The 288,358-nt window shown below is 37.4% G+C and overlaps 1 protein-coding gene across 9 annotated transcripts; it reads left to right on the top strand.

Moving 5' to 3' along the window:
- Positions 1 to 3,418: 3,418 nt before the first annotated feature.
- On the top strand, positions 3,419 to 243,285 carry NOL4 (nucleolar protein 4). Of its 9 annotated transcripts, none has more exons than XM_064481518.1 (11): positions 3,419 to 4,783; positions 53,686 to 53,835; positions 54,789 to 54,851; positions 70,607 to 70,718; positions 71,764 to 71,876; positions 77,553 to 77,685; positions 137,070 to 137,353; positions 164,008 to 164,187; positions 179,742 to 179,855; positions 212,683 to 212,863; positions 242,691 to 243,285. In XM_064481518.1, the coding sequence occupies exons 1-11, from the start codon at positions 4,520 to 4,522 to the stop codon at positions 242,882 to 242,884; spliced, it is 1,788 nt and encodes a 595-aa protein (XP_064337588.1). In that variant the 5' UTR covers positions 3,419 to 4,519; the 3' UTR covers positions 242,885 to 243,285. The 9 variants fall into 9 exon arrangements, with proteins under 9 accessions (XP_064337588.1, XP_031294849.1, XP_031294850.1 ...); XM_031438989.2 differs by lacking the exon at positions 54,789 to 54,851 and adding an exon at positions 164,918 to 165,109; XM_064481516.1 differs by lacking the exons at positions 3,419 to 4,783; positions 54,789 to 54,851 and adding exons at positions 5,025 to 5,745; positions 164,918 to 165,109.
- The last annotated feature ends 45,073 nt before the right edge of the window (positions 243,286 to 288,358 follow it).

The raw sequence follows: 288,358 nt of genomic DNA on the forward strand, positions 1-288,358 counted from the left end.
TAGCACCGTATTTTCCCCTCCTAGCACTTAACCTCAAATGCTAATTATTTCCTTGCTTCTTATCGGTGTTCCCTTGGAAAACTGCAGTTCTACTGGATGAGGACCATGTATACACATCTCTCTTGCTGACTACTTTAACCCCAGAGTCGATCACAGAAATTGGCACTCAGTAAATATTTGCTGAATGAAAGCATAATTATACGGATGGATGAATGAAGTCTTGCTTATTCTTTGTATCCTTCGTTTATGATTACAGATTACATGTTGTTTGCAATGGAACATTTTGCTGATGAATATGTAGTGATGCATGAATATTTGTGATTGATATGAAAATGCAAGATTTTTCCAGATTTTTTTAAAACATCACAAACTGACCATGAGGTTGAGAGAAATTTTATTTTCATGATAAAAATCACATCGATCATGTTTTGAAATTTGGATTATCTTGAATCAAAATATAATTTTCTGATATAACAAATCTGACTTCCTCTCCCTATCAGTAATAGTCAGTACCCTGGACCAGGGTTTAGGGACCGGTGTTCAGATATGGGGATGAAGGGTCACTTTTTGGAGAGAGACGCTCTGTAGAGAGGCAGTTCTGAAGAAAGTGTCTTGGGGGAAATGCCAGTTAATTTCGAGGCAGCCTGTTCATGAATAATTTAGCTGAAGGAAGGGCTCAGTACGACCCTCCAGGTGGAGCTGGGAAGAACTTCTAGAGAAGTAACAAGTAAAGGAGAGAAATGAACCCAAGAATGAGTTGCTGAAGCAGATTTTAGATTTTTCAAGTGCTTATGCTCTTAGGTAGGAAAGATACAGTAAAAGATATTGACTCAGCTTGCCAATTAATAATGAACAGAATAGAGCCCACTTTGAGTTCCACTGCAGACAAGAGAATCCACAGGGCTCTGAGAAGCTTGGACCTTGAAGTCCTAGGACTCTTTATTCCTTTAGTCCAATGTGAATATTTATGTCAGTTGTATTCTGTGAGTCCCTTTATGTCTCAGAGTGTTCTGACTTCCATACACTTGCGTGTCAAGTGTAATCATAAATAGAATGAACCTGTGTGTATGGTCAGGTCCTGGTATTTTCTGAAGTGGGGTCCAACTTCATCCACACAACACCCAGCAAAAGGCAACAGGAATGGCCAAGGATTACCTCTGCCTGCTTCTTCCTTCCTTCCCTTCCTCTTTTTCCTTTTTTTTTTTTTTTTTTTATTAACTAACTCAGCACTTACTTATGTGCATCATTCATTGTGTTGGAGTTACTTGGAAAACAAGAAAATGCAAACTCTTAAGAGCCTTCCAATCAAGATTCTATTTGAATAATGAAGCATACTTACATGAAAAAATAAATGTAACACAAGGAGCAGTACGGTTCTTACAATGTAAAACAGTGTTTTCCAAGCCATAGGTTTCTAGTCATCTTTTGGTGGTCATAAAATAAATTTATTGGAGCAGGACCACACTTTACCAAACAATAAACAGATAATAAATAAATAGGAGAAAGTGGCCAAAAAAAAGTGTATTACATGTAATAAAATATATTTATTTCATAAAAATTTTGGAGGACAGATGTATGTCTGCACTATATGCCAAAGTAAAATGTATGTCTTACTATGAGATGAGGTTTAAAAGGTCTTTGAAAGACACTATTCAGAGTAGTTTAGAAAGACTGATTATTTTAACCTGAGTAAGTCAAGGAGGACAGGCTTCCTGATTCTGAAAGTACTTGAAGGAGGCTTATAGTTGTGAGATGACATTTCAAATGAAAGCTACCCAAAAAATTTTGAAACTGTGAAGTAAGTTATAACCATAATAGAAAGTAAACCTTACAGAACCAGCTTAATCTTTAACGAATAACCAGCGTATGACCAATTATGCTTCCAGAATCTTCTAGGAAACCTGTGACCAATACACCATAAATTCTAGATCTCGCAATTTGGAATCACTCTTTATCTCTGATCTCACAAGAGGAACTTTTTTAAAAGAGTTGTTCCTGTGAGGTATACCACATCTAGAAGAGTGATTGAAACTATTCTTCTAATTGTTTGCTCCAAATATTTACGTGTTTAAGATACTGAAAGTTTTTTAAAAACGTGAAAAGCCTAAAGATAATTAGCCAAGTCAGTAAATTGAAAGTGATGCGCCCCACCCCACCCCCACCACTATATTAGATTCACTTGTGACTTCTATTGGAGCGTGGATTTTCTGAGCTCTACTGGTCATTTGATTGCCCCCCCCCAAAAAAAATTCAAGGACTCAGGACAACTGATTTTTTTTTTTTTTAGATGCAAAAGAAGGAAATAAAGGGAATAAAAGCAGTCAGGGTAGCCTCTAGAGAAGGGAAGCTGTTGTTGCAGGAATCTTGCAAGTTAATGAGAATTCACCCGGGACTCCAGAGCCACGGAGAGAGGGGAGAAAGGAGGAGATGGGGAGGGGGGTGGATAAAAACTCTTCCTTTGCAGCTGGCCCTCTCCCTCATTTGTTGCTCCAATAAGCAGTAATTAGGTCCTGAGCTAATGGTGTCAGCTGATCTGCTGTTTTTAGGCTAGACCCAGAGGAATCTCCATGGAAACCCGGCTGGAGTCGTCCCCCCACCTGGATGCTGAGTGCTCCTTTCCGCCACCTGGCTGCCGCCGGGCCCGCTGCTACCTCCTCCTGCCTCTAACCTGCAGCCTGCAGCATGCGCACTGCCCCCGGGATCCCTAAATGGGACAATTCTGCCCGTGACGTCAGCGCCCAGCCGTCTCCACAGAAACTTTTGTCCCATTGGCCAATCAGAGAGCTTGGAAGGGGCCGGGGAAGGGGGGGCGGGAGGAGAGGGGAGTGGGAGGGGTGGGGGTGAGGGGAGAGGCGAGAGGTTTAGTGTGTGGAGCTGCTCGCGCTCCGCCCGGGCTGTCAGTCCCGGCTCCAGCCGCCGCGAGACCTTCCCGGAGACGCGCGCACACACAGCGCACCCCCTGCACACCCTCGCCCCCTTGCTCACACACACGCACGCACTCAGGCTGGCGGAGCAGGAGCCTCTGACCATTTTGCAAGTGCCGGGACCAGCTGCGGCGCAGTGGGTACAAACACTCCGCCTTCCCAGTCGGGGCTTTCGTCTCGGAGACGACGGCGAGGAAACGAGGTGGGCTAGGACGCGGACCTGGCGCCGGCACTGGTCTGGCCGCTTTCCTGGGCAGAGCCGCCTCCCGGGACGGGCGCGGGCCTCCGCAGAGAGTAGAATAAAGAGGAGCGGCCGCAATCGCAGCGCGAGGAGGATGGGAACTCCCCTGTTTCCAGCTCTGTAACAAACGGATGGAAATCCTGAATGGAGGAACTGCTGATTTCATTTGCTTGAGAAATCGTCCAGAGGAACTCATATTTGGCTACTCTCAGCAGTGGAGGGGGTGTCCATGACGTGGCAGGGGGAAGACAGACATCTGAAACCTCCCGTGTGAACTGCAAACTGTAACCAAGCAAGGGGAAAATGATACCTCGCTGTATTTTTATTTCATGCACAGGGTTTTAAGCATCTGTGTCATAAACTTACTTCTATGCCTTGCACCCAGTTCAGCAGAGACCAGAGGAGTCCTGTCTGGGGACCCCGTCATTATCCGGGAGACCCGCTGCCAGTGGCCTGCCTTCGTTTACCCACATACCCCCTGGAACGGATATCTGTTTGGGGGTACCACAGTGTATCCTACAGAACTATGGCTAAATCTCCGTGAATGCTTTGCTAATTCTGGGACTTAACTCCTGGAACCTACCTACGGGGCTGGATTTTAGCTTAAATACAGCAGAAGAAATGACATTTTAAGCCATTTTTTTAAAACCTTAATTATTTTTTCCTGTGTAGCAGGATTTGATAGGTTTAACAACATGACAGGTAAGAACTTTCTCTCTTTCTAGTCCCTGAACGCCCCACGCAGGGAAGGCCGAAGCAGAACAGGACCCTGGAGGAAGGAGAGCCCGGGGACCTGAGCGCCCTTCCGGCTCCTAGGCGTTCGGCTGGGCAGCTGCTTTTGAGAGGCTCCTGGACCGTGGGGTCAGAGGCTGGGGAAGCTTCTGGGGCACGCGCGGGGAGGCGGCGCTGCGCTCCACCTGCCTGTCCCGGACACAGCCTTGGGCGAGGCGTCGAGGGACCACCCCAAGTCAATATTGGGATTTTTAATAAACCAAGGAATGGGATTTTAATTATTCAAAACCCAACTCCTTTGGGCCAGATGCTGTTAGGATGGTCCTACTCACACAATATTAAAGAGACCCATCACTAAGAGGACGAGAAAAGCGTCTAAGACATCCCTTACAATTACGAATGAACCCAGAGACTCGGTGTAGTAGCACAGGGCATTGATCGCTCGTGCCCAACCGGACCCTCCTCCCCTCTCCCCATTCCTCCCCCCACCCAAGGCAGGCTCCGGCGGCAGCCGGGACCTCGCATCCCTACTTCGTGGCCTGGGCTGCATTTTTCATGAGCCCCGGGTGAACAGGTGCGAAGTGCGCTAGGAGCATCCGGCCAGTGGCCGGGAGCCGGGAACATGGAGAGCGAGCGCGACATGTACCGCCAGTTCCAGGACTGGTGCCTCAGGACTTACGGGGACTCAGGCAAGACCAAGACGGTGACCCGTAAAAAATACGAGCGGATCGTCCAGCTCCTCAACGGCTGCGAGTCGAGCTCCACGGACAACGCCAAATTTAAATTCTGGGTCAAATCGAAGGGTTTCCAGCTGGGCCAGCCGGACGAGGTCCGCGGGGGCGGCGGCGGCGCCAAGCAAGTGCTCTACGTGCCGGTCAAGACCACGGTGAGTGACTCGCCTTCTTCTGTTATTTGTCTGCCCGAGCAGCCCGGTGGGGAGGGGAGAGAGGGGGGAGAAGGGGGGGGGGCGGTGAGCCACCGTTGGCTCGTGTGCCCCCCACCCTGCTCAGCCCCCTCCCCGAGTCGTCCCCACTCTCGTGAGCCAGGCGCGTTCCCCCCAACGTGGAATCTTTGTGGTTCTTTATTTTAAAGCGGCAGCGCACCTCCAGAGCGCACTGCCCTCCTTGCCTCCTGGCTCCCGGGCCCGCTGCTGGAGCTTCCATCCCCGGGTCCCGCGTCCTCGGGCTGGGCCATTGTCCCACGTCCTTCGCTGGGCGCCTGGCGCGTGTCCCGCCTTCGCCACCGCGCATAAAGGCCACGCTGGAACCCCAGCCGCACGCTTGGATAATAGACGATTCTGATCGATAGTCTAGTGTCTCCTTATTGGCACAAAGCCCGAATGTGGCGCTAGTGGTGGATGTGGGGGCTCCCCCCCTCCTCCACGAACACTATCAGGTTTTATTGTTAGATTGCCGCCCGGGAGACACCGGCTGCCAATTGCCTTAATCACTCCCAGAGATCTTGCCACGACTACTTAGGTTGTAGATAAGATCCTGGAGATTCCTCCTCCTCGTCCCCCCCGTTCCTTTCCTCACTTCCCCCTTTCACAAATAAAGCCGCCGGAGCTGAATGATGAACAACAAAGAGAGATGGGTTTGGGCACAGTCAAGTGGTGTGTATTTGTTCCTCATTCTGGGACGTTTCTAGTCTCATGGCCACAAAGCTCTAAGCCCAGGCGCTGAAAGCTGCTGGCGTTGGGAGCTCAGTGTATCTCAGCCTCACTCGGCAGAAGCCTGTGAGGTTGGGGAGCGGCAGCGGCGTCAATTTCCTTTTTAAGGAGATGGGAGCTGTGGGCTACAAGTAGGATTGCAGATCAGATTCTTAAGACCGCTTTTTCCATCATGCTAGGTGGGTACTCGCCTGGAGTAGGGGTGGGGGAGGGTAACTGGCATCCTGTGTATTTTTGCCTTGCTTTGGGGTTTCTTGAGCATTTGCTCCTTTTCCCTCCCTCCCTTACTGGCAACTGTTTCCCGTGCAACATTCCTGGAGGATGCTAGAAAGGAGATGCCTTGAAAGCTGTTCTTCTATCTCAAACGGAGGTATATTAAATTGGAAATCTGTGCATGAAAGGTTTTTCAAAGGATTATTTGTAGGGCTCTTTTATGTTTAGAAAGCAGTTTATGATTTCCTGAGATTAATTAGGGATAGTTGTTTGAAGGAAGTATATTTCTCTTGAAATTTATATCGGAAAGGGTAAATAGAAATAAAGGCAAAATAGAAACACGCATAAAAGTTCTACTGTTTTTTTAAAAAATGTACAGTTGTTGGCAGGTTTCTAGGAGGTAGATCTGTAAAGGCAGCCTTCTCCTTTAATGTGTGGCATTGCTAAGACAATGGTGAGATTGCCTTAATAAATGAGAACTAGATGGGCATGGATTAGAACTGAGGTTTGCATCTGGATGAGCCCGAAGTCTGTCATAGAGAATGAAGTACTTCGAGTCATTTGTATTTGGAATAATATTAAGAACTTGATTTAAAAAAATAACTTACTGTTACACAAAGTAAATTAGAATTCAAAACGTGAATATATTTTCCTTTGGACAATACTGGCTAATGGATGAATAAAATAATCATTTAAGATATATTTACTGAAATATTATTTAATAAGATTGTAATATATATTTTTTAATTGCTAGCTGGGGAGGTTTTTTTTTTTAATTTTACACAGGCTCTGTTTATGTGTCAGATAGTTAATTTTGTATTGGTCGAATGAGTTTATACTTGCATGGATTGGGTTACATCCACTGTATAAACATGTGCCTTTTTAAAATGTTAATTACAAATTCTAACATAAATTCTGTAACAGACGTAGAGGCACTGAGATAAACATGGATGCCAGTAATTCAGACTAGCATTCACATGCTCAGATACCATATTTTCATTCGAAAATTAATGCAGAGTTGTTAAAGAATGGCTCCTGAGACATCTAATATAGAGTGACAACTCCAGGGTTAATAATAAAGTAACACGTGTTTCTCTTTTCGGTGAAGATGCCATATAGTTACAGGAGAATATGTCATCCTCAGGTGTTATTTTTGGAGAATGGTTTCCCGTGTAGTATTTAAGAGCGCTGATCTTCATTCACAGCTGTTTTGAATTGTTGAAGAGGTTTTTAATTCATGAACTCTTCTATTGCTCTTTATGAAATTTTTATGCGGCTCCTGACATAGAATTATAGGCTCCTCCTTCTCTGAGAGACAGCCAATCATCATTTCAATGAGTTAAGAAATACAGGATAAATGGGGATCTTTTATTTGTTTCCCCACATCTCAAAATATCTCTTCCTTAAAAATACATTGATTTTTTCTTTATGATGGTAGGAGCGCAGTCACTAGAGAGATAAAAATATATTTTCCTTGTAATTCAAAGGCATATACTGGTTAAAAGAAAGTACTGTATTTGAATGGTATTTTCAAGTAGACAATCATTCTAGCTTTTTGAGGTTTGAAGGTTCACGGATGGCTTTGCTGTCGCTGAGAAAGATTTGCACCTGATGTTGCAGTAACCCACTGCTGCTGATAATTAGACATCATTACCACTGCGAAAAGGGAAAGGGAGAAAGGGAGAGGACAGGCTGGGGCTAATTAACTACTTGTGTTTAATAAAAGAAAGGGAGACTGATGGCAACTGGGAGGTCGGATGAGAACAGAGCAGACGCATGCACAGACTTAACTGAAACAGGACTGTCTTTCTGTCTGAAAGAAGCTTGGTTCTACCTCTGCTTTTTCCAAAAGAATAGATGGAGCTGAGCAAATGCTTTTTCCCCTAAAGCCTAAATGCAGCCGACGATAAAATCAAGCATCAAACTGACTTAAAAGTGCAGAATATTGGAGAAGATAAATATGCCCTTTAATGTTTGTCCTGGCCATGCCTAAAGCTGAGGGACATATCTGTCACTGCCTAGATGACTGTGTGGCTGAGGAGATACTGTTTGGTCACCAAGCAATATCCTGCAACTCAGCCATCTTAGGTCTGGAGTGGGACCTCTGTGTGCACGCATGTACGTGGTTTGCTGAGCATCACCTCCAAGTTTTTTATCCCCGGGCTACCGCTGTTCTTTTTGTACGCGCTTTCATTAAAAGTGTCAGAAATTTAGAAGTATGAAATTAGGAGTAACTTAAATCAGTTCTGAAAACAATACAGCAAATGTCTGACATGGATTATAAAAAAATGTTTAACCATCAATGACCATTTTAAATTAGCATTGCTATGGTTACTGTATTTTACATCTTTGATAGTTCTAGTTTAGTCTGTCTTTAGGAGCTTTGCAACCTGATTGACGTTTTGTTTTCTGGCAATAATTAGTTGAAACATCACACTTAAAATTTAAACTACCAAACCACATTCTACCACCAGATATTATGAAAGGTAAACCTAGAAAATAAACAGAAAATTCATTACAACTTTCCGTCAGTAATATGATGACTGCATTATCATGTTATTTTTTTTAAAGTCCACTGCACCATATAAAACGTTGAGAAATTCAATAAACTCACATATTTATTTGTTTTTCAGTCTTAAGCAGACAAGGTAATAAATATCCAAACTGTAAAATCAAATAATGGGAGCAATGCCTTTCTTGACCTGTAGTTGTAGGAACAGACATTTGAGTCTAATTTTTACCATTTAGGTATATTTTTTTCCTTCTATTTATTCTACTAGGAAACATACGATGAATTTTTCCTCCAGAAAAGAAAATGCATTATCATCAGTTATGTCATTTAAAAATGATGATTTATTCAGTTCTGCAATCTGTAGCCTCAGATTTCATATTATTCTTTCTGTGTATACTGCTAATTGACTATCATACAGTGATTAGAATGAATATTCATGGACTAGTTCATAAACAGTTACTGGGCTTTGTTTTTATTTTTAGTCTCTGGCTGTGGTCTTTGGTAATTTTTTATAAATAATCATTTATAAGGAGTCTGTACATTTCACCTGACCTAACTCCATGGCTGAGGCACACATCACTCACTACATTGGGCCTTGATCCAGAATTCGCTGCAGAAATTCTAGAAAATGAAGCTGAGGGACATGCAAGCTATACGTGGTGATACTTTATAACTCTGACACTGAGACAAATCATAATAGTAGTCACTGAGATATAAGCAAATTTTTGCTTATCTCTTAAGACTTCCACAGTGGAAATTGCTACTGATAACCCTGCATTTTTTGCTTCGTTCAAGTATTTTGGGACATTCTATACCATGGGTCTTTGGGGTCAAACAGATTCTAAGTATGACTCTTAGCCTCGTGGCTTGTCAGCTGACTTTAGCGGTTCCTTGTGAGTTGTTGTCAGGAATAAATCCTCCATGGCAGGTCCCTAGCACAGTGCCTCTGTGAGGCTCTCAGGGAATGGTGGGTCCCTTTATTAGAGGCCAGTTGGCCATGAGTATTCAGGGACAAGAGGCTTGTAGAGATAATCCCTCTGAATTTTAGGAAGAAATCAGACCCTCTTAGTTTATGAAGACTATCCCTCTCTATTTCCTGAGATACCAATGTTTGACCTTTCCTTTGGTTCTTCTTCCTTGTCTTGCTAGTAACTACACAGGAGGTGAGGGCCAGGACTCCGTGTTCATATATATATATCTCTGTAAACCTTCTGAGCCAGCTGAGATTCTACTTGGCAGGATTGTAACTCTAGACTTTCTGCATAGGATAGAGGAAAAATGAAGAAGGAAATGCAGGGATGTGGCAGCAGAACTTCCAAAAGTTTCCATCTCCATGTCAAGGTCATAAAGACCTTTCATTAACAGCTGTTGCCTTTGCTAAGCCTTCTTATATCTAACTGGGAGAGACTGAAGTGATTCGAAGGTGCTTTAGGTTACGTTCATTTTCACAGTCCTGGGATATCAAGATAAAACTTCATGGACAGCAGTAGATGGCAGGAAACATGGTATCAGTTTGCGGGGTATCGATCTTAGAGCAAGATTTAAATCCTGGATTTGGCATTTACTGGAGCTGTGAGTTATGGAAAGTTTCTTAACTAAGGATGCAGTTTCCTCTTTGTAAATGTCCGTAATATTACTTGCCTAACTAGTTTTGGATAATAACAATCATAGTTCATCCTTCATAAGCATATAGCATATATAGCATATGCCTGGCACATAGTAAATTGTAAAAAAAAAAAAAAGAAACCATTTTAAGTATTGTAAATAAAGCAAGAATACCATGATGTAATTATAATTATGTATTATGAACTCAAAATCACCCTGGAGTTAAAATACAGGTATATGTATGCATTAATGTATTATTCACATACCTATTCTGCCTACGCCACTTTTAGAAAATAAAAATGACTTTGTTTTCTTAAAAGTGATGCATTCTTATTATTTCAAAAGTCTAAGTGAAAAGGAAAAAAATACTAAAAATTCATGCTAAATCTCTTGCCGGGATATGACCACCACCAGCTAATTATCAGCATCATTACAGATGTCCCTCCAAACACGTATACCAAAAGAATATTAGATATAATGATTGTTAGTCATACTGTATATGAACCAGCAGAAGTAATTTTCTGAAACTGGGATAATTATATGCTAATTTAAGTAAGAAGAATAAAATATAATATTACCAAAATGTAACAAAAGAAGAAATACAATTCAAAAAAAATTGCCAATAGATAAATGCTTCTTCAAAGAGGTATTTTTTCCTGAATTAATAGATAAGATTAAGAAAAACATTGAGAGTGAATTACATTTATTTTTTCAACTACAAATTTCAATTTTATACCATATAATTGACTTTCTCCAGTGGCAAGTAACAAATGTAGTTTCACTTCTCACCTCTTTGTTACTTATCTCCCTGTTTATATTAGATTGTAGTTATTATATTAGAGTTGTTATATATTTTATTGTATTATATTAATTATATAATTGTTTTTGTCAAGATTTTTTATGTTTATGTTTCAGTAGATAATTTGTTTCTTACAGCTATTTCTCCTTTGTTATATTTAAATGCTTATCCATTTTTTTTCACCTGGTTTTCTTTACTTCTAAATTCTTGATTTACCAGTTGATTAGCTGTAATTCCTGATCATCTTTTGTTCCATTTTTTCCTAAGGAAGAGTTCAAGAGTTCTGTTTTTTGAGGTTTGTAGGTAACTGAAAATATTTGTCCTTCGCCTTCATACCTAAGGACAGCTTAGCTAGGTATAATTTCTTTGTTTCAGTCTTTCTACCAGAACATCGTAGATATTGCATTAGCTCTGCTTAAAATTCTAAGGCCAACCTGTTTTTCCAAATTTCAAGGATTGTTTACTTATGTATCCTTGAAATTAAATAATTTCACCAAGATACATTATGAATTCCTTTCCTCACTCTTTATCCTGAACAATCGTACTCATATCCATGGCTTCACTTGTCTCTGGTGACTTACTGCACATCTTCTGGGGTTTTGATCTGTGTTTTCTATTAGATGATATCCCAAAGCACCTAAATGTGAACATATCCAAAAATGAATTTTTCATCTCTATTCCTCCATTCTAGGTCCTCCAAAGTTACTTCTTTCTTACAAAAAATATTTTTAAGTTTTCTTTCTCCATGGATAGAAACAAAGTTGCTCTCTTATCCAAGCCAAAAATCTGAGTGAGATGCTTGATTTCTCCCTTTTCTTGCTTCCTTATAGTCAATACTTGACAGAGTACTGTTTTTTAATTGAAATATAGTTGACTTGCAATGTTGTATTAGTTTCCAGTGTACAGTATAATGATTCAATTGTGTGTATATATTTGTTTTCATATCCTTTTTTATTATAGGTTATTGTAAGGTATTGAATGTAGTTCCCTGTGCTATACATTAGAACCTTGTTGTTTATTTTTACATTTGTAGTTTGTATCTGCTAGTCCTAAACTTCTAATTTATCCCTCCCCATGCTCTTTCCCCTTTGGGAACCATAAATTTGTTTTCTATGCCCGTGAGTCTGTTTCTGTTTTGTAAATAAGTTTATTTGTGTCAGGTTTTTTAGATTCAACATATATGTGATATCATATGATATCTGTCTTTGTCTGACTTCATTTAGTATGGTAATTTCTAGGTCCATGTTGCTGCATATGGCATTATTTCATTCTTTTTATGGCTGAATAGTATTCCATTGCATAGATATACCACTACTTCTGTATCCAGTCATCTGTCAATAGACATTTAGGTTGTTTCCATGTCTTGGCTATTGTAAATAGTGCTGCTGTGAACATTAGGATACACGTATCTTTTCAAATTTAGAGTTTTCTCCAGATTATACCCAAGAGTGGGATTGCTGGATCATATGGTAACTCTATTTTTAGTTACTTAAGGAATCTCCATACTGTTTTCCATAGTGGCTATACCAAAACACATTCCTACCAACCGTGTAGGACGGTTTCCTTTTCTCCACACCCAACAGCGTATGGTTGATTCTACCAACTTACTATCACTTGACTCTACCATGTTCTTATCATACCACATTATGTAATATGCCTATGGCTTGATGATTTGGTAATTTTTCCAAAACCTGTTTTGAAGGAAGGGAGTTAATCTCCGTGCCTTCCGTAATGTGTAGTATATCATTGGTGCTCAGTATTACTGGAATGAATGAAAATTACTTCCCAGCCTCATACCACAGATGGGACCTTCTTAACTTACCACTGCACTAGTTACATAGTCATATTAGGTACTCTTTTAAAAATTCTATTTATTTATGTATTTAAATTGTGGTTTAAAAAACCACCACATAACATATAATTTACCATCTTAACCATTTTTGAATGTATAATGTAATAGTATTAAGTACATGTACATCATTGTGCAATAGATCTCCAAAACTGAAACTCTACACCCAATAAACAACAATTCCTCTTTTTCCCTTTGCTCTAGTCCCTGGTAACCAGGATTCTACTTTCCGAACTACTGCTACTTTAGATACCTCATATAAGGGGAATTACACTGTTTGTCTTTTTATGATTGATTATCTCACTTAACGTCCTCAAGATTCATCCATGTTCTATAGTGTGTGACGGGATTTCCTTCCTTTTAAAGGCTGTATGTATTTACCACATTTTGCTTATTCATCTGTCAATGGACATTGGGGTTGCTTCTACCTTTGGCTGTTTTGAATAGTGCTGCTATGAATATGGGTGTGTGAACGGTGTCCCTTTAAGACCCTGCTTTTGGGGAAGCTCGCAGGAATTTTTCTCATATATTTAATGTGGGAACCTGCTTGAGCTCTTGGAGGTAAATCTCAACAGTATTTTGGGAGTCCCCCATGACTTGGTCACCTTGAAGTTTTTAAGCATCAGGGTCTCCACACTGAGCCTCCAGCAGTTCGTTAATTACAGTTCATTAATTACAATTTTCCTACCCGGGCACTGGTTCCTGCTCTCTCTTCTCCTGTGTCTCTGCTCTGCAGATTGATTGAGGCCAGGGGAATTAAGTTTTTTTTTAAAGACCCTGCTTTCAATTCTTTTGGATGTATACCCACAAATGGGATTGCTGGATCACATAGTAGTCCTGTTTTTACATTTTTGAGGAACCACCATACTGTTTTCCTTAGCATTGCGCCCATCTTACAGTCCCACCAACAGTGCATAAGGGTGGGCTCTTTATCAGGCTGAGAAACTGATGACTTTGCTGGTCATCTAGAGCTCTTTAGTGAGCAGATTTCTTCTTTAGGCAATAGCAAGTATTGAATATAACACGATAATAATGCCTCACATTTATCAAGTTCTTACTGTAGGTTAAGGATTGGGCCAATAACTTTAAACAAAATGTCCCCTTTAATGTTCACAATAGTCCTATGATATGAACACTTTATTACATACTTGAGAAAATGGTGATTTAAGTTAACTTTCTAAGGTCACAAAGCTTCTAAGTTTTAGTGTTGGGATGAGAAATCATTTGAATTGGATTCCAAAGTCCTTTCTTTGGTCTCCAAACTTTTAAAATAATGCACTCCAATTATTTTTTAAAAATTGAACATTCCCCCAATATGTGTATTTTTATAAATTACATATACTTCTGTATCAATACTTCACACATTATAACACATATTCAAAATATAAATGTATAGGGCTGATACTAAAATATATAAGAACAAATTTTAATATTCTTCATCTCAGTAGGTCATCTCATGCATTGCCTGGGGTGTGCATATACCAATTTGGAGACAATTACTCTAATCTATGGTACAATATTGCCTCATAGTAAAACATTGTGTTTAAGATCTTATACTTCAGTTAAAATCTCACCTCCTCTCTTACAGGAGGCTGCCTCTTTACTTAATCAAAACACAATGTTAAAATAGTTCCTTAGCCATAAAAATCCATGGCATCCATAAAACAATTATACACATTTGGTGTTGGTACGAGGCAAGAGTTTATGTCATCAAAGGCAAGTTGAGGAGGTGGTACACAGTCAAGAACAGCTGAATTGTAGGGTACACAGTGGAAGATGAAGTTGGAAAAGTAGACTGGGGCAAAATTATGGGAAGCCTCCATACCATGTTGACAAGGTTGACTTTTCTATAGGGAATGGCAGCTACCAGAGTGAGCAGAGATGTCATGATTTAGGTCTCATAGGTAGGGACTTGAGGTCTCTCCATGATTGATGCTGTAGAATATAAATCAGTCGACTAAAGAATAAAAGTTAAATAGTTCCCTTGACTCAATATATTGTTTGAAATATTATAGACATTACAAATAAATAGTATACAGCTATTGAAATCAAATTATTAGGCAGTACATCAGTATAATTCAATAACTTGATATTGTTGTGTAACTGAATAATGCTGTACAAATCTCAGACTTATTAATTCCAATAAGAATGTTAAAAATAGGGTTCTGTTAAACTTAAGAATAGATTTAAAGATGCTTAAAAGGAATATGGATCAAGTCATCTTATAATAAACTGGAATTTTGTTTCGTTTTGTTTTTGGAGTTGAGGAGAAATAATTTTTGACCTCTTAGTTGTTAACTACATCCACAGCTACAGAGATTTCCCAGAGACATCTTTCTACCCAGAGGAGATTTCTATACAGGATACTTATTCAAGCACAGACCTTTTCAAAGTCGAGTTAATGTTTCAAATATTGCTTAGAACATGGAGTTTATACTTTAAGGCAGTATTCTAAATCTTACTCCAAGTTGTTTCTTGCTCAGATTTCTTTGATTTTATACCCACATGCCTGCCTCTTTTACTAACAGTCTTCCCTATGATTCTTCAATTTCTGTGAACTGCAGTAGGCAGGATTCTAAGATGACTTCTAAATGACCCTCACACTTGCTTAATTCCCTTCCCTTTGAGCGTTGATGGAACTTGTGAATGTTATAAGCTATCACTCCCAGAGTTATGTAATGTGATAGAGTTGATGTGAAGAAAGGGGGCTCTTTGGGAGCGGGGGAAAGGTTATGAGTTAATCACATAAACCTTTTAAAAGCAGAGTTTTTCCCCTGGCTGTTAGTAGTGGAAGTAGTCATAGAGTTTCAAAGCCTGAGGTAGATTCAAGGCAAGGGAGGTTCTCTGTTGCTGAGATGGAGGGGGCCACGTGGTTAAGAGCTGAGAGCAACCTCTAGGAGCTGAGAACATGCTTTGCCAGCAGCTAGCAAAACAATGGGGACCTAAGTCCTACAACCGCAATGAATGAATTCTGCCAGCAACCAAAGGAAGCTTGGATGTGGATCTTTCCCTAGTTGGGCTTCCAAGTGAGAATGCAGCTGGCTGACACCTTGATTTCAGCTTTATGAGAACCTGAGCAGAAGACCCAGTTAAAATGTGCTGGATGTGGGACCAGCATATTTTACTGTGAGATAATAAGTTTATGAAGTTTTAAGCCACCTGATTTGTAGTTTTGTAGCAAAAGAAAACTGATACATAGTTTTTTCAGTGTAAATTTTCCAAAAAGCATTTGCTCAGTTAAAAATAACTTTTTAAAAAGCATAGTTGACTAAGATTATTTGTGGTTTAAGATACAACTGGGAATAATTTAAATGCTATTTTGGCTCATCATGTTGCCATTTTAATAGTTTCTGATGAGGTCCATGATTTGCTAAAATATGTAATTTCTCACAGATTATTTGAAATATTTAATGATTGTGTTAGGAATATAGCTATTTTCCTAATAATATATATGTATATATACACATAGATATTATTTTGATTTTTCTAAATGTTTTTACTTAGTTAAAAAAAATGTTTAGGAGATACCTCCTAAATAGAATATGAAATGACTTACTGTAATTTTAGGTTTTTTATGGGAGGATGTAGATAGAGGAGTGCACATATTAAAAGAGATTATTATTCACATAATTAATATATGTTTAAATATTTTTGAATATATAGAAAAATATAACAAAATATAACATTCTCATTTAGAAATAACCATTCTACAATTTTACTTTTAAATAATTACATTATAATCGTACACATTTTAAAGAAGATCTGCCTAATATTTGGGGAATATAATATAGAAAATAACATGAATAGGTGTATCTCCTTCAGTTAAGATATTAGGAAGACTTGAAAATAATTTTCTCGTCTCTATGTTGAGAAGAAAAAAATCTTTATTTTGATTTTTTCCCCTTTCTGAGGTTTATTTAATAGACTCTTAAGTTCTGCTCTTCCTAATTTTAATCGAGTATTCATTTGTGCTAGTTATTCTGAATTACAGATTTTTCAAATGGTTGGAGCTGTTAGGAAACGGGAAGATTGAGAAGGGGATTCAGAATATAAGTTGGAGGACCTGGAAGCTTGATTTTGGTGATAGGGAATACCGTGCCTTACCGGCAGAGAGCTGGTGTTTTTCTTGTTAGTAGTTATTTTCCTTGATTTTTTTAGTTATAATGTGTTTTCAGAAAATATTACTTGAAAATATTACTTGAATTTTTGCACCTCATCATTATATATAAAGGTAGTAGTCATTGACATAAGATTGGCCAATATTTTATAAGGTTTTTTTTTTTTCTTTTTGGTGGGGAGCCAGGGTGAGGGGAGGTGCAGAGGGGACACTCATAGGTGGACCTAACTGCAGTTGCCAGATGGCTAGAGGGCTTTAGGGATTTAATCTGGGAACATGGGGCAAAGCTAAGAGGCACATGTGAGGACCTGATGTCTAGCTTGGTCATGATAACACCGTACGCTAAGAAATTGACCTAATTAGATAGGATTTTAAAATCAAGACTAGGTAGTATTTTGTTTGAAAATATAATAAAAAGATCTCTTAATAGTTGTTCATTATCTAGTGAATTAGCCAGAACTCTCTCTTCCCAGGGTGTGGACAGACTCACTCACAGTTGTCTACCCTGTAGTTACTTGCGCTTTGTGCACAGAAAATTGAGTTGTATGCATATTGTTGGTTATGTTTTCCCCACATCCTTTTTTGTGAGTTTCATTTATTATCATAGCGATGTGATTTAAATAGCTCATAAACTGATGAAATGAGTGCATGAACTTATTAAAGTCAGTGCTTTAGAAAGACTCAAAATAAATGTGGATGGCTAAAAACAATCAGGAAAAATAGGGAAAAAAGAAGAAAACTTAGGTTTCCGCACAGACTAAATTACTTTGCAAATAATAACTAACTTTTCATTCTTCTTTAAAGTAACTGAAACGGGAAGTCATAGATGACGCATTCATTATTGAGGGCTCATACACTGAGAATGTCAACCAGCAGACTCATACTTCAGGAAAAGATCTTTGTCTTATCACAAAAGTTCAGCAAATAATTGTATATTAGCATGTATTAAATGAGAATTTGATATTAAAGTGTGTATGTATCATTTTCTCTGCCTTCCAAATTTATCTTTTTTTGTACACTGAGCAGCTTCACAGGCAACAGCAAGAGCTTTATGAGCTAATATACAAATTACAATACATGGTATTTGGTTAGCTGTGGAAATATGAGTTAAAGATAGGGATGTTGGCATTGCTGATAAAATAACATACTGTCATGATGATGAAGAATGTAGTGCTTCCTGAAGGCATATCCCTATTATGGAGGACAATGTTTCCATCCAGATGAGCCAGATGCCGTAACGTGATCCGCTTTCAGCCCACATTTAACGAGCCACCTTTTGATTGTTTGGGTTCCTACATAACTTGACTGAAGAGGGAGGATGCACTGGTCAGACTGTTGCCAATGTTGGGAACATTGAAGTTACATTTCTCTGTAAGTTAAGTGATTTTAGGTTTTATATTGTAATCTCTTGAGAGTTTTGGTGGAGTTTAGAGTCTCTTTGTCTAACCAACTTATATACACTGATGAGATCTCCAAAAGAACATGGGAGAGCTGTTGAGAAAAGAAGGGGGAAGTGCCCAAGGAGGCAACGAAATGGGGTCCATTATCTGACTCACTCAGAAGTCTTCCTTCTAGACAGTCATTCTCTCTTCGTTTCCAATGTCCTTGACATCCTGGTTATTCTCTTCTTAAATTATTTTCTAAAGTATGGTACTTGGCATATTTTATAGGATTATAATCATAGTTTAATATAACTTTGAATTGTGCTTCTTTTCATGGAAAATAATTAAGATTTTCCCAATAGTCTCAGTATTTATTTTTCTGGCTTCACAAGTACCTAATCAAGTATCTTTACCATAATTTTCTTTACAATTTCCATATGACATTTTATTTTATTTTCTGTTTTAAGTCCCTTCCCTACTGAATTATGATAATTACCTTTTCTCTTAAAAAATGCGTATGTGTGAACATGTGTGTGTGTGTGTCTTGGGATTGATGTTTCGGACTTCATTGAAGGACTTGGCATGAATCTTCTTAGGTTCCAAGAGCTTTGTAAATTTTGTTCCTGTTATTTAGCTCAGAATATGTCCTATTTTGCTGTGCTTACCCATTACCTGAGGATCTTATTAAAATGGAGATTCCGGGGCAGGGGAGGGCTCATAACTCTTTGTTCCTAAAAAGCTACCATATGGGCTTCCAGTGCTGGCCAAAATGGTGTAAGTCCATTAGGGACTATCTCTTCCACTGATTATGCTAAGAACTCTGGAGAGAATACAAAAGATAACTACATGAGAGCTTTGAAAAACAGACAATAAAAGCCAGGGTGGGGATCTGAGGACAGCAGTACAAGGGGTGAGTGTTTTTCCCCCCGTTTTATCTCCTACATTCAGTTGAATAGTGCCCTCAGTCATGGCGATGTGCTGCTGTTGTGTGGTGGCAGTGCTGGCAGAGAGGGACCTCAAGCTCTGAGTGGAAAACCTTTCTCTTTGGCCAGAGGAACAGGGGAGAAGGGCCCCGGTGGTCCAGTGAGCATGTGTGAAATCCCACTACTGCTTTATCTCTCTCTTTTTACTTGATACATTTTGCTGAAGATGACCCCAGTCTCTTGAAATTGTGCAAAGTGCAGAAGCCTGAAACTCTGGGGAACTGAGACATTCAGGCTAGAGGAATCAGAAAGAAAAAAAAAAAAAAAGGAGATATTGGAAATAAACTGTGAGGGAAATACCAAAGAGGAAATCCCCTATATCTTTATGTGAACAAGAATTCATTGAACAACCTTCCCATTAACCCCTTCCAGCTCATTAACTCCCATACACTCAGATCTCATCTCAAGCCTTTTTCAGACCTAAGTTAGGTTTCTGTCTTATTCACATTCCTTCTTAGTACGTTTTATTACTTATCTCACTCTATGATAACATATGTGCTAGTATGATAAATTAATTAAAGCTTGTCATTTCCATGAGATAAATTTCATGGGACAGGCAGAATCTAACCTTCTCCCCACCATTGTGCAGCCATGGCTCAAAGCAAGCACACAGCACATGTTGCATAAAAACATACGCCTTTGTTCTTCTGAAGTATTATCAGCCCTCACACGTGTTTAATGTAGACAAGTCAAACAGTAATTCGCCTCTTTTTTTTTTTTTTTAAACCTCACCTTGCTGCGGTATGAAATGAAGGGATTGGATTAGATTTTACCTTTGGATCTGTTCAACTCTGAAATGCCATTTGTCATCTCTTGGTTGAGAAGGATGAACTTCTGGGAAAAAGGATAAAGATCATAGTTTTCAGGTTTCTTTCCATTTTCTGGATTGTAAAGGCATAATTAAAAGGAATACTATACTGCCTATCGCTGAAACTTGTTTAATTCTTGTATATGAGTTAGTGCTGTTTTGTATTATTGTCTTCTCCATCTGAGTAATGAATCTGCATAAATTCATCATTACATCCTCCCTCCCCTAAAAAAAAAAAACCAAAAAATAGAACTTAGCATATCTCCTTAGCTATATTTACTCTGTAAGTACTTTTGAGAGACTGCAAAGGTAGCAGAAATCCACCTCCAAAAGCTCCGTAATATCTGCCTTGAAATTTAACAAAACCTTCTTAAACGTATTATCAGAAACATCTAAAATGTTATAGAATGGTGATTTTTAAACTATATATAATTAAGCTACAACCATTCAATTTAGAGGGAATACTCATCTGTTAAATATTATTTAGTTTCTTGAATTTTTCAGTGTGGCTCCTTTATGTGGAGAAAGGCAAAGATGCATGGAAAATAAATTGGGCTCAGTCCCTTCCTGCTGGATTCTGTAAATGACAAATAAGCTTTCCATTTTATGGACATTTGCTGCAAATTCATGTGTTTTGCAGTTAACAGAGTGTGCATAAATCTCCTCAGAAATGTTTGCTTGAGGGCCCTCAAATCCCTGCTGTCAACGTCTGAGCAAAATTCATATTCTACCCACAATAGTTCAGAAACACCCAATTCACTTCCAGGGCATTTACTTAATTATTTACTCAGTTATGTCCTCAGCTAAAGTCACTCTGTGGTCCTGACTCTGCAAGTTGAAAATGTTGTGAATGTGTGTGGTTTCTAGTCTCAGACGGCTCTGACCAGCACTTTCCATAAGATGTGGTGATGTTTTCAGACTTTGATTTAAACAAGATGATAGACTCTTTGTAGTCTAGTTGACTAGCCTTAGTATCTCCATGAGGGAAAGAATGTGCACACCTTTAAGTAGCCTTCTCCAGGTAGCTTTAAGATTTCATGAACCAGATACAATAGTACGAATAAGGTTTTCAATATCCTCAGGGAATATGAGGGAAACAGTGTATTCAGCCTAGACATTTTGGTGGGGAATCTGTTATTTAAAATTTAATGCATTTTTCAAGCATAAGAAAAAGGAAAAGATACATTTACATAATAATCCTTTTTATTTTGTCAGAATATGAGCTTTTATTACCCATTTTTGGTTCTTCGTGAATATATCTATTTCCTGCATTTGTCTAGCTTTTTTAAGTGAGGAAGTGGGTAGAGATTAGCTTGGAAAGTGGAAAAATTAATTCTTTATATACTGGAAAGGATTTTTAAAAATAGGTGATTGATCCACTTGTGGACCTAATGCCAATGCCATGTCACCTTACTGAAGCAATGATAGTGAAGAATTCCAGACAAGGTGACACTTATTAAGGTCTCAGTTACCTTTTCTTAAAATTAATTTTTTTAATGGAAGCATGTTTGATTTACAATGTTGTGTTAGTTTCTGGTGTACAGCATAGTAAATCAGTTATACGTATATAAATATACACACATTAGATTTCACTGTATTTATAATTATTTGACAATTATTTATAGAGCATTGGATATCTATGTGTGTGTGTGTATATATATGTCACATATATATTATTTTCCAGTTGCATTGTATTTTAAGAGATTATTTTAATTTATATTCCAGGCTTTTATATGCATGTAATCTGTTACTGATGGCCTCTAGCCATCCTTATCAAGAGATAAGCGTTCTCAGCTCGTGTGAATTATGGTGAATGAATATCAATCAATCTGTTTTGCCTCTTTGCATAGACTATAATTCCAGGCGGAAGCCTGCTGTTTATAAATCTGAATTCCTGCCAAAACAGAGATGTTGAAATTCATTTGAATACTATCTGTATGTGGTGGATTACATATATACACATACACACACACACACACACACACACACACACATACACATATATACGTATATGTATTTTAACTTAAAAAAAAATCATCCAGTATGTAGTTTGGATGGGAAACCTGATGAGGTCTTAGTAAAAAGCAAAAAGATGGTTAAAAATGCATCTTCAAGTCCAAATGTCAAAGTGAGTCTTCTAGATTCAAGTATCTCACAGCCATATGGAAATTTTAAAAAATACATTTTGCAAATGAAGAACTGAAATAAAGTAAATATTTTGAACTTGGTGTAAAGGGTTTTAGCCTTACTTTCAGATTGATTTATTTCTAAACTAGAATAACATTAATTTAAAATATACCAAATGGCATATTAGATGTAGAGGGGGAAAGTGAAATGTATATTTCAGTAATCATTAACCTTATCATTTATAGAAACACTTGATTTTGCTCACAATATATTCCTTGTTCCAGAATAGTGTCCACTACATAGTGAATACTCAATAAATGTTGAACGATACAATTTTGATAAAATAATGAAAGTCAAATTGCCATTACTCAAGGTGTGGGGAGGTTCTGAATAGGAGTTACCATGTTGTAAATATAGCTCATTTTCTCTTTAATCTCTCTCAGTCTGTGCAAACAAACAAGGCTCCAAGGGTGGTACATTAAAGCCATGTACGTTGGATCCACAAATTTATTTCATTACCAGAAATAATATCACCTGAGGACAAATAATATGCAAATAAATATTTGCAAATATGCAAAATTACTACAATTCCAGCAATGACTAATTCTGATGTTAAAGCTTAGACACCTGGGGTGCTGAATTCATCCTTCTAATTAAATGGGACAATTCCTTTAAATTTATTTTAGTTTTTTACTAAAATCCTAGCATTTATTTAATAATTATTTCAAGGCCTTATGTACATTCAATGGATGACAAAACGATATATAACCTTGGCTACCCTTAAGTCCATCATTAACATGGAGATATAATGTGTACAAAAATAGTTACAATACTCAATATCATATGTTATTAAAGAATTGCAAAATTAAAACAATAATGAGATACAACTGCACACTCATAGAATGGAGTAAATCCAAAACAGTGACAGCACCATATACCAACAAGGATACGAAGCAACAGGAACCCTCGTTCACTGTTGTTGGGAAGGCAAAGTGGTACAGCCACTTTGGAAGACAAGTGGGCAGTTTCTTATAAAACTAAGCATACTGTTACCCTACAACCCAGCAATTGTAAACTTTGATGTTTACCCAAATCAGTTGAAACTGTGTGTCCATACAAAACCCTGCACAAGAATGTTTATAGCAGTTAATTCATAATTTGCCAAAACTTGAAAGTAACCAAGGTGTATTTCAATAGGTGAATGGTAAATAAACTGTATACTCTGACAGTGGAATATTACTCACTGCTGTAAAAAAAATGAGCTGTCAAGCTATGGAATAACCTGGAGGAGCCTTAAATGAACATTACTAAGTGAAAGAAGCCAAACTGAAACATCAACATAATGTATGATTCCAATAGTACGACATTCTGGAAAATGGAAAATTATGCAGACTGTAAAGGACCAGTAGTTTCTAGGGGTTATAGAGGAGGGAAGGATGAGCCAGGTAGAGCACAGAAGATTTTTAGGGCATTGAAATTATTTTGTATTATACTATAATGAAAAATATATCATTGTACATTTGTTCAAACCCATAGCATATACAACACGAAGCATGAACCCTGATGTAAACTCTGAACTCTGAGTGACAAAGAAGTTTCCTCAGTTATAGCAAATGCATCACGCTGGTGTGGGACGCTGATAGTGGGTGAAGCAGTGCGTGTGCAGGGGCAGGGAGTATACGGGACATCTCTGTATCTTCCACTCGATTTTGCTGTAAACCTAAAACTACTGTAAATATAAAGTATTTTTAAAAAATATCTGTATTACAAAAGTTGGTAGTGTTATAAGAGAAGCAAAATCCACATGCTTTGGGAATTTATAGAAGGTAGTTATTCTGGTTAAAGAAAATCTTCTGAAAAATATAACTATGATGTATAGATAATATTTTATTTAGGGTAAGAGTTAAATATTGCTTGCAGAGAGGAATGGCAGGGGTAGAAACTTTGACAGTTGTACTAGCAAATGACACACCCAGTTGGAATGTGGAGATTAGGTCACTGATCCCACACAGTTGAAAATCTGTGTATGAATTTTGACTCCCAAACTTAACTACTACTAGCCTACTGTTGACCAGAAGACTTAGCTTTCCTTATAACATAAATAGTCAATTAATGCATATGTTATATGTATTATATACTGTATTCTTAGAATAACATAAGCTAGAGAAAAGGAAATGTTAAGAAAATCATAAAGAAAAGAAAATATATTTCAGTATGGTATTGTATTTATCAATAACCTAGGTGTATGTCTTCTGTTTACAAGATGAATTGTCTATCAGTGCCTCCGTCAATATTGTCCCATCTGATACAAAACACTGGATGTTAAGCATATTACTAACAGTAGACATCACAAATTAAAAGACAGTGTGAAAAACAAATTGATGTCTATTTACAGGTATAACAATTCATGCATTGGTAATGAAGAAGCAGCAATATGATTGGTTTATGGTTGCCTAGTGCCATCCATATGGTTGCTTCACAGTAGACCAGCCTGTACACTAATGAATGACTCCTTCTCAGCTTTTAGGGCATTACAGTATTACAGCCATATTCATAATGCAGTACTGGAAACACTGTCACGTTAAAAAAAAAATCCCTTACCTGTGATCATAGGCTGATATGAAGTTTCTCCAGTTATGAGAGAGAGAAGCATACTGAATGGTAATGTAATTCTTTGAAAATGAAGTTATGAAACAGTAAAAAAAAAAAAAAAACTAACACTTTCTTTTTCTTTTTCTTTTTTAACATTTTTTATTGATTTAGAATCATTTTACAATGTTGTGTCAAATTCCAGTGTAGAACACAAATTTTCAGTTATACATGAACATATATATATTCATGGTCACATTCTTTTTCTCTGTGAGCTACCATAAGATCTTGTATATATTTCCCTGTGCTATATGGTATAATCTTGTTTATCTATTCTACAATTTTGAAATCCCAGTCTATCCCTTAAAAACATAACACATTCTTAATTTTATATTCAGTCATTCACCTTATGTTTATGTAAGGATAGGCTATCTGCTTCAAAACAAGTCTTGTACACAATGTTCTACACGTAGATTTTCATATATTTATTGAAAAAAAATCCCCATATAAGTGGACCTACTCAGTTCAAACCCATGTTGGTCAAGGGTCCATTGTGGTTCCACTGGACTGAAAAGCAGAGAACACTTAGTGGAAGACTGGAAGCTAAGATTTGAAAGAGAGACTTGCACAGTTTCACAGTTAGCTAAGAAGTTTGTTTGATATACTCATTCCTCATTCTATAGATAAAGAAGGAGGCTTAGAGGTAGGGTAACACAATTATAACAAATAAGCTTGTCCACCTAATTCATAGTCCAAATTTTTGTTATTTTATGCTTCAGCAGCCATACAAGATCCTTGAACGTTAAGACAAGAAGTTTAAACTTTATTCAACTGGCCATTGGGTTTTTTTTTTTATGTTGGATAGTAGCAAAAATAGAACACGATCTTAAGATCAGTATGGTGGAAGTGAGCAGAATGAATTATGGACAAAGTAGAGAGACTCAAATGGAAACATTGCCATTTTGATAGGGCAGATCTGAGCTAGGGTGGTTGCAGCAGAATTAGAAGGAGAGACCTGGCATGAACTTGGGCTTGAGGAATCAGTTTGTTGATTGATTCATCAGTGAACTGTTGAAGAATCAGCAACAGTGACGGTTGTGCCACGCCAGTCTTGGATCGCTGGGTAGAAGAAGCAGGGCATGGAGTCTGGGGCTGAACTATCAATTATTTTCTTATGCAGCTTTCGATCAATTAGTTCTGAAGTAAGTCCCTCTTACAGTTGTAATGGAAACACAACTGTAAACAAAATAAATGTGTTAAGAGGATAACAAGGCTTTAATGTTGCCAGCAGATGGGAGACAAAGAGGAAATAAAAGGCTGGCAAGTTGAACCTGGATTGCGAGCGCAATAATGTGACAAGTGGCAGGGGGAACGAGGAGGAGTTGTCTCTGATGTTAGGTACTATGTCGGGATGAGCTTGTTTGGGAAGTATTAAACTTGAAAAGTTCTACCACACAAGTGGAAATTTTCCAGCAGCAGAGTAGCAGTAAGGGTTAGAAATTCAGAGAGGCCAGACTGGATTGAAAAGTCATGCTTATAAAAGTTGTTTTCCTAGAGTCAAAAGGATGTCAAGGCAAGAAAAGGACAGAATTTGAAACAAACACTGGGAACTTTTGTTGGGCACATATTAGTTCTCAGCTGATCTAGGTGTGCGGTATTCAGAGGAATGCGTGAAAATCTTTACCTGCAGGTAGCTGGCAGATGAGTTAGTGTTTATCAAAGCAAAATCTCTAACCTGCTTTACAACCTGGCTGAGCATCAAATGGTCCACAGGCATTTGAGCTGTGCCAGGAGGAAGAAGGATGAAACTTTTGTTGAAAAACATTTAATAAATGTGAAATGCAGAATTAATTATATCATCATCAGATTACATTCTCAGTAATGGTTCATGAATTCCATATCCTTGGTTGCTCACGTACTATGAGGGAAATAATACTCACGTGGTCTTGGCTAACATCCAGTTAACAGGGGGCAGGTCAGGTTGACCAAAGTGTTTTCATGCTATTGTTTATATTTGTGAAACTTGCATATTATTTTATTGAATTCCATCCTGAATTCACAGAAGTGGACCAGGGAAATAAAATGATTTGTCAAAGTATAAAAGTAACGTCATTCACCATAGAGTAAACAGAATAGAGAATACAGGTGTATAAATGTCAGGATAAATGGATTTGCAAGTGTATTATTTCCACCAGGCAGCCCAAAAAGAAGCATTGCATAGAAAATGTATGATGATGAATGTCTGAAAATTGAGTTTTGACTGTGTGCCTACTTATTCTCTTTCCCTTGCACATTGGCAATAATGAAACTATCAAACAGTGCTTGACATCCTGAAAGTCTTTGCAGCGAACTCTTTGTAAAGCAGTCAAAACTATCTTTCAGAGAATGCGTGAAATAACTCTTTCCATAATAAAGTGGATCATATTGTCGTGAAAGGCCAAAAGGATTCCAAAAGTAAAGTGACATTTTCTCAGCTGAAGATATCTTTGCCAAAAGAAGCATACTTATTTCTGATAATGTTGTCAAGCCAGTTATAAGCCTAATAATTAACACAAAATAAGGGGTAAACATTTTCCCTGATCAAACGACTGTTGGTCGTCACATCATCTTAGACATAACATGTAAAGTAAAAGTGCTCTCACCTGTATGTCCTAGATAGATAGATGGTATGATAGGTCTTTTGAGGTAGAGGAGAGAAATTCTCCTTAGTGAAGAGGCGACCATGATTTGAGTGGTTTAATGATGGTCTTAGGAAGGTAAATTGTATTTAAGCCTTATTTAAGAATTGAGAGATGCAGACTATAAACCTATTATAAAAAGTTAAAGAAAATATAAAATTACCTGAATTTACTTGGGGATATTGTAGGGACCATGGGAAACAAGAAATTTCCATGGAACACAATGGAAGAGAGTAGGGTTGAGCCTTAAGGGAACCAGAAAGCGTGCTTTTCTTCCCCTTTGTGGAATTGCATGGTAGCTTGCAAATGCTTCCCTCTGCATCAATGTTCCATTCTGCTCTCTGAAGATTAAACCTTTTGGTTTAAAAAGTAAGACTTTGCTAGTTATCTTCTGTGTCTTCAGTTTGCCCATGGCACTGTCTGGCCAGTTCTTGGTTGCCTCAGTCTTTTGTCTCAACTTCAGATTCTCGGAAATCTGGTCCAGGGAGGGGCAGTTATGTCGGAAGGGTTTAGAGGACATCCTTTGGTGATTATGAGTGCTGCTCTGTAAACCAGAGGTGGGCAATCAGACATCTCTAATACAGACAAAAGATGAAAATAATAAAGGCGAGTGTCTGTGAGGGCCACCTCAAATTCTTTTTTCATAAAGGATGCTGTGAGTTGTTTTAATAACTTTCTGTAGTAAATATATGACCCCAAAACCAAGAGAGAAAATTTGGGGAGCATTGGAAGGTTACTAGCATTCCTGCATGTCTTACGATCAGAGACACTGACTACCTTTGTTCAGGACTGTCTACAAAGGATATTTGTAGAGTGAACAGCCTTGGATGATAGAGATGGTGTCTCCCTTTGGAGCAGGGGTGAGTTTGCTCACTGTAAAAGATTCAGGCTCCCCGAGCCAGGGATTTCTTTCCTGTGATGCTCCCGAGTATGTGTGCAGGTGCCATCTGGCTCCTTCTTGTTGCTCTGTGAGTACTGGAGCTTGGGGAACAGATACAAATGCTGATACCTGGCTACTACTATTCCTGTAAGTGGCCACTGGTCCTTTGACATTGGTGCAGGAATCTTGTGTCTTCTGCCACCATCCATGGAACTGTGGCAGGCTGAACCAGCTTGCAAATAGGGAGACATCTCAGGTCCTTCACAGTTCTTGAGGGAGAACTATCCAGACTTTAAGGTAGACATTGTTTAATGGTTGCCCATGGGAGCCTAGGGTAAGGAGGCAAGTGACACTGGAAAATGGACTGATAATTGGAAAGACAGGAGAGTGGGAGGTAACTCCAAGTCTTAACTAGGGACAAAATAGTGAGTGTAGTAAGAGAGTGGGTGACATCAGAGTAAGGAAATCTTGAAGCCCTACTCAGGTACCGTTTAGGCTTCACAGAGGTTCCTACCCTACCATGTTTGAATTCTAACTTGTGATTCCTCTAATTTCTGTTTCACCAGTTTATTGCTTCTCTGTCTTCTTTACTCCTTGCTTTATACAAACACTTGGTTTCTACTGGTTCATTTTCATAAATTGGCAATGGACAGTTTGATCACTCCCAAATATCCCAAATGCAACTTATATGTCAGCTAGAGAGTCCCTTCCCCTAAGAGACTAGATTGAGCTTCCAATCTGAAATTTGAAAAGTCAAATGCTCTCCTCCAGATTTCTGTGAATTAATGAGGGGGTTTTATTTCCATGTCACTTTTGGATCTGAATCCCTGCCTTCTCCGAATTCTTACTATTTATTTTGTCCCTAGAGGCTCTTCCCTTATCATCAGACTGATAGCGCTCAAATGTGGAACTCAGTCCTTCCATGAATTCCTTACTGTCCCTTGCCCCACTCCACCTTCTCTGTCTTTGTTGTAGGTTTTACTATTATTTAGGAGAAACGTCATAGTGATGCAAGCAATTTCTAAGTATTAGTTATCCTCATATGAGTGTTCTTTCATTCCTCTTTATGTTGCTTGTCCATCTTCCATCTTTTTATAGACACATCTTTCTCAAAAACCTAATTATAATGTGCTATTGTATACAATATTTATGTATATGTTGTCACATAATATATAATTTGTATATTATTATAACATTGTTATGCTAACCATAATAGTAATGATAGAAAACATTTTCCTATTCAGAACAATTTAGCACTTACTCAAAATTATCACCGAATTTCCCTTTGCAGTTATAAGAACTCAGTTAAAGCTTCAAAATCACCTAGCAGGGTTAATATGTTCAATCTTTAGACAAAAAAAAAAACACTTTTGTTTTCAGGCCTAGTATGTGTAGATAAGTTTATGTGTCCACATATGAACTGGGATGGAGTTCCTTTGTGTGGTTACAGTTTACTTAATGCTTTTTGTCTCTTACCAATTGCTTGTTTTGTTTTTCTTCTAAGATATTCTTTATTCATTTTTATTTATAAAAAGTCTTGAAATCAGGTAGTGTCATTCCTCCAAGTTTGTTTTTTTCCTTCAATATTGTGTTGGCTATTCTGGGTCTTTTGCCTCTTCATACAAATTTTAAAATAGTTTGTCAGTATCCATAAAATAATTTGCTGAGATTTTAATTGGAATTGCCTTGAATCTACAGATCATGTTGAGAAGAACTGACATCTTGAAACTAGAGTCTTCCTATCCATGAGCATGGACTATCTCTCCATTTATGTAGTTCTTCTCTGATTTCATTCATCAGAGTTTTATAGTTTTTATAGATTTTGCACGTTTTGTCACATTTATATCTAAGTATTTCATTTTTTAGTGTTAATGTAAGTGATTTAAAAAAATTTCAAATCCACTTGTTCTTTGCTAGTATGTAGAAAATTAATTCACTTTTGTGTATTTAGCCTTGAATCTTGCAACTCTGTTATAATTGCTTGTATGTCCCAAGAGTTTTTTGGTTGATTCTTTCCGATTTTCTACATAGATGATCATGTCATCTGTGAACAAGACAGTTTTGTGTCTTCCTTCCCAATCTGTATGTCTTTCACTACCTTATAGCATCAACAAGGACTTTCAGTACAATGTTGTAAAGGAGTGGTAAAGGGGGGAAAACACTCGCCTTGTGCCTGTTCTTAGTGGGAAAGCCTTAAGTTTCTCATCATTAAATATATTAGCTGTAGTTTGTTTTTTTGTTTTTGTTTTTTGCAGATAATCTTTGTCAAGTTGAGAAAGTTTCTCTCTATTCCTAGTTTACTGAGAGTTTTTACCATTAATGTGTATTGGTTTTTGCTGAAAGCTTTTTCTGCATCCATTCATATGATCATGTGATTTTTTTTTTCTTTTTTAGTTTGTTAACATGATGGATTACATTAATTGATTAACCAACCTTGCATTCCTGGATCAAATCCCACCTAGTCATGGTGTATAAGCAGATATTCTCCTAGGTTTTCTAGTAAAATGTTTTATAGTTTTACATTTTATGTTTGCTATGTGATTCATTTTGAGTTAATAATGTATGAGAGGTGGGTCAAATTTCATGTGCTTTTTGACAAATAGATACCCATTTTTTTCTGTCAAACTCATTGTATTAGGATAGAAAGTTAATTGAATTATTTTAAAAATTGAGAAAGAGAAAGTTTAATTTTTAAAAGTACCCTTATTCCCACCACCCCCAAATTTTCACTGTTAAACATTTCGGTGCATTGCTTTCTATACTTTATTTTTCCTACATTCAGTTTACAATAAATCAGTGAAGATATGAAGCCATTCAGAAATTTATTTTTGTATTGCTATTTTATGGATATAATTTATGTACCATAAAATTCACCCATTTAATATGAATGATTCAGTGGTTTTAAATATATTCACCAGGCTGTGCAACCATCACCACTGTGTAGTTGCAGAATATACTCATCATCCTGAAAATAATTGCTCACATCCATTAGCATTCACTCTTCATTTCTCCCTCCTCCTGGCCTCTAAGAACTAATCAACTTTATTATCTCAGTGGATTTGCCTCTTACGGACATTTTATGTAAATGGAATGATACAATTTGTGAACTTTATGTCAGACTTCTTTCACTTAGTGTAAGATTTTCAAAGTTCAACCACATTGTAGCATATATCAGGACATTGTTCCTTTTTTATGTATGAATAATATTCCATTGTATGGATATGCCAAATTTTGTTTATATATTCATTAGTTGACAGATACTTTGAGTAGTTTCTACTTTGGGCTGCTATGAATAATGCCACTATGAACATTTGTGTGCAAATTTGTGTGTGGACATATGTATTCATTTCTCTTGGCTATATACCCAGGAGTGGAATTGCTGGGTCATATGGTAACTCTAACTTTTTTAGGAATTGCTCAGTTGTTTTCAAAATAGCTTTACCATTTAAATTCACATAGCAGTGCATGAGGTTTCCAAATTATCCATATGTTTACCAACACTTGCTATGTCCCATTTTTAAAAAATTATAATCACCCTGGAGGATTTGGAGTGGTATCATCTTGTGGTTTGCATCTTCCTAGTGACTAATGATGAGTGTCATTTCATGTGCTTATTGACCATTTATATATCTTCTTTGGGGACATGTCTTTTCAAATTCTTTGCCCATTTTTAAAATTGGGTTGCCTTTTTTTTTTGTAGAGCTATAAGACTTCTTTATATATTCTGTAACTATATCCTTATCCAATATATTATGAGCGAATATTTTCTTCCACTCTGGGTTGGCTTTTCATCTCTTTGTGTTCTTTAGCATACAAAATGTTTAGTTTTGTTACAGTCCAATTTACCTATTTTTTTCTTTGGTTGATTGTGCAATAGGCATAACATTTAACTGTTACTAAAAGTAGGGTCATAAAGATTTACACCTGTGTTTTCTTCTAAGAATATTTTAGCTTTAGCACTAACATTTAGGTTATTGATCCATTTTGAGTTGTATTTTGGACATGGTATGAGATAAACATCTGACTAATTCTTTTGTGTGCACGTTTCCAGCACCATTTGTCAAAGACTGTTCTTTCCTTTATTGGATTGTCTTGGCACCCTTGTCAAAAATCATGTGACTACCAATGTATGGTTTACTTATGGATGCTCAATTCTACTCCATTGGTCTATGTGTCTATCCTTATGCTAGCACAGTGCTGTCTTGATTATTGCACCTCTGTAGTAAGTTTTGACATCAACAACAGTGACTTTAACTTTCTTCTTTTTTAGATTGGTTTAGCTTTTCTGCATCTTGCATTTCAATATGAATTTTAGGATCAGCTTGCCAGTTTCTTTTTTAAAAAAAGACAGTTGTAACTTTGATGTAGATTGTGTTGACTCTGTGGATTAATCTGAGGAGTACTGCCATTTTAACAATATTAAGTCTTCTAATCTAGGAACCTGGGATGTCTTTCTATTTACTTGTATTTTTTTAAAATTCAGCTTTATGAGATAAACTGATGTAGAAGATTGTAAGATATTTAGAGTGTATACTTGGGTGATTTGATATACATAGATGTGGTAAGAGGATTTCTCCAGTCTAGTTAATTAACACATCCATCAGGTTTTTTTGTGTGTGTATGAGAAATTTAAGTTCTATTCTCTTAGCAAATTTCAATTATATGATAGTATTATCAACAACAGTCACCATGTTTTACATTCAATCTTCAGATCTTATTCATATTATAGCTGAAAGTTTGTACTCTTTAAGCAACCTCCCTATTTCCCCACATCCCATAGTCCCTGACAACCACTTTTCTACTCTGTTTCTGTGAGTTTTGTCTTTCTTTTTAGATTCCTCATATAATTGGTACCACGCAGTATTTGTCTTTATCTTTCTGGCTTATTTCAGTGAGCATAATGCCCTCGAGGTCCATCCATGTTGTTGCAAGTGGTAGGATTTCCTTTTTTCTTACGGCTGAATAATATTCCATTTTATTTTCCACACATGCATACATACATACATACATACACATACATACATACATACATCTTTTGTCTAATATCCATTGGTGGACACTTAGGTTGTATATACAAAGAAAATGAAAACAGAATATTGTAGAGATATCTGTACTCTCATGTTCTTTGCATTATTCACAATAGCCTAGCTTTGCAGATACCCAGAAGGGGAATTGCTGGATCATATGATCGATCTAGTTTCAATTGTTTGAAAAACATCCATACTGTTTTCCATAGTGGCTGTACCCATTTACATTTCCTTTTCTTCCTGTCCTTACCAGGACTTACTGTCTTTTGTCTGTTTGAAGATAGCTGTTCGTGATGATACCACAGATGGTAGCTGTGAGGTGATTATCCCATTGTGGTTTTGATTTGTATTTCCCTGGTGATTAGTGATGCTGAGCGCCTTTACATGTATCTCTTGGCCATTTGGATATTTTCTTTGGAAAAATTTCTATTTAGAAAAATTTCTATTCTCTGCCCATTTTTAATCAGATTTTTTTTTTTTTTTTTTTTTGCTATTGAGTTTATGAGGTCTTTATGTTTGGGATATTAACTCTTTATCAGATTATGGTTTGCAAATAATTTCTGCCATTCCATAGGTTGCCCTTTCATTTTATTGATGGTTTCCTTTGCTGTGCAGCAGCCTTTTAATATGATGCAGTCCTGCTTACTTACTTTTGCTCTTGTTGCAAAATCCAAAAAAAATGATTGCTAAGATCATTGTCAGAGAGCTTACTTACTATGTTTTATTTTAAGAGTTTTATGGTTTCAGGTTTTACATTCAAGACTTTAACCCATTTAGTGTTGATTTTGGGGTATGGTGTAAGATGGGGTATAAGTCATCTTCATTTCAACAATATTTTGAAGTTTTCAGTGTACAAGTCATTTCTTGTAAATTTATTCCTAAGTATGTTTTGTAAGGGACTTGTTTTCTTAATTTCATTTTCAGATTTTTTATTTGCTAGTGTGCAAAAACACAACTGACTTATGTACTGGTCTTGTATCTTGCTAAACTCATTTATTAATCCTATCAGTTTTTCAGTGGATTTGTTAAGATATTCTCTATACGTGATCATATGATGTACAAATATAGGTTCATTTCTTTCTTTCCTATTATGGATGCTTTTTATTTCTTTTTCTTGCCTACTTTTTTTGGCTAGAACCTCTACTGCACTGTTGAATGGAGTGGCAGGAGCAAACACGCTGTCCTCTTCCTAAGAGTAGGGGGAAGCTAAGGATACCATTGGTTTTTACTGTAGATGTCCTTTATCAGGTTGAAGAAACTTCTTTCGATCCCTAGTTTATTGAGGGCTCTCTTTTTTGTCATGAAAAGTTACTGAATTTTTGTCAAGTTTTTTCCTGTATCTATTTACATGATCGTATGTATGTCCTCATTTATTTTATTAATATGAGGCTTTATGTTAATTTTTATAGATTGACTTAGCTTTACATTCCTTTGATTCATCTCACCTTGGTCATTGTGCATATAATTTTTTATATGTTGCTGGAATTAGCTTTGCTATTTTTTTTGTTGAGGATTTTTGTATCTATAGTCATAAGTGATACTGATCTAGAATTTTGTTTTCTTTGATGCCATTGTATGGTTTTGGTATCAGGGTAATACTGACCTTACTGTTTTTTGGAGGAGTAGATGAAGTGATGGTATTAATTCTTCTTTAAACATTTGGTAGGATTCACTAGTTAGGCCATATAGTCCTGCACTCATCTTTGTGGTAATTAAAAAAGAAAATTAATATCCAGTCTCTTTTTTTGTTATATGTGTATTCAGATTTTCAACTTTTTCTTGAGTCAGTTTGGTAGTGTTTTTCTAGTAATTTTTCCACTTTAAAAATGTAGTGTCTATTTTTTTGTAAACAGCTCTTCATAGTATCCCCTTATAATCCTTTTTATTTATATAGAGTGGTAGTAATGTTCCCTTTTTAATTACTTATTTTAGTAATTTGAGTTTTCTTTTTGTAATTGGTTGGTCCTAGTTAAAGAATTATCAGTTTTTGATCTTTTCTATGAACCAATTTTTGATTTCATCGATTTTCTCTCTTGTTTTTCTATACTCTAAATTCAAAACAAGCAGAAATCAATAAAATAGTTTGCTTTCGTTTTCTAATTTCTTATAGCAGAAGCTTAGGTTACTTGAAATCTTTCTTTTTTAAAATTTAAGGATTTACGGCTATAAATTTCCCTCAAAGCACTTCTTTTGCTGTATCCTATAAGTTTTGATATGTTTTTGTTTTCATTCATCTCAGAGTATTTACTTATTGGTTACTAACGAGTATGTTTTATTTTCTATATATTTGTGAATTTTTCAAATTTCTTTGTTACTGATTTCTAATTTCTTTGTATTGTCTTTGTAGAACATACCTTGTATGATTTCAACTCTTTTGAATTTATTGAGACTTATTTTTTGGCCTGGTATATGGCCTATAATGGAGAAGAATGTGCATGTGCATTTGAGAAGAATATGTACTTCTGCTGTTGGCCAGAATGCTGTAAAGATGTCTGTTATGTTTAGTTGGTTTATAATGTTTCTCAGGTTGTCTGTTTCTTTGCTGATCTATCTAGTTGTTTAATTCATTATTGAAAGTTGAGTATTGAAGTTTCCAACTATAATTTTTGAACTATTACACCCTTTCATTCTGTCACGTTTTTTCTTCTTGCTTATGGGTATGTAGTTCAGCATGCATATGTTAATGATTGTTATATATTCTTGAAGGACTGTCAATGTTATCATTATAAAATGTCCTTCTTTGCATCTAGTGATTATTTTTATCTTACAGTCTATTTGGTTTAACATTGATACAGCCTCTTCACCTCTCTTTTTGGTTTCTGTTTGTATGATGTATCTTTTTCCATCCTTTCACCTTCAACATTTTTGTGTCTGAATTATAAAGTACATTTCTTGTAGATGTATTTTTGAATGATTTTTTAATCCATTATGCCAATATCTGTCTTTTAATAGCTGTATTTAATTCATTTACATATAATATAATTATTGATAAGAAAGGTCTTATTTCTTCTCTTTTGCTCTTTGTTGTCTACATGTCATGTCTTTTTGTTTCTTAATTCCTTCTATATTGTCTTCATTTGTATTCAGGATTTATTTTCTCATGTACCATTTTATTTTTCTTTCTGTTTCTTTTACTATATATTTTTGAGTTATTTTCTTAGTGGTTGCTTTGAGGATTACCATCAATTTCTTAATATATAACAGTCTAGTAAAGATTTTTATCAGCATAATTTCAATAGCATACAAAATGCTTCTCCTAAATACCTAGAACCGGTAAATTTCCCACTAAGTTCTTTCCTAACCTTTACTTCCTGCTTGTGCAGAGCCTCAAGGTCAACTAGAAGTTTGACCCTTGGGCCTTCTTAGACCTTCCCTGAGCATGCAAACATCTCTATCCGTGTGTGTCCTTCTGGATTCCTAGAGAATATGTTGGACCCTTTCAAAACCTCATGGACATCTCATTCCATAGTTTTTGCTTTTAAGATTTTGTTCAGTCTGTTGTTTGACTCAAATGTTATTCACTGTCTTAGGCAGCTGTAAAATAAAACATCTTCCTGTAATTGTTTTCCGTAAATGCTCCTAGGGGAAGGCTTTTCACATTAGGTGGATTCCGAGTCATTCAACTTCAGACAGCCTGCTAAGTGGAGTCTTCCTGGGAATCACTAGACAGATAAAATAATGTGAATGTTCTTTGGGACTAAGGCTTCGAAAAAGTTCCGGTTCCATTCTCTTTCATCTGGTAACTACAAGGCTGCACTAATAATGTGGGCTGTGTCTTTTCAAAGCCACTGCAGAGCAACACATTAGGAGATAGAACTAGAGCAAGTTAAACCATGGTAAGTTTCACTATTCCTCCCAAGACTCAGCTCTTTATCCTTAATAAATGCTTGCTTGGTTGTTACAAGGCTTTGATGAGTTTCCAGTCTTTTGGAAAAGTTCTATCTGCCAATTTATGGCAGATCCTTCATTGCTTTTAGGAAAAGCAGATTTTCAGAGGTTCTTACTCTACCATTTTTGCTGACATCACTTCCATACACTGAATTTGAAGAGTACAGTTTAAGCTTTCTGCCAAAATTTTTGGGTGTTAGGCTGACACTTTAGTTTACTCTAAAGGGGCAAGCAAACTGGTAGGACACTAACTGAATAGTGCAAGGCAATTTGCTAACCGTCATCTGCTTTCCTAATTGTACATAATGTACTATTCAGCTACTCTGATTTCACTCTATGAGGTTATGAGTTTCCTAAGGGATTTTTAAGGTATAATTGAAATAGTTAATAAAAAGGATAAGTTGATGTTAAAGGGAGGTTCCTAAATGAGGAAAGAGTGAACATTTATTATGATTGAGGTTAAAATAAATATCCTTCATATTGAGAAAGATGAACATATCACCCAAGTTGAGAGATGCTTTCCCCCAGTAAAAGCACATTCAGACAACACATGGCACTGACAAGATTTGATTTTGATACATTTGCAACATCCATGAGTGTGGCAAAGATTTGCCATTCAAGATTGCGTATAATACCGTGAAGGCAGATCGAGGTATGTGGAGCCCCAGAGCAAGCTAGTAATTTGGTGCCCCTTAGGTAGACACTCTAAATGTTTCTTCACCATTTATTTGGAGCATATAAGGAGAAACTGATTTTTCATTTACAAATGCTTACCTTTTCATTTTCATATTAAAATGTTAAAATCACACTTTAACTGATTTGCATGACTAGTTCTTATTTTAGTCAGCATGTGAAAATGGATGATTCAAAAATTATATTAGTCAATAGACTAGTATTAATTGTTAATATACTAATATTGATGTAGTTATCCAAAAATATTTAGTTCACTTGCTACTGTACTGCTGGGTGGTGACATGGAAGAGATATATTTTGATAATTTCAGATTTGTAACAGAACCTCGCTTAGGTTGTCTAAAGTATATTTTGAAATGATTTGCTTGTATATGTATATGTGTGTACATATATGCACACACATATATGCATATATATACGCACACACACACATATATATACATATATGTAAATGCCTAGGTTAGAAATTATTGGAGTTGTAAACAAAATATATGTTTTCTATCTCAAGGAATATCGTATCCAGACTGAAAGAGAAAAGATGTGTATTTGAAGTACTGTGAGAGTAATAATAAAGTAATATATTAATCAAAGAAGTGATGGGTAATTTAAGAGTGTGTATTCTTATACTCAGCAACAGACTGAAGCCTTTAAGTCTGGAAGAAGGTAAAGGTTGAAGATAGTACAATAAAATGCAGTTTGGATGACTGATAACTCTGGAGTATTTTGTGTATTGTAAAATTCTGTATTGCTCCGTTGTTTTTATAAGTCCTGTTTAAGTCATATTGATTGCACAATGTGTGGCAGGGAAAACATACATGGTTTTGTTACATGATATGTTTATGATACTTAATTCTCTGTCTGACTTTGACATTTCCCCTTAATGCCTTACTCAATGCCTGAATCAGTAACTTGTTCAGAGGTTTTGAACTAGATAGACAGGATAGGACACTGGCTGGAAATGTAGCAAGAGTAATACCCATTTTAGTTGCTGTAGGGATGGTAGGCTTTATCATCATCATATTAGACTGTAGATGATCAATCTGGGAAGTTTTCTTTCAATTATTATTTAGTATGTATACTACACATTTCCTAACAAATTTGTAATTGACAAAAGTTAATTTTACTTGGATATTTTTATAGTGAGATTATTATATTTTTCCTGTATAGAGTACTTCAAAATAGCTTGAAATGTTAGTAAGTACAAAAATCTGATTTCCTATATTCTTTTTTTTTTTGGTTTTTGTTTTTAAATTTTTTATTGATTTATAATCATTTTACAATGTTGTGTCAAATTCCAGTGTAGAGCACAATTTTTCAGTCATACATGAACATATATATATTCATTGTCACATTTTTTTCTCTGTGAGCTACCATAAGATCTTGTGTGTATTTCCCTGTGCTATACAGTACAATCTTGTTTATCTATTCTACAATTTTGAAATCCCAGTCTATCTCTTCCCACCCCCTACCCCCTTGGCAACCACAAGTTTGTATTCTATGTCTGTGAGTCTATTTCTGTTTTGTGTTTGTGCTTTGTTTGTTTTTTAGATTCCATATATGAGCGATCTCATATGGTATTTTTCTTTCTCTTTCTGGCTTACTTCACTTAGAATGACATTCTCCAGGAGCATCCATGTTGCTGCAAATGGCATTAAGTTGTTGGTTTTTATGGCTGAGTAGTATTCCATTGCATAAATATACCACATCTTCTTTATCCAGTCATCCATTGATGGACATTTAGGCTGTTTCCATGTCTTGGCTATTGTAAATAATGCTGCTATGAACATTGGGGTGCAGGTGTCATCCAGAAGTAGGGTTCCTTCTGGATATATGCCCAGGAGTGGGATTCCTGGGTCATATGGTAAGTCTATTCCTAGTCTTTTGAGGAATCTCCATACTGTTTTCCACAGTGGCTGCACCAAACTGCATTCCCACCAGCAGTGAAGGAGGGTCCCCTTTTCTCTGCAGCCTCTCCAGTATTTGTCATTTGTGGATTTTTGAATGATGGCCATTCTGACTGGTGTGAGGTGATACCTCATTGTAGTTTTGATTTGCATTTCTCTGATAATTAGTGATATTGAGCATTTTTTCATGTGTCTATTGATCATTTGTATGTCTTCCTTGGAGAATTGCTTGTTTAGGTCTTCTGCCCATTTTTGGATTGGGTTGTTTATTTTTTTCTTATTGAGTCGTATGAACTGCTTATATATTCTGGAGATCAAGCCTTTGTCGGTTTAATTTGTAAAAATTTTTTCCCATTCCATAGATTGTCTTTTTGTTTTACTTATGGTTTCCCTGATTTCCTATATTCAACAAAAATATTTGATGATAGTGGTATGTAGAACAGTGGCTTCCAAAAGATAGCATCCCGATCTCCAGAACCTGTCAGTACATTGCTTTACGTGGCAAAATGGACCTTGAAGATGTGATTACGTTTAGGATCTTGAGATAAGAAGGTTGTCCTAGAATTTCTAGGTAGGCCCTGTGTAACCTCAAGAGTACTTTTAAGAACGAGACAAAAGGCTAGAGTCGAAAAAGGAGATGTGAGGACAGAAGCAGTGGTTGGAATGAGGCACTTTGAAGATGAAAGAAGAGGCCCTGAACCAAAGAATATAGGTAGCCTCTAAAGAGTGGAAAAGGCAAGGAAATGATTCTGCCATAGAACCTCCAGAAGGGGATCTTGGAAATTGAGAGTCGGGGTGAAGTGGAAGAAACAGCATGTGCAAAGTTTAAGAAGCAAGAGGAAAAATACATTAAGAATTGAAAAAAAAAGAATTGCGTGGCTAGAAAGTAGAATAAGACAGGGAGACTTCTGAGAGTCAAGATTAAAGAATTCATAAGGCCAAACCGTGAATGGTTTGACAGTTCATATTGAGGAATATGTGTTTTACTTAGGTGTGTTTTTGTGGTCTCTTGGCCTTTTCCTTCAGAGATATTTTTTTCCCCTAAAATTAGTGCTTTAGGAGTTCCTTTAGTTAAAGTCTGTGGGTGGTTAAATTTCTTAATTTCTTAGCTGAAACTATTTTCATTTAGACCTATTATTTTAACTTTTTAAACTTTTTAAAAAGGTCTTTTCTTTCTGTATACCATTATACTTCAGGTTGAGAAATGTGCACTCAGTCCTGACGTCCTTTCCCTGTAGATGATCTGTTTCTTTTTCTCGAAGGTCTTTACATTACTTTTCTTTATTTTTCTATGGTGTTCTTCAGATTCACTGCAGTGTGTCTAGGTAGAGATTTTAAAATAATCAGCCTTTTCGATGTGTATTTATTGAGTTTCTGAATTAATGACTTTTTAATCAGTTGTGGAAAATTCTGTTATCTTCTTAAATTAGAGGGAAGGAAATTATGTAAAAGTGACTAGGAAGATTTAGAAAATAAAAAAGAGAAAGAAAAACAAATTTAGAAAGGAGGAACTCAGTGGTTTCAATGGAAACTTAGATCACATTGAAGTGAGAACTGGTGAAGCGAAATCTGGATGTGCAGGCATTGCCCCGCGTGCAGTCACTTTTCATTCATTCCTTTCCCTCTGATTCCTCGCACTTACAGATCAGCTTCATTTTCCTTACTTTGCCAGCATCCAAGGTTTAGTCTCTTTTTCTTCCCACTCCCTCCAGTCCCCAGAAGCTGTAGGTTCCTGGTATAGGCAGTTGCGCCCAGATAAGCCTAAACTTTAGTTTTCTATTATAGCTTACTCCTCTGGTTTCATTTTTACCATTTCTTTTAAATTTTAATATTTGGGTCCTTGAGGATTTTCTGTGCTTTTATGTGAGCTCAGTAATACATTTTAAATGCTTGTGTTCGCTCTCTCTCTCCTCGTTTATCTGTATGTGGTACTTGAATAAGTAGTCTCAGCTATTTTGATGATCTCATCTTTTTTTTAATTCTTATTTTTTATTGATGTGTAGTCGATTTACCATGTTAGTTTCAGGTGTACAGCAAAGTGATTCAGTTATACAAATACATACATATATGTTTTCAGTTTATTTTCCACTACGGCTCATTATAAGAAATTGAATATAGTTCCCTGTGCTATACAGTAGGTCCTTATTGTTTACCTACCCAATGTTCACAGCAGCACTATTTACAATAGCCAAGACAAGGAAACAACCTAAATGTACATTGACAGATGACTAGATAAAGAAGATGTGGTATGTATGTATGTGTGGCGCACACACACACACAGACACACACACACTCAGAATATCACTTAGATTTTCGTTTTAGAAAGATACTTTAGATTACTCTGAGAAGGATGAATTGTAGCAGTTAGAAATGAAACAAGTAGAACAAGTAGTAAATTCAGTATGTAATCCAAACAAGAGATACAGACAAGCATCAGCAGATTCGAGAGCCACTTAATATGGATATGTCAGAAGTGTAAGAAGTCAAAGACGACTATTTTAAAGCTTCACAGAACTTTTACATCAATTATTACACATCTGTTGGAGTAACAGCTTGATTGTTATAAATTTATAAGCTTTAGTTCATATTGTTCTATCGATAGATATTTATTATCAGCACAAGTTCAAACGAGGTACCTCTGATGATGGGACTCTGGGGAAATGGATTTGGACAGATTTTTGTGTCCTATTTCCTGCAAAAGACAACCATCTTTCTGTTCCCCCCTGCTCACCTACGATAGAATCTGTTTATTCACTTCAGATCCAGGTGGCATACCCTATTACAGAGTGGCTACTTTTATGTTGTGTCCTTTTGTTGTTTCATTAATGCTTTTCTAGCAAACACTTTAACTCCAACTTATAAATTACTTGGTAGCTACTGGCTCGGATAAGCTAGCATGTGATTTTATTCTGATAGAGTGGTGGATTAAAACTGTCCATTTTCCATCATATGATGCATTGGCGCAGGGGATTGACAGCCTTGTAATAAGGTAAATGTAACAATTTCTTATAATACAAAATTGTTTAGTGAGTAAGCTGGAGATTTACATACAAGTTTCTCTGGCTCTGTGTTCGATTTTAAGAACCTGTGAAATGCTCCCAACTCTTGGAAAGACGTATATTGTAGATTTTCATTCAGTTGGCCTTTTATCTACCACATAGGACTACCTAAAGATTTTAAACATTGAAAAAGTATAACATTGCTTGTCATAACCAATAAACTAAAATAAACATAATATGCTTTTAAAAGTATAGACATTTATCAATCTTAAATGTATATTAGTGCTTACTATAAATTAATATCCACTTATTATAAATTTCTTAAAAAAGAAAACCAGAAGAAAAAAAATCATCTCTGGCTCTTCTATCGAGAGACATCTATGAATAAAAATTGCATATTGAGTATATGGTATGTTTCTTTAAAATCATTTCTTAATGTACTTTTCTTTTCCCAGCTTCCTCACCTCTGGTGCACACTAATATTAAATGATCAGATAATTATTCATTTTGAAAGCATCAGCTAGCAGCTCTGTGTTAAATTTTATATTTTAATGCCCTGGCATCTATTGCACCTTGAGGAAATGGAACAGTACTCGATTATGCAAACATTGAGACCTAGGTGAAAATGTACCAGGCCTGCCGAGAGCTTCTCATACTGCATGAAATAATAAGGGTGAGAAGCTAGGCTAACCTTTCCAAATGGCAAAAGCAGCAGTCCAGAAAGCTAAAAGCTTTTCTACTTACTTCCCATTCACTTAAACTTCCCATTGGAGTGTGGGGCGCTCTGATCGTGAGCCTCCTTCTGTGGGATCCTGATAACATAAACTGAGGTGTTAAATAAATTCTATGACTTATAGACAGATCTGTCTCCCAATTGAAATATACATTTGCCTTTAAGCAATGTAGGCAAAAAAAAATTTTTTTAAAGGAACAAATTTGGCATAAAGGGCATGGATAATATCTTAGGGACAGAGTAGAAATATTTCTTCCAGTAATGTTTGAAATAGCTTGGCAGTTTGGAAGGTGATTAAATAATGGTACATTGTCTTAATTAATTAATTCTTAAAGTGAAATTCTTTAGAAAAATCACCTTTCAAAATAACTGCCTTATACTTTTGATTATTTCTGTGCAAGGACAAGAGGATATAAGTTAACAATCAGATAACACTTCAATTTGCATTTTAAGGCATATATCTAATCTCCAAACTTTAACTCAAAATCCTTTATGTTTTGGTAGTGAAATTTATTTAGTATCCCATATATACATATGGGATGTATATATATAAATAAATATATATATATAAAAAACGAATCACTTCAAAATGTCTTAAGCAAACTATTAATTCTATTTTGATGAATGCTCTTCATTTTCCCACATATCTTCTCCAGTTAAAGATTATCTTCGCTGTAAGTGCTAGGTAACAATTACTTAACAATAAGCTGATTCATTAGGAATCTCCATAAATATTCAGAAAAATCAATGATGCAATATGTATTCGACACACATGTTGCTTCTGAATTTATTAATTTTCAAATTTTGTGCATCTTATTAAAAAGATCATAATACAAGCTTTATGAAAACTCCTGGTTATAGCAATAAAATATTAATCATTGCTCAAGAAGAGGACGGATCCATATTGTAAACTATAGAAAAACTGTCCTCAAAATTTCAACTAGAGAATGAAAAGTAGTTTCTTTGGCTTTTTCTTTGTCTACACCTAAACAGTGATTTTTCAGAATCTGTGGTGCTTTCTGATGGTTTTGAAAGCCAGGCAGCAACGTCCACTTGGCAGCCAAGCCAGCTAACCTCCACCTATTCTTATTTTGCTCCAGTAAATAAACCCATGATTCAGTTCTTTTAGGCTCTGAGTAGAATCAGTTTCTAGATGCAGTATTGAATCATCCGTCAGGGGTGCCTCTCTTGGATGCGATTTACAAGGCTGGGAGCAGTAGGGCACTTACTGCTGGCAACCCCCCTCCCACGTCGTCCCCCTTCCATGAGACGCCTGGCCAAGCCGAGCTGCTGACCCTGCGGGAAGCCCGGAGTCCTGTAGGGCCCCTTGCACTGACCGCCTTCTGCATGGCTCTGAAGCCCTACCCTTAGCTCCCCAAATGCCAAGGAAGAGCAGAGAAAAGAGAGAGGACTCGGTGTCCTGGTCCTTGGAGATAACCTCAAGTGGATGGAAGGGGCTGGCGGAGGGTGTCGCTGAGTTTGTGTGCAGACCGGCGGGAATCCCTGGAAGAGAGCCCGTGGCTCTGGGACTCCTCCAACTCCTCGGGGAAGGCGGCATCCTCCCTGCTTCCATGCGAGGATGGATTAGGGTGGGGCAAGCTTCTTTCAGGTCTTCGGATCTTTGAAGGGGACGTGCACAACCCCAGCATAACAGCGCCTCTGTCCCCGAGGGGCGGGCCAGGAGAGAGAGATGCCTTTCCAGGGCTGGGCGGTTGAGCCGCTACCCTGGCGGCTGCTAGGTCGGTGCTCCGGTCTCCAAGCAGGGTGGCCTGGTCCTGCGAGCGCCCCAGCGTGGTCTAGTCCTGCTCCTCCAAGCCCTCACATTCGGGGCACGGGGCGACGAACGCCAGAGGGAAAAGGACCTTGGTCTTCCTCCCCCACCCCCCGGCCCGGCCGTTGCCAAGGCAACCGTGCAGTTGGAGATGGACGCCAGGGGGCGGCTGGAGCGCGGCTCCCCCTCGAGGAGCGTGCGTGGCTGGAGGACCAGCCCAGAGGGAGTGAGTACGAGGTCGGGCGAGGCGCGGCGGAGGTTTGCTGGACGGAGGGCGCCTGTCTCACCTCCACCCCCTCCGGCGTTGCCGCGGAGACCGCCAGGGCACCATCACCTGTACCGGCTGCTGCAGCTGTTGCTGCCTGAGCAAAAGAAACAGAAACCAGAGCCCTCTTTTGCCCCAGCGGTCTCTACCGGGAACTCTAACCCAGCAGCTGCCACTGCTTGCCTCCCGCAAACAGGAAACGAGGGCAGACATCCGCAATTTGCCCCGGGTTCCTCCACCACGCCTTTCTTTATTCAACTTGCCACCCAGAATTTTATACCTCAGCGTCTTTCACAGTGACTGATCTGGAGGATGAAAAATCGGCTCTCTTTATGCTGTGTCTGCCACGCACCTCTTCTTAACGGCTTATTTAGTTCCGCAGTTCACTGTCCTGGGCCAAACCTAATTATCAACAGGGATTTTAAGCTGTTTTTTGTTTCTGTTTTTGTTTTTTTAATTGCACTAGCTACATGAAATTTAGTTTCCGTTTATAGGGTATGGATAATATTTATAGGGATGTCCTCTTACTGAAATTAACTACTTTTGGACAAATGAAGGAATAATTAAGTTCCAGAATATCTGGGGACATACTAGAGAAAGAATGGGCTGTTTAGAAGCCCCTTGCCCTTCTTTCTTTTTTTCTTTTTTTCCGGTTCTTTATGCCATTCCAGTGCTAAAATCTTTCTTTTCTGGGCTCTAGTCCATCCATGTTTGAGCTCAATTTTTGGCTTTGCAAAGGAGGTTATTTTAGCATGGGTCTGCCTTTGAACTAGCGAATGGGTGGTAAATTAAATACTCTAGAAGACTTAAACTCTGCTCAGGTTCAAATTTTAGTGCATGGATGCATCTCTACTGGCTACCAGCATGAATGCACTTAGCAATAAGGACTCTCCCTGATTAGAGCACACTGAGGCATCTGTGATCTTGAATTGCCAGCCACACACACAGCCTGGCAGGCTCTGTGAACTGCTGTTGGCCACAACCTCTTGCCTCTCAAATTTCTCTCCTGTTTAATGTGTATATGGTACAGCTTTCATTCTCTGAAAGCACCCTGGTGGCTTTTGCTACTGATAATCATGAGTTTCCTTACATAGTTCTGCAGTTTTGAATAGACCAGCCTTTTCAATGGACTTTAATGGTACCTCTTTAGAAAATCCCCATAAGGCAGGGTAACTGTTTCTTTCCTAAAGCTGATAGGTGAGATACTTAATGATTTTGTTTTATCACACTTCCTGTGTCACAGGGTTTTCAAAGCCACTAAAAGATTTTTATATATTCCAAGCCCTAGCCGAAGCTACGGATTTGAAACACTTTTGTCTTTGGTGTCCAAGTCTGCTTGGTTGCAACCTCTCCCAAAGGTCACCAGGGTTTCCTAAACCGTATATCTGGTTCCCCCTTTTCATTTGTCATCGTACTTACGTTCTCCTAAGAATTGGACCCGCCTGATCTAACCTCTCATTTTCCTCGAAACTCTCTCCCCATCTTCTCCTGATCTGTCTCTGACGTCCTTGAAGGCTCTTTCTCAGTCTTTAACTTTTTCCTTTTCTTTTTTCTTCTATTACTTGTTGGTCTTGTGCTTTATCCATCCTGCGTATCTTCCTGGGCCTTCATGTTTACATCCATGGCTTCACCTGTCCTATTATTGTCTTGTCTTCTAAGTCTGTGCAGGCTTTTCTCTGCATGCTGGGGCCCTGTTTCTAGCTACTTCATGGACATTTCTACGTGTCTCACCTGTAGGCATCTCAAATTCAACCTATATCTTACTGAAGTATGTTCTTCTCCAAAACTTGCTTTTCCTACTGTATTTTGTATCTCCGATGGTGACCTTACTATCTCCCTGCTTACCCAGGATAAGAACCAGGAGAGCCATTGACTGATTCTTACATTCATCTAGTCAGATTTCTTATTGGTACCTAGCGTGTGCCAGGCAAACACTGTCATGAAGCTTAATTCTAGCGGGAGAGACAGGTGGCTACACTTACAGCTGAGTGATCAAATTACAGCTTTTGAGAAAATCTACTACAGAGGGAGGTGGGGGTGCTATATGACAAAGAATACATTGGGAGGAGCACTTTAGATGGGATGATCAAAGCAAAGTTCTGTGTATTAAGCTGAGATGAGGGAGGAAAAGAAGCCAAACATTCAAGTTGCTGGAGAAAGAAAAGGCCAGGCAGAGAGCAGAGCCTCGCAATGGTCTGGAAGTGGAGAAGCTCTTGTTGTATTCAAGGAATTGGCGTGAAAGCCAATGTGCCTGGTGGGAAGGGAGAAGTGGGGTGCAGTGAGAGTGGACAGGGAGGCAGGGGACAGATTTTATAGGACTTTATGGGTCCTGATGTAGAGTGTGCATTTTATCTCAAGTGCAGGGTGCAGCCGCTGAATGTTTTCAAGAAGAGTGACATGAACTGTTTTATGATTTTCAAAGGTCATTCTGGCCATCGGGTGGAGAATGAATTGGAGGGGGTGACAGTTTGGAGGTGGAGAGGAAATTAAAGACTGGAGAAGTGTTCCAGATTAGTGACAGCAGGGGTGTGGAAGCAGAGAGGGAGAAAAGGGAACAAATAGTAGCTATTTTCAGTGGTATTTCTGCACTGAGCAGAACGGCTACAGTGGAAAATACATGCTCAGTAAATGTTAGATGTTGGTGTTGGTGACCTGAGATCTCACTCTGATAAGCATTTTAACGTGCCCATTGGGGAAAGTTCTGCAGCCTTTATTTTTAACCTATTAGTAAGTAATAATCTGAAGTGGCAGGGCGTTATGGCTAATCTTGAAGGTGGGAGGAAGTGGGAGATGTTTTGACAGACAGGCACCCTGGGGCTGCCCCTCAGATACCCCTTCTTAGGAAAATTATCTATGAGAAATGAGTTTTCTTCTTCATTCTCATTTTTAAGCCTATGTTTTGCCTTTTTTTTTCTTGTTTGAGAGAACTGCAAGAAAAATGAATATGGAGTTCAAATCATGGCAAGGATGATAGAGTGTCTTTAAGTTGGAAAAATTGGATCTTGCTGCTACTTGATTTTTTTTTTTTTTTTGGTCTTGCTGATTCCATAATAAAGGCTCCTCAGTAATTCCAAACTTTAATTTTCCTAAGTTCTCATCTGCCAGTATTGATCGCCTTTGTTTTTTCAAGTAATCACTGTTCTTCATGAATTGCCTACATTCCCTAATTTTCCACATCAGCTATCAAGGCTTCTCAGTATTGAATAAATAAATGGATGGATTAATCCTTTATAAAGTATCATTTTCATCATTTTCCTTTCTTTTCTATTATTACAGCCCTCTGTCTAAACTAGGCCCCTATTACCTTTCTGCAGGAATGTATATATTATCTTTTCAAAATATCTCCTCTCGACTTTTAAAATTCATGGCAGATAATTTTTCTCAAAGTATGCAGTTACTCATTTCACTCTTTCAGTAAAAAAATTCAAAGGTGGTTCACTGAGAAGAAAGTTACAAATTGGCAAAGGGTTCATATTCAGACTGTAGGTAGAACTATAAATTAAAGAGACAGACCACCCAATAAAAAAAACTGAGCAAGTGACTAGGAGAGATACTCAACAAAAGTGCTCTCCAATTGACTAATAAATGAAAGAAAGGATCCTCAGTTCCATTCGTCATGGGAGAAATGAAAATTAAAACCACTAGGAAGTCATCAGAGAAACGAAAATCATACCTACCAGAATGGCTCCAGTGAAAAAGAATGACATTTCCAAGTGACAGGAAATTAATACAGCTGCCTGGCATAATCTCCAGAAGTTGAACATACGAATACCCTATGGAGAAATTCTACTCCTTGGGTTTAGACAAGAAGAGATGAGTGATGGATGCACCCAAAACAATACAAAACCATGAAGGGAACTGTTACAGCAGTATTGTTTTTAATAGCTGAAAACTGGAAAAAACACAAATGCTTGGGGACCATGATTAAATAAATTACGGCATATTCTGTAGTGGGATACTATGTGGCAGTAATACCTAAAAAGTACTGCTACACACTACAACGTGTATGAATCCCACAAACGTAATGTTGTAACAAGATAGGCAACGTTAATCTATGTTGAGAAGTTGAGGTAGTGGTTATCTTTGGGGAGGTGTTTTTAGCATATTCATAGGATATAAAAACTTCACCATCACCTAATTTTAGAACATTTTTGTCCCTTCTAAAAAAAAGACACTTGTACCCATTAGCAGTCCGTCCTCATTCTCGCCTCCTGCCAAGTCCTAAGCAGCCAGTAATTTATGTCTATGTAAATTCGCCTCTTCGGTGTATTTCGTATGAAAGGAATCATATAGCGTGTGTGCTTTTGTGTCTGGCTTCTTTTACTTAGCTTGGTGTCTTCCAGGTTCATCCATGGCATGGCATAAATCAGTATTTCATCTCTTGTTATTTCTTCATATGGTTATTTTTTGTATAAGCACACTTTGCTTATATATATAAGTATTCATCAGTTCAGGAACATCGGAATTGTTTCCACTTTTTGGGCTATTACGAACATGCTGCTGTATTGCGTATTTTATGTGAATGTATGTTTTCATTTCTCTTGACTATATACTTAGTTGTGGGCTTGCTGAGTCATCTGGTAGGTCTGTGTTTAACTTTCCAAGTTACTGTCAAGCTTTCCAAAGCAATGGCATCATTTTGCATTCGCATTAGCAACGCATGACAGTTCTAATTTCCCCATATCATCAGCTGATACTTAACTGTTTTTGATTATAACCATCCTAGGGGATGTGAGGTAGTGTCTTACTGAAGTTTCGATTTACATTTCCCTGATTCCTAATGATATTAAGCATCCTTTCTTGTGCTTTTATGCCATTTCAAAATCTTCTCTAAGAAATGTTTGTCCAGATTTTTTACTAATTTCTTAACTGGGTTATTTGTCTTTCTGTTATTGGGTTGTGTTTTCATGTATTGCAGATGAAATTCTCTTATTAGATGTATGATTTTCAACTATTTTCTCCCATTTTTGTGGGTTGTCATTTTCCTTTTTTGATTATGTCATTTGCAGCATGGATTTTTAAATTTTAATGGGGCTCAGTGTATCAGTTTTTCTCATAGCTTTTGCTTTTGGTATCATAACTAAAAAGACCTTGCCTTACCAAAGGTTAAAAGCATTTCCTCCCATTTTCTTGTAAGAATTTAAAGTTTTAGCTCTTAGGTTTAAATCTATGATCCTTTTTGATTTAATTTTCATGGTGTGATACAGGCATTCTACCTCATTCTTGTGCATTGAGTGTCCAATTGTCTCAGCATCACTTGTTGAAAAGACTATTTTTCACTCATAGCATTATCTTGACACTCCTGTTGGAAATGAATTGAAAATAAGTAAAAGGATTTATCTCTGGAATCTCAATGCTATCCCATTGATCTGTTCTCATGCCAGTGCCATGCTATGTTTATTACTTTAGATTTATAATAAATTTTGAAATCAAGAAATGTGAGACCTCTGAATTTCTTCTTTTAAAATTTTATTTTGGTTATTCACAGTACTTTGCATTTACGTATAAATTTTAACTTGTCAACTTCTGCGAAAAAAAAACTAGGTAGCTTTTTAATAGAGTTGCATTGAAGCTGCAAATAATTTTTTGGAGTATTGCCATCTTAAAAATATTAAACCTTCTGATCCATGAACATAGGATGTCTTTGCATTTATTTAGATCCTTTCAAATTTCTTACAGCAATAATTTGTACCTATCAACGTACAAGTTTTGCACGTCCTTTGTTAACTATAACTTTGTTAAAATTAAATTTATACCTAATATTCTAGTCTTTTGGATGCCATTATAAATAAAATTATTTTTCCTCGTTTGCTTTTGGGTTGTTCATTGCTAATGAACAGAAATACAATTGATTTTTGTATATTGATTTTGAATCTTAACTTTGCAAAATTCAGTTATTAGTTCTAACAGGGTTTTTTTTGGTGGCTTCCTTAGGGTTTTTTACATACAGGATTTTGTCCTCTGCAAATAGAGATAGCTTTACTTCTGTTTTTCCAATCTACATGCTGTTTCTTCCTTTTTCTTGCTTGATTGCTGTCACTAGGACCTCCAATACAGTGTTAAATAGAAATGGCGAGAGCAGAAATTCTTGTCTTGCCCCTGTTTTAGAGGGAAAGCATTTGGTCGTTCTCCATTAAATAAGACATTAGTTGTGGGGTTTTTATAGAAGTCCTTTATCAGATTGAGGATTCCTTTCTACCCCATTTTCTAAGTTTTGGTCAGAAAAGTATGTTACTTTAGTCAAACATTTTTCTGCATCTGTGGAGGTTATCACATGCTTTCTGCCTTCTATTCTATTAATATGATCTAGCACATTAATTTATTTCCTTATGTTAAACCAACCTGGGATTACCCTACTTGGTTGTAGTGCACAATAACTTATATATATATTATTGGATTTTATTTGTTAGTATTTTGTTGAAGATTTTTACATTTATATTCATAAAACACATTGGTCTGTAGTTCTTTTTTTTTTCCCCTTGTGATGTATTTGGTTTTGCTATAAGGGTAATCCTTTCCAGAGCTGGTGGGTGGACATCTGAAATGGTGCTAACCTGGCACTATCCTTTAAGGGGCAGGACATTTCCAGGCTGCAGGCTGCTGTGTTTTTTGCAGCTTCCCTGAACTGTCACTGCAGATCGGTCTTGCATCACAGTCAATGAAGGATTATTCATCGGGCCCGGTAGAGAAGAAGAGATGCCTCAAGATATTAAAGGAGAGGTCAAAAAGATCTGAAACCTACTGAGGAACCACATGCATCACAGATAATGTGTGAGGGAGCCCTTCAGATTTAACCAAGGTGGAACGCCTGGCTGTTTGACCTCACATAAAAATTCACACACACACATACAGTTATTTGAATATGCTGCTTTAAACACTGCTACTTCTGAGGCCTGTTGTAAATCAGAAAAGTAAAATAAAAATCAAACTAACAAAAATCATGTAATTTGCTTTCATTTTTGCAGTGAGCTCAGTCTGCTGGGGCTACTGTTCAGAAAAGCTTTTGCCATTTGACTCACTGACTACATAATGATTTTGCTCAGATTAATCACCTTCTTGTGTTGAATGCCAGCATTGAAGGCTGTGGCACGTTGCTCTAAGTTATGCCCCCAGTTCTGAATAAGGACACTGTGTGAGTGTGTATGTATGTGCGCGCTGGCAAGTAGGAAAAGCTTTCATTTCAAAAAGGAAAATGCATCTACCATGTTGTCAGTATTGGACTAAGGGATCCATGTGTTAAAGGTTAAAAATCTGAACTCTAGAGATTATCTGGGTGTGAACTTTGGATCCTCCACTCAGCAGTAGTGTGTTCACTCATGTTGCAGCCATCTAAGATTGAATTTCTTTCTTATCTCGTTCCAAATGTGTTACTTATTCTTCTCAATCATGTGTGGGAACTTTCAGCTCTTGGCTCATGACATCCTCTGCTTCAAATCTCACCCATGTCAAATTCCATTTCTGCCATGAAGCTACTTCAGCAGGAAGTGATATCTTTGATCTCTGACTCCCATAGTACTTGACTTCCATTTTTATCATGATCATCAACATGGCAAAAGTCACTATTTATTGACTGTTCACTCTATGCCAAACATTGGGTTATATATATATATCACTTACATACATTATTTCGTTCCACTATTACAGTTCTGTGAAGTAGGGTCTATTACCCCTATTTTATAGTTGAAAAAACAAATTTAGAGAGGTTTAAGTGATTGCCCAAAACGCAGAACTTCTGAGTGGATGGCCCAAAGATCACACCTAGATAATCTTCAGGTCACATTTTTGACCTTTACCCCATCCTGTCCCTTAGTCTTATACTGATAGCACAGTAGTTGAATTTTATTTCCTAGATTGTATGATATCAAAGGTAGAGATTTCATATTATTTCTTTCATTTCTCTAATAAAAGAGTCCAGTGCCCCAGCGACACAATTGATGTTTATTGGATAAATGAATCACTATGTAGAAGAAATTATTGCAATAAAAAATTACAAGTATATTTTAGAATAACTTAAGAAAGTTATACTTATGGCTACAAGAAAGTCATTATAAAATGTAAAAGATGAAATTAGTGGGTAAGCATGATTATGCCAAATACTGTTTCTCATGTTTCTTAACATTTTATATGTAAACAATGTATAAAATAATGCGATCCATCAGGAATCTTTGGCGTTTCCTATCTAGTTGGTTTGGTTCAGTTTATCAGAATATTGTCTGATGAACTTGATGTGGTAACTTTATATATTAAATACTTACTTGTGTATTTATCTTGTACCTTTCTGAACTGTTTTGTTTCCAGGATGGCATAGGGGTTGACGAGAAGCTGTCTTTGCGGCGGGTAGCTGTGGTTGAAGATTTCTTTGACATTATCTATTCAATGCATGTGGAAACAGGGCCGAATGGAGAACAGATTCGGAAACACGCCGGACAAAAGAGAACTTACAAAGCGGTAAGTTCAAAAAAGAAAAAAGGAAAGAAAAGGCATGCATTTTGAATTTTGATATTATATGCTTGTTTAAAAATGGGTTAAATAATTATGAATATTCTATCTTCAACATAAATTAGACCATATCATGGTCACACCCAGCATTTTACTATTATTACTGATTCTGTTTTGGTTATATCACTGAGTTTATTGCATATAGTTTAAATCTCTTTCTAGCTTTATCATTTTCTTTTCTTTAAATATGCATAAAATGTGGTAGTCCCAGTCAAATGCCCACAGATGGGAAGATTGTTTGTTATATATTCAATACATAATCTATATTCAAATCATCATCTATGAATTATATACTGGAACATATAAACTTTGTACTACCACTATTTTAACAGTCCTTCCCCCTCAAGTCATATTAAAAATTTCTATTTAATACTTATAGTCACATGGATAAGAAAATTTCATATACTTTTCTTATATCACCTTATATGAAATACATTAGTCCTGAAATGTATCCATTTCTTAATTTTCCAGTATAGAGTATTTTAAAATATGTGTTATTTTTTATAGGCCTAATGCCCTTGAACATTTAAAAGGAAAATATATTATGTTTTTATTATAAATTATGAAGAAAAAGATTTCATTAACTGTTAGATATTGAAATATATATTGTCAAAATGGAGTTATATATTACTTCTAAAGTTTCTAATTATACTTATTGTTTGATCTAGACACCTTAATCTAGTTTTTTATTTAAACGTTTTATGAAATCATCTTACTGTAGATAATTCATCCTTTCTAGGAAAATTGAACAGTAAATTATTCTTTTCCAGTATGAGCAAAGTGTACATCAGAAATACTTTATCAGCAATCAGAATAATATCCTTTTTTTAGAATTCTTATTGAACTTTGCTTTTGGCTACCTTTTATTAACTGTTTTCAGCTATATTTATACACAATATCAGTCTGGATCCATTTTTTTTTCAGATACAGAAAAATGTGTGAAATGCTCAAAGTTTCAAATACAGGTACATATGTTTGAAAATTAGCTACTGAGCATAAGAAATAGCTTCTTTTCCATAACTATTTTTTGCTATATTTCCAGGGTCATATTGAATCTTTGTAGTCGCATAATAACCCCTAATACATGTTGTATTTATCTCTCCTTCTCTATGGTTTTGTTTCTTGGCTGTTTCCAAATTGCATGGTTTGTGGGCAGGCACTATTGTAAGTTTCCTTACATAATTCTGCCACATAAACTTTCCTTTGACTTACATATCCCAGGAGACATTCTTATCATGACTAATGACAATGACCTAGCTTCTTGCGATATTTTTAATGTAGACTAATATTACTGAACGTAGTCATCTTGCCTGTCTCCTAAGCCAGGGCTGTATCTCTGGATACTAATAGGAAAAAAAATTGTATATTGATTTACTAATATCACTAACTGTGTACTCTTATGAGAATTCATTTTCATGAAACAGCTACTGAACTTGGTAGGGCTTTGTAAGGTAGGAATATATAAGTTCAGTTGTGTTAAATGCAAACAAACCAACAAAAACCAAGTGGCTTCATTGTCAGGAGTGGGGTGGCAGCCAAATCTCTTTAGGTGCCAAAAGCAATTTAAAGTGATGTAATCTTTGAAATGCGCTTATTAGAGACCTTTAATTGAAACGGGGGTATGACATAGACCCAAATCTCTCACCCTGTGTTCCTAAATGAAATGCAGAGAATCTGACCCATTGCCACAATGCACGCTGAACACTTTGAATAAATTGGTTAAACACATTTCCAACATACATCATTTTTGCATTAACATTTTGAAGACATTTTCTGCATTTTGGAGTAGGAGACACCCACTTTGAACGTACAAGCAGTGTCTGAAACATCATCCTTCCCTCTTGACAATGTCCTATTTGAAGATCCGTCTCGTTCCCAAGTTTAGTTTTTGTTTCGCATCTAAAGTATTCTTACCTTTCCCTAATATCATGAAGGTTTCTCCTGGCCTCACCGTTTGCCTTCTGGTATCTCTCCATTGAATCCTAATTAGAAAACATTTTCCATTTTCTTGAGTAATAATACATCATAGAAAAAGAAAAAAAAAAAGAACTGCATTATCAGCAAAACTGTGCACATTACAAGGAATTTAAGTCTAATGTTAAAAATTAATATAAATGTTCAAGTAATGGGGCATAAAACTAAATGCAGTTTGAAATGAAACGGTTTAGTGCTATCAGGGCCCTAGACTTTTGGGTCAGAATTCAGTTCTAATACTAATGCTGGAACTGGCTGGAACTGGAGAATTAGCTAGATGCCTATTGCAATTATAACGGTTCCCATTGAGATTAAGCTTTTTTCTACCTCTAACACATTAGCTCATAGAGCATGCATGATTATGTTTATTGACTTTCTTTTTCTCCCTTATCCTACATGGCCAAGAAACCATACTTATCAACTAATCATTAAAACGTGTCATATTGTCTTAATAATATTATCAATAGATTTAGTGGTCATTTTATTTACTTTTGCCTTTTTTTTGCCAATCTTTCTATGTTTTCACTCTGCAGGAAATGGTGGTCCTTTAATACTGGATTAACTTTTGAATGCTATTTGTTTTTACCTATCTGCAGTATATCATTCCTTGAAATATCTAGTCATTATACAAGTTAAATTTTGTTGCACTCTGATCTGACTAGAGATAAAATTGGAGGGTGTGTATTCTATTACTCATGAACTCTTTTTAAAAATCCACATAAAATGACACATTTTAGGAATGAAGGCATGATTAATTTTTTTAGTCATGGTTGAATTCTAGTGTCGTTTAGGTCTTTTCTTTTTTTCTTCACTTGTCCCTATGTATCTGTAACCTTTACTGTTGCACTGAATGTGTTTCCTTCAATATTTTTGACTGTAGTCAACTCTTAATTATCTACATTAACAGTGGAGAAGTGTGGATCATTCAAAATCACTTATGTTTGGTCTTAAATATATCTTTCTAGTGAAAATTGAATGCTAGTGTGCTTAGCAATTTGGAAAGTTACTTCAAAATTGATATTGTAACACTGTAAAAAGAAAAAAAACTAATGCGAGAAGTTGTCTTCCAGTCCTTAACTCTTCTCAGCTATTGCCTGAACTTCACCTTCAGGGAACATACAGCTCTTCTCTAATTGTCTTATATCTCTTGTATTTTGTCACAGGCTAAGCATAGCTTCCTTTCCAGGAAGGTTGCTTCAGTTAGGGTCCGATTAAAGGATGAAGTTTCAATGCTCTTTCTTGCTACATGTAAAATAAAAGTAACCAGTGGAAATGCGGGAACCAAGAGGGAAAGTCAGTGTTTTCAGTGGAGAGAACAGTCTATCTATATGTGTACATGCACACACGCATGCACACATGTGCACAACTCGTAGCCTGATACACTAAGTTTACATGTATGACTCACATACATAGCTGTCAACAGTTACACTCATTTAATTCCAAGTGGAGAGCATGTGCTATAAGCAAAAAGAAAACAGGCTAGAGGCCAGACAAACTCAGTTTCAAATTTCGAAGCTAGTGCTTCCTATCTGTGTCGCTTTGGGCAAATTATTTACTTTTTCCCCCTCCTGTTTAGAAGGAGATAATGATATACATGGTGCAGTAAAATGAGTGAGCTGATAGGCGTAAAGGGCTTGCCGTGTGGTAAACTTTTGGATAATGTTCTTTCTCCCTTATCCAATCACTGCTTATGTTCCACGTAGAAGGACAAGCAAGACAATCAACACAGCTCTATCGCTGCCCTAACTATAATTACGGATGTAATTTCCTCTACCTGCCCCAGTGCCTCTGTGTTGAGAGGGAGGAACGGTGGTCACTTAGGCATCCTTTCATGTGCATCCTGTAAATGTCACTGTCTCTGGAAGTCCACGGTGTAACTGTTATCCAAGGTTTGACTGGGCTGAAGGAGAGAGAAGACACAGTACGTATATATAGAAGGTCTTCTGCTCAGTGAAATTTATGAAAATTTCAGTTATTTCATTTGCTTTCTTCCGAAGTCATCTATTACTTTTAAGTTAATTTTCTGAAAAATTTTAAAACTGCACTCTTTAAAGGATTTGCTTTCACTATGAATAGAATATTCCTTGCCAGGGACACACTGTAGAAAAATAACATATCAGGTAGAATTTCTACATCCCGATTTTGAATATTAAAAAGGAAAAGTCTTTTCTATCAGGTCTACGACACTTAACCTTAATACTTTAGTTAGCCCTCATTTTTATCGTGTTCTTCTTATCAATATCTCTTAGTTCAGTGTCTCTCCTGCTAAATGAGATATTTTAACTCGCAGTATTTCAGCTCTTTTGTTATGTAAAAATTCCCAGAATTCTTGTCAATTTATAATGAGGCTAATGAGCAAAATTTGCAACCACTGTGGTGTGAAAAAACAACGCTAAATTAAAGTTCAAGAGTTCCGAACAATTCATTTACCCTCTTTTTGGCTTCGGCCACGGTTTTCTAACTTATAAAATAAAGGGGCTAAGTTTCTGTTTTCTTCCAGCTCTGGAGGGATTACAGCAATTTTAATGGTGTGTATGGGGCCCTTTCTGTGCAAGGGGGCACAATGAAAATAGTAACCCAAGTGAGCAAGTTGGCTGGCACGAGAAAAGTTCAAGCGTAGGGACATGCCTCCTGCCCTTGAAAAGGCAGCTTATGAGCATAGATAGTACAGAAATAGGTTTTGGCTTCATCACTGTCTAGAGAGTTGTTCTATAAATGATGATGATGATGATGATGGTAACGAAAAAGATCTGTGGTCATCAGACTTCATATTTCCAGGATTTTAAAATGGCAATCAAAGAAGAAAGGCCATAAAAATGACCCTCAAGTCTCAGCAGATTGTTACTGCTCTCCACTTTTGTTTAAAAATTTTGCAGGAGTCTGAACCATGTTATGCAAGGCTGGCTACTTAACTTGCAGTGTCATTTTAAGCTGCAGTGCGGTAGATGTGACCACACCTCCCGTTTCGCTCTGAGCATAAATGCTCACGTGAACATCAGTGTCATCATGGAACTTCTTGGTCCTGACACTGTTGAAATGCGGTGTTATCCTTCTAGTTCTGTGATTAGTACCAGGAAGGCCTTGCTCTCCCAATATATTCCCCTTCCCTATCATGATGCCTTGAGTTTTACAATTAGCATTTAATTTATTTGTATTAAATCATTGACCTCCATATCTTTGTATGGACTTCAAATATCCTTGGTCAGGGGAATCTAGAGAATAAATCAGGCTGCTAGCATTTAGTCAACATTTTGTGTGATATTTTGTAAATTTGCTTGTCTCTCAAATCTGGCTGGTTTCAACTCAAGAATAGGGAGGTCATCGATAAACCTACTGGTATCCCCAGCAGCATCCATAGGCGCTTCCTGACTTGGGTGCGAATCCTAGTGGGGCGTCACGCATAACAGCCTTCAGCGCATACCTTATAGAGACTGAGAACTCATGGCATCAAGACGAGGATGAAGGGCCCCCACAAGCCTTTCAGAAATATCTTCCAAATGAAGACGGTACTGTTTCTTTTAGTGAAATATTTCTAAAAAAAGAGAGTATTGTTTTGAAGTAGATAAAATATTAGATTAAAAACTATGAACATTAAATAGATTTCTTGGTAAAAGTGTACCATGTAGTCATGATTCACTGATAGAATGTAAGCCACTCTGTTTTTGTGTCCTTGCTCACTTCCTTTTACAATTGTGAATTGTTCGTTTTCCTGCCACAGGTCTAAGGGCACGGATAGGGTGTTTCTGAAGCAAAGGGTTGAAGCAAGTATTCTCTGGGGCTTGGAATTAGTTGTATGCCTGTAAACCATCTTCTTTGACCTGATGTTAACCCCCAAAAAGGAAAATAATACAACAGTTAAATAAAAAGAGGTCCTTGTCCTTTTTATGCAGAGGATAGAACAGAGTGGCTTAAACAAACAGCTGTTCTGGATAACACATAGAACTAGATAAACCTTAAAATTATTCCAGATTCAAACGGTTTTTTGTAGACAGTCTTTAATAGAGAAGCCAGTGATACTGTCACACAGAAAGTCGGTGATGTAAAAGTGTATTAATAACTAGTTTGTCTTGGAGAGTTTATGAGCACAAGCAGTTACTCCATTATGGATATTGTAATGTACTTTTGTGAGGTTCCTTTTGTTTGTTTTTCTTTTTTCATGGCTAGAGTACATGTTAAAACAATTGTGTCTGTTCCTTATACCCCTGTATAGTCACAGCTAGTAAAAGGACCGTCTCAGAGCAGAGCACCCTCCGTAAGTACTTGTTGAAGGAGTAAATTCGCCTTGTCTCTGCGAAGTCCTTGCCTTTTTGATACCAACTGAGTAGCATAAAGATGGTCCTATAAATAGAAATAATGAAATAAGATCAGAGCTGTAGCCCGTGGCTGAAAGATCCTGCACCACACAACTCATGTTTACCTGGACCAGCGCCCAGGATTTCTGCAATTTTGCAGGCTCTGAATAAGGTCAAAAAAGTATTTAACACGAGTGCTTCCCTTTTGCTTTTCAGGGAAGACTTTGACACTCCATTAAATAATGCTGTCATCTTTGAGGCAGGATATAAACACTTCACATACATTTCCACACGGTTTATATTTTATCAGATGCACACCCACATCCACATACCTGCCCCACCTTCCCCGCCACATATATAGGGTTTACAAAGGTGATTTCTAACTATGGAAAACAGCTGTTAAATTTAAACATGGGACACATAATATTAAACCCACTTTTATGTAGGAACAGCCTCATTGTTTTTGATAGCTAAAAGCAATATTCAAAACCAATGTGTAAAACCGTCTCAGAAAGAAAAAAAATCAGTGGCGTGACAATTAGAGTTATTAAATAGCGATCCTAAAACAGAAGACTAGTGCACTACCACTCGTAAAACTTGATTTATTTCTCATACAGGTGTAGTTGGAATTATCCCAAGTGGTCAGAGCAATTGTGTAAGCCCTTCATACCCAGAAGCTGGCTTTTTTGGTTTTAGAGGCCATCAAAAGACACCAGAACTCACCCAAACCAGATTACCGTCACAAACCCTGTCATTAATAATTTTTGTATTATTGTGAATGGTTGTATCCCTTGAAAGGGAATCAACCTTTTGGAGAAATATTAACTCTTTAGGTCCAGCCTGATAAATCGCTACTTCAGTGCGCCCTTGTGGTGAACATGTGCCAATGCAGCTTTTAAAAGTACTCCGGACGATTAATGATTCATTGTTAGACCCAGAGGTTTAGGTATTCCTCGGTACTGTGATGATGTAATAAGTAAAATCTCCTGAATTTCTTACAGCATATACACATGTGCACCTGTATAAATAACTATAGATGTATCTAATTGTGATGAAATACAATACGAAGGTGAAATAGGAAATGGGCTGCTGGTGTGAGGTGGTATCAGCTCTGATGTCAGCGGAAGACTTGGGTTCAAAGCCTGATTAGGGAAGTTCCATATGTGGGATTTGGGCATGTATTATTTGTAGGCTTGTTTTGAGGCTCAGAAATAATATATGTAAAGGTTTTAACCTCATAATTGCTTCAAATATGATATTATTATAGCGAGACAGAGACATGGTTTTTTTTTTTTTAAAATATGGAGTTGTTTGTGGGGTGACCGATACTGTAAACAGCATTTTTTTTCTATTAACTAGATACTGAGAGGTCTGTTTCTTTCTTCGTATCATCTGTGTTCTCCCTTGGCCCATGGATAACAACCTCCTTATGTCTTCATTCATGACTTTCCCAGAATCGAATGTATTATTCACTAGCTTTCTCTGCGGCAGTTTTCATCATTTCATGATAAGTAAAAAGTAACCAGCCTTTACCTCTTTTTTTATCTGTTTATCTATTCTGCTCCACATCCTCCCCTCCACCATCATTTTCCTGGGAACGCCCTCTCCCACTCAGTGTGCACCACACCATTTCTGAGCATGGCTCTGCTCCCCTCTGACCCTGCTAATCAGAAAGGAAGTGCTTCTGGGAAGAGACAGACACAGTGACCTAGTTGTGCTTCTGAGAACTTGGAATGTGGACCAAGAAATTTCTATCTGGGTGTGTTTTTACTCCTCACTGGAGAACACGTGAACATAGTATCTTTTATTATATGTATCCATTAGCTTGCATCATTCTTTGCATAGTCTGAAGTGGTATTTCTCAATAGGGCACTGTAGACGTTGGGGACAGACAGCTGGCATTGCCCCAAGAACTCCCAGCTTTATCCTTAAACCCTGAGTGTTGAGTTCCAGCAACACAAGCCCCAGTGATCATGATAACCGAAGTGCATCCCTGCTCCCTAGTTTCAGAAGTCACCTTTACAGCACAGTATACACCCTAAGTTTGTTGTAGAGTCTTAACTCGTTCTGCTCGCTGCCTGGCAGGCCAGTAAATCAGGAGATGAGGTGTTGGGGTAAGGAATAACGACTTTATTCAGAAAGCCAGCAGGCTGAGAAGATGGCAGACTACTGTCCTAGAAGACCGTCTTCCCCCAGTCAGAATTCAGACTCCTTTTACATTAAGAGGGGAAGGGCTGTGTTTGGTTGTTGCAAACTTCTCAATGTTGAAATCGTTTGTTCTTGCAGCTCTCCACCTACATCAGGTTACAGTGTTCCTATACACCTCCAACAAGACAAATGTTATTCTCTGCTCTGCAGCTTCTTATCTCTACATGAATGGAAAAGTGTTGTACCCTGAAAGTCAGAGGTTGAGAATGAACTATCCTGTATATTTCAGGCTATAAGATGATTCTTTTACAAAAGGTGCAGAACCCACGTGACTAAGCACAGGAAACAGAGCCCAGGGTAGGAGCTAAAGGAACAGATCTAATATGGAGTCAGATTTGTTCTTCCCTGTTACAAGCTGAGAGCCATTTTCTAGGAAACCATGTGGCCAGTTCTTTACTTGGCATCTCAGAAAGATGTTTTCATTACTTGCCGTTGGTGGAGCAGTTGAAGAATCCAGACGATGAATTCTGCATCCGTGGCACATGATGACCATCTCACAGACTTTTCACAAATACATGAGAGTTGTGCGACGCACTGCACTCCCTGGTAAGGTGAAGCCTAGCTTTTTGCATTTTCCTTCTGTTTCCCCTAAAAGGGCAGCATCTTGCCTGCCTTGCGTGACTGCGGCAGCTGTGATTTCGGCTCCCTGTTTTAAAAGAAGTACTGCCTTCCCACTGACTAGCAGGGCTTCGTAAGGGTAAACTTTAGCAGAAGTTGCAACAGGAGCCAAGGGGAGCTTGACCGTGCCGTTGAATTCTAGCCAGAAAGGCTGACTTCAACTTGTTCTCCACTAAGCCCCAGCAAAAACGCTGATAGATCACAGAATATACACTCTTCAGGAAACATCAGGAGGAAGTCAATTTCCCCACACTTCCATGTGTGTAATTGTATGTTTCAGCACAGCTGTTTCATGCTGCAAGTCACTGTAGAAACATTTGCTTTGCTGAGTCATTTTATTTACATGCAACATTTAAGGATTCTCTTGCTTTTACTATTAGGAAACATGTAAGGAGAACAGCTTTTGCAGTGCCCATCTGCTCAATTTTTTTTCTTCTAATACAAGAATTCTCTGTTGTGACAATCTGTTCCTTAACAGCCAAATATTCTAACACAGGAAGCGACACAAAAACATCACCCACAATTTGGGAGACATACCCCCCAGTTTATTTGACTGTCTCTCTTTTTGCTATTGTCTCCTTTGGTCAGTGGATGACTTTTAATTATTGCAAAGTACAACTCCAAATTAAAGATGTTTGTCATTATAATAAAGATAAAACAGAAGAAAATAAAGTTCTTTTCTGCGAAGCCGTACAGCTACATTTGATGTGTATATATAATCAGTGGAGCAAAAACTATTTCCAATAAAAATGAATTAGTTATAATTAACTTAAGTCACATTCCATTTCTTGTTGCCTATACCTTGATCTATACTAATGTGTAGCAATGTGGTGCCGGATTCATCTGATGCTGCGCTGGAATGCTGTTACCTCTTTCTGTTTTCTTCCTCTAGTTTCTTTTCATCATGCAGTGGATTTCTGTGCCTTTGCCCAAGTTCACTGTCTTTGCCTCTTGCCTCCCACTTGTACCATTTTCCTATCCCCGGAGAATACAGACTTATGCCTCTGTGCCGCGTTCACTTTTCGTTCCTCTCACCCTTCATTTGATGATACATTTGCCTCAGATTTTCCACCATGCTTTTAGCTGTCTAAAATTTGACCTGAACTGTCTAAAAATAGTCCTGCCTGCTTTAGACCTCCTTTGAATTTTGCAGCCTTCATTTTAAACTTGACCACATAACCACCATCTTCCCTCAACACCAAAGCAAGTATCTCTGAACTGAGAGGCTGCATTCCTCTGTTTTAGACCAGTATTTTTCACATTATGTATCACAAGCCATTAGTGGGTTTTCAAGCCAGCTTAGTGGGTTGTGATAACTTTTAAAAAATGAAACAGAAGAGAATAGATATTATCAGAGTTTTTTGTAGAAATGTGTATATGTGCTAACTTATGATATAAAATATATTCTACCTGTGTTATTGGTCTAAAAAGTTGGAAAACATTGCTTTGAGTGGTTACTGTGAGTCAGATTGCCTGCAGACTGTCCAATAATCATTTCCACCTACCCTGCTTCTCACTTCTGCTCTTAGAATATTCTTAGATTTTCCTGACATAATTTGTTCCAAATTTAAAATTATCTTCAGGCTTTAACTCATATTTTCATTCATCTTAGATAAATATACCTGGTAAGGTTGCCAGATTTAACAAAGATACAGAATGCCCAGTTATATTTGAATTTCAAATAACAATTTATTATATGTTATTCCCAGCATCGCATGTTTCTCTGGGCTCACATTTAATTGTGCTTGCTGTATTTTATCAAGGAACATTAATCCTGTTTAAAAATCAACTCAAGACATTCCTGACTGGGCTAGGAATATCCCCCTCCCACACCCCTCAACTAAGTTAAAAAGACAAGAGCTGATGAATGAGTGTGACGACTGAATGTGGAAAATGGTCAGAGAAGAACGAAGGGAGAGGAGTAACAGATAGTGATATGAACTGAAAATAGCGTGTTGGACTAAATGATAACAGTACCAGAGTGCATGTAGCACAACAAGCAATGCTGAGGGATTGACAGGAACCCAACCAAAAGTGTTGCCCATAATCCGCCGCCGGGGGGCAGTGCTGAGTTTGGGGGCTAAAATGCAAATCTGGTAGCATCCTAGTTTTGACACTGGACACATCGTTAAGGTACAGGAATTCAGTTTGCTGGTTACCAAATGTTTAGAGGTCAGACAGCTACAACATAACACAAAGTCTTTCTGAGATAGTAAGTAGTTAGTGTTCTGAAGCAAAAATTGTTGAGGGCCAGAGTAAATACAAACGGGATTAGGCAGACCAAATGTCTGGCTTTTTGTTTAGTTGATTATTACTATGAACACACTCTTCACCTAAGAGTATTTATGTTGAGCCCTGATCAAAGCGTTTTTCAAAATTAGCCGAACAATTACCAGGTGATTCCAATAATGTGCTATATCCAGACACATTAGTGGTATAGAACCACGTCTGGCAGTATTCAAGGTTAATTATAGTGCCTATCCATTTAATAGCTATTTGTTCAATAAGTGTTTAGGCGAAAGGTGTCTTCATCTTTGTAAGGCTGCTTCCATATGCGACTCCACCGATTAATCATCTCCTATGTAGAAGTACAATGATGTTCACTGCTTATCTTTTCTCATACATGAAATGAGAACACATATAAACGTAAGAGCAAACCATTGGCTGGACATTTCAATTTTGTAACACGTCTAGAAAAATATCTGGGTCAAATGTTGTAGCGTTTGTAAGCCTTACATGTACACGACTTGTATGTGCATATGTATATATATATATATTTTTTTTTTCCTAATTCTCTCTCTTCAGATGTGTTCAAAGATATACAATGTGTAAACCAGATAAAGGCAGAGTGGCCCTTGTTGAACTGGAGATATTACCCAGAACCAAGACTTCCCTTCCTCACGTAGGGGTCTCTCTGAACTGTGTTGTCTTTATGAATCAAGACATATGAGGTCTTTAATGGCATTTGGATTTGTAGACTCTGTTCAATTACACTTTAATTTTGCTATTTTTAAAAAATAGATTTCCTGTAGCTTCATTATCTAGTTAGGTACATTCCAGGTGGCTTGTGAGAGAATACACAATATGAAATGTCAACTGTCACCCTACTAAATAGGGTGCAAGACACAAATTTCATTAGGAGGCTTTTTCTTATTTACTCTTTATTCATAATCTCAAGAGTTTCACAATAGAAAATGTTAAAAATTTGGCCCCAAAGGCATATTCCTCCATGAGTGTACTACATGATCTTTGGCAAAAACCAAAGTTTTAATGTTGTTTTTCCAGTAAAATAAAGGTAGTATGGCTGTTCTCTAAATTCATTTTATAAAGCAAAGGTGGAGAAGGTAATTTAAAAAAATAGTGTCATTAGACCAGTTTCATTTTGCTCTGAAGCTCAGTGTCTGAAGTGGTGTAATGCTACATACGAAGGCATCAAGCTGTGGAATAATGTGACTGATAATGAAATTCAGCACTGGCCGAGTACTTTTCCAAATTACTGATGTTTGGAAACATTAGTTCTGTTGGGTTTTTGTTGTTGTTAGGACCTTAGTGGAGTTGGGACAAAACAGTGTGATTCTTGGTTGATCTATCTTTTGAGGTTAGCTTTTTGGTTTTGCTAATGCTCGCTGTTTACTCATGTCACAGGATGTCTCTATTTCAGCTCCTGCATTAGGTCCAAATCTTAAAGCAACAATAACTCCTCTACTGGTGAATTTTTTTTTTTAACAGTCAGAAGCCTTTTTCCTTTAGAAACAGGCTACTTATCCTCCTCCTTGTCCATATTCTTAAAAGTGGAAGTCCTCTGCATTTAGTTCCTGGCTGTTACAGTATTATGGTGTTATCACAAAGCCATCACTTCAGCCATTAGTTCTGCTGGAGCAGAGCAGGTGGCTGGTTAATTTCCTCCAGGTGGGGCTCTGCATTGTTACTGCGCAGTCTGACTGATGTGTTTCTTGTGGAACTCTGCAAGGGACAAGGGACAGAGCCCTTGACTAGCCCTTGTGTCCAAAAGGGTCACCTCAAACCGGTCAGAGCGTTTTGTACCTATAAAGACCCTCACACCAGGGAATATTCTAAACATTCTAAACATTTAGTATGATTAACCTGTGCTGTGACGTTACTATTCCTGTTCTTTGTGGATGAGACAATCTCTCTCTTTCACTTTTAATATTGATGACCAGGAGAGGCCATAAAATATAGTGAGTAAAGGATAGACTCTGAAACCAGATTATCACATGAAGAATGTTAGGACTTCGATGACTAGACAGCCTAGAAGAACACATCCCTGTGTTTCATCACCGTTTATGAACATCTGTTTAAGTCCATTTAGCATTTCAGACAACCATGGCACCAGGGTCTTGCATCAGGGCAAGGGCCATCGGGGCATTTAGCCGAGGCCTCAAGTTCAAGGGGCTTCATGTCGACTTCCTAGGTTATCTCTGAATGGCATTATGGAAGGATGGGCACTGACAAGATCAACTACAATATTTCATTACATGGCTTTCATGGTGAAATATGATTATTCAAATGTACCAGAACTTTGGAACTTTTAAAGAACATTTCCTCACTGTTTAAATATATTCTGAGAACCTCACTAATGAATGTCTCACGGCACTCTGAATTTCAAAGAGGCTGGAGAAGGAAGATTCTAGTTAAGGGAAAAGAAATAATTTCCGCTCTTCACCTCCATGGCAGGAGAAATGTTTCAGGAATGAGTGTGAGACTTGAAGAGGCTGTTCTTGAGGATCTTTTCTCTCCATGCCTAAGACCCAGAGATCCTTGGATTCAGTGAGCAGAAGGTGGGGCAGAAAAGATCTGAGGGGAGTGGGGTTGTCTCAGCATGTCTCTGCATCAAATGGGTTCTGAACACCAAGAAAAGAGCCCCGAAGTTAGTGATTTTGCCCACTTACATAACATAGAGTGACATGCCCAATGCCCTGGCAGAGCAACACCACAAACAACGTGATGAGACACTTGCTGAAAGCTTTTCTCTGAGATACAAAGTGGGGCTTTATATTGTTTCATTCACACCTGTACCCCTAACATACCTTCCCACTTATATAATGTATTTGAGGTCATTACAGGTACCTGTTTTTCAGAGTCACACTATGAAAGAAATGTTATATGATTAGCAATTCTAAGAACAAATTGATTTAGAGCTAAGTAGTGCCTGGACAAATAATACAATTGAGGCAGGTCAATGATAAATCTCTTTAGAAGGGGTTTCTATACAAGTGCTTTGTTAGCGTTGAGCAAAAGGCAGACTGGGGAGAGCATCAGGACCATGGAAACAAATGAAGCATCTCTTTAATGCCTCCAATGGACTGTTTTTCTCAATTGAAGTGTTCTGCCTTATAGAAGGAGAGAAAAGCCTTAATAGAAATCCTCTATGAAAAAAACTCAGTGGAGCATTCTTCTCAAATCCTGTTTGTGGATGACTTTACTGAGTTCCAATGGATTATAACTCCATGCGACTTAAAATATGAAGTATCAGGACTGGGCATGCATCATAGACTTCCCTTCTGAATTACTGTAAAATAGGTTTTCAGAGAGTCAGAAAACAATGATCTCTAATCAGATAGCTAAATGAGGCAAAAGTGTTAGTTCCCTCTGTGAAATAGATGAGTAGGAGTCAAATTCGTGTGAGTGTGTGTGTGTGTGTGTGTGTGTAGAGAAAGAGACAGAGAGAATGAATGAACATTTAAATTGCATAGATGTGTTTCTTTATTCAATAACTAATATAACATATTTTGATGAATACTTTCAAATCGCTTTGCTTATTTTCTCCCCTAATTCCTTGTGTAGTACAAGGAAGTTTATTCTTGTTTAATCTGGACAGCATCTTAATTGACAAATGATAGGGACCGAGTTTCATACTACCAGTCCTGGTAGAGTTGAATTGGGATACCTGTACGCAGATCATCCACAGCCAACTTTAGTTGTGGCTTGTCCTCCTCTTTGCTATTCTTTTTTTTTTTTAATTGAAGTGTAGTCAGTTACAGTGTGTCAGTTTCATTGTGCCAGTGCACAGCACCATGTCCCAGTCATGCATATGCATACATATATTCCTTTTCATATTCTTTTCCATTAAAGGTTATTACAAGATATTGAATATAGTTTCCTGTGATACACAGAAATTTTTTTTACCTATTTTTAGATATTAGTGGCTAACATCTGCAAATCTCAAACTCTCAAATGTATTCCTTCTCACCCCCTTTCCCTTGGTAACCATAAGATTGTTTTCTACTTCTGCATGTCCATTTCTGTTTTGTAGATGAGTTCATTAGTGTCCTCCTTTTTTCTTTTTTAGATTTCACATATGAGTTATTTCATATGATATTTTTCTTTCTCTTTCTGAATCTTTGCTATTCTTTTCCCTGAGAGTCAAAGAGATAGGCTAAGAGAAGCAAACCAATTTTCATATTCAATTCAGGGGGGAAATATGCTTTACCGTGTTGGATTTTAATATGTGAGGTTGCCTCCATGCTGTGGTCCTCTCCAGCATGGACAAGCAAAAGTTGACCCCATCACCACTGATAGAATAGGAGCATATCTGTACTCAGTTATACACAAGCTGCACATCTTCCTTCCTTTCTACAAACTTAGAATACATCAGTGTTCATGACAGCTATGCGTGCATCCGAGGAATCGTCTGCAGCATTTATGTCTAATTTACAACTCATATTCCTCCTGCTTATCTCCTATTTCATGTCCCTGTGTCACTGCTGGCTGTGATGGAAAATGGATGCCCTGCCTCACACTGCTTAGCAGCGCTGTCTCAGTCAGTGTCAGCTTTTATTTAGAGGTGTTTAACAATCTATCAGTTTCACTTCAGAAATTATTTGCTTTGATGAGAGACGTACCTTGGTTTTTGAAAAGGTAATATGTAAAAACGTCACTGACAAGAATATTGATTACTAACATGATTCTAGATCATGGTTCTGAAAATAGAAGCTCTGTAGAGGGCACTGAGAAAGCTTACTCTGACAATCAGTGTGATCACTTGTGAACAGAAATTATGAAAAACTGACAAAAAAATAACAAATGAAACAGGTGGCCAAAATGCATTCCAGGTGTGTCATTTTCTGTGGAAGGGATGATTCACTGCAGTCAATATATACATGAGTTCTGTTGGAATTATTTTTATTTTTACTTAAAATATTTTGAAAAGCCATAATGAAAAAATGCTTATTAATGCAAAAATCCAAACTTTATTGTTTCTCCTTGGGGCTAAATTTTTTAAAACGTATGTAAAATTGGATACAATTTTGATGGTGCAAGCAATAAGTTTAAAAACCAGTGTTGGCAAATTTTAATAAGGGAGATTGATGGGACTATCTGTACCCTGTGATTATTTTTTCCTAAAAGAAATGCAGAAATACAAACAGATATCCATCCAGATGGGGTTGATTTTTTTCCTCCACCTCGCATTATTAGCAGTTACTGAGACATGTGATTGAGTTGGATAGATATTTCTGGAAATGATGCATGGTTTGCAATGCATGCTTTCAATGTGCTTCCCGCCATTATGGCATAACGCGTCTCATTTGGAAATACAATGATCATTTCTGCTGAGTCATGCCCAGTCAGCTGATATAATAACACCTCTATTTTGTGAATCATTTCAGATATCAGAGAGCTATGCCTTCCTACCAAGAGAAGCGGTGACACGGTTTCTAATGAGCTGCTCAGAGTGCCAGAAAAGAATGCATTTAAACCCAGATGGAACAGATCATAAAGGTAGCCGCAGTGTCAAATAGTGAGACTTAAAGTAATTGTATTCATAATGGAAATTTATAGCCCACATTTTTATAAAAATGTGGCCGATGGAAACAGTTCAAGTCAGATCATCTCATTTATTCAAGTAGGAGGCAGTGAGTGTTGAAAATCCACTTACCAAGTAGCTCTGTGCCCTTTCTCAGAAGAAAGACAGTTTTGACTGTGGCAAATAACTTTTTTTTCCCTATAATAATGTTTTAATTTTCATTTACTATGTATATTTCATGGTATTTTAGGTATATTCGGTGAGGAAATGGATGTTCCATCATCTGTGTCCTTTTAAGTCTACCAGTTTCTTATTTCTAAAACTAGTGGTGGGGAGGGTAGAGCTCAGTGGTAGAGTGCGTGCTTAGCATGCATGAGGTCCTAGGTTCAATCCCCAGTACCCCATTAATAATAAATAAATAAACTTAATTACCCCCCACCCCCCCAAAAAAGTAACGAATAGTATGGAGTTCTTTCACTGAAAAATTGTACATAAAAGTTATACTTTGGCTTCAGCGTTCATTAAAAATTAGTTGGATTATTTTTCCAATCGATGAATTTTTCTCAGAGATTAAATTCATCTCAAAGATACATGTATGCCAGCCTATTTCCATGCATCGAAAGATGAATAGACTAGCAAAAATATTTTTTAAAAAGAGGAAATTTCCTTTTGCACACAATTAGTCCATGTGGAAAGTACGTGTGCAGCAAGGGAGAAAAATACAAAACTACCAGTGATTTTGTTTAATCATTATCTTAGCTTCACTCATTGTTATCCGGGATATCAAAAAGCTCCCCTGTAGTTAGAAATAACTAACTTATCCATAGTGCTAATTTGTCCCAAGACACCTTTGTAGAACCTTACCAGTTACTTCTTCCGACGCGCCATCTCTGATGCTACCAATCTCCTAAACAGTTGGTATCTAGAATCTTATTTCAATGTGAGCGAAGCGGATCATTCTGAAATTACAGGTAGAATGCAGTCTCACTTTCATTACCCCTTAAAAATGTTTCCTTACAGATAATGGAAAGCCTCCCACTTTGGTGACCAGCATGATTGACTACAACATGCCAATCACCATGGCCTATATGAAGCACATGAAACTGCAGCTGCTAAACTCCCAGCAGGACGAGGTAAAACGGAAGTACCTACGTTTGTACCACTTACACGTCGGAATGCAGTTTGATAGCCGTGACTGTCGTGTTAAGCGTGACGGCATTTGGAAGACAGTAATTTATTTTTTTAATGACAGGAATGTCACTAGGATTGCCTAGACGGAGAAACAGGCAGAAACTTCTAGTCTTCAACAGAGATTCCCTGACTTACCCTGTCAGCCTTAGTGCTGTGAGGGAATCTGTTCATTCTCGAGAAAGATTTATTTTCCTTAATAGCCCACCATGGAACTGGCCTTGGTTAATTTAAGTGCTAGAAGGTCCAAGGGAAAGTATTAGAAGAGTGTGGACCCAGGGAGATTTTTAGCACTGAGGCTGTTTTATCTGGAAATCAGAAAGGTGAACGTAATAGATATTTCAAGTATAACCATTTCCCCACCATCCCAATCTTGTGTATATATTAAAGTTGTTTTTCAGTTAGCCGTTATCCTATGTATTTGTTTATCTACTTCTCTGCATTTTCTACAATTTGGGGTGATTCTTCTTAATTAGAGGTGTTTTGATTTTCCAAATTATTCTATTTCATTTGTGCATAAGATTGTAGCAATGTGCTTGTTGGTGTATATTAAGCACTAAATGCGTATTTGTTAAATATTCTTCTCTAGCATGCTAATTAACTCACCAGTTCGGTTGAAACACCTCTAGGGCAGAGACTAAGTTGGGAAGGTACCCTGTGTGTGTTCCCCCAAAGACTTACAACAATAGGGGTTAGTAAATCCTTATTAACTAGCGAGTAGCCATTAGTCGATACACACATTCAGATTGTCTATATTAGGAGAAGTTTCTTGGACTAATACATTCCCTCCTTTTTGAAATTTCTCTACAACAGGAAATGAGGTTAAATATTTATTTTTAAATATAGCATTATTTGGTGAAGGATTCGTAAATTCTTTTAAAATTATTGTGTTAGTTTTATTCATAAAACTCAAATTAGATTTTTTGTTTTCTTTATTTGAGTGGCTTTAATTTCAGAAGTATATTTATAAAATTGTTTTATCTCAAAAGATTTGATTAAGAGGACACTCTGTAAGAATATCTGTATGAGTGCGGTGGCAGAATCAGGTTCCATGTTACCAGATAGCGACATCTAAATGATTCAATAATTGGAAATAAAGTCATTTAATGATAAGAAAGCCAATTAAGAAAATATTACTGTTTATCCATCCCTGAGAATGAAAATATTATTTCATGATTCATCACATAATTGAAAATTAAAAAAAAACAAACTCATAAACTAGTTAGAGCTGTCAAATTATTTGTAGGAAACTCATTTAGATACTGATACGTTTATTTCTAGGCCAAAAAGTAAGATCAGCTTTGTGCCAGCAATTGAGCCCACATCTGCTAAGCTCTTCTGTCTTCTAAGAAATCGTAAATGTTTCACGTAAGAGAAATAGATCGTTTCATATTTATAACTCTATTAGGAAAATAACTCATCCTTATATTTTGAAAACACGAAATTGGGCATACATTGTCTTAAAAGTTCAGATAAATGATGTTAGGTTATTTACAAAATTTTAGAAATTGTGATTGTTGAAATGTAGGAAAGTGGGCTAGGTAAGGTAGTTCAGTTGTGTTAAAATGGAATATTCCTTAGTGACAAGTTATATTTAAATTTTAATGAGGGTTTATTCAACTACTTCAACCCATATTTATTATCTTCTCTGTGACTGTCACTCTTGTAGATAATGGAGATAAACAGTGAATGAACTGACAAAATTCTTGTCTTTATTAAGCTTCTAGTGGGGTTAGGGGGAACAGACAAAAAAGGAAGTAAATAATGAAAATATGTATATAAGATGATAGGAAATGCTATTAAGGGAAGTAAAGAAGGCCAGGAATGGGGTTCCCTTTGAAATTATAAAATTCTGTATCCAATGTAAGATCAATTGACCTTCTTATAAATGGTTGGTGAAAGTTTAAACCATAACAACCTTTCTAGGGGAGAGTCTGGCAATAATTATTTTAAAAAGTTATTTATGTGCTTTGACTAGAAATTTATACTGCAGATGTACGAAATAGTGTATGTATCAGGATGTTTATTGCATTGCTATTAAGATTTGAGGTGACGCTTTTCATAGAAAAGCTTATAATATAGACCTTTGATTGAACATAAGGTAAGTGAAAAACAATGGAAGCTGAGAATGGTGGGAGTGGTTTTCAAGCAGTGTTATGGAAAACCCTGAATGTTTGATTGAGTAGCCTACACATTACTTTTTAAGCATTGGATGTGGCTGCAAATTTATGAGCAGAGAAGTGGCATGTTCTGAAATGGGAAGGTTAACTTGGCAGTAGTTGACGAACAGAAATGCTAGGGAAGAAACTGGAGGTGGGAGATAAACTCGGAAACTATTACATCATTCAGGAAATGGAAGAATAGGGTCTCTAAGCAATCTGGGCAATAGCGTTGGGAATCAGGAGGTATACGGTAGAGACTTTCTAGAGATAAAATGTAGAACTTGAAAACGAAAATGAAATCTGAAACAGATCAGGAATCTGAATTTCAAGGAATTCTCAAAATAGAAATAAAGCTCCATACTAAAATTTAAAAAATAAATAGTGTCATTTTTAAAAAAGGAAAAGACTGGGAAGGAAATTATGTGTTGCAGTAAAGTAGTTGTTCTAATTCTTTAAAATTAATTTTCAAGGGAAGCAGAGTTCTGTGGTGGTTGGCCATGGCTTTCATTATCATGAGATTTTAGTCACAAGGAATAAGCTCACATTGTAGGATGTGAAGATTTCTTTTTTTGGTTGTCATATAAAAATATTCAGAGGGAAGGATTTAGATGAATGGGCTACAGCTGATCGTGGATAAAATAAATCAGTTAATATATCAATCAAGTTTTCTGATTCTTCATCTTTAGAAATCTTAAGTTAATTTCTTCCTAGAGTTATTAGCATTATTTTGCATTTATACCTTTAAAAAACACAATTTTATATTTTATATACTTTTGCCACCATTTCTTAAAAGATAATTTAATCAGTCAATAATCAGAACTTGCAGAATGAATGCATATATTTAGTTTCATTAAAGTTCTTTATAAATGTAAGCAATTGGATAAATGATATTCTGATAAGGAGTAGAATTGTGAAAAGTGAATTGTGTTTCATAAATCACGAAGGAAAATATTTAAAATATAATCATTAGTTTACTTATGATGATAAATTCTTTAAAATGGTGATTCTTTTTTTAATATTACAAAAATATGGAACAGATACGTTAGGTTACATCATCATTTTAATCTCTTGTCCACATGTCTTAAAAAGTATGCCAACGAGAGCATCGTTTAGTGGTGGAAAAATTCATATTGTTTAGCCATAATGTGCTAAAGCAGTTTGTATAACTGTTCTGTAGGACAGAGATGGCTGCCTTATGATTTGTCTAGCTTTTCTTTAAACATACAGACACATATCCTCACAGACATACTTTTTCACATAAACATATAGACAAACATATATATACATATATCTCAGATAGTTGTATGTGTGTATATATATACACACACACACATATACCATGGAAACAATATTTTGCTAGATTATATCTACTCAGTTATTTGTAGTATATATAATAAAAGCTTTTATAAAGACTATATGTAGTATTCACGGCTATTTATAAACACATGTTGATCATCTTTACCATCATATTTAAACTGATTTTTGTGTGTGTTCATACAATGTAATAAATATGATTCTTACATACTATAGAATTTGTTATACATTGTATATAATAATATCAAACAGTTTCATGCTTATTGTGTATCTGACATTGTATTAACTGCTCTAAATGTATTATAGCCTTTCAAGCATGATACAGCCCAATGGGACAGATATTATTATTATTCCCATTTTATAGGTGAGGAAACTGAGGCACAGAAATGTCAGATAACTTGCTTAAGGGAACATGTCTGATAGATGGCAGAGCATAAATCTGAATCCAGGCAGTCTGGCTGCAGAGAATGTGCCCTAAAGTGGTATATTACAGGCACTATATATAGCATATGCAATGGATATCTGTGTCATCTAGCTTGTGTGCATATATATGTGTGTATTTGTATGTGGTACACACTGATAAAGGAAGTAAATAATGAAAATATGAATTCTGTTATTTTTTTCTCTTTTGAATATATATATTTATTCAGATGCTTAGGATTTTCTTAGAATTTAGACTTGGAGAAAACATAATGTACCAAGAGAGAGGTTATGCTGCCGGGAGAAGGCTGCGTGGCAGATTGCCCAGGGGCCTCACAGGGGGCATTTCCTCGCTGAATTAATGAGTAGCTGGTGCCACTCAGTATACCAGACATGATCAGACCATTGGTAAAGGACGAACACCAGAGCCACCTGGGCCTGACCCAGGGATGAGAGTGCCAGTTGCTAGTCTGCTAGAACGCTCCTGTCCCCTAACCGTAGCAGCTTCTTTGCTGATACCAAGATGTCATTTTTGAAGCCAAGGCAGATTTTCTAGTCAAAGAAGCCATTTTTCAAGCCTGAGTGATATTTTAATGAATCCCAGTTCTGGACTATGATATGATAGGATATGGTATGATAAATTACTTAAATGCCCTGTGCCTCAGTTTCTCAATCTGTAATCATTGGGTAAACCCTGGTACCTAACCACAGGTTGTGATGAAGATGAAGTGAGTGAACAAATATTAACACCAGTCCTACAACATAAATAGCATACAACACGCATAGCAGCACTGCTGCCGCTAACTAGGACGTGAACGTTAACCTTTCAGATCAAGCATGTGCGGAGTGGCGTTAAACCTGGCGATTTCAGTCAAACATTTGCGATACTTTACACGGGTTTCTCAGGCCTGTCTGCCTACAAAAGCACACCATTTATCCAAAAATCAGTTCTCCAGAAGGAGTTTGCTTCAGGGAAATGACTAACAGCCACATATCACAGATTTGGTTAAAGTTAGTATTTGACAGATTTTGATGGATTGTCCATTTGGCAAAGTTGCCTCTAGGTAATTTAGTCATTTGATGAACTGGCTTTTTGGTAAATGGATCTTGTACACTTGTACCTAGAACTTTCTGTGGTTGCAGTGCAATTTATATTCCCTTGTAAGGAAAGAAAGGATGTGTTAAGATTACCTTTTCTCAACAAATGTGGACTTTGAATCTAGCCATGCAAGTTTGTCTGTTATTAGAGTCCATCCTGTTTACCAGTGAAAAATTTTGAGTTCAGATTTTCTTACTGCAGCCTAAGATTTTTGCTTACAATGATGTATTAAGTCATTTATTTAAAAAACCACAACATGTATGACTTTTTATGTTGTGTTTTATGAATGACTCTTTTAAGAAGTTTTTTGCTCATTAAAAAAAAAATTCCACTCTTTCTCATTCAGATAATTCCCCAACTACATCCTTCCTAAACACATTATTTTACCTTTGACATCTGCCTGTAGATAAATCCATTGAATCTTCCCAAGTCTTGAAATCTCTTAAAGGGAGAAATTATGCCCTTATTTGTTATTTCAAGAATCTATTAATGTGTAATATATTTTACTGAGTTCTGCAAAAGCTTACTTACTGGCTAAACTCTAATTGACCTTAGAGATAAAATGGTCATTATCTGAATGTATTCTTATTTTATGATACTTGATGATATTTTAAAACCATTTTCAGGATGAAAGTTCAATAGAAAGTGATGAATTTGACATGAGCGACTCAACACGGATGTCAGCCGTGAACTCTGATCTTAGCTCCAACCTTGAGGAAAGGATGCAGAGTCCGCAGGCTCTCCACGGCCAGCAAGATGGTAAGCCTTTCCAATTGAACAAAGAAATAAAACAACAGCAATAACCCGAGTCAGAATTTATTAAAACAACCACCACCTCTTATTCTTGTGTTAATTTTTATCTGTTTCTATGGGGACTTTTTTCTGTGGATTCAGGTATTATCCACTTGACTATTTTTAGATTCACTATTTTATTTGCTTAAAACTGCAAATACTAGTTGTAAAATCCAAGCTTGTCCATGGTTTGCTCTCAGAACTTAAAATGAGTTGTATCGATATAGTTTGGGTTTCTGCAATGTTTTCTAGCTTTGGTTTCTTGGGCTATTATTCTCCTGATTGCATTAAGAGTTTAAAAAATGATCAAAAGATTAATTTGGATGTTTTAATTTTCTGCAAGACCAAGTTGTAACTAAAAAAACAACTTCTATAAGAGTACAGTTTTACTGGAGTGATTTGCTGGGTAAGACTATTTTTGCAGGGATTTTGAAGCTGTAAAGGAAAGAAAGATCAGGGTCTCTCATTCCTGGGTCCATTAGGTTCCTGAGTCATCCATTGTTCTTGATAGAATGGTCATGGTCAAGAAAACTGGATGCAAAGAGAAAGTAGACTTGGTAGTTAACACTTTAGGTCTAATATATTCAGATATCTTTGCAGACTATCTTTGTAGATTTTTGTCTTTGTAAATATAAAATTATATATGCAAGTAAAGGACCCTAACCTGGGTGGTTGTGGATGAAAATTCAGGGTCATAAATAGAAGGACGTTGGCCAGTTTTACTCAAAATCAGATTATTATTCCTTTAATTAACAAATTTACACAAACTTTTTGACTCTGTGGTTTTTTGCCTGCATCTGTTGATAATGAAAAAAATCCTTCCTTGCTTTCTCTGACACTTGCTAGTAAAAACTGGTTACAACAGATCGTGCATTTCTAGTTGCCAGTAGTGTTCTGCTTCTGTAGTCAAATGAGAAATTCCTAGTTGTAAACACGCAAAACGTCTCTTAAAAGGTGAGGGGACTTTTGTTTCCACTTCAGGTGAGTCTAAAAGATGCTGGTGACCTAGTTTGCATGATTACAGGGAAGGAGGAGAACCATTGATCATCAGTGATTTAAAAATTTTACTTTCTATGTATTTTACTCACTACGTATTTTAGTTGCTACATAGCAGAGTAGCTATTGCAGTAAAAATTCCACTTTTATTTGGGAAATTTCTAAGAATGTAGTTCTTCTGATGTAGATATAAATTAGTTACTGTTTTTTCTACTAAGATAGTAGATCTTCAGCTTTTGATTTTTTTAATGGAAAATGTTTTCCACGATTACCAGAATCGTGGACTAAAAAAATTATATATGTAGACACACACATACATCACCCTATTAATAATTTGTTCATTTATTTCGCTTGTTTATGCCATCATCTTTTTTAGTCCTTAAATATGGTGGGCTATAAATAACAAGAGGATATTTCTCATGATGCAAATTCTTTATTTTCTCGATTGAAGTTGTCTGTTGTGGATCTTTGGCTAGGGGACAGCTGATGTGTTGTAAATCTGTGTTGATTTAATAAAATGCAGCAGAATAAGCTCAACTCTTACTTCCTCTTAGGAGAAGCACTTTTTCATCATATATTGATGTATGCTTCTCCAACCTAACTCAGCCTTCCCTTCCGTGTTAAACGCCTTTCCCTCATACTTCTCCTTGAGTTTTCTCTTGCAATGACCTCATCTTTCCCCTGCATCATAGGTTCTTCCAGGATCAGCATACAATCGTGATATAATAAACAGCCTCTTTGGAAAGCCTCCCTTGATCCCATTGCACTCCTGTGTTCATTACCCCATTTCTCTGCACCACCTCTGCAACACGCTTTACAGCAAAACTCACTGGCTTGTCTCATCCTCTCCGCTTCCTCAGCTCTGCTCTTTCTGGCTCATCTCAGCGAGGCTCTCATCCTCACCACTCCCACTTCACTTGCTCTTGTGAAGACCACCAGCCGTCTTCATGTTGCCTGATTCATTGGTGAAACCATAGTCCTCATCAACCTCAACACGAGCATCAAAGGACGACACACCATTTGCTTCCTGGGGGGCATCTGTCCTCGGTCCTGTCTGTGGGTTCCTTTTCCGTATCCTGTTCTCTAGATAGTGGAGTGTGCTAGGGTGCAGCCCTGCACTCCCTCCTCCTCCGTACTCGCTCTTTGTGATCACATCGAATCACATGGCTTTCAATACCATCTGTACCATATTTACCTCTCCAAGCCCTGACATCTTTCCTGAGCTCAGAACTCCCCTCCTCTTTATTACCTAAATTTTAATATTCTTTGGTGAACTTATCACTGTATGGGATGATATTTTTATTTATCAGCTGTTTCTCTTCCGTAATGCAAACACCGTACGACTCAGTGGACCTTCTTGTGCTTTTCATTTTCCTTTCAGTTGCTCCATTTGGCATTGTTTTAAATGCTCCATTTTTAAAATGATTAAAATATAATAACTTTTCGCCATAATCATGATTTGTCACATCAGTTTGACATATTTTTTGTGCTTTTCTTTTCTCCTTTACCCTGACTATAGCACTGTCATAGGTAACCCACACTGACAAACTACTATTCCTTATGCTTTTCTGGACTCACACATGCATACACACACATTCACACACAGATGTACACACTCAGGAGATTTTGTCATCATTGTTTTACACAAATAGGCTTGTATCATTTACACTAGTCTGTATCTTGCTTTTCTCCTCCAGTATTACCTTTCTTTTAGAACTTCTTATATACTGAGATATGTACACACACACACACACACACACACACACACACACATGTAATAGTCAGCAAAAAAGACACAGCCCCAATACCTTCAAGTAACACGCAATCCAAAGGAATAAATGTACAGTGATACCATTTACTTTGGGTACAGTTCATCTAACCAATGGGGGAAAAGTCCTGCCTTTGTAAAAATAAGAATTTTTACTAGTGAAACTTTCAGTCTGTGTGTTTCTCATCAGTGGGAACTCTGAGTCCTAGGCCTACACTGGGTCTGGGAGTGCATTTCTTTCTTGTGGGTGTTGTGCATTAATCTCTCGGAGAACTCAGGAGGTCAGGATTTAGGATGTAACAAGTCCATTTGTGGATAGGCAACCTGAATGCAGCTTCAGTGTAAAGCGGTCTGGTCCAGGGTTTCTCAAGCTGGGCCCAATGGACACATCTTTCTTTGCCGTGGGGGGAAATCTTGTGCCCGGGAGGATGTTTAGCATGCAGGTGTTACTTACCCCCCAACTAGGACAATCAAAAATATCTTCAGATACTGCAGACGTCCCATGGGAGACATAATCTCCCCAAGTTAAAAAAAAGAAAAACAGCTGGTGTAGGCAGAGGAGGACCGTCTGGGTAAGAATCCAGTGAGATGAAGATAAAGAGGCCATCGTGGAGAAGTTTAGAAGTGGAAATTGGAGGAAAGTCTAGGAAACACAGCTCAGTCGACTTTCTGAGATTAAGGCAATGTTCTGTATCTGCACTGTCCAATGTGATAGTCACTAGCCATTCTAGGTACTGAGTACTTGATATGTGACTAGTGCAATGGAGGGACAAATTTTAATTTTATTTTGTTTAATTTTAATTAATGTTAATTTATATTTAAATAGCCACTTGTGTCTGATAGCTACTCCCTTGGACAGTATAGGTCTAGAGCATTATTTTATTTTGACTTGGCAGTTAAATTCCTTAGTCTGCAACTTTGGATTAGATGTGTTGGAAATCTTTGGAGAAACTGTGAGAGAAATTCATATTCTAATAGCTGCAGTTTAATATTCATAAAATAGGAACCATGCAAATTTTTAAAAGTTAAATTAAAATGTTCTATTTTCTTAAACACTAAGTGATTACTTTAAGATATTATTGTAAAGAAAACAAAAACAAACCCCTAGTTACAGAGAACAGAGTAGGGGTTACCAGAGTGGAAGTGGGGCTAGGGAGAGCGCTCAGTGGGTAAAGGGGGTCAACTGTGTGGTGTTGGATGGAAACTAAACGTTTGGTCCTAAGTACTTTCTAGTGTGTACAGATGTCGAAATATAACACAGGTAAGTATAACAATGTGTTATTGGACATATATTTATATAAAATAGAAAAAAAAGTTTTCAGTTTTCATTTCACTGTGGTTATGAAAGACTTGCAAACTAATACCAAGGGAAAGAAAGAATTTAAAATATAGATCATTTCGAAGATGTGACTATGTTATACATACTGGGGAAAAGGAGGAAAAGAAGGGAAATGTCTTGCCACCAGGCTAGATAACTAGATAAAGGTGAAGAAGACACAAGCCAGAATGAGGAATTTGGTAAAGAAAAGAACGTGTCAAAATTGATGTATAATATTCAGCTTTTTTTTGCTTATTTGAAGTTTATAATGCTCCCCTAACTCAATGAAAATATAAAGATAAAAAATGCACAGAAACTTTAACTCTTTGCATAGGAAGTAATTTACCCTCATTTAAAAAAATTGAGATATAATTTACATATAATATTGTATTCGTTTTAGATGCACAACATAACAATTTGATATATATATATATATTCGATTGCAAATTATCACCACAATAAGTCTAGTTAACATCCATCACCACATATAGTTACAATTTTTTTTTCTTATAATGAAAACTTTTAAGATCTACTCTCTGAGCAATGTTCAAATAAACAGTACAGTATTATTAACTATAGTCACCATGCTGCATTATTACATCCCTAGGACTTATTTATTTTATAACTGGAAGTTTGTAGCTTTTGACTACCTTCACCCATTTTTGAGTAACATATATTAAGCTTTTTTTAAAACTTTTTTTTGCAATCTTAGAATAATGCCTTTAGGCTAAAATCATTTGCAGGTTGTATAATCATTTGAGTCACTCATGAAGGCATGAGGTTCTTAAAACTGTGGTGTGGTTTAAGGGCTAGTTGTGAAACAGGTTCGGCTTTGCAGCGGCTGAATTCCAAAAGCATTTCTGGGTCAAAAAGCTTAAAGGTGCTCGGTGTGTGCACATTCATCAATTTGTAAGTGTTCTTGTTCTGCCAGCCATTTCAATGGATCATAAGTAGAAATCTTACCACTTAAGGCTTCTGTCGTCCAATCCCAGATCCTAGAAATCTGTGGGAACGTGACTTAGCACAAACCAGTGTTCTTTTTTTCTTAATCAATTGTTTATTCTGAATTTTTACATTCTAAAAACAGCTGATTTTTGCTTTTGTTTTTATTGTCTTAGGTTGCTTATTACAGGATGTCTGGCAAGTGTCAGATTTAGAGACAGTCTCAAAGATTCAATTCAAAATAAATAGTCAATTTCATCTGATAGAGAAATACTTTTCTAAGAGCCATTTTCATTGCTTTTCTGAGTTAATACCAGAATCATGTACTAGTGATATTTTTGTAAGGGAATATTTGTGTTTTATTAAGCTCAGAAACATTATTCAATTATTATTAGGAAAGGACTTATGTATTTTGAAATCACAACAAATTGTATTTTCCCTACTGCTTTTTTTGGTAAGATTATAGAAATATAAAGTGAAGTTGAGGCACATTCTTCAACTTTGCACATCAGCTTAATCAGCCTTAAAAGTAAGGAACCATAATAGAAAAAGACACGTATACATTTCCCTTTGGCCCTCATTTTGTATAATTTTGGTTTTGACAACACAGAATATATTGCCCTTAGGAGAGTGTGTTAAATATCCCTTATTGTTTCCTGACCCATTGGAATAATGCAGATTTTTTTTAAATGTAGCTTTTCTTTTTGCAGTATTTAGTACTTCATTAATGTATTGAACAACGACTTGTTTATACGTTGAAACATTAACGGTGTCCCATGTGCCAAGCACAGTGTGGTGGTAATGTCTAGACACAACCAGAGAGGGAGAAGGACCTGTGAGTTAGGAGTTCTCAAAGCATTCATCAACATTTACTTCATCTTCTAACCAGGATGGGCTTCTAAATATATTCATGGCAACTTTTTCATTCAAAGATGTATTTGATAATTCCAAGGGCATTTAGGAATGTATAGTTCATTTGCCAGAATTTGAAAATCTCCCTTCTTCCACATAATATTTGTATTCTAGAAATGTTTTGCTATGCTTCAGTGGGTCAGGCCATTTTTGATAAACAGGAGAAAAATGAATTGGAATTTAGTGGCTAATCTACATACAAATAATAGATTATAGTGTCTATATATCTCATATATCATATATGTATAACCTTACAGTAATAATTATAATAAACTTTGCAGAACTTTAGGTCTTTACTGCTAAGAACAGGTAAATTTTTGTATATAAATAACTGTAGAGAAAATTAATAATTTATATAAGCTATAAATATATTATAAGCTGTAAATGTATTATAAATGAATTAAACACAGGCATACATCATTTTATTGCTGTTCACTTTATTATGCCTTGCAGATACTGCATTTTTCTTTTTTTTTTTTGCAAATTGAAGGTTCATAGCAACTGTGTGTTGAGCAAGCCTACTAGTGCCAATTTTCCAACAGCATTTGCTCACTTCGTGTCTCCGTGCCACAATTCAGTACTCCTTGTAATATTTTAAACCTTTTCATTATTATTATATGTGTTACGGTGATCTGCAATCAGTGATCTTTGATGCAAAAGATCAGTGATCTTACTATTGCAAAATGATTGACTTACCGAAGGCTCAGATGATAGTTAGCATTTTTTAGCAATGAAGTATTTTTTAATTAAGGTGTGTACATTTTAAACATAATTCTGTTGCACATTTAATTGACTGCAGTATAGTTTAAACATAACTTCTATATGCACTGGGAAGGCAAAAAATTCATGTCACTGGCTTTATTGCAATACCCGTCTTATTGCAGTAGTCTGAAACCTAACCTGCATGCTCTCTCAGGTATACCAGTAATAGATATATTACAGTACCATTCCAACGTCCAAGCAAGAACATGACGTTAGGTTGAACCATATGAAATTGCCATATTGATCCAACCTAATAGCTCAAGTTCTAGAATAACTTAAAATAGAATGTGAAAAATATGAAAGCAAAATAGTTTTGAAATTGGGAGGTATCTCTGTTTTAGATACATCCTGTGTATCTTGACGAGTACACTTGTACAATGACCGTAGTCTTGTTTTGAATGGAAGCACAGAAGGGAGTAAACTTTAAAATAGTGATTTCATTGTGACGTGAACAAGTGGGTAAAGTGATCATCTCGTAGCAGTTTCACTTTTTCTTCTGTCCTTGAATAGACTAAATGCTGAGCAGACAGCACAGACTTCTACCTGGGGAACTTGTGTTAAAAAATACAGATTTATGAGACCCACCTCAGGTGGGATGACTAAGACAGTCAGGTGTGGGAAAGCGTGGAGCCAGTGTTCCAGACTATTCTTTTTTGAAGAGACTCCTCACGTTTCTTCTTGGAAGTTCTGGAGTGTCAAGGTGGCGGCAGAGTTGAGTCATGTAGGTGTAGCTCATGCTCAGATGCTGTTTTGGTCAGTGGTACCTTCTGACTTACCTGCTGAGTGAAAATTGTGCAAGTCTCCATAGATTTCAGTTGTTTTCTTAGGTATGAAAATTGCTGCCTGCTGCATCCTTTATTACCTCTGAAAACACCCCTCTGCGAGTCTAATACATTTTAGTCTGTTTGCTGTCTGATGTATCTGAATATAGCACACGTGGGCTTTAATTTAAGAAAACACACACACAATAGTTTCTTACTGATGTCTGTATATGTGAATACAATTGTAGTAAAAATATGTGACTAAAATTGCATCTAATTTAGCTGAAAAGAATAGTTTCAAGTAATTATTAAAGCATACAAGCCAGCAATAAAAACAGCTACTATTCACCATTTAATTTAGTTGGAAAGCCTAATAAAACATGTTTTTCATTAAAAAATGATGTAAAACAGAACACTTACTTAGGAAATTAAATTTAGTAGTTAACTTTTTATGATGATGAGTTTTAAGCAGAAAAGCGATTAAAATTTGTTTAGACTGAACACCAGATTCTCTGTTGAGGTTGTGTAAGTTACTTTCTATGTTCAACAACTTTGTTTTCTTTTAACTGTTTCTAGTTGTTAAGGAGATTTTGCATAAAACAAAAATGGTTAAAAGGATGTTGATTTATTTTCTTTTTTACATAAATGTAAGAATAGATCCAAAACCGAGTCTGTTCTTAAGTGTTATTATTCTCATTTTTTTAAGCTTTATATACTTAGGGACTTAAAATACATGAAAATAATACAGTACTGCTATTTTTTTCTTAGTTCAAGTTGTTCTAGTGCCAGACTGAAAAATAATTCTTATGGAGAATTTATTGAATTAATTAATCTAGGTTGAGATATTTAAGCTGCTGAAGCTTTTAGAGAGATTTCTCTTCATGGCAATAGCTCTATAAATATAATTTGCAGAAATATAAAGTATCATAAATAAAACAGATAATTATAAGGAATGTTACTATGAATTACAGGAATGATTGATTGCTATATTTTTTAATATGTATGCTTGTATGTGTGTGTGTGTGTGTGTGTGTGTGTGTGTGTGTAGTGAATCATTTGAAACTGCTTTTAAGTAGTAATTCTCTATTTCCAAAAGCAGAATAAATAGCAATTGGGCTTACATATAAAGTATAAATATGGAAAAAAGATGCTAAGTTATGCATTGATTTAATATCCTTTGTAGGGAATATTTTTTCCTTCTTGCATTTAGGGTCATATTATTTGAAAGTTTACTTTCCTCTTAAGTTAAAATTCTGCTTTTTGATTCTCTACTCATGTTACAGAAGTGATTTTTCATACAAGTGAGTGCTTGATAGAAATTTAGCTTACTGATTTCAGTCTGAAGCTTGCACCCCCCAGATACCAGTACAATCTCAGCTAGGTCCTGGCCTCTGGAAAAGAAGGGGAGATTGGCTTGATTCCAGGCTTGCTTTAGAGAGTCTGATGTGATCAGTGAGGGGTGTCAGAGTAACCTGGAATCTCACTTCTGGGCTAGTTCTTTGTTTTGAGGTGTTGCTCTTGTGGCTTGTCATCTTCGTGGTGGCGACTGCTGGTTCATTACTGATTACATGTGTTGACCTAAAACAAGACAGACTGCCAGATACTTCTCCAGCAAAGATGGGTTTACTCAGGATTAGCAGAGAATTGCAGTGAGGGGTCTGTGGTCATGGCAAGCAACATGCAAGTCCCCACATGACAAGGGAAGGAAAATGCTTTTACAGACGGGAAAAGGAAGTTGCAAGGGTTATAGTAAGCAAAGAGACCATGTGCCTTCATTGGCTGAGTCCTTCCCAGGAGAGGAGAGGAGTCTTTCTTCTTTCCCTTGGGCTCTGCTGTCATCACAGGGCATGAGGGCTCCCCCTTCTGACACCCTAACTCTGTTTTATTGAGGTTTCTGTTTATTAGTTTTTTTCACTTTCTCCTTTTGATCAAGTTCCTTCTCTGAAAGCATTACAGGGCAAGAGTCAAGTTTTCTAGTTAGAGCAGCTTTCTGTGCCTCAGTGCCAGGAGGGACCTGTCCTCAGAGTAATGTCTCATGTCGGAGGAAAAAGGCACAGATTAGAAATCTGTTGTCCCATTTGAACAATGAGGAGTGGTAGGAGGGAGAACTGAGGTCCATGTGTTACCAAGATCATAGACATCAGAGATCATCTGAAGCATTATGTCATCATCAAAGGCTGGGTGACACACTTCTAACAAGCCTGGTCTAAGTATCTTGGGAAAGCTATTTTATCAGATGTCCTCTGCTTCGACTCCAGGAAATCGTCACTTTCAGGTCACCAGATGATGCGCAGGTCCATTTGGGGTTTGGTGCTTTCTGCAGGTGTGTCAGATGAATCTCTGAGTCTGTTCTGGGGAGTTTGGTGGTACCAGGGTTAGTTAGAAGTAACTAACTGACAGGAACCTGTCCATCGAGTTTGAGGAGTTCGTCTGGAGGCATCTTTTCCAGTAGGTGAGATATCCAGGTTACAAGATGTGATTTCCTAAGGTCTCCATCTTCTGAGTGCACACTGTCAAAAGGTTACTCCAGGGGGTTTCCTGTAGATCGTCAAGAGGAGTCAGGAGGTAACTCATCAGCACTAAGCAGTTGTGAGGGACTTTGTCAGTGACGGGGAGGGGGGAGACAAGTAGCAGGGTTAAGGCTGCTACAAGGTAAAAGAGTGACTTGAGCAGTTAACAAAAAGACTTCGTAAGAGGTGAAGTCGCTGAATGAGAAATGTTGAGTGTGATGAGAATTCAGGGCTGGTTAAAAAGTGGTACAAAAAATGAATGAGGTACAGAGATGATTAAGGGAGATCCCACAACAATTTTCTTGATGATCTTAACCAAAAGAACAGTGGTGGTAATGGCTGTAGGACAAGGGGAGGATCCCTGAGCCACAGGGTCCAGCTGCTGACTGTAATACCCTGTGGATGGATGGTGGTCCCTTTGTTTTGCCCCAAGGGTTCTTCTTTCCTTTCCATATACAAAAAGAAAAAAGGCAGTTGGATAATTGGGATACCCAAGGGCGGGTGGGTTCATCAAACACTGCTTAAAGAGAGAAATTTGGAATCAGTTTCAGCAATAACCAGCTAACCTGATAAAGCCTTGCAGCCACACACAAGTCCCCACATGCAAGGGAAGGAGAACCCCTTTACGGAGGGGAAGGGGGACTTTGGAAGGCTGTGGTGAACAGAGTCCATGGTTTTTCACCTGCTGAGTCCTTGCCGGGAAAGAAGAGGAATCTTTCTTCCTCCTGTTTGGGCTCTGCTCTCGTTGCAGGGCATGAGGGCTCCTCTTTCTGGTCTAAGAACTCTATTTAATTGAAGCTTCTGCTGATTAAATTTTTTAACACATGGAGCCAATGTTCAATGTTTCATTGCCCCTGAGAGATGCCAAAATTCTGTTAGAACCAAGTAGAAAATGCTAGACCCTTTAGTCCTTGAATATTGAGTTTTGTCTCTCTGATAATGCATAAATAAGGTCAGAAATTCACACGACCCTAGAGAGATGTTAGAAAGTACATATCTTCTGTGAATTTCTTCCAATAAAATTTGAACCTATAAATCCAGCTGTATTACAGAATCAGAACCTTGAATTTCCCTAATACGAAAGTCATGAGCAACTAACCTTTTTTCGAACTGTCCTTTGTTTTTACTATCACCTGGCTAGCCTTTATAAACTCTCACTGTAAAGCCAACACCATGCTGTGTTTCTTTACAACTTTCTTGTTGCTAATGTGGGTCAGCTAGCTATTTTTTTTTTTAATACGAAACAGCTTTAGCCTTTAGGCAAAAATAATATCAGGGTTGAATAGGGCTTTGAAGCTACTGTTGCATGAAAGTTGTACGGAGAGGTAAAGCAGCTACAAAATGGGCTAAATTGACCATAAAAATCTTTATTTACGAGGTTTACAAAGATCATAATTAGATGGTGCGTTGATAAAAGGAAAGAACAGTTGGAGGATATTAAAACAGTTGGAAGGATATTTCATTATATTCATTATAAATTTATCATACAATTACTTTCTTATCAGTCTCACTTGATTTGATGGGGAGTGCCTTGGGGGCAGGAAACTGTTACCTTGTGCGTCCTTGCATTCTGCCTTTGGAGCTCTAAGCAGTGTTTGACATACAGTAGAATGTAGCTTCTGAGTCGAAATGGCACTTTGAAATCTCTTCCCCATCTGCTTGCTTCTATAGTGAAAGTGTATGCAACCCTTAGACTCCGTCTTTCTTGCCAAGCATTAGACAAGTAGTTGATTTCCTGGCCCATGACTGAGTAGTCTGTCTTTTTCACATCTTGCTTTGGAGTTCCTGATGCCTGTGTTGGCTCCCTTGTCTACCTCCTCAGTCCAGCCAGGAGCAGTGGAACAATAAAGTAGCTTCGACATCTTAAAGTGAATTCATTAACAAGGCAGTGTGAAGCAGCTCTTAATTTTAAATCTTGAGATCTGGTTTCCTATCCCAGTTCTATCGGTAACTAATTTTGCAGCCTTATTTAAGAATTGATAACATATTTGGGCAACTATTTTTACATCTGTCGATGAGAAGCTTAGCTAAACCCTCCGTGAGATCCACTCTAGCTCCAGGACACTCCGTGAGTACTCACCCCTTTAGAATTCTTTCTCATCTATAACATTTTCAGTGTCTTTATCTTGACAAAACACTTTCCTTAAAAAAAAAAAAAATAACCAGGACCCCGTTATTTTCTATGTATCCCTGAAATAGTTTATTTTCTCATACTAGAGGAAAGGATTAAAGCATGATGGAGACACCTCCATCCTTCTCCCAGCAGCCTTTCCCATCTTGAAAGAGCCATTTTAACTCCAAGATACACATGTGACGAGTACTTAGAAAACCAGGGTGATTGCTGAAGGAGCAGACCTCCCAGTCTCCCAGTTTTCCCTCCAGCCTTGACTGCAAGAATCATCCAGAATCATTCTCTGTCTTCTGTTTGCTTCCAGTCTTCTGCACCTCCGGTAAGAAACTGCGTTCAACACAAAGACTCATGGGTATTGGCAAAGTGTGAAATTAACACTTCCTTTCCTTTTCCTCTTCTTTACGAGCATCATTCATAAGAACCCTTATTTCTACTCCTTCCTAAATGTATGTGTGTGCATAGCATGTGCATACATACATGTGTGGGCAAGTGTGTTATCTAGAGAGGGAGAGAAGGAGGGAGGCTGGAGGGAGGGAGGGAAGGAGAGAGGATGAATGAGAGTTTTAGTGCTTTCAATAATAATGATTGTTTTCCTTTAAGCACTTTTTATAAAATTTACCCTGAAATCCTGAAGTACTAGAAGGGTCTTCGGCTTTCCTTCAACAGCAGCACCATTAAAGCTTTGACAACCTCCAATGTCTATATACATTTCAGAAATTTTGAGTTTTTTGACAGTCATATATCACCCGTCAGCCTGTCCTTCAGTGTGCAGACTTATTTCACTGGCATATCCACTAATATATCTTTCTTGCTATGCTTTAACAACGTCTTGGAGAATAGATCCTGGCATCATAAAAATAAAAAATCGAGCCCATCACTGCTTATCTCTGTCTTTACTCAAATCTATGAGAAAGCAATCAAGAAAAAAAAAATCAGATTCGTGTTATAGGTACAGGGGAGTTTAGAAGTTTACTACACTGAACACTGATGCCAGTGTTCTAAATGGGCGTCAGGGAGGAGGTACTCTCTTAACGCATGTCAACAACATCAGCTGTACATAATTCCATTTTAGAGTTGATGAAACACATCTCAACTCTCATCTGAATTCAACCGTCTAAAAATCAGATGATTGTTTTACATATTTCCAAATGAAAGTGAAGATAGATGATGAGGAGAAATAAAATGTCTTAACTGCTTACTGTATGCCAGGCACTGTCCCCGGAAGATTACTTTTTTGGTTTTCACAACCATCCTGTGATGGTAGAGACTCGTTATTTTCATGGCATAGATAAAGGAACTGAGGCTAACGAACAGTCATTATCCAATTGCTAAGTGGTAGGATCAGGATTGGAACAGGCATTTTGGCTCCGAGCCTCTATCTTTAAAGATGAATTTCCAAGTTGCCCCAAACCCACCTCGGTAACCATTGCATTTACTATATTCTGTAACTGTGCTTAGCTTGACGGCGTTCTTTTATGTCATGCATGCTCAACCATCCCATCAAGTTCTTATTTCCTGAACGGAGCATTAATATTCTGGCTAATATTTTACTATTGCCTGTGCTCTTTAATCTGTCTGTAATAGCTGCTTGTAGATGGCTCCCCACACTTTCCTCTTTTCATGCATATGTCTTTGTTTCTGCCTTGTTATGAAGAAATTAAAATAATGTTTCTAGCCATTGAAATCTATTGGTTTTACCAAGCTTTCTAAAACAGGAATAGCAAACTTAAATTCTGCTTTTTTTCAGTAGTATCTTTACACAATAATTGCCCTGTGTTTAAAATTCATATTTCCTTTTATCTGTTAAATATGTAATTGACTTTTGACAATTTCTTTCATTTCCCTCGTTCTTGCCTTGTATGGAAGGCACAATGAGAAACTGTGATTGACCTCCTCTCCTGCATTCTTTATTTTGAATCTTCTCATTTTATTTTCCTGTGCTTTATTTTAAATAATAAGACCAAGCTTTGGCAGAAGGGGAAAAAAAAAACAAACTTGTCATTCATGACCATCCACTCATGCCAATAATAATTTATTTTCTCTTATAAGCTTTCTTTTTGGGTAACGTTTCAGCTTTGCTTTGTGTGAAATAACAAAGGGTACACTTTTTTTTGATAAAGAATACCATTTTCCTGCATAAAGTATCCAGATGAAAAGGCTATTTTGAAATATCAGTCAAACAAGTCGTATGTCTTAAAATAACATACTTTATGTAACAATAATGGTCATGTTAATGTAATAAAAACATTAGGGAAGAATGTGAAAGGGCGCCTAGAGTGGAAATGATCCAGATGAAGGGAAGGAGACTTACAAGATGATGGGATATCCGGCCCCACCCAAAAGTGAGCCAAGTTTCAAAATAAAACCAAACATCAAACTTCAAAGGAAGCCTTTCAGTATTATAAATTGAAGTCACTCGCATTCGTGAAAAGAACAAAACTAGACCAATAAAATCTATTAAAAGATTGCAAGAGCTTGTGGCTTTGAAAAATCTATATTTGGTAAATTGAGAGGCTATTCATAGAACCAGTTACCACTTGGGAATTTTTTTTTTGGTCTAACAATAGTCAATATTCCTACATGTGTTACAGTGCGTGTCAGGCAGCCAGCCTGTGAATAGGCCAGCTTCTGCATCTATCTGTAGGTAAGGGTCTGCTCCTGCTTTCTTAAAAAGGCTACAAAATGTCATTCTGGGTATAAAAAATATATAAAAAATTTCCAGATTCACTAGGTATTTTCACTTTCTTTTTAAAAGCGCTCCTTACCCCACCATGGTGATACTTGAATACTGCTCTCATGTGGTTTAATAATCAAAATAGTTTCTTGGGTCACATATTATGCTCGTTGCAAAATTAAACCGTGTCTTCTGTTTTCTTTCCGGTAAACCGTACTGCTGTTTGCTACTAAAAATAATACTTTACCTTGTCAAGCAAGCATTTACTAAGAATTAATTATAAACCGGATTCCAAACTATTTTTAAAGATGATGGTGACAGTGGACAAGGACGTGGTGTGTTAACAGCAGTGGATCAGGGTTCACAGGGTCATAGTGTAGACACTGGTTCTGTGACGTAACCCGTGTGTCCTGATGCACACTGTTCCATATACAGTTAGCCTAAGAGCCCTCCATTTTCAATTAGGGGTAAGATTTGCTTTACAACCTCAGAGTCCATGATAGGAACCAGTAAGATAACGGAGTCATTTCCAACAAAAATGTATTGACCATTATGTGCAAGAACCTTTCGAAGTGCTGGAAATTCAGCAGTGGACAAAATATAAAAGGGGGTCTACGCTATTAACATTGATATAGGGTCTAGCGGGGCAGGGTGACAGGACTAAATTTAGAATTACAAACTGTAACAGCCCCTATGAGGGGACGGCATCTGCTCCCTCATGAGAGAGTATCGCAGTGTCACTGACTTAACCTGGCCATGGAGGAGCTGCAAGTGCCACTCACAAGTGACCTAGATCCAGAAGATGAAAGCAGTTCACAGGTGGGAAAAAGGCATGAGCAGCAGCATGTGCAAAGTCCGTGTGCTTTGTAAACTGTCCAGGTCTGACGGGGCAATATTATGATGTTAAATCGTGCGTGCTTGGTTTTTCAAATCCTTTTGTACGTCTCCTCTCAAGCAGAATCCAGGGCTTTCCAATGAACTGCCCTCGATGCTAAGTGTGGTGTAGAAAGGATAAAGAATCGATTGCTTAGCTTTTGAGTACTTACATAGATATTTTTAAATTAATAGCATAGGTATATATCTTTAAAACCATGGCTTTCACTGACAAAATCCAGAGAGAGAATTCTAAGAAATTCACTTTAAATAGGAGCAAAACTCTGGAGGTCTGCACGAGTAAGTTACAGAAAGGACAAGAATGCATAATTACATAGGAACTTTTTTTTTTCCTCCCCAAAGAAGTTAACAGTCCTACTATATGTGGAAAAGAGCAGTTTAGAGGGATGAACTGCAAGGTTCTCTGAGAAAAGTCTGGTGGCCACAGCCAGGGCAGCAAGGTAATTGGAATATGCTTGAAGGGTGAAAGAACAGAGTGAGCGTGGGTCCCATTGCCCAGGGGGGGCGTTCAGGAAGACTGCAGACCTCATAGAGAGATGCTCTGTGTCCAACACAGCATCTGAGGAGAGCACTCACAGCTGCATGAGGCGCTAAGACAGTTGGTTAAAGGGAAGCTTTACAGACACGCTGTCATGGGATGGGCTGCAGGAGGAAGCAGCTGAGAGGTCTGGTGAACTAGAAGTCTCCATAGTTGGAATGAAAAAGCCCTGAATTATCACTTAGAAGCCCTGACAGGGTCATTGTCAACATCAGCAGATCCAAGAAGGATAGACAACAAATGAGAAAGCTCTTCTTCCATGGAGAACAGTGGGGACAGAATAAACTGGCCTCTCTTTCCTTCTCACTTACGCTTCCCAAGCTTCACAAGACACGATGTCACTGATGCTCCCAGGGAGAAGGGAGCGGAGTGCTGGTGATGGGTAGAGCTTTGACTAGTTTACAAGAGAAACTGAGTAGTTATACCAAAAAAAAAAAAAAAAAAAAAAAAAGATGAGTTTTCACTGCAAATGACTGAACTACCTTCACTTGGCATGAATTTCCCTCTTTGACCAGACGTGGAGCAAATACACTGAATTCAATTAAAAAGGAGAATGCCCTCTGTTTTGTTCACTTTGAGTTGATGACCGTGTCAGTTGTCATCATCATCAAATCTGGGACAAAGCCCAAAGTTAACATGTCTAAGATTCCTTCACTGTTACCTTAAATCTATCATCCTGATCGATTTCCCTCCTTTTTAACTACTTTGTGGGAAATTGGATACCAGGTTGATTTTGTAGCTGTACTCTTCTGTAAGTGATCGCTAGGCATTTTAGAAGTCCTTCTTCCAATAGAAACAGATGTTTTAAAACTGTGCTGTGTATTTTGATCCCAGATGAGTAATTATTGAATTAGTGCTTTTCATGTTGGCTTGTCAGTATGTACACGTAGTTGTCTTGAGTATGACTTATTCAAGGTTTTGTCTTCCCCTACACTCATCTCTTTAAAATGAACTATTTGATAATATATAGCATAGAAACACATTCTTACTTGTGGGAGGTAATTGGTCTGTTAAAGTGTAGCATTGAGGCTGTGCTGCGTTGTCTCCTGGGAGTTGGTCTAAATCCACATCTAGTGTCACCTGCTGCTCCCCCAAGATATCTTCTGCATTTTGCCAATTGTCTTTATTAATAAAGGACAGTAGCCATCATTAATAACAATGACTTAACTTGAGAGGAAGGAAATTAACTTCACCTGAGGCATTTAACCTTCCATTAGAAACTGATTTATGTCCACCTAATGAGAATTTCTGTGACCTGACCAATGCTGAAAGGTTTATAACCATCATCCTCCAAAACTGACATTCATTTCACTCTCATATAAAGGGAAAATACGTATTCATTGTCTCCCTTGCAAGTAAAATCATGTATTAATTGGTCACATATTTAAATTCAGACTAAAATATTTTGGCTTCAAGAAAGTGCTAACATACTTCAATTTCTGAGATGAGAAGAAACAACATACACATATGCACTGGTTTCCTCTTTTCGTGGAGGTTATTGTGTGATGGGAAAGGTAAATATCTGGATTTTACAACTTGTAAAGGCATTTTTTCAAGGGTAACAATACTAGAATATTTTTATTTGGTAGTCTGTAGTCAACCTGCTTAGGAAGTTTTATTTTTTTATTTTGTTTTTTCGCAAAGGCATGAATAGATTTTTACTACTACTTGCACTCTTGCTGTGGAAGATAGTATCTTGGAATACTTGAACATTTCTGTTTTGTGCTGAAAGAGGCAGTAACACAAAATAGTAAAATATCAATTACTCTAATAACCACTAGAGGTCTACTGATATCAAATTTTTGCCAACACCCTTCATTTCTTATGAATTAAAGTGATTTTCCTCTTCTTTGTTCGGTACTTTTCATTCTGTGGATTTAATTTCACTTAAAATTAAGGGATTTGGCAGTTGTTTTTGTTTGTTTGAATTCTGTTCTGCTTTTCTCTCAAGTTATGTTTCAATACCATATCATGGCAACTAAGTTTTAGGAAAGCTTAACTTCTAAGTGATTGGTGGGCGCTGAGAACTTTAATTAATCACGTGCATATATGCATGTGTGTTTATATATATTACAACATTAGTTTAAACAATGTATGTCTTTCTTTTTATTCAGTAGACTGTATGAATTGCATTTGATTCTAAAGCAAGAACTTCCTGCCTGGTGTGACACATTTTCACATTGACTTGTGAATGCCCTTCCAGGGAGTTCGCAATGTACATTCAAATCAAGCTTTAAGTAGAGTTCACCATTCAAGGATTCATGTTGTAGTCGGTCACATTGCTAAAAATAGATGCTTTCTATGTTGTTAGCGATAATGAATGTTACTAGGAACCATTTGGTAGAAAATTTGCGTCTGAGAACCCGGGAAGTATTAAATGTTACTGTGCTCTTCAGTAGGATTCGCCGTTTTACATTATTTTCTGTGAAAGAAGGTAGCAGGTCAAATCTGCGAGAAAGAATTAAGGAGCCCCTCTTTGAACTTACGTGGTTAGGAGAAGCTCCGTAAAAGCTGTTCAAATGGCTTTTCTGTATTCCTGTAGTTAAGCGTAGCGACATTTGAAGAACTAAGAAACACCCTGCTGTCTGAGAGTCTCCTGCTCCTACAGTAGTTTGAAGGGTCCCTACTCCCAAAGCTTAGTGGAAATGTCATTGTCATCATTTTCTCATTCCACTCCAGCCCCAGCCCCAGCCCCACACTCTTGCAAGGTGAGAAGTGAAATTTGAAATGTGGTGTCATCTTGATGGAAAAAGGAGGAAAGGAGATGTGTAAGTTTTGCAATTGCTTTTTCCCATTAGCCAAAAACAATGAATACATCTGTAATACAGAGAAGACAATCTGAATTTAAAGAAACATCACATCTACATTTTGGGGGCCATTTAGTGAATTGAATTTATTTTTGGACACCAGCCTACCTTGGAGGTGGGGCAATATTGTGAACGCAGCAAAAGGGTGACTTTCATTCAGTCCAGTTAGCCAGCACTAATTTTTTTTTTTTTTTTTTGCCACATGTTCCTGGATAATCATGTTTTATACCATCCAGGATGATCTTTTGAGTAAACAGAATGCACTACAGTCGATATTAGGGATTTGGAGGGTACCAACAATGGCTCCCTGTGGCTGCTGTGTGTGGGTATGAATTGATGACTTTTGTGCACTCTACACGGGCTGCTGGCCACTGAGTGAGTGAAGGCTGATTCCAGGTCATATTCTGCTCTGCCAAGCCAAACAGGCTGGTGCAAGGCTGCATCCGCCCAGAGGAATGGGCATCTTTTAATAATTCATCTGTCAAGAGGAAGCACCTTTTGCAAGTAGACAGCCTTTCTGTAGTTTCCTCAAAGCATCCCATGTGCCTGCTACTGTCCGATCCCTACTCAAATATCATCCTCTTTCACCTATCATGGTACATAAGATCTTACCATTATACTTTTGGTATCTGAAGTTTCTTATATTTTTCTCCCTTATCAAAATTAAAATAATATACACCCCTCAAAATGAAACCTTTGAAAATTTGAATGAACACCTAAATTTAAATTACCAGCTTCTAATTGGGAAGGCTCTACAAAAATTTAAACACTTTTTTTTTTACATTTATGGAAAAATATATGTATATGTATATGTATGTATACACAAAATGCATAAAATACATACAGAAATTTCAAATGTAGATGCAGATAGAAAAAATAGTAGAATATGTGTATATTTATAGTAAAATGTACTCATCCCCCCAACTTCAAAAATTATTCACTTGTAAACTGTTTAAATTAGGAGAAGAAGAACACTGAAAGAAAATACACTTTTGACTTTCCAGAATTTTGCCTCACTTCAGCCATGCCTTTTGCACCAAGGTCATGCTGAAAAGAAATTAGCCCCATCTTTCCTTTTGTTCAGCTGTGATCAACGTGATATAATGAATGAAAAGATGTTATTTATTTACTACTCCAGGAAACATTTCAGAAATATGATTGAAAAGACTGTTGTTAATACCCTGGGCTTAAAAATAATTTATCTATTCCTTAATTATTAAGCCCTTACTAGGAGCCAGACACTTTTTACTGCTAGGACCATAGCAATGAACAAGGCAGACAAGATACCTCTTGCCTTGGGATTTATATTCTAACAAAAGAAATCATATTTTATATGATATAAAATAAAACACTAAATCATATATATGAGAGGAAGTATGGACCATTAAAACTGCTTTTTTTTAAAGAAGGAAAATCAGAAATACAAATTCTCTTTTAAGAAAGGAACATTTTCATTAATATTATTTAATAACTAAAAGGGAAAAGTCTGAAAAAGTATCTATGTGTTTATTATACTGTGTTCCACTCTTTTTAAAATTTGTGGTGCCTGAGAAAAATCAATCTTTCGTAGGCTATGAAACCTGCGCTCCTCCATCCCCTATTATAAAATACACTGTAATGACTCTTCATGCTTCAGTTAGTCTCATAATTTATAAAATATTGCTTATAAAGTTAGATAAGCCAGGAAAGAATGACTACTGTAAAAACTGGTAATTAAAAGTTTTATCAGTTGAGGTGAGTAAAACTATATAAGAACTTGGATTTCCTAGGTTTCATAGGGTACATTATTTTAAAAGCTATTAAAAAAATGTACTTCTGACAGATAAGAGGAACATGACTAGTTGCTGCTTTCCTGCTGCAAAAATTTTAAAATAAAATTATTTTGCTAGAGCTTTTTTTTTTCCTGAAAACTCAATATAAAAACTTTATTTTTTATGTCTTATTTTAAAAAAATTTTTGGAGTGGTTTTAGGTTTACAACAAACTTAAGAGGGAGGAAGTACTTTTCCAAATACCTTCTGCCCCCCAAACATTCATGGCCTCCACATTATTAAAATCATCAGAATGACACTTTTTTTTTTAACCCAAAGATGAGCCTACATTGACTCATCATATTTACCCAAAGTTTATAATATACCTTAGGATTTACTCTTAATGCTACACACTTTATGAGTTTAGATACATATATAATGGTATACACCCATCATTATAATATCATACAGAGTATTTTAACTCTGGTAAAAATCCTCTCTGCTCTGCTTTTTCATGTCTCTCCTTCCTCACCCCTGGAGTCGACTGATCTTTTTATAATCTACCTAGTTTTATCTTTTCCAGAATGCCATATAAATGAAATCATTCAGTATGTCGCGTTTTCAGATTGGCTTCATTCACTTGATAATATGCATTTAAGATTTCTCCACGCCTTTTCATGGCTTCAATAGCTCCTTTATTTTTGTCGTGGAACAAAATTTCATTGTCTGAGTGTACCACAGTTTATTTATCCATCCACCTATTGAAGGGCATCTGGTTGCTTCCAAGTTTTGGCAATTAAGAACAAAGCTACTATAAACACCTATACACAGGTTTTTGTGTAGACATGAATCTTCAACTCCTTTGGGTCAATAGTAAGTAGCATGACTTCTGGATTGTATGGTAAGAGTATGTTCGGTTTTTAAGAAACCACCAAACTGTCTTCCAAAGTGGCTGTACCATTTTGCATTCCCACCAGCAGTGAAGGAGAGTTCTTTTTGCTCCATATCCTCACCAGCATTTGGTGACACTGGTGTTGTGGATTTTGGCCATTCTAATAGGTATGTAGTGGTGTCTCGTCTTAATTTGCATTTCCCTAATGACACAGATTTGGAGCATTTTTTCATACGCTTGCTTGCCACCCATGTATCTTCTTTGCTGACACATCAGTTAATGTCTTTGACCTATTTTTTAAATTGAGTTGCTTTCATACTGTTGAGTTTTAAGAGTTCTTTGTATATTTTGGATAACTGTCCTCTATCTTTTTTTGCAAATGTTTTCTCCCAGCCTGTAGCTTGTCATCTGATTCTCGTGATACCATCTTTTGCAGGGAAGAAAATTTTCATTTTATGTAGTCCGGCTTATAATTATTTATTTTATGGATCATGTCTTTGATGTTTTATCTGAAAAGTCATCACCAGACCCAAGGACATCTAAGTTTCTTCCTAGGGAATTTTCTAGTTTTTGATTTACATTTAAGTCTATGATTCATTTTGAGTTTTAATTTTTGTGCCAGGTGTAAGTAATGTGCCTAGATTTTTTTTCACATGTGGTTGTTCCAGCACCATTTGTTGAAGAAACTGTCTTTGTTTCATTGTATTGCCTTTACTCCTTTATTAAGGATCACTTGACTATATTCATGTGGGTCTATTTCTGGGCTCTCCATTCTCTTCTGTTGATCTATTTATCTAATCTTTGGCCAATACCACAATGTCTTGAATACTGTGGACTTACAGTATAAATCTTTCACTTGGATGATGTTTTCTAACATTTTCTTCTTCTTCAATGTTATATTGGTTATTCTGAGTCTTTTGCCATTGTGTGTAAATTTTGAATGGGATTAAATTGAACCTATAGATCAATTTTGGAAAACTGGCATCTTCACAATATTGAGTCTTCCTATCCATGAACATGGAATATCTCTCCATTTATTTAGTTCTTTCTTTGGTTTTTTTCATCAGAGTTTTGTAGTTTTTTCTTACTCAGATATTGTACATATATTGCTAGATATATTCCTTAGTATTTCATTTTGAGGGGTGGATATTATATTTTTAATTTCAAATTCCCCTTATTCATTGTTGGTATATAGGAAAGCAATTGACTTTTGTGTGTTAACCTTGTATCCTACAACCTTTCTATAATCACTCATTAGTTCTAGGAGTTTTTTGGTCAAATCTTCAGATTTTCTACATACACAGACATGTTATCTGTAAGCAGACAGTTTTATATCTTCCTTCCCAATATGTATATATTTTACTTCCTTGCCTTGCCTTATTGTATTAACTAGGAAAGGAAAAGAAAAGTGAGGGCTTTCTTGCCTTGTATGTGATCTTATGAGAAAGCTTTGAATTTTACACCATTAAGTATAATGTTAGCTGTGGGTTTTTTGCAGATGATTTTATCAAGTTGAGAAAGTGCCCTTCTATTCCTAGTTTACTGAGGTTTTATCATGAATGGGATTTGGATTTTGTCAACTTTTTGTCCTTTCATTGATATGATCATGTAATTTTAAAAATCAGTTGATATAACAGACATAATTTTAAAAATCAGTTGATGTCATAGACTACATTAATTGACCTTGTGATGTAGAACTATATTTGCATACCAGGGACAAATTTTACTTGGTCATGGTGTAAAATTATTTTTATACCTTTTGGGGGGATTTGACTTGCCAGTATTTTGTTGCATCTGTATTCATGAGAGATATTGATGAGTAGTTTTCATTTAATGCTTTTGTCTGATTTGGGCAAAAGGATAATGCTGACCTCATAGAATGAATTAAGAAGTATTGCCACAGTTTCTATCCTTTGAAAGAAATTATAAAGAATTTGTATGATTTCTTTTCTTTCCAAAGACTTGAATGTTTTATTTTCTTTTCTACCCATTTTGTTGAGATATGATTGACATAAAGTACTATATAAATTTAAGGTGCAGCATTATGATTTCACTTACATACATTATAAGATGATTATCACAGTAAGTTTAGTGAACATCCATCATCCATCCTAATCTACCAGAATAAAATATCCTTCAGCATCTGATCTTCAAAAACAGTTTTCTTTATGAATGATTAAGTATCATACTTATATTTCCACTGACACCACTTTAGTTGAACTTCTGAATGGAGGTTATAGGTTCAAAGGCTTTTCTGATATTGTAATCTATGTGGAGGCAGGAAAGGACATGTGCCTTGGGGCTATATACAGTCCATACAATGCTAGTCATTGAGTATAAACAGTCTAATATCATTTACATAGGGCGTTGATGATAATTCTGTGTTGTAGCCTTCATTTTTCTTTATTTTTTCTCTTGCTTCGTTAAAATTTCAACAAATAAGAGAAGCTGGCTAAGGATAGATTGTTGAGTCCAGTGTGTCTGCTTCATTTCCCTTGGACTCATTTGATCCTTCAGTAATGCCCATCTTGCACCAATAAAAGAGTAAATATGTTTTGTGTTTCATAGGTTGTCAGTGTACTGACGGTGTTGTATAGTTTGTACTTGACTTTATACGATGGTCTTTGTGTCTCATGATTGTTAACTCTTTCTAAACACAAGAACCATTCAGTCATACCAGTCAATATATGGCAAGAAAAAAAAAACGTCAGTTTCTGACTGCATAAACAGAGTTGTTTCCTGTATATTAGTTTAACCATAATAACCATCATCATATAATAATAAAGCAATACATAATATCTGGAAGCGATGATGTTTGTTTGTATTTTGTTGCAAGTGCATTTATAGACATTATTTTCTTTGGGCAGAAGGGAGACAGAAGTAGTTTTCTTGTGTGCTGGCTTAAGAGATGTGAAAGGTCAGACTGAAGAGATGACTTCAGTAATATACTAGTAGTTCAAGAGAAAAGGCCTCAATCTGTTTCTTCATTTTAATACCTAATCTCATTTTTCTCCTGTAGTACAATTTCCATGGTCAAAGATTGCCAAATTCTGATACAAATAATTCCACATATATCTTAAATTTGGGGAGTCAATGACAGGAAAAAATATAGTTAATGGTTAAAGTCTAGGACATTGAGTAACAGGCTAGTAAGGACTGAAAGTGCGTCTTATTTTAGGAAAGGAAATATTTGCCCAGTGTTTACCCCTGTAAGGGAGCCATTTCCCTAAAACCTTTGGCTGGTGGTTTTACATGCTGCTCCCAGTGCTGAGGTTTGTTTGTCTTTTCAGCTTCATTTCCCACCGTCTGATCACTTCTGTTGAGTCAGGTTAAGATATGACTGTGATTTCCTTTCTCTGTTCATTTGGGTTCAGTGATTCATCTTTTCTCTATACCTCACCCAGGAGTGCAAGTGATGGAGGACTGAGTGAGAAGGTAAAAGTTATCTTCCCCTCTGCTCAGAAGCAGGTATTTAGAACTGATAAAAAAGGCAATACAGTATCAGTAAGTTCTCTTCATAATTCTAGGATACACGGGTGATTGAATGATGAATGGCATTTTGTATGACACATTTAATGGTGACCAACTAGTTCCATAAATTGGCAATCTCTTTGGTTTGTGATTTGGATTTACTTCAAATTTTCCAAACATTTCATTACAGATATAGTTAAATTTCTTAGGTGAATATGCACTACTGCTTTCTACTTGCTTGGGTCAAAGTCCAAATGACTCCTTTCTATGGTATAATATGGATGTGTTTCCATTCAACTGCCTATTTTAATTTTGATATGGATATATATGCATGGATATATAAAATGGATATTTGAGTGAAATTTAATGTATTATTACTGTTTTTTAAAGTCAGATAATCAGTTGATCTTTCCTTTCACATATTCTACCTACAAACTAGATTAAAGTTGTCTTTTAGAAATTTTGAACACTTCAGATGAAGAATGGGATGGAAATAGCATATATTGCTATTCCAGTGTCTTACATATTTATGAAGAGAAGATCATGCTTTATATCTTTAGAGAATTTATAATATTCTAGCAGAGGCTTCTTTAGGAAGGATTCATGCTTGAGATTCTGCCACTCCCCCTCCTTGCCCCTCAGGTGAGGCTCATGTGTTCAATTGAGATTTAAGATCCATCATGCAGTGCTTTATTTCTGTATTTCTCTAAAATACTTAACTCTTATCTTTCATCCTCTCTTCTCTGAGACTTCTAGAGCTCTTCTTCTTTTTTTCCCTTCAATTGTATCTCTGTGTTACTTATAAATATTCCAGGTTTTGATATTTGCCATTTCTTATTTTAATTCCTCATTTTCTTTGTTTTTCCATTTCCCTTGCCCCATCCAGTTTTGTCCTTATGTCTCTTCTTTCCATGCTTCTGCTTTACTTTTTACCCATCATATAGACTTAATGTTTTTTTCTAGTGTGTATCATTCTAAAAAATACAGGCTTACTTCCTTTTATAATTGAAGCAAGAGTTAATTTCTCTTAACAGATCTGGAGGGACATGTTAAACAATGGTAAACAATGGTAACTGTTTACTAACTGTTCACTCTTTTTAAATGCTGTAGGATACAACAGATATTTAAGATATGGTCTCTTTACATCAATGAATTTATAAATACAGCTGACTAAAAATATTATATGATGCATAAATAAAATGAACTGTAGATGTTACAGTGAACTGGCTATACTTTCTTTTCCTTCATTTGTGCATGGTTCTTAGGAGTTATCATTACACTAACGTAGAGCTGATGAAAACAAAAAAATGTACCTTCGCTAAGCCAACTTTATAATCAGCCCAGCAGTGTAACTCTAGTAGGGCTGGATATGTGTCTTGAAAAATGATGATGATGATGATGATGATGATGATGATGATGATGATGATGATGATGGTGTGTTTAGCTAGACTACTGGTCAACCTTCTTGCCATAACGTTTTAATGCCTTGGCCACCATCTCGTAAAATGATCTTGTGCGTATGGTATTCTTCAAAAGAGCTCTTGAGCTGTTTCCGCTTAGAACTACTGTAGTGAGCAGTGTAAGACACTAATAGTCCTCTTGTCTCCCTATAAAGCTAGGGCTATTGGATTAGAGTATTGGTAATCATACCTCGTTGAATTTTTCTTATTTACCATATCTTGAAGAACACCACTAAGACAACGTTATTATCTTACTAACGCATGCTATTACTAAAATTATTGTATGTAAGATTAGTGTTTGTTCATCCAGCAGTAATTCAGCAGGCATCTTTCAAATATCGGTTATGAACTAGTGACTAAGCTAAAGACATGTATATACTCCTAGCCCTTAAATATAGTCTGATAGTTTAATACCATATAATACATGTAAGGGATTGCTACATGATAGCATAAAGCTGTTTTTTCTTTTATAAGACATCTTAGACTTTCTTTTTGTGTGAAACTTGGGTCACTTAGAGCATGACAGCCTTGTATATCCCTCTAAGTTAATTTGAGGCTCTGTTTTCTGAAGAAAAAAAAATACTAAATATCTAGAAATACCTTTGCAATTTGGAATCAGTCATGCAGCAAGGCAGAATGTATCTTTCTGCGTCTATGTAGCACTTTTGTTCTGAGGAGGTCACAGTGTTCCACATACATTTATCTCATTTCCACCAAACTTTCCTTATGCAGTAATTGCCAAAACACAGAGAAGTAAAATGTCTTGCTCTCGAATCACGAAGTCCTCCTCCTTAGACACCAAATATATGCCTTCTCTGAGTTCTGGTTTTCTCTACAGTGTGGCTTATGAATATGTTCATTTCCTCCTAAAATGACAAACTAATTCAACCAACAAATAGTGTACATCTGGCTGTCATTAGGCATTTTTCTAGGTACTTGGGAGATATCAGTAAGCCAAACAGCAAAAACAGAAAACACTCTCCCTTTGTCCTCCTGACACATATTTTAATGACAGAAAGGTGTGGCATGGGGGAGACTGACAGTAAATACCATCAATTGGTAACATATAATATTTTGATGAGAAATAAATGCAAAGGAAAAATAAAGTAGTGAGGGACAGGTTAGGCAGTGGGGTGGGGACATGTAAATAGTGTAATCCATTTGGTACAGAAATAATTGGAGTTCCCAGCTATATAAATCAATATTACAAAATCTGGTTCAAAATAAAAATTTAACAACAGAGTTTGTGGGGGGAGTGGTTCACATATCAAATTGAGGGGAACTGAATTTATTAATTCAACTTAGCAAACATGTATTGAAAACCATTCTGTCCAAAAGTATTGTTCCAGTGGTGGTGGGCACAGGAGTGGATAGAGTGCAGATTCCACTCTCAAGCTGCTCAGAGACTGGGAGACAGGGTATTCTGGTTATCTATCTCTGCATAAAAATGTCACCTCAAAGCGTAATTGCTTACAACAATACTATTTTGTTCTTTCATGGTTCTGTGGGTTGACAGCTTGGCTGGGAGTGCCTCTGCTTTTCCTGATGTTGTCTAGGACTGCAGTGGTCCGAGCACTTGGTGGGCTGGACCATCAGAAGTGGTGGGGAAAGGCTGGAGAGGCTCGTTTCAGCTGAGACACTGGGTCACTGGACAGCCTTTTTTACTCCATGTGTCAGGACCTCCTCTTCTCCTTGTGGCCTCCATGTAGTTCTACCCTTGATTTTTCCACCTGATTCTTCCAACAAGCAGTAAGACTTCTTACTTGATAGTTCCAGGGTCCACAACATACAAAAGTAGAAACAGGCCTTCTTAAAAGGAAAGTCCTGAGCTTCCAAAGGGTCACTTCCCCTCCATCCTCCTGGTGAAAGTGTGTCCCAGGCCAGCCCAGATTCAGAGATAGTATTTCACAAGGGGAAAATTACAGGACGCACAAGTCATTTGGGGCCATTTTAAATGACTAACAATTCCAGGAGGCAGGAATATGTACGGGATACTGTGGAAACACTGAAAAAGGGCATTCTGACTGTCTAGAGGTACTCGCTTAAGGCTTCCAAGAACAAGAGGATGCTGAGCTAGGCCTTAAAGGAAAAATCGGAATTAGCCAGTGAAGGGGGAACAGAAGGGTACACCAGGCAGAGAGAGAGAGTGAGCATGAGACATGCAAAAGACATGGTGTCAGAGGAGAGCTTGTTGTGTTCTAAGAACTTCCAGTAACTTCATAGGAGATGAGAGTCCAGCCCCTTTTGCTAAATGTTAAGAAAGAAGCCTGAAGAGGAAGCCAAGGCTGTGGTCCAGAGGTATGTTATAAAATGAGGATATTCTATCTCAGAGAGCTGCTGTGAGGATTAAATTCTGTCAAGCATCTGGCGTGTACTAGTGTACATACAGGTATGTTGTAAATACACAAGGTGATTTCTAGCGTGTGTTGGGCTATGATGAGGGGGTTGACCTTCATCCTGAAATTGATGGGAAGCCAAGTTTTCTGAGGGAATCACTTTGCTGTATGGAATTTACAATAGAAAATACTGTGTATATTTATTATTATGTGTAAGTTGTATGTTACACATTTTTCTATCAGTGAAATATGTAATACATGTATACTCTTTTTGGAGAACTAGTTGTTATTTACCAGCACATCAACCATACTATCATTTTCCTGTTTCCTACATGTTCCTCATTCTCTTTTCTCTATTTGTCATGCACTCAACTCAGTGTTGCCATCTGGGTATCCTCCGCTGATCTATATTCCAATTCACTGATTCTCTCTTCTTTTCTCTCCAACTGTTATCAGCTGTAAAGCCAATCATAAATGCCATGATTTCAATTATCTCATGTTTAAAAATTCTCAAATTTCCTTTTGATTCTGTTTTATAAATTCCGACTCTGGTGAAATCTCACCTCTTTTCATCCATTTCCTTAAATATAAGAATAATCGTGGTGGTTTTAAGATTTGTTTCTGACACCAACGACTGGGTTATCTGTGTTTCTTTCTACTGTCTGTTTTTATATAATTTCTACCCCCATTGATTCTGTTTCTTGGCAGGCCTTGCAATTTTTAAAATTAAATTCTAGGTATTGTGTATGAAAAATAGTAGAGGGTCTCAGAAAGGTTGTCTGGCTTGGGGAGAGTTCCCCTTATTTCCTGAGGACAGATGAGGACACAGAGGTCATCTGAATCTGATCAGCTATTGAGTGATTTGATGCTGGGTTTCAGTTCTTATAATAAACTTCCTTCTGCATCTGTTTTTCCTCCACTCCTGGGGCCACACCTTCCAGAGGTCCAACAGAGAGCCTGGATTATTAACAAAATCCCGTCCTCCTTACAGGTCTTGTCTTTTCAGTCCAGAACTGGAACCACAGTAAACATTGCTCTGTTTTTTTTTGGTTTTTTTTGTTTTTTTTGTTTTGGTTTTTTTAGCATTTTTCCACCTCTCTTCTTTGCCTTTTGGTCTGTGCAGCTCAAGAACAGGCAAGAGTCTTAAGGGCAAAACCATGAGTCGTGGTCTCACTTCATGCTCCCACCCTCTCCCTGGGCACTTGGCTCCGAACCCTGGCTACCTTTTAAAATCTGAATTCCCCCCTTTTCTATAGCACTAAGAAATTTCCAAGAGTTCTACGCTCTTCTCTGCCTCTTAGCCATATATGCTCATATTATCAGTCTCTCTCTCCACATGAAATCAGCATTTGTCTTCAGGGGTAAAGTTGCTTAGAGAAGGTTGGTTCACAGTCCTCTAATTTCCTTCTCTTGGGGGTCTCGGGCTCTCAAATTCTGGATGTCTGTTTCTGTTGGATGCCTTTACACAGATTTCAAGTATACATTTTTTACAATTAGCTTTTCTGGTTATTTTCAGAGGTAGCATTGGCCTGCTCCAGTCTAAGATTCATTATGGCTGTATTCCTGCTCCTTACATGACTCCATAGCTCTACCTCCTTGTACCAGGACAGAGTTCTCTCCTAGGTCCTCCGATGACATTCTGAGGATAGTTTTATCATCATCATCATCACCCTGAGTGGTAAAGGCTTATGCACCTGTCTCTACTGCTAGATCACAAACTCCTAGACGGCAGGCTATCTTATTTTTCTTTGTATTCCCTTTACCTGACCTATGATTGCTGCTGAGTGAATGATTGTTTAATAAATGGGTGCGGGTGTCTATAGATTACTGGATCAAACAGGGTATCATTTATCTGACAGATATTTTGGCATTTGTTTTCTTCTATGTTTATTGTTTTTAACATCAATTTCTTCCCATACTTTTACTTGATTCTTTTAAAAAATTTAAGTCTTTGGCCCATCTGGAATTTATTTTGCTGTACAAAGTGAAATAGAGTTACAATTACATTTCTTCGGTTATTTTTTTACCTTTGGAAAATAAGACAATAGTTTTCAAAATAAGGGGAAATTAAAAAAAAACGGGAAATTATTTTTATGGATCAACTATATATTATTTCAGCTGCTAGAATAACATATTTTTTAACTGACAGCAATTATTTTTGAACATTGTAAACCTATAATAGTAGGAAGATTTATATTTGGCTTCTGACATATTTTAGTATTTTTATTCACATTGTTGTATCAGGTATTAATTTCATATAGATGATGTGGAAAAAAAATATTATTGATAGGCAAACAAGAACTTTGATATATTTATTTTAAAATTTCCTGGTTGGAATTTGACCACTCCCCCTTTGAAACTTCCTCAGATTCCTTAGGGAAGAGTTAGCCAGTCCCTCTCATAACTGCCCGTGGTCCGCTGTGGCCCTTTTATGGTGCTTATCCACTTGTGTGATACGTGTATGATTATGATCTTGTCCCTGTGTCCACTGTACTTCCCCTCACCCAACCTGGCTTTATTTTCCTCTCCAGTAGGAAGACGAACATACTCTTGCCACAGGCACCCCCCCACACACACAGCGGGGGTGGACTTCCTGAGTGTAGGCATTTCTCTCTGTGTGGCTTGTTGTTGGATTTCCGGCACCTAGAACTGTGCCTGGCAGACAGAGTCTGTGTTGAGTAGATGTCTGTCTCCTACATTATATTGTGAGCTCGGAGAGATCTAAGTCTTAGCATCCCAGCCCCCAGAATAAAATCTTCACTAAAGCAGGTGCTGAATAGTTTTGTAAATACGTGGAAACTCATTTTCTTTTAAAACCAAAAGGGATCATGTTGTGCATATTCAAAGACGATTCTGCTCATTGAAATCTGTAGCTAATGTCTAGCATTTAGTTCTTAAAATAGAATTAGTATGCAAGAATGCGACATACTTGCAACTTTATTCCCGGAATACGTCTGTCTTTATTAAACTTTATCAACTTATAATAATTATATAGACAGATTTATATTTCTCTTCTGATACATTTTAGAATTCTTAGTTATTATGTGGTCCCTGTGCGTTATTGTATATTAGAGTCATATAAGTGATATGAAAAATACTTTTGTACATTTATTGAGTCCATATCCTATAGCAGACATTGTGTTAGGAATGGGGGAATAGGAATGAATAGCATTTAGTCCCTGTCTTCCAAATCCTAAATAATACCTAACATTTAAGTAGCATCTTCTCTATGCTAGCAACTCCTGTGAGAACTTTATTTATATTCACTTTTTGAATTTTTATAAGGGTTCCATGAGATAAGTACCATTGTGCTGTTGTTTTTCCCATTTTGAAAGCGAGGAAACTGAGGCACAGAGAGATTGGTCACGTAATTGGTCATTGGAGTCTGTGCTCAGTGTCCAGCTAAAGTCTAGGGGCTGTATTGAAGCCTTTCTACAAAAGGGGTCTCTTTAGAAAAAAACGGATTTGACCCACCCTTTGATCCCCTCGCTGTGGGCACCATTGTTTCAGCCTCTTTCCTTAGAACTTCCTTGGGTTTCATTTTCAAAACGAGTTGTCAGAAGACCATTCTCTCCCCTACTCTGCCTCTAAGACAAATATATTGTTAGAGTTTAATAGACAGACTGATTATTATGTGGAAAAACAAGGGCTCAAAAAAAAGAATCCGTTGGAGATAATGATAAACTTAAATTTTTAACAGTAGCGGTTGCTAGCATTCATATAACCTTACTTGGTTATAACTCACTTTCAAAATTCAAATCTCAGTTGTGACACTTTCAGCAGGACCTGCCTCAAAAACTTAAAAATAAATAATATTGTCTTTGGTGAGGCAGGGGAGCTGGGAAATATATAACGTGATTGATTTCCAGGTAGTTTGTCTTAAAGGAATAGCAGATGGTAAACATTAGCTATTAGAGCAGGAAGTTATTTCTTCAACGTATTTTTTTAGCTAAGAGATTCTTTAGCAGTAAGTAATTCTGGTTGGTTGATTTTGAAAGTAAACCATATGTTGTTTACATGTTTTGGCATTTTATCCAGTTTATCTGAAGATGAGAGTGAAAAAGGAAAAAAAATAGCCTTTTACTAATTAGGTAATAATTGAACATAATGAAAACAGGTGCCATTTTTTTTTTGAATTATGAAAATATATCTTCACTACAAGCTCTGGGAATAAGATCCTGGGGGAATACCTGCGAAGTGAGTACATATGTGTCCTGGAGATACATCCCAAGGCACGCACTAAACAAATTTCACTGCTATTTCTTACTGTGATAGAAATCAAAAACGCAAATCAAAATGAGTTTTAAAATGCCTTGTCCGTTTTATATGAATTACTAATATAAATACATGCATTATTTGCAGTATTGATGTTCTAGTTAAAATCTTAAAGCATGTCATACGCATTTGGGTGATAAATGAGAAATAACCAAAGCTAGCGCGGTGATTTTCCTAGAAGACCAGCAGGACATTGAATTCGTCTAACCTGTAGATCCCCTCACCTCTGAGTGACAGCAGCATCCATAAGGTCCTGTTCTCCCTCTTGGGAAAGAGGAGATGCTTCAGCCGCAAAGGGGAGTCATCACAGCTTCGTGTGGGGGAGGGGTGGCGCTTAGTAATTGCTGCTCCGGATAGAAAGGACTGAGATGCGGAAATGATAATGGGGAAATCGAGGAGTCAAAAGGACAGTTTGGATGACTCCCCGGGTGACATCTTCAGTCACGGTGGTTTAGTGAACTGAACCTCGGCTGCTGAGAGGGGAAAACTTTCCTAGCTCTGTGTCCTTTCCTTCCAAAGAAAGAAATGGATGTGTTTGAAGCACAGGAATGTTTCTGAAGAAAAATGAATGGTCCCAATAGGACACAATTAGGGCAATTAAAATGCCTTAATGACTATTTAAAATATGTAATAATGTATATGTTAATTATTTTCCAAAAATATGACTGCTGTGTTTGAAAAGAATGTATAAAATCTGCCCTCGCACAGTATGACCTAATACTAGCTCTCTTTTGCTGTTGCAAAGGCACTTAAATTGCACTGATGATTATTTTTCTAAATGATGAATGCTTATTGTGATGATTCTCTGGCTAATATATGTATGCAAAATGTGGCTGCGAGGATTTGCTTATGTTAGCATATCCCCTCCCCCACTGTGAAACCTCAAGGCTCCAGACATTGATGCTGGAGAGAGAAAATGGACGTGTGTGTGTGTGTATCTAACCTTCAAGTTGATACAATGGCGATGATATACAAACGAGGGGAAAAAAGATAAAGCTTTCCCCTTGATAATGCCGTTCTTAACACATTAATATCATTTTAGAAAAACTTAGAGTAAGCAGAATGCTTTAAATTTAAGAGAGGGTAGTGTTTTAAAACAGCTATGCAGAGCATTTAAAATGGGAAATTTAGTATAACTGAGAATGGCACTTTTAGTAAAGATTCTTGTGATCTTCCAGCCATGTTCTTAACTAGTGATCTCCCTGTAGCAAAATGCATAGATAATCAACAACCCAGTCTGTCAGTAAACTTGTTGGGGGATTAAATCCTGAAGGAAGGAGCCCATAGCCCTGGAGGAAAATTGAGTGCATGTTTCCCTGGGTCTTTGAAGGCTCATCTCCGTAGTCCCACTGCTAGAATGTGCTCTGTTGTCATAGCAACACCATCTCCTGCTTCATACAGGAAAGATTAGCTCTTACTGTGCAGAGGAGAGAATTTAGGGGAAGTCAGACTAATCCCTGGGTGCACTTGGAGAGAAAGGTTGGACCTCGCCTGAGGGATGCTGTCTCTGCCATGGTAGAATTGGCCTGCCACAGACACTGATATTTAAGTTGAAGAGCAGAATTCACAGTAAGTGTCAGCTCCTCCAGAGTAGAATACTGATGAATGAGGTTTGTCTAAGTCTTGTTGAAGACCGTCCCATGCAGCAGTGGAATGACAGCAGGGGACTCAGAGACTGCCAATGTTTTCCTAGTTTAGGTGGTATTTAAAGGGTTGACCACCTCAGGAACTTGAGGGAAAATTTTAGATACTTTTGAAACGCCCATCTAAAATCCTGGGAGCGCGTCAAAATTAGATAAGCAAAACCAAAAATGTGTTATATGCTTTGAGCACTGAATTTATTTACCCTCGATTTTTGTGCATTTAAATTTCAGATTTTATAGAAAGAAAAAAAAACTCATGAAACAAATCTATATGTGTAAGCAGGTGTGTTTCTTCAACATCAAAAGTGGTGAGATTTCATTTTAGGGTTGCAACTGTTCTTTTCCAATTATGCATGTATTTTTAAAAAGTCTTTTAAGAAGCATACAAGTAGTAGAGTTCTTTTAAGGTAGTTATAAAATTATAAAAAGGGATTCTTTGGGGAAAATTAATGTATTTAGCTCCTCTGATTTGGTGGTGTTACTTTGACTTCTCAGCATAAAACATATGCAATGTGTAAAGCTTTCAAGATTTTCTGTTGCTTGTTTCAAATGGATTTTGTTGTGGGGGGCTGTCTGTGTGGGTTTGTTTAGTCCCCCCCCCATTGGTTTCTATTTGAACATTTTTTAATGCAATTACTAAGGATTGTGTGGCTTTTAGCTGAAGAGCTGGGAAACCTTGTTATGGATTTAAATGTTTGATATTGATAGCTATTGTGGAGATGTCTAGTCTTTCGAAAACTTAATTCAAAGTACACTTTAATCCACATCCAGAAATTAAAAAAAAATTTTTTAGGAATATGTAGATTTTATGTACTATATTACTAATATGTAAACTGTGTGGTTTTGACTATCAGTGTGTGTTACCCTCAAAGTATGTATGTTTTTATTTAAAGTATTCAGGGTAAAAATTGTCTCATGCAGCATTCATCATGTTTTTCAGTCGTTTGATTCTGACCCTATATGGATAGCGTGTATCTAGAAACTGAGTTGTGTTTCCCGTGTACCAAATCCTAGGCTACTAATGTATTACCACACTACAACTAACATCACAGTCTATGCTAAACAGAGCCATTATCGTAAAAATATTGAATTGCCATTTGAAATGTGCTGCTTTATCAGAATGAAAGAGATTTGGGTGTTGGTGTAAAAAAGCAGGGCACCTTTTTCTCTTAAACTTACTGCTATGATAGACCACACGTGTTAGATTTAGAGGAACAATTGTATTAAAAGATGGCATAAAATTATTCTCTTTGTTTGTCAGGAAATACACACAAAACCGTAAGGGTCATACTTGGCTTAATAGCATGCGAGCTGTAACTATGGAGGAGCCTGGTGCTAATAAGAAAATGGAGACAAAGCAGGAAGTCAGGAGCCCTTTGAGCAAATGATTGCAGATTATTCCAACAACCTCTTTTCAGTGATTTCAATCTATAGTTGAGGGTAGGATTCTTAAAAATCACTAAGAGGAAAAGCAAATCTGTTTCTCCCCAGCCCCCAACCTCACCCCTGCAGAAAACAAACTAGAGTAACTTAGCCTTCTTCATAGACTTTGAGCAAAACTGAAGACACCAATGAACCTTACGTTAAAAAGAGAGAAACTTCAGGTCTACTATATGATGCTAAGCTCAGAATGAATAGAACAGAACTGGGAAAAAAAAAGGGTGGCTAAGAAAATATGGGCACCATTTACTGAGGTAACAGAATAAAGTGCACAAATATATAGCTGAATAATAATTGGAAAGTCATTAAAGTCAAGGATTTAGTTCATTCACTACCTTAACCAAAGTTTTTGAGAGATGTTCTTAAACCAGTGTAAAGAAAAAACAACGAAAACTTGTTATATCACTTAGATTTTTTTTCCATTACCTGTCTTCTTAATTATAATTCCATTACCTTATTATTATTAGGAAATACAGTAGTGACTGAACTAGAGCCCAATGCTGTGCGTTGAAGACTCAGATTTGTAACATCTCTGAGACAAGTTTGGTTTGGGCTCCTCCCACTCTGTCAAGGTCTTGCTTGGAGAGGGAACATGTCACCCTCCCAAGCCTAATTGTCCCTTGATAGGCATTGCTTCAGGAAGTTTTAAAAGAGCAAGTTGTTCCATTTTTGAACGTGTCTCAGAGGTTTGGAATGTCATCTGGAAAGTCCAGAAGTCAGTTTAAGGATAAAAGTCTTTAGGACATCAAAGTCTTTCCGACTTTGCTGTAGGGTTGGAAGATGATCTGGAAATGCTCTGAGCTTTTGCATGGAAACCAGAACACAGAAAAGAAAAAGAGGAAACAACGGCACAGGGAAATGCCAAGATAAGTGTCTACTGGAGAAATCAACAAACAAACCCACCCAGGAGACATTAATGCATGATTTCATGATGGTCAGTTATTGTGTAAACTGAGGGTAACTTCCAAAAGCAACCAGTATGGTTGATGATTGATATGTGTATTATAATAGGTATTGAAAATAAAAATCTTCAGCACAAAGGGGAATACTGTGATATAAACGCTTTTCATATTTGCTTTTAAAAATCAAATTAAGATTCCATTTGACTATTTATGTAAGATTAGAGTCTAGGACACATTGTTGGGTGAAAGGCCTCTTGAGAGAACTGTAATAGAGCAACAGTTCCTTTTTTTTTTAATTTTGGGATTTATGCTGATGTAAAAAGCTTCTCTCCATATCCTTTAAGTTTTATGTAATATGTCTCAGGACATATATGTTAGATGCTAAATTTATGATTTCTTAGGGTGGCCTGGAAGCAAATGGGTAGTATGTTGAATGGGGAAGATGGCTGGGGCAGTTGTGGAAATTAGGTTGTAGAAAGGGCAGAAGGTCAGTCTGGGCTTTGTGCTTTTGATGATATATACTCTTGAGGGCAGATGGAGGCCAATGAGCGTTTATGAACCAGGAGTGAAAAATAGGAGCTGTACTCTGTGAAGACGTATCCTACAAATGAGGAGCAGGGTGGATAAACGGTGTGGGCAGTAGTTAGGGGAAGGGAATAGGATTGAGAGCCTAAGCTAGCAGAGAAGCCCCGAGAATGACAAGTAGGGAAGAGATGAGGAAGACACTCTAGACATCTAGTCTATGGAATGTCATGTGTTAACTTATACAACCAAGATTTATTTGACCTTTGCCAAGTGACAGGCGACAAGACAGATGGTAAGAATGACAGAGCAAAATGCTAAAGTTCAGGCATTCCTAAAAACAGTCTGGTGGGAATGGCTGAAAGATTGAAAAACAATATCTTGTGGTGAGCAGCGTGCTAAGACAAGCAGAGGGTAGACTTGGCCAATGACTGGGTAGCATTAAAGAACCTTCAAACCGGGAACCCATGGGTACCATTACTAGACATAGGGAAGTCAGTAGGAAGAGGGGGTTTGTGAGAAGACTGGTGGTGGTAATGGAGGCAGCTAGGAGTTTGATTTTAAACATCTTGTTTGATATTTGAGCCTGAAAAACAAACACTGCATTTAATTAGAGTAGATAATCTACTCATAATGTAGTTTATTTTAAGAGGTCACATTATTGCATGAAATTTCATAGCATCTTAGCATTTATTTCACTACTCTCTATATTTTGCCTCCTCTTTAATATGTGTATATAGCAATTAGAGTATGTGAGTATGTGACATGTATTTTCCTTTTGAAGTACTACTTTTTGGTGTGATCAAAAAGAAGTTGAACTTTCATTTCTGACAACTCTAAAATTTAGCAATTTTTAACTGCGAAACTTTTATATTCTGCTCTTGGCATTAATATATGATAAAAATAAATTCAGTACAAAGGGGGAAAAAGTATATATTCAGCTGAATTTTTTTGAGAAAAATCACCTCTGTCGGACTTACCCCATTAGCCTAGGGACAGAAGTATTTTGTATTGTCTTTTTTTATCTGGACTACTGGCCGAATTTTCTGTTACTGTTGTCCTGAAATAATAATAGTTGTAATATTATAATAACAATCTCAACAATGAACAGTTTTGGTACTTTACAGTTTATAATTCTTGGGGAAATAAAAACAATCCTGTGCCCCCAAAGGGCCCTCTATTCCTATATAGAAGAAAGAGAGAAAACACGGTCTGTTGTAGAGTAAGGCTGTAAGGTGCCATGAAAATGACTGCAGAGCATTTCACACATATGTACATGGTAAAGCAGAATAAAAAACAATTCCAACTTCTTTATCTATTTGAAAGGTAAAGACCTATTTGAATAGATGCATCTGTTTAATGTCCTGTTTGTCTTGTGAGAGAAAGTCCTGGGCTAATTCTGGAGGTGTGCATTTACAGGTGGAAGGGTCAGAAGTCCCAGACTTGTACTGAAAAATCTAAAGGTTGATCCTCTTCTCACACCTGTGTGTCTTCAAGAAGATGCCCTAAGGAGGGGTGGCAGGGAAACATTAGCTTCTCTCCTCAAAGAAAATTCATTCTTTTATCCTTACACAATGCACCTGTTTATACACATGAGCTCATTTAATTATCACGATACAGCCAGACACTTAAAATTACTGTCATGTCCCAGGTTTATGAATAAGGAAACTTCAGCTTAGAAAGGTCAAGGAATATTTCTTCAGTCCTGTAACGAATAGCAGAGGACTATTCCAGCTCACTCTTGGTCTCACATTTTCATTTCTTAAATGAGGCATCATAGAAACTCATTTTTGGATGCTCTGTGGAAAGCTAATGATAAGGAAACAATTACTTTTATTGTCTTGCCTTCAGTTTCTATGTACACAGAAGCCCTGTGTTGTAAGTAAGCAGACTGTTGGGCACAGTCTGGTCCAATTGTGTATAATAACTATTTCTTGGGATTATTTGGGGGAATTAAAGGCAGTAACTAATGTAAAGACGCTTATACCACATTAGGTGTTAATAAATGATAATAGTCACTCAAGATCACAGAAACACTACATCTCCTGTTACTTTGCCTGAAAGTTTGGGAGATTTTTTGTTAAAGATCCACGGACAGCTTTTCCAACATTTGATCCTCCATGTGAATCCTTTGGGGTTCATACCAACTGGAATATGAAATGGTGGAGATGTCCCTCTAAACTTTAGAAAATATAATCATGTTTTCTGGCACAATTTTCTTGTTGCTTACAGAGGGAATGGGGCTTGGTGAGAGGGAGGTCTTGAGAGTTTTCATTTGTAAAACTGAGGGCACCGTTTGTGGCGAGGGAGCTTGCCTCTTCCTCTGTGTTGACTTTATTCATTGGTTTCTTTGAATGGATTGTAGAGAAGAGTAAGAAAATCAGAGCCAGAAAAAGGAAAGGGCAGAGCTTCTAATCAGGTCTTCAAAGGAGTCTGTGGGTCAGAATGCCTGTGTGTGTATCATTTTATCCTACCACCTGTTTCTGTGTTTTTAAATCACACAACAAACTTCATGCAGCAAAAAACTCTTTGAAGGCCATTACTTTATCTGTGGCAGAGCTCTGATACCTCATACCTTTTAGTAAAAGCCAACTCTAGGGCTGTAAAGTTTAGCCCTGTGAACAGCAATCCTCTTTATACTGTAGAGAATACAGTGATTTGTGGAATAAACCTAAGGTAGATTTTAAAAGGAGAATAAGAAATTAACTTGGATGGATGCTGTCAATATCTTCCAACCTTGTCTAGTAATGGTCACCCCACATAGTTGAAAAAATAAGAAAAACAAAAAATTACATATAATGATTTTTTTAACAGTTGGAAAGCAGTTTTGGAATTTAGAAAAATCCCAGAAACTATGACTTTATTAGAGAATGCTGCACATGAATATCCTCTCTCTAGAAACTGCTTTAAACACGTAGGGAATTTAAAGGTGATAATTTTTTTTTTTTTTAACTGTAGCTAATAAGCTCCCAAGGGATGACTATTACCCATTTCAGGAAGGAGACATTTGCTTCTCTACCATCTGCCAAGTAGAATATCTGGAGTCTTCTTTGCCTTTCATTCTTTCCTCTGTTTGTGAGTCTTCACAGTGGGAAGTGGGGGAGGGGGGTAAAAGGCTCAAAAGTGTGATTTTTTTCTCCTGTTCATTTTTTTAACTTTTTTATTGATTTATAATCATTTTACAATGTTGTGTCAAATTCCAGTGTTCAGCACAATTTTTCAGTCATACATGAACATATATATATTCATTGTCACATTTTTTTCTCTGTGAGCTACCATAAGATCTTGTGTACATTTCCCTGTGCTATACAGTATAATCTTGTTTATCTATTCTACAATTTTGAAGTCCCATCTATCCCTTCCCACCCTCTGCCCCCTTGGCAACCACAAGTTTGTGTTTTATGTCTATGAGTCTGTTTCTGTTTTGTATTTATGCTTTGTTTGTTTGTTTTTATTTTATTTTTTTTTAGATTCCACGTATGAACAATCTCATGGTATTTTTCTTTCTCTTTCTGGCTTACTTCACTTAGAATGACATTCTCCAGGAGCATCCATGTTGCTGCAAATGGTGTTACGTTGTCAGTTTTTATGGCTGAGTAGTATTCCATTGTATAAATAGATCATATCTTCTTTATCCAGTCATCCGTTGATGGGCATTTAGGTTGTCTCCATGTCTTGGCTATTGTAAATAGTGCTGCTATGAACATTGGGGTGCAGGTGTCATCCTGAAGTAGGGTTCCTTCTGGATATATGCCCAGGAGCAGGATTCCTGGGTCATATGGTAAGTCCTGTTCATTTTTTATTCCAAATCCTCACAACATTGTTCCCCAGTTCGTCTCTTAAGGTTTCTTTAGCGCTTAGGATTTGAACTTGTTGATATAGCATTGTTTCTCCTTGACCCCAAGACCTAGTTTTCTTAGTGGATAGTCCCTCTTAAAATTTATATCATAGTTTTCAACTGGTCAAGAGAAATAGCAGTGCTGGGACTAGCATAATATTGTTAGTCATTCTCTAATTTTAATTATATTTTCAGTCTTTAGGTTTGGGGGGGAATTATCACTTAGAAGCAAATTGTGCTTTTGGGGAACTGTGATAGAAAATTCGATTTCTAATCTGGCAAATATTTTTCATTATGCTTTCTCCATCCTAGAAGAGTTTTGGTTATCGGATGAAATTATCTGCAGTGTCCTTGCCAACTCAGCATGGTCTCTGCGCCCATCTCTAAGCTTTTAGAAACTGAATGGATCTCTTACTGATTTTACAATAACAGGGGGAGAATTCAGTAGGGTAGGTAAAATATGAAATATACTTCTGACCAAAATTATATGAACAATTTGGGGATGGAACTCTTGGTTGTATCACTGCCACTGATCCGTGTCAAATATGTTTTTTTTGTTGTTGTTGTTTATCCACTCTGTGTTACCTAAGTTAGAAATACAAGGAGATTCCATTAAATGATACAAGATACTCATTTTTTTTTACTGCCTGGCAACATAGGGAGGTGGGAAACGTACAGACTTTAGCTTTGCACATGTTCCCCTTGGAATCTCAGCCCCATACCTCCACAGCCATTTCCTCATCCGTCTCCTAGAAGGACTGAGAACCTGCCTTGTGTGCTGTTCTATTTCAAAGTTCAATGGATAGAGTAATAAAAGATATTAATAAAATGTGACACATTTGTCTTAAAATACACATTCATGATTAACACATTTAGACTTACCAGCATCTCTTCTATCACCAATATAGTAGTAATAAATTACTGTATATTCATTTAAATATATATTCATGAGAACAATTTCCAGAAGTACAAAAATTACAAAGAAAAAGGAAGAGCCCCACTATTTTCCACTCCCAACCCACTGTACTCCTAACGAATCATTTTTGTTAACAGTTTTTTAGGTACTTGTCCAGCTAGATAAATAAGTGCTAGATAGGTATATCCCTTTTGGGAAAAAATGATCACTAAGAGTTTGAATGTTGTTGCTTTTCATTTTTATCATTATTGTGAGTCAGTGGTTGGAAAGAACATTTTGCCAGTGATGTGCTGAAGTTGTCGTTGTTTTCATATTGTTTTTATACTCGCTGCTTTATACCAGCTCTTACTACTAAAGACCTACCCAGTTGCAGACCAGAGAAAAGTGGGATGCGACTGACCACACATCTTTTGGGCGCCACTGATTATTTGTGGCAGGGTCTGTGCTGGAGTGACAGTGAAATACGCATCATGACAGTGTAGATACCGAAAGGCAGGCTAAGCCAAATTAAAGACGAGCTCTTAACATGTTGGCCTGCAAACGTCGGCATCGCTGAAATGTGTAAATTAGAGATGCGCTGGAGTCTGCTAGCCAAAAGTGAACGCGAAAGTGCTTACAGCTCGCTAATTAATGCCACATGTCCAACGTGATGGCAGAGAAAAAAGGAGCCGCTCAGGCCTGTGGGAGAAGGCAGTGGCCTGAGAGTCAAGAGAACTGAGCCCCCTTCTGTTCTGCATCTCAGTGAGGGACCATCGGTAAACCAGCCAGTCCTTTGTCTCCAGTGTAACCACTTAAAACAGGGATCGTAGCCACCACCCTGTTTTCTTCCCAGAATTGTGGTGGTAATAAAATGAGAAAAATAGAGCAAATTAAAAAAAAAAAAAGTGATGTAACTCTAATTTATTCCTCAACTGCTAATGTTCAGATGTCTGTATTGTTTATAGATTTTACAAAAATTTAATGAGTCTCTACCAGGTCGGGCTCTTCGAGGAGCAGTTAGTGGACCAGTGTCAGCCCTTTTAAACTGTTACTGGTCCGTGACGAGTAATTGATTTGGAACAGAGCAATTTTATGTCTTTGGAATTTCATATCAAGTAAATGTGTTTGTATTTTATATGTTATAGTTCTAGGTTTTAAAATTTTTTTTACAAATTATTTGTCCATGAGAGACTGGAAATAAAAGGACCTGATTCTTTATTACAGATAGTTTGAGAAGCATCGTACTAGGGCACAGGAGCTGGGCTGTATAAAACAGAGTGGAATTTGACCCACCCCTCTGTCGGTGCTTGGGGTCCTGGGAGAGACCTGCATATTAATCAGATAACCCTACCTAAGTGATTATGTCGTTCAAACTGAAATAAGTGCTCCTTCTCAACCTCTTTCCTCCTCTCTCCTCCCCTCCCGTTTATCTGTCTCTACCCCGCCTTCTCTTGTCTCCCCTTCCTGCCCCCTCCGCACCGCTCATCTGCCTTCTCCTCTCTCCCCTCCCCTGCCATGACTTGCTCTCCCTACTGTCCTTCTTAATCTTTCATTTGTTTTTCACCTACTCTGATGCATATCTCTAAGAAACTTGACTCAATTGTCAATTATTATCTTAACATCATTAACAAAAACAGAACTATTCCAGTATTCTGATTTTTAAAGAGTATTATATTCTCTTTGAGATTATAATTCCTTCTTTTCTTATTTTCTTATAAATAAACATTTATTTATTTTTTGGTGAGAGGAAGTAATTAGGTTTATTTAGTATTTATTTATTCTTAGAGGAGGTAGTGGGGATTGAGCCCAGGACCTCATGCATGCTAAGCATGTGCTCTACCACGTGAGCTCTACCCGTCCCCCTTCCTTCTTTTCTTCTTTCCTTCCTTCCATCAGTATAACTCAGCTATAAAAAAAAAAAGGTGGAATGGGACTGAGTTGCCTTCTGTTCTGCTCCTCAGTGAGGGACCATCGGTAAATGAGCCTGTCCTTTGTCTGCAGTGTATCCATTTAAAATAGGGGTCATAGTCAGCACCCTGTTTTCTACCCTGAATTGTAGGCAATGTATTTAGGACTTATGGAGCCACAACTCTGCGGCAAGCACTGTGCCTTGCACCCCATTATATTCCTGCTTCCCATCCCCTCTTCCTACCCCTAAAAGGAAAACTAAGCACAAGTAGTAAGAAGGTTGGAATTCAGGATCCTGTGGACATGTAACCTGGGCATACACCGTCTTAGGATGCCCTCTTCTTGCATGTATCGTTTGTAAAAAGAGGTAATATTGAGATGAAGCTTGTAGCGGTTGAAATTTAAAGCTTTCATTCTTAGGAGTATAAATACAATTTTCACGATTCCATTTCCTTCATGCCAGAAAATGTGAGCATACTAGAACTTTACTTAAACTTTACTTGTCTTTAAGATGGTACCCTGATTATAAAAAGGAGAAAATAATCCGTTTTTTGAGGCATGAAATCACTCACTAATAATACATTTTGCACTGCTTAATAACAGTTGTAAATAATGGCTGAAGTGACTGCATGTTGAATAAATGTGAAGTTTGGTCCTGGTTTAATTCATTAATTTGTTTTAGGTTGTATGTCACTATATTTACTATAACAGATTCATTACTGTTACAGGTTGGTTGTTTACTACCTTGATGCCTGTAAGAAAAGAGTATTCTTTTTTGGGGAAAAAAATATTTAAATAGAGTAAAAAAAAAATCTGGGTCTTGGTTTTGTTTAGTCCAGAAAATGATGCTCAGTTCATATCTGCAAAGCACTGAAGCATTTTCCCAGAAAAAGAGGAAGAGGACAGTATCCTCTAAACAGAAGGCGTTTTTGTGCCTTCAGAGACAGTCACGCCCAGGATGGTTTCTTTTCATTGCTGGTGTCTGGAGCTTCACCAGGAGAACTAGGTGACATGAGATCATTTCCTAGAGAGGTATGTGGTAGGGAGAAAGGCCAGGGGTGATGGAGTCAGACGTCTTGGGTGTGAATCAGGCCTCGGCACCTGTGGCACCTTGAGGAAGTCACTTAATCAGCATCCCAGAATATGCTCCTGTGACATTAGATTATTCGGGCCTGCTTTCAGGATTAAATATAGCACATAATGTTTAATTGTTTTTCACAGCACATAGCAGGCATGAATTAAACAGTAAGTATTTTTGCATCAGTTACTTCAAATAATCAGGGCAGAAGAGAGGTATCAGTGTTTATAATAAGAAAGAGAGTGATTTAAGGACTCTAAGAAGAGAAAGTATAGACCAGCCAGGCTGTGAGTTAACTTGGACCGTATTGCGTTACACGTAGGGTTATCATAGAATCGATTGCCCAAACCAGAGCACAGGTGAGTCAAAGGGGGCACAATTAATAATCATGCTGACCCCAAGACTGTGTGAGGCCAGTAGTCATTCTATTATGTACCTTATTTCCTGTGTCCCTCTGTCCCCACGCTCTGGCTTCCTGTGCTGAATTTGACTTACACGTGGGCCCTGGTAACCTGTCCAGCCCGATTTTTCCTTCTGACTTTGCATCAGCTGCGACTGCTCACCAAGCAAGGAGTTTGGGCTTCTGGGATTTGCTTATGCACGTGGATTGTCTGAGAGCCTTGTTACGATGCAGGTTCTGATCCCGTAGGTCTGGGGTGAGGCCCGAGAGTCAGGGTTTCTCACGAGATCTCGGGGGATTTTGATGCTCTTTGTCACTAGCCTGCACACTGAGGAAACTCTAAGAAATGGAGTCTTTTTGATTTAATTCACCTTTCTGGTTTGATTGCACTGGTTGTGGTCTTGACCTTTTATGATTTGATGGCCCTTTGGTCAGGTGCCTTCCTTGGCTGTACTGGCCTGGGGAGGTCATGTGGCTACCGAGGCAACAGGTTGTTGACAGTTTCATTTGCTCTAGAAGGGAGTGTGGGGAGGAGGTCCATAGACCAAAGCGATACATTCAGTGTAATGAATTGTCCCATTTGGTTCCTTTGAGTGGAGAGCTGCTGAGAAAGGATCATATAAAAAGTGCCATCAACAAGGAACCACCTCCCCGCCCCCCGCAACACACACGAACAGACCATTCAGAGCTCAGTAAAAGCTTCCTCTCTGGCTTAAGTCAAGAAACTAGGGCTTTCAAACCAGAATCCACTGTACTTCATCTAAAGGGTGATTTTATCGCTGGCCATGGTTATGTAATGTTGGGATAGTAGCCTGGGGGAGGGGATGGGGGTGTATTTTGAGCAGCTCTTGGCTAATTAGAAATAATCACTTTGTAAGAGCTCTTACTGTGGTGTTATTCAGAGAGTTTAAATTGATACAATCAGTACAGAAATTTAGAGAAATTATTTTTTTAATGATCAACCAAGACAGGTTTTGTGTTTTTGATTTGAGATTTTTTGTGATAGAAATGATATTAATGAAAATGAGCTTGTAGGCCACTGCTATGAAACAAACATTGATTGCCTGGGAATCCTTTTATAGTTCTTAGTCATTTTTTATTTTTCTCAAACTCACTCTGATACTCCTTTTTGCTAGTCCTGTTGCAGTAGTATATAAAAAACATCAGCAAAACCCAAAATGTCACTGCTGACTTTTAAAAAAATGTTATATTCTACCTGGTGACTTGCTGTATATACTACTTTCTGCAAAGAAATATGAAAGCAAGTTCCACACTCTCCATAAACATTTGGGGGACAAATGACTTACATGTGTGAAAAATTAATGTATAGTGGAACATTTTGGAACTATAAAAAGCAAGAGCTGAGAAAATAGAATCACTGTAGTTTGGAATTACCAGTTTAATTCTTTGGGCCTTTGCTGAATAGGCACCACACGCAGGATAGAACGCGAGCTTCAGGGCAGACAGCAAGGGGAAACCGCCTGGTCTCCGTCCTCTCCCTTTGTGATCTGGTCGGTTTGGGCATCAGAGCAAGAAGAGCAGGATGTGTCCCTGCATGTTATTTCTCCAACTTCAGGACCCTCGGCAGGAACACTGTCAGCGATCACGTGATCGCGTTATTTCACTTAATTTCTGACACCTCCCGGAGTATTTCTTCCTAACCCCGTGATTCCTGGTCTCGGTGCCCTTCACCAAACACCTCTTCTCCTGCCTGCGGGGTGGCTCCCTGCTTCACAGCTTGTTCCAAGCCGCCATCATCTTGTCTTCCTCCTCCTCCCCCCCCTCACCCTCCTCTTCCTCCTTAGTTTGGTTTCTTTAGATTTTACTGTCTTCACACTCAAACCGTGTCTGAAGCGTGCCTTCCGTGAGAGCTCATGCAGCAGAGTGGTTTCTAAGGGCTGGACGTGACATCTGCCACTAAGTGCCCGCTCCGCCATTCATTAACTTTGCTACCTTTGGGGAATCACAGGATCTTTTCCAGACTTGAATATTTTCACTTCGGTAAAATGGGGTAAATAATGCCTATCTGTTTTACTTCACTGGGTTCCTAGAAAGTATACGTTAGGTTGATTGTGAAAATTAACCTCCTTTTTCTGATCTGGGCAGTGTCCTCCAAAATAAAGCCGTTAACCTCAGCGGAGAGGAACACGTGACTCTGGCTGTTGTCGTTGCCCCAAGAGGTTGGTCTGGAACTCTGGTTCTAGCCTTTGGTTTGGGAGATGAACCTGTTAAGCTCCACCCCAGACAGAAAACGTTACCAAACTCAAGTTTGGCTGCTCCTCACTCAAAAGCCAATAATTTGAGAGGCAGGTGTCAGTTGAAAGGAAAGGTGCTTTAATTAGCAAGCTGGCAATCTCATATCTAGAGACCAACTCTGAAGATTTTGCTCAGCGGTGACAGTTTTTAAAGGGGAAAAATGGCGGGGGGAAATCTCAGTGAATCATCAAGGCAGAAGGTAGGGTTCCGCATTCTTCTCCATTGCGTGCAGACTGACTCACTCTCTGTTCAGATGTTATCTTGCCCTGTGATCTGCCTGCAGGATGGCTAAGGGGGCTGTTGGGGGTGGTGAGCTAATCATTATTTAACTCCTTAATTCTTACTTCTTACTTCTTTTTATCAAGAAAAAAAGAACCAACATGTTAGACAAGGCATGGTGTGCATTCAGGATAGGGTAAGTCAGGTGTTAGTTTCAACAGCTTATTGATCTCATTCCTATAATTAGGTTCTTATAAGGTTATTGGGGGACAGAAATGGGCAAATGGGAAAGGGGCAGAAGAGTTGCTTTCTGCATGACCTACGTGACGCTCTGTGTTTTTAAAACTGGTTGACCTTGTTTCAAATAGTGTTCCCTGGACATTGGTGAGGATGGGTCTGAGAGAGCCTGAGTTCTAGAGGAGAATTTAGGGCAGGATGGTTGCCCTGGCATTGCCCTCGCTGCTCAGTTAGAATCAGTCCCTGAGCAACTTCAACAAGCTTGCTCGGTTTCGAACTCAATGCTTTCCGGGCTTTCGTGGTTCCCTTGAACCATGGTGCTCCTTTTCCCCCAAATCAGTGCTCGGATGAACCTGGTTATTTAACTCAGGGTTGACAGAATTAAATTTTTAAACTGACTCAAGAACAATTGAGTTTGAGTGTGAAATAGAAATGTAAAGCGTGGCACTGACTCCTCTATCTGTACTATTTATTAAGGTCCTGTGGTTAATACAGCCAATGCAAGTACTATTTCTCCTGTTAAACATGTCTCACTGTGCTCACCGTTTTATTCCTGGGTGGTGGTAAACATCTGAATGCTTTGTGGGCTCATGATGAGTGCTCTGGGATTCTGCTGTTATTAAAGTTGAGCATTTTATTATTGTAAAAAGTACTTGACTTAAACAATTTGTGCTCTACACTGCAAGCACAGTGTTTGCTACCTTTGCAGGAAACTTTATTTTGGAGTTGGCAGGTCGGTCTTTCTCCCCTTCTCTACATTCCTTTCGAACTTGCAGTCCTTTTCAACCTGGCACCTGGCAGTGTATGACACCTGTGTACTTACTGAATACTCATTCATAGCAGTGAAGCATCTGTGGTCATCCAGGTTTCAAACCCTCTCTCATGAGTGTGACCACCGGCCCTTGTCTGTCCCTCACCCGGACTCTGGTGATGTGCAGTGATGGGAGAGAAGGGTTTGGGGATAGCAGTGGTATCAGAGCTTGATCCTGTTGAGGTGGCTGCAGGCCCCTGGCTCTACATAGATCTTAACTCTGGCCTGAGGGTAACTCCTTCTTTAAAACCGAGTTAAATTGGCATGCAACTTTATATTAGTTCAGGTGTACAATATAATGATTTGATGGAAGTCTCAGTTGTGAAATGATAACCACAATAAATCTGGTTAATATCCATCACCACACATAGTTACAAATTTCATTTTTCTTCTGATGAGATAAAAATCATTTTTTAAATGAAAAGTAGCAAATGTGTTCCTGTTCTCCTTCAACAAGAGGACTTTCATGTTCTATATCCTTTATTATTTTTTAAAAATTTTGTTTTACTCAAGTATGGTTGATCTACAATGTTAGTTTCAGGCGTACAGCAAAGCAATTCAGTTATGCATATACGTACATGTATTTTTTTCAGCTTCTGTTCCATTATATGTTATTACAAGAAATTGAATATACCTATTGTATAGCACAGGGATCTATAGCCTTTAAATACTGATCTTAATGTTGGTTTTCTTTGATCTTATATATTTGGAGCATTTATTTGCTTTTTTCTACTTTTCTAAAATGGTATCATTTGATATTCTTCAGCCCTGAATGTCAGCTACAGTTGTCTTTGGTTATAAATCTCTTGTAATGTATCAGCTTGTACTCATAGTCGTGGTGATATTGAAAGTTCATCTACATTTATAAAAACGTCCTGATTGTTCAGTTTATGCTAATTGCACGCAGGATAAGCAGAAGGTCTTTGTTAAGTGAGGGGGAGGGATAGCAGGCTATTCACTGCGATTCCTGATTTTGCGAAGTACCGCAAAATGGGTAACCTCAGATGACACCTTTCAATTTAGTTGTGCCTCCAGGAATCTCCTAAATCTAAAGTTAACTCTTTTCTCTCCCCACATAGTGTACCATCTGTTTTTACCAGGGCCTGCTCCCCATGATACCCAAAGACGTACTTCCTGCTGAGGTGTTGTGGTACAATTTAGATAGAAATTTGGTCTAGAGTTAGGAAACCAGTTTCTAATCCCATGTTTGTCACTGTCAAGGTGACTTGAGTAAGTTCTTTATTTTATCTTTATCAAATTCTTTAAAATAGGAGAATTGATCATCTTAATTTATACCCAGGTCTATTTTGATTATTGTAAAGGTAATAATTAGCAAAATGATTTGTATAATTAAGGTGTTTAATGTTTTGAAGCAATTGGCATTATTCAGATGAATAATTTTATTTAAATAAACCAGAATAATTTAATCTTTGTTAGAAAGATACCAATACTTTGACAAGTGTCTAAATGATAATGTTTTATAATTGCCACCAAATCTCTTAATGACTTCGAATCCGTCAAGATGGTCAATAGGTTCATTAATACTACTGTTACTGACAGTGATGGATTTCAACCCCAAAAGGTAGAAATAGTAAAGGAAGAACAATGAAAATATCTTGGATATCAAATAATGAATTGATATTAAGAAGGAAAAAAAATCACAAAATAGTGACTATAATAACATCACAGGAGCTAGAAAACAGACATCTTGAGGCCAAAGGAAGGAGAATTGTATCAGTTGCTATCCAATCTGGAAAATGTTGTCCATTTCATGTTATTCATTAGAAAAATTGAGTATCACGCACTGTTTGCAATGTGTAAAGCGATGCAGGAATTAATAACAGCAGGAAGCTGCTGCTATAGCTAGAGGTGGACAAGCTGGGAGGGAGTTGGCATTACTAGAGGCCAAGAGCTAGAGCTACACAGTGGGAGACAGACACACACAAGATGCTTTTTGGCAGGACCTGGGAGAAGATGCCCCTGGAACTGGAGACAGGGAGGTCTCCTGAATCCGAGAGGGTGTGTGTGTGGGGTGGGAAGTGGAGATACCCAGGCATCCTCTCTTTTTCCCCTCCTCAGTCTCTGTCAGTATCTCCCATGCTTTGAACCAAGTCATAAGATGATCATCAAGGCAACCTGGCAAATGATTTGCAAAGAAAGGGAGAAGAATGGATTGGAGAGCAAACCAGCAAATGACTAGTTATAAGAAGAAGGGGTATCTGGGGAGCCTTTCAGAATTCTTAGTGTAGGATTTGTCTGTCTTTAAGTCCAGGAAGTGCTTGGTGACCCAGGTTTCTCGCAGTCTCAGGATGTTGGGCATGAGAGCTTCCACTTCCTCGCTGAGTAGTCCTGGCTCCCCCAGTGCAGTAGGGAGAGGGGCGGTTTTGAGAGCAGGATGGATAAAAGAAAACATCATCCATCTCTAAGTTGCTCTAAAAACCTGGAAATGAAATAGGTGTAGAAGATTGCAAGAATTCTTCCCCTACCCACACTCCTAAAACACAATACACTTCTTCACCTGCTTGCTAATGGCTGAAAATACCAAGAGAAAAAGGCTTTCATTCCACAATTAGAGATAAAAGGTTTAAATTACAAGTGCCTAGCTGAAGTAGCATTTTTTTTTCCTGTGGGGGAATTTCCATCAATCAATCCATCAATCTATTTCTCAGTAAAATGACTTACAGAGAGCCGGTGTGCACACAAATAGCTGGAGAATTTACCATGAAAATGGGAAAAAGAACACGAGGGACCTTGAGAACAAACTTGGAAGATTTTGACAATTTTTCCTAGAATGATACCCTGTACCTTCTTTATGGGCAGAGTAAAGTTTCTTGAGTTTGCAAACATGTCCTTGACCTTGGTAAAGACCTTCTTGCCTAGAAGTTTGTTAATAAAGGTAACCAAAATGATCCTTTTCCCACAGATAACACCTTCAGGTCTTCAGTACACATTTAGATAAGCTCTTTGGGCAAAATCATATCCTTTTATGAGTCTTTTAAAAAGTGGGACCACACTGGCTCTTGTTTATGAGTTTTGATCAAGGGAGAGAATATTTGGCAGGCTTCTTTTTCTGAAAATTGCCTAGAAATTTGTTAAATGTGTCAAGTGAAAAAAAAATGCACCGCCTAAAAATTGAGAATTATGTTTTATTTGGTAGACTGAACTGCTGTACAATGAGTATCTTAGATGCACTTTAAATTTAATGAGACATTATCATTGTATATAGTGCTTGCTGTAGGAGATAAGACGTAAAAAAAATCCATATTATTGTTTTGGTTTTTACCTGGAGCAGTAAATAGCTTCTTTAGTGAGTTGCAAATACTACATGAATGCCTTATACAGTTACATTAGTGAATTATGCTGTCTGTGACGTTGTTTGCCTTATTTGTCAATTAATTTATATAAATGCTGTCAACTTAGTGTAGAACACTAAGCTGAGGATATATATATACATATATATACATGTATATACGTATACTTATGTATATATCTGTATATACAATTTTCACTTAGCTCTAATTGAAATTTAACACTTTATTATATTATGAATGTTGTCAGTAAAACAGTATTCACAATAACTGTAACTTCATCAGCAAAAGAAGAGATGTTTTCAAATCACATTGTTGTCAAAAATGTTTATACATATCATTTTCCATAAAATGTCTAGTTCTTTGAAACCCTAAACAAGCTAATGGGTAAGCATGAAAATTGTGGTTTATAAGTTATTCAGACAATTAAGAAACCACTGCTGTTACTATATTAGTGGCCATTTTAAAAAATGGGTTGTCTTGGAATTGGGAGAGTGTTTTGTTATCAGTCAGTCGACAGTGGCTCTGAGGCAGGAACACAGACAGACTTTTCACAGACTAGAGTCACATAATCAATGGGCTTCTCCAAGTACCTACCCTGGGAGCACCGTCAATGAGCTTATGTGATCCAGGAAAAGGAATCTGCTGTACAATATCCACAACTTTCTAAAACATATAGTTCCCTGTCTGAAATGAAGGATGTAGGATGTATTCAGTTCCTTGTCCTCTTCCAGTTCTTTCTTGCCTTGGTCTCTTTTTTCTGTACACTCTCTGAACCGGAGTAACCTCCAGCATCACCATCATACATCTACAGAAATCTCACTTCTTGTAGCATGCCCTCCCTGATTCCGTTCTCATCCCCTGTGATGTGCGGGTGACTTCCCTCTCTCTGAAGAACCTTGTTTATTCATCGTGCCTTGTGTGAAACTCACATGGGAGACTGTCTTCTCCCCTGCATTGTCATTCTTTTTTTAGTATCTAAGTTAAGAACAAGTTCCATATGGAGTTTCTATGGACTCACAGTGCCAAGAAGAGTATCTAGCACACGATAGGTATTTGGTTAAGATTTTTAAACAAAATTATATTTAAAAAAATACATCAGCTCCTCATTGAAAGCTCAGAATGAGTTTTATTTAATTATTGTGCTGAGCTTCAGAACATACTGCTTATCTCAGTGCCTTTAATTGGAGCCCATTCTTCCAATGGGCAGGGCTGAATTAGGAGCTCCCCAACAAGGAAAATGCCCTTCTGTAGGACTAATTTACTAGAAAACTGAATCCCCTTGTTACTCCCAATATCAATTTGTTCAGCTTCAAAATTAGTGCCCTTTAACCTTTCAACAGTAGTCATACATGCACACGTAATACACGTATGTATTTATTGACATCAGCAAACTTCTCCTGAGTCTGAATATTTTGACTGAGAAATGTAGCATTTATTCTTTTGTGTGAGTTTAATTGAGCCCTAATGAATAGAATATAATCTGGATTATGTTTTACAAATACAGACAACAACAACAAAAAGATTGCATTTTTGATTCTCTTTTTTTAAGGGTTTGTGTTGCTGAGGACTTGAAAGTGCAGGACTTTTGTCAGCAGCCGTTGAAATTTTTGCAGATAAGAAAACAGAAGATGAAACACAGAGCAGGGCTGTATAATTAAGTTTTAAAACCTGTATTGCAGAGGATACGTAAAATAGGAATTTTTTAAATGGGAAGGTCATCAGAAGGATTTGAGGAAGGGAAGTGAGAGAAATGAAGAAATTTCTAGGTGGCAAATACAGTGGGCAGAAGGATGGGGATAAAGGCAGGACCGAGTCAGAGAGCTGAGCTGGCAGGAAGAGGGCAGGGGAGAGCCGCAAAGGATCTGTTCAGACAAGGTTGCGCGCTTCATGGTTTAGAGTAGAGGGAGCCATGATGTACAGTCTAGCAGTGGATAAACTTCCTTTTTGTGTTTTTTATTTTTTTGAAAAATAGGGAATCCTAGAGCTGGGAGAAGATGGAGAGCAGAGAGCAGGAGTGATAAAGGGATTTGCACCGCAACTCTATTTTGCAAATAGATTTAGAAGGATTTAAAACAATTTTTTCCACTTTTGTGGATACTAAGGTACTCATCTTTTGGAGCAAGGTTATTTACCATCTATATTTTGGATTTAAAAGTTAGTTTTCTGGTGTGAGATAAAAGGGAAGTTTTCTAAGGAGGCATCAAAGGACTAGAGGTGGAGGACTGTGTTGCATTTTGGGGAAAACAGTAAAAAGTTTTTTGGCCCCTATAAACATCTGACCTGCATTTTAGGACTAAATTTCCAAGTATTAATCTTAAAATGAGGATGATAGGTATTTTTTTTCCTATTCACTTGGCCCAAGGCACTGGCCCCAGGGCCATAATGAAGAGATAATGAAAGTACATTAGAAAGTAGGTCAGGTGCTTTGGGAGATTTCAAATATATATCACTTATGTTTATATATGGAAGGAGAGAGATCCATACTCATATATATGTGTATATATAGAGAGAGGTAGATATCCATATATATGTATGTATATGAAGATTGATATTCATATATAGAGATACAGATATACTTAAATATATTCATACATAGACCATACATAACTGTTACAGGTGAATTCCCTTTCTATAGGGAAAACTAACCATTGACTCTGGTGCTGATGAAACTATTTCACACAAAATGCTGGTAGGCATGTTAGCAATAATTTAAACAAATAGTATTTCAGGGTCTGGACTGATTGGTGGAGGGAACGGAGGGTAGGGAAGGCGAAAGGAGAAAATAGATAGCTCATGCTGAGTGTTGCAGACAAGAACCACAGCCAAGCTCACTCAGACGGCCCTCTCCACAACACTAAGTTCATCCCATCAGCCCAGCCCGACCCTCAGCCCAAACACAGGCCAGATAGCCAGCTGCCCTCCTGATGTCACTAGATTCCACACTACCTGTCATCCTGTTCCACATTCTCCTCTGTTGCTAGGCACCCTGGGCAGTCTTAATTTCCAAAGCTCCAGGTGCTGTTTTGCCTTGGGACTCAGATACAGAGTTTTTGCTTCCAGTGCTCTGGTACCCGGGCTGAAACTGGAGAGAAGCACCATCATTCGGGGCCCGTGAACTTAAAGGCCACACGTACAGATGTAAACACTACACTCTCTGTAGCAGCCCGGTACCCACACGCCAGCAGCCACTCAGGATGGAGCAAACTATGTTGGGTAAGGAAGCAGCTTTCCCCTTTAAAGCGATAAGCTGATGTGAATGTTAACAATAAACAGGAATCTGAGATTTGTGGGTTTTAATTCTGAAAAAATACCTTATAAGGAAGAGAGAATAAAAACCATTAATGTGGCTACACGAAACTAGACAATAAAAATGGCTAACATATCCTCAGTTTAATGTCTGCTCACCTCTTTACATTAAATTTTTCTAGTATAGACGTCAAAAACTTTGTTTTAAATTTTGATTTATACAACAGCACGAGGGATTTTTGGTCGTTTTACCATTTACGAGATAGAAATATGTGAATATGTATTTGATACAAATGAGTAAATCATTAATTTGTTCTTCATGAAACATACTGATTTACTCAGGAGTGAAATATGTAAAGCTGTTGAATTTAGTTACCTTGGTAACATCTGGAGTGAACCACTCTGTCTAAAAATATTTTCTCCTTTATGGTTTATGCTTTATACCAAAATTATAAACACATGACTCTTACTAAAGATGTTCCTGATGAATGATAATGTTTATCTTACCTAAAAAATAAATAAATGGTATCAGATTAAAGAAACAGATCTCACACATTTAATTTTTAAATGTAATAGATATTGGAGTTGTTTTGTGCTAATGTAAATTGAGTTTTAAAATGTATCTATAGGATTATGCATTTTTCTAGCATGTTGATAACAATTTCTTATAAGAAATTTTTATTATTTTTTAAAGGACTCTAGTACACAAATGTAAAATCACAGTTTTCTTCATAAACTAAATAATTTGACTTGAATACGCCCATTATGCTCTTCTTTGGACTTTCTTAGAAAGAACTTAAATGAGAAATGACTTTTCATACATTAGTGTAACCATGCTATAATTTAGCATAGAAGAATGTCCATAAAAATTGAAAATTACTTATACAAATCATTCTCATTGAGAGTAATTTTGAATTCTGAAATGAACAGCTATGGAAAGTGTCATGTTATTATTACTTTTACTACCAGTTTCCTAAATTCTCTTAGTTTCTCTCCCCATGAGGTCTTTTTGAATGGGTACATAAAAAAAGTAATTGAAAAGTAGAATCTTGCCCTGTGAACATATTTTAACTTGCTCACAAAACAGTTTTAGAAAACTGTTTAACAATACTGTCTTGCTGAAAATTAAACTCAATGCCCTTTGTTTTCTTTCTTTCTTTCTTTCTTTCTTTCTTTCTTTCTTTCTTTCTTTCTTTCTTTCTTTCTTTCTTTCTTTCTTTCTTTCTTTCTTTCTTTCTTTCTTTCTTTCTTCCTTCCTTCCTTCCTTCCTTCCTTCCTTCCTTCCTTCCTTCCTTTTCTTCCTTCCTTCCTTCCTTTCTTTTCTTCCTTTCTTTCTTTCTTCCTTTTTTTCACTGGAGCAAGAAACCTGGGCTTTATCCTGGACCCTTGTCTGTTTATTATCCATCTTAGCTGTCCTACTCTTAAGATTTTTCTAGTCGTCCCCTCTTAATTCTGCACTGCTGCTGTTTTAGTTTGACTTTCAATAATGCTGCCTTAGGTGATTTCTAGATCTCTTCACTGGTCTCGCCAGCTTCTGTTTTGTTTCCTTCATACTGTTCTCATCAAAGACAGAGTAATCTCTCTAAAACATATTTTTTCACATCCCTTCCCACAATAAATTAAAATTACTTCTCTTTGCTCTCAAAGTAAAATCCAGGCTCTTTGATACACAAAATTCTTCCCAGTCCTTTCTCTTCTTCCTTTTCTAGGTTTCTCTTTCTTCTATCTCTCGCCCTGCTCTCTATTCTCTAGTCTTATGTGCCCTGCGTGTTCTTTCCCTGTCACTTTGCACCTGCTGATCTCTGGGTGGGGAACACTCCTCTCCAACTTTTTCACCTGGTTAAGGCTTACTTCTCCTTTGGAATTCAGTCCCTGTGCCACCGTCTTTAGAAAACCTTCTATGATGTCTTTATCCCTTGTTCCTTACTTGCTCTGTATCTTAGTTGCATGCTTATTTTTCTGTCTCTTTTAATTATCTGTGAATTCACCGAAGCCTCCAGGATCTCTCCTGGCCAAATATTTAACCCCTTTTTGGCCAAGGATAGGCACTCAGTAAACGTTTGTTGAATGTGAATGAGGCTGAGTTATAGTCCTCCTTTGGAACGTAAACATGATTCCCATGAATTTAATTGATTAGAAGGCATCGGATATTTCACTGCACCCTACAAAAGGAAAGCATACTTGAGAATATCAGGGATCAGACAAAAAATTCACAAAAGAAATCACTGAGTATTATTACTCTTGCTCACTAATATTTATGTGGTTTCATCAGTAGCCCTGCCCTAAAGGAAATGATTTGACACCTTTGTCCATCATAATTCTTTAAAATTAATAGCAAATTCTTATCCTAATTATAAAGATGAAGTTAAGAGGATTTTATTATTTAGATAAACTGTGTTTCTTACTGTCAGTAAATTGTCATTGATATATTTTCTTCTAAATAAGGTTATTATGTATTTTCAACCCAGAAAAATTTCCTTCATTCTGCTTCTTCTCTCTTTTTTCTGCAGTTATTTCATGTTTATTATTAGAAAATTTATATGTATTTAATTATATATTTTATAATATATTATAAATTATATGTATAGTAGGTAATAAAGAATATTAGAAAATCCAGTGCCACATAATTAAGAGGATATAAATATGAACATTTTGGACTACAACTCCTCTCTTTTCCCTCTGTGTTTGTGTTTTCTTTCACAAAATTGGGGTTGGATTGACCATACCCTTCTGTAGCTAACTTTTTCCGTTTAGTACTTCATGACTCACATTTTCCCATATTTTTGAAAGGGAATATTGATTAATTCCATAGTATTGTAAACATTCCAACATATCTTAAGCCAAATTTTTGATAATTTATATCATTTCTACGTTTTGTATTATAAGCACTGGCTTAAATGTCTTTTTCCCTGCACGGAGATGCATGCAGTGATTAAACTCCTTAGGCTTAAAAGTCTTAGGAGTGACATGAGCAAAGTTTCCTAACACTTTAAATGTTTTAGATGCATGTTAAATGCCCATAAATCTCGTACCAGTATATACCCCACCAGCGGGACGGAAGATGCTCTCGTGAGAGAATTTTCACCCAATCTGGTTAGTCTCACTTGGAAAACAAAAACTATTTGCAAAATAATTGGCAATTATCTTATTCTATTTTTTAAAATTTACCCTTCTTTGAGATTACATTTGAGATTGAACCATTTTCTTTATTTTATCTTCTCCTTATTTTATCTTCTAATTATTTTCCTTCAATTCTTGGGCCTAATATGCCTACCAGAGTAAAAATAGTAGTGGCTACCTCACAAGTTTATTGCTAAAGATAAACTACATATTATCCACAAATTAGCCCAGTGCCAAGCACACGAGAGGAGCTCAGCATAAGCTAGTTGAAGCAGAAACTGAAGAGCATATCAACTACAATCCAAATACAAAATTTTCTTTCCAACAGATGATTCCGCTGCAGAGAGCTTTAATGGCAATGAGCCTCTGGGCCACAGTTCCGTTGCTTCAGGGGGAACACACGGCAGGGAGATGGGAGACTCGAACGGTGATGGCAAAACTGGGCTGGAGCAGGACGAGCAGCCACTGAACCTGAGTGACAGTCCCCTCTCAGCACAGCTGACATCGGAATACAGAATAGATGACCACAGCAGTAATGGGAAAAGCAAATATAAGAATCTTCTGATTTCTGACCTCAAGATGGAACGAGAAGCAAGAGAAAATGGAAGCAAGGTAAGGTCGTGTTTACGATTTTCAGAGAATTTTGAAGTTGGTCATGAAGGTCACGAAGAAATAGATATTTATACAAGAGATGAGGATTATGGTCACTAATATTTTAAACAAATCCCAGTAATACATTACCAAGAAACTTGTAACTAGAGAGTATGTGTCCATATTACATAAACAGAATAAATTTCAGGAGTTACTGAATGAACTGGATCTTTCTAGGCTAAGTGGTGGCTTTCATATAGGGAATCACTTGATTTCATGTGTCTCACTTACATCATCATATGGATCTGTCTCCTGGGGTTTGTTGATCTCAGATGTGAAAGTTTAGCTCTCAGAACACAATTTTGAGCTATACAAAGATTACTATCTAGTTTGTCCTAGATTCTGTAGGTCTAAAATTTCTATTAAATTCTCAAGCGTGCTTTAGAGACCTGGGGACTTCGGTCAGTAGTTGACTTCATGTACACAGAAGAAATGTGTCCGTTTTGTGGATGAAATGCAGAGATTAAATAACTACTTGAATGACTAATTTATCATAAACTATATTATACAAAAGAGAGAAGCCTGTTTCAGATGTATTATCTAAATTTCTAGATTCTTTATATTAGAATAAATTACAATCTTCCCCGTTCCCAAGTGATTTATTCTTAAAAAAAAAATAAGCTTATATTTCTATCATTTTGAAATCATGCATGCTGATGACTTTAATATTTGAAAGTAGCCTTTGGAACACATGAAGATTTTTATGGAATAGACATTTTGACTTCCCCCCCTGCCCCTACTTCTAAATTAGAGTTGTAGAACTGGTCTTTTGAAATAGGTCTGAAAAACAAAATGTCTTAATCTGGATTAATTTCCGAATTTGCTAAAGCACTATGCTTCCTAAATTGGCTCTATTTAAATCCTCTTGCTTGCCTGAGGGTGTGTTGTTTTATCCTCTCTTAAGCAAGTCACTAGACTTTATCAGATACTTAAGCACTCCTGCCTAAGGGAGGCTGTTACCACTTTTGCAGTGATAAATGCACGGTGCTCTCTTTGGTGGTTTAAAGCTAGATCAAACAAGCGCAGATGGTTTTCTGTTCGCTGACATGATCTGCGTCACTGTGTTACGTTTTACAGAACAAAATAACCCTTAAGTTTTCTGGCCCTCCACATAGCCCTGTATTTATAAAACACAATCATGGAAAGTCCTTCTTATGCTATATATCTGTGAAATTCTTTTTTGAAAATTACCCAGTGGTTTGCTCTTCTTTCCTCCCTTGTTCAGGATTAACTGTAAGAACAATGCTCATTAAAACACATTCTTGCGTACGTTAAACAGAATGAAGTTACTTGTCTACCTCGATTAAAATGGGGTTATCAAAAGCGCAGATTATTGGAGCTGCAGTAAAGAGTAAGATGAGAAGTGGGCCAAAGGGAGGAGGAGACACCTCTGAGGAAGAATGTTGAATGGTTTGGTGAAAGAACAGCTTCCACAGCTGACTGAGAAGTAGCCAGAGAGATGGAAGAAAAATCAGAAGGGCATAGGGAAGGGGAAGCTAAGCAAAGTCCTCCTTTCAAGACAGAGAGTGGTCAGCTTTAATGGACGCTGCTGAGAAACCAGATCAGATGAAGTGGAAAAATAATTCAATGCGTAAGAATAGTTGTGGTAGCATGTTAGGACCAGAATCCAGAGGGAATGTCTCCAAACAGGGTATATGAAATGCCTGTTACACTTGCAGCAGTGGCTGGGCAGTAGAGACAACTCAGCGAGAGAAGAGTCTTTATTCATAAGGCCCCTGATGCACAGTCGTGGTGCAGGGAATACATATGTTACTGAGTCCAAGCTCGAACTGCTCCTTGCATGACAGGCCAGTAAATTGAGAGATAAGGTGTTGGGGCAAGGAATACTGAGAAGATGGTGGACTGGTGTCCCCAAGAACTATCTTACCCAAGTTAGAATTCAGGCTCCTTTTATACTAAAAGGGGAGGAGGTGTGGCTGGTTGTTACAACTTCTTGGTGCAGGAATCCTTTGTTCTTGCAGCTGTCCACGTAGGTCAGGTCACCATGTTCCTATAAACCTCCAACGAGACAAATGTTGTTCTCTGTTCTGCAACTTTTTCTCTCTATGTGAATGGAAAAGTGTGATACCCTTAAAGGTCAGAGCCTTGAGAATGGGCTCTCCTGTACATTTCAGGCTATAGGCAACATTTTTTAAACTTGTAGCAAAAGCAGTAGAATACAAAGGTTAAAGTAAAAGAAACAGATCCAATATGGAGTCAGATTTGTTCCTCCCTATTACACATGTACATAAAAGAGTTTTTGAGCAAAAATATAGGCAAGTAGCATGTTAAAACATGAAGAGTTCTAAGAAAGAATATACTATTTCTATTGAAGTAATAAAAGGGGCTTCCTTCAGGAAGTGAGCCTTACACATTGAAGGAAATGGAAGATTGCCATTTTTCAGAAGGAATCTCTTATTGGACACTGTGAAAGTCCTGGAGTGCAGAGAGGGAGGGTGAGTTGGCCTCCTAAGCTAGGGAACCGCTGGCCATTCCGAGCTAGGTATGACTTCATAACATGGTATTTGAGGAAGAACCTGATATAATTATGCAAGGTAGCCTATTTGCCCCCAAATTAATCTATTCACCAAATATTTGTTGAGAAACTCCTGCAGAGCAAGGTACTGTTAGAGGAAGCCAAAATATGAAATGAGCAAAGCAGAGTCCCTGCCTTTCAAAGCTTTATAGTCTAGCAGCAAAGAGAGGCAAACGTATAATCTGATTCCAAAAGTAATACGATGGACATATGGCAGAGTGAAATGAGGGAGCAGAGGTGGGGCACCCATGGGACCATGATGATTCAAAGGACGACTTTATAGAGACTGATGCCAGGGATGAGTGTGAAGGGCAGACAGGGAGGGTTATTTATGGTCGGGCATGTTTTGGGGCCCCGAGCAGCGAGAGAGTACACTAGGCGTGGAGATTTGCAAGGGGCGTGGCATGGCCACGGTGGAGAACGTGTGTGGAGGAATGGAGCCTAAGGAGACTCCATCATGAAGGCTTTGTAGGTCAGTTTAAGGACTTCAGGTTGTATCCTGTAGGTAGAGTTTGGCATGATAAGGTTGTGATCAGTTTGGAATTTTAGACAGATTATTCTGGCAACATTGTAGTAGATGAATAGAATAGGGACTAGGGGCAAAAAAGACAGAAAATTTGTAGACAGCTATTGTGTCAATCCAGGAAAAAAGTAATGCAGATACAGTTTAAAAAAATAAATAATGAATGTGGATACTTTTGTTCTTTTGACACCATATTTACAGAACTACCACGTACAGGTACACAGATTGTGCACTGCCACCCTCCTTGGAATGTCTTTCATGTAGATTGCAATGTGAATGTCCTCTTTACATCTACACATCCCATTTTACATATGTATGTATATATAGGAATATATATTATATATATGATGTAAATTCTGTAAGAATGATGTCTCTCCTGCTTACTGCAGTATGTCTAGCACCTGGCTTAATATCTGGTACGTGTTAGTTTCTCAGATATTTTGGAGAAATAGAATTTTATTGAATGTGGGAAGTGAAGTAAAGAACTTTTTAGAATGACTCCAGGACTCGGGGCTCAGTTGCCTAAGTGGATGGTGATTATATTTACCAAGATTCAGGATGAGAAGCATTTGAAGGAAGCAGGTTTGGCATGTAAAGTTTATGGTACTCATGCAGTATCCACTGGAGATGTTTAATAGGCAGTGGGGACTTATGTGTCAGCTTAGAAGAAGCATCCAGGTTGGAGAGATGGACGTGTGAAAGACTTCAGAGAAGTGCTGCTTGAAGCAGTCGTGGTTGATAAGATCATCTCCGAATTGCATAGACAGAGAACAGACAAGATCAAAATATACCATCCTGCAGAATATAACCCATCAGGAACAAGTGGTATAAAAGGAGTTTGTAGGGGAGAAAGAACCCCAAAAGAAAAGGAAGGCGGCCACATAAGAAAAGGAGATATTTTAGAAGCTAATATAGAGAGCATTTCAGAATGGTGTAAGTGGTGGAACGGAGCATCCTTAGGTGAAGTGACATAGGTTTAAACTTGGAGGATGTTTGGGCAAGTTAATGCTAAGAGTTGGGTTCAAAATGCATGACAGAAGAAGAATTAGCAGAATTAGTGGGAAACTGGATTGAAGTTAGTTGTGGAGGTTGGGCGGGAAAGCAGAATCGTTTTAATTGTGAAGGAGACTGGGGTCTGGAATTTTGTTTCAAGAATTCTTGCAATCCAAATCCAGATGCAGAGTGGATGAGGCTGTCAGGGGAGCTTCATACTCAAGATTTAGCAAACTCATCTGTTCTCTGCAAATTTATGAAGCGACACTATTACCAATGTCTTCAGTATTTTTGAGGCTAGCCTCTGCTCTACCTTGAAGGAATATAAAAGCTTAATTATATAGTATCTCTGAGAAGCTTAGATTCCAGTGAGTTTAATATTGACCTATTTCACCATCTTATCATGAATGATTATCAAACGAAAATGATTATAAAGCATTTTAAAAACTAAACAGTGAACAGAAAGGCTGAAAAAGAAGAGCTGAACTGTATATGCCATTTGCAAATTGCTTATTATTATGCAAATTCACTTACTAGACCAGCAGGGAATCATTAGCCAATCTAAAGAACAGATATATTGCGTTAAAAGATGTTTTTTCTTCTTGTAGATGGCCACATTTTTAGAGGACAACTAGTGACATAGTGACATCAGAACTCAGAAGAAAGTAGAAATGTTGGTTAAGGGCTCAGAAATTAAGACTCACAAAGAAGTTAATTAAGGGACTAGGAATATAAAAAAAGAAAGGCCAAGAAGACACAAATCTGGGTAGAGAAATGTTTAAAATTATTAACAAATGAGAACAGAAACAAAACTAGAACGCTAATGGAGGCACAAAATAAAAACACTGTATCATTGATTTTTTTTTTTTTTTTTTTTTTTTTTGGTTTTCTCTTTTTCTCCTAGTATTTGTGACCCAGCTACATTTTACTGAATCTGGTAAAATATTCTGAGTCAATCTCCCAAAAGCATAATATTCCAAGTGGTAACTGTGGTAGGAAGGTAATTACTGTTTGAGGGTTAATGTGTCACTGTAGTTGCTGCATAGTTTCTGGCTCAGTTCCCAAGATCCTTCAATCTTCACTTTATTTAAAAATATTTTTTTTCCCTCAGTGTGGCCCATGTGACATTATTTTCAGTCTTTCCTTTAGATTTTTTTTACGAACATGGTTATTACCATTCAAATTAAAGTGTATAAAATATTTCTCATAATTACCATGAATAATTGCTATGTGATTTTATGTATATATGCTGAATGGAAGCAGTTCGTTTTTCAAACTATCTCTGAAATATTTAGGTGTAATGAGTTTGCCTTTTGAAACACAGGAGCAATGGATTAACTTTTGGAACAGTATTCTTTTGGTCTTTGTTACGTGGATATTCTAGCTGATTATTGTTTTAATGTGATGATTTTCAATTTCCAGCTTCTTGGTGTTATAGAGAGATTTTTGGCCCAGATGGTGTTCAGAGTAGAGACAGTTGTGTGTTTTTGATAAATGTGCCTAGTATGTGCTAGAGACTATCTTGGGTGCTGGAAGGACAAAGGGGAAAAAAAAGGATCTCTGTCATTAAGAACTCACATTTTAGCCAGAAAGACAGACACATAAGTAAACAAGCATATTATAATATGGAAATTAGTTTGTATGTGAGAGTGCCTTCTAGGTCCATTAACCATGCCTGGGAAAGTTCCCAAGTTAGTTCTTAACGGGTAAGTAGGAGATAGCCCTCAGGTGAAGAGGAATAGGGAACTCCTACTGAGCAGAGCATTAAGGTAGTGCCTAGAAATATTGCGGATGGAAGTGGTGAGAGATAAGTCTGAAGAGGCAGTTCAGGTGTTGGACTGGGGTAGGCTGTGAATGCCCTTTTAAAGCTTGAACTTCACTCTGTAGCTGACCGGGAATCACTTTAGGATGTAGCGTAGGAAACTAGCGTGGTCGGATTGTGTTTCGGAATCCAACATTGCGGCATCTTTGTTACAAGATGGCTTTAAGTGGCATAAAAAGGGAGGAGGCTGTCAACAGAGGGTGAGGGTCTTGCCGTAGTGAGGTGGTAGTAGGGACGGAGAGGAAAATAGAGATTTAAGAAATATTTAGCATGTTAAATGGACAAAATTGGTGTGAAAGAAACTAACAGCCCCAGGATAAAGGGATGATGGCATTGGGATGCTGTATCAACTGTAATAATGATGAGCACTTGGGTAATGCTTTCATCCTCATAACTCAAACCAACTCAATGTGTTAAGGAGAGCCTGTGGAATTACCAGCCTCGTTTAAACATAGGGACATAAAATCTAGTGGAGGTGAAGCTGTTTAACTGACATTAACCGTACAGTTACTTAAATGATAGAGCCTGATATTGAACCCTGATTATTTGTAGCCCGTGTACTTTTCACTCCACCCACTCTGGCTGATGCTGAGTGAGACCAGTCATGTCTAAGGACCATATGGTGACCACGACAGGCACACACACAATTCAGAGAGGCAGAGATCCAGTACAATTGCATATAGTTACTTGATAAATGGCAAATACTTGCAGTGGCATTTCTTATAAATTTTTTTTGCTCTTCTATATGAATTGTTTGACAAAATGAAAAGAATATACCAGATGCCACTATGGAAACTAAGCAAGTCTGAGAAATATCCATGTAGTTTTTAGTGCATACACGTAAACAAATGGGTAGCTGAGTTAGAGCGAGCCTTTACAAAGCCCCAGGGTAAATTTTAAGCTTATATTTTATTTACTACCAATTTAAAGTAGCATTCATATAATATATAGCTACACGTGCATGTACATACACACATATATTCACATATGTATTGTATACATAGAGAATGTGTATGAAACACACACGTATAGTGTGCTTTATTCTTACAAGTTGCATAGACTGCAGTTCTGCTCCTTATTGGATATATTTTTCCTTCTATTCTTAGTAGATCTTTTAAATCAAAAGATACACAAGAATGGTATAGTATGATATGACTGGTTTTGTAGGATCTACACTATTTGCAATCTAAGAGTAAATGTGTATAATGCTTTTGTGAAAAAATGCTTGCCTTGCTCAGGGATTGTGAAATTAACTACAGTATAGAACAATATAATTTAAAAAATAAAAAACCGCTTCATTTTGCAGACGTAGAAATTGAGACCAACCCAACTTACTCCTACTACCCAAATTAGTGTCCTTTTGAATTCTTATGCTGTCATGCTTTACCATTACATATGCTTACATTCTTTATGTGTTATTACAGGAAAAGGGAATGTAGGACCATCATCTTTGAGTGTTTACTATGTGTGTTCTAGCCCACGTTAGTTCATTTCACATTTATTATCTTAAGAGAATAGAGATGGTGATGGACTTCCATAATTTATGTCCTGAGATATGCAAAATGAAGTTGACTTTGAGTCCCCATATGCAGCAAAATATTTGTGTTGAGTTCTTTTCTAAACATGTAAGAGTTCTGTTGGGTCAATACAGAATCTCAACTGGCCCTCCAGTCATCAATACCAGACATTCATAAATAATCTGGTTAGCGTGATAGGTTGTGTCTTTGACCAAAATACAAAACAAAGAAAATTGATTGGTTGTTATCTTTGTCTTTGATGATTCATCAATAGCTCAAAAAGAAATAGGAGTTTTATTTTGTATGTTTTTGATTCAGTGTATTTTGAGGTTTCTGGAGGGTATTTTGTTTTGTTTTCTTTTATATTTGTATCTTTGTATGTGTGCTTGTCTGCTTTGCTTTTATGTTCTATCATTTGGAATAATATCAAATGGTTAAAAATGTAATGTGGTCTGTGTAGGTGTCTTGAGAACGGTGGAAGAATCCTAAGAGAAAGAAATGTAGTTGAAATAACCCAAAGTGATTTATACACGTCTCACAATAATTGGTATTAACAGCACTCCTTGAAACACTTGATATTGACCCATATTTGGGGACAGAATAAAAGGGAAAAAAAATCAATGCCAGAGACAGAAAGTAGTACATTCTAATTTGTCTCAATGTAATACTTTATGATTTTTCACTAGTATTAAATATTCGATGAGTCTTAAAGTAGACCCCTAGCAGTACCTATCTCTAGCCTCATTATTAGTATTTTAAAAAATATTTTTGAAATGGATATCTTGGAGTTAACTGGGGCCAAAAGGGGGGCAAAAGGGTAATTCAGATGACAGAGTTAAAAAGAAGAGAATTAAGTCATAAACTTGCTCCCAAAGGATAATAATGAAAGGTAACATCCATTGAGTTCTTACTATTTTCCAGGCATTCTTCTAAAAACTAACTCATGTAACCCTTATAATAACACAGTGGCATTAGGCTCAGTCATTATTCCCATATTTTACGCATGGGAAAACTAAGATGCAAAGAAGTTAGAAATATGGCTAAGAATTTCTATAATTTGGATTTAAACCCCAAATCATTTGGCTCACATTTCAACCACTACAATATAAGCTGAGAACACGAGGTCAGGTCTGAAAATGAGCAGAAGCAAATTTGACTTCATGCTGAAACCCCTGGCTGCTCCTTTATGGTTCGCTGTTACTCCCTAATCAGGAAATGATACTTACCAACCCTGTGGCTTTGGGAAAGTCTATACTTTTTAAAGTCTGGATACTTCAGCAGTAAAATGGGGATAATAATACATAACCTGTAGGTAATTGTGAAGATTAAATAAGGCTGTGTGCACTTCTCAGATAAGTGCCTAGTAAGTGGAATTGCTGTGGTGGGGTTACTTAGTCCAGAATTTGGGGATTAACTGAATCTTGCAAAAATGTTCTCCATTCATAAATATTTATTTGGGGCATTGAATATCCATTTTTAATAGCCTACTTGTTACTTACTGAGGTTGAAAATTTAAAGAAGCATATTCAGTAATTTCAACTAGTATATACTATTTTTTATTTGATTTGCCTCTTTTTCCTTTCTCATTTCCTTTTAGTTATACCTATTTTCCAGGAATCTCAAATGTGTAATGTATTCCCAGAGGCATTTTATAGGCATTTATTCTAGGACCTATTTCTGTGAATTTATAGCATGTACTCATAGAAATAGATACTAAGCTATCTCGCAGTTTCTGCTTGTTAAAATCTTTCCTGATCCTGTTGGAATCTGTCCAATTCAAATGTCACCTTCCTTCATGACACCTATCTTGATCATCTCAACCAGGGGAAAAAAAATCTTTTTTCAATTTTTAGAAGGAGTGATCCACAAAGAATGAGGACAAGGTGGTGGGTGATGGATTGTGTGGTCACATACTAAAGTAATTTACACGCATGAGGCTTGCTCCCTACAAAATGTTTGTTGAAGCAAAAAGATGCAGTGATATGGAAATATACTGTCTTGATCTTACCCCACCCACTTTCTTAGAACAGCAGTTTCCTCATATTGCCTCCTGAGTCTCTTTGAACTCCCCTCTATGCAGCTGACTCTGACCTTAATGTGGAATATGGGTATGTCCTATTCCAGGTAATATATATGCAGTCTTACCTTTCTGGGCCAGAGGTTCTTATTTGACTATTTCACAACACACTGTAACTCAAATGTATACGACACCAAAAGCACAAGCAACAAAAGCAAAAATCAACAAACTCAAAAGCTTCTGCACAGCAAAAGAGACAACAAAATGAAAAGACAGCCTACAAAATGGGAGAAAAATTTTGCTAACCATATATCCAAAAGGGTTAATATCCAAAATATATGAAGAGTTCATACAATTCAGTAGTAGAAAAAGGAAAGAGCCTAATCTAATTTAAAAATGGGCAGAGGAACTAAATAGAATTTTTTTCCAAATAAGTTAACCAAGTGGCCAACAAGTTCATGAAAAGATGTTCAACATTATTAATCATCAGGGAAATACAAATCAAAACCACAGTGAGATATCACCTCACAACTAGTAGAGCATCCGTGATCAAGAAGACAGAAGATAACAAGGGTTGGTGAGGATGTGAGAAAAGGGAATCTTTATACACTTGATGGAGTGTAAATTGGTTCAGCCACTATAGCAAACAATATGGAAAATTTAAAAAAAAGGTCTATCATACGATCCAGCAATTCTACCTCTGGGTGTATACCAAAAGGGAACGAAAAAAGGATATCAAAGAGATGTATGCACTTCTGTGTTCATTACAGCGTTATTCACAATAACGAAGATATGGAAGCAGCCTAAGTGCCCATCAGGGGATGAATAGATAAATAGGACATGGGGATCTGTATACACACACACATACACACACACATACACACACACACACACACACACACACAGAGTGAAATATTATTCAGCAGTGAGAAAGGAGACCTTGCCATTTGCAACAACATGGATAGATTGAGAGGACATTATGCTAAGTGAAATAAGTCAGACAGAAAAGACAAATACTGCATGATATCACTTATATGTGGAATTAAAAAAATACAAGCTTGTAAAGACAGGAAAATGGTGGTTACCAGGGGATGGAGGTGGGGAGATGGGACAGATGTTTAAGTGTACAGATTTGCAACAGGTAGTAAATAACTCCTTAAGATCTATGCAAAGTGTAGTGACTATAAGCAACAATATTGTATTATAATCATCAAACTTGTTAAGAGACTAGGTCTTAATTATTTCCTCCGCTAAAAAGAAATTATAATTATACGACATGATAGAGGTGCTAGTTACCACTATGATGGCCATCAAAGTACAAATATATAAATGTGTCACATTAATATGCTGTGCACCTTAAATTTATACAGTGTTACATGTCAGATGTATTTCAATTAAAAACGAAAGGACCATGACTCAAATGAAGTAAATTTCCAATCTGGTGACTGAATCACAGCAGACAGCATCACAGAGGGCTGGTAAAGGAGATATTTGGGGGGTTATGCGGTCTCGTGATTCTCAAATGTCCAAACTTAATATAAGGAAAATTAAGTTTTTTAAATTGATTTCATTTTGGTGTTTAAGACAATTATCTTTAAGACAATGTTTCAGAGCATTTTAAGTTCACAGTAAAACTAGGAGGAAGGTACAGAAACTTCCCATATAACCCTTGTTCCACAGGTGCACTGTCCCCCCCATTGTTAATATCCCCTCATTGTTAGTATATTTGTTACCATTGATGAGCGTGTATTAATGCATCATAATCAAAGTCCACATTTTCACTCTTGGTGTTGTATATAGTCCATGGGTTTGAACAAATATATAGTGATACGCATTCATCATTATGGTATCGTAAGAGTGTTTTCACTGTCCTTAAAAATCCTCTCTGCTCCCCCCATTCTTCCCTCCCCACTTAAAACAAACTTTTTAAAACCACAGTTAACCAGGGACATTCATTTTTATGTTCATTTAAAATAGTATTCCTGGTGTTTGCCTTCTCATCAGACATGCCTCTAGAATGCTGAAATAATTCAACACCGCTAATATTACTTGGGGGTGGTTGGCTTTGAGTCAGAATTATCTAAGTCATCAGATGCTCCTGAGTTCCCATACAGGCACAGTACCCGACCAGGGACGGTGGGGGCTGTAGAATTGCCTCTGAAGGAATTATTGTATAAACAACAACAACAACTTCTCAATGGAAGTTTCATTAGTCTGCGATGATCCCAAGTCACGTTGCGACTTTCTGTAATGAGTGAGAAAGTAAATGGGGACTTCGTTTTTATGTGTTGGAAGTTTTTGTTTAACACTTACATTGGAGGCTTATATTTAAAAAGACATTTTTGGTGTTAAATGTTTTCCATTTTATCCGTTATTTATCATATATAAGTTGAGCCCCTCCTGTGAGCCATGTGTTGTGTTGGCAATTAGAAATATGAAAATGAGGAAGACAGAGGTGGTCCCTCTTTCTGAAAGGCTGGTTGGGTCAGGCTGTTCATTAGAGAGAAGTTGGAGGTGGGACAGGGGACGTGGTCTAACAGAGCAATAGGAGAGGCATTGATTTGGATTTAAAGAGTAATTTGGGTTTGAGGAGTCAGGACCTCCTTTGCAGAAGAAATACATTGAGTAGGAAACTGAAGAATGAATAGAAACTAAACAAGAGAGAAGAAGGCTTGCATTCGATGCTAAAGAACTGGTTCCAGACCAAGGCAAGATCTGGAGGCAAGACAGCGCATGGTGTCTTTGAGGAACTAAAAGAACTTCAGTATGGCAGGAGCTTGGGGCGCCAAGGACATTCTGGCAGAGATGAGTCTGGAAACACAAACAGAGCTCCATTCCAAAAGTCCTTGTAAATTCTATTTATAAATTTGGACACTGTTGCTCCAAGTCATTAATCAGAGTAGTGGTGTAATACTTTTTTCATTTTTAGATTAGATTAGACGATTGGGTTTGGAACTGGATGAACCAAGGTGGGATCAGGAAGATCATCTCAAAAGCTTTTGAAATAAGCCAAGCCAGGTGTTTTGGTGACCCGGTTTCCGGCATGTGGGGATATTCGCTTCTCCTAACCCATACTCCCATAGCCCTCTGCACCTCTTATTCCGTTACTTACATGTTGTATTTAATTTCAACCTTAGTGCTTAGCACTCTCTATGATGAACCCTGAGTTCCAGCCATTTAGAAATACTGTCTTTGAATATCCTCTTCCTCTACCTGAATTATTCGTTGTATCTGCTTCCCTCATCCTACCCCAGTCTCCCACCTCCCCTCACCACACACACACCTTTGACCTGATGTGTTTCCATCCATTTCTTACAACTTGGTTCAGGGCTGTGATGTCTTCCTTGATGTTACCACCTTCTCTTGTCTCTTAGAACTGGTATATAGTTCTTTTATCTCATTTGCAACCATTAGGCTCTGCATATTCATTTATGTGTTTTTCTTCTCTACTGGAACAGAGAAGAAACATACATCATCCATCTTTGACGCATTATCGTCAAGCACACTTTCTAACAGGTGTCTGTTGAATCAGCTGGTCCAGCTGGAGGATGGTGACAGGCATGTTGTTCTTAGCTCGTGTTGTAGGAGTGAGAAGAAAAAAGGATGAGGGCTCTTAGGTAGTTTGATATTATCTGGTGGAAAGAATTTACAGTCAGAGATTAGAGAACTTAGTTAGCATCATTTATGGTGTTAAAGAAGTGGTGCTTGGAGGTGCTAATCCTGTCAGGTTTATTGCAGGAGAATTCAGTTAAAGTTGTATTGAATTGTACCCCGCTATATAAAAATGATTTAGCTTTCTGAACCATTTGGCTTATAGTCACTAGACATAACTGAATTAAAATAATTCTTGTTTGTGCTGCAAATCGATGTATGCAAGATATATTGTCCTGGTTTATAAAATGTAGGAATATGTTTTTCCTTAAGACTTAGATTATCATTTTTCTGTGAGGAACTCACATTTCAGAATGTAAACTTCTACGTAGTGTTTTAGCCATACTTTCCACCTTCAGGTTTATAGTTTCTTACTTTCAGGAAATAAAGTCAGTATCAAATCACCATCTCTCTCAAAGACATTGTTGAATTTTAAGAACGTCTTTGTTATGACAGCACTGTCACTGTTCCTAAGTAGAGAAAATAGAGATTAGCATTCAGTGATGTCTGCAGAGGAGTTTTCAGACACTGAGAACAGATACAGATATCATCCTTCCCCCGAGAAGGAGCGCACATTGTCAAGTGCTCACACCGTCTTGTGTTTCCCCCTCAGGATTCTTTAATTTAATTTGGATACTGTCACCAGATCTCGAGAGTGTGCCGGGGACTTTGAGATCTTGATCTAATTATGATAGCACCTCTCTCCCTATTTTATCTTATCAAGACCAAGACAGACTGACATGTTCAACAAGAATTTTGCCAAAGTTTAATGGAAAAGAAAGAAATTATTATGGAAAAAGAGGACTAGTAGAAAACCCACATAGACTTCAGTCTTTTTTACTCCATGATAATTATAATGTAAATGTCTCGAGAGCACGAACAACATTTTGTTCATGTTTAAATTCTAAGTTCCTGACACTGTTGAGATCATGGTAGAATACATGATATGCTTTAAACAAATTCTGAATTAAACCAATCTATGGTAGTTACCAACGAGCAAGTTGTGTTTTGTAGGCACGTTTGCCTGGCTTCTTGCCCTTTCCACAGTTGACCAGATCTTGAACAGGTTGGCTATAAGGGCCACATTTTATTTCTGAAATTGTGTTACTCATGGACAGTCAGAATAAATATTAAATACCTGGTCACGTCCCCAAACTATTTCTTATCTATCTAATCTTCATTTCTTGGCTGATTGATGTTCCAAGTTGATACGACAGCTGGATAATCTTTATCCTAGGAATGGCAAATAGCTTTTAGCTTTTCTTTCAGTTTCAAACACTTGGTAATGGCTGCCTGGTCTGGAGATACATTTTGCCTATCCTCAGTAGGAGAATATGATCAGTTAGAAAGTGTATCCTGAACATAGCTTATGAGAAGATTGGCAGCTTTGCCAAACCTGAGATAACCTTTCTAGCTCAAAACTGTCAGCATCACCAGCCTCTGAAACATTTGGTCTCAGTTCACTCAAGTGTATGCCTCTCCCCACATCCTGCTCCAGATAATTATCAGTAATCATATACCTGTAGTAATAATTCCATGATAGCACTAGTCAATAACATACATTCAGAATTTCCATCAATAATTCTTACATATTATGTTGTTTTGTAATATGTTTCTCAGTGTATCATATTCAAATTAAGATGTAAAGCCTCTTGTGATTTTATGGATATACTAAACTTGGAAAAAATTTAACATTTTCTGAATATGTTTCTAAAAATTGACCAGGGAGTGTGTGCCAATTTAATTTCTCTGTATTTAAATATAATAAAAGTGATGGAATTGCATTAGGTGTTCCCTTCAACTCAAAATTTCACTTTATGGTTTCTGATGGAATGTTGGCCAACATGTCAAGAAAACTGTAATTGTCTCCTCCATGCTCTGCTATGTTACACTCAGGAACTAAGTCTACTGTGACGAAAACTGTAAATGAAGCACGTGGAAGGAGAGGAAAGGGTGAGGAGGAAGATAAATCCTTGTCAAGGGCCAACTACATGCTAGACGTAGGACTATGGATTCTAGCCAACTCTGGAAATTTCCCCTCTCAGATCCTCTACAGTACATCTCCCATTCATTCATTCATTCAATTGCCAAAGCAAGCAAACATTTCTTCAACACTTATCATATGGAGATATAAGTTTGATATATTTGAAAAGTGATGTGCAAAATTAGGACATCCATATGCTTGTCTCTTTGGTTTTTACATAGCATTTTTCTCTTTTCCAATTCAGTTTATATAGGATTTTACAATATGAAACTAGTTTTCCCATACAAATTTTGAAATAGATGGCATAAATATATTTTTTAAAAAGCGTGGAATTCTTCTTTCCCTGCCTAACTCTGTTATTCCTGTCTGTTATCCACATTTTATGTTTCTTTTGTTACTCCTGACCTCAAAAGATACGTAATGCTGAGAAGAGTTTATAGGGGAAAAATGCTTTCATGTAGACTGGGAAGGGACAGCCAACCTGTGCTATTATGTATGTTGTAAGGATGACCAGCTAACCTAGCCCATCGACTCTTTCTTTTTTAATAGTTTTATTAGTAGTAGTTTATATAGCATAAAAGTCACCAATTTAATGTGTACAATTCAAGTTTTTTTTTAAATTTTTGAGATATAATTGACAAATAACATTATATTAGTTTTAGATGTACAACATAATAATTTGATATTTTGTACATATTGCAAAATGATCATCACAATAGTTCTAGTTAACGTCCATCACAACACATGGTTGCACATTTTTGTGTGTGATGAGAACTTAAGAGCTACTCCCTTAACTTTCAAATATGCAAGACGGTTATTATTAACAATAGTCACCATGCTGTATATTACATCCAAGGATGTATTTATTTTATAACTGGAATCTTGCATCTTTTGACCACCTTCATCCATTTCACCTATCTCCTACCCTCCGCCTCTGGAAATCACCAACCTAATTCTCTATCTATCATGTTTGATTTTTTTTTATTAGTATTCCAATGCAAGTGATACCATGTGGTATTTTTCTTGCCTATTTGTCTGTGTGGCTTATTTCATTTAGCATAATGCCCTCAAGGTCCATTCATATTGTCCCAAATGGCGATATTTCCTTCTTTTTTATGGCTGAATAATCATCCATTTAAAATGTATACCACATTTAAAAAATTTATTCACCCATTGATGGACACCAAGGTTGCTTCCATATCTTGGCCGTTGTAAATAATACTGCAGTGAGCATGAGGGCACATATATCTTTTTGAGTTAGTGTTTTAGTTTCCTTCAGATAAATACCCAGAAGTGGAATTGTTGGATCATCTGGTAGTTCTATTTTTAGTTTTTTGAGGACCCTACATCATGTTTTCCGTAATGGTTGCACACCAATTCACATTCCCACCACTAGTGTACCAGCGTTCTCTTTTCTCCACATTGTCACCAGCATTTATCACTTGTCTTTTTGATCATAGCCATTTTAATGGGTATGAGGTTCATTGTGGTTTGTGCATTTCCCTGATAATTAGTGATGTTGAGCAGCTATAATGCACCTGGTGGCTACCTGTATTTCTTCTTTGGAAAAATGTTCAGATCCCATTGGTTAATCAGATTTATTTGTTTTTTTGTTTTTTGCCGTTGTGTGAGTTCTTTATATGTTTGGCATATTAACCCCATATCAGATATATGATTTGCAAAGTTAGGAGAAGAAAGTAAGTAACAGATCAGAGCATAAATAAATGAAATAGAGACCATGAAAAGAATAGAAAAGATCAATGGAACTGAGCTGGGTTTTTAAAAGGATAAACAAAATTGACAAAACTTTAGCTAGTCTAAGAAGAACAGAGAGAAGAGCCAAATAAAATCAGAAATGAAAGAGGAGACATTACAACTTATAACACAGAAATACAGAGGATCATGAGAGACTCTGTGAATGATTATATGTCAGCAAATTAGACAACAGAAGAAATGGATAAATTCTTAGAAACATACCACCTATTTACCACCTACCAAGACTGAAACATAAAGCAAAAGAAAACCTGAACAGACTAATAACGAATAAGGAGATTGAACCACTAATCAAAAATCTCCCAAAACAGAAAATCTCGAGACCAGATGGTTTTCCCCAGTGAATTCTACCAAACATGTAAAGAAAAATGAACATAAATCCTTCTCAAATTCTTCCCAAAAATTGAGAGGAGGGAACACTCCTATCTCATTTCATGAGACTAGTGTTTCTCTGATATAAAAACCAAATAAGGATACTACCAAAAAAAAAAAAAAAACAAACCAGTATAGGCCAATATTCCTGATGAAAATGATGGAAAAACTCTCCACAAAATATTAGATCTGTTCACAGCAGCAGACTTGGCTGTTTTCCAAATCCAAATATATACATGTATATATATTTGTCAATTATATATGTAATTGTCAGATCTTACAGAAACATGGGACTGTTTTCCTTTGATATTTACTTCTGAAGGGAGGTGTGTGGGAAGTGGCTGACTGCAGAGCAACAACATGTAATGCCCACGAACATCCAGATGATAAATGCAAAATCTGAAAAATGAGACTCGGGACTCGAACAGACGCTATAACATGTTTGCTCTTAGGTCTCTGGGACAAAATTAAAAACAAAATCAACACCACATTCCCTTTTGGATGTAAAATAAGTAGAATGAGATGGCAAGAAGCCCATGGAAAATAATACATGAGAGTGTTATTTATCAGTTGTTCACATTTCAGGTTTATTCATCCTCAGACAACACACCAGACACAACCTTATAAAGAATTCAAATGAAATTTGTCCTCAGTGCTAAGATTTCTGACAGAATCATATCTTATTTAGAGCTTCTGGCCTAGACAGAGACTCACATTTCTCTCAAAGTCAAGGTCATTGATAAGCTGTCCAATATGCAGCTACCAGCCACACGTGGTTTTTGTTATCATCACTATTACTGACAATGACATCACTGTCATTTACTAGCAGACATTTTAAAAATAAGACCAATGAAACAAGATTAAATATTTAATATGCAAGTTAAAAGGATTCTAATAATAGATACCAGACTTGGCAATTCTGTCAAACATGGATTTTTTGTTAATTGTCTGAAGGCTAGGATGGTGAAATTATTACCAAATATTGTGAAAATATTTATAAAATTCCATTCCCTTGTAAATAAAAACTGTCATAGTGCCTCACAACCACTACAGTGTTACAATTGTTAGTGATGGAATTCATGATTGGGAGTTCAGTTCACTTCCAAGGCTCACTTTCAACTGAATTTTAACTCGAAGAAGAAAAACATGTTCTTATAAAAACACATGAGATAATATTGCAGTCAAATTAGGGTTCAGGGGAAGATACATGTATAGTATACATAATATTTTTCATCTTTTTAAAAGTACTTGAACAAAATCTAATTGTTACTTAACGAGGATGTTCTGAGATCTGATACCTCCATTTACCTTTTATTATTTTAATTGTGGTGCTAAACTGAGATACTGGAAGAAGAATTTTTGCTGTTTGAGTATTTCCCCTTCAGTGTGATAAGTTAATAACTTAAAAGTTGTATTTGAAAATTTGAAAGAAGGGTTAAATCAGCGATTCACATTTTTACTTACTGGGTCAAGAGATTTCTCGACTGTTTTACTATCATCATATTCTCACTTCGCAGTGAAAGATAAAGTCACTATCCCTGACATCTATCTGTAGAAGCTTTAAGAACATACACTTCGTTGCATCCTTCCTCTTAAAAGTGGTCTAATCGTGGAAGCTTGGGGTTGAAAATAACCTGAAATGTCATTCCTAGAACAGATTTCTTTCATCATTTGTATAATGAAAATAAAAGCCCTGACAAATGGGCTAAAATATATATCAGATTCTCTCAGGAGCAATTGTTTGACATAGAAGTATGTAGTAACTTCAAATGAAATGGATTGCTTTTGACTTACGGCTTCTGTTTCTAAATGGAATCTGCAGGAAGTTGGAGCATTTTGTTTCACAGTAACCTGTTGGCACACTAGGCGTGTGTCCAGGAGACAGTTATGCCAATCAGTTGTTCTGGCCCCATTTTAGAATGGTGGCTTATCCTCTCCTTCCCACCCCTGTGCCATCAGATTTTGTGTAGTCTGACCAATATTTCTGTTCTTTTCTGCTTGAAAATGTGTGTTGTGTTAACGTCTAGGATAATCTGTTGTCTGTTTAGTGTTGAATCTCTCAGTATGATTTCATTACCTCTATTGTCAAAAAAATGCTTCTTATAGATGACTTCCTACCATTAATAAATCAAATTGTATTCAGCAGAATGAAGTTTTATGTTTAGAACAACAAGAAGGATAACTTTGGTTTCTACTTCTGCCTCACCATCTAAAAGTGGTACTCATAATTAAAACATATGATCAATATCTAAAATAAAAGTACTAGCAATAACAAGAGTGAAAGAAAACAACTAATATAAAAAGGAAGTTAGGAAAACAGAATGTGTTTTTGGATAAGGAAAGGTGTGAGGGACTTTTTTTTGGTTGGTTTTCGATTTTGGGGTTTTATTTTGTTTGGGGGTTTTTTCTTTTTGTTGTTGTTGATGTTTTAGTAAGGGAGAAAGAGTAATTTTTTCCTAAATAAATGATTGTTCCAGAATAAGAAAGCAAAAAAAAAAAAAAAAAAGCTAAATAAAAGCTGCATGGATATAGAAAGTTGCAAAAGATTTGTGGAAAGGAAATTTTATGTGTGAGGTCAAAGCTGGCTAATATTGAATAAATTGGAAGGATTTTTAAAAATGAGCTCAGAAATACACTGATACAAGAGTAGAATTTAATTTTTCTCTCTATTACAAAGCACAAAAATTCTAAGATTATTGGTCTGCTTTTACTAACAGATTATGAAAGGTTTTTCTTTATCTTTCATGTAATCTGCCTAGGATTCTATGTCTTTTGAAAGTAGTTCCTCTGTAGTTAGTACTGATTGGTGATCATTTTGTAACATATGCAAACATAGAATACGTAGCTATTGAACACTTGAAATATGACTAGTCTGGGAGGTGCTGTAACTGTAAAACAGGTGCCAGATTTCAAAGATTAATTATAAAAAAAAAGCAATGCACACTATCTCATTAATATTAAAAAAAAAAAACCTACAAATAGAAACCAACCTTGAAAATTCCCTGAGAAGATAAAATCATGTTAGTCATACAAGCAAAGTTCAGTTTAGGTTGTTTTGCATGATTAACTTGACCTGGGTCATTTCTTGCTTATGTCTCTGAACATCACAAGCAAAACAAACTGTTCCCCATAGCTGAAATGAGGTAACCATTAACCAATTCATTATTATTTTTTAAAAATTCTAATATTATAGCCAATAACTGTGAAGAATGAACAGTCACTGCCTTCTCACTATATAAGCTGCTTTATAACAATGTAGCCCTGAGCCTCATGCATTCCATGTTGTGGTCTGAGAGTTCCCAGTTCAGAAACAGCCTTTCTGGTGTGTGTACAATAAACTTTTTACTATTAGTAATCTTTATTTTCTGGTGAAAACTAGGTAGTAGGCAATGGTGAACTGACTATTATATATTAGCATTACATGGTAGGTTAACAAATGGGCTAATACGTAAAAATATGAAAATTTAGTTTGTAGAGAAATGTTTTTATATTACAATTTTTAATATGACAAAGACATTTTATTAATAGACCCCATTATCTTTTGTCTCTCTGTAAAAATTTAAAAGCCAAAAGCAGATAAACTTATGCTTAGCATTTCATGTTTCAATGTATTTATTACCTTAATGATTTAGATAGTTCATGAAGATCTATTATTTAGTTTAACAGTATAATCTTTGATCTTAGTTACACTTATTTTTAAAAATTTTTAATAATTCTGCTTGGATTACACATTAAGCAGTTAGCCATCATAAGTTATTTCATGCTGACAAATTTCATAACCCATGAACCAAGAAGCAGGTCCTCACCAAACATCAAGTCTTATGGTAACTTGGTCTTGGACTTCCCATCCTCCAGAACTGTGAGAAATGAATGTTTTTGTTTAAGTCACCCAGTCTATGGTATCTTTGTTTACAGCATCTCCAGTGGATGAAGACCAGTAGCATCTATGTCATCTGGGCACTTGTTAGAAATCAAAATTCTTGGGTCCCACTGCAGACCTTCTGAAGGGGGTCCAACACAGTGTATTTTAATAGATCCTTTGGGTTATTCTGATGTAGGCCAAAATGAGAGAACCACCATGCAAGCCAAACTGTATCCTGAAGAACCACCTTAAAAAAATGTTTCATATCATTTTGAAGTGCCAAAAAGTAGCTATCGTTTTAAAATTACTCAGTGAGAGAGATTTGCTTTCAGAGATTATGAAATGAAGTGGTTTTCAAGTAACTGCAATTCCGAGAGAATCTTCAAAGTAATTTTTAATTTGATCTCTTCTTGGACAAACACTTGGCAAATGTCCAGATGAAATGTCAAATGTGACTTCTTTAACCAAAATGTTTAAGAAGAATTAATCTCAATCTTGGGAAGGCATGTATACAATGGTAAACTAATAAGTAAAAAAAAACAAATAGCAATCTGTGGTTATACAAATGCATAATTGCAAAGTCACATGCACCTGTAACAATACAGAGGTATCTTGTGCACCCATCACACAGTGGAATATGGCATTTCAGTTGCCGTGTAGAAAGATGTTTTGGGCCTTTTGAATAAAACAAGTGAGAAGATACAGACTCTCAATTTGAAATATATGAAAGCTATATCATTATGTTCTCTTTTATTTATTTAATAAATAGAAAACTCAGACAAAATATTAATGGAATATGAAAAAAATAAAAAATGAGAAGTGAATTCAGTAGACATTTTTATACTGAGAAGGAAATGACTTATAATAAAAATTTTCAGGTCTTACTAAGGGCAGTTATTTCTTTGGAAGGAAGAAAAACACAGTTAATGAAGAGAAATGAATTATATTAACACATTGGGAAAAGATTTAAATTTCATATTGGATTTGACAGAAAATACTAATATCAATGAAGAAGACATAAAACTCATAAATGTCACTTTAATGAAGACGTCAGTCACTTCCCAGGAAAACTTAAGATGCCTAAATATGAAAGGAACTTGATTGAGAGTTTTCCCAACTGAAAGCAATGTAACAATTTGCATGATATTAGCAATATTTAATTTGGAGAGCATAGGAACGTTTCTAAACTGCCAACAATAAAAGACACATTTCCATCAGATATGCTAAAGACTGAATTATTTTTCTAGTCTCTCTATAAAATATGATAATACAAAGTCATTGTCATATGAAGAAGCATTTGCAGAGCATGCAGCCAAGAAATGTGGCAAGAAACAGTCTTAAAGAGTTGCAGCAGGGAGTTACTTATTTTTAAAAATATTATTTTTCTGCATTTTGTGTGGTTTGTAGCATTTGCTTTTTTGAATCTTATAATTTATTGTGATTTTTCTCATTTTAAGTAAATCTTCACTTTTCTAAGTTTTCAAATACACTCTCTCTCTGCAGATTTTATAACTTTCAGACCTCAAAAAACTTGGACCTATTCAATCCTATGAGCCTAAAACAATGCTCTAAGTATTAAGTAATGCTTCTTTAAATGTTCTTGAATAAATGATTGTCCTATAAAAATTCAAAGTGGAGGAGATAAATTAATTATAAAATATATACATTTTAAAATTCATTTTGAAAGTTTAAAATGTATCTAAAAATAGAGAATATAATACATGGAGTTATACCCATCACCCAAGTTCAATAACAATTCCCCAGACTTTCCATGTTTTTTACTTTTTCATTTTTTTCTTTTTTTTCCTGCAATATTTGAAAGCAAATTCTAGGTATCCACATCATTTCATCCCTTCATACCTCAATATGTGCCTCCAACAAACGTGGACATTTTCTTACATAAATATTTACTTAACCAAATGTTAGGTCGTCACATCTAACAAAATTAATAAGAATTCAGTGTTATCAGTTTATACTCTCATCCGTAAGTCAGATATTCCCAATTTTCTCAAAATTAGCTTTTTGCATTGGTTTTTATTTGAATCATGATACAAGCAAGGCAAACACATTTCATTTTAATAAATCTTTTTAAATCTCTTCTAATATGTCACATTTTTTTCCTCTGTCACTAACATACTGCCTGAAACAAAGTCAACTGTCCTGTACAATGTCTCATGTTTTAGATTCGTCTGTCTGCTTTCTCTGATGTCTTTTAAGTTGTTATTTTATCTGCCTTATTTCCTATAAATGGAAATTAGCTTCAGACTAGTGGTTCTCAAACTTGCGCTGCATCAGAATCCCCTGGAAGGTATGTTAAAACACAGATTATGGGTCCCCGAAGTGTCTTGATTAAGGTGGTCTGGAATGGGGACCGATAACGTACATTTCTAAGTTCCCAAGAGATGCAGTTACTGCCGATCTGACTAGAACACTTTGAGAACCACAATTTCTAGACTAAAGTTTGATTAGATTCAAATTCTTTTTTTTGTTTTTTCATGAGCTTGCTTCTTAATTTATGCTGTATGCTTCATTTTGCATCACATCAGAAAGCACACAGTATCTGGTCATCACACTTTTAATGATGTTAAGATTTCCCGGTAGATTCAGTAATCAATAACTGATATTTTAAAAAAACAACTGAATTTAGTGAAGTTGCAAGATACACAATCAACAGACAGAAATCTATTGCATTTATACACATCAATGATGAACTATCAGAAAGAGGAATTAAGAAAACAATCCATTTACAATTGTATCAAAAAGAATAAGATAATTATGAATAAATTTAACCAAGGAGGTGAAATACTTGTGCACTAAAAACTAGGAGACATTGATGAAAGAAGTTGAAGACACAAATGAATGGAAAGATATGTGCTCATGGACTAGAAGAGTTAATACTGTTAATGTGTCCATATTACCCTAAGCGATGTACGGATTCAATGCAATCCCTATCAAAATTCCAATGGAATTTTTCACGGAAATAAGAAAAACAATTCTAAAAATTTTATGGAACCACAAAACCAAAGCAATCTTGAGAAAGAAAAGCAACGCTGGAGGCATCATCCGTCCCTCTTTCTGACTATCTTACAAGGCTATCGTAATCAAAACAATATGGTATTTGCGTAAAAATACACATAGATCAATGGAACAGATTAGAGAGCCCAGAAATAAACCCATTTTAATAGGTGTATAATGGTGTCCCACTTTTGTTTTAATTTGCAATTCCCCAGTGACATGTGCTGGGGAGCGTCTTTTCATATGCCTGTCTGCTGTCTGTGTATCTGTGTATCTTCTTAGGTGAGGTGTCTCTTAAGGTCTCTGGCTCGTATTTTAATCAGGTTGTTTGTCTTCTTACTGTTGAGTATTCTTTGTATATTTTGGGTAACTGTCCTTTAACAGATGTGTCTTTTGCAGATATTTTCTTTCAGTCTGTGGCTTATCTTCTCCCATTTATTAAGACCAAATACCTTGTAGAAAAGGGAAAACTGCAGTCTTAAGTGCCTACTCTGTAGAGAACCCTCCTTGGATGCTGTGAGGGGGAAGGCAGAAGGCTATGGTTTGATTCGTATCTCGGTCTAGCTTGAAGGCAAGTGCATGTTAACATGAAAAGAGAAGTAGACGGCAATGGTGGTGTTTAATGCTGTGTCAAATGCCAGTGCGTATTAAGAGTTTGCAGCAGAGGGAAAGACTGAAGTAGACTGAGGTGGAGGTGGGAATCTTTGGGGAAATTGAACTTAATTGGTTTGGCCTTAAAAGCTAGTTAGATCTTCAACAGTGAGACAGGCTAGAAGTGACACTCCATCTGAGAAACAGAATTCAGAGTTATAAAAATTTTGGTTTATATTGTAGAAGAAAAAAAAAACATTGCTCATGCTCTAGATTTAGATCCTGAATATTCTCAGGTCTATGATGGATTTTTTCTTTACCTTGAGTAACCATATTAGTAATACTCCATATTTCCAGGTGGTGGTGTTTGTAGCAGACAGCTGGCTTGCGTGTCTCACGTCATGTCTAGAAAGAATAAACTAGCCCAGCATATTTGCATTCAGATAAGTGTATCATAACATTTTTAAAACATTACACATTGCCATTTAAAAAGTATATATGGTATATTTTTCAAGCCTGTGGAATATCTGCCTTGTATTTTATTAGGTAATCCCATCATGTTGGTGATTTGAACTGTAAATTGTAACTCCATCTTTAATGTCAGTGATCTACTCTAGTTTTGTTAGCTCTATTCTGCTTATTACAGGAATATTATATTAGAACAGTCCTTAAAGCAGGCAACGCATGTGTTATCATTGCACAGAGGCGTTTTCGAACACTGCTGATGTAAAATTTCCCATTTAAAGGCCTCTCCAAAGCATTTGATTTTGTTGAAAGATTTGAGGATAGCTGCTGTTGTTTACAGAAAAATTACTGTTTAGCTGGGGCCGCCTATGTCTCTGAGTCAACATGTATGAAATTTGGGTCATTAATTTGACCCTGTTAATGACGGATTTCTGTACCACTCCAGGCTCAGCTGCAAATGACCAAACCTCAGATTTAAGCAGAAGTATAAAGGGGAAGGGGGACGGAGAGGATGTAGTATCCCACGCAGCTGAAGGGTCCACAGGTTCATTTCAGGCACAGTTGAATCTAGGCGCTCCAATGATGTTATCAGGACTGTTTTTTATTCTGCTTAGCTCTGCTGGATTCAACCTGATTTTGGTTACAGGCAAGCTTTCTTCTCGTAGAGGTGAAGTTGAGGGTAGAAATCCTACGGTTCCCACAGGATTGCTGCTTTCACCTGGTGAAGCAGAAGCAGGGGCTCATTCTGAATGAAACAGGTGCTGGACTAACAAAGAAGTAAGAAACACCGCAGCAGGACCCATTGATCTTGGACACAGTTACCAAAGTTTGTGAAAATTGTCTCAGTTGGCATTTGTCACCTTTTACACATCACGAAGCACCAAGCTTGACCAAATGATTAAGAGGAAACCAGTTCTTTTTTCCTAAACTAAAATCAGATACCATTTTAAGACTCATAGACAAATTATAAACTGATTTTAAGGCATGTTGTCTTATAAATAGCACTCCTAATATGAATATTTTGTATAGTCCTTATTGGGCAAATCATCTATCCCTCAGTTTCCTTGTCTGTTTCAAGAATACTAATGTAGTTTGACTAAGTTCTGAGCTCATTTCTATTTCAAAGAATATGGGATTCAGTGATTCTTTTGCAAAACTGATTACAGGTTGGGTTTTGTTTTTTTTTTTTTGGAATATGTATATTGAATGGAAACAGTAATTGCTCTCGAAAAGCTGAATTCAATGCATCTACAGTGATGGAAATGTTCTAGGTGGCTATTGAGCACTTGAAATGTGACTGTGTGACTGAGGAAATGAATTTTTAATTTGATTTAATTTTAATTAATTTTCATTTACAGTAAAAGGGCCACAACTCTGGCATTATCAACTCATCGAAACCAGATTTTTTGAGAAACAAGTAGAATGAAAAACAAAGTGAAGTGGCTCAGCTTGTGCAAAGAATTTCAAAGCAGCAATCTCCCCCTTTCTTTTCAGTCCCCTGCACATAGCTATTCAAGCTACGACTCCGGCAAAAATGAGAGTGTAGACCGGATGGCCGAGGACCTGTCTCTGAACAGGGGGGATGAGGATGAAGATGACCACGACGACCACGAAGACCCTGAGAAAGTTAACGAGACCGACGGCGTTGAGGCCGAGCGGCTGAAAGCTTTTAATGTGAGTCCTGCCACCCTCCCCATGTGGCTGAATTTTTACCACTCCACTTCCATGTTGTCGCTTGTTGGTAAACGTGGATATTTTAGAGGCACGTTTGTTTAATTTGCAGAAGGATTTAAAAAGTACATGAAACACTCTTTGCCAACCAGACACCAGAATTGCTGTGTTTTGTTTAGAATTTTAAAGCCAAATGTGAGCTGAGAACTGGAGTTGTGTTGTGTGAGTATGCATGTTTACCCAGCGGATGAAGGGAGCCTCAGTTTATCCCTCCGAAGAGTCTGCCTGTCATCCGTTACCTCTTTCGCTATCCCGGATTACCTAATTATGCATGACAAAAGAGTCAATTGTTTCCAGAGATTATAGACTGCGCAGTGTAGCCATGTAACAGTCATATTTATTACTAATAGAGGATTTTATGGGGTGCTTAATTGTCGCAGTCTACTGTTATTTCTCGATTTTTTTCTACGCGATAGTCTAGACTTTTCTGTCTGTCTGTCTGTCTGTCTGCCTCTTTCTCTCTCTCTCTCTTTTTCTCTCTCAATTTTTTTAATCCAACCATTTAGAAAGCCTTTAAAGGGTGTTTGCTTAAAATTTCTGGCTTTCCATTGCAAAGTTCTCCAGTGCATAAACCAGAAAAGAGTATTTTCCTATCGGTAATCAAGACAGGAAGTTAGGAACAGCAGAGAGCAGCCCTCCAAACCCTTCTCCTCTGTCTCCCTCTTGCCAACAGATGTTTGTCAGGCTGTTTGTAGATGAAAACTTGGACCGAATGGTCCCAATCTCTAAGCAGCCCAAAGAAAAGATCCAGGCTATCATTGACTCATGCAGGCGACAATTCCCTGAGTATCAAGAGCGTGCCCGAAAACGCATACGTACTTACCTCAAGTCCTGCAGGCGGATGAAAAGAAGTGGTTTTGAGATGGTGAGTTCTGAATTAAAACACAGCCCTAGATTCCATCAAAACCCCACATGTAAACCATGACACGATTTTTTTTTCCATCTTAGTGTCTTTTTAATTTTGTCCATAACGTCAGGTCCAAGGGGGTTTCGTTTGCTTGTCTGTTTTTTTTTTCCCCCTCCTTTTCATCTCCCTGAAGTACTTATCCCCTTTGTTGATTGAATAAGGAACATCTCTTGAGACCAGAGCTCGCAGGCCCACACGGCGCCGTGTCGTAGGCAATGAGGGGGATGTGAGTGGACATCAGAGAGACCCAGCGTCTCATTCGTGTGTGTTTTCTTTCTGTCATGACTGACGCAGATCTAAGGTGTGTCGTGTCTTGAACTGAAACACCAGTGGTTGCTTTAGATGGCACATGAGAATGGATTTCTCTGGAACAAAAAGAAATGAGTGGATCGCTTTAAGTAATACTGTTTTCATACCAACAGTTAAGCAAATAGCAGGTCACGAAAATAAAGATCGGGAATGAAATCCTTCTGTGAAAAATAAGGCTTTGGGGCACTCGGTGTATTTATGTGCTTGTGGATAATTAACATGAGCTTTTATAATCCTCTGGGCTTTATAGATGGATGATACTACACTGGTGTTAGATTAATTTTGGGTGGAAATGAGGTATCAATGGTTTTTGAACTTTCTTCTATCTCACCTTGATCGGATTGTTACACGTAGAAGCAGTTTTTACAGAGAACTTTTTTCATTTCTTTCTATTTTTATTTATGTGAGTGGACATGTATTAGAAATGTTCTGAAACTGTTTTATCTCTACTTTTGAGAAGGCTCCGTAAAAGCCAAGGCTGTGAGTGTTTGTCATGAGTGCCTCTAATTTACTAGGTGTGTTGGAGCAGGAGTTGCTGCAGATAAATAAAGGAGAGGCTTCAGAGTGTGTCGTATATGAGAAATAACTTCAGATATAAATAAAATGAATGACAAGTAATAAATCCTCTAGTGTCAATTTTTCTGTGAAAGATAAATGACTGTTTCTTATAGAGAGGGTCTGCCCCGATGGTTAGTAGCACAAGGCTCGGTCCCCAGGGATCTTGGTCCCAAGTTATGGTTTCACCACTTTGTAGCTGTGTGACCCGGGCAGGTTACTTCAACTTCTTGTGCTCAGGTCCCTCCCCCAGAAGTGAGAACAGCTCCTAATTTATAGAGGAGAGAATTATACAAGGTGTCGCACATAAAGCTCAACAAGCCATTTCTGACACACGGTAACCACTCAGTAAGTCTTAACTCTGAAAATGTAATCCACCAAGTATTACTTAATCCATCATCTGAAAAATAGCTATCCAGAATGAGTGTTTTATAGAATCACAGAACACCGCATTTAAGTCCTCATTTCTCAGAGTAATTGTATTAAAGCTGGAGTTGGTGGTGCCTAAGTCATTTAAAAATAAAATGGTATAACTGTGCCCGATCAAGTTAAATTATGACAGTCGAGGTCGTATATGGCATAAGAGAGAAGGACAGATGGCTTGAATAACGTATAGCTCTTTCCCTCATTACTGAATTATTTTAAAATTATTATCACTTACTCAATAGGAGAAAAATGACAGATAAAAAGGATATCTAACCAGGAATAAAAGCCTAGAATCCGGGCTTTGACATCTGGTTCATCATCAAATTGGCATTTGATGTAAAATTCCATCTGAGACTAAATATGTCTCATTTAGTGCACAATGCACAGTATATATTTTTGCCTTTCAGTAACAATAAGGATAATAATGCTATATATCAAGGTTTTTATTCTACCAGCATCTGGCACTACTATTTCTTTTTAATCTTTTTATGTTATTTAGAGATTCTTTTCCTACAGTAAAATTTATCTTATTTTCCATGGTATAATTTTTTGTACTAATCATTCTTTAAGGGAAAAAAAAGTCATTGTCATATAGAATTCTTAATTTCTCTAAGGTCTATTTGAGATAATCGCCGTTTTTTTAATTAGTTGCATTTATTTACCAAATATGGACATCTATTTGTTGTAAACCTTGTGCTATTTATAGAGAAAGACAAAAAGTTAACGTAATACAAAATCAAGTAGGTTCATGCACTAATCTTGAAGGAAACAATGCTGGAAAGAAATGCTGCTGTATTTAATTTTTAATAATTTTCACTTGTTCATCTTCTTACTCATTTACATCGTACAAAGTAATGAGAACTATGAGAGATGCCTGACTTGTTTATTAGGATAATTTAACATGTTCCCTGATCATCATGATTTGTTGAGGTTACAAGTTGTGGGAAGTGAAATGCTTAAGTAATAATACAAAGCCTAATATAAATAAATGTTAATGAACAGCATGGATGAATACTGATTTGTAGTTTAGCTCCCTTTTAAAAAATACATTATTCTGTAATGTACTACTGGAAATAAAAATTAAATTCACCACCTAGTTGACACGTGCAATTTTGATTGATTTATGTATCATTGTCATGGAGCGTGTCATCATTTTGAACACTCATCCTTTTTTAGAACAGATAGAAAAAGGCATGACTGGGGCAGATAGTAATTACAACTAAGTATTGTACATTCATATTTTTGCCCTCGTAATTTTAAATTTTAATGTTAGATAACATTGAAAATTCTTTTCTTGTGTTTGCTCTAAGTAGACATGAAGAAAATGTGTCATTTTTAATATATGATTATTTTTACATGCAAATTATTTTGCAATACTTAGTATGTCAACCAGGCAACCTAATGAAGTTTTTAATTTTGTACATTATTGCAAATTGTAGGATTATTTGATAGGGGACTCTGTATTGTAAAATGAAAATGGCATTCAGCAAGCTTAGCTCATCCAGTTACTTAGGGTCCCTAAGCCAACAGGCCCTGTAAGCAAGACAAAACACAAAATATTGAATTACATGTTTTCTGCTGACTTTGATTAAGAATTCAAAGAGATGTTCTCATAAAAGTGGTTTATCACAACTTATATTAGTGCTATACTTGAGAATCTTGGCATTCACTTTGACTAGTCTTCTCCTATTGTTAATATAAAATCTATTTATGTTTAATTATTCTGCAATATCCCTTAAGAATTTACAACACATATGCTTTGTATTGACTTCACTGAGTGCATACAAATATTAGAATATTAAGCATTCTTATTTCATTGGAGTTATCAAGACCCACAGGTTAGATTCACCAATTCTCTGTTCCCAATCATCTCAAATCATAAAATCTTCAGTGTTGAACATAAAGGGTATGTTTTATGAAAAATAAATCAAATAAGTTTGATACAGAGTACTGTCTTAGTGTTCATTAGACTTGAAGAACCCTGTGAGTTAAGCAGCCATTCTATTAATCCTTAGACAAATACATCAAATTGCTATTGATCCCATTGTGCAGTGTTGACTCTCAAATTACTTCAGCTAATTTTCTGAAGAGTATTTGTTGATTGTTCCAGAAAAGAGAGATATTTCTCCAGGGTGTCCTGACATTAATTTCAAGAGCACCTGTAACAGGATCATAAAAGCAAAGCTTTATGAACAAGGTGGGGTTGGCTCATACCTGAGTGTTATCTGTATCATGTGATGTGATTTCTCTTTTTATTTTTCTGAATTTGCATTATTTAGAGACTCTTTTACCATACTGCATACATTTAGATGTACTTTTATAAAACTCAAATGAAAATATTTAGGGGCGATAGTTTAAGAGACTTCCAGTCCATCTTTCCTCCTATATCTCGTATTTTGCCACTGTACCAAGTTATATCAAGTAGCTAAGATATTTGAATTTAATAAACTCAGCTTCTTGAAAAAAAAAATTACCTATTTACTTGCTTTTTAATATTATGTAATTGACTGTTTGAAGAATTAAGTCTCAGGCTATTTTTTGTAAAAGTTTACCAGGGACGTTGTCCATTAGGCTACTTAATGTCCACTATAAATGATCTCATTTCAGAGCCCTGTTTTAGAATGTAATGAAAAAAATGTGTTTCTCTTGCACAAATAGAGCGCTTTTATCTTTTCTCATCATCAGGATGATTATAAATTAGTATGTTCACTTTTGTGCCTGTCAAGAAGTTCAGAGCCCAAATCTTCATAAGGTCCCAATTATCTTTTTGTTTAATTCGTTTAAGTGTACATATTTCCTTGGTGTCTCTGAGGTCTATTTTGGGAGGAAAAGAGATAAAAATTTAAAAACAAATGTGTCAATAATCTAATTATGGAAACATCCATACTTTCCTGCTATCTTCTTCATTTTTTTGTCATAGTGTTTCTTTTTAATTATACCCTATATTACCCTCCTCAGTAATTTTGATACCTGACCTTCTGATTTCACAGTTCTTCCATTAGAAAATCAGTATTTAATATTTAGGAAATAGTTCATTTTTTGAAGGAATTTGATCACATCCTTTGCATCTTCTTGTCTAATGCAGATTAATGTAGAGAGATCAGAATTCATTTTCAGTTCGCAGCTTTCCTCATATCATAGGCGTTGCAAAAGCTACAGTGACACTTGCTGTTCATTCTTTAGCAAACAGAGCTATTATTTAAAAAAAAGAATTCAAGTGCTTCTTTAAACTAAAAATTTGATTGAAACTGTACCTACCCTTTCATACAAGATCTTGATTAAAAACTTTATACCTGTGCATCCACTATTTTTCACACTGTTCTTCATGCATCATGGGGACGGATGTGCAGGTTTCTCTCTTTGTGACCAGTTAAATTAATTGATGCTAATCAGCAAACACATTTTTGTCTGAATTTCTCACTTGCTGTTTATAAAAACTTTTTGCCCTCTCTTTGGTAGATGCCATCTACCATCCCCCAACCTACTTTCGTACCACCCTCTAAGTTCTTTATTCATAGTATTTCTTTTCAATTATATCCTAAAATACCCTCCTTAGTAATTATGATATCTACTCTTTTTTTTTTTTTAAAACAGAGGTACTGGGGATTGAACCCAGGACCTCGAGCATGCCAAGCACACACTCTGCCACTGAGCTCCACCCCACCTTCAATATCTAATCTGAACTCACAGTTCTTTCTCTTTCTCAGTTTCAGTGATCTACATCTCGATTTTACTTCAGTCATTATTAGCGTGGATCTACTTTAGTCTTTACTATCACTCAGAGAGCCTGCACAAGCAATATTACAAATTTTTCACCAGTCATCTAATGTATTTCAAGTACTCCCTGCAGTCTTTACAGCGGAAGTGTCCTGGTCTTATCAGCGCTGGGTAGGCTGCTGCCCCTGCTCCCCTGTCATCTGTCCTCCTTCAGAACGTTGCTCCATTGACCATCTCAACAGTCACATTTTCAGTTTTCTCTTTCCACTGAGTTTTTCCCTTTTCGTCTCTTCTGCCTTAAAAAAAAAAAAAAAGTCCCCTGATTCCAAAAAAATATATAATCTTTTAACTTCTCCCCTACAGTCTTTCTTCAAAGACTCAGTGAGTCCATCTTTCTTTGCCAGGTTTCCTGAAAGGTTATTTTGTATTCACAAATTGCACCTGTCAGCACCAACTCCCTCGATCGTCCGTCATATTCAGGCTCTGATTCTCACCACTATATTGAATTAGTTCCTGTGAGATCACATAACTACCTTTGCACCAAATCCAAAGATTGCATCCTCAACTACAAAGCACCTCATTTTCTTGAGACTCAGTCCTATTTCTCCTCATGTACCTTTTTACTTGGGGCACTTCTTAGGATTCTGTGCTTGGTCATGTACTGCATACCACCCCGTCCCCAGCTGCAGGGCTCTGCCCCTGTATACAGGACTCCTACTCTGAAGGTAGATCCTAGTCATATACAAAGCTTTGGTATTTCTTTCCAAATATCAGTCCGATGCTAGACAAATGTTCTGTTATATCCTCTCTGGATTCTTGGTATCTGCCATCACCCATTCTCTCCATTGATCTTCCACCTCATCTACCAAATCACCAGTAAATTCCTATTTACTTATCTCTTTCCAGCAATAGCACCACCATGGTCATTTACACCAGTGTTCATAAGCTTGGAATGAGATTTGGCCCTCTTTAGACTGATGACTTGCATCCTACTACTGGCTAAATTCTGTTTATTCTTCCTTTGCTGTGTTTCCCAAATCAGTCCCATACTTTTGAATTTTATAAGGTTATTTCTAACCTTTTATACCTCATACCTATATTCTTGCATAATCCTTGTAACTCAACTCCTTACTTCAATCTCATACTCCTTCTCTACCCTCTAAATCATGAGCAGAGACAGAACTAGAATTTGCGCCTGAAAATTATAAAATTTGGGACCTTTTCTCAAAAGAAAATATAATATAAATTATGGGCAAAATATTAAGTAGAAGGATGAATATCTACAGTTGGAAAAAAAAAACCGCCCCCAATACATTTTAAACATAGAAAAATCTTGAAGATTCAAATATTTTTCTTCAAGCATGTCTTTAGGCAGTTTTCAGACACACACATCAATACCTCTTGATTTTAACTTGGCTTCCCCTCCCTACCTAAAATGCTGATAACATCCAGAAACGCCAGTAGAAGAATCCTGTTGAAGAACCCTGGTGCCTAAACTTCACTGGCTTTACGTTAATCCTGCCTTTGCCCCTAGAATAGTCTTCCTCAATTCTGGCTTTGAAACTGTCAAACTTTTGTCATCTCAGGACAAATTCTTAACTTCTTACTATAGTATGTTAGGGGTATGGCTTTTTGAAACATAGTCTTATGTGATGTTTCTGAGTCTCCATTTTTCTAAAGGAGAGGGCTGTTGAGGTATTACTATTACATGTGATAATGTAAAATAAAATGTTTTGCATGTAATCTGGCCTCTTCTTACCCTGCAAACATGCTCAATCATTTCCTTTAGTGCCTTCAGTTATCACGCAGGACTGCTGCTCCTTCCTTCGGTGTGTGCTGTCTTGGTCCACTGACTTTCCCTGACTTAGGATTCATGGGTACTGTTCTCTCTTGATTTATTAAATGTATTAAAGTTGAAGAGTTTTTAATATAGTGTACAGATACAGAAGTGTAAAGAATATAGCCATCATGGTTGTCAGAATTACTCATCAATGGATCTTTTAGTTTTAGCAAAATGTTGACCTGAGTCTTGTAGAATACCCTTCACACGTCTTGCTCCCTTCCCTCTACAAATACATACAAATCCTGAGTGAAATATAACATCTTTAAGATATATAAATAAGCTGGGAAAAAAAGCAAATTCCTAAGCCTTGAAATTAATGGGGGAAAAAAGACTCATAGCCCTTAATTTGATACAGTAATAGACTAGGAAGATAGAAAAAGTAAACTTAAGCCCAAACAGATCATGCATGGGATTCAAATGCCAGCTCAAGTTGAGGAGATGTGGATTTGGGTTTGGGACTAGGCAGAAACATTAGTGGAGAACTGTATATAAAGCTTGGACCATGGAAGGATTACTCTTCCATTAAAGGGGAAGTAAAAACATCAAATTACAACTTCAAAAAACTAAATGGTAAGCATTATAAATTTTGGAATTAAAACCTTACTAGATGGGTTAAATAGCAGAGAAGATGATTCAACCGAAGAGAAAATTGAAAAACTGGAGCAGAGAACTATGGAAATTATTCACAGAAAGAAAATAGAGAAGGAGCATTTGAGGGAAAAAAGTTAACTTGGGGAATAGAAAGTTATAGCTGTAATGGACATTCCAAAGGAGAAGTTAGAAGAGGGACGACATTCAAGCAAATGAGGAGGAAGAATTTTTCAGAATTGATTAGACCATGGATACTAGGAACAGAGAAATAGAACAGTTCTGAGCAGTACAAATAAAAACAAATCCACACCTTTGTTCATTAGGCAAAACTTTCAGCAGACCCAAGAGATTCTTAAATGTCTTCCAGAAGAAACAAGAAATTATCCAAAACAGAAAAACAGACTGAACACAATTCTTGTCCTCAACATAGATGTCAGAAGACAGTCTTCAAAGTATTAAGCAAAAAAGGTCTTCAAATATTTTTTAGAGAAACTGCTTTTAATTGACACACCTGCACCCCGCTAAACTGTACCTCCAGAGCGAGGAAGAGAAGGATGCTTCAGACAGCTACTGAGATGACCACTCACAGGCTGTCTCCGGTGGACCTGAAATGTGCTCTGTGAAGATGGAAACACGCTAGGAGTCACTGGAAAATTAGCAGCATTGCTGAGCAAACCTGAAGAAAAGCACCTTGGTTTTCGTCAGTGGGTCTTGGTTCTCAGCCATGTTTCATCAGTTGTGACCTTGTATCCCTGAACTCTGGATCCCTTTCATGGGAAAAATGCAAATAAATCACACGTATCTTATACATGAAAACCAGTAACACTTGAAATAGCAAATATAAAAACTCCTGCACAGCAAGTACCTGGTGTCTGAGGAACATGGTAAAAGGCGATCTAATCTGAAAGTGTGTTCCACTGCTCGCCAGGAAACCCTTGCTGTCTCAAGCTGTTGGACTCCTTGGAGGACAAAAGTCAAGTATGTCTTTAGCTATTGACAACCCACTTCTAGCTAAGAGCAGCCTTAGATCTTTCTTTCTTCCATGTGCAAACTGTACTTTGTGGCACTTTCATAGTTTTATTTTATCCTGTCTTATATTCCTGTTATTTCTTTATGAGCCTTAGCTCCCTAATAAGCAGTTCTGTTCCTTGACCTGCTGTGCTTAACTTGTTCATCTCTGTATCATCCGCTGTGTCTTAGGCGGTACCATTAGGTGCTCGGGAAAGCTGCTCGGTCCATGTTCAATTCAATTGAATTGAAGTTGTTGAATGAAAGATGAGTGAATGAGTGGACATTTACCAATGTGCTACTTTGTAGCGGAAACTAATTGGATGGTAAGCCATTGTGTATTATGTGCTCTGTGTTCCACAGTACTCTGTAGTTGGTATTTCAGTTTTACAAACATTATAATGAGCTTAACTAGGTCCCATTTGTTTATTTTTGCTCTTATTTCCATTACCTGGGTAGACTGCTCTACGAGAACATTGCTAAGATTATGTCAGAGAATGTTTTGCTGACAAAAGGTTGAATCCACAATAAACACGTTTCATTACGTGTGTATTATATCCTGTGTGTTAGGCACTGTACTAACTTGTAAACTCCTTGATAACAGAGACAGTGTTGAATCTATCTCCGTATCTTTGGGCTTGATGCAGTTCCTAACATAAGTGCTCATTAAGTATATTTCTTGAATAAACTTGTAACTCAATGTACCTTACTTCATGGAATTCTAACAACTGCCCCGTGATAGATTATTTTTCCTAGTCATAGTTTATTGACTGAACATCAGTTTTGCTATTCATAAAAATAGAAATAATGATATTTGGCAGAATGAGTGAGGCTCAGAGGGATTTAAGAGCAGACTGCAGGTAGCTGATTACACAGTAGCATCCAGATCTGTCTGACTTAGTTGCTGAACTGTCACTTTATTTCACTGGTGTCTACAAATGAAGCTACCTGGTCCATAGACGGGGTCCCTTAGGAGCTGCAGTTTTTCACACTGTAACAATTTTGTGTTCCAGCATAGATACACCATTTGGGGGGGTCATAAGATATGCATATCATCCAAGCTGCAAAATTCTGAAATTATGTATTTTATAAAGTAACAGGATTAGAAGAAATCACATTAATTTAGGGCCCTACTGAAACTGAATCATTTGTTTTCATTATTTTGAAAAAAAATGCATTCTACTTAAAAATCTCGGGTGGGTGTCACAGTTGCTCCCAATCTGGCGTGATTAAGCTATACTTAAACACTGGACTCCAGAGCATCAGCAAGTTAACCCATGAACAAAAGCTTATATTCGTGATTTCTTTTTACTTTTTTTATAATTATAAAAACAGACAAACAAACAACCCTGCAGCATCCTAGATGTGTAACAAAAGTTCAGGAGACCAAAACCGGAGTAGTTTGTTGGTTTGATGGAAGGTTTTACATGCACATAGAAGGAAAGACACATTTACATTGTGCCAACAGCAGTCACATCTCAAATCCCCAATTAAAATGTGACTTTTAAACTCCACCATCTCCATGTGACTGTTTAGCCATCTGTTTAATGAAACACGCACCAATGATTCGGGCTTGGATAATTATTACAGTAAGAACAGTGCTGGGGGGAGATCAGCTCATCCCAGTTAAGAATGACAGTTAATTATGAAGAGATAATTAATGTGGACTAGTTAGCAATATCTCACATCCAGGAGAGGAATAGGTAACAAATCTCAATCTTGGTATATAGATCGTGTAGAGTGTGAGATTATGTACATTTTTGAATCATTTTTAAATCGTCTAAGGTATACACTGAGTAGTATGTTCACTGAGCCACATTCAATCAGAAGTGTTGTTTTTCATAAATTATCTATTGAATTCTCTGCATTTGATTCTGTTGTTGCAATAGTATTATCTCAAGTTACTACAATGGAAGAGTTTGTGTCTTATGGCCACTGTTACTGGTGTAAGAGGGGATCTTCAGTATTTATCCCCTGCTGGAAGCTCTGACTATAGCCCTGAGCACATTGCCAGGAAGACACTAAGGCAGTACTACGAAAGTAAGCTCTCCGCTGTTAAACGTGGGGAAGGAGAGTTCCCATGAAGGTGGTTCTGAAAACTCGCACTAAGTCACTGTTTTAAATTTCTCTGTGGTAAAAGTGCTTTTATAAGGAGCAAAATGGATTAATTTCCTTCTCACTATCTTGGTCTAAGTACTTTTAAGCTGTGAAGTAGATAGTAGCCAAACTATGGAGGAAAAATAAGCAAAAACCTTTGATACTGAGTCTCCTGTAACCAGGCACAGCATAACTGAGCTCTGTGTGGGCTGATTACTGGCTCGGTGATATTAGAACCAAGGGGATTTGTACCAGGACTGCCTCACAGGAGAAAAAGAACTTTCCTACGCCTGGCTCCTCGTTCTCACTCTGGACGTGAGACTAAGCTGTGTTATGTGTTTTATGGACAGTCATTTCTTGGCCCTTCTGGATGCTACAGCATGAAAATCTTGTGACTCTAGATTGCATCTGTTTAGAACACGTGATGGAACTTAGATAAGTTCCATTTTATTGTTGTTCTATCAGTAAAGAAGTGTTTTAAAGAATCAATAGGAAAATATATTGGGAGGATTTCGATCACTTTAAGAGAAGGATTTTAGGAAGATCCTAATATATTCTTTGCTTAAATGCAAAATGGAGTTCACTGTCAGTGTCTTCCTCTGTAGGAATGCGTAATACTTAAGAGCCGTAACTTTCTTCACACTCACTGAGGCCTTAGTTGTAAAATGAAAATAAACTTTACCAGGGATTACTATTCCCAGTTTATCATCAGACGTAAATATGAATTCCGGTATTTCCACATTCATACCTGTATGATCTTAGGCAAATCATATAGGACTTTAATTTGTTTTTTCTTCAAAATGAGTGATTATAAGTACTTTTATCAAAGGTTTTTTTTTTTTTTGGAAGAATAAGTTAGATAACAAATCGAAGATTTTTGTGTTAATGCCTGAACATTTAATCACTCAGTGTGAGTTAAGTATTATTAACATTTGTCTTAAAATTACCTTAGGCTGAACAGAACTAGTTTTCTTCTTGGGGTTACATATTTTATTCTGTATTTAGGATATTGCAAATTCTTTGAAAAGCACATATACATCTATTAAACTGTCATATAGGTTTTATTCATTCATTCTGCCCTTTTCTCCAATGAACTTGAATCATGATTGAATTATATAATTGTAATACAGCCCTGTAAAGGGCTGTCTGTGGTCTGTTTTTATTTTAGCTGGCCAACAGTTTTTGTATGTAAGGGTTCTTCCCTAAAATATTTTCTATTATTAACAGTAAGTGATGTAAAAGCGCTAAGTGTATGGCAGAATTCAGGAGAGCAGATGAGTTGAGAACTAGGAGTCAAGAAACCTGGCTTCTATATCTAACTCAGTTTGTCCTTAAACGAAAGTTCCTTCAGACTTTAGAAACTTGTGCTGATTTATATGACCATTTACAGTTACCAGATTATGATTCTGTAATAAACTCAGAACAACTCTATTTTCAAAATGATACTGTTTAACTTCTGGCCATGTCTAATCGTGTATCTTTGTTTCTATTCATCTTTCCCACTTCCTAGGAAAGAGTGCAGGATGGCTTTATCTTAAAGTTTGATTTTTTTTCCCCCAAATCTTGAAATAATTAGGTTATCCAATGACCTTAAAAAATATCTAGCTCCCCTCAGCCAGGACATTATTCTGGTTTCTGACAAGACCAATTAAATATATCCAGAAAAAAATCCAACTCTGTAATTTTCTCCAAAAAGGAAACTATATAAATTATTATGCACAACAACTTCTACTGTCTTGGTAAAAGTCATTTTCCATTTTGTTTTTAAATATTAAAAAAGAATTTGAAAGGAAACGCTACCAACTTAGTTTAATTAAAGAGATATTTTTTACCTTGTGCTCTCTCTGTTCAACAAACTTTCAGGCGTTTAAGGATTTTGTGTGTTTATTACTACAATTTAATCAGCTTAATAAAGTTCCACAGCTTTATATATTCCTAATTTGGAATAGAGATGCCAGACAAAGAGAGAGAATAAAAATAACAGAGAATAGAAATATGTCTCTGAATTACAGGTGTTTATCAATAATTAGATAAAGAAATGGAGGCCACTGATATTTTATTTAGCTTCTGTTAATTCAGTCCCTAGAGCCAGATAAAGGGTCTAATGATGTAGCTTACAAAGGTGTGAGCTCTCACTTTGTTTGAATAATGCTAGCTACAAATAAATAATTTTTCTCTTTTCATAAGGAAATCTTCTTATTCCTATTTTTCCTATAATACCTTAGTCTCACAACATAATTCAGTTGAGAAGGACATCATGTCCCCACTTTCCATGGGGTTTAGATTGTAATTTTGAGCCACACTGTGGCCATCTTTTAATGAAACACTGATTTGTGTAGTTTAATGTATTTTCAGTTCTGAGCTAGAAGATCTTATTCGTATTTAGTGAAGTACAGAATGAAATGAAGACGCAATATGCATTTTGAAATTATATATACACCTTAATGACAACTTTTAGTTTTTTTATGTTTACCTCATTGACCCTCCTCTCTGTTCCCAGCATGCAGTCCTGGCTTTGTAATTTCCTTCTCAGAACGTTTTTGTTGCATTCTTCCTGCTACCTCAGAGGCCTCTCTTCTCATTCTTTGGCAAAAAAAAATAACATTCCAAACATTCTAATGCTTTATTGTCAAAATTGTCTAGCCACCATTTCCGTCATCCCGCAGGGTTCGCAGGTGGAGACCGCACCCTGTACCTTTCCCACCTCTGGTCTGCAGAGGGTACTTTGAAGCTAGGAGCTTGGGGAAGTTGGCTGAGGCAGCAGCAGAAATTGCCTCCTAGTTCAAGTAAGGTCAAAGCCTGGACTTTCTTTAAACTGCTCAGATTCCACCGAGGAGTCTCTGTGAAAAAAAACTGTGGTCTGAATTTAGCTGTTCTAGAATACTGTGTGAGATATAAATGCGATGGTTCAGTTCGCTAAAGCACATTTTACGTGCCACAGTGAGCAGAATGAATCAAGTACAATAAAGGCAAACTCACGTTCCTTTACAAAAGACGATGAAAAGATCTCTATTAATTTGGAGGCCTTATGTTTGTATAGCATCCCTTCATATTTTGGACTGAGACTTTGAAAACCCCCAAGTAGCATGCCACTGTGTGTGCTAGATTCTTAAAAGAATCTTGTAATTTCCTATCTTGCTATCTCATCTAGTTTAATTTTTACGTTACTTCTATCGTTTGCTTATCTTCATTAAAAAAACTGATGTCGTTAAGTACTTCGTCTTTCAGTTAGATGACTTTGCATGTTAATTATGGGGAAAAAAAATGGCAAACTTTTCTGATGATCACAAATGGTAGGAAGAATCACAATCTGTAGTGAATTAGGAGCTTAGTTGGGGGGTTAATTAATTTCTATGTGGGCTCCATAGGAGGTGCATTCCCAGCATGTACCTGTTAGGTTAATATTATTAACTCATATTTTACAAATAGAGCAAAACATGTAGGCAACATACATCTCATGTCTAAAACACCAAACTTTTGTTACATCAACATTGTTCTAGGACTAACTTTTTACTTTATATTTAAGCTAAAGTAAGGATTTTTTTTTTTAAGTTTTTAATCACATCAGTTGTGTCACAACTCAGGCTGTGAATATTCATAGTATTTCATATTACGATTGTTTGACATGGTCTGAGTGTCTGTCAGTTTTTCCAGCTGTTTCAGCCCTGTCACTTGTTTCTGTTTTGTTTCGTGCATTGTCACATGTTAAAAAAAAAAATTAGAGGACTTGTTTTATTTGCGAAACGCGGTCAGCAGTCTGACCACTGCCAGTTCAAACTCCAGCTCGGTGGCCCAGATGAAACCCTAACGGAGCCCTGGGAATGAGTGACGGAGCTGGGCAGCAACTCCAGCCTGAGCCTCTAACTAGCTTTCATGATTCATCTCTGCGATTTCCATTTCCTCTTTCTATCGGAATAAGTTCACTTGAAATGAATGGTTTCTCCTACACATCCTATGAGATCTTCTGAGGATAGCATCGGTCTGTCAGTGATACTGTTAATAATTTTGTCATGGTTTTTTTTTCTCTCTCTCTTTTTCTTTTAGTCTCGACCTATTCCTTCCCACCTTACCTCAGCAGTTGCAGAGAGTATCTTGGCTTCAGCCTGTGAGAGTGAGAGTAGGAATGCCGCCAAGAGGATGCGCCTGGATAGACAGCAGGTACTGGGGAGTCGCGGGGGCGGGTGACCACTGACTGTACTGCAGATGCAGCAAAATTCATCTGATTTATGCACGAGGGCGGAGTCTCTGCCATGGGTTTGCAGTACACAGAGATAGCGTTTTTCTGTCTTTGTGATATGAATGTAAGCTTGAAAATGCAGGTTCGTGAGATCAGTGGTGTTGTAAGGACAAAAATTTTCTCCAATGAAAAACGGACAGTTGTAAAATTAATGAGTTATAATTCTCTTTCGTATCCAATTTGAAGGTTAATGACTTATTTAAGTAAGAGGCTCTCACTGATCATTTACAGTAGTTTTGGAAATTTACCTGATCATTGATGATAGTGACCTGATTGCGTTCTTTTGGGGTGAAAATGAACCTCTTTTAATTTCCTCTGGTCTACTGCCCAGTGTTGATAGATTAGACAGGGAATGGGGAGAACACAGTGTAACTTTGAAAGACTAGAAAGCCATAAAACAGGGATATAAAATAATGAAAATCTATAACCTGCGCTTACTTTCTCATTAATACTTCATTTGTATAACCATCAAGTTTCATCTTCCTGCATCTCGTTTCCAAGGTTGTGTACCCACGTGGTGTGGATGAGTATTTTTTTGTGCGTTGTTCACTGATGTTTCACTCAGTTTTTCCCTTGATTTATTTGCATCTGCCTGTCTCCTTCTCATGTTTGGAATGTTTTTCTCTGTTTTCTTTTTCTCTCTATCCCTGTTTCTTAATTATCCATAATAATACAACTAAATTATAATTATAATAATATGAAGTGTTCCACATACAGGACGCTATATTCTGACTTTTTAAACTATTTTTACAACAGATGATCTAGGTGCTTCGCTTTTCTCATTGAGGCTGGGATGAGGAGACTAAATTGTTAGCCCATGTTTTTTGTGAACCAATGAGCTTCAAAGAAGGGAACAAAAGCTTTTCCATCCCACGCTTGTCCTGCAGCCTCAGCCAGGGGCGAGGGCAGCAGCCCACTGCCTCGTCGGCAATCAGATGACACAGAGCTGAGGTCCAGTCCGAACGCATTATGGAATGTAGTCAGCTTTTCTTCCCTTTCAGCAGAAAAGTCTGGAATTTTTATGTTACCTCAGACACTCTTTCTCACTTGGACAGTTCAAAAAGATGGGCAAAGTCAGACTTCACATGTATAAATTCTATGGCACGCTCAAATGAAAAGATGATCTTTTTCTCGGTCTTTCTTATTTAGATGTTATATCATTACTAATTCCTTAAAAACAAATAGGCCTCAGTGTTTTAGGGGACAAGTCATTTAACCTGAGAGACAGGCAGAAAGTGAGAGGTTAGAACCAGCCCCTTGTGAGTGATGGATCTGCCACTGGCGTGTATGTGTTGTTTTTGAAGGACGACGCGTGTTTTACTCGTAGGCCTGTGAAGTTTCTGAATCATGGGAGGGTTTCTTTGGTTTCTTTTCTCTGTTCAGTTCTTGCAGTTAAATTAGCTTGTAGTTTTCTAGATGGAAATCACACACCACCAATGGTTAAAGGCTTCCTCAGCCATTATCACAGCAGATCCAGCCCTCAGAAAGGACGACGCAGTGTGAGTGCTGGGTGACAGTTTTTGCAGTGACTGGGGCAGATGGGACATCAGTGCTAAGCTGTGATGTAGTGCCTTTGACTCTGTTGAAAAGAACACCATAGGGGAAAAGGGGAAATGGTGTGTTAGTTGCTTGTGACAATCATAAAAGGTGAGTAAGCAGGAGGAGAAAATACTGAAAACTGGTGCATTGCTAAGTTACAAAAGAAAATCACTGTTAGTAAACCAGCAGGAAACCATTGGCCCAAGACCTAAAAATATTTCGTAAGCCCAGAGCTACTGTGTTTTCTGTAGTACTGGTGAATTCCCTGCCACCTGTATCTCTTCATGACTTTTCCTTTGCTCTGTAGGGTCTCACTGAGTGGGCACGTTCCTAAAAGAAACATAATTGGAGCTATAAAGGGTGAGAATAGAGCCACACCAGCATGCTGGCAATTTTAACACAGACGTTTTATTTTGTTGTAATGCATTTGAAGACTGTCTAATACACCACCGTCAAGACGGTTTTGAAACAGGCGGCTTTTCTTTTGTATTTCCTGCTGTATTTTTATGTCATTTGGGTTACATGTCTAAGCTTTCACAATCACATAACCGAGAGAAACATTTTTCGATAGGATTTTACGCTTAAATGTAAACATTGCGATAGTAACTGAGATATGGCTTGAAATCTAGTTCTGTGATCTTCCAGCCCGCACTCCCATACCCCTGCTCTCAGTCCTCCCTGTTTTTACTCCACATTTAGCATTTGTCTTTCTTCTATAAAGTACGTTGGAGAAAAACAACCGTACCTTTGGGTGTTCCAGCATGTGTCTCAGCATCGCCCTTCATCCAAGGGAGAAAATACACTATGGAGGAGAAACAAAGTACCATTTAGAGTAGTTCTTGGAATCCATTGTGTTTCCTCTGGAACAGGTATAATTTTAAACAATTGAGATGGAATATACTCCTCAAGTCACCTAACTGCAGTGGGACTTACTTTCCTCATTAATCATGGCATTAACAGCAGCAGAAATACTGATGGGTGCAACCCTGTGCGAGGGGGGTTTACGAGCCTATTTTGAGTAACAGTCTTGGCTTTTAATGAAGTGGAGACACGAAGGCTTAGAGCTCTGAGGTCAGAGGTGCTCAGGCTGGAGCCCCACTTGGATCTAATCCTTGTGCTTTTTAAAATCATGTTTATAGTAAAATTAAAAAAAAAATCTTTTCAGACATACAGGCTTATTTTTGATAATTTTGGAAATAGAGAAATGTAGAAAGAAGAAATACAATTTAATCGTAATTCCACCATTTGGTTTTATAGTACAATTCTTCCTACTGCTTTTTCTATGCACAATGTTCTGTTTTAAAAAGGAACATAGCATCATATTGTGTTCCTCCATGTAGCTTAATGCTGTGAATATTTACTGTGTCACTATAAGCTTATAGTTTTTTTAAAAAAAAAAGCCAATTAATACTCCATCATGTAGTGTTTTCTAAATTATTGTTGATTTTGGTTTTTTTTTCTACCATACTTTTCTATGAAAAAGGTGTCTTGCCCATTATTTCTTCAGGATAAATCATGAGAATTGGGTCAAAAACCAGCAAAGTTTTTGTAGCTTTTGATATTCATCAGGTCCATGCCCTTAATTTCTACCTTATTCATATAAAAATAAGGATTTTTGCTTGTTTTATAAACATATACCTATTTAAGGCTCATTTTAACTTCTAGGAATCTTTGATTCTTAACCAGTGGTTCCTAAACCTCTCAAACATAATGTGTCTTTTTATGATAAACACTGTGAAATGTCCCATTTTTGATCCTAAAATACAATTTATAGTTAACATAAATTATGCTTACAATTTAAATATATATAATGTCTTTATTTTAATATAAATAATAGATTATTTATTTAACAAGTAATGTATAATCAAAGAACATGTACTTTGGGAATATCGGGATTCCACATCACTAGAAGATACAAGGAAGTCATAAGGAGCTTGTCCCTGTCCCTCAGATCAATGAGGAAGCAACAGCCACAACTATCCTCTGATATGTGTATGTCAGGACAGCTCATAGCATTTGGTGGCATGAACTTTCCAAATGGTGAAAAACTATTGGTAAAGTTCCAAACAAAACAGAGCACAGCAGTGCCTTGATTTACCTGGTAGCGTATTCCTAAGACAATTCAACATGTATTTCATAGCGTGCACAAAAAACTTTGTATTTACACTTAAAATGCAATTAAACTTTAGGCTCAGAAATTCCACTGAAGCTTTGACCTACAAAAATATCCAGCAGGACTTTTAAAAACTCACAGGGGAACAGGGACAATTCTTAGTCGATTGGAACTGCCTGGAACATGTCAGAGGTTCCGATAAGCTGATCCCCCACCCGCTTCTTGCCTTTATCACGGGACGAATATTTTCCAAGTGTCCCCTAGGAGTCATAATACTCTCTTTGAGAAGCACTGCTATGGACACACTAGTCTACGATTTGAATACAGGAATGAGAATCATAACATTCTCAGATCTATTCCTTGGTGGTGAACTCATGACTCAGTTACTCCCATTTTGAAGAGACTGGCCTTGAGGTTCAAACCCCACAATTTTCCACAGGCTTTGCACTCCTTGTGTTAAATGAATTCTCCCTCCATCCTTTTTTCTACCTTCCACTTACTTTTTGTTTTTAAACTTGCCAAAGCCTAGAAGTAAAAATTATGCGGTATAAGATAAAAATAACTTAGCCAGTCCCTTTGGTTTAATTTTATTTCTTTGCAAGGATAAAGCAGTTAAGTGTCAATGGCCATATCAGTTATGTCCCCAGTGAAAAAACTAAGCCACGTATAATTTCTAATTCCACTTTTATTCCTGGAGTGTAATTCCATTTTGTATTCATCTTTCAACTATTTTTAAGTATCTCTTGAGACTGCAGTTACATTCTTTTCTAATTTGAAAGTCACCATTAATTAGATCACCATGTTATACATTTACAATAAGGATGTCACCACATCCAACATTATACAAATATGCCATAAATAGATAAGACCCAAGAAAATTCAAAAATGTGTGTTTTTTATCAGTTTCAATCATTCATAAACATGCTGCTTGCACAGTCACCGCTGGAAGTTGTGACTAGGTGTACACTGAGCCATCTACTCACTCACGTGGTCTCCAAAATGCCTGGCAATGTCTAAAGTAATCATATCTCAAAGGAGGAGAGGGAAATAGCTCACACAAATGGATATTGAATCATGACCTTAAATTCATGAGCACCAAGGGGTAGACAAATTAGTAAACCAATCCAGAAAGACTTGATTATAATCTCACTACTGCAAACCTACCATCAAACCTCTATTTTATCAGAGCAGACTCTGTAAAGGTTATAATCACATTTGAAAATAATATAAATAGGGAATTATGGAAAAATATATTTTCCATTATATATTTGTAAACATGAAGAAATTTTATAAATATAAAAACTAAAGAAAAGTAAATATATATGTATATACCAAATTAAAGCATTTCACAGATATATAAATATTTCTTATAGATAATTATAATGAATATTTATTATTCTAATTTAAAAATTTGAGTTCATTGTGCACATTATATAATAGTTGAGAAACACAGTAAAATAGTTTTACTGGACTTTTTATTTGCTCTGTAGGGAAGAATATTTGACCTGTATTCTGTTGGGGTATTTTATGAGCAAGATAATTACTTTAGGAATCTATATTCCTTCAGCATTAGCTTAATAATGTGGCTGGACTTCAATATGTATTATTTCCAACTTCAGTTTTTGCAAGATAACTTTTTAATGGCAAAAGTTTCCATTTTTTATTTTTTCTAAGGCTTTTGAAAGGTAGATCCATAAATATTTCATGTATCTGTATCAGCTACAAATATAATTAATAGGAGAAAAGTACTTCTGAATAGCCCTAAAGTAGTTTATTTAGCAAATATTCATTATAGGGAAGACATTTTGCTTGTACAGAGGCCACAAAACAAGGATGGGGGGAACCATTGCTGAGGATTTACCAGTTACTAGATTTACTTACAATGATTTGCTACTGAGTGGATATTTTTATTCTCATTTGCAGATGAGTGAAACACAGTATCTTTCCTCTAGGAACTCACACTCTTATTAAAGATAAGTGAAATTAGCATGCTAGAATTTGCAAGGGTGTGATCAGACTGTTGTGAGAGCCAGAGGAGAGTACTCCTAATTCTGCCTGAGAAACCCAGGAGGGCTTCCCAGAGGGAGCACTATTTGGGCCAGACCTTGAGAAATGACGGAGATTTTGAGAAACAAAGAAGCTAGAGGATGGTATTCCAGACACGTGGAACATTTCCAAACATGAAAGTTTCTTGAGTATGAAAACAGTGATCTCTTGTGAGGGAAACTTGAGAAGAAATAAAAGTAGCAGGGATTGGATGTGAAGGTTTAAACTAGATTGTGGCATTTCACATGCTCTGTTAAATTACTTGGACTTTAAGGATGTGCCAGAGATGAGTGGGGAGGAGAGTGGCACGTCCAGTTTATAGGAAGCTTCAGAACCCGAGAGACCATGAAGTGTAGACATACTAGGGGCAAAGGTGAGGTCCCAATTCAGCAAGAATTACTTTCTCTATCACCTGCATTTCAGATTTGCCATTTAAATGTGACAATATTTAAATCTGAGCCAATGCCAAAAAGTAATTATGAAGATTAATCAGCTACAAGGTGTTCCTAAGTTAAAAATGAGGGATTTGGTAATACTCCTCTTCCAGGCGACAATGTTAGCTCAGATAATGAGGAATCAAAGTTCAATGTTCTGTAGTTTCTACTTAGGTAACTGTAGACAAAGATTATTCTTTCTATTGTAAATATTTTTCATCTTTTTCTCTTTTTTTTTGATGTCTCCAAAAACTGACATTATGATTTTCATCAAACGGTGACTTTTTATCTTTTCTTCTTAAATTGAGAGTAAGGCTACTCCTGTATAAAATTTTCCTTAGTGTATTTATTTTCCTTATATAACGATGTATCAATTTATGTCTGAGTAGTGACATACAGTGTGAGATTCTATTGGTCTCTCAATAATACTATGAAGCAGGTGGATCACATGCTTTCCCTTTTATGGATGGGGAGTCTGAATCTGAGAAACTTTCTTTTGAGAGTCATCTATGGGGTTTGAGGGGAAGCTGGGAATAGCCACAATTTCTGATTTTTTTTTTTTTTTTGTCTCTCTGTTACTCATTCTGCTTTACTTCATTAAGAATTATCCCACATTTGTATAGATATCTTTTTTTTTAATTTTTAGGTACATAACTTTGGCTTAGGATGTTATTAATTTTAAGTGGGTAAAAGTCAGGATATGAGTAGGTGGTTTGAATTCAGAGAGAGAAATTCAGCATAATATGTTGATACACTTTTTGATGCCAAAGTCAGGGGAACATATGGTTTACTGGATTCTCCATGAAGACAGCATTTTTGTTAATAATATTTATTTTAAAACCAGTTATTTTAGACTGAGCAGAGAAATGAAGAGTCTGACATATTTGGTTTATGCCAAATACATTCATTTTTATCATTTAGTTCCCATAATTTGTTCATTCCTTGTCCTGTCTTTTCTCTTTAATCTAACCACTTTAAAATCCATTAGTTACCCTGAAACAATAATTCTACATGTATTGGGGAAATTTAGCCCTAGTCACAAATTTATTATGAAATTAGATAATATAATAGCTTGACAAATTGGGCTATACCTCCTATAGGGATTTATGATGTTTGACATGATGACTCAGGGGGTAAATACAGTGAGCCCAGGGGCCTCAAGAAATACGTGTTCTCTCAGTCACTCAGCACTTGGGGAGAGCCGAGGGATCCTGCAGAGCTGGGTATTCTGGGTAGCTGTGGGTTAATCTTAGTTAAAAATAAATTTACTTTAATTTTTAGTGGCAGTATTTCTAAAGTATCAATGCATCTTCATTTCATGACATAAATCTTTGCATCATAACTTTGTTTTTGTTTTAAGTTTTTATTGATGTAATGTATATCTCTCTACACAAATCATGATTCTACAAATTGATGCACTGTCACAAGGTGGACATTTCTGTGTAACATGCTTTTGTTACATGTAAGTTAACTTTTAAAGATGGATTTTGTCATTCGTGTTTACTCAGGATTGTGTGGCGCTGACATTAGAGCTTTAGCTATAGGCCTGAGGCTGGCAGATCGGATGATGGAGCAGGTGACCCTCTAACATCCGTCCTAGAGAAAACTCCCTGAGGCAGGTCAGCTTGCTTTATTGGTAATTTGCCTCTTTCTCATGATGATAATGGGGCTTGGCTTTCTGATAGATCTTTACCTGTTACCTTTGCTGAAATGGACCCATCTCTTATATAATCTCTCACCCTCAAAAAGAAGCCTCATCTTTCTTGTGCCATTAGTGTTCTTTGCCTTGTCAACAATATTAAATTTTTGTTTGTTTGGGCTTCAGCAATCCGATGGCCTCTCAACGTCTGCAGGACAGTCTGTATTTGTTCTTATTCACGCCCTGTCAAAAGAATGCAAGGAAAACAACCTCTCTCTGCTTTAGAAGTTTATGCAACGCTCTCTTCTAAGAGCCCTTAACTGCACTCTTTCATCAAGAGGAAAATGATGTTTATGTAGATCAAGAACCAAGTCACATTGATTTTTAAACTCCTTCTAATGTTTTGCCTTGAACCACAAGCAAGATCAAAATAGCATTTTAAATGAAACAATTCAGTTGCAAGTCCAATGAGATTCCTACATTAAGATCAAACTACTCATTAAATCACTTCGCTGTTATATTCCATGTTCTTATTTTTCCTGGTTTCGTTGCTGGTTTTGTCATTTAAGAAAACACAATAGTGCGTCCCGGTCCTGATGCTCAAGGACCCTCAAGGAACTCCCAGCACATGGCAGGAACAGTCACTTTTTTTCATCTCTGAAATTTGAGACAGGCCTCCTATTCCCAAATCCTCTATGAAAATCTGAGTGAGATTTAATAGAAATCATGGTTTTGAGTTCTAGAAAGAGGGCAGAGAACAAAAGTACAAAAAGAGGTCAGTCATACTTGTAACTGTAAACTTAACTCATAAAATAAGAAGCCATAAGTGAAAAATGCATCTGAATCCCATAAGCATTACGATTTCCATCAAAAAGCAGCAATTAAAGTAAAGCTTTTTACTGTGTACCATTGTCTTTCCTGTTAGTTAGTTATTTTTGCTACATGATTGCTTTCAGGTGGGGGGACCTAAGACATTAGAGGAAGAATGTAGCCTTTGATTCAAGCCTTCGGAAAACAGAGTCTGGAAACTCAGAAGCAGGCCAGGTTTTCTATACACACGTGGGCATATACACAAAGTTGCTCTACTTGGGGATTGCGAATACATGGACAACTTTTCAAAAGAAGAGCCTCTTTTTCAAATTATTCAATTATCACTTTTGCTGTAGGATATAATGGTCCCAACAAAAAAATGTTAGAGCTACGGAGAATCTTACAGACCACTCAGTTCAATAAGCTTATTTTATAAAAGAAACAGGCCTGGAAAAGTTAATTTTTAGTTTAGATTTTTCCTTCCTTCTCTCTTTTTTTCTTCAGTGATTTCTCCATATTTCATTAAAGACAGAATTTCTCTTTAAAAAGAAGGGAAAAAAAAGACAATACAGGACAAAGAATTTAGCTCCCTTTTGATTTCAGCGTAATGTTCTGAGTAATGAAAATCAGAATGCTTCATAAATTTCAAATCTTAAGGCCATCATACATTCGTAGCATGCAAGAATTTGAATACTATTTTGGATGCAGAACTCAGAAGGTCACATCAGTTTAATTCAATTGCATTTTTCTATCATTTCTTGTTGCCTATGAAGCAAGTTTGAGAAGTCCAACGAAGCTGTCAAGCTTTGTATGTCTCCATAAGTGTGAGGGAAGTGTCCTTTCTAGGGAATGCTCAGTTACCTATGTGTTTTCTCTAATTCCTTATACACGATACTGCATTTGAGGTCGTTTTAAAAACCACAGAATCCTTCCTGTAGTTTTTTACATTAAATGAATTCCTTGAACTACAATGTATTTGATCATTCATATTCTAAGAACAAAATTTGTTGAAACTGTTTCAAATACCCAGATTCAGTTTTCAGTGCCAAGTTCTTTACCACTCAAAGTATCATCTCAACTATATTTGGGAAATAAATCAGGACATGGAAGGGAAGCACATCCTACATAATTATACTCGTGTTTGTGTGTTCCCGTACACCTTAATTTGAATGCACATAAATTTTCTCATTTAATTTTCTTCCCAAAACCCAGTGAGGTATACACATCATGACTATTCTTACTCATGACTAAAAACTACACGAATAGGAAAGGCAGTGTCTCATTGTCGCTCCTGCTTTGTTTCCATGTAAATGATACTTGGGGGATTTAGAGACATGTGAATGAAGAACAGAATTTTAAATCCTTGAAGCACTCCCTCTTTCCACCAGGATGTCCAGGCTGCTTGTCAGCCCCAGTTCCACTTGCGTGTTTGTTTGTACACCCATCTCAAAGCGCACCTGCTGTAAGGAGCACCTCGTGGATCAAGTCTCAGCCCACCAAGATAAGTCCTTTTCTAGTTCTCTGTGGAGCGAAGCCTGTTTTAGGACTTGATTATATACCTAGCTAACACTCCAAGTATCTTTTGGAGTATTGACTCTATAATTTTTTTTAATCGTTCTGTGGGTTTAAACTAGCTTTGCTTTCATCACTTTGAGCCCCCAAGATACCCAAGTTAACTAGGTATAAGGGTAAGCACTAAATAATTATCTAGGATGAGGTAAGCACTAAACAGATATACATATGTGATGACGTAGCATGGCAAAGAGTTCAGTTTGAGGAAAGGAAAGAACCTTTTAATGAGACACTTGCCAACCCAATAGGAATTCCAGCCTGAGAACAGTAATGTGTGGCCAGGCAGAGCAGGAATCATTGGAATTAATACCGCAATTTAAAATGGTGTCTGACAGCTTAGTGCATACAGTTTGAGCACCAAATCGGGAAAATTGCAAATATAATATGATAGGAAGGAAGGGCGTAGGCTGGGGAGACGATGAAGAATGTCTCAACATTTAGTTCTTTGAGCACTCTTGCTTTTCACTGTTCAGTGAGAAAAAGAAGGCAGCTATTAGATTTCTGACAAAGCAATTATAGCGAGACACAGATGCTGGGAGCTGACCTGACATTTGCCCTCGGGTAGTTGTCATAGCAGCAAGCTGAGCAGAGCAGCTGGATGCGAGAACTGCCGCAGCCTCAGGAGGAAGGTCCGCCCCCAGTGCCGCACGTCGGGACATCAACATACAAGCATGTATGTTACGCCTCCCTCAGTGGCTGCTGCCGCGCTCCTTATCTAACTTACGTACTCATTTCATACTCAGTTCATGTTTAAAGGCAAGGACAACCACGTGCCTTAGGACGATCTGCAGTGATGTATCTAGGGTATTGTTCCTTGGGGAGAAGTTTTAAAGTGTTGCTAACAAAAGAAAGGTTTAGATGCTGTAAACTGGATGCAATTTTTTTTTCTTAAGCTTCATCTGCTGCGTATATATACAGACGAAGCAAAAATACATAATTTTGCTTTTATTTACTCTTTGCTTATTCCGAAATATGTGTTCACCTCTATATCTGTGTCTTATATGCAAAAAAGAGCTATTTAAAGTTATCTATAAAAAGGTGGGTATATACGTAAATACAATCCATGGATTTAGATTAAATTGGTATGTCCACATAAAGGAGAGTGTATCTGTCAATATGTTAAAAAAAAAAAAAAAAGGCTTTGGGATCATTACTGGTTTATTCATTTGAGTTTGTAAAATACTGCTTTTTTGGTTTAGTAGGCTAAACTTGCTGTTAGTGTGGACGTGTTCTCCCAAAACTGAAGTCTTAAAAGCAATATTAAATTATATATCATTATACAGTCGTATTTTATAAACAGTTATAATTATTAATGCATGCATAGTCGCTAAACACTCAGATAACCTGTCAGCTGCATAATTTTTAGCAAATATAAGGTTTCTATTCCAGTAAGTAAAATATGTGCTAATCTTCTGTCTGAAGCAGAAAAGGAATAAAAATCCTAATGCTGTGTATGACCAACAGAGAACTTATTCTAAACCATGACCTTAAAGAATTTCTAAATATTTTCTAAATCATGACCTTACAGAATTGTGGAATAGGCGTCAGGAAAGGGTCATAAAAAAGTAATATACCCCCATCCATGAGGGTGTGTTATTTCTCTCTGTCAATATGTATTTCCACCATTCGGAGAAATTTAAAAATTGCATTTATTTCATTCAATCTTTTTGAACTGCTGCAAATATAAATAATGCTACTGACAAAGGAAAAATAGATGAACAATCTGAATAACAATAATTTATTTTTTGCTTAAAGCTTGAGGAAAATTAATATGACGTATTGACTCTGTAGTAATTTCAAACCAGCATTTCAGAAGTTACAAAAGGATGCATAGATAATAATCTTAGTGCATGATAAAATAATTTTAAGATTTCAAATCAAAGTTGAATTTTCTCTCTGTTATGAATCAGGTTGGAAATTAGGCGAGTTTTCCAAAAAAAAAAGCCTAGAAGCACAAATTGTTTGGACAGAAGAATATGTAAATGTTAAAATTTAGTGTATGCTCATGAACTTACCACTAAGAATGTGTTTAAAAATACAAAATATATGCACCTCAATGCACAAAAATTGAAGGTATATCCAATCTAATCTAAATCCATGGATTGTATATGAAGAGAGATGCTCTTCTGTATTATCTCCCTGGGAAAAAGTTAAGGAACATTTGTCTGATGTCTCAGCAGACAATGAGATAGAACTGACCAACCATCTCTATATTGCAATATGCAGCCTCAAAGTCCAAGTGCTAGAAAGTATCCACTGAGTGCACATTTAGAGACGAGGAACCTGATTTACTTTTTGGCTCAGTGATAACTTGAATTAGGAATTTTCAAATCATTTCATTCATTAAGTACTCAGTGAAACACCAGACCAAAAGCTTAACTTTAGTTTAAGAAGTGACCCAGGAGAGCATGATTTGGCGTTCACTGTCTGTTGAAAGCCACTGCAGGAGCGCAGTGCAAAGGACTGGGAGATCTAACACAGAGAAATCTCTTACTTGAAAGTGTTAGAAAAGTTAATGAAAAATGGTTTAAGCAAAAGGGAATTTATAAACTCAGGTAACTAAAACTTCTAGCAGTAGGGCCAGCTTTATATGTGGTTGATTTGTCTTATAGATACATAGGCGCTCTCTCACATCTCTTGGGTCTGCACCATCTTTGTTGTTTCTATTCTCACATAGGTTCTCCCTCATGGTAGCAATATGGCTGCAGCAGCTCCGGTTTTCCATCTTCCCCGTTGACTCTGATTGGGTTACACATTCTTCCCTGAAGCAGGTGCTGAGGTCAGGGGAGCAGAATATGCATGGGTGGCATGTTTTGGATGCATGGGTGTAGTCAGCTATGCAAAGCACATGGAATGAGAGTGGGAGAGGAAAGTCAGGTATAGTTACTAAAAGGGGGTTGGGCAGAGATGAATGCTGAAAGGCCAAAGGAAAATAGCGTTTGCTGTAGTGGGCTATATTCCTTTCCTGGGATCCCATGACAAAGTACCACTAACTCAGTGGCTTAAAACCACAGAAATTTATTCTCCCATGACTCTGCAGGCTACCAGAGTTTGTAGTGTACAAACTTAAGGCATTGGAAGGGCCATGCTCCCTCCAAAGCCTCTAGGGGAGGAGCCTTCCTTGCCTCTTCCAGTTTCTGGGCATCCCTTGGCTTGTATTACTGCCTCCATTGTCACATGGCCACCATCCCTCTCTGTCTATATCTCTTCTATTCTTATAAGGACATCAGTCTGCTGGATTAGGGCCCCCCCAATTCAGTGTGGTCTCATCTTAACTAGATTACAACTACACAAACCCTATTTCTAAATAAGGTCACATTAGTAGGCATCATGGCTTAGGGCTTCAACAAATGTTTTTAATGACACAATTCAACCTGTAATGTCTACCCTCTCCCCTCCTCACCAAGGCATGTCTTTCCCCCTTGCAAAATACGTTCATCCATCCCAACTTAGAAAGTCTTAACCCATCCCAGCATCAGCTCTAAAACCCAGAATCTCACCTAGATTTAATTAGCTTAAAAAGTCTCAAATCTCATCTTCTAAATCATCTAAATCCAGTGTGGGTGAGACTCCGAGTATGGTCCACCCTGGGGCAAAATTCCCATCCATCTGTGGACCTGTGAAGCCTAGAAAACAAGTTTTGTGCTTCCAAGGTACAATCGTAGGAGAGGCAGAGGGTAGACATTCCCCTCTCCAAAAGGGAGAAATGGAGAGGAAAAAAGGAGTCACAGATCCCAAGGAAATCCATAACCCAACAGGGTACATTCCATTAGATTTCAAGGCCTGAGAACGATTATCTGTGTCTCCATGCTCTGTCCCCCAGCTCACCTGGGCGGCACCTGGACGGTGGCCCTGCCGTCTCAGCCTGTGACAGCTTCAGGCAGCTCTGCCCTCTCTGATCTCTGCATCTTCGTCTTTGCCTTAAGAGTCATTCTTCTTCCCTTCCATCCCATTTCTTGCCCTTTCAGTTCAGGTTTGTATTTTTCTATTGATATGAAATTCGCAGAACCTCTATCAGTTTCCAGGGGGATCTCAAGGCAATCCATGCTATCTGACCCACCCTCCCCAGAGAACCTTGTCTCCATCCCCAGCCTTTGCTGGGATTGATGATTGGCACCATCAGTCACACACCTAATCTCTTTGGCATAGAGTTGCCCAGCCACACCGTTTCCTAGAAAATTTTGCAAATTATCAAGTGCTGGTTCCTTTGTATTAGCAAACTCAATCCATAACGTGGACTGACTCCAGCTTCTACATTCCATTTTTTGAAGAATGTGTGTGTGTGTGACTTTATGCTCATAAGTTATATCTAATAAGAATTTACCAACGGAACTAGTGAAGGCATAGAATTTAAAGTGTGTCTCTAAATGCAAAATGTATAACTGCCTTCAGTGCTATTTATTACTTAAAAAAATGTTTGGAGGGGGAAGGTAATTAGGTTTATTTATTTTTAATGGAGGTACTGGGGATGGAACCCAGGACCTCGTGCATGCTAGCCATGTGCTCTGCCCTTGAGCTGCACCCTCCCCCTATTCCAATACTGTTCAAATGGGGAAAAAAATGTACAAACTACCTTTGAGTTTTATTAATTTAAAAATTTGAGGTAGAGCTAATATCTGTCTTCATTTACTTGTTTTTTAAAATTACCTGCCTTTTTTCACCAGAATACTGGTATATATAATCTTTCTCTTTCTCTCTTGTACATAGCATAGATAAGCTCCTTTAAAAACTGAGATTTTATAGCAAAATGTGAAGAAATGCTAGTCACCTGAAATCAGTGATAGATGTGAAGAGTACAGAATTAGAAATGGAATTTTCCAGAAAGAAGTCAGTATCAGCCCTACTGCCTATGGACATAAGCTTTCCTCTTTCATGGATGTAACAATGTGTATTTTGTTGTCACTGTTAAACATAAGAAGTACTTTATACACCTGCACACCCCCACAGCCACAAAATCTTTTCTTTTTTTAACCATCTTGATCTTTTATTTTTCCTAAACATTTTGCTTAGTTTTAATAAATATTACATGTAAAATGGGAATATTATATAGATTTTTACATTTTTTTTTCCTGCTTCAGAGACAAAGCTCTCGCAGAACCAGTGATTCATGCACACATACCCCGTATACATCCCCTAATTGAGGCCATCTGTCATTAGACGACCAATAACTGCTTCTTAATGATGAGAAGGAAACCAGCTATTAATGAGCTGCTGCTTGGGAAGTACTGTCCATTCATTAGCTCTAAAGTGCTGACCGAGCTTTAAACGTGCAGCTTCCGTTCTAAAATCAAACTAAAAGTAACCGCTCTATAAAAACGGCTGTCTTTTGTTGCTTTGTTTACCGTATTGCTTTTCTCTGAATACGAAAGCGCTGTAGAAAATTTGACAGCGATTTATGCGTTACGTAGGCGCCCGTTCAAGGCAGGTTCAGAGAAGCTGCGTGTAGCTTAGGTGAAGGCAGGCGCACGAACAGCCCGGATGCCCCCCTGTGCCCGGCCGAGGGGACGCACGTCAGGGCTGCTGGCGGCAAATTCCTTCCCTTAATCCCCTCCTGGGCAGCCCAGCCAGGAGGCAGAAAGGGCCTGCGTCTCTGTGACATGTCAGGGCCCCATGTTCCTGGAACCTCTGAAGTTAATACAGTGGGTGCTTTTGTGTCGAGTAACTCGGGGCTCCTGTTCAGGAGACACGGATGAGGAACCTGGGGCTGGGCTGTAGCTGTGGCCACAGGGTCCGATGCAAAGATGAATGACACACACTTGGTCTTACGGGTATTTCCAAGAACAATTCAGTTCCCCTGCATTGTAACACGTGACTTGCTCCAACAAGTCAAAAAAGCATTCATTGCTCCAGTATTTTCAAAATTAAAAAGAAAAAAAGAATCCAATCATTCATTTCTTAGTACATTAAACCTATATATTTCAACATTATATAGGAGGGGTGGCAAAATGCAGACATGTTTTACTTGGCCTCAGCACTGCTGTAAAACGTTTGCATTTGAGTGCTTTTCCGTGGGGCACGTGCTCTTGAATTTCCCGCCGCCCGCACATAGCCAGCCCTCTGCACTCATGTGTGCACCCTGCCTTGTCTCTAGAAACAGCTGACTCTGGTGCCTGGGAGGCTATCAAGACTTTTGATTCACCTTGTATTAGCTGAGTCTTTTCTCACCCATATATATGTGCCAACATTTTTGTTTTAAAAATGAAAGCTTTACTAAAACTTTGAAAAAAAATAATTAGGGTGAGAAATAAGATCATCTTTCGATGTCTTACCCATTCCAATTTATACGAATGCACAGATACTGTCTCCTCTACATGTTTCTATGGAAGACTAGAAACTTATGTTTAAAGAATAGGAAATAAAAGGAAAAAGAACGCTACTTAAATCTGACTCTTCTCTAGCTTTTAGAGTGGCAGAATATGTGGTTTTGCCCTTGAAAGGATACTTGCTATTTCAGAAAGAATACATATGTCACCGAGAATTTATCACTAGATGAATATCCATCAGTAGCAATATACAATATAAATGAAGCTCAAGCTGAATTACGAACTTTGTCCTTAACCAACCACTGAATGAAGGCTTAGTTCCTTTTTAAAATCGTACCTTTTTGCATGACTTCTGTGAGCTACTTGAAACCAGCAGCCTTGCTTCACACAAAACATGAAAAGAAAATAGTTGGGCAGATTTTTTTTTTTTTACCCCCTTGGCATGAGTCTATCATGCCATGTTGGCTTTGAACTGAGTTCCCTGTTACTCCTGGTAAGTTCAGAGGGGAGATAAGCCCCTGGCTCCCCAAATAGGTAAACACATTATTTATGTTTATTCATAGCAAAGGTATGTTGAGTTTAAAAATGGGGCCAGAGTTTCTAAGCTAGAATTACAAGACATGTATAAAGCAAACAAAAAGTAAAATAAAAAGTCATTTAAATGAAGGATGCCTGCCAGTAAGCATCCTGAAAGCTCACAGCTCCTAAAATGTTTTAAAGTAGTGGAGAGACTGAGAGAGTCGAGAAAGGAAAAGGTAGCCTTTGGTAAGCAATCCCAAAAAGGCACGCAGCTTAGAACGAGGTCCTATTTTTTATTTTGTCTTTGTTTTATTTTTTTTTTAATTGAAGTATAGTCAGTCTACAACATTGTGTCAGTTTCTGGTGTACAGCATAATCATTCAGTCATACATGAACATACATATACTCATCTTCATATTCTTTTTCATTATAGGTCACTACAAGATATTGAATGTAGTTCCCTGTGCTATACAGTATAAACTTACTGTTTATTTTATATATAGTAGTTAGTATCTGCAAATTTCAAACTCCCATTTTATTCCTTCTCACCCTTTTCCCCGGTAACCATGAGTTTGTTTTCTATGCCTATGAGTCTGTTTCTGTTTTGTAAATAAGTTCATTTTAAGTTTAATAAGTTCATAACACATAAGTGATATGATATTTGTTTTTCTCTGTCTTATATACTTCACTTAATATGATAATCTCTAGGTCCATCTAAGTTGCTGCAAATAGCATCCATTCTTTTTTATGGCTGAGTAGTATTCCACTGTGTGTGTGTGTGTGTGTGTGTGTGTGTGTGTGTGTGTGTGTGTGTGTGTGTATATACACATACATACATACATACACACACACACACACACACACACACACACACGCACACACAACTTCTTTATCCAGTCATCTGTTGATGGACATTTAGGTTGCTTCCATGTCTTGGCTATTGTAAATAGTGCTACTGTGAACATTGGGGTGCATGTATGGCTTTTAATTAGAGTTCCGTCTTGATATATGCCCAGGAGTGGGACTGCTTGGTCATACGGTAACTCTAGTTTTTTGAAGTCCTCATTTTTAAATTAGCCTGCTGTAGAACTGAAGACGATTGTATTGGGTTTTTTGGCGGTGTTAAATATTCTACCTAAACAGCACTTGACAGTAGTCAAAGAGCTTTACAAAGATGAATATAACCCTACTTAGATGGATTCTGCAGGGCACATAGAACTGTGCGCCTTTGTCCACCTAAGCACACCAGGATGAAAAGGCTGGAGGGCAGAGCCCAGCGTCTGACTGCAGCTCTGGATGAGCCACCGGTGGGTGCTGGATTGTTCATACCTGCTGTTCGCCAGTTCACACACGATACTGTATCCCCTCATTCCTTTGCACAGGCCCACAAAAGACACAGAAGGAGGAAAGAAAGTTGTAGTTCACTGGCATAATTTGGGCTCCTGGAAATTAAAAACTCTTCGTCACCTTGCTGATTTTGTACTGAAATGAAAAAAAACTGCTTATCAGTAAATCCAGCCTCCTGCACAGTGCCTGGGTTAAAACAAACAGAGCAAATCCCATCAAAGAGACATTTTGAAGTGAAGATAAGGCTGAATTCCTGGAGAAATACCCCTGTGAGGTTCCATTATTTTTCACTTTGCATAATTATCTATTTTATATTTAGGGTAAAAACACCCCTTCCTTAAAAAATTGAATGCTGTTTATACTTGAAGCTGATGTTTAAGGCAGTTGGCAAATTTTCAAAGATTAAAAAACAAGTTTGAATTTTTGCCTATAAACATCTGAAGACATACCTAAAAATAGATACATTTAGCAATAGGCGTGCAAAAAAAAATCTTACTATTTAACATCCATTATAGCAAGTATTTTTTTTTATTAGGTAAACAGATGTGAAAACAGAATATTTCTTACTTGAAAAATTTCTCAATTCTATCATCACCTTAATTGCCATTAAAATAAGCTTCGGGTATTAAAATGATATAGCTAGCCATCTTTCTTTCCTGCCTTTAGTGTCTTAATTGCCTAACAAAATTAACTTATCCTGTGGAGCACGGGGTGGGTAAGAGCTGCTTTGGAGACCAGTTTCCCTCTACCCATCCAGCCACCTATAAACGAGTTCCCAGCAGTGTTTGCTAGGGTAAGCTGGTAACGATAATTTCCTGATGCACAAACAGATGATCATCACTTTTTGTCTTCCCCAGTTAAACACGTCCGGTTCCTCTGACTTCATTACAAAGCGGTGAGATTTTCTAGCACCCTGCTTTTCCTACCTGGACGGTGTTCAGCTTCTTGGCTCGTAGCAGGGCTCCCAGGAAGCCTTGACTTGCTCAGCCCAGCAAGTCAGTGAAGTCTGCAAACCACACGTACATCTCAGTTCCTAGACTGACCACTGTGTGAGCTTGGATAAGCCCCTTAGCAACCTGCGTGCCTCTGTCTTTTCAATCTAAAAAATGAGAGTTTAGTAATATCTTATTCATTGGGATGCGTGGATCAAGATAATATGATGGTCAACTAGGACAGTGCCTGGAATATAATAAATGCCTAATAAATATTACCTGATAATATAATATTTCTTTTTTGAGTTAGCATCATTCCTTATTCAAGGAATTATTGAATGCCGGAAGCTCAGCATTCTAAGCATTATGCACTTTCATTAATGCAGCCTACAATGGCATTAAGTATTTTTGTCTAATTCATCTATACGTTAGGTCTCCTATTATGCATTCCTAATATTAATTGTTCTCTGTTGTTACTTAAATCCATCATAATTAATTCTGAAGTGTTACCTGTTTCCCGTGCTAACAAAACTTAAGTTCACTAGAAGCAGACATCCTGTCTGTATCGTCCACTGTAACTGCAGTGTCTTGCACACTGTATGTGCTCAGTAAATATTTTAATCAATGTTTTACTTAATTAAAACTGTCCACTTTTGCAGAGGTGCTCATGTTCTGACACTTCTTCCTCACGTTGTGTGTATAGGTAATGCTTTAGATTTAAGTGTAAGGCTACACTTGTAAGCCTGTTAAATTCATCTTATAAAATATTAGCCTGGAATGAAGTTGTTCAAATCCTGTTGCTGTTGACTTTGCGCACTGTTTAGCATTCTCCTTCCTTCTTTACATCCTGTTTCTTGTTATTACCCAGATTATTCAGTATTTTATCAATGTACTTACTTGTCTCAATTTAAATATTGAACAGCATCGGGCTTAGGGCAAAACCCTGAGGCATGCCTTCTAAAGACCTTTCTTCTAGGCGCAGCTGCGTTCATCAGTCTGTGCGTGTGGTCCTTCTGTTGGACGTGAACCATCCTCGTGGTGCTCTCTTTCAGCAACTCTGCTTTATTTTATCACATGCCTTGTTCTGTGTGTAGAAAATCCCTGTAGATCCTGGAAGGTCTGAGAAGTGAGGGCACCAGGTGTTACAGAAAGTGGAATTGCATGAATATGGAAATAAGAGAACTGGTTCCGTGTACCTGAGAAGTTATTAGGCCCGCCAGGTCTCCTCCCCATTGTGTATTACCAGGGGACCTATTTCTCTCCCCACCCAAGTAGGAAATGAGAGATTTAGAGGCAAAGGCTCTAAACCCAGGGATATCAGGTATAGCAGCAAGAAAAATATACTGAAAATGGGCAAAATAAATTCTTCAACCCAGAGGTTACATATCTCCGCTGCAGGCCCTTTTTACTTTTTGGCTCCAAAAACAGAGACAGCCTAGTTCTTGTCTCTACTGAGGAGACTAGAATCCTCTCAAAAATTGAGGAACCAGAGAAGAGAAGAACTGTAGATCCTGGCACTGAAATATCAGAAGCAAAACAAAAACCAGAACATTTTGAAATATAGTTCATATCCTCAGAGAGATTTTAAAAATAAAAGCTATTTCCTTAAAATGAGAAATGAATGCATGAGAAAGAGTAAACAAAATCAAACTCCTGGAATATAAATAATGCACAAGAGTGTCAAAAACGTTTTAAGAATTGGAGGGCCATTTGGGAAATTACTCAGAAACTTAAAAAAAAAAACAGACGAAGAAAGGAAAATGAAACAAAGGTTTTTTTAAAGGATCAATTTAGGAGAAAGAACATCTGACTAATGAGAGTTATAGGAAGAGAAAATAGGAAGACATTATCAAAAATATTGATATATTTTTGGTGAAATATAGGGTGAAAGAACCCATAAAGTTATCAGGAACAGCAAATGCAAAGAAAGACCTATGTCAATCACATTATCATGAAAGTTCCAGAACACATGGGATAAAGAAAAGATTTTAAACACTCCAGGGAGGGGGAAAAAAAAAAAGTCACGTATAAAGAATCAAAGAGCCAAAGGACATGAACCAGCAAAAACCATCCTCAACACCAAAAAAATTTGAGAGCAAAACCTGCAAAATTCTAAGGAAAATTCTGTATCCAGCCAGATGATCACTCTAGCATGAGGGTAAAGAGAATTTAAAATAATTTTCTGGAATATATCTTCCTCATAGCCTTTCTCAGAAGGTTACTGGAGACTATTCTCCTCCGAAACAAGAACATAAGCCAAGGAAGAAGTTTCTGACTCCAATAAGAGGTCAAAGGAAGAGAGGTAGATGGAAAAAGAGGGTGACGCTGGGTAGCAAGCCTAGAGAATGCTCTTTCCAGGTTGGAATAAAAGGATAGAGTTCCAGGAGAGCAGGTCCCCTGTTGGATCTGATGATGATGGAAACCATTCCAAGGGGTTTCGTATGTCTTAGAGAATTTGAAGAATATTAGTGATAGTGGCTGGGAATCCTAGCCAATCTGAAATAGTGTCCTGGAATACAAACATCACACACAGAAAAAGAGTTTTAATATTGAGGCAATAAAATTTTAGATAAGAAAGTGTACTCATGGTTCATTGCTTGGCTCAAGAGTGAACAGCGCTGTGTGATTCTGGGTCTCAGCGGGTAAGAGGTAACAGAAGAGTAATTGAAGACGGTTTAATAAAGGGACTGTTTACATAGGTGTGAGATGGGCTAAGGACATCAGGAAGAGACGGTGACGCACCCTAGGACTAGCAAGTGAGAAAAGCCTAGGGGAGCGATGGAAGGGAGCTGTTAGCACAGCCAGATAGGAACTGAAGCCCTGGACGAGGGGCTGTCTGATGGGACCCGGGAGCACAGCTGCTATCAGACCATGGCACGGCAGGAAAGGGTTAAATACCTTTTAACCCTTTTCACTGGGGGATAAATACCCTGACACTTTCCTCTCTAAACTCCAGTCAGGGCTTCCTGTTGATGAAACCCTAGCAGCCAGAGAGCAGGTGAGCCCAGCTGATTAAGTTCATGGTGGTTTTACACCCAGGAAGCAACAGTAGACAGTACATCTAGAGGAAGAAATTGAGACTGTTCAGCGTAGCAGCAAAAACTGAGTCGTTACGATTTCTTGTTGTAGGGCAAGTTATGTGAATGCCTACATGACTTAATTTAACCAAACCCGGGGGATCATAGGCAGAGACCTTTGGATATGAAAACATTTCATATCAAGCGTAGAATGGAATTCAGTGCAGTGTTCACACGCATGCATGCATGTGTGCACGCACACACACACTCTTCCCCTGTATCTTTACATGACTGCCTCTTCTTTATCATTCTGGGTTTTTTGGCTAATTGGCTTATGCATTTTTCTCAGAAAGACTTTCCCTCTTGAACACCCAAGCATTCTTTCATATCACTCTATTTTATTTCACTTTTAGTGGTTATCACTGTCTGAACTTATTATAACTTACATTTTTTATTTCTTCCTCTTGTCTAGTCTCTCCCCTGGCTCATCTCATACCTCTGTAGGTCCCTTGAGGGCAGGAATGTGGTGATCTATCTCTAGTACCTCGCTGAATGTGTAGCCTAGCAAATAGGAAGGATTCAATAGAACATCATTTAAATAATTCACTAATAAATAAAATCGGCTGTATAAGACTTTGTCTTGGATTGTACAGATGAGATAATAAAGGAACCTGTTGAATACAGCACAAGTCTCTAACTCAGGAGCCTGGTTAGATAGTTGAAGGTGTCATTCATCAAAATCAAGAATTCAGGAGGCAGAGCAAATTACGGCTGGAGAAGTAAGAGTGGGAGAAGATAAAGTGTACAATTTTGAAGTACATACGGAGTGGGATGCACCTGTGGCGTGGGCAGGAATTCATGTCCGGTAGATAGTTGACAATGTGGACCTGGGAAAAGGTCTTAATTACAGATTTAGATTTAGAGGTCTTTGGTGTAACGGGGTAGAGGAAGTCATAAACAAGACAAAATCTTGCAGGAAAATTGGGCAGAGAAATTAGCAGGCTCCAGGAGAATAAAAATGGAAGGAAAAAAAAAACTTAGTTATACTGTTCCTACCAACACGTATGATGGAGGAAGGTGAAATAATCCAGTATATTAAGATACTCTCTCTACTCTTCTAATACAAGTATATGCAAGAGCCTTAATGGCTTTACTTGCTTATTAGTTTTGAGAAGTTAGAGAACTGCGAAGAATTAATCTCTAAAAAATTTTACTTCTTGAATAACCAGTTAGTTTTTCATTATAATGGAAATAAAAGTATAAAGCTTTATATCTGATATTAGAAGAAATATGTCAACAATGGTATTTCTCTTTTTGCTGTATACCCTATACCCACAGTCAACATGGTAAATCAGAACATTATACATAACTAAGTTACAAACAGAAGTAGTCTTATTAAGGAGAAGAAAGTTAACAAAAAAAACCTATTTTACTTATGTATATACATAATACCAGCATGTAGCCAGATTTAAGTGCTGTGTTTTCTTTTTTTTTAACATTTTTTATTGATTTATAATCATTTTACAATGTTGTGTCAAATTCCAGTGTTCAGCACAATTTTTCAGTCATTCATGGACATATACACACTCATTGTCACATTTTTTTTCTGTGAGTTATCATAACATTTTGTGTATATTTCCCTGTGCTATACAGTATAATCTTGTTTATCTGTGTTTTCAATTCACAGCTAGATTATTTATTTTTAGATCATTTCATGTTGTCTCATGTATGTTCCCTTTAAAATTTAATTTCACTTTCATATAAAAGCATTATCACTCAGTGATTCAGGCATCACCATTTTGATGGCTTTTCTAATTAGTTTGACTATTTCATAATTAATATACTTGAAATATCAAAATGGATGGGTAATTTTTACACCCAGTTTAAATTAAATTATAATAACCTGTAAGCTTTAATTCCAACGTGTAGGAATTCAGATCTCAATTATATGGCTCCTTCAAGATACACAATTCAGATGGAATTATGTTTACTATCTGAGTGAACATAATGTTCATCAAAAGTAGCTGTGAAGGAATCCATTATGTAGAGTGACATTCGGAAGGGACTGTTCTTTGTTCTGCTCACTCAGCCATGCTGGTGCACCTGCTTCTAATTTTGAAACCATCTATGATTACCTCCCAGCATCAGTGTTGAAATAGCATCATTAGTCAACTTTTTCTACTTGCTCAAAAAGAAATATGAAAAGATGAAAATTGCCATGGCCACATTTTTTTTTTTTTTTTTTACTTTCACTGTATTTTTCAAATCTATTTCGCAGTGAGCCTAACCTAATTTTTGTAAAAACTCCCAGAACCTTAGAAGATCTGGGGTAACTGACAGCTGGAATATATAAAGAGTATCTGAGAGGTCACTTTTAAAGTACTCGCCCCGAGTTTTGTCAATGTATGTTTATGTAGCCATTTGGGACAATGTATTCAACCACAGTTTTGACATAAATTGTAGCCTAATCTTGTACTTTGGGAAAACTGATACCTGCAGAAATGAAAAGAAAGTCAGTTCGTGTCTCAGTTTCTCTTTTAAAGTGGCATGAATTATTTTTATTTAATTCGAACTAAAATGTTAAGAGTCAGAAACAGCATTGAAACTTGAGTTTACGTTAGCATTAAACAATAGCATGTACATATTATTTTACATGGATAAAATAAAATTAAAAATGTAGATTTATTATCAGACTGGAATTAATCTACCAGAAACTAATTAACTCCATTTATAAATCCCCTTTATTTATCAGATTTGATCATATTATGGATAAAATAATGCACCTTTCCAAGCTGCCCAGCGTCACCCTCTAGATAGCCATCATTGGCCTTAATCTTCTGACATCACCAGGTTCATAGGATTCTGATGTAGTAGCTAATGGTTAAAAGATATTAAAAAAAAAAATTCGTCTCCATCCATTGTACTTCTCAAAGTTTAATACTAAAAATATTTGTTATGAAGTTGTATTACAACTGTAATAATTATTTGTTCTCAATTTTTATTTCAGTGGTAATAGTTTTATAGCTAAAGATTCTAACATAGCTATCATGTTTAGATTCTTGCTTTGGGGAAATTTCTAATTGTTAGAATAATTGTTTTGTCATTCTTAGACTTACCATCTTCAGTAGGCTATTTGGTTCAAAGTCTTTTGATCTATAGCAATCTGAGCAGTAAAGATATATACTTACATATATACACTCACACACACAATTGAAGCATGTTCTCTTCTAGGATGTCTTTTACTATTTGCTTTTCTTGCATTTTTTTACAAAGATAATTGTATACAGTAGAAGAGATACAAGAATTTCAAATAAATAGGCCCTATTTCTTCTGTTTGAGGGTGTCTAGGGGATAGATTAGAGATTTAGGGAGAAAAATATTTTGTTAATCTGGAATTTAGGTTAATAAGACTGTGTTAAATGAAAACACCATCTTTTTTTCCTCCTTACTTTTGATGAAAGCCATAAATAAGCCCTCTTAATCTTCATAAAACTTTTTGATTTCACACAAAAAGTTTAAAAAAAAGTACTAAAAAACTTTAAAGAAAAATTTAATTCCTTATTCAACATTAGATACATCTGTGAAAATTTTGGAAATAAAAATTGAATGACCAACCATCATCAGAGAACATAACACATACAGTAGTTGTAGGTGAGAAATGTTCTATATACTGGTGCATCTGTAGGGCGATTTAGGTGAATATCAGAGTATAACCCTGGTAAGATTTATTTTGTTCAGTTTAAGCGATGACCAGAATAGAGCATGTGTGAGAGGGAGTGACAGGAGATGTGACAGGCAAGATTGTTCTCAAACTCTGAAGAGCTCTGGATGCCAGGAACTTTGAGTTTTGTTCTCCAGGAAACAAGGAACTCAGAAGCTTTCAAAGAGAAGTCAACATGATGAGTGATACATTCGAGAAGATGTGGACAAGATGTGAAGGGGGAAGTACTGGTCAGGAGGTTATCACAACAGCCCAGAGGAGAGATTTTGGGGCTCTGAATAATGTACCAGCAGTGAGCGTTTCTCAGCTGCCAAGAGGGGTTGTTTCCAAGATGGAGGTGAGAAGGCTTGGGTCTCGTCTGACTGAGGGAAGCCTGTGTAAGAGAAGAAAGAAATCTTGGCAGGATGCAGTAATTAGAACAAGAAACACTGGCGATAGAGTGGGTGTTGTTTTGATTTTTAATCAAAAAATTTTGTAAGGGGTGTCTGGAGGAAAGAGAAAATAAATTTCAAAGCATTAAGTTGATATAACTGAATAATTGGAAATTCAGGCCTGAACCTCAGAGGAAAGGCAAAAACTGGAAGTGTGAATTTGAGAGTGATGGTTACACAGATAATATCAGAAATGCCTGCCAGAGACTCACCAGAGTATTGCAACTGTGTAAAAGAGAACATTGTGTTAAAAGGGATTAAGAAAAAAATGATTTAAGGAAGTCTTTTTTAAATCAGTAGAGCCCAACCACAGATAAAGGGATTGTGTCAAAGATACTTTGAGTTGTTCTAAATGGAGAATTTTAAAACTAAAAACTCAGGAGAAACAAAAAATATTATGATTAGAAGAAAATCTTTCTTACTCTTAAATACATTAAATATATTAAAATTAAAATTAAATATATTATTTTTACTATGTTAAAAATAAATTAAAATATATTAAAATTGGTATAAAAGATACCAATTTGGTACTTTAAAATTGAAACATTTTTCTGAGATACAAAAACTATGATACATACATAAAATCTACAACCAAAAAATTCGTATCTGCGAGCAGATTTCAGAATCTCAAAGGAACGTTACTTCTAAATTTTCATTTTGGTCATGTTAACAAAGAAATTCAACATTGAGTTTTAGAAATAAGACATTCATTTTTTAAATTTAGTTTTTTTGAACAGCTACTCAGTAACAGTGCAACATTTAAGACTGCAATTTAAAAGTGCTAAGTCTCTACTTTTATTTTTAATAATAAAAACACTGAAATAACAAATTCATAACAAAAAGTATAAAATAAAAGAAAAATAATAAAATGATATCATAAAAGTTATGACCAAGAGGAAGAATTTTAGAGCAGATGACTGGGTACTGGGTTACTTCTTGCCAGCCATGTATCCATACCTATCAAATCGAGGACCATATTTATTTTGTATTTTTCTTTAAGCCAATAGTTCTCAAACTTTTATTGTTTATAAAATCATGTCAGTATGTGCGTTTGTGTAAATATTGCTACAAAGAGAGTTTGTTACCATAATAACCTGTTCTGCGAAGAGTTTGATAAAGCTCTAGGGAAAAGCTATCCTACTGTGATTTGGGTTTCTCGAGTCAGAAACCAAATCTAGCTTCTCTTTTATTTTGGGCTACTTGGATTTAGTCAAAACATGTCTTTCCTGATTATCTTTCTTGTGGCTTTGGGAGCATCTTTGCAAAGAGCAATCTTCTGTCTTGGCATCTTAATCACTGGCGTGGCCAACAAGTGGACACTGTATGGATGCTCCTAACTATGTGAAAGAAGTTACTCCCTGAGTGTTATCGTATGTGTGAGTGTGTGTGTGTGTGTGTGTGTGTGTGTGTGTGTGCGCGCGCGCGTGCGCGTGTGCTTTGATAGCATAGTAAATCACTTCTCATCATTCCAAGTAGTAAACGCATTTACTTTAAGTACAGACTTTTTCCTCTTAGCAGGAAAGCAGTTTAAATTGGAGCTCTGGGTTCTCTCCAATCTTTTATGAATTTCCCTGGAAACTCTTAGCAATGTACTTAGTTCTGGAACACTGCTATCAAATGGAAGAAGAGAAGCTTTTAGAAGGGAGAGATGTTTTCCCGCAGTTTATATGAGAAATAAATTATATTCCCTTACTTCATCTATACTTAGAGAGCAAAGGAGAAGTTTAGAGCAGTAACTTAAGTAAAAATGCTCCTATCATATAGACGTCAAAGAACATGTAAAGATAGAAGTTTAGTAACAGTCTTCAGAAAGCTTAGGCAAACTGATGCCTGAATTATCCACGTGTTTAATATTTTGCAGTGATAAGCTTGTTTGAGGTCTAAGTAAGTTTTTTTTAACCTTAAAAAGGTGCATCACTGGTACCCTGACCACCTCAATGATGACCAAAAAATGTAATTCCATATTGACACAGCAATGCCTTGAAAATGCCAATTGCTATAACCATGTAAGGTAAATAGAAGAAAGATGCCTGGATTGTGGAATCTAGCAGAAAGTTTTACTGGAGTTTTCTAATAATTTTTATAGACAGAGAAAAGTTAATGAAAATAATACAGCATATTTAACAGCTGGTGGAGAATATAAAGTCCAAGAAAAAGTGGACTTCTTGGGCGATGTAAAGGCAATGTTTTTTTGAAACCTACTGTCAAACAGCTGAGTGGAATTAATCAAATTTTATTTTTTAAAAAATGTCTATGTCAGGTACCTGAGTAAAGAATTCCTTAGACATATGAAATGAGTTAGGAACTCAGTCTGTATGGTCCAAGTACCAGATTAGTGCTCAGCAAAGTCAAGTTTGTCCCTGCCGAGTCTTTATGGACAGAGGACAAAGGAGTATAAACCAATATGAAATAGTGTGTCAATGGAAGGGTCATGAGTAGACAATATCTACTCTTCTGAATCCCTCCCAGTCTTGCCCTCTATCTGTAAGTGATCCCCTATTCTAAGCCCAATGTTTTGGTAAATATGAAATGTTTACTTATATACAAAAAGGAGATATCTATTGATAAGGCCGTAGGCTAATTATAGAAGTCCCCATAACTGTTTCTTTAATCTGTTGTATATTTTTAACCAAAGAAACCTGGATCGAAATGAGTCTGCATAACTTATTGCAATGCTGGTGGTCATTCCGTCCTACTCATGTGATCTTTTTTTGCAGACTTTTAAAAAAAACTTTGAAATACACTTATAAAAGGTAAGATAGGATTTTTTTCTAGTTTTTGATGAATAAAATTTATTTCATGCCTATGCAGCCCTTCTGTAGCATATAAATATTATCCTCTTTTGAAAATAATCTTCATAGCAACCCAGGGGGTAGACTGTCAGCTTTGAGAACTTTGGGAACTAATGATGATTAAAAGTTGCTTGCAGAGATAAAATGTGACTCCAGGGGATGTTTATTTTTTATGTTATTAAAATCTATGCTTCTTTGAAACTAATAATAGTCATCACTCACAAGAAAAACATGAATTAACTTTATATTAAACTTTGCCCCAAATACGCTGCAGAACAGATTTTATTGGGATTTTTCACATGTTGTATTTCTCAACCTATAGTGGACTGCCAAAACATTAATAATGCAAGTCAGTGTTTGAATACAGATGACTCCCCACGAGTCATTTTGATTATTAATGGAATTAATTATCTGCCTGCTCAGTGCAGTTACTGTGGTTCGGAATTACAGTTAATAATGAAAAGACTGAGGCACACTTAAAAAATAGCGTGTTTAATAATACAAATTAATTCTATCATACAGAGAATCAAAGAGAAAATATTATGGGAACAATGCCTTCTCCCTTCTCCCTTTTCACTCATCATTAAGATACTTTTTCTGTGGGTATATTTTATTGTCATTTTCCAAACACAGAAAAAGAAACTGGTAGAGTATGACAAGACCCACCAATTTTCCAAAACTAGAAACTCAAATTTTATCTATCATGTCGTCTAAGTTGCTTTCAATCAGGAAACTGGGAAGTTACACCAGTGGTGGAAACTGTCTGAGGCTAGTCTCTTCCCAAGGACTTCAAAATTGCATTGAAGTAGAGAACAGTATGTATGCCTTCTTTCTGAGCTGAAGTGGCTACATGTCTTTACAAACCTTCACAGCCCAGCGGTTTTCATGATGCTTTAAATGTGGTGATTTTATGAGTGTAGCGTAGAGCAAAGCAGAGCTGCTCGTGTGGGTTCAGAGGAAGGACATCATGTGAATGCATATCTCTGTGCCCTTGCCCCATAATCTCAGGAAGACTCTGAGGCATTTCCGCTAGAAGCCTTATAGTCCAACGGAGTAAATGGACTATTTTATAGGAAATAGAAGTTATATGTATTGAAAAAACCAACCCATGTAAATATCACAGATTCATCCATCCATCTTCCGATGAGCTCTACTTATTTAATAAGCTTAAGCTGAATGAATATTTAAAACATGTCTGCATTCTAGTACAGAAGAATGTATGTATGTATATTATAGTGCATATAACAATTTCTGTCCCCAGGCAGGGAGGAGATTGGCACTCCTAGCTGGGAGACAATGTCATTGCACCTTTATAGAAGACTTTCAGATACTGCTGCATGAGGTGTCGTCACCATTTTCCACTTGCCCTGTCATTGTAACAAGCCATGTAAATGACAGTTGGTTACAGATTCTAAAATTCTAGTCGTTGCTGTGTTTCTGTACCACTAATGTGGCTTTATTGAAAGTTCTTTTTTCACAGCAGCACTGGAATTCGTATGATCATTTATCTCAAAACTACCTACGACACAACTTCCAGCAACAAAAGATTCCCGGAAATATCATCTTCAATATCTTAGAGTATTTAAGCTCCTTTACTATGTATAATAAAATTTTCATCATGGTACCCCAAAACAAACAAACAGCACATGTATTGTTAGGTCTTTAGGTTAAAGTCCCTATTACCAGTGGTAAATTTGGTGAAGGTCCCCATCTCCTTTTGTGGAGAACCACAGTCTAAAACCACCATCTTTGAGTACTTTCTATTAGCAGAGTAACTTCCAGAATTAAAAAAAAAAAAAATCTGAAACTTGCTGTCTTCCCAGTCTAAACAGTAGACCCAGTGATACCCACAAAATATGATTCTATCAAGGTCTTTTCTTTAGTGCAGTTTCTCCCAAGAAAAGTGTTATTCTAAAGTAATTTACCCACCCCACCAGGGATTTCTAAGATTTAAATGTTAAGAGGGAATTACAGTTGGACATTGATACACTGATTTAGGTCAGTACATTTTTTTTAAGGCAATGCTGGGAAAATTCTTATTTTCAGTTTGATTTACGTTGAGGAATTTTGCTGTTTATTTCATAATCTTATTAACCTGAAAATGAAAAGCGTATAGATCATGTGTCTAAGGTCTCCAGCTGAGTGTAATAATCAGAGTCAAAGAGATCAGTTATAGATGAAAAGACCAGAAGAACAAGAGCAAAATCACAAGTGCCTGGGTCTGATAGTGATGGCAGTGCTCTCTCTGCATGAAAGACTGGAGCGTCTGACCACAGCAATCCCGCTGGTTCCATAGAGCAGACTTATTCCATGCTTCCTCATTGTCTAGTACTTGATGCCACAAAAAATACATTCCAAATTTTGTTTCCCTAAACCTGTACTCTAAATTTACACACTGTAAAATATTCTGATTATGAAAATAAAAACTCCTAAGAACTCAGTGGAAATCTGTTTCTAATTCCTTCTTATTAAAAAAGAGAAGAACAGATGAAGAATGCAGTAGGCAAGTGAAGTCATATATGTTGTATATATTTTAGATTTTATAAACTCCCAGCTGAAGGGAAATTCATTCAGTCTGTTTTCCTATGAGCAGATATACAATTTATTGTGATTTCAGTCACTTAACAATTTGACGTGGTGAGGTTTGGGAGCACCATTTGCACATACTAGTGCAAGTTAAGAAAAGCTGAAAAGCTTGGGTTTATTCAGGGCCGTATCAGGCGGTTGTGATTCATGTAATGGGCTTATTATGGAATCAACACACAATAAATTTTTCTATAGCCATAAAAAAAAAAAAGAGAGAGAAAGAGAACAGACTACCCCAAAAAAAAAAAAATTCGAGAAGGCCAATCTTTGCAAAATTTTTTGCAAATTATTTCTCTTCATGTAATTTTTAAGCCTATTTAAAATTTTTTTTAATATAAAATTCACCCTCGCAGCAATTTCCAGTGTTGTCACCACATGCACCTTGCTGTGCCACAGATGCCCCCAAACCATGCCCCCTACCCTGAACGACTGAATCACCCAATGAACAACTCTTAACCCCTCCAGCCCGCTGCAACCACCATTCTGCTTTCAGTTTCTATCTGTTTGACTACTTAATCCACAATAAGTGGAATTATGCAACATTTGTCTTTTGTGATTGATTCATTTCACTTGGAGTTAGGTCCTCAAGGTTCATCCCTGTAGGCTGTGAGACGCTTTTCTTGTTTTCTTGAGGCTAAACAATATTGCCTTGTTATTTCTACACCACATTGTCTTTATTCATCTGTCAGCAGACATTCAGGTTACTGCCTTCTCTTGGCTACCATGAACAACTCTCTTCATGTAACTTGAAATTCAGCTGGAAATCGTAAGCTGCTCCGTCTCCAATCTGTCTCACATTGTAACTTTGCTTTCCTTTTTTAGTGTTTAGCAAAGTTGTGGAAAATGTACACACGCGCTGACTTAACGTTGGCTGTATTTTTTTTCCTTATTCAGTGCAGACGTGTAGATACCAATACAGTGATAATCCTGTTCAAGGTGAAACAACATGGCGGCTTGATGAGTAATGAAGTGCTGTTGTCGTTGCAGGACGAGGCTGCGCCAGCTGACAAACAGTGCAAACCAGAGGCGGCCCAGGGCACTTACTCAACCTCAGCTGCTTCAGGCTCGCAGGAGGTGTTGTACATCAACGGAAATGGGACCTACAGTTACCATAGTTACCGAGGGCTAGGAGGGGGACTGCTAAATCTGAATGATGCTTCTAGTAGTGGTGAGTATCACACATTATGTCTTTTGTGTTCACTGATTATATAAATTCTCTAAACCTGAGAGAATGAGATGAAGCAAGTGTTAAAAGCAAACATCAGTGCCAAGCTGCTAAAAACAAGACCATTTAGTATATTATGTCCATCTCCCTACAAGGACATCGTTCTGTTCTGTTGCTGTTTCTAAAAGTAGCAGCACTATTATGCAACTGAATGATGGCTGTTTTATACTCAAAAAATCTCAGCTAGGGAAATAGCTTTTTTTTTAATCAAATAGGTGTACATTCTTTCCTTGAAGCTATAATGTACTATTTGCAAAAAAATAATTGACATATTTTCTCAGTGTTTAAAGAGGTTTTTAATTTGAAAAACTTGAGGCACCAGGAACTTTACTGACTGGCTGAAACATACACAGTCATCAAACCTAAGAACATACACACTGAAACAACACACAGAAATAATGCGTGGATCTCCCCCCAGCAGCTTGTCAGTGACAGCGGCATGTCCACCAGCAGTGAGTGGGGCACTGAAGCCAGCTTGTGCTGGCTCATGCTTGGTAAATTTTTAGGAATTTCTTGAGCTTATATGTCACAATGAATTCCAAATGTGTACTATAATGCCATACATAGATTAGGAATAAAATACATGGGTGAATTTCTTCTACAACTGGGTTGTAGGAAAAACTCCTAAACTATACTTAAAATCCAGGGAAACATAAGTTTCAGTACACACACACACACACACACACACACCCCTTTTGCATGATAAAAACATAAAGTAAAAATTAAATGACAATGTGAAAAATTATTAGCTATCTATATTACAAAGAGTTAATAGGCCAATACATGAAAGTCTTCTAAAAGGAAATATTCAAAACTATATATTGAAAAAATAAGGCTAGAAATATGAACATACAATTGTCATAGAAAGCAATGCAAATGTCCCTTAAATACAGGGCAAGTCACTCAAACCCACCCACTCCTAATAAGAGACATGCAGTTTCTCTCTGCCAGATTAACAAAAATCTGTATAGTTACAGAATATTATTCCTTTGACAAGGCTGTGGGAGCAAGGAGTACTCTCACGCATTGCTTGTAGAAACACAAAAATTCAGAGTTAACTTGATGATCTCTAGCAAAATTAGATATATGATTACCATTTGACCCAGCAATTTCTTGAGGAATCTCTTGTTAGGAATTTATCTCAATGACACATTGGCAAAAACACAAAAGACATATGCACAGGGCTACTTGTTGCAATGTTATTATAAATGCAAAAAAAAATGTTACCAATAAAAATGTCCATCAAGAGATGGCTAGTTGATTCAATTATAGTGCATCCAAATAAGAGAGTAATTTGAAGCTATAAAAAGTAATGTAAAATGTCTTTACATACTCCAGGTATGCTAACATTTATTAAAGAAGGATATATATATAATTTTTTAAAAGTTGACAGAGAGACTGGAATGGGGGAGGAACACTATGAAGAAAGGAAGATAAGCCAGAATTCTCTGAGTTTACTTGGTTTTTATAGTTTGTTTTATAAATTGAACTTTGAAAAGTTTATATATTTACATAATTATGAAACAAACTGATTGTAAGAATCCCTAATATTGAAAGAAAAATTATGCAAACGAACTTTGTCTGTTTAATGAGTGGTTTTCATCGCTCTGTAGAGAGGAACTTTTCCAAGTGATCTCAAAAGTCGTAATTTGACTCCACAGCATGAAAGCTTATGATAAAACCTTAAACTATTTTCAGCAATCATATTATTATTTTGGAACTGTTGTCTGTGTATTATAGTTTAAAGCCAATTTGCAATTATGTTGGTGTCAGTGAAAGCTGGGAGTTTCAGCAGGGGGCAAAGTAGATACAGATGTGAAATCAGTAAGTTTACGCAAAAAACTCCACAATCTTGCATTTGAATTGGTGGTGTCACTGAGAGCTCAGTGTAGTTTTGTTTTAAAAGAAAAACCTATTTCCTATCTCTTTCTGCTGAAAATGCCTGGGAACAAAGACCAATTTGAAAATTCAAATTAGGTTTGATGGGCTTTTAATATATTGGAAGGGATTGCATTATTAGTATCAAATGAGTGTATCCTGGAGAAAATCACTTACCTTTGGAGTATCAGCAAAATGCTCTGAGTGTATTCAGGTGTATTTCTGCTGGCAGGCTGGGGGCTCTGTGGTCTGCCTTGAAAAGTCCTGTAAGAATAAGATCACTGAGCTTTAGTCTACATTACTTGCCCTCCAGCTCAAAAGAGCAGTGCTTCAAGTGGAAGAGAAAAAGAAAGCAGTTTATTTCAGAAAAAAAGATTAAGTTTCAAGTGTATATTCAGTTTTTCAAAAGCCAGCTAGCGAGCCTTCTCAGCTGTTTTCAACTCTTATTTTTATTTGAACAGCAAAGCAGCAGGAAAGAGCAAGTCCAAGACCAGAAAAGGAAAACATAAACAAAAGCTAAGCTTTCTTTTCGCTTTTAGGAAAGCTGGAAACTCGAACACTTCTTTTTCAGTATTTTACGTAAGAAGTAAGAACTGGTAGGTAGTTCAGAACTTAACCATCAAATCAAACAATTTGGGGGAAACAAAGTATATTCACTAAAGATTTGATTGACGTGAATTTTTGCTTTCTAGATTTGAAAAATCATTTACGAAGTTAATCCAACATTAACGCATAACAGTAACTACCACTCATTGAGTCAGGATGGTATTTCAGTGTTGTCTCCATTTAATCATTATGTCACCCATGAGATCTATTCTGCAGTTTGAGGGGAAAATTTGTAAAACTAAACTTGCCCCCACTTGGAAAAATCATGCCTAGGTACCACTTTTTTTCTCCCCTAACACGACTGAAACCTATTCTGTGAGGCTCAGAGAGACTGAGTGACAACCCAAAGTCCCTCCTTAATAAAGGGCGGGGCCAGGGCTTGGACACGAGCATTCTGACATCAGAGGCGGCTTTGTAAACCACTGTGCGAACAACAGTCTGAGTAACGGGAAGCAAGGCCCTCACTGGTGAGGTAAGCTGGTGAGCACTCATCTACTTTCGGTCTCCAGAAACTCCTATTTTGGATATTTCATGTAAATGAATGAATCATACATGCGTGGTCTTTTGTGTCTGGCTTCTCTCACTTAGCATGACGTTTCCCAGGTTCGTCTAGGTTATGGTATGTATCAATACTTCACTTTTCTAATTGCCAAATGATGTTCTATTTTGTGGATGCGTCGTATTTTGTTGAGCAGTTCAACAGGTGTTTAACCTAACTCATGGGCACTTGTTTTTTTCCACTTTGGGGTTACTATGAATAATGCTGCTATAAACATTTATGTAAAAGCTTGTGCATATATGTGTTCTGAGGTACATACCTGGGAGTGGAACTGCTGATTCACACATGTGGTAGCTCTGTGTTTTAACATTTTAAGGAAACAGCAGACGGAACATGGGCTGTTTTTCAGTCATTTAAAGTTTCTCTCAACAAGTGTTGTAGTACTGACAATACAAATTTTGCACTTCTTTTGTTAATTTTTTTGCTAAATATTTCCCTTTGTGATGCGACTGTGGGTGGAATGCTTTCCTTAAGACATCATTCTATGTTTTTCTATTTTTGGGCATAGTTTGGGAAGTAGTGATATTAATTCTTTAAGTGTTTGGTAGAACTCAGGAGTAATGCTATCTGTGCCTGGGGTTTTCTGGGAGGTTTTGATTCCTAAATCGATCTCTTTACTTGTTAGAGATCTACTTACATTGTCTATTTCTTCCTGAGTCAGGTAGTTTGTGTAGTTCAAGGAATTTGTCCATTCAATTGAAGTATCTAATCTGTTGACACAAGTGTTCATAGTACTCCCTCATAATCCTTTTTATTTTTGTAAGGTCAGGAGTGATGCCCTGCTGTCATTTCTGATTCTGGTTGAGTGTTCTCTTTCCTCTTGGTGATTCTAGGGAAAGCTTTGTCAGTTTTCTTATCATTTCAAAGAGCAAGCATTTGGTTTCATTGATTTTACTGACTGCTTTTGTAGTCTCTCTTTCATTGATTTCTACGCCCGTATGTGTTACTTCCTTCATTTGGCTGACATTGAGTTTGGTTTGCTCTTACTTTCTAAGGCCTTAACCTGAGAACTTCTGACATATATCTGAAGTCTTTTTTTCCTCTTTGTATACAGACAATTACAACTATAAATTTCCTTCTATGCACTGTCTTATCTGCATCATTAAGTTTTGGTATGTTGTGCCTTTACTTTCATTCACCTCAAAGCATTTTCTGATTTCCTGTATTCTTTCTTCTTTGACCCATCAGTTATTTAGGAATGTTGTTTAATTGCCATGTATTTGTGAATTTCCCACCTTTCTTTCTGTCAATGGCTTTGTATAATTTCAGTCCTTTCAAGTTTATTGAAGCTTGTTATACGGCCCAGATCATGGTCTATCCTGGAGAATGTTCCATGTGTACCCAAGAAGAATGTGCATTCTGCCATTGGTAGTGGGGTATTTTGTAAATGTGTTTTAGGCCTAGTTGGTTTATAGTGTTGTTCAAGTCTTCTGAATTCCAGTTGATCATCTGCCTAGTTTTTATATCCATTAGTGAAAGAGGGGTATTGAGGTCTACAGCTACTGTTGTTGAATCATTTATTCTTGCCTTCAATTCTGACAGTTCTGTTTCATTTATTTTGGCACTCTGTCATTAGGTACATATATTGTTTATATTGATATATCTTCATGACAGATTGATGGTTTTATCATTGTAAAATATCCCTCTTTACATCCAGAGACTCTTTTAAGAGTCTCTTTTGCCTAATATTAAGTATTTATGTAATATCAAGAAAAGACAGTGGTAACTTAGATTATCATGGTGATACTAGAAAAGAAGGGAGGTGGGCAAAGCTTTGGACATGGAAGTGACATATAGAAGAATATAGAACAGATGTTTACCTCTACTCAAATACAACCAAAATCATTTATCTTTGCTCCGTAAAGGGTTGAGTTATTTTAGGAGCCTATTGCCAAGTGAAAAGGTGGGGCTTCTTATTTAAGAATTTCAAGATGGTGAGAACAGAGCATTAAACAAAGCATGGGACACTTCTGAGTAGAATTCTGCAGAACCACACATTTGATGTCCCATTTTGGTACTTGATTTATTCAACAAGTTGGAGGAAGCACCGTGTTCTCATGAAAAAGGCAGGGAGTGACTCGTGAGGAGAAAGATAATATATACAATGAGGGAAAAGATTGAAGACACAGTGAGAATATTTTTAGAGAGTTTTTTGGAAAAGAGAGGAGAGAGCTTTGAAGCAACTGCCAATCAAGAGTAAAAAAATGAGAGGGAAATTAAAGGAAAAATATTGCTATAAATTATTAATGAGCAGGGCTTGGAAAGTTCTCTTCCCTTCTACCCATTCCCCACAGAGGAACCAAGGTAACCCCAAGAAAAGGAAAACCTGATCACATCACTTCATTATCTAAAACCCTTTTATGGGCTCTCATTGTTCTTAGAAAAAGGACATTATCCAGCTCTTCATGCCTCAGGGTCCTCCCAACTGAAGTTTTCTTTGACCATTTTTTGCCCCTGCATCCCTCATTGATTGCTCATCTTTTAAATTCTCAATTCCTATTCTAGATCAAGTATAGTCATAACTAACAGCATCCTGATTTTGTCCCTTGAAGCATGTACCACAGGGCACACACACAAACACACACATGTAATCACAATACACTGGTATTCAGTGCCCAGTTGTATTCAGTGATGTTCAAAAGCCACATGGGAAATCTAGCACAGGTTCCAGGTGTACTTACTGGTATTCTTACCAGTTTTTGTAAATTTGTTATTTGAAGGGTAAATTCTATTGTGCTGTGATGAAGTCCACCTTGTCTGTAATTCTCCCCTAAACAAACCTCACCATCATAGAATAGAATCTAAAAGACCTGAAAAATAATTTGATAGCAACCTCTTTATTTTTAAAGGCTACAAGGAAAGAAACAGGCCAGCAAAGTTAGGTGACTTGCTCAAGGTCACACAGGTCAACTTTTTGGCTGTTTAGTTAATACATCTTTTGACTTTTTGTATGATGAGATAAAGACCTCTTAAGGACCCAGTAGAGAACAACTTTGAACAATTCAGGTTGTGTACTGCTGAGAAGAAATGGGAACAGCAGAATAACCAGTATAGCAAGCAGCATATGAAAATGACAGGGCTTTCTCTGAGCAGTGGCCTTGGGCTGAGTGTGAGTGAGTTGGGGGGGGGGGGGGGAGGAGACTAGTCTGAGCAAAAGCAGCTTCAGATTTAAACCAAAGAGAATTTCTCCAACTCACATTTGAGAACAGACTCTCTCTGTAGTAATGGTAGCAAGGGCAGTGGTTAATTTCCTGTTGTAAAGAAGCTTTAAATAACATTTCTTCTCAAAACCACATTCTACCTGTAACACTGGCATTGGCTACGGCTGTTTTGATTTTTAGTCTTTGCTTGTTTTACCTGTGGAAAGGCACCTGGACTGATCAGGCCTGCAAATTCCTTTATTTGGGGATTTTTCTTCATAAATTCTGGGAACCCCAAACATTCTGAAGTTTAAAAATGGTATTATCTTTGGCTTACTTTTTTCCACTTTTAAGACATCAGAATCGTCATCCCCTGTAGCAGATTTGGAACTGTGGAGAAAGAAAAGTACATCCATATACATGAATCTCTGGAGCTAAAAAGGCATCGTGGCAGATTAGCATTCTGTGCGATGCCAGCCTCATAGCTGATGGTTGACAATGCCAGTTAATCCAAGTTTGAGAATTTTAGGTTTTGTCCAGATTTTCTGAAAAGTGTGGGGAAGGGAGCAACCACTTTCAGGAGACCAGTTTGAATTAGGTACACACATCTGACTTAATTTATAAAGCAGACAAGACAATCAGAATTTAAACCATTAATGGAGAAACTTATTAATGAAATAACACAGGTTGGTAGCATAAATAAGAGGGCAAAGATTGAAGGAGATAGAATATTTGTAGAACCTTTTGAACTAATGCAGTAAGACATGAACGTTGCAGGTTATACTTTGTTCAAAAAGAATGAGAAGGCAGAAGAATGACAAGGGTCATCTTCACAGCATTTGGATTTAATTTAACAAATACTTTTGGGTTCTCATGTTCAAATCACTGTAAGAAGTACTTCTAGTCTCTTCAGGCTGCTGTAACATAAATACCACGGACTGGGCGGCTTAAACACCACACATTTATTTCTCACAGTTCTGGAGGCAGGGAAGTCCAAGTCTGAGGTGCTGGCAGATTTGCTGTCTGTTGAGAGCCTGCTCCCTGGTTCACAGGCGGCCATCTTTTCACTGTCCCTTTCATGCAGTGGAGTAGGGGAGCTCTCTGACGTCTTTCTCTTATTAGGGCACTAATCCCATTCATGAGGGCTCCACCCTCATGACCTAATCACCTCCCAAAGGCTCTACCATCTAACACCATCACACTGGAGATTAGGTTTCAGCAAATGAATTTGGGGGGAGGAGGGGCAGGGGAATGCAAATAGTCTGACTATAGGAGGTACTTTAAGAGAAAAAAAAGGTGAATAAGACAGAATCACTGACCTCAAGAAGCTAACAGATCAAAAAGGTAAAATATTTCTCCTCCTTTTGTCTAAACATCAGAATTCTTTAAGACATTAAATGGTACTTCCTCTGTGAAACCTTTCTCCACCTCACCACTCTCCTGCAGGTGCCTTTATTCTAGCGTTTATCTCATTGAATTGGGACATAGGTTTTCAAATATTTTTCCCTAAATAGATGTTTCCTTGAAAGCAGAAACTCTTTCTTATTTAGTCTTACATCCCCTGAATAAGGCCAGAGATCTAGTAAATGCTTGATCATATTGGCTTAATGAGTGAACAGAATTTTAAAATAGACCACTTACTGACAGAGTCAAAAAACACAAAGAATTATTTATGTATATTGGACAACAGGTGAATGGGTTATCTTAGATTGAAAACAAAGACTGAGTGGCTGAATCTGAAAACTCTGGGTGAAGGAAGGCTGCAAAGAGTTTTATAAACTCCTGTGTAAGTCTGAATATAGTAGCAATAGGAATAGCTTGGAAGTTGGAGACTTCATAGCGTGGAAAGGGGCTTCTTCAAATCCTTTGTGAGCCAACCTCCATTTGTTTAGAGCTGGCAAAGGTCTGCATCCAACAGTCCAAATTTTCAAGTTGGAGTGTTATCAACTTGACAGCAGTTACAATTTTTATAAAGAACTTATTCAAATTATCCCACTGAAATGAGAAGCAAGCAGCCAATCCTCCCATTATTGTCACATCCAATTACATGGGACTTTGGAACGCTTTCCGTCAGGAAGTTCCTGTTGAGCTGTCTAAAGAGGGCAATTCTTCGCTGTCCTTATCCGCTGGATCTGTTGCGTCTAAATTATATGCATAATGCATAAGTGAACTATTGATGTTTCCTCTCTGCGAAAGCCACTGGACAGACTCTTCAGTTTGTTTTTCATCTCTCCTATAAACTGGGCTGATAGATCGTGATCTAACAAGACCAAATTGTAGTAATAATGATCATAATGACTAACATTTGTGTAGCAATTTCTAGTTTGCCCAGATCTTTATATCCCTGATTTTCTTTGCCCCTCACTAATACTCAGGATTGTGAGCTATTTAAGATGCTTTGGATCAGGGCCTGTAATTATGTGTCTAAGGGAACTTGGCTGTAAGATTCACCGCCACACTAGAGCTGGTTCATGGTGGTCTAGTTGGCTTTGTATGTGGTTAGTGCTGTCCCCCGGCATCAATATTGTAAAACATCACTTCTCATCTGAAGAGTTCAAAGGCATGCTTCTGTTCATCTACCGTACTCCTGTCTCACCTACTGTTTACTCTTCAATCGGCTGTAACTGGCTTCTCCCCACCATCTTGCTGGACCTGGTCAGGTCAAGTCTATCAGTGAGTCCACTTGTTACCAAACTAAAAAAATGATTTTTGCCCTTATCTTCCCTTGGGTATCTTTGAATCTGTGGATGACTAGAGCTTTGAAACGTCCACTCTTGGCTTCCGTGTCGCCTTGTTACCGGCTAATTCTTCTCCCGCTGCCTTCCTGAGCCTTTTCCCTGTCCTCTTGCCCTTCTCTGCCGGGATTCTCCTAGCATCCTGCCCTTGTCCCTTTAGTCCTCTTGTTCTACATGCTGCTCAAAGAGAGCCCACGAACTCTCTTGGTTTCAACTTCAGAATATGCCAAGAGCTACATAATCTTCCCCCCATGCTTTGCATTGAACTTCAGATTTTATACCCAGTTGTCTCCCAGATAGCTTGCTGGATCCAGGCATCCCACGAAACCTCCTACTTATTGTCTGTTTCTGGGGTTTTCTCGTATGGAAATGCCCTCCCCTGCACCTGATTCATACCTGCTATTTATTACCTTCTTTACGATTATTTTCTGGTTGTCCCACCCATGAAGTTTTCCTCCTGTACGTTTCCATGATACCATAGCACATCTCTTTTTTAACCTGTTGTGTGCTCTTTTTTATACTAGATTGTACATAGCTTGAGAGCAAGCCAGGTGACTTTTTTTTGACAGTCATGTCATCGGTGTCAGTAGGTAACCAGCTTATATTAGTGCTCAATAAATAGTAAATGGATAAATGAATGAGTCAGTGAAAGAAATCATTCCAACAAAATATTGTGCCTCTTTGGAGAATTTAATTAAATCTAAAATTGAGCATGGGGATAATCAGTTGAAGTTGGGGATGTCAAGTTTGCTCTCTTTTTCTCTTAATCCTCTGAAGAGCACAATATTGGAAGAAGTATTTCACATCAAACATTGGAGACAAATATTTTGAAATCCTCACATAAATTCTGTTTTAAAATGTATTCAGTTTAAGTCTCCTGATTCAGGAAAGAAATGTTTATCATAGTTATTGAGGGAACTGGGAAGGTGCACTTTCTGCTTTCACCTTACCTTCTTAATAACGTGTGGCTCACTAATCAAATGCAAAGAAGAGGTGCAGGTATGCGGGGAGGAAACCGTTCTGTTCCGGGAGACCTGCTGGGTGATTCTGGGCTGGAAAATGCATAAGATTGATTATATAAAACTGTATAGACAATGATTTTATAGAGTAGAACCTACCAGTAATTCACAGAAGTTAAGCAATGCCATCTGGTTCATTTATATCCCCTTTACACAATGGGGAAATCCACGTGATAATAACATCATACATGAAGGATAACTGAGCGACCTGACTGAAGGCAGTGTAATTGGGATTACGCAGGTACTGTATCTCAGTGATCTGTCAAAGCATTCTACAGCACACAGTGATGGGAAAATCTCTAGCTACAAAGGAAGTTCCCACTATGTCCAACTTACTGGGAATGCCAATTCTTAGCCCATTTCTCCCACGTGTGTTCCTTTGATGACTTAATCAGAATATTTTCCTACTCTAACCCCTGTTGATCTGTATCCTTATTTTGATTATTTTCCATTGCTTTCAAATGTAAGTTTATCAAGATCCATGATATCTGGTATGATAGCCACTAGCCATATGTGGCTACTGACATTGACATTAATGAAATTAAATAAGATGTAAAATTCAGTTCCTCAGTCACACTGGGACACAGTTTATGTGTTCAACTGCCAAAGTGGCGACGGGATTGAACAGCACAGGACATTTCCATCACCAGGGAATTTTCTACTGACCAGTGCTGATTCTAGGTCCACTATATTGACCTTTGGATGGTTTCACTGTTGCAGAAGACCTTTTTTCCTACATTTATTCCATCAGGCTCCTTGCCTTTAATTATGTACATATCATTCACTCCTCAATGAAATAAGTGGGGTCAGCGAATAACCTTATGAAAGTATAAATGGTGATTCTTAAAGAGTCATGCTTTTAATTCAAACTGCTCAGCTTTTAAAGTAATTTTCAGTTATTTTAGGGGTCTGAGAAGAGCTAATAATGTGTAACAGAAGTAGTGAGACCCTCTTTGACATAAGCTGGGATTACTTTAAAGCTAGAAAAAAACAAATTTTAAAAGTTTTGTTGTAACAGAATTTGGAGTTGTGCGTTTAGAGAAAGCAAGCTCAAACTCCACGTGCCTGAAATGTGACCGCAGCTTCGCCACCGAGTTCATTGTTTTCCCAGCTCCACCACATATACCATAATAATAACCTAGAATTCAGCTGAGACTGTGAATTTTTTGCACACATATGCACTGAGATTCGGGGAGATGGTGCTTATTTGTCAATTTTAATGATTGGAAATTATGTTAACCATTTACCAGTTGAAAGGAAAATGATATGAATTATCTGCAGAATAAAGGGAAGCACCTTTCAGTTTTATCTGACTGAGCCCTCGTATCTTCCAGCAGGTTTCGGTAGGTCAGGGAGCCTCAGAGCAAGGGTTCTGAAGAGAGAGGTGAGTGACCCTGTGTTTTCCCTGCACGAGCCAGCACATGTAATTGGATTTTACAGCTCAGTATTGATCAGGCTTTTCTGACAGCAGCTTCTCTAAAAAGCCTGTTCTCTACAGTAAAATGGAGCTTATGTACTTCTTAAGGTCCCTTGAGAATTTTGTGTTTGTGTCTGCCCGCCGAAGGGATGGAATGAAGAGCAGACTTCATTAGTATTTTGGGACCTTTCTTCCAGAGCCTGCTGGTACACCGCTCAGGGGCTTTCCAGGTGCTGTGAGTTTATTCTGGTTGGCGTGGGCTGTTTTTCTTAACAACCTCCTTTGAACTTTGACATGTCCTCTGGGACTCTATCTGAACAGAGCAGTTAAATTATCCTGGCCTTGCCAGCCCTCTGCTATTCAGGAAGGAGCTCTCTTGGCAGGGAGTTCAGAATGTTCTACCTTTCGAGGAAGTCGGGATGGAAATTGAATTAGCCACTGTCTGTACTCCTCTGCCCTGGGTCCAGGTATGGATGTACCTTTCAGACACAGGCACCAGGCTGCCCTCTTAGCCTCGCTAGAGATCTTGGATCTGACTGCCTGAGTCATTCTAAGAGGGTAGGAAGGCCAGAGTTGCCTTGTTTCTTTTCTCTTTCATATTAAAAAATGTAGATGCCAAGAATGATTACAATTACAATGCTAATATCTCCTCTTGCGATTTTAAGGTGCACAGTCATTTAAAATGACGTTTGGCTTGGCTAATACACAAAGGCTTTTTCTGAAACCTTTTCTCCCATCCGTGTAGTTGCTGGAACATTTGGAAGTAGATGTGTTTGTGCATTCACACAGTGCCCTTCTGCCTCCTGAGTTGCTCCTGGGTTCACTCACTCAAATCCAGAATTAACAACAGATTACAAAATTAAGTGTGCGATGACTAACATTCTGACCAGTATCTCAGTGGTCACACAGAGAAACAAATTATTTCTGATAACTTAAACCCATTAGGGAATATAATCCTTTTGGAGACTGACTATCTAAAGGTAGCCTGGACCCTACTTGACATTTAGGAATTTTTCTGGTTCCTATTTTGGGCATTATACATGTATCTCTATTGTCCTTTGAAGCAATATTGTAGGGATAATTATGTTAACACTGTTCCTGAAAACATATTTATAAACACACATGTGTCTACAATTGTGAGGAACGCCATACAGTGTGTGTTTGCTGTCATCTTTCCAAACAGACATCTTCTTGTGTGTTTATAAGGTACTTGCCTCTTTCACATCCTCATCTTCCACTACTCTGTCCAGTTACAGTCTGTTCCCATGATTTCTTCTGTTTCCCTGGAAAACATTCATTTGCTTTTAAAGCGACTTAAAAACAAAGGTGAGAAATTGGGAGGACGGCATTAACCTCCATGAGTGATGTCATCAACCCCAGTTCCCTTCACATACAAGAAAATATTTTGTCTACATTCATAAAAACAGTCATGTTTAACATTTCAATCCCTTGATTTTTGACAAAGCAAAGCAAAAATGTGATAAGAGATTACTGAGGAAAGGCAGGCAAGTGCAATCTCTCTCCAAACACTGCTTCTTAAAAATCTGTATTTCTTGAATTTATATTTTTACCCCCAAGCTTTATTGATTGAAAGGATAATAAGGCTAGTATTTCCTCGTACATACTTCGTATTTCATGAGTCTTTGTTTCCTTCATAGTTTTGGATAATTGTAATTAAATGTGGATATTTATTGAGCTGTAATGGACATATAACACTAAGTTAATGGTTATCAATTTGATACGTTTATATATTGCAGTGTGATAACCACCATAGCATTAGCTAACACCTCTATCATGCCAAATAATTATTATTTCTTTTTGGGGGGTGGGGTTGGAAACATTTAAGTCTTAGTCTCTCTTAGCATCTTTGAAGTTTAAAATACAGTATTGTTGTCTATAATCCTATGCTGTACAGTAGAGCATATTCACTACTCGTTTCAAGTTTGTACCCTTAACATCTCCCCAAATTCCACCACCCTCAGCCCCTTGTAACCACCATGCTGCAATATATTTTTATGAATTTGACTTTTTAGATTTTTACGTATAAGTGATATCATACAATATTTGTCTTACTCTGTCTGACTTACTTAGTATAATGGTCTCAGAGTCCATCAATGTTGATGCAAATGGCAGGATTTCCTTCTTTCTCATGGCTGAATAATACTCTATTGTATATTATTGTATTGTACATTATAGTGTGTGTATGCATGTATACGTGTATATACATACACACGTACACACGCCCCACTATTTGTTTATCCATCCATCGACACTTAGGTTGTTGACATATCTGGCCAGGGGGAATAATGCTGCAGTAAATATGGGAGTGGTTCTCTTCCAATATCCTGTTTTTATTTTCTCTGGCTATATACCCAGAAGTGGGACTGCTGGGTGATATGACAGTTGTGATTTTTTTGAACTATCCTGTTCTCCATAGTGACTGACCCAGTTTACATCACCAGTGTTTTATGTTTTTGACCTATTTTGCATACTTTTGCTTCACATATCCCTTATCTACTTATTGTAGACATGGCTGCTTTTACTACTGTCGTCTTTAACCTTCCTACCAGCTCTGTAACTGTGTGATCCACTACCTTTAGTATATGTTTGCCTTTGCCAGTGAGGTTTTTTTTTTTTCCTATCATAATTTTCTTACTTCTAATTGTGGCCTTTTCTTTGATGCTTAGGGAAGTCCCTTTTAACATTGTATTGTAAGGTTGATCTAGTGGTGATAAAGAGTTTTACAAACAAAAGTTAAGAGTTTATCTCTGAATTATGAATAATAACTTTGTCAAGTAACATTCTTGTTGGTAGGTTTTTTCTCTCAGAACTTTGAATATATCATGCCACTCACTTTTGGTCTGCAAGTTTCTGCTGAAAAGTCAGGTAATGATCTTACGGGAGTTCCCTGTATAAACAGTCTCTTTGTAACTTTAATTTTTGCTGTTTTAATTATAATGGGTCTTGGTGTGGACCTCTTTCAGTTCACCTTGTTTGGGACTCTGCTTCTTGGACTGGATGTCTGTTTCTTTCCCCAGATTAGATAGATTTCACCTATTTTTTCCAATACATTCTCTGCCCATTTCTCTCTCTTCTTTCTGGAACGCCTATAATGTGAATGTGGTTGATATTGTCTAGCAGTCCCTTAAACTAGTCTCTTTAAAATTTTTCCTTTTTTCTGTTCAGCTTGGGTGATTTCTGCTACTGTCTTCCAGATCACTGATCCATTCTTCTGTGTCATCCAGACTTCTGTTGACTCTCTCTAGTGTTTAATTTTCATTTCAGTTAATTATATTCTTCAGCTCTCATTGGCTCTTTCCTTTTCTGCTTGTTGATGTTCTGTGTTTGTTCATCCTTCTCACAAGATCAGTGAGCATGTTTATAATCATTACTTTGAATTTTGTATCGGGGAGAACGCTCATCTCCATTTCATTTACCTCTTCTGGAGTTTTGTCTTATTCCTTCATTTGGAACATATTTCTCTGCCTCTTCATTTTACCTAACTTCTGTGTTTATTTCTGTGTCTTATGTAGGCCTGCCTGTCTCCCGATCTTGGAGGAGTAGCCTTATATATGGGGCCCAGGAGCATGCCCCACTCTTGTCACCAGAGCTAGATGCTCCTCTGGGTGCGTCCCCTGCACCCTTCTGTTGTGGTCAGGCTGATTACTGTTGGAGTCCTTGCCGCCTCCTGCCTTTCAAGAGGCTCTCCAAGATCAGAAAGTGGGTCTGACCCAGTCATTGCCTCTGTGCTGGAACTCCAAGGTGAACTTTTCTGCGTGCCTTTTAGTAGTGGAGTCTATTTCCAATAGCCTTTCAACTCTCCTGAGTGTAAGCTTTATTTGTTTAAAGCCCAGCTTCCTGGGGCTTCATCTTCCCAGTGCAAGTATCTCCTTGCTCCTCAGGGATGAACTTCCCATGTGTGGGTCTGTTCCCCTCCTGTCTCGCTGTGGGTCCTTCGTATCTTCAGTTGTGGGAAGTCTTTTCTGCTATTGTTGAAGTCATTCTCACAGACAGTTGCTCTGTAAGTAGGTGTGATTTTGGTGTGCACGCAAGAGGAAGTGAACTCAGTGTCTTCTTAACTCCGCTAGCTTGAGTCCCTCTGTCACATTTAGAGTTGTCATTGATATGCAAGGACTTACTCATAGCGTCGTATCGTTTTCTGGTTGTTTCATATTTCTGTAGTTTTTGTTTCTGTCTACGAAAGCTTTACCTGTTTACTCCCCCTTTTATATTTTTATATCATTATTTACCACTATCTTTTGTATTAAGTTAGAGTAGCTATATTTTTAATATCACTATATTTACTTTTGTGTTACCAGTATGTTGTATATTTTCATCTCTTCTTATCATTGATTTGCATCCTTTCAGTTTTAAGACCTGACTTCAGCATTTCTGGCACGGTATGTCTAGTGATAATACACTCCCTCAGATTTTTTCCTGAGGAAATCTTTATTATTCCTTCATGTCTCAACGGTAACTTTGCCAGAGTACTTTCTGCTCACAGTTATTTTCTTGAACACTTTGCATATGTCGTTCCATTCTCTCCTGGCCTGAGAAATCTGACAGCCTAGAAGGGGGTTCCTCTGTAGGTTATGATCTTTATCCCCTTGCTTGCTTTTAGGATTCTCTCCTTATCTTTGATTTCTGCCAACTTTATTATACTGTGTCTTAGGGAAGTTCTTGCATTGAGATAAAGAGGGTGACTGGTTTGCTTCATGAACTTGGATGTTCAAGAACAAATGTCTAATTTACTGTTCAAAACTGGGGACGAAAAGGAGCAACATCTTAAGCTGCCATGATGCTGGAACCACTCTTGGACATTCTTTTTAAACATGCAGAATAGCCACACTTGCTGACCTTAGTTTCAATTTGATGATTCAATAGACTTGGTTCAATTATAGTTACTGTAATAGTCTTATTCCTTCTCAACCTCTGATTATTAGACTCTAAATGCAAAATACATACTTCAGAGGTAGCAGTATCTACTCCATCCCATGTTCACCCTCACTTCCAAGGCAAAAAGTGTAAAAATTACCAAGGATATATACCATTTATCCATCTCCTGAAAATATTGATAAAGCCTTTTTGTGCAAGACAACAAAGTAAAACAGACTGCTCTCTGAAAATTTTGAAAACAAATTTCAGACTAAACCATCTCATTTGACTTTTCTATGCATATATAACTTACAAACTTATATTTATGTGTATATATATAGGCTCCTACAAGAACACTTTATTCTATGAGTTCTATATTATTTATTTAGAGTGAACTTTGAGGGATTTAAAACACATAAATTGAAATGATAGCATATTTTTCAGGTTACTGAGACTGATGAGGATATTGGAAATTTTATTTTAAAAATTCTCATTTTGTCCTTTAAAACAGTGAGACAGATTCACTATTATACTTTAAGGAATTTTTACTAAAGTGTTATTCTCTAACATAATCACCAAGCTCTGAGAGTCAATATTGGATTTTTATAACGTTATTGTAATATTACAGTATTATAATTATTAACTATCATTGGATTGGTAATTATTAGTGAAGTAATAACTCCTCCAGAATTGGGGTTACTAATTCACGTAAACCCTGCCTCATGAGCCATCGGTATTTCTGCTATGGTTGTTGTTACCCTAAGTTTTTTAATCATTGTGGTATATAAACACTATGTGGGTGTTTGTCCAATATCCAAGAATTTAAAATAATTCATATTCCTATTGAGCATATAGAAAAACCAACTCTTATTTGTTCACCTTGTCTTGGGTAACTATCTAAAAAAATAATTTAGCAGGGAGGGTATAACTCAAGTGGTAGAGTGTGTGCTTAGCATGCATGCGGACCTGGATTCAATACCCAGTACCTCCTCTAAGAATAAATAAGCAAGCCTAATTACTTTCCCCTACCAAAAAGAAAAGTATAATTTAGAATATCTGCCATTTGAGATCAGAAGGAAAATTACATTGAATAGGATATATGAATAGGATGTTATTTTATGTCACCTTGACTGGCCAAACACTATTCTGGGTGTATCCGGGAGGGTGTTTCTGAATGAAATTAACATTTCAGTTGGTGGGCTAGGCAAAGGAGATTGGATAAGGCCCACCCCCATTAGAGAAGGCAATCAAATGAAGACCTGAATAGAACCAAAAAGGCTAAGAAAGGGCAAACGCCTTTTGTCTAAGTGCTTGAGCAGGGGCTTTGGTCTTTTCCTGCTTCTGGACTCGAACTGAAGTATCAGCAGTTCTTGGGTCATGAGCCTGCCAGGTTTGGGACCAGTTTTCCTGGTTCTTAGGTCTTAGGACTCAGGTTAGACCTACACCATCACCCCTCCTGGGTCTCTAGCTTGCCCACTGCAGATCTTGGGACTTCCCAGCCTCCATAATCAAGCCAGTTCCTTATTGTGTAATGTTACACACACACAGACACACACACACACACACACCCTCTGTTGGTTCTGTTACTCTGGAGAACCTTGATTAATATAGTAAGTCATCAGTTTAAATAAATCTTTAGACTTTAACATAAGTAATCCCTGAATCCTTTATTATCACTGAGGAGTTAAGGCAAAGGTAGGGTCCCAGTTAAGAAAAAGATCTTATTGGACCATTTAACCCTCATAGTCAAATTTCACTCCCCCTGCTCCAACAATCTGAGAAATAGACAAAAGTAGGATTATTATTCATCAGTGTTGAGAATCTCAGAGAAGGTAGGTGATTTGCCCAAATTCACAAGGCTAGTTTTCTGCATTAGGACTTGAGCCCAGGTTTTTCACATGCCAGTTTTATAATCTTATCACTATATGCTACACCTTTTTTGTGTGTCTAACAAATGAGATTTTTATCATTTGGAGAAGAAACCTGTGTCCAAGTCCAAATCTATTAGTAGGTTTTTACTATTTGAGTTATCAATACTTTAACACAGGTAGTTTCCATCCAGTTTATTCCTTTCAAGGATCTTTAAATATTTCTTGAAATAGATTGACTAGATACACATAAATGGATAATTTTATAACTGACATTTAAAATGTGGCCTATGGTTTTTTTGTTCCCTTAAAAATGGAACAAAATTAAAGTGTATAAAAGGGTAAAGGAATAAAACAGATAACTAGTCATTCCTGAGGGCGTTCTGGGCATTTTCATCTTATGCTCCTTGTTTGCTATACTTCCTACTTATGCTTGGAAATTCCTAGAAAATTAAGACATTAGCGGTGGCCAGGAAAATCAGAACCCAATGGTTCAAGCAACTATGATATTTCTGACCCAATGAGCTCTCTGAAAAATAGTAAATGGATGTTTCATTTTCTTCTGGTTTTAGAGACTGCTTCCTGTTACTAAAAAAAAATGCATATATGTAAATACATAACCCCCTAAATAATACAGTAATTCATAATGCCCTCATATAGTATGTTTGAATCAGCTGAAGTTAAAAAGTAACTCTTTTGTCTCCCTACTGCAATATTTTTATCTTTTCCCACAAGCAAAATATAGGCAGAAGACAGAAACATGCGATGAGTCTTTCCCATTACAAATTTCCAAGACTCTGCTGGAATGCCGAGTCATACTTTTAGGTCATCCACAGTTCATCAAAATGATTAACCAGGTCTCTACCAAATACTGAGTTGGAGCTCAAGTACAAAGACCACACACTAAATAAACTCAGGCAGTTTACAAAGCTGAGTACCAGCAGGAATTAGCAAATGTAAGGAAAGATTAGGAAAGCCAAGGAGGAAAAGTTGATGGTGTAGAAAACTGTGCTCTCATCTCATTGAGATGAGAACAAAAATCCTGAGATATTTAACTGTGGTTGTTCTCTTTGGTCTTTTTTTTTTTTTTTTTTCTTTTTTAGCAAGAAAACAAATGGACTAAGACAATAGAAAAAAGGTGAAAATACAGGAAAATCTGGTAAAAGGGAAATTTAATAGATGAACTTTTAAAGGCAGGTCCAAGAGATTTATATTTTGAAGTATATAAAGACTTGGCTACTAAACTTGTCCCATGATAATCATGTATAATTTTTTAATGTATGGGATATCGACAATTACAGTTTAAACAATCAGAATTGCCTTCAAGTCAGCAGGGGAATATGTTATAATGGATCTCCAATTCAACCTGTAATTGCTGTCAGCATCTGATCCCTAGTTTTGCTAGAAAGAAGACTTCTTTGGGGGGAAGAAGAGGGGTGATCTGTAAACTCCTCTTTCTCCTTTGCGTGATGCTTTACACAACTACTTGGCCTTGACAGTGATATATATATATCTTGCTTTTTGTATTTTCTTAAATATCTGTAGAGTGTCTCAGTAACTTGTTACATGTTTTATAGATAAACACCCTGCTTTTTGGTAGCTTAATGTTGATAACCAGTGTTTATTAAGTAGAATAAATTTGAAGTCAAGAGGAGTTAAAGACTTGAAAGCATGATCATATTAGGTTAGACCCAAATGGGTTAAAAATTTGTTTAGTTTGATACAGACTTCAGAAGAGACAAATGGTTCCCTCTGAACTGTAGCATCAGATCTTCTCTCTTAATCAAAGGATGAGTTCCCTGAAGATGGCGTGATCCCAGTCCTTGTATTAACATTTTAAAAGTCTTGTTCTGTTATAATCTTTTTTTTTTTTTTTTTGGTCAGGACACGTCCTTAGGTGGATACATAAATAAAATATAGTTTCTACATTGATAGAAAAGACCCATACAAAACAATCTTGAGGAATTTAAAGGAAATTTTTATACTATATATGAGCCCACATGCATGTCTGTGTGTGTGTGTAACAATAAGTCAAATTTGGCTTTAAGACAAAGGCTTTGGAGCATGAAAGATTTACTACCTAAAAATGAACATTTTCATCAGAAAGTCATTGTCTAGAAACTACTGTCCCAATAATATAATTTTAAAATCAATACATAAAAAATTAGCAAAATTACAAGAAGAAATGGACACATCTGCAATCATAGCCATAGACTTAACAGACTTCTCTCAGAAACTGATGGAAAGAAAAAAAAGTCCTTTGGATTTGAAAAAGTAATTAAAATTTATCTGGCTGTATTTAGATCCTGCCCCAGCTATCTGCTAACATTCTCTCAGACATACTGACCACCTAATGAATGGTGACAACCAAAGAATCATTAATATGCTGATAGCATTTTGTTCAGAAATATTTATAATTAATGAAGATGAAAACACTACACATTAAGGTTGTGTGATGGGTTGAAAGTGGTATTTTGACACACATTAGAAAAAAATAGAAAACTAATGTGCTAGTCATTTAACTCAAAAAGTTAGAAACAGATGAGAGAGAATGGGGCATGCAGAAGAAAATAAATGGAGACATTAAGTAGAAAACAAAAAAGCAACAGAAGATCAACAAAATCAGAAACAGAATCTTTGAAAGAACGTTAAAAATATCTGGCAAGATGAAGAGAAAGGAAGCAGAAAATCTATTTTATAATTAAAAATTGTTTTAGCCTTATTAATAACTTTATGCAAGTATACTTGAAAATTTAGAAATACAAGACACTGTTTTACAAAAATATAATTGACCAATATGGACTCAAAAAGGAATAGATATTCCAAATTAAATATATTGAATCAGTATTATAAAAATCTTTTCATTAAAGAAATCAGACCCAGATGGTTTTACAATGAGGTTTACCAAAACTTCAGGGACTAGATAATCTTCATTTTAGACCAACAGATCTAAAAGAGAGGAAAAGAGAAAGAAATGGAAAGCACCCCAGCACGTTTTGTGATGCTACTGTAATCCTGTCATCAAGAATAGCACTAGAAAAGCAAATTACCTTGCAATCACTTGTGAATATAAATTTAACTCATTAGCATGTTGAATCTGGTTATGTGTATCTGCTGGAGCCCAGGCCCTGTGCTGGATGCTTTATATACATAAGCTAAATTAGCCAAGATGTTGAAGAATAATGGTTAATTTTTTTTGCACTGTTTGGCAGAAAAGTATGAAAATATTATCAGAATACCTGTATTAAACACCTGATCGAAATATAAGAAGAACATGCAACTATAAACTAAGTGGCTCATATATTAACCAAACTAGGAAAAAAAAAATCACTTCACTGACTGATGGTGAATTAATCAAATAGTGTTGGGCTGAAGCACTAAAGAAATGTGTCCAGAGAAAATAAACTTGTTTGCCTACTAGCAGTATAGCAAAAACAGTGCTTAAGGGGTTGAAGCAATTGAGATATTGGCAATATCAATAGATAATTAAAAAACAAAGCAACTGATTTCAAGTGGTTCCCCTTGTCCCTGAATAAGTTAAGGTGTTTCTGATACTGCTTTGTTGCTTATTCGAGGAATCGATGAATTTGAAGTGACGGAATTAGCATCGATGAATGGTATGAGTGCAACAACTTCTGCTCAGTGTGTTTTCAAAGTTAAAAAACTAATTCAGTAAAACCTGAGGTGGCACCTTCTAAGATGTATGAAGCAAAAAGAGGCTTATTTGGATAAAATTACAGAATTGCTTTTATGTAAGGCATATGGTTATTCCTTGAACTATTTACCAGTAGATACATTGTGGAAAACATTTCAGTCTAGCAAGTGTTACTGAAACAGTGGTATCAAGTTTAAACTTCATTTGTCCTCATTTATTTAATTATCATCAGTTCTGTGAAATTTTGTCAGAATCTAAATATTCTAACTTCTACCACACAGCAGTTTGATGGCTTAGTGGTAAAACTTTTATTGCTGAACAAGAAAAACTGCCCTCAAGATTTATTATCAAACACTGAATGGCTTTGGAGATTAGCATTTGCTGCAGAATTAACGTTTGATGGATTCACTCTAAATACAAGGCAAAACAGTGCTTATATATGAAGCTTATGTAGTGGTAAAGCCATTTTGCTAATAACCAACATTGTCTGAATCACAATTAATGGTTAGCTGCTCTATAAACTTCCCATACTGTCAAAGTTAAAACAAGAAATTAAAATTGCATTCCCAATCACATTTCCAGTGAATGTATTTATGAGCACATACTACAGGCTCAGTGTTTTTATGGACCTTGATGCAAGTGAAAAGCAGTATTTCAAAATCCTCTAAGTGTTCAGTTGAAGAGCTTCCAGCTTAATCTTCATTTGAAAGTCATTTATCTGCATGCATTGACATATAAAATCAAGTATCAAGAGAAGAATCTAATAGAATGCTATCAATGATTTCCACATGATGGATATGCTCAATTAAAATCATTCTTGTGGGCTGATATCAGTATTTGGAAAATACCTGTCTAGAAGACATTTTCATAGGTGAAATAGAGAAAAATCTCTGTACAGATCCAAATTAGCCAGAGGACACACAATTAATTTTGATGACAGGGAACTAGATTTGAACCCAAATTAAGCAAAATGTTACCTCCTCTAAGAAAAAAAAATTTCATTCTCTTTAGTAGACCTGTATTACAAAATATATTTTATTCACTGATACAATTGTAAGTGTGATAATTTTCTTAATTTATCTTTTTCATAGTTCATTATTACTATATAGAGACACAATAGGTTTTTGTATATTCATTTTGTATCCTACAACTTCACTGAATTTTTTAGTTTTAACAGTTTTGGTGAAATCTTTGGGGTTTTCTATTCATAATATGGCATCTGCAACTGGTGAAAGTTTTATTTCTTCCTTTCCAATTTGAGTGCCTTTTATTTCTCTTTCTTGCCTAATTTATCTGGTTAGGACTTTCAGTACTATGTTGAGTAAAAGTGAGAGTGGGCGATCTTAGAGAAAAAGCTCTCAGCTTTTCACCTTTGATGTTAGCTTGGGCTTACATATGGCCTTTAATATGTTGAGATACATTCCCTCTGTACTCACCCTTTTGTAACTTTTTATCATACATGGATGTTGAATTTTGTTAAATGCTTTTTCTTCATCTATTAATATGACTATGATTTTTATCCTTTGTTTTCGTTATATCACATTGATTGATTTGCGGGATTTGAACCATCCTTGCATCCCTGGAATAACTCACGCTTGATCATGACGTGTTCTCCTCCCACTATATTGCTGAATTCAGTTTGCTAATATTTTGTTAAGGATTTTTTCATCTATGTTCATCAGGTATATTGGCCTGTAATTTTCTTTTCTTGTGGTGTCTTTGTCTGGTTTTGGTATCTAAGCATACCACTACAGAAAATCATCAAATCACAAATAAGAGCAGTGAAAGACTTATACATGGAGAACTACAAAACATTGATTAAGGAAATTAAGGAAGACTTAAAGAAATGGAAAGATATCCCATGCTCTTGGACTGGAAGAATCAATATCATTAAAATGGTCACACTGCCCAAGGCAATCTACAGATTTAATGCAATCCCTATCAAATTATCCAGGACATTTTTTTTTTTTTACAGAACTGGAACAAATGATCCTAAGATTTATATGGAATTATGAAAGACCCAGAATTGCCAAAGCAATATTGAAGAAAAAGAATGAAGCTGGAGGAATTACCCTCCCAGACTTTAGACAATACTACAGAGCTACAGTAATCAAAACAGCATGGTATTGGCATAAAGACAGACATATGGATCAATGGAACAGAATAGACAGCCCAGAAATAAATCTGCAGACCTATGGTCAATTAATTTTCAACAAAGGAGGCAAGAATATTTGGAGAAAAGACAGTCTTTTTACCAAGTGGTGCTGGGAAAACTGGATAGCAGTATGTAAATCAATGGAAGTTAGAACACTCCCTCACCCCATACACAAAAATAAACTCCAAATGGCTTAAAGAGTTAAATATAAGAAAAGACAGACATGATAAATCTCCTAGAATAAAACATGCAAAACATTTTCTGACACAAATCTTAGCAACATTCTCCTAGGGCAGTCTCCTCAGCAATGGAAATAAGAGCAAAAATAAACAGATGGGACCTAATTAAACTTATAAACTTTTGCACAGCAAAGGAAGCCATAAGCAAAAAGACAAACTACAGAATGGGAGAAAACATTTGCTAATGATGCGACTGACAAAGGCTCAATTTCAAGAATATATAAACAGCTCATACAACTTAATAAGAAAAAATAAACAACCCAATCTGAAAAATGGGCAGAGGACCAAAACAAGCAATTGTCCAGTGAAGACATACAAATGGCCAATAGGCATATGAAAAAATGTTCAATATCACTAATTATCAGAGAAATGCAAAGCAAAACTACAATGATTTATCATCTCACACAAGACAGAATGGCCATCATTCACAAGTTCACCAACCATAAATGCTGGAGAGGGTGTGGAGAAAAGGGAACCCTCCTACACTGTGGGTGGGAACATAGTTTGGTGCAGCCACTGTGGAACACAGTATGGAGATGCCTCAAAAGACTGAAAATAGACTTACCACATGATCCAGCAATCCCACTCCTGGTCATATATCCAGAGGGGACCTTAATTCAAAAAGATACATGCACTCCAGTGTTCATAGCAGCACTATTTACAACAGCCAAGACATGGAAACACCTAATTGTCCATCGAAAGATGACTGGATAAAGATGTGGTATATTTATACAATGGAATACTTCTCAGCCATAAAAAAGAATGAAACGATGCCATTTGCAGCAACATGGATGGACCTTAGAATTCTCATTCTAAGTGAAGTAACCCAGAAAGAGAAAGAAAAATACTATGATATCACTTATATGTGGATTCTAAAAAAAAAAAAAAGAAAAATTACGAAACAGAAACAGACTCAGACGTAGAAAACAAACTTATGGTTACTGGGTGGGTAAGTGGGTGGGAAGGGATAAATTGGGAGTTCAAGATTTGCAGATACTAACTTACATAAAATAGATAAACAACAAGGTCCTACTATATAGCACAGGGAACTATATTCAATATATTGTAGTAACTTACAGTGAAGAAGAATATGAAAACGAATATATGTATGTTCATATGTGACTGAAGCATTATGCTGTACAGAAATTGACACAACATTGTAAACTGACTATGCCTCAATAAAAAATATATAATATATATATACAAAGATATAAATAAATATATATATATATATACACAAAAAAATTTTCCTATCTGGCCCATCATGTTTAAAGGCCTGAATCTGAAAATGTCACTCACTTATTTAAAATCATTAAATGAATTGCCAGTTACCCAAACGTTTCAGAGCGCCACGACTTGGGAGTGGAGGGTGTAGGTGAAGGAGAAAAGGAGGAGAAGGTTGCATGCAGCTAGAACAGATTTTACGTCCAACACAAGACTCACTGAAACATTTCCTGGTAACACAAACCATATTTAGGAAATGGGCAGTAACTTTTTCTCTTTTTCAGCAACCGTTCGTGTGGAAAGTACTTTGATAAGCAATTCTACTTAGATTATTTTTTTCACCACTTTAGATGGTGACTTTTATAGCAATAGTTAATGTTCCCATATATTATAGGTAACTTTACTTGAATGAGTTGCATTAAATCTACTGTGTTCTGTGTCTAACTGGTTTTCTTTTAACCAGTGGTATTAATAACATCACTCACTCTCCATTTCTCGACTGTCGGCTGTAAAAATTATCTGGCATTTCTCATTCATTTATTACAAAAGTATTTATCGAGCCTTATTTTGTGCCATGCACCACCAGAGCTACCTAAAACAATGTGGTAAATAAGACACAAAGGTTTCCTGCCTTCATAGGTCTTGCATTCTTCCTCAGTATATATAATAAAATTGTTATCAAAGTTTTTTTTTTTTTTAATTTTTCTTTGCTCCACACTCTGTTCAGGGGTCTCTCTTGTCTATGGATAATTGACAGCAAAATAAAACCACAAAGGTAATTCTAATTAAAACTGGAACCAAAAATGTACCATACATAGGGGGAAAGTCTTCAATTATATGTAATTTGAAAATAAGAATTATGGGTCTATAGTTTCACTTAATTAGAATTTACTTATAATTTAAGTGGCCCCAAGTCTTAAAAAAAATATAGGGCTGGTTTTAGTGGCTCTGAACTTATCCAACATCATTGCATGTTAGCATGAAATATTTTTTATCTCTTATTCAGCTATTCAAAGTGAATAGACTCATAGACACAAAACAAACCGACTACCAAAAGGGAAAGGGGAGCTGCAGAGGGATAAATTAGGAGTTTGGGGTTGGCATATACACACTACTGTGTGTAAAACAGATAAACAAGGACCTACTGTAGAGCACAGGGAACTATATTCAATATCTTGTAATAACCTATCATGGAAAATATGAAAAAATAGTATGTATAACTGAGTCGCTTTGTTGTACACCTGCAACACAACATTGTCGATCAACTATACTTCAGTTAAGTACAATTTTTTTTAGAAGATCTGCATCATTTTGGTTAAAATGTAGTACAGTTGACCCTTGAACAATATGGATTTGAACTGTGTGGCCCCCTCTCCCACACAGACGTTTTTCAGTAGCAAATGCTATAGTACTACACTATTTGCAGTTGATTGAATCTGCACATGCCGAGGAATCAAAGTTGCAGTGGGCAGACTCTAAGTTACTCGGAAATTTTCAACCGTGGCAGAGGGCTGGCACCCCTAACTCCCACATGTTCAAGGGTCAGCTGTACTTATACAAAACTGGCCTAGTCACGTTTCCTGAATATTTGCATTAGCATTTGATGTTCAAATCATCTTCTCTCGAAGCACCTAAGGTGTCATTATCCTTGCTCATTTTCCTGTTAACTGGACCTGCTCTTCCAGAAACATACTTTTCAGTGGCCTTGTCTGTGATTCGATCAGGTCTCCAAGAACACCTTCCTTCACTTCTTTAGATTCAGCATCTTCAGAATGTGAAATGTTTACTATATAACGGACATGCTAATTACATTATATTGTTTGGGTTAAGCCAGACCAATCAAGCCTGACATTGACTCAGGCAGAAACGAACACTGGTGACCAACAGGGAAGGGCTCTTTGAGGAGTCATTACGTACAGAATTTATTCATTTGTCAATATTTAATTTTTTTGCTTCACACTCCAACCCCATAACTCTGAAGATTTGAATAATAAATGCTCAGCAAAAAGTTCCTTGTACTTTTGCTTTATATTCTCAGTCCTGACCCTGGAGATCCAAAAGAAACCAAGGTAATGAAGCCAGCTTTCATCCAGAACTGAAAGTCACAGAGCTGTGAAGGGCTTCTAAATTACTGAGCTACCCAGAGTTTGCCGGCGTTAATAATGATGGGAAAGAAACCAAATGCCATGTCCCAGTTTGGAAGTGTATACCTTTGAGCCGGGGGTGGAGAGTTATCCATATTAGAATAAAATCACCACCTTTCTCACCTCCTAAAAAGAACTGGAGCCTAGCGCCACCCTTTTTCAATTCCAGCTCAGGATACCAGTCGACAACTTGGCTTGGCAGCAGAACCATCACAAAATGTCACACCTTCTAATGAAATAATGACAATCAGCCAACTAGACACTACATAACAGGAAAATCTTCTCTCTTCTTTCATAAAGGTTTATACTAGCATCAGAAATTAACGCAACATTGTAAGCTAACTATATACTTCAACAAAAATTTAAGTGCACTAAATCCTAAAAACAAAAAAATGTTAAGTGAAAGAAGCTAGTCACAAAAGACCATATATGATTCCATCTATATGAAATTCCAGAATAGACAAAGCTGTAGAGACAGAAAATAGATCAGTGGTTGCTTTGGGCTGGAAGGAGGAGGAAAAGGGAACAGTAGCTAAAGCCTGGGGGGTCTCTTTCAACATAATGAAAATGGTATAAAATTGACTGAATATGCTTAAAGCCACTGAATTAAACACTTGAAATGGGTGAATTGCTGTATATGAATTATATCTCAGTAAAGCTGTTTTTTAAGGGAAAAAAAGATTTATACTAGGATTCTCAAATGTAAGAAGATTTAAAGGGAGTTCCACCAGAGACCAAAACCCTTATGTCATGATGGTTTCTTAATCCACTCAGATTTTCCAAGTAATTGCTGCTAATGATTTCCTTGTTCAGTATTCCTCCTTACAAGTGTGACCTCCCCATCCCTCTCCCTTTCAGTTTATGTCTGTGTCATGATTTTATAAACAGCGGAACAAATGGCAGCTAACTCCTGCTAGGAAAATCAGAGCTTTGAAAGGCTGTGGCAGAAGTGGAGATAAGTTTCTCTCAGATGTCAGAGTTCTTGTGTGCAGCTCTTGTCTCTGTCCTAATTAAATTCCAAGTGAAGCTATGTCCCTCTTATGGGACATCTGCCTCCTAGCTGACAGAAGTCCTCTGCTCCCTTTGGAAGAGAGGGTGGAAGGGGTTGGGTCCTGACCTGTCTCCGTGATGCCTCAAGGAGAACTTGAAGGACAAAAAAAAATCCCTTGTTTAGTTCATGAAATGAATACTATTATCTGAAAAATTAGGTTTAGAAAAAAATCTGTTCTAATACTTTCAAGTTAAAGAATCACTGTAGGTTTTGAGCTTGCCTTTAGTTATATACTTAGTAATATTTTTTTCAAGGATTTTAAGTTTACCACTGCAAAGTTAATGATTATGGCAATTGCTTAATGAAAGGTAAGAACTATAAAAAATGAATGCTTAAGTATATAATAAAACCTTATTAATAATCTAAGAATATGAAACATCTTAACATAAATACTTGAAGATTTTTAAGTCACCTTATAAATATTCTTCATCAAAAATTTACAAAATGTCATCAAAGAGCAGACCTATATGAGTGAGTTAAATATGTATAAGGAAAAAGCATTGACACGTTTTGTGCAAATAAATACGAAAGTAACTTTAACAATACCTAAAGCAGTATAGCGAGTCTATTTTCTTTGTGCTATTGTTTGTACTAATTATATACTGATAACATTTCTAAAGCAAATATTAGTCTAATATATTCACATTTTTAAATACTAATGAGCCTGTTGGAAAAAAAGCATTGGCCTGAAATGAAAAAAAAAAAATCTTGCAACTCAAGTCCTTACTGTACCACTTGAAAGTTATTAACCTGTAAACATGACATTGAACTCCCCCAGTCCTCAGTTTCCTTTGTTCTAAACGGAGGGGTTTGTAATCTAGGGTCCTTAGCCTGAACTGGTGGGGTCCAAATTATTTAATGAATGTAGCAAATAAAGAATGTTTGTGATCCCCATCAATTTCCACTACTATCGAGATGCTTCTACGGGTGGAAGGTAGACCTAACATTGAACTTTCCAGAAAGCACATGTTAAGATAAGGTCCTCACTGTCTTTCTTCAGTAAGAGGTGACTGCCCAAGGCTGGACAGGGAATCAAAGAAAACCCATCATGTCCTTCTTCCATCTTTGAGAGCAGATTGTTTGATTAAAGGTATCAGCAGCGCCTCAAGAAAGACTAGGTGAATTAAGTCAACAGTCATTTCTTTAGTGCTCATGTTCAAGATACTAGAAGAAAAATTGTGTCTAATTTGTGATGGTATTTCTAGGACCCACTGATCTCAGCATGAAGAGGCAGTTGGCAACCAGCTCAGGATCCTCCAGCAGTTCAAGCTCCAGACCCCAGCTGAGTCCAACTGAAATCAACGCTGTGAGACAGCTTGTTGCAGGATACCGAGAATCAGCTGCATTTCTATTGCGTTCCGCAGATGAACTGGAAAACCTTATTTTACAACAGAACTGAGTCTGATGATGATCCTCTTGACCGAGGTCTAAATTTGCAGTTTCCACTAATGACATTTTGATTTCCCAGCAGAGATGCATCTGGTCTTACTGCACAGTCTTAAGAGAAATACTTCCATTAATGCCACATTGTCCTTGATCCTTAAAGTGATAATGTTAAGGTGCTTCAAAGGAACTCTGACCTCTGAAGTACTTGAGATAATGTGTCCAGCCTACTGCTTTTTGTTTCAGTGTGCCAGCATAAATATCTGGGGAAAAAAAAAAGAAAAAAAAAAAGGCTGTCTATCTCTAATTCAAGGATAAAACAGAAGAAGCGTGTGGTATAAAAGATAGTTCAAGATCCAGCTGAAGTATTAGTGGAATTTGCTACTGACTTACTGGACTGAAAGTTACAGTATCTGGCAAAAAAAAAAAAAAAAAAAAAAAAAAGCCAAAATTTCTTGTTGCTACTGGATATAACAATGAAAAGGATCTTGTATTTTAAAAAAAATATATATGTAATTTTTATAAAAAGAAAACTTGTTTTTCATTCAAAATTGTCATTTTTACTTTGGTAACTTTTTCATAGGTCCTAAAAGAAAACTGTTTTGAGGAACTACTGTAAGTACCTTTTCCACATCCCTTGGCCTTCTCCTCTTTCCAAATTCTTTCTACAAAAATAACACTTGATGCTGGGGAAAAAAAGAAAAAAAAACAAAAAACAAAAAACAAAAAACAAACCTTGCCTACGTTCTTTTAAATCGTCACATCAGCAACTACTTCCGAGAGAAGCCTGCATTTCTACACTCATGCTGGTCTCAAGCATCCCACTCAACACTGCAGCTTTACCGTAGTGATTTTCACCACAGAATTTTTTTAATATTAAAAAAGACATATCAGTGGAAAAAAAAATCACATCTTGGTTTCTTACAGCTGCTCTCCCCGGATGGCCACTGCTATCTTACAGGCACCCCTCTAGCAGCAATTGGATGTAGATGACTGAATGTTCAGAGGTTGCAAGTGACAATCTGAAAATTTGCACTCTTGTGTGTAGTTTTCTGTCTTTCAGAAATAGTTTCCAAAAAGACCATTACCTCTCCTGTTATGATTTGTATGATTTACAGTTGTAGGTAAAAATGATGTAAAGAACTCTCAGTGGATGCAGCTGCAACTTACAATGAACTGTCCCCTCCTGTTCCCTACACTTTGCCCTTCTTCTTTCTTATTTTATAGTGTTGGATACAAATGAATGGTATTTTCTTTGTGCACTGAGGCTAGCCTATTTTTAAATTATTTAGGGAGGAGCACATCCGTTTACGCTTTCTTGTACAATTTTTCTCTGTTGTTTAGCTTCGGTTGGATTACAGATTCTTTGTGCATTCCTGAATTTGCCTTATTTCCTGTAAAATTTATGTCATTCAGTTTTTGATAAGTTTAAGGCATCAGTGATATTTCTTAACTACTTGTTCCCTATAGTTTTTCAAGTAATGACTGTGATTGTGACCAAGTAATGTGCACTTTTTCTTGTAACTGTGGACATTGCTATGCTTTTTTCTTCTAGTGTTTCTAGAATTACTGTTCCTTACAGTTACGTAAACAAAAAACAAAAAACAAAAAAAAAGAACCTTTGTGATACTGTTGGTGAATATAATGTGAAAATCTTACTGAAATACGAGTATTTTGGAAACACATAGATGCACAAACATCTTTAAAGGTGTGGATTTAGAGTTTGCTTATTTAAATGAAAATTCAAAAATTGAGGGCTGGTATAATTTTCTCTGTTTTGTTGGGTTTAATAAACAGATTTCTGTGTTAAAACAACAGTTGTGAAAATATACAAGCTTTCTGAGTGATATGAAATGTTATTTTGTACTTGCATTGAGCCCAAAATTGACAGTTCAAATCTATCTCAAGAACATCCCAAGGTCCCCCAGAATCTCCACACTCAGCCCAATAAGTGACTTACTCCAAGGAGTAAAGCAGATTAGCCAACCATCGATGTTTCATATGATGGTTTAAATCTGATTTAAGAATGTATTATCTTTTATTCCTCATTTTAACCTGGCTCTCTTAGTCACTCCTGATTTAACATCTTGGGAGAAACATACCTGTTTTAGTGCCTGTTCTATGGCTTTGAGTTTTGTTGTACTAGTATTTGAGGCTTTGGCATGGTTGCTTTTTTCACAAAGCAACACTCAGGTTTGAGTTCGGCATATACATTAAAAATCCTTAAGAGTGATAACAAAGCAACTAGTTTAGAGACGTTAAGTTCCAGCAAGGTGCCCTAGTTTTAATTTCATTTTCATCTTCAGTTGTAACTCCCACACCCAGCCACCAAGGACTAAATTCCCCAATGTTCTGCTTTCTGCACATTTATCTAAAAGAATGAGGGTACCAGGACTTCCATCATTTCCCTGGGAGAGCTCAGAGGCCAAAACGAAGTATTATTTTGTTTTTCTTTTCCTTTGTAACTTGTACCTAAAAGCAGCCTAGTCCTTTCTCAGCCTCTGTCCCAAGAGACTACAGATCACATCCCCTGTATAAAGCGTGTTGGGGAAACTGGATGGAGGTTCACGTTCTCATTCAAAGGAGGTGATAGAAAACTATCACGAACTCGGAGATCAGATAGAAGTTTCTGTCACTGCTGACAGTTAGCAGCAGGTTCTTGTCACATACCACTTCATCACACTTCATAAGAAAATATTCCTTTACGTCACCACAGAGAATGCAGACCCAGGCAGGTGCTGAATTTTCTTCAGTTGTGTCAAGGAACAACCCTTGGTAAAAAGAGCATTCTGATAACCATAGTGAGCATTTACTGATTATGTACCTGTGGAAAGGCGTCTTATTTCCTTTACATCCCACAATACACTGGGAGATCGGAATTGTCACTGTCCATTTAACAAAGAGACCCAAGAAGAGGAAGGAGCTTGCCAGGAGCACAGAGATAGTGAGAGCGGAAACCACGATTTGATGCAGGCACACCTGATGCAGGAGCCCCGCCTATCGGTCACTGGCATCTGTGGCCTCCCAGGAACTAAATCCTTACATTCAGCACTGACTTGGAACCAGGCCTGTTTATACTCAAGTTTAGCAGCTTTACTTGTGCAGATAAATAATAGTTATTAAAAATCCCCTCGACATCAAGTAAAGCATTTGACCAAACACTGGGAGTTTTATCCACTTAGAGAGGTTTCATTTCCTTCAAGTTGTGTTCTCTACAAATATAAAGAGCAACAATAAAACCCACCAATAACGAAAATCAAACACGTAAAGCATGAAGGAAAGGCAGCGGCTCTTTTTAACAATGATGAGTGCCAACAGTGAATCCGGGAAGGAGAAACAAACGGGGTTATCCAGCTGAACCCATCAAGGTAAGTTCTTTCACCTGAGATTTTAGTCTTAGGCACTGTGCAGATACTATCTGGTTATTTTAATAAATCCTGGTACCACTAACAAATAACATTCAAAGATTAATCTTTTTGTGGCCAAAATATTTCCTAATTTCACATGGCCCAGATTTCAAACTGTAATTCACTGGGGAAAAAATAATTCAATTCAGGAAAAGAAACTCAGGAAATACAGGAAGAGAAAGAAGGAAAAAATAATTCCAGCATCCAGAGAATCCACATTTTATAGTGTATCTTTCTGAGTTTATCTAAATAGGTATATAAAATTTTCTGTTTGATTTTACTGTATATGGGATCTCCTCTTCAGCTTTTCTACCCTAACAATATACCATGAATACTTTCTGCATCATGAGGTATTCTTTTTAATTATTATTCCTGATGACTGTAAGTATTACAGTGTATGAATGTGCCTGTATTTGTTTTGTGTTGCCGCTGTAACAAATTACCACCAACACCACACGTTTCTGACAGTCTGGTAAGCTGGAAGTCTCACTGGGCTGAAATCTCGGTGTCAGGAGGACTGTGCTGCTCTCTGGTGGCTCTTGGGGAGAATCCACCTCCTGGCCTGCTCTAGCTCAGAGGCTGTCTGCGTTCCTGGGCTACAGGCCCCTTCCCTCCATCCTTCAAGCCAGGTGCTCAGCATCTCCAGGCCTCTCTGTAACTCTGCCCTCCTCTTCTGCTCCCTCTTCCATTTTAAGGACCCTTGTGAGTACACTGGGCCCGTATGGATAAAACAGGATAATCTCTTATTTTAAAGTCAGGTGACTAGCAACCTTAATTCCATCTACAAACTTAGTTCCGTAGTTTGACAGGTTCTGATGATTGCAACGTGGACATCTCTCTTGAGGGCGTCATTCTGTCTACTATAGTAACTTAATTTCTTTTCTTTTCTCTTAAATACCTCTCCGTACCCAGTTGTATTCATCCATTCATCTGTAGTTAAGATCCTCAGCAGCAAAAACGTTTTATAAACAACTGTCATCTGCTGTCTCTGTACTTTTGCTTCTGTATAAAGGCTATAGTCTTTTGGAAATTATTTTAAAGGCATTTTTCTCGAATGTCTCACGTTCAAATTAAATGTAATAAACCCAAACATATGGTAAACATGCAGCTAAACCTTTCAAGGGAAATGAAACAAAAATACCTCCGGATTCTTTTCCTTACTTGGATTTCTTAGAAAGTGATTCTGCCCAAGAAATTCCCAGAGATATGTTTAAGGCCATCTCATTAGGCTAGAATTGGTGTATGAGGATCCAAAGCTTAATTAAATTCTGTAAGCAATCCAGCTACATTCATAAAACTTCTAGTGGTAATTACCAGTGGCACTATATTTACTCTGAACAAATACAAGATATATTTAACATTAGATGTTATTACATGACATGTCTTTTAGAAGGAAGGGTTTGGCAATAATGTGTTGAACTTAGGATAATTGAGTGAGTTTAAAAATTAAACCCCTTTACAATATTCTCACAAAGAAATAAAGGTATTTTAATTTACATATTAAAAATTTTTATTTCCCCTCATTTACTATGCTTTTTTCCTTTCCTTTCAGTGGCTATTCACTGAGAGATCAGAGATAATTCAAGACCATATTTAACGCTGTGAGAGGAAAAAAATAAAAGCATAGCCCACAGAGAGCAAATACTATTACTAAAAATGTGGAGACTGGCACCAGTTTTTTTCCCTTGAAAGTTTCGACTTCTCATATCCTTTGTTTATTGGGAATGGCTTAGACCAGGCTGCCCGTGAGAAAAGCCTCTCCTTATTTAAGGCACTCCACTGCAGCAACAGAACAAGCCGTCAGGGATTCCACAATAGATGATTTAATTTTAGTTCCTTTGCTGGTGGACAGATTCCAAGATCTGCCTTGAACTAAACCCCATAGAGTAATAAGCCTCTTAGCTTGTTTTAATTTTCATTCATATGAATAGTGTATTCTTTGACCTACTATGTGCAAGGCGCTGGGCTCTGATATAAGAAAACTATTCCTGCTTCAAGGGGTCACATCTAGTGGAGGAGAGAGAGAGGTACGGATGGTTGTAACACAAAAGGATAAAGAGAAACAGCAGCTTGTAAAGATAGAGACGCACCAGACAGGTCAGAGGACGGCACAGACCCTGCCGTTGGGCGGTAGAGGGATGGGCACGGGGCTAGTTGGTCACAATTACTGGAGCTGGGGAACACCTGGCAAAACTGTTGCGTGTGTTTGGGGAGGTTAGAAGAAGAAGGAGACACGTGTCAAGTAAAGACATTTTTCCACTACAGAGGACGACCAAGGAGAGGACGCAGGAGGCACGGAATGGCGTGGCGTGCACAGCCACTCAAGCAGTTGAGTGTCGCGGGAAGGCAGATTTTGAGATGAAAAGAGACCCCTAGAGAGGAATAAAGGAGCCAGATCGCGCAGGGCCTGACCTGCCTGGCTAAGGAGCCTTGCCGTGTCCTGCAGAGGATGCAGAGGTGGGTTCCTGCAGTGCTAAGGGTGCGTGGGCGCCTCTGCTGTCTCTTTGCCAGCACTGTCACTGAAGGAGATGAAGTAATGCTAGATCACAGGACCTCCCTCCCTCCTAAATAAAACTCCTAATAGGAAAACGCAAACAGTATCACGTAAGTCGCACACTAACAAGCACGGAATGGGCTTTATCACATAACCACGGAAACTCAGTCAAGGTCACAAATAACGGGACTTCTTCCTTAGGAGACAGATCGAGTGGGAAGGAATATCGAAAACCCCCACTATTAAAGCCCGAGTTGGAAGAAAGGAGGATGAAGGGTGGGTGGGCCAGTTTGGGAAAATATGTACGCATCCCTTCAAGCATGCCAGGCCCTCGCTACTCTCACCAGTTTCTGGAAGCAGAAACACCGTGAGGACTTGCCGCTTTGTGTGTTCTCTGGTGGAAAAGAGCTGAAGACTCACGAGGAAGACAGCGACACCCAGGGTACGTTTTCTACAAAAATGAAGGTTTCAGCCGCATCCCCACCACTTCCTGTCCTGTCCTTTCTCTCCTCTCCCTCCCCACCCCTGACTAATAACACAGCAGCCAAAACTTAGGAGGTCTGTTGTCTTACTTGATTTTCTCTTATGAGAGGGAAACAGGCAAAGGTGTTAGAGGGAAAAGGAAGACGTTAGGAGAAATGAGTTACTGGGTCTTGTTGTATCTGTCAAAAGTAAAGTTTCAGAGGGTCCAACCTGGAAACTGGTGAATTTAGGAATCTTCAATTTCTGGTCCCCCAGTATTGATAGCACCCCATCCTGCTTCACTTGAGTGATTTATGAAACTGGACTACAAATGGCACTGCCAAAGACAGTGGTCCTAGACTGGCCACCCCAATCTCAATGGCCAGCATCACCTCCCAGAACCCTGTTCTCCACACACTCAGCAGAACAAAAGCAGATAGAACTCAAATATCCCACCGTCAGACTGCAGGTCAAGGAGAAGGAGTGTGAGTTTAGATAGAAAAACAAAAGGGAGGAGAAAGGTAGGGAGAATCTATTCATACTATATAAGGAGAAACAATAAGCAAAACATACCCCATAAACGTGAACAGAGCATAAAGAAACAGCATGGCACGTCTACACGTCCAACTGATAGCTAAGAATGGAAGGCGGGAGACAGGGAAGAACCGTTTATGAAAGTTCTTTAAAAAATACATTTGAAATACAGTATCTCCTAATAAAACATTTTTTCCCTCTACCAGAAATGCTTTGCTTGCAACAATAAACTATGCGACCAGCAAAACAATTTCTCACTTCATTTGACAACCCTAAATTATAACAATGTCACCTATGACAAACCTTTCATTATGAGCAATCTTTCTTCAAGGGCTCTTAAAAAGAAAAGAAGGGAAAAAGAAAAATCTCTTGTTGCACACATTTTCTATCTACTAGAGAAACAGAAAGGAAGGATGCTTTATACACTGTGCCAGACTAAGGAGAGCATGTAGCACCTTTGAAGACTGGAAAACAGCAGCAGACTTTCCCTGGCGGGCCTGGCACTGGAGTGGGGCTCGTCTGGCACTGAACCCACAACCTCCTAACGTGGTATACACAGTGGGTTTCGGCTTTGTTCTGTTTGTACTGGTGAAATGAAAACCTCTCATGAGTCGTGTGCCTCTCTTGGAGGATGTGACAATGTGACACGATGGCTCACTCGTGCTCCACGCATGCCAGGCAGAGTGGGGCGGTGCTGGGCTTAGACCAGCAGGAAGGCGGTGGCGTGCCTGTTCCGCCCCTAAATCAATTATTCACCTCCTCTTCATTATCATGCAGCTTGGCTGCAGAGACTGCTGATGCCAAAGGTCAAACTCAGATTTCTACATAAGATCTTAGAATTAAATAGAATGCCACATTCCTCACTAATGGCTTTGATGTCATGTTTGGACAGGATTTCTTTCTCACTGATTCTTCCCCCCACGGAACTTAATTGGTGTGTCTTTCTCCCAGAGCCTCGTATGGCCTGGCGTCTTCCCTCTCATTCCATGTTTACGGGCAGGCTGGGTTGGGGGTGGGGTGCTGAGCCCTGCTCTTGGACCCCAGGGGAGTGGCAGCAGAGGTTTTAGCCACAGTGACCCCATGTCCAGACAGAGTGAGGCTAAAGCCTGGAGGAGGAAGGAGAAACAGCTCGAAAACAAAAAAGACCTTTTTGAATCGGGGGTCGGCCTATATATAAAAGCAAAACCTGTGTCTCGGGGCGCCAGTCCTTTGGGACAACCTCTCCTCGTTAATCTCAACATTGCTGCTGCTGTGGCGACGGCAAAGGCCACCTCTGCTGACACTGGAAATGAATCCTGAACATGCGAACAGTCATGGTAAACTCGCATTACACAACCTGTCATCTCCCTCTTCACCACCGCGTCAAACCCCTTTCAATACGTACTCACTGAGTGTTAAGCAGAATCTAAGAAAGCGTGCAGGTGTTCTTGATAAATTACATAAATACTTGCATATGATATTTATCTTTAAAAATATAATTATTAGTGAACGATTTTGAGAGCTTTCTGGTTTAGACGTCACATGCCTTGATTCATCTGATCCGTATCACAGGGAAGACAAATTTTTACCGTCACTTTCTGAAACTGAAGCTGAGAGTTTGAGGACCCCTCCTGACTGTTCCAGCCAAGACCATCAGCCAGGTCTTCCAATCCTGAATCCTGCGTTTTCCTTGTCCCCACCCCTGCCCCATCACATCACATGGCATTTCAAAGAGTTGTTTCTTTTCTGTGTTACAAACATACATTATCTCTATGTTTTTCTACTCAATTACCTATCCTTTGACACTTTTATAATTACAAATTTATACACATTTATATCAGAGACATTCAAACCAGGGTATCTTTTGATTTTTCTCTCCTTTGCCCGTAGGTTTGTTTTCCTTCTAATAAAAATTTATTAGGAGAGTCGTTCAACCAGAATGTATGAAGTGCCTCCAGCCTGCACAACCCCACGCTGCTCCAGCGTCACAGGTGGGAGATTTAGACAGAAAAGAAATACATGCTTCTGAAGGGCCTGCAGGTCACCGGGGAGGATTTGGGCACCAGGCCCTATGCCGACAACCACTGAGCTCGGTCTGTTTGTCCGTGTGTAAAATGAGAATAAACTCTTTCACAAACAGAGGCATGGCGGTAAATATGAGGATACAACAGGTTTTAAGGTACATGTCAAATCAAAGTTAGAATTAAAAAGCGCTTTTTTTTTTTTTTTTTGCAGTTCTATTCAAAGCCCTCGGCAGTAGTGTTTAATTTTAGAGAATAAGAGCGATTCTTGCCAGACCAATAGAACCAAATGAAAGCTAAAACACCTAAGCGCTTTCCCCAGTGCTTCACAGGAGGCACGCATCTCGGCCCTGCCTTGCACAGCCAGCCGCAGAGCCATATCTAGACATGCTGCTTCCACCAGGTCCCTGTTGGGTCTCCAAGTACGTGAAAACCACACGGACTCAGAAAATAAGGCACATTTGAGCCATAAGTAATTTCTATTCTGTTTGCTCTCTGTTTTGGACGCAGTTATTTAGCAATTGGACATTTGGGGAAAAACAGTATCCTACACCAATTTACATTCAGATCAATTTACATTCACATTACATACAATTTACACTTACACTCAATTTACATTTAAACCGTTTGTGGATTATTTTTCCTAATTCTTGAAGACTACGATCCAGACGCAAACCCACATCACTTGTCTATAAAAGGCGCCCTCGTGGTCCGGAGGAGACCCCGCATCTCCCTGCAGCGCCGCGCGATTCGCTCCAGCCCCAGCTCCCTCGTCCGTCGGTCCCCCCCACCCCCACCCCCATGTCCGAGCAGTGGTGATGGCAAATACTCCCTGAACTCTTCTTACTACGAGCCAAGAACTCTCCATATACGAGTTCTCAGTCTAACTGAATTCAATGACACGTGTATTCTTTTCACCCCAGTCTTATCCATGAGGAAACTGAGCAATGGGCAGCGTAGCAGCGTGTCCACTGTGACGCACGAGTAGGTGGTGAAGATGCGACGCGAGCTGCCGGCCAGCTTCAGAGCCCGCGATTTGGCCACTCTGTTGAGACTCCTGGGTCATGCATGCAGTATTTCCATGAGAAGCTCCCACTAAAGACAAAAACTTGGCTCTTATTTTTTAACCGAAAAAGCAGCATCAGCGCAGGGTTGACTCCGTTGTCTGCAGGGCCAGGTCAAGTGCCCGGAGCAGCGGGCTGCGATGCGCTGTTCTAGCAGGTGTAACTGCTCACCCCTTTAGCATACAAGGAGGGAGGTATTACCATCCTAGTTTTACAGATGAGAAGGCGAAAGCACGGAAAGGTAAAATTAGCTTTCCCAAAGCCATTCAGCCAAAAGGGGGCTGAATCTTAGCTGCCACACTCTCCTGCCTCTCTAGCAATTCATTTCACACCAGTGAAAAATCCTGAGATTTACATAATGCCTTGACTTACGAGGAGAAAACAAAATGAGCTCACTACGAACACAAAGGCACACGCCACAATCCTAGTCCCCTGCATCCTCTAATTCCAAAACTGATGCCATTTCTGATGCCCTAAGTGCCATCTTTATGCCACTCTAGATGTCTGACTCTCAAACACTTCTCTACCTTGGAGCGGCAGTTTGCAGAAAATGACAGCTCAATTCGTTTTGACGTATCTTTTAACTACGTCTTTGTGGGGAGACGCAGAGGGCAAGTGTGCTCAATGTGTGTTTTAATTGTGAAAACGTTTACGCTTTCTCTCAAGGCCAGTCCACAGCCACTGCTTCTGCAGCCACAAACAGGCAGCGCCTAACCCTGGCCAGTCCCCGTGGGCTGGACCAAGCCTCAAGGGCAGGTCACTAAGGCAGCCCAGAGCTACACACATTTTATGCATGCTTCCCCTTTTCTTTCCTCCTGACTCCCTCTCATCGCCCTGCTCCCCTGATGCCAAATTTACTAGGCAAGTACAGATGGCAGAGTTGCCTGGTGAGGAGAGAGAAAAAGCACAAGAGAAAGTCCCCGTTTTCTCCTTCACGAACAGAAGCCCATCTTTATGCCGAGCCATCGCTCTCAGGTGTCAAGCAAGTCATAACCCTAGGGCAGTACTTCTCAGAAAGTGGCAGCCAGATGAGCTAGGGCAAGTCACATCAGTGACACGAGGAGACCGTCAGAGTGAGGACGCTCTAAAGCCCCCACTGCCTACAACGTGAGCAAGCCAGACCCAAGCCTGTCGGCGCCTCACTGCTGCCAAGTCCACACTCCAAGGACAGCCAGGCACAGGCAGCCAGCGAGGCTCTAAGCCCATCAGTAATGTCCTTCCTTTGCTTCTGCAGTTTCTAAGTCCTTCCTCTGGTCCCTGCTGGCAGAGCGCCGTTAACCATTTCTGGTTTGGTGCTGCCCTACCCAATTTTTCCTCAAACTCTGAAATCTGTAATATGCCTGAGTTTATCTTCTAACAGTTTGCATGTGATCAAAATCTAGATGCCCGAGCATCACCACAGCTATATCTGAATGAGAATGGAGGCCTGGAGGGTGGGGTTACAGGGTTGTTAGGGTGCGGCAGTCTGCCATGGTGCTAAGCTCTCCCAGGTGATTCTGATGCAACTGGAAAGTTTCAGAATGCCTGGCCTGGACCAGAGAAAGGGAAGAGATGGGCCAGTGGGTGGCCATGTTTGAGGGAAAATAAAGTGACACCCTGAGCCCAAGGTTGAGAAACATTCCTAGAAAGTTAGGCTGTTGGGAAACTCTGAACCCCCATGGCTCCTACCTTTCCTGCCAAAACAACACCCCTCTCTCACCCAAGACACTCCACTATCAGCAGCTCTACGCCAGTAGAAGGATGGCCTGAGGCCATGAACTTTGGGTCTGTAACAATTGAGGACACTGATAGCTCCCCAATCTTTTCTATCTCTCCAGCAGGGAGACAAGTTTTTGGCACACTGGGAAAGATCACTGAATGCTTTTTATTACAGAATTAGTGCCACATTTGGTGGGGGGCCTCAGTTATAATATATTCTAATTATTGATACTTTTATAAATACAATTGGAACTATATATGTTTTCCAGAATAAGGGTCATAATCATGGCCAGTGGGGCAACCCAGCCTACGCATTGCTTTGGTAAATCAAGTTTTATTGGAACACAACCACGTTCGTTCCCTTTCACGTCGTGTACGGCTGTTTCCACGCTTTAATAGTCAAGTAGATGCAACAGAGACATTGTGGCCCACAAGCCCAAAATATCTACTGTCTGACCCCTGCAGTAAATGTCAACTCCTGGTCTAGAAGACTGTTACAGATGATCGATATCAACTTCTCCCGCTGTGTGCCAGGCACTCTGCTAGGCCCCTCTTATAAATGAACTTTATCGCCCTCAATAACCTTGCTGATTATACTATGGTCATGACATTGCAGGTGAGGAAAGTCTTCGAGAGGTCAGACGTGTCCAAAGCAGACTGCTTGTAACACAGCCAGAATTCAAACACGGCTTTGCTGTGTTTTTGTGACTCCAGGTCTTTTACGAGCTGTTTTAAGGATATAATCACGATGTTATCTTTTTAATGGGAAAAGTAGTTCTCAGTGCCAAACCATGGACCTAAAAGTGAGCTATAAGAAAGCAGCCCATATAAACTTCGGGGACAGCTTCTGGTTCCCAGAGAAGTCTTCCTGACCCCAAGGCTGCCCTTCCACTCTCTAGCTTAGCTCATTTCCCATAGTATGTTCTTTTTTTAATCTTCCTTTTTTTTTTTTAAATAGAGGTACCAGGGGTTGAACCCAGGACCTCATGCATGCTAAGCATGTGCTCTACCACTGAGCTACACCCTCGCCTCCAGCTTATTTCGTTTTCTTTCCAACAATTATGAGTGCCTACAATCATTTCATTTAGTTGGTAATTTCTGTGTGCATCTTCTGTCTCCTTCCAATAGAATGCAGGCTCCTTGAAGGGAGAATCATTGTTCCATTTATTTCTGCAACCCATGCCTCGAAGAGGGCAGGGCACAAGCATTTCAGAAAAGTGTTTGATATGTGGCTCCCTCTTAATTAATAACAAATGCCTATACTGTCTTCTTGTCCTAAAATACAAAATCTGAATAGAGACTGGAGTATACAGTAAATTTCCATTTGCTTTTTTTTTTTAAACCAACAATGGAAAATAGTTTCTTGAGATCTGTGAAAGCACATAGGTATTCTGGAGGAGAACTGGGCCAGGTGTTGATTTGTTACAATATAGTATTTTGCAAATAAGCATAATCTCTCTTTGGGGGATTTAATAGAATTAATCAGAACATATATATCAGGGGGAAAAAAACAGCTTTTTAATTAGTTAAACAGTAACTCCAAATGAATATGATAACTGCTTCTCATTTAACCCCTTAAAAGTTTGTGAGTTCACAGACTGCTACATCCTGCCCCCTACTGGATGAGAGAGTAACAGCAAACAGTAACTAGCCGAAAAGCACAGCAAGCTTTGTTTTCTGGAAACAGAAAGTTTCTCTTTGCTAAACTAAGTTATGTATTCAACTGCTCCCCCTCTACCCCAAATTCCTTTCTACTTCCAAAATAAACAGTGAATCAAGGGGGAATATAAGATGGCTACCAGTGAAATAGAAAAAGAAAGCCCATATATAGGACATGTTTTGAAAACAAAAATAATCACTTATTTTTGTAAAACTATTTAAACAATGTGAGATGTTTAATAATTAGCTGTTTAATAATTATGTCTAAATAAGCTCTCACCATCTGGCATTCTCTCCAGGAATGTAATTGTAAGGGCTAAATTAAACTTCTAAAAATTGAACTTTTTCTGAATATTACAGGCAGCACATATTCATATTTACTTATATTAACCCATATTTATTTCAGCTTCTCTTTAATTCTTAATGAAGTAACTTTCATGTATAATATTATTAAGTATAATGATATTTTAACAAATAGTCCCTGTTTAAAAAATATGTACCTTATAAAATATTAAGTTTATTTTACAGACAAGACTGATTAACTACACCTGAATTTTTTTTCTCCTCATCAAATTTGTTCCTTCCAGTTCCACAGCTCACCTTACAAAGCCATCCCCAAAGCATAACCCTGTGCCCATCCAGAGGACGCCACTATCCCACAAACCAGCATTCTGAGTTCTAGGCATGGGACTCTAACCAGCATTCTGCACTATATATTTTTAAGCACTGGCTAAGTAAGACAATTTTGCACTGATCTCAAGCAGACACTTCTAAAATCCTGCTGAAAACGCCTGACATATGAGAAAGACAGTCTAAGAGACAAGCTCATGGAGCTATCTCCTGTACCTTTAGAATCCAATCTGTGCCTGTTTACAACATCATAAAGCAAAGTGCATATGCCTCTCAGTTATAGGTTAATGCTGTTCCCCCAGCTTTGATAGCGACACAAGAAGTTGCTTCATGGAGGCTATATTCCCACTTTTGCAAAAATAGGACCAAGTTTTTGATTTTCTATCACATTACCCAGACTAAGGCTACACTAAATAATTTTTCTTAAAATCGGGGCAAGGGGAAGCTTTTCCCTCTTGGACTCTTTCTGGAGAAGAACCACTGTGTTTAAGAGCCTAAACTCTGGGGTCAGACTGCCTGAGTTCAGATTTCAGCTCCCTCATATACGAGCTAGGTTACCTTGGGCAAGTTATTTTACCTTCCTTTGCCTCAGTTTACTCATCTGTAAAATGTGGACGTCAATAATAGCTGACTCTGGGTGGCTTTGAAAGTAAAAAGAAGAAGTTCACACAAAAAGAGACCCTTAGAACTGGACCTGACACGGAGCAAGCTTTCAAGAGATGTCAGCGACAGCCTACGTTTGTTTCCACATCTGACCCTGTCAGCGGGAGGCTCAGAGCTTAAGGTTCCACCCTTTTTGCTGTAACTGACTCATCCCAGACACCTGCTTCTTCTGTCGCCCTCCTTTTTGACTTCTTATAATTGCTCTGTTTGCATCACCTTTATTAATATAAACTATCTTTAAATATTTCAAGGAAATGGACAAAATTCAAGTCATAAGTAAATTAGACTAAATTGAACTTGGTCTCTTTGGCCAATTATTTCAGACGAGGTTGTTTTATTTTCTGCTTTGTAAAATACTCTTAAATCAGGTCACATTAATTTCAGAAAGCACATTTTGGAATACGATTATCTTCCATGTGTAGGAAAATCCAGAATTTTAAAATCTTATATTCATATGAGGATATTTTGATGGCATAGAGTCCTGTTAATGGTTTAATAAATCCATATAAAGAGATTCCTCTTAAAATATCAAAAGTGCTAATGGGTTTCCACGCCCATGGACAGTCACACAGACATGGAAGGGAGTGGAGGGGCAGCTGTAGTCCACTGGCTCTGAGCTTGGGATAAATCACAATCAAGCTTCCAGCAGAGTCCAATTCAGCCAAGAGTGTGAGCGTGAGCCCAATATATGGAGCGCAAGTTCCTCAGAACAGACGGATCTGGTTTGCACAAGACCCTTACAGAGGCCTCCTGGGAGAAACGTGGCTAAAACTTGCTGAAATGGGTAAGTGCCCTCAGGGCTGAAGCTCTCAAACTGAAGTGAGGAACAAAGGTTCTCTTTACATCCTAATGAGTGGCCCTCCAGATAAACGGGGGTCATTCCCCAAGGGCTCTACCCTGGGGACGGTCATCACTGGGAGTGGAATGTTTGGGCTGAATAAAATCCATCAGTTTTATTGTTCTGTAACCAGCCTTGAGGAAATATTCCAAGCTTCCCAAGGAAAGTGCCTGAAGATGACAGAGCTGAAGCGGAGCTGAAACACGAGAGGTGTTCTCAGAACAAGGCTGTCCTGCTGGAAGACACTGGGGGTGGTGATGCCAAAGGGTTACTACCAATAAAAGAAGGGGACAGCAGCAAACCCGCTTTATCGTTGTTGACTATCAGCCGACTGAGCCCGGCTAAGGGAACCGCTCAGGAGTACCCACAGGCAATGATTAAAGAACGTTCTTCAGGAGTGGAACGGAAGAGAACGTGCAGAGATTCCAGCAGTTTCACTTTGGGGGGGTTAGAAACAAACACTAACATCCTTGCTGCCCTCGTTATGTTTCTCTCTCAGGTGTGAAAGCTGCAGAGTCAATGTTTCCAGTATAAATAGTATAAATACTGACCTCCAGGATTCAGTGTTAGAAGACGCACACTTGCAATCTGAAGTCAGCTCTCCCCTGATGAAATGGTGTTTGTGCCCCGTGCTACACTGAAACAGATCTCAGGACCTCCTCTCACCACCCAGAGGGAACCCCGTATACCGGAAGTGTTATCTGTAAAGCACGTTTCGTGATCACATGTGGAAGTTGGGGGTAGGGAAAGGTTCTAACACAGAACTGCTAGCAGAATACTTAAAATCTTGACCCGGTGGGTCTGCTTTCTAAAATTCATCCTTGTTACCATACCACAATGTGTTCCTTCTCTGCCCAGCCTCATTAACTTTTGCCTTTTCCCTCCTAAATTCTCCCCACCCTGCCACTAACCAGACTCAGATGTCTCCACCACTTATTAGACCAAGAATTCAGCACCCCCAGCTCTGCACAGCACCCCCAGTTCTGCATAGCACCATTCCTGATCCCCGTGGTCAGGAACAGAGCAAATGTTACCATGTGCTCACGTGTCCAACGCTCTTCTAAGGGCGGACGCATTTAATCCTCACAAGAACACAGCGGGTTAGGTTTCATTATCGTCATTTATCATTTTATAGTTGAGGAAACCAAGGCATCGAGGTGAGGTAACGACAAAAAAATTACTCAGAGTTTGAGATAGAACAGGGCTTTCTGATACAGGCAGCTGAGGCTCTGGTCTGCACTCTAGCCAGGGACAGTGCTTGTCACACCCCCTCTCCCACACTCCTCAGCCAACAGAGGCCCTTAACAGGAGACAGCTGCCCACAGGAAGCAATGAAAACTGTATAAATTCCTTTTTCTACTACAAAATGTTAAATAATAAAATAGCGCAAAGAGCAAATGGAACCTGCCACAGGGAGGGACTGTTCAGTAAATTCGTTACACAGGAAGGGAGCTGAGTTTAAAGAGCTGCACAGGAGCTCAAGCAAAATAAGCTGTTGTAGCTGCAGAAGTGTGAAATGCGACTTATGTTGGAATCGCCAAGATTTTTAACTGGAGGAAACATTTGAGGGATGACCCGAGATACAACCAAAAAAAAATTTTTAAGACAAGATAGTAAATTGGCTTTGAACGTCAAATGAAATTATTCATTTTAGGTGATAGAAATTCAGAGTTTGTTTTTTTTTTTTTTAAGCAGGAAAATTATACAATCACATTTATATTCTGGAAAATTCTGAACAGAAGGTACTTTTTTTTCTACTTATTTATTTTTAATGGAGGTGCTAGGGTTTGAACCCAGGACCTTGTGTGTGCTAGGAAAGCACTCTACCACTAAGCTATACCCTCCCCATTCTGGAAAATTCTGAATGCACAATGGAGGACAAATTGGAAGGGGGTCAAAAAGTGTGACGGGGTGGGCATAGGGCTGGGAGCAAAGAACCAAGTTAGGCTTAACTCACAGCAGCCTTAATTTCATACTCAGTTCCAAATGCCCCCAAATAACTGCATTAGTTTTTTTTCCCCCTTTGGTAGGCAAGCGGCTGCTACAATTCTACATTTCATCATCATTACCCTTCTTTCCTTAGACTTTTTTCTTTCTACCCACTCTTTCCTCACATGTCCTGGAAGAGCATGATCATCAGAAAGCATTCAAAACCAGTTTGTTATCTTACTTCAAATTTGTTTTCCGCTGCTTCAACTTCCTACAATTTGTTTCATTTACTCATTGATTAAATAAACGCTTGCTGGGGATCTGTTCTCAAGTCCCACTAAGAGACTGAGGTTTAATTATAACATGATAGAACCATGCCACCAACAGGGTGTCAGTATAATAGCAGTGGATTACAGCTAAGCAAACTACAGGATGCACAGTCTGAAAACAACTCAAACCAAAATCAAGAGGAAAGGAAAACAAAAAATAAGGGCACTGGGGGAATCGGAAGCCTCTGACACCCACAGCTACAGCAAACATTAAAACACAGCCCAATGCCTCGACACAGGAACGTAAATCCTCACACTGAAAGCCCATTTACTTCAGTTCCCATTACCCAATAAAACATGCCTGACTTTCAACAAAAAATTACAAGGCATGCAAATCATCAAGCACAAACACAATCTGAAGAGACAAAGTTAAGCATCAGAGCCAGGCTCACACAGTACAGATGTTAGAACGATCAGATGGGGAATTTAAAATAACTGATCAATATGTTAAGGACTCTAATGGACGAAAAAGAAAACAAGAAAGAACAGATAGGAAATGTCGACAGAGAGATGGAAACTCTTAAGACAAAATAAAAATTAATGTTTGAAATAAAAAACACTAACAGAAATGGAGCAGGTTTTGCTGGGCTCATCGGTAGACTGGATACAGACAAGGGGAAAAAAAGTGAGCTCAGAGATAGGATAATAGTACCTTCTCAAACTGAAATACAAAGAAAAAAATACAATATTTAAAAGACAAAACATCTAGGAAATGTGGGACAATTTAAAAAGTTGTAACATATGCGTAGTTAGAGCATCAGAAGGAGAAGAGAATGAAGCAGAAGAAATACCTGTATTAATGATTGCTCGGAACTTTTCAAAACTAATGACAGCAAAAAGCTTCAAATACACGTGGCTCACCTACAGGAGTACAGAAATTGCAGGTTATCAAGCAGAAAAACATGAAGAAAAAAAAAACCTACAAGGGTCTTCTGGCTCATCATATAAGAAGCTTAAGAAGTTGCCACCCCGTGCTAACAATAAGTGAAAAGCTGAACAAACTGAAAAAATCAACAAGGCTTAGATCCTTAAGACAAGTGAGGTCATGGTGCAAACCACTGCCCCCAATCTGGAGACCCCAACAATGAGAACAGAGAATCACAACCAACTGCAGCAGAACCCCGTGGGCAGAAACTTGGCAGGGACCAGCGCCAGGGGGGAGAAGCCTTAACTACAATTAACAAATTGCTAGAGGCTCAGTGTGAACACGTCTAAGAGTGAAGAACTCCAGGGGGATGCCGTCATAAGGGGACACCGCACACTTTTGGGGAGTTCTGTCTCCAGATCTACCAGGTCCTCACAATTCAGAGAAAATTCCCCTTGAGCCTCCAGCAGGGGAAGGGGAAGGGGATCACTTTGAAATATACCAGAGCATCCTGTTCTTCATCAGATCTGCCCTCAGGAAGAAACAATTTCACCAGATCCTAGCTTGCTGCGGTTTCATCAGAGCCTAAACAGAGCCACTCCAGCAATCCAGTCCCACCAAAGAGGGGAGAAATCTGAGAAGCAAATGTGACATTCATAGTCCAGAGGCCCAGGCTCACTAAAGACTGAGACCTGATCACAGACTATGGGAGGCTTCCCCGCCCCCCACACCTTACCACCACATCAAAGGTCTATTTACAACAGTTCCTTTTATGCAGTAAATCAGGTCCAGCTATTAAGAAAAAATTAGCAATACATACTAAAAAGCAAAAAGAAAACCACATAGTTTTAGAGGGGAGGGTATAGCTCAGTGGTAGAGTACATGCTTAGCATGCACAAGGTCCTGGGTTTAATACCCAGTACCTCCATAAGAAAAAAAAAGTTAAATAAAATGCAGAGTTTGAAAAGACAGAGCAAGCATCATTACCAGACTTGGCAGGGACCTCGGATTTATCAGACAGGGAATTTAAAACAGTGATTAATAAGCTTAAGGTTTTAATTGATAAAGTAGATGGACTATAAGAACAGATGGACAATGTAAGCGGAGAGGAAAAGCCTAAGAAAACACCAAAAAGAATTACTAGAGGTAAAAAGAAAATACTGTAACAGCAATGAAGAATGTCCAATAGGTTTATTAGTAGACTGGGAAAATGGCTGAAGAAAGAATCTGAGCTGGAGGATGTATCAACAGAATTCTTGAAAACCAAAAAGCAAAGAGGACAGACTGAAAATCAGAACAGAATATCCAAAGACTGTGAGACTACAACAAAGTTTTAACACATACATAATAGGAATACCAGAGAAGAAGAAAAAGGACCAGAAGGAATATCTGAAACAAGAATGACAGAGTAATACATATATATATGTATTTATACATACATATTTTCACATACTTTTTCATTATAGGTTATTACAAGTGCTATGTTGTACACCAAAAATGAACATTGTAAATCAACTATACTTAAAGAAAAAAAGAGAAAAAAAGGATGACTGAAAATGTCTCCAAATTAATGTCAGATACCAAACCACAGATCCAGGAAGTTCTGAGCTCAAGCAGGATAAATGCCAAAAAAAACCCCTATAACCAAGGCATATTATCATTAAATACAGAAATATCAAAGATTATTTTAAAAATTCTAAAAGAAGCTGGGGTAGAAGGGAGAAACTTATCTACGGAGGAACAAATTTAAGAATGACATCCAATTTCTCAGAAATCACACAAGGAAGAATTACTGTAATCAATCACATCAAGAGACCAAAAAAAATTTTACATGGTCATATAAATAGAAGCAGAAAAAACACTGGACAAAATTTAACACCCATTCACATGTAACTCTTAGTAACCTGAGAATAGAGAGAAACTTCTCAACTTGATAAAGACTGTCCACAAAGAGCCAACAGTGAACATCATACTCAGTGGTCAGAAACTTGTGGCTTTCCCAGAAGATTCGGTTCAAGGTGAAGATGTCCCCTCTCACCACTCCTTTTCAACATTTTACTAGAATTATTTGCTAATACAATAAGGCAAGGAAGGGAAATAAAAGGTATACAAGTTGGGAAGGAAGAGGAAATGATTTGCAGGTGACATGATTGTCTATGGAGGAATCTGCAAAAATACCACTAGAACTATTCAGTGATCACCGCAAGGTTTTTCAGCATGTAACATTAATACACAAAAGTCAACAAATGAGTAGAATTTGAAAATAAAAACAGTATCATTTATTAGCCTCCCCGAAATGAAACTTTTAGGCATAAATCTAACAAAAACATGTTCAAATTCTATTTGAGGAGACCTACTAAACTCTGATGGAAGGATTAAAGAACTAAATAAATGGAGAGAGATGTTATGTCCATGGAAAAGATAGTTCAATAGAGTCAACATGTCAGGTTTTCCCAGCTTGACCAACATCCCAGCAAGTTCTTTTATGGACGTTAGCAAACTGATCCCAAAGGTTTTTAATGGAAAGGCAAAAACCTAGAATAGCCAACACAGTATTTAAGAAGAACAATTTGACATCAATTGACTTTAAGATTTATAAAGCTACAGTATTCAAGACAGTGTGGTATTGGTAAAAGGACAGACAAATAAAACAATAGAGCTCAGAAATAAGTTCCTCAGTCAACTGGTCTTTGACAAAGTAGTAAAGGCAATACAATAGTGAAAAGATTGTCTTTTCAACTTGTGGTGCTGGAAAAACTGGATATCCATGTGTTTAAAAAAAATCAATCTAGACACAGATCTTCACAAACATCAATTGAAAATGATCATAGATCTAAATGTAAAATGAAAACATACAACTCCTAGAAGGTAACAGAGGAGAAAATCTAGGCGACCTTGGACAGCTGATGACTTATTAGATACAATTCCAAAGACACAATACATGGAAGAAATAACCAATAAGCTAGATTCCATTAAAAATTTAAAACTTCTGCAACATGAAAGACATTGTCAACAGACTGAAAAGGCAATCCATAAACTAGAAGAAAAAATTTGCAAATGATATATCTGATAAAGAACTTTTTAGCCAAGATATATGAAGAACTCATAAAATCAACAATAAGAAAACAAGGAACTTAATTTAAAAAATTGAGGCAAAGATCTTCAGAGATATTTCACCAAAGAAGATAATGCAGATGGCATGTAAGCATACGAGATACACTCCATGTTATACGTTGTTAGAAAACTGAAATTAAAGCAATGGGATACCACTAAGCACTTTTAAAGTGACCAGAATCCAGAACACTGACAACACCAAATGCTGACAAGGATGAGGAGCAACAGGAGCTGTCACTCATTGCCGGTGGAACGCAGAACAGTACAGCCACTTTGCAAGAGTCTGACAATCTGTTACAAAACTAAACACATCTCACCTACAATTCAGTAGTCAGGCTCCTAGGTACGTACCCAAAGGAGCTGAAAACTGAAGTCCACGCAGAATCTGCACACAGATGTTTATGGCAGTTTTATTCATAACTGCCAAAACCTGGAAGCAAACAAGATGTTCTCCAGTATGTGAGTGGAGAAATTGTGATACTCTGGACAACGGAGTGTTATTCAGCACTCAAAGGAAATGAGCCTTCACGCCCTGAAGAGACGTGAAGAAGTGGGAATGCACGTTACTAGCGAAAGAAGCCCATCTGAGGAGGCTACATGCTATACGATTCCAACTACATGACACTCTAGAAAAGGGAAAACTATTGACTGAATAAAAGTATCAGTTGCCAGGGATTAGGAGGAAGAGCAGGAGTGACAGGTGAAGCACAGAGGATTTTTAGGGCTTTTTAATAGAGAAACTCCTCTGTGTGATACTATAATGGTGGACACATGCTATAAATTTGTCCAAACCCATAGAATGTACACCACCAAGTGTGAAGTCTAATGTAAATTGTGGACTCCAGGTGATTAAGATGTTCACAGTTGTAACAAATGCATCTCCAACTGGGGGATGCGGACATGGGAGAGGCCACGCATGTGTGTGGACAGGGGATCAGTGCGAAATCTCTATCTTTTGCTGAAAAATTGCTGTGACCCTAAAGCTGCTTTAAAAAATAAACTCTAATAAAAATCAAACAAGTGAACAAAACTACAGGTAGGCAGGCATATCCAAAGTCATGAAAACCAAAGGAAAAGAAATTCTTGAAATAAGCCAGGGAGGTACAGAAGTACCTTATCTGTAGAGGAACAAGACAAAAATTGAAGCAGACTTCTCATCAGAAGCCATGCAAACAAGAAGATAGTGGGTGAAATATTCCGTTTTGAAAGAAAACAAATTCAACCTATTATTTTTATATCCAGGAAAATTTTTATTCATTAATGAAGAAGAAATAAAGACTTTCTCAGGAAAAATTAAAAAACCAAAAACTGATGCAAGTCATCACCAGCCGACCAGTCTTTGAGAAATGTTAAAAGAAGTTCAAGGAAAGGGAAATTACATAGGGTCAGAAATCTGGATCTAGAATAAGAAAGGAAGAGTACTAGAGAAGGAATAATTGAAAGTAAACTAATTTTTTATCTTAAACTAAAAGATAACAGTTTAAAATAATAGCAATAATGTATCAAGTCATCACAACAAATGGCTAAATGAAATGAGTAACAATCTGTCATAAGGTCTGCAGGGTGCGGTTAAGAATACTCTTTTAAATGGTTTCTGTACTGCATGAAGAAGGATACAGTGTTAGTTGAATGTGGTCTTAGTTTAAAATGTCACAATTTGTCATAGTCCTATGAAATTCTTTACTGTGTTTACTCTGATAATCAGCTAGTACTTTGTTCTTTACAATAAAAAGTGCCCTCTCTCTGAGCACTAAGGAGTGTCAGCTCGCCGTATCAGATATAATTTTGCTTCCCATAGGAACTGATTGATATAAATTATGAATCCTTTAAATCATGCACTTTTTGGTGTTTGTGTCATAGTTCCCTGAAAGCACTTTATGGCATGCCTTTGGGGCCCTGTTTAATGACACTTTCCAGAAATCATCTAACAAACTTTTGCTTCACTTCTCCTCTGTTTTCTTTTTCCCTTTATTTTTACTATGCCATAAGATACCTTAAAACCTTTTTAAGTAAGATAAAGTAAAACACACGAATCAGTAGTGCTCAAAGTATAATCCTGAGGAATACTAAAACAAATTGGAGCTGCAGAGTAAACCAAATGGCATTTATCCTTTCAATCTCCGATGAAGTTATTTATTTTCATAGTTGCCTCTCTGTCTTTGAACCACACTAAGGGAGCAATCATGTCACAATGGCTTTGTCACCTTTTGATATAGTTTCCTTATGTCACATAGTCATTATAGTACTTGTCACTTTTTGAAAAGCATTAATTAATTGCCAGCCAAATAACAAGGATTATTATTGTGACATGGTTTACACTCATCATTTCACAGCAACGTATAATCCTAGAGCTGGAATCTGTCTCAAAGGACCATTTGTTTGAGTCTTTGCGATCAGCTGATGATTACTTGCAAAGCTCTCAATTACAAAATACCCTGCAGGTTCTCTCAGAGCTTTTCAAAGATCTTTTCATTTGTTTCTGCCAATAAACTAAGACTGAATATCAAATATTTTAATTGAAAAAAAACACCTTTCCTTATCTACAGTACACATTTTAGTGTTCCTTGAAAACATTTAATATTTGGAATGATGAGTAAACATTTTCTGTTTCTGGGAAACGGCTAGTAGAACCCTCAGTTGAAGCCGAAGAGAAAAAATTACCCCACATTTTAAAGAAAGCTATAAAAATTGAGGTCAGGCTACTCTCAGCCTCCTGGGTTTATTAAGAGGCAACCTCAGAGGGCTATGGTCCCCCTGTAGCATCATTTCAGGTCCCCCTCAACTTCCTCTAGGCTCTATGAAAAGAATGGGGCTTGTACACAAAGAGACACATCTTTGGTCCTGACTCTGGTCTGTGGGAAAGTGGTGTGCTGCCTGTATTCCTTGCACGCACCCTCTCCCACAAACCATGTGAGAGGTGCTGTCTGAAATCATCATTCATGAAGACTGAGGATGTCTGCGACAAGGGGAGGGGGGAATCTCATTCCCTACTTTGAAGTGTGCTTAAGAAACCATCAGTTGTGTCAACTCCAAGTGACAGGGACTCCTAATTTGCTTTCGTGAGCTCATCCTAGCTTGCCTTGAGAACAATCTATCAGCTAATTTTTGTGTCCCCCTCCCCCCACCAAAAAACTGCATGAAATCAAGTACAGTATCACTTACTAGTAAATATGTATTTATAGAAGATTTCTGAGAAGACAGAAAAGGGCAAATTGCTAATGAAAAGGAGGGGCAATGTAGTAAAGAGTGCTCCCCCAATTATGAAGTTCTTGGATTTCATTTTCACAGATATACTGTGGGACTATTGTTCCATGGGGTAACTTTTCAGAAATATTGCCCTGGAGTTATTAAAATCATTAATAAGAGAAGAATGCCTATCCACATATCGCTGCTAGTATTTAATACATTTACATCTTGATCAATGAAATAAGACCCATGAACCCAAAATTAAAAAGCACAATTATTGGAAAAGAATAAAATTACCTTTTGCAGTTGATGTGATCATATGTTAGAGAATTCATGAGGATAAGTTACAAAACAGAATTAAGAGCAAAATATACAATCACAAGAAAAATGCTCAAATAGCTTTTTTTTTTACCTATAAGCGATAAAAACTAGACTGTAGAAAATACTTAATAAATTTTTTTAAAAACTTAGAATATCTCAAAGAAAAATGTAAAGAACTCTTGAAAAGAAGGCTGTGCAATCTTGCTAAGAGATTTTTTTTTAAGTGTTTGAAGCCAAAGGAAAAATATTCCACATTTTTGCATAGAAAGATAATATTATAAAGTATAAAATATTTCCAAGTTAATATACAGGTTTAAAGCAATTAAGATAAAAATTTACTGGCAATTTTTCAGTAACCTGATGAAGTTTATTTTAAAGTTTCTGTAGCTGATCAAACAAGAAGAAATTAAATTTTTGGAAACAATACACCTTTATGTTATCAAACATAAACACAGATCACAATTCTTCACTAATGATAGTGTGGTTGACCAAAAAACAGTCAACAGGTAGATTAATGTGATAAAATGTATGAGGCTTTGAAATGGTAATAAATACAATAACTTCATAAACAAAGGAATCATCACAAACAAATGGGGAAACAGTATTCAACAGATGATGTTGAAAGAATTGACTGAATATATGGATCAATTAGAGACTTTTCCTCCCATGATGCAACAGAACAAATTCGACTTTCAGGAAAGTATTTTTAAAACTAAAAAGAAGTATACAAATTTCAGAAGAATGTATCTGATGCTGAGGTGGGAACTTTTCTTCTTAAGACTCACACAAATGAAGACTCCAATCAGCCCATATAGCAGCTTTCCAGTCTGGTATACTGTGGAAATCTGCATATATACCCACGAACAGGAAGTGAGGCTTCCTCACAGGGAAAAATCATTGGGAACAAAGTATCAGGTCCTGTGTCTTACTTCTCTCCTTCTAAGGGTTACACAAATTTGTATCCTGTGCTCTGCATGTGTCTGTGGTTTTTCTCTCTAGACCCTTCCTTGTAACTCAAATCCTAGTTAACTTTAGTGGGCCCCCTCCATATGCAACATAACTGTTAGCTCAAATTTCTGCAAGTGACCTGCAAAAACTGAGTTTCTGTTTTTATTTCTAGAAAGGGGCAATATGATTCAGCTCATAAAACAGGGGTTACTATCTCCAGATCTTTCTCTCCTCGGCCAGACTACTGTTTTATCTGTCCAGAAGTCTTATCTCGTCTGCCACAAAGTCTGCCACAGAAGTTTTAATTAGCAGGGCTACAATGCTTGTATTTACAAACGAGCTTAGACTAAAAAGGGCTGTGTGAGAAAAATACAAATTAAAAAAGATTCAGTTATTTAATTCATTTTCAACTCCTGACCCAGAGAATTACAATGTACTTCTAACTACAAAATCATAATTGTAATTTAAAGGTAATAATTTTTAACGGGTACATGTGCTCCTTGTGGTCATTTATGATTTGTTTCGTGTAAGCTTATTTAGAAGACAAAGAGGATTTGGCAAACCTCAAGTTTCTAACTGTTCATTTTAGAACATTTAGAATTTTAAAGCCAGAATTAAAGAAATATGCAAATAAACACAAGTTTTCACTGATCCTTTATTCCTCTCTCACCCCTGTAGTGATTATCTACCAATGTTTTGGCCAGTCCCCTTCATTTATTTTAGACTAAGGCACCTGGTTTTACGTCTTCCTCTACACCCTCACGTTCTGTCATCCTCGGTGACATTAACAACATGGACCACCCACTCAGTGTCCTGGATGCTCAGGTCACTCTGGTTCTTGACCTCCTCATGTCCAGGGACTCTCCTCCACGTAAGCCTGCAACATCATGGCTGGAGCCTGGCTCTTATCATCTGTCAGTGCTCTGTCTCTAAAAGCACAAATTCAAGTCTCCCATTCCTTCTCCCAACCGCCTGTCTTTCCAACCAGTCACCACCCACTCTCTCCACCTGATATTCATATTCTGTTCAATTACCCAAATGACAGCCATGACTCGAACTCATCAGGATGTCCTTGACCTCTCTTTTTGCCAAACCTCCATACTTTCCCTTTTATATTGTATAGATGAAATCTCTTCAGTGATCATTTGAATAAACTCTTGCCAATAGCTTAATAACTTAATTTGCTGGTCCATCATCTTTTTGTCATCACCATTGGGCAAAACCCCAACCCTAGATGAATACATCTATATAATTTCTTTGTGGCTGCATCAGCGAAGCCAAGAGCAGTGGAGAAAGTCACATATAGTGCAAGACCAGCTCCACAACAAACTCATGAATGCTGGCTTCAAATGGCACTCAAAACTGCAGAGAAGAACATTTCTACTATAAGCTCATTCTCCCCTTCTCCACAATGATTATTTTCAAACTCTTCCATAATTTAAAAAATCCAACTCCCCATATTTAGATATTCATTCTCATACTCTCTCTACACCCTCTCCCATCTCTCTGCAGTCTTTAACCTACTATCTAAAGGAATCACACAAAGAACAAAGCCCAATGTCAGCAGGAGGAAGGAAATAAACAGCAGAGAGGACATAAGTAAAATAGAGATTTAAAAAATTAGAAAGGATCAAAGAAATGAAGAGCTGATTTCTGTAAAAATCAAAACAACAACAACTGGTAAACCTTTAGCCAGGCTCATCCAGAGGAAAATAGAGGATCCAAATAAACAAAATAAGAAACAAAAGAGGATAAATAAGCACATATACCACAGTGATACAAAAAATACTACAGTTATTTGTCAACAAATTGGACAAACTAGAAGAAATAGTCAAGTTTCTAGAAACATACAACCTGCCAAAACTGAATCAGGAAGAAGAAACAGACAATCTGAAGGGACTGATCACTAGTACCTAAATTGAATTTGTAATTAAAAAAAAAAGCTCCTAGCTAACAGAAGTCCAGAACTAGATCACTTCACAGGGGGGTTCTACCAAACATATAAAGAGTTAATACCTACCCTTCTCAAATTATTCCAAAAGACTGAAGAGAATGGAACACTTCCAAATTCAAGTCACCATTACCCGGATACCAAAATGAGACAAAAACATTACAAAAAAAAAAGAAAATTACAGTCCAATATCTCTGGTAAATATAAATGCAAAAATTCCCTGCAGAATACTACCAAACCAAATTTGACAATTTATAAAAAGGATCATACACAATGATTGAGTGGGAGTTATTCCAGGCATGCAAGGATGGTTCAGTACTTCCATATCTGTCTATGTGATACACCACATTATGCAAATAAAGGATAAAAATTACATGATCATCTCAACAGACACGGAAAAAGCATTAAAATTCAATACTCATTCTGATTAAAATCTCTCAAAATTGGTACAGAGGAACATAACTCGACATAATAAAGGCCATTTATGACCAACCCATAGGTAACGTACTCAACAGTGAGAAGCAGAAAGCCTTTCCTCTAAAATCAGGAACAAAACAAGGATTCCTACTCTCATCATTTCTACTTAATATAGCTTGAAAGTTCTAGTTGCAGCAATCAGATAAGAAATAAAAGGCATTCAAATCAGAAAGTAGCAAAATCGTTACTATTTGTGGATGGCATGTTGCTACAATAGAAAGTCCTGGTCTCCACCAGAAAGCTATGAGAACTAATAAATTAAATAAAGTTGCAGGACACAAGATTAATAACAGAAATTTGTTGCTTTTTTATACACTAATAATGAATGATCAAAAAGAGAAAGCAAAAAATAAAAATCCCTTTTAAAATAGCATCAGGACAAATAAATACATAGGAATAAACTTGATCAAGGAGGTGAAAGGTCTATATACCCTGAAAACTATTAACATCCTGACGAAAGAATTTGAAAATGATTTGAGGAAATGTAAAGATACCCCATGTTCTTGAAGAATTTAAACTGTTAAACTGTTCATACTACCCAAAGCAATCTATAGATTTAATGAAATTTCTATCAAGATACTCATGACATTTTTCACAGAAAAATAAATAATCCTACAATTTATACAGAACTACAAAATACCAAATTCCCAAAGCAATCTTGAGAGAAAAGAAAGCTGGAGGTACCAAGCTCCCTGACTTCAGACTACACTACAAAATTACAGTAATCAAAATAGCACATAGATCAATGGGACAGAAGAGAAAGCCCGGGGGGGGGGGGGGGGGGGAGCATGCATTTATGGTTAATTAATCTATAACAAAAGAGGCAAGAATATAAAATGGAGAATTATAGTCTTTTTAATAAGTGGTGCTGGGAAAACTGATCAGCTACATGTAGATGAATGAGACTGGAATATTTCTTCACACCATACTCAAAAAGGATTAAAGAGCTAAATGTAAGTTCTGAGACCATAAAACTCCTACAAGAGTACATAGGCAAAACACTCTCCATAATCCACAGCAATATTTTTTTCAATCTGTCTCCTAAGGCAAAAACAGATAAAAGAAAAAAAAAACCCTAATTAAAGTTAAAAGCTTTTGCAAAGAAAAGCCATCGACAAAATGAAAAAGCATAATAAATGGAGAACAAATTTGAAAATGAACAATAAGATGGTTACCAGCAGGGAGAGGGAAGGAGGTGGGGAGTAAGATAGCACTATGCAATTAAGAGATAAAAACAACCATGTATCGAATAAAAAAGCAACAGGTATATATTGTACCGCACAGGGAAATAGAGCCGTTATTTTGTTAACTTTAAAGGTAGTATAAACTATAAACTGAATCACTGTATTGTATACCTGAAAATATAATATTGTACATCAACTATACTTAATAAATTATATAAATTATTATAAATTACATGCTATGAATTCTGTGAATAATTTATAATCATTTTGTGAGAATTTTTAGTCAATAAAAATCTACTCATTGACTTGTTCATCAGGGCAAGGCCACCCCAGATTGTTGACCATTCTAGCTCTACCACCTGCTGTTAGCACCTGACAACAGTAGATACCCCAAAATTTTTATTGCTAGAATACTAACAAACACATACACTTTGGTAAACATATTTAGTCAGTTTAAAAATAGCCTTCAACACTCCTAATGCCAGGACAAGCACTGTGCTCCCACTGAACTGTCTTCAGCATGTCTGGTGTAATACGTGTGGACTGTGATTCCCTTCTTTACACATTCTTCAAGTGAATTCTGTTCTGAAGTCACTGCTTTTATGTACTTTTCAATTGTCCATTATTTTTCCATTTCTTGCCTTGTATTGAGAAATTAAAATGTACATTTTTACCTTGATTGAATTCTATAAATAACATGATTTTAAAACACTTTTTGGCAAATGATATGTTATGCACTGTGCTAGTTTCTGAGAAGTGACTTGAGATGGATGCAAAGTAAGCCATAAGACCTACCACCCAAGACTCACCATCTGGTGGGAGAGTTCTTACTTTTACAAAGATCTAATTATTGGGATTGCTTTCCATTCAAATGACAGAAAACTCAAATTAACAGAGGCTCATATAAGATGGAAAGTGAGTGCTTTCTCATTAAATATAACTAGTGCCATAAAACTATGGGAGTCCCACGATAATGAAGATCACAGGCCATTCTCTCCTCATAGCCCAGGATGGCTACTCCTGTTTCAGCCATTGCATCTACATTCTGAACAGCCATGAGGAAGAAAGAGAAGGAAAAGGGCACAAGGCCCTCCTTCTATGACGTCATGTAGGTCTTTCCATACTGATTGCATTTGTTTTTCCTTTGATGAAATTCAGCCACAAAGCTGCCCCTAGCTGCAATGGTGGCTGGGAAATGGGTGACTAAAAAAAACAAGCTCTAGTACTGAGGAAGAAGCGGAGAATGGATACTGGCAAGCACTCTTTACCACAGTAAGAAACTCTAATATAAAGAAAAGAATGATAAAAAGTAAACTAGAAGCATAAACAAACACAATGAGTGAACATTAGAGAAAGTAATTCTTACTGACTTGGAATAGATTTCACCATCATGAGAATCAGTTCTTGATACAGGGAAAATATTTAAAAAATAGATAACAAAGGGTAAGGAGGGGAGAAATCTAGGTATGAAAAAAATATTGAGCAGTGAGGGGACGGATGAGCAGCCCAGACTGGCCAGAATCCTAGAGGTGGAGTGTGTAGCAGGGGGAATAGAGTGTGATGAAAAGGTAAATTGAGTTTAGCACATGGAGAGCTGTGAATGACAGGCTGAATGAATTCATGTTTGGCATTAATATTCAAGAAACTTGAACCATTACTATTATTTTTATTCCCATTTAGCTACTCAAATTTGTCCTCCTTTTTAAGCATTCCTCTGTTAAACCTGGAAACTTGTAACTGGTACTTGACACATTAAATCTTGCAGTTTGACACAGCACATCATCGATGTTATTTAATTACAGAAAAGTCTCAGCATGGAAACAGTTATTACTGCCCTGGCTCATCCAGTCTGGTTGAAATTACATTCCCCAGAGGCACAGGCAGCAATGAGAACCTGAGTAACAAATTCGAAATGTGCTTTTTATGTTGAGGCAGCTTAAAGTAGAGCCACTGATTTCCCCACGTCCATTCAGACCCAAGCACCTTCAGCCTCTCCAGCCAGACAAGGAACATGCCGCTTTTTTCCCAGGTGTTGGTAGCAGCACAAGGTGGAATGGGGGTAAGAAAAGATCGACAGCTGCCTCCTGTCAGCCCGGATGCTCAGCCTGTGAAGCAGTCATCCGAGTAAGGGTTCGGGTTAAACTGCCATCCCTGGCTACTGACACGTGTTGTTAGAGGAGCAGCAGGGAAGGGACTGTTCTTCCTGATCCACGAGTACCTGGATCTGGGGCTTTTGTCGAAGCTCCCTCACTGGGATGAGCTCGGATTGGAAAAGTGAAAACAACACATTCATGCCTCTGATATTTCCGCTGCCAGTCGTTTCCCCCTTCCCTGTAATTACACAAAACATGACTAATGCCAGCTTAACTTTGACTCATTCTGCAGTGAAGACGTTTGACCATCTTTTGTCCTAATCTATGGGAATGGTGTGAGGTCACATTACCCACAGAACTTTCCTAGAGAGAAAGATGATGCTGTTTTAGAAAGGGCAAAAGCTTTGCTTATAAGGAACAGAGGTATAGAGACATATCCACTATGGAAAACAGAAGGCAGTTGAGATGTGCATCATGTAAAAGAGGTCCATCAATGGGGAAGTTGGCTTTTTTCAATTCTTTTTTTAATGTTAAGGTGGAAACTTTCAAACTGTTATTCAATGAATTTCTGAGCCTGGCTTTTTAAATTTAAACCCACACACCCTTTTCTCATCAAGCTCCCTGATGAGAAGCTAATTCTCTACCAGTAGAGAGTGACTCCGATGTAACCCAGCTTTCACCAGGCTGCATCAGCCTGTGGGTGTGGAAGGTCACGTTAGGGTGATGGGGAGCGGGTAGCTGCCTCAGAACATCGCTGACAACCCCGAGGCCCCTCACTCATTTCTGGAAGCTCCAGGACGCTAAATGAAATAAGTCAGACAGAGAAAGACAAATACTTACATGTGGAATCTAAAAAATAAATGGTCAAACATAACAAAACAGAAAGAGTTATAGATACAGAGAACAAATAGGTGGTTGCCAGAGGAGAGGGGATGGAGGGAAGAAATAGGTGAGGAAAATCAGAAGGTGCAAACACCGAGCTGCAAAATGAACATCACAGACATGAACTGCACAGTGTGGGGAGTATGGTCAATAACTGTGCAATATCTTTGTATGGGGACATAGCCTATGCTGTGTAGTAGGAACTAACACTGATAGTGTTTTAGGTCTGTTACACTTTAAGAACAAATTTATAGAAAAAGACTAGATTTGTGGTTACCAGAGCCAGGGATTGAGGGGAAAAGGAATTGGATAGACACAATTAAAAGATACAAACTTCTAGTTGTAACTAATTACTAAGGATGTGACGTCCAAATGATACTAACACAGCTGTAATGTTACATACGAAAGCTGTTACGTGAGTAAAACCTAGGAGTTCTCATCACAATGAAATATTGTTTTCTATTTATTTTCTACTTCTTTTCATTTTATATCTATATAAGAGGATGGATGTTCACTAAACTTACAGCAGTAATCATTTCATAATGTAAAGTCAAATCATTATACCGTACACCTTAAACCTACACAGTGCTGTATGTCAATTCAGTCTCAGCCAAACTGGAAGAAAAAGGTTTCTTTCCCAATTTCACCATTAGAAAAAACTAAAAAGTGACAGTCATCCAGGGTTATTCCCCCAGGCCTCTAGCAACCAGTGGAAGCCCTGTACTCTAGCTTCTTATAATAAACCCCTCACAACAGAGTTACTTCCTGCATCTTGCGGGCAGCTTCTCAGTGATTTCAGTGTTTCCACCTGTTCCGTGACATCAGCATTGCGGCAGGTTCTGTGCGGGGGTTGGGGAAAAGTCTACATAGTTATCTGGGCAGCAAACCGTCATTGCTTCCATCTCGTATTTCCCTCCCTTCCCCCACCCTGCACACGCATGCACGCACAAAATCCCTCAGCCCCTTTCCTCTGCGTGCCAACTCCTTCAGGGAGCTCAAGCTCCCTCCACCTATCAACCAGCTGGGAAAAAAAAATGATTTAAGAAAAATTCACAGAAGAACTCAACATCATTAGTCGTTAGGGTAATGCAAAAACCACAATGGGATACCGCTACACGCCAATTCTAGTTTCAGAAGGGCTAAAATTATAGAGGGGGAAACGTTAGAACACCAAGTGCCGGTGAGGGTGGAAAGCAACTAGAATTCTCACACACTGCTGGTGGGAAAGCGAATGCTTCGGCTACCCTGGAAAGCGGTTTGCTGTTTTCAGATTAAGTTAAACAGACATTTACTGGGTGAATCAGCCACTCTGGTCCTGGGTATTTTACCAAAGAGAATACAAACGTATGCTCACCCAAAAATCTGTGTGTGAATGTTTTTTGCAGCTTTATTCATAATTGCCAAAATCTGGAAATAACCCAGATGCCCTTAAACTCAAGAACAGATAAACAACCCGAAGTCTATCCTATCAACGGAGTAACTCGGCAAAAAAGGGAAGCAAACAAACAGGCAACAAACAGAATTTTCGGCGAGGGGGTGACGGAACTGTTCTATATATTTGTCGGACCCATAGACCTGTGCTTCACAAAGAGTGACTTTAACTGTATACACATTTTCTTTTTTTAATTGAAGTCAGACTTTGTTTTAGTTTCTCACGTAAGGAACTTGGAAATTACCACTCGGCCGTAACGAGTAAAAATCTGAACAAACTGAAAAAAATTAACAATTCTTGGATTCCTAAGAGAGGGGAGCACACAGGGCAAAGTTCTGGACTCGAAACTGGAGAGACCCATGGGGGAATCCAAAGAAAAACAGCTTACCAGAGCAGAGAGCGAAGAGAAGCAGAGTATCCAGGGCCGGGACGCCGCTGGGGTGGGAAGGCCTGAACCGCAGCTGACCAACTCCTGGAGCCTCAGTGGGGACAAGCCTGCGAGTTACAGAATCCAGGGGGGCTCTGTCAGGGGGGGCCCCCTGCGATACGTGAGCTGTGCCTCCAGAAGCTCAGATTCCAACAGCAAAGAGCAGAGAAAAACCCCCTTGGGCATCAGAGGGCCGGGAGGTGAAGGAACCATCTTGATTGAGGTGGAGCGCCTGGTCCTTCTTAAGAAGCCTCCCATCAGGAGAAACCAATTAACCAGAGCCTCAGCTGCCGGGGCTTAATCAGAGCCTAATTGACTTGGGAAAGGAACGCGCCCGACGCCAGCCCACTCCAGCCAGCCAGTCTCTCCGTCTCACCTAAGGTGGAGAGAGGAAGGAACGGAGGAAACTGTGAAGGTCACAGCCCAGAGGCCCCGGCTCACTAAAAGACGGAGACCTCACCACAGCAAGATGGAGAGCTTGACTGCCCCCAACACCTCAACACCGCGTCACCGAAGACCTTTTATACCAGTTCCTTTTACCCAGTAAATTGCATCCAGCTGTGAGGAACAGAATGCCAAGGCATGCCAAGGGGCCAACAACAATTTGGAGAGAGCAGAATCAGAATCAGAAGTGGCAGGGGCATTAAAATGATCAGATGGGGAATTTTTTAAAAATGATTAATATTCTAAGGGATGGAGTAGACAGCATGCAAGAACAGATGAGCGATGAAGGAAATCCTAAGGAAAAAAAAACAAGAAATGTTAGAGATAAAAAAAGCTGCTGAAATAAAGCCTTTGATAAGCTTATTAGTAGACTAGACACAGCTGAGGAAAGAATCTCCAAGCTAGAAGATGTACAAGAGTATTTCAAAAACAGAAAAGCAAAAAGAACAATGACTAAAAAAAAAAAAAAAAGAACAGAATATCCAAGGACTTTGGGGAAACTACAAAATGTCTAATGGACATGCAATAGAAATCTCAAAGAAAAAAGAAGGTAAGAGAAGAAATATTTGCAACAGTAACAACTGGGATTTTCCCCCAAATTAATGTTAGTCACCAAACCACAGACCTGGGAAGTTCAGAGAATACCAGGCAGGATAAATGCCAAAAAAATCCACACCCAGGCATATCATATTCAAATTATTTTTTTTTAAAAAAAAGAAAATTTGAAGATAAAGAAAAAATCCTAAAAGAAAGCCAGAGGGAAAAAACACCTTACCTACAGAGCAATAAAGGTAAGAATTACACCCAACTTCTCATAAACCACACAAACAAGAAAAGAGCGGAGTGAAATATTTTTTAACACATTATTGATCACCCACTGTGGATCGGGTGCCCCTGAGGAAATACACCTGTCACCCAGATTTGGGTGATGTGGAGATCAACATGTTAAAACTCCACCAATCCAAATTCTGTACCCTGCAAAATTATCCTTCAGAAATGGAGAAGAAATAGACTTTCTCAAACAAAAATTGAGGGGCTTTGTTGCCAGTAGGCTTGCTTTGCTCGACATGTTAAAAGAAGTTCTTCAGAGAGAAGGAAAAATAATATAGGTCAGGAACCCAGATCTGTACAAAGAAAGGAAGAGCACTGAGGAAGGAATAAGGCAATAAAAACTTTTATTTTCTATTTTCTTATTCTTAATTGATAGAACATACAACAGTTCAAAATAGTAATAGGAACAATGCATTCAATTCTGTATGTTGGTAATAATAACGTGTATTATAGGTATATGCTTATATATGGTATATAAGCTTATATAATGTAAATGAATGACATCACTTATCTAAGGAATGGGAGGCAGGAAACCAGGATATTTTGTTGGGATAAGCACTCACACTGTCAGTGAAGTGGTAGAGTGCCATTTAAAAGGGAATCTGGATTATTTGTAAATGTGTATATGTATATTACGATCTCTAGTTCAACCATTAAAAAAGTTTAAAAAAATGTATAACTGACAAGCTAAGAGAGAAATGGAATCATGTAAAAAGCTCAATTAAAATCACAAAAGACAGGAGAAGAGAAGACAAAAGCAGGAACAAAGGACAAGGGCAGCAGATAGGAAACATTGATGAATATGGTAGATTTTAGTCCATCTATTCAATAATCACGATGAACGTCAATGGTCTGTGAGAGACAAATTCACTAACCAAAGTACATTAATTGTGGAAACATGGAACCGGGGCTTTTTGGAGAAGTGGTTGAATCCAGGGATGGGGCAGCGAAGATGAGATGAGGCTGGGGCATCTCGTAGTGCCAGAAAGTAAATAACTTCTCAGATAGGACGTGGACATGTTGAACTGACGCAGTCACTGACACGAAGGAGCGCCCAATGGCCAAAGCTGGAGTGATTTAGGCAAATGATAAGTAACGATAATATTGGATTATAACACAGAGAATAAAATAAATACGCGTCTAAGTCCATACTGACAAACGCAAATCAGTGAAAAAATTACGAATTTATGGAGGAGGAGTCTTCCTTCCAGAATTTCAATTAATAAGCATTGAAAGAATAAGAGAAAATCTCCATTAGAATGCCACCGTAGTAACTGTTATAGGCAAGAGTCACCAGTGGGGCAAAAGTTTGAAAAGAAAGGGTATTTGTAAAGCGGCAAACTGGGAAGCATGAAACCTGACGCAACCTTGAACTAGTGATCACGGTTACCGTCACTACTGATAAGACGCGTCACATTCACATGCCCGGGGATGTCATGAAGCACTGAGGAAGCCACATCACGTTTGTGATATTTTCCCCTCAAAATGCATAACCTCAATCTAATCATTAGAAACTATCAAACTCAAATTGAGATACATTCTATTAAAAAAAAAAAAACTGACCAACACTCTTCAGAGATACCCAGGCAGGATTGAGAAATGGTCACAGATTGGAGACGACTAAATACTCATAACAATAAATGCAATGTGGGATCCTGGATTGGATACTGGAAACGAAAAAGGATGCTACTGAAGAAACCAGTAAATCCAAATGAAGACTTCAGTTAACAGCATTGCACCAGTGTTCCTTTCTTGGTTTTGATAAATGTGCTATGGTTATACAAGATATTAACGTTAGGGAAAACTGGTTGATGGATAGGAGCTCTATTATTTTATAACTTTTCTCTACATCTAGAATTATTTCAAAATATAAAGTTTTAAAAAAATCTTACTAGAAACATGAGTGATCAGGGAAAACACGGGCTCAGTTAATAAACTCCAAAACTGTTTGCTCCCCCAGCTCAGGCTCAAAGATATACAAATACAATATTACCAGAATTAGCATATGACAACTGGGTGAAAGTTACGCAGGAAATGATATTCTGTCTCACAGCAGGTAGACTATGTTTTACATTTGTGTAACTGAGGGCTAATTCCGGGAGATTCCTTAGCATGAAAGAAAAGTCTGTCTTTCATGTGTATTGAAGGCTCTATTTCTAGAAAAGAGCAGAACCACCAGCAAGTTGTAAATGAGTTTTTTTTTTAACCATGTCCTCTCATCAAGGTTCTAAATTTTTATGTCTGGATTCCTCCAGGGCAACCTGTTAACAATAATATAATTTGGGACTTCACTATATGCTATGCATGTTGTATCAAAAAAAAAAAAAAAGACTCCTTTCTGTGTGGGTAATTATAGAGCCTTATGATTTCTCTGCAATGAAAATGAGATTTTATGATAAATGCCAAAGCCTCCATTTCAAAAATTGAACAGGATGATACTTAACAAAATTCAGCTAGCTAAATTTAGGGCAATAAAAATAAGAGTCCAATCAAGAATATTCTCTGGCTTTGGGCCCACCCCATTTCATTTGATTGTGAATAGAATACATTTCCATTCACAATAATCCCTTGCCTTCTAGCACTTGGTTATTCTTAGAGAGGCAACAAGTGTCAATAACCACATTTGGTCCATGATAGCTGCTTTTTCACATGAAGGATCTATTTGTGTTTATCATTGCCAGTTCAAGTTGGCCGCATGCTTGCTGACACTTTACTAGAACGACCAGTCAAGACGTGTTTCTCTTTCTTGGTTTGCCCTGTGTGCAGTTGATACCCAGGCAGCCTCACCCCCTCTTCTATCTGAAGTAATGTGTCTTCTAGTCTCAATGCAGTACTAGAGTATGGATCAGCGATTCAGAGTCCATCGTATATTTGTTGCCTTTATAAGGAAAGGAATGTGTTTTGTTATTCTCAGTTTTCCATCCTTCCTGAAACATTTTCTCCTTTTCTGCCTTCTCTACAGGCTACTTTCTAGCTTTCATGTGGGCTTGGCTAATGTGGGCCACAGGAAGCGATCAAGAGGTGGACATGGCATTTTCCTTTGTCTTTGCATTTGCCTTGCAATACTTCTGACAGTGGTTGCATTCCTCATGAGAACAGATCTGCATCCTAGATGCAGAGTTGCCTTCCCTTTCAAAGTGCTACTGTCAAACCATCACACTTGGAATGGCTGAAGGCATTATTTAGTGCCATGGTATCCCACACAACATCATCTTTGACCCTGGAACATTTTATGTCAAAGGCAGTTTGACAGTATAATCACCCTGAATTTTACTTGTCTTACCGTGGACCCCAACATCCAGAAGCAGCTAGTGTTTGGGCTTTTTGGAGGTGTTCCAAGTTGAGGAAGTTCTCTTCTGGTCCTAGCTGGCTCAGAATTTTCATCACAAATGGATGCTGAATTTTGTCTTTTTTTTTTTTTCTGCATCTGTTGCTATGATCATATGATTTTTCTCCTAAGCCTACTGATGTGATGGGTTAAATTAATTTTCTTTCAAATGTTGGACCAATCTTATATACCTGGACTAAATCCCACTTGGTAGTGGTAAATAAACCTTTTTCTACATTGTTAGTTGACTTGCTAATATTTTGCTGAGGAATTTTGCAACTAGGTTCATGAGAGATATTGGCCTGTAGTCTTCCTTTCTAGCAATGTCTTTGAAGAGATTGGAGACAATTGTTATGATTTCTTCCTTAAATGTGGCAGAATTCATGAGGGCACCCATATGGGTGCAGTGCTTTCTGTCTGGGAAGGTTGTTCATTACAGATTGAAATTCTTTAGCTGGTATAGATCTACTTATGTTATCTATTTCTCCTTGTGTGAGTTTCAGTAGATTGTGTCTTTCAAGGAATTGGTTTATTTCATCTAGGTTGTCACATTCGTGTGCACAGAGTTGTTCATAGTATTTTAATGTCCATGGAATCAGTAATGATGTTGCCTCTTTCATTTTAGATATTAGGAATTTATATCTTCTCTTTTTAATTTCTTAGTAAACCTGGATAGAAGTTTATCAATTTTACTGACCTTTTTAAATAACCAGCTCTTGAGTTCATTGATTTTTCTCTATTGATTTTTCAAATTATTGATTTCTGCTTTTATTTTTATTACTTATTTTCTTATACTTACTCTGGATTTAGTCTTCTTTTTCTGATTTCCTATGATGGATGCTTAGATATTTGATTTTAGTTTTTTGTTCTTTTTTAATATGTGTATTTAAAGTTAAAATTTCCCTTGAAGTTCTGTGCTTTTGCTACATCTCAGAAACTTTGATAATTTATATTTTCATTTTCATTTAGTTCAAAATATTTTAAAATTCCTCTTGAGACTTCTTCCTGACCCATGGGTTATGTAGAAGTGTATTGTTTAATCTCCAAATATTTGAGGGTTTCTGAGCTATCTTGATTTTACCAATCTTGTTTGTTTGATGACAGCATGCTTTGAATGATTTATATATTTTAAATTTGCCAAGGTGTGCTTTATGGCCCAGCATGTGGTCTATCTTGGTGAATGTTCTGTGTGAGCTTCAGAAGAATTTCTGAATTATGGCATGGTTTCTAAAGAGAAATATGATGTAATTACTTTCCCTGCTCCTCTATATGTAAGATGTCTCCCCTCCATGGTTTCTTTCAAGATTTTTCTCTTGTCTTTGATTTTCTGCAGTTTGAATACAATATGCCTGCCTAAGTGTAGTTAATGTAGTTTATGTATTTATTCTGCTTGTTGTTGTTTGAGTTTCCTGGATCTGTGATTTAGTATATATCATTAATTTTTGAAAATGTTCAGACATCATAGCTTCAAATATTTATCTTCCTTTCTCTCTTTCTTCTCCTGATAGTCCCATTGTGTGTATTACACCTTTTGTAATTGTCCTACATTTTTGAATATTATGTCTGCTTTTTAATTTTTTTTTTCTCTCTGCATTTCAGTTTTGGAAGATTCTATCCACATTTCTTCAAGCTCAGAGAACTTTTTCTTGGCCATATTAAGAAGATTAACGAGTCCATCAAAGGCATGCTTCATTTCTGTTACAGCGTTGTTGTTTTTATTTCTAGCATTTCCTTTTGATTTCTCCTTAGCGTTTCCATTTCTACTTACATCACTCATAGTTCTTGCACTTTGTCCACTTCTCTGTCAAAGCCCTTATCATATTAATGATAGTTGTTTTAAATTTCTGGTCTGATAATTCCAACATCTCTGCCTGGTTCTTAGTCTGGTTCTGATGATTGCTCTATCTCTTCAAATCCAAAATATGGAATAAATGCCTTTTTACAGGGTATAATCATGAATATCACCCAATGAACATCTCATTCAAAGAGACTCCCAAAGGAGGAACTCTGCCATCTGAAAAATGTTTGCTTCCTTTGTAGCTGGTTTATAAACCTCAAAGAGGCATTTATTCCACATTTTGGATTTGTCTAGGAAAAGGACAGAGATTGCCTAGAATAGCTGGTTATGCTCGTGAAAGGTTGCTTAACATTTAATGTTTTACAGGAGCTCACTATTCATGTTTTGGAGACAGAAACAATAACCTTAAAATTTTGAACCAGTGTTGTTACAATTGAAATAAACTCTAGGCCACAAGAATATTTTATAAACTTGGTGGAAGAATATTACTAGTCAATGCTTTGACATTTCAAAGTTATGATGGTAGGGTTGGAACATTTATATTTGGTGATCATAGACTCAAAGTAAATGAAGGGCAGGGTAAGGGAAAAGTCAGAAGTGGGAAGAGGTTCTGTTTACATTTGTGAAGGCTTTGTCTCTTGCTATGTCTTAGTTATAATTCTGAAAAAGGAACCGTAATCTTCAGGAGATATTCAGTGGAAATTGCACGTTAGGCTGGTGTCTGTCTCTCCTGGGACACTAAATAGTTCTTGTTTCATCTCCCCAAAATGGAACATTCAACCTTCATGACACATGCAAAATATTGTATTTTAAACTTAGTCTGTAGAATATGTGTGTTACAGAAAGTAGAATATTTTTATCAAAATTGAAAATTAAATGACCAGCCTTGTGTATCAACAGATAAATTACCTGGGCTATTCTGTTAGTCAGAAAAACACTCAGATCTCTGGGTCTAGTTGTCTCCTACAGATTATAAGTAAAATATAACAGTGCCTCTAGCAGATCACAATTCTATCTCAACAAAGAGTTCTCTGATAATCCTACACAAAAATCACCCTCTATTTGTGCTGGCATAATTTTAATTATTTCTTTCTTCTGTAAATCAAAACCATTTAAGCTAACTTGGGTGGTAATTTCTTTATGATGAGGAAATGTCTGTTCTAATTGGCTATGATTTTCCACCCATGCCCATGCCCAGGTCCTTAACCATTCATATCATTCTTTTAACTATGATAATCAGTTTTCTTAGCATCTGTTTCCTTTTTTTATTGACTATCTGACATGGAAAGTCCATAAGTATGGAGACATTAACATCCTAACATAAATTCAGATTTCCTCTTCATTGGTTATTACATTAGGAAAAACTAGTTATGAGATTTTACTTTTGCCATATGAAATTTTCACATTTTTACCTAAGAAGAAGATAAAATTTACTGTCCAGAGGTCAGAGAGTAAACGAGAAAGCAAAGGACTGTGCGCTGTGGGTTTTGCAGAAATTTTTGCTTTAGTGAAAATTACCTGCTAAAAGAAATTAAGTGAGTTAAAATCTGATCTTAATGGTTAATAACAGTAGTTAGCAATTAGCGTTCATTTACTGAGAGCCAGGCTCTATCTGAAATATTTCAACTGCATTGTCTATGCAATCCCTTTAGTAACCTTACAAGATATGAAATTTCATCTCATTTTACTAAAGGTGAAACTGATAAACAGGAGCTTAATTCACCCAAAGCACACAGCTGGAATTGCAAGAAATGAGAACCAGTCAGTTTGGCTCAAGTCTGCCCTTGTAACCACACCATCATTGCTTCCAACATCCTATTTACATCGAGTGCGCCACAGTGTAGTATCCCATCCGCACCCAGTATCCTTATTCATCTGCAGCTGCTGCCAGTAAAACAGCAATGAAATCACCTAAAACTGTAAATAGGAACATCAAAAACAAACACATGCCAAACCTACAGTATTGAGTCTTTCTAAAACCTCAAGTGAACAAAGAACAATTTCCCCTTTATTTCCGGTATGTGTAAACCTTAGGCATTTTATACATATATTTTTATACTTTTTCTCTGACATATATGTTTTGTATTTTCTTTACAATCTTTTTGCTCCCCACGTAGTTCATTATTCTTTTTCTTCCTCTCTGTACCAAAAAAAAAAAAAAGACTTATTTTCTTATGTTGTTTCCTATAAAAATATGGTGCTGCTTTCCCATAAGACCCACTGTCCTGTATCTCTATTTGACAATTTAACTACTTACATTATCTATGATGGGGTATATCTTTGGATTGTCACCAGAGAGAATTTTCTTTCCTGTGTGAATTCCATCCTGCTTCTGCTTTACATCTTTTTATTCTCTTCCTGTGTTGAACAATGGTAAAAAGGTCAGGTCTATCGTATAGAAAATGTGTATTTGCCACCTGGTGCTTCTCCTGAATTAAAAAAATCAGCTTCTCCACATGGTTTAAAAGAAATTTTGATGGAAGCAATGTAGATTCTTAGCAGAAACTTGGAAACAGGTGTATTTTTCCTCAGGTATAATAACCTCTCGATGATTTTGTGACAGTTTAAAAATGTTACCTTAATCACAATGGTGAGCCTTAATGAAAGTTCGTGCCAGATAAAATGGGAAGTTGAAGGTCACATGAAACTTGATATATTTCATAAAACTAACTTTGAGTTTCACAATTAAGTCAGATGTTATTAACTAGTTCCTTGAAAGGCGGGGAGGAGAGTATCAGAGATCCTACATTTCACACAAAAGCCTTTCTCACGGAAAGTGAGAAATCAGTACCGAGTGGCCCTCTCCGACTACAAATGCCAAGGTGTGGTCAGTTTCCACCTCGGTGAATGTGAACCAGGAAGGGTGATCTGGTGGTGAAATTCATCTACAGAGGAAATTTCAACTAGATTTGAATTAAAGAAAAGAAAGAAAACTGCAGTTTCTCTAGTGCTTCACCTGTGTCCAGTAATGGTGTAGGCATTTTCACATACTGTCATTTAATGGAAATTCCCTCAATAGCTTTCATCTGAAAGCCCTGGAAGTCTCAGTTTTCACAGATGATGGAAAAGAGCCTTAAAATGCTTGACTCAGTTGTCAAGTAAACAAACTGGGATCCAAATCACTGTTCCGTCTAACATTCAGCCTCTCCTAGCACATACAGGGCAGCTTTGCTAAGGATTGACAGGAAAGAGCCAGTCATAAACATGTGTGTGCAAACCAGAAACACCTTCGCTTCCCAAGTAACCCCCCCTTTCTCTTTGCTGATCCTTCACATTCTCAGAATTAAGGGTTGATTGGCTTGTTTCCCTTGACCTAATATTTATTATCTGCTTCTAAAATGCAAATGTTCCAGGGACAGGTAACAGAATATTCTATATCAGTCATTGACACTTTAGTGTGAATAAGTCCTGAAGCTTCTTTCTGGAAAGGGAACTTTTAATAGAAGCGGGGCCCAGAGGGGTAGTTGGAAGATACATTTCAAATACCACAGTTAGCTCTGTATAGCTACCTCGTCTGCGGGCAGAATATCAGGCTTTTTTTTTCAAAGCCAATTTTTTTTTTTCAAATTAGAAACACAAAAAATACAGCTCTAAGATAGCACCTTTAGACCTCTTTATGGAGTTTATTGAGTCTAAAGTTGATGGAAGAATTTTTTCCTGGTAGATGGCTAAGACTTGTCAGGCATGTTTTAAAAGGAAGCTTATGTGTGTCTCCTGAGTTCATCTGAGATTATTTACCAAAGAGAAAATAGTTGTGATCTAACCTTTGGAAAATCTCTAGATGTCTGTTTCTTCCACAAGGAGTTTTTCATCGTTTGTGTAAAGGAAACTAAAGTCCCTAGTCACACATGTGTTCCAAAAAAAAACAAAACCCAAAAAACAAATAAATCCAAAAGCTGTAGTAAATCCTTTCATTTACTTACGCCTAGGAGGAGGAGTAGGTACTTTGCTTATGTCAACTATTCGAGGAAGAAGAAAACTAACTAAAAGGAAGGACAGTGAGGAGCTTTTCAGCACTGAGAGAAAACAGTTTGATAGTGTTCCTTGTTTCATAAATCAGTTTGGTTTTGATAAATGATTATTAACACGTGATGTCTCTAGATAGCACTTTTTTGTCTATTTGGGGTGTTTTCTGTGCTCTCCAAATACAACTGATAAATGTGCCGTCATAAAATCCTCGTACTATCCAAAACGTGCTTGTCTGCAGTGGCAAGTAAGAAAGTGCTCACACGTCCTCTCTTCATCCCCCGGTAGAGACCACCGTAGCTAGGTTTCCTGCCCTGTCAGCTAAACCCACAAACGATTAAATGCTACGTACATAACAGCCAGTTAGCATGGGTCTGTCTTGGAGGCTGGCAGGTGTTTCCATGAAATTTTGCCCCACCTGTCACTGCACATAGGGAAGCCAGCACCTGGCAACCTTGTAAACCGCACGCTCGTTAATTGCTTTGAAACAGCACAAGCAGCAGCAGCAGCAGCTGCCACCAACATTGTTAAGTAAA

The sequence above is a fragment of the Camelus dromedarius genome, chromosome 32, assembly GCF_036321535.1.
Source record: "Camelus dromedarius isolate mCamDro1 chromosome 32, mCamDro1.pat, whole genome shotgun sequence".
In the NCBI taxonomy this organism is placed as follows: Eukaryota; Metazoa; Chordata; class Mammalia; order Artiodactyla; family Camelidae; genus Camelus; species Camelus dromedarius.

What these genes read in the sequence shown, in the direction of transcription:
- NOL4 (XM_031438989.2), top strand. Translation starts at nt 4,520, where the DNA reads ATGGAGAGCGAGCGCGACATGTACCGCCAGTTCCAGGACTGGTGCCTC. An exon ending in AGCGGCTGAAAGCTTTTAAT is followed by an intron (nt 164,188 to 164,917) that starts GTGAGTCCTGCC and finishes TCTTGCCAACAG; the next exon opens with ATGTTTGTCAGGCTGTTTGT. An exon ending in GAATGATGCTTCTAGTAGTG is followed by an intron (nt 212,864 to 242,690) that starts GTGAGTATCACA and finishes TGGTATTTCTAG; the next exon opens with GACCCACTGATCTCAGCATG.